Below are 214,730 nucleotides of genomic sequence, written 5' to 3'. Positions count from 1 at the left end.
GGGAAGCCTGGGATTGTTTGGGCACCCCCCCCCCCCCCCCGGGAGAGAGTGATAGAGACTGTGCTGGCTTGAACTTTGATATCTTGTGCCGGCACCATAGCCAGGAGAAGAAGGGAGGGTGGGGCAAGGTGCCCAGCCACCAGCAGACCGCAGCTGAAGTTTTAACCCCGTTGGTGCTGAAACAGTGGAAGCTGTATAAAACACTGATCCTCCCCAGCTGAGAACTGAGAGGGGACGGAGGATGTGCAGATGAGAAGGAGGCTTGAGTGAGTGAAGAAATACCAGCAGATGAGAAGCGCCCTAGATAGAAGAGATGATTTGGAGTGGCCTTCTGGCTGGACTTTTCTCTTACATGGCCATGGGACGGAACCAAATCTTCCTGTAATGTAGAGACTGCACCTTGGGGAGGCGGTTGGCCAGAAGCCAGGAGTGACAAAGCGGTTATGAGAAGTAGAGGGAACAAAGACTGATGGGGAAGGTGTGGTGGAGCCCTCTGCCTCCAGCGAAAGATCTTTGTTCCTGAGACCCCCAGGCTCCAGGGGAGTAAATATGAGGAGGACAGGTGTCCCAAATGGTGAGAGGTGGCCACTTCTTGGAACTAGGCAAGGCATTCTTAAAAAGACCTAAGAAGCAGTTGGGATCCATGGATAGTAGTGAGAGCACTAGACATGGAAGGAAGATGGTCACCACGGCAGATTCTCTCCGGGCAGCTGCCACATGTGACATGGAAGCAGCAGATGAGAAGCGCCCTAGATAGAAGAGATGATTTGGAGTGGCCTTCTGGCTGGACTTTTCTCTTACATGGCCATGGGACGGAACCAAATCTTCCTGTAATGTAGAGACTGCACCTTGGGGAGGCGGTTGGCCAGAAGCCAGGAGTGACAAAGCGGTTATGAGAAGTAGAGGGAACAAAGACTGATGGGGAAGGTGTGGTGGAGCCCTCTGCCTCCAGCGAAAGATCTTTGTTCCTGAGACCCCCAGGCTCCAGGGGAGTAAATATGAGGAGGACAGGTGTCCCAAATGGTGAGAGGTGGCCACTTCTTGGAACTAGGCAAGGCATTCTTAAAAAGACCTAAGAAGCAGTTGGGATCCATGGATAGTAGTGAGAGCACTAGACATGGAAGGAAGATGGTCACCACGGCAGATTCTCTCCGGGCAGCTGCCACATGTGACATGGAAGCACAGGAGGTTCCAGCTGTGTTTCCTGGGGAGGCCCATGGTGCAAGAGAGAGACTCCTCTCTCCTGATGAACTGGGGGAGGTTGTGTGGAGGATGGTATTAGATTGAAAATTGAGTGTTAGAAAGGATTGAGTGTTAGAGGAGTGGAAGGAGGAGGAGTGTTTTAGAAGTATTCCATTGTGGATTGTTGTGTGTGTTTTTTTTCTTTCCCTTTTGTCTTTATGTTGTAGATTAATAAAGTGTTGTGTTTTTTCCCTCCATTCCACGGAACCAAATCTTCCTGTAATGTAGAGATTGCCCCTTGGGGGAGGCGGTTGGCCAGAAGCCAAGAGTGACAAAGCTGTTATGAGAAGTAGAGGGAACAGAGACTGATGAGGAGGGTGTGGTGGAGCCCTCTGCCTCCAGCGGATAAGGATCTCAGTTCCAGAGACCCCCAGGCCCCAGGGGAGTGAGTATGGGGGTGTCCCAGTGATGAGAGGCTGTCACTTCTTGGAACTGAGCAATGCATTCTTAAAAGGACCTAAGAAGCAGTTGGGATCCATGGATAGTAGTGAGAGCACTAGACATGGAAGGAAGATGGTCACCACGGCAGATTCTCTCCGGGCAGCTGCCACATGTGACATGGAAGCACAGGAGGTTCCAGCTGTGTTTCCTGGGGAGGCCCATGGTGCAAGAGAGAGACTCCTCTCTCCTGATGAACTGGGGGAGGTTGTGTGGAGGATGGTATTAGATTGAAAATTAAGTGTTAGAAAGGATTGAGTGTTAGAGGGGTGGAAGGAGGAGGAGTGTTTTAGAAGTATTCCATTGTGGATTGTTGTGTGTGTTTTTTTTCTTTCCCTTTTGTCTTTATGTTGTAGATTAATAAAGTGTTGTGTTTTTTCCCTCCATTCCCAGTTGGAGCCTGCTTTGTTCTGTTTCCGTTGTGCCAGAGTCAAACCATAACAGAGGTGCACATGGTGCAGTTTCCAGGCCAGAGCAAAAATACCTCCTTCTTCACTCTCTGTATTAGAATTACCGAGTTGTATGTCAGCCTCCAGAAGACTGTCACTATTTATTCCATTCAGCCACATACTCTTTACTTCCCCAATGCATGGATTAAACTAAGAACTGAGTGGGTCTCTTCATTATTTTCTAATACAATGATTCCCTGTCTATAATAAGTTAGCTACATCTAGATACCCAGAAGCAAATGATGTACTATCATTGCAGTTTCCTATCCATGTGGTTAATTGAAGACCTGTTATTGATTTGAGGTTATTTGAATCAAACAGATATAGCTCAAGAAAATGAATATTCTTTAACTACAATTAAAACATATTACTCAAACATTCCTATTCTTCTAAAAGTATTTCTAGAAACCATAGCTTCCCACATATCCTAGACCTTTCCTAGCTCAATCCAGTTCATCATGGCATTTGCAATTCATTCATGCTGTTGCAGTTCTTTTTCCTAATCCCTGCACTTGCAGTCAAAATTTATAGCTTTTAAGTTTTAAATTTATAAAGAATAAAAACAGTTGTGAAGGCAGCTGGGTGCCCTTTATAAGCACAATTACTTATTCCATCCTAAAAACATTATGTTTTGCCAGAAGCACAGTTGCCAATAGCAAGCCAAAGTTATAGTGCCTCTGTGTCTTACACCATCAAGCCTTCACCTATTCTCCAGCACCACCTGGATATGTTAAAGCTGGCTGAGGTAAAAGAAATAATCATCTTTCAATAAAACACTGAGAAGATAAGGGTTTTGTTTGAAAAACTAAGGAAGTAGATACAAAAAATTACTTTTAAAACTGTTGCCAGGTGACCATTCATGAGAGAAGCTTTGCCCAAACCACATGAGAGTTAAATAACAGCTGTGAATCACCACTATGCCAGTTCCCCTCCCTTTTCTTGCTACGATGCTTCCCACTGTTTTTGTTCAGAATGAACTAGAGTCAGAATGGGAGCTACTTCTTTCAAAAATTAATATACAGTATAGTAATTTGTACCTTAGTGTAAATAGGCAAATGATAAGGCAGGTAATTGTTTTTGAAGCTTTTCTCTTCATTTATCTATGGTCTGGCAGTGGAAAAATCCTTTTAAGATTCTTTATGAATGAGGGACACCTACTGGACAAAATACACCATTAAAAAATCCACATTTCCCTGGAGTTCCATAACCTTTATACTCCAGAAAACTGAGCTTAAAACCACCCACAGCTTCCTTTAAAAGAAAGTGGGGAAGAAGAAAAGGCAAGTGAGACATTGTTTTTGCCTACAAAGTCCTCAGTCAAATCAAAGTGAAGTTTGTACTGAAAACAAGTAAGCTATCAGAAAATTAATCTCATTTTCCTGTCTGAAGTAGTCAACAGAGAATTAAGCAAAGACAAGAATTACTTTTCATGGAGGTGTTCAAAGTACTCAAATACTGTTTAATTTCATTTTTAGATTTACTGTATTCAAAGCTCTCTTTGAAAGAGAAAAGACCTTCATCTCCAATTGATTTCCAGTTCATATTGGTATGGGATTGTAAAGCCTTACGAAGTTGTAAGACTTAGTTGACAAGATTTTTAACAGGGCTTACAGTTGTTCATGTACTCTGAGTTAGACACATGGTGGAAATACTGACAAGATATTCTCAAGTGGTCAAAACAACAGAAAAGAACTTTACCAGCAACTTTAGAAAATCAAGGAAACTTTGGCAAAAGGTTTAGTGCAATATTCAATCTATTTAAAAGACTTCTCAGAGCGTTAATTTAGCCCATTCAAGCTAGCAAATTTTAAGCCTGTTAAACTACAAGTTATTCAAGAATTCCAAGAAAAGGGAATTGAAGAAGAAGAAAGAGAGAAGGATAGAAAATATACAGAAATAAAAAACATACAGAAAAGCACACATATAGCTACCAGCTCCTGGTTTCCCAGGATGATAGAAATTCCAAAAGGAGATAGGGTCCAGACAAAGTGATGGTCTCATGTTTGGTACCCCTTGGCCTTCCTGGGCACTTCCACCAGGTGGGAATTCTGGTCATTTGGCCACTTAGAAACTGGGTTAGAAGAGAGTGGGGCATTGCCTCTGGTGTTCCATGACTGGCAGCCACTGCCAGGCTGGAATATAGGCTCTAGGAGTGGGGGTATAGAGGGCAGATAGCTGCCTCACCAGGGCAAGGCCTGACCTGCCCCTTCCCCCACACACATGAATGCCAAAATATCTCAAGACATCGATCTTTCCAGGCTCTCACACAAGGCTGGAAGGCATATCTGGAGGTCACCTAGTCAAATTCATGTCCTGCTCAAAGCAGGTTGCTCAAGGCCATGTTCTAATGATTGGTGATTACTACAGCCTAGCTGGGCAAACTACTATGGTGTTTGACAACCATCATGGTGATCTTTTTTCCTCTCTAACTGGAATATTCCATATTGCAACATGCATCTACTGCTTCTTGTACTATCAACACCCTTGAAAATAATCAGTCTTTGTATCTTTTTTGCAGGTAGGTATAGACACCAATAAGACCTGTCTTTAGCCTTCTCTTCCTAAGGCTGAAGGGATTCTGAGATCTTGAGCTCTCATCATAGACCCCTTTACCATATGCTGTCAGCCATCCACTTGGACTTGCTCCAGTTTTTCCCCTGCTCGTCTTTTGACCTGAATTTGTGCACAGCACTCCACATACAATCTCACAAGTATCACAAAGAGAGGTAAAACCACTTGCCTCAATCAAGAGCACATTACTGACTTATGTTCAATGTGCATCCTACTATTGAGACAGACCAAGCAGGTTTTTATTTATGCCTCAACATATGTGACACATAAGGTGAAAGATTCCTATAAAGACTGTGCTGGCATCCCTATCCCTGGAGAGGCTTCTCCTAGCAATCAGGGCAGAGAAAGCCTCCATGATGGGGCAAATACCCAGATGCCCGCAAAGAATATGGGTTGCCTGGGAAATCAAGCTGTGGGAAGAACCTTAGCACATAAAAGCAGCTAACTACGACACAATGGAAGTAATTTTTGCTTTGGGTGTCTTGGAGGGAGAGGGGGCTCACTTGTAGGGTCTGCTCGGCCTCCCCACCGCCCCACCTTGCCTCTTCCTCCCTGTGGTCCTGCTTCATCGTTCCCATAAACCAACTTATCATCACGATGACCTCATGCTATGTCACCTATGGTCTGTTCTTACTTCTTAAACCTGAGAAACTTCTTAAACCTTCTTCTCTGAGAATTCATTCAAGGGAAGGAAAGAAGATATAAAATTTGAAGTTTGAGAAGCAGTGTAATCTGAAGTGTGTCCATAGCATGAGGAAGCATACTGAAGCCAGTAAATATGCTTAAAAACATCTAAAATGTACTAGCACAAATTTCTGAACAATTCAGTTTTTGAAGGTTGCAGCTTCAGGACTTGCAGGGAACAAGCCTAACTTTTAAATGAGGGGGTTGGAGGGGAAAAGACCGGTTCATGCTACCCACTCTCAACTACCTCAATCATCAACACATGCCCCACCTCTTTGAAAATGCTACTCATTTGACCACTCCCTCCACTGATACGGTAGCAAGACTTACTCCTACAATTACATAGGAAATTACCTGATTAGATAGAAACATTGGAATTTCCTGCCAGCAGAAGAGAGCAATTAGATAGGTTTGGGACGTCTGAGAATATGAATTCATAATAATAGCAGCAATACACAATTTACATACAGTTCTGGAAGGTATTTCTATTGCTACCCAGATTAACACAGGCTCAAATAGCCCTGCTACACTGTCCTTACACTTCTGCTAACATGGCACACATTCCCATGTTCATGTGGAGTGTGCAGTATTTATTATGAGTGTTTTCTCCAGCTGGAAGTCACCCAGTCTTGGATCCAAGTGAACTTTATAGTGTTAGTCTGTAGATAGTTCCTTGCTTTATGCCTTTCTTACTTTCTAATATATATATTACCTTTGCTACTAAATACCTCAGTTTACTTTCCCAAAATGTACTGGAATTGAACCAATAAGTGGCCTTAACTGCTACTTGTTATTTATGCCACAAGAGAAAATCTCTTTTAGATTGTGACAGCTAACAACTGGCCTGAAGGCCTCACAGACACAAGTAACCTTGACCTTGACTTGATCAGCCTGTACTCATGAGAAAAGGAAGTGCTTTCTTTAAGGAAGAAAGCACTGAAAAGCAGAAGAACCCCGACATGATGCAACAATAGCCAGCTGTGTGGAGAGTGGCAGAGCGGAAGCCCAGTGGAGAAGAGGAGTGTGGAGAGCTGCAAAGGTCCAGACCTACAATTAAGTAGATGGGCTGCTGGGGACCATGGGAGTTCAAGTGTCAACCGGAAAAAAAAGCTATAGTAAATGTATGGACCCTTATGCTGGGCAAATGAGGGATAAAATATGATAAGCAGGCACTGCGAACTTTATTGTTATGGTGCAAGAGCCAAGGGGTAGATGCCACCACAGAAGCCACATTTAGTACTAAAAGCTGGGAATGGGCTGGTGAATTGATATTTGAGTCAGCCTCTCAAGGCAATGAGACTGCTAAAAATACTATGACTATAGTATGGAGGTTGGTGCAGGATACCTTGAAATTGCTGAAAGCCAAGCAAAATGCAAAAGCAGCAGCTAAGGCACCATAGACACCCCCCACCAGAACACCCAGTGATAGTGGAGCGCAAGAGGGAGTGGCTGGGGGAGCAGGTGCCGCATCGAGTTCAAGTTTGTAGGCAGAAGGGATGGGCGTGAAACTAGAAGGGGAGTGGCTGTTAGCCAAGCCTCCTATCCCTGCAACACCGCCTGCACCACATGCACCTTGTCCTACACCTGCAGTTTCCACAAACCCATTCTATGCTCCTCTGCCTGCAGATGACTGATGATGAACTTATGCCAACAGCCACTGCTTGATATGCCCATTCACAGCCTCAGCATGCAAAAGGAAGCCATGAGCCGAACGGCGCTCAGCACTGAGAGTTCTGGTGGGGAGCTGCCACCACCTGGGGTCACAGGATGCTGCATCGCACTACATCCACAGTCAAAGCCTGAGAGACCCAAGGAACCCGCTCTGTTAATAGATTTGCAGGATCCTCACAGGGGAGGCCCAAGTTGTTGCCCCCGTGCTGGCCCTCAGGAGGATGTTTTTACCATGCAACTGGTATCAGTTATTATCTCAGCATACAATGAGGTTAGCTTTTGGAAACATATGAAATTAATGGCAGTTGCTAGTGGGGATCTCAAAGGCTCTGAATGAATTTGTGTACCTATGCCCCACTGTCCTTGGGTGGCTGCGGGAATCCCTGGGCAGGTGCTGTCAGGGTGACCACCTTCCTGAGAGCAATTCCCTCCCGGTCCAGACCACCAGCTCTCGCAGCCCACCTTACACTCAGGCCTGGATGGAATAACTGTGTGTTCTACCAGAAAATGAAGGCGGGCTCTTCACTCAAGGAATCCAACTGGGTTTTATTACAGGAACAGTGGAAGGTCTAGGGAATGTAGGTTCCAGGTGAAGTGGAGGGTAGGACGGGCTGGAAGGTCCACAACCACCAGCTGAAGGGTCTTGGGATCAAGAAGCCAGAGAGATGGTGCTGAGCTCTCTCACAGAACTACAGCGCACCCAGGCACAAGGCACTGACAGCCCCCAGCAGGGGCGGGGAGAAGATATATCACTGGGGTAGAGTGGGAGGGGATGGGACACAAATAAACCAACAGGGTTAGGGGAGAAGGGAGGAGGAGGGATGCAGTGACACAACCACAGCCAATGGGGAGCAGAGTGGGGAGTGGTTCTGAACAGAGGCCAATGGGTGGACAGAAGGTACAGAGTCATCTAGAACAGGGGAGGGAGTACTATCTGAGTGACAAGACTAGATTTACATAAAGGAATGGAGAACCTTGGGAAAATGTTTCAGTTTCTCACCCTGAACTAAGGGGGTTTCCTCCCAGGGCATTCCCACTTCAGTACCTGACCCATGGCTTCCCACAGGAGCCTGCAAGTGGGATGACTGGGGAATTTCCAGTGCTGCAAAACAATGGGCGTGCACCCAATATACATGTGCCCTTTAAATGGCAAATTCTTTCCAAGTTATACCAACTGGCCACCAAACATGGACTGGGGTCTCCAGCCATAGCAAACATGCTATGATTTCTAGTTACCAATGAAATGACACCGTTTGATATCAAACAAATGGCTGAGTTGCTCTGTACCCTGATTCAATACATGATGTTTGAATCCACCTGACAGCGATATGTGGAAGAGTAAGGGCTGCATAATTTAGAGGTGCTGCAGCAAGATCCACACTTTGGGGTAGGGGTCCCTCAACTTCTGGGATTGCCTCCCATAGATAACCCAGCTGCAAGCACACCTATATCCCTTGATATTGGCACATGCAAGAGATTTAGGAATGCAGGCACTGATGAAAGTTGCAAACATGGCAACACCAACTCAGAAATATGCAACAATTAAGCAGGGCCCCAAAGAGTCTTATATGCAAATTACAGAGTGATAATAAGATGCAATAAAAAAGCAAATAGTAAATAATGATGCAAAAAAATCAGCTGATATTGCAATTGGCATGAGACAATGCAAATGAAGACTGTAGGAAAGCTGTAGACTTATTACCAAGAGAAAATCCATTTTTAGATTAAATGATTGATGCATGTGCTAAAGTTGGAACTGAACCCTATAACATGGCTTCATTAGCTAATTCTTTGGCAGCTGCTGTGAGGTTGTCATGCCAATGCTATAGATGTGGGCAACAAGGCCACATGAAAGCAAATTGTCCCCGTAAGTCCAACTAATTGGGGACACATCGGAAACAGAGATCTGTGCCTATAGTGGGAAACTGTAGCCTGTCACCAGTGACAAGACACACTGAGTTCATGCAGCAAGACTTCACTTTATTCAGGTCTAGCTCCCTTATATACCTTAGGAGCCCATGAAGATAATCCTCATTGGCTGAGCCTGTTACTTCCTGCTCAGCCAGCCAATAGAAGCCTGAGTCTCCAATGGCCTGGGCCTGCTCCTATCAGCCGAATTGTAGGAGTCAGGTAATTATGTAACTGATCACATATTTTCCTTGTAATTTTATAATTATTTATACTTTGAGGCCTACAGGCCAGCTGTAAGCCACCACAGTAACCAATGCAGAAAATCCAGTCATTTTGCCAAGCATTGCAAGTCTAAATTCCATGCTAACAGACAACCTCTTAATGGACGGAGAAACAGGAACAAGAGTGTGAAGGGGAAAGTTGCACACAGACACAAGCACCTTCCCATCCCCTAGTGCAGACCTAGGCTACTGGCTCATGGGGAAAAGAAGAGGATCAGCTGGCATGGGTGTTTCTACTGCCCACACAATAACTATAGACTCACTAAAGGTATATAAAATCCGCCTTAAGGCCCATTGGCCTACTGGGAAGGGATTAAGTGCATTACTATTAGGACAATCAAGTGCAACATTACAGGGTATTTTTGTCCACCCTGAAGTTATAGATGCAGACTGTACTGGATAGATATTTGCTATAGTATCAACACCTACTCCTCCTGTAAACATTCCAGCTAAAAGTCATATTGCTCAGCTTGTACCTTTTAAGTCTTTTGTTCCTAAAACAGACTCAAAGCTGTGAGGAAACCAAGGCTTCAGGTCAATGGGGGAATCTCAAGTATACTGGACTCAGGTTGTATGTGATCAAAGACTAAACATGGTTTGTACTCTTACAATGCCTCAGGCAAATCCATCCCACATCAAGGTTAATGGGATGATAGATACTGGAGCAGACATTACTATCATATCTGCTAACACGTGGCCTCAATCATGGCCCACCATGGCTGTAGGATCTATTGTTGCTGGCCTTGGAGGTACCACACAAAGTTACTTGAGTAGTAAGTCTGTGTTAGTTAAAAGGATAAGGACAGACAGCCATTATCCATCCCTATGTTACTGTTGTGCCACTCAGCCTATGGGGAAATGATGTCTTGTCAGCATGGGGGATTTGGCTGGGAACAAATTTTTAACAGGGGCCACTGTGCTGAAGGGCACAAAGCATCCTACATTAGGCTTAAAGTGGCTCACTGAATGATGTATGTGGGTTGATCAGTGGCCCCTTGAAAAAGAAAAATTAAACACCGTTAAATTGGTAGTTCAAGAATAATTAAATCAAGGACATATTGAGCCATCAGTAAGTCCATGGAACACTCCTGTGTGATTAAAAAGAAATCAGGTAAATGAAGTTTACTCCATTACTTAAAAATTAATGCAGTTGTTCTCTATCAATCATGCAGCACCACTCAAGATCAATGGAAAGTGCTGCCAATAGGGTATGAAAAATAGTCAAACAATTTGCCAGTGGTATGTTGCACAGGCATTCTCAATAGTAAGAGAACAATTCCTGAGATATTATTGTTATCATTACATGGATGACATTTTAATAGTAACTTCAACCAAAGAAGGCCTTACACAGATTCAGCTAAAATTGATGCAGGCACTGCAAGAGTTTGTGTTGCAAATTGCATCAGAAAAGGTGGAACAACAACTCCCAGTAAAATACTTAGGAGTTAAAATATTAGACCAAACAGTACAGCCGCAAGCAATTCAATTTTCAACAAAGATCCAAACATTAAATGATGCACAAAAAATTTGGGTGTCATCAACTGGGTACGACCGTATTTAGGGTTAATTACCCCACAATTATCACCCTTCTTTAATAGTCTTAAGGTGACCCTGAGTTAACTTCTACAAGGAAATTAATTCCAGAAGCAAAAGCCACACTCAAAACAGTAGAGTGGGCCATAACAAACAGACAAGTTTATCGACTATGCCCTGAGGTTTCTATTACAATAGTAATTGTTATTGCTGTTTTACATGCTACAGGTATTATTGGTCAATGGGACATTCAGTGGTCTAACACACTACACATTTTAGAATGGGTCTTTTTGCCCCACCAACCTAAAAAGACAGCATCCACTATTTTTTAATTGATTGCACAATTACTTAGTAAATGCCATCAGAGATGCTTGCAGCTGAATGCTAGGGATCCTTTTAAAATTATCATTCCAGTACAACAAGAATACTTTGAATGGTGCTTTACAAACAGCACAGTGCTACAAAATGCCTTACAAAACTTTACAGGGCAAATTACCTATCACCTACCCAGTCACAAACTGTTGCAGCTGAGCGGTACCAGACAACACTGTGTTGTCTTTGAAACTGCTAAACAATTGCACACCCTTGAAGGGTCTCACTGTTTTTACTGATGGGTCTGGGAAAACAGGAAAAGCCATTGTGACCTGGAAAGACGTCAATGGATGGCAAACAGTAGAGGGTCACGATAGCGGATCATCTCAGTTAGTGGAATTATGTGCTGTAGCCCTGGCTTTTCAATGTTTCCCTCATGTTCCCTTAAATTTTGTAACTGATTCTGCTTATATTGCAGACATCACACAATGATTGGACTGATCGTTGTTAAAAGAAATTGATAATGCTGCATTATTTGAATTGTTAAAAACTTTGTGGCATGCAATCCAAGGCAGAACTCATCCCTATTATGTGTCGCATGTTCAGAGTCATACAAATTTGCCTGGCTTAACCACAGAAGGTAATGCACAAGCTGATTAGTTAGCCAGTCATGCCTGGACAGCACCACACCCACACATGCTGGCACAAGTGAGAGCATCACATGCTTTTTTTTCCACCAAAGTGTTCAGGCCTCACAAAAACAGTTTTTGTTAACAAATACCAAGGCCTGCAATGTTAATACCTATGATGATCGTCAAGGCCACACTGCATCAGTGCACACCCCTGTGGTCTGTGAGACTTACAAATTTAGCAGTGAGATGTTACACACATTTCTGAATTTGGTTGGCTAAAGTATGTACATGTTTGCATAGGCACCTCTTCATCCACTATATGGGCTTCATCCACTATATGAGAAAAAAGCCATGATGCTATTACACATTACATATTACAAAGGCAGCTAGCCTTTGCTGTCCTAGGCATTCTCCACACCATTAAAACTGATAATAGCCCTGCCTATATCTCACAGAAATTTCATCAATTCTTGCAGTTACGGGGTGTGTCACATCTCAGTGGCATTCTTCATTCCCCTGTAGGCCAAGCCATTGTTGATCATGCCCATGGCACTTTGAAGCACATCCTAGAAAAACAAAAAGGGGAATGTCTGGTGAAACCCCACAAAGTAGGGTGGTCAAAGCTCTGTATATGCTGAATCACCTTATGATATTGCCAAACTCCCAAAACCCCATAATTTTAAATATTTTTTTTTGTTATCACAATCCTCCAGTGACATCCAGTTGCCCAAGCCTAAGGTATTGGTATGAGACCTCATTATCAACATGTGAGAAGGTACTTGGGACCTTGTCACTTGGGGGCATGGGAATGCCTGTATTTCTACAGATGCTGGAATTCAATAGGTACCTACCTGGTGTGTGCACCCTGCTCTACACTCTGCTCTGGATGAGAACAAGCAACACCTCCTTGACGGCCCCTCAGCTGACTCCATGGAACAGTAACAGTGTTTGGGTATCGTTGCTACATGCATTGAATCACACACAGTTTTGTGTGTCTGTGGCACAAGCAGAATAATCTTTTGATACCTGCTTAGTGGGAGTATCCTTGAATTGCGCACAAAGTAACACAAAATATTGTCAAAATGTGATGCTCTTCCCAGAAGAATTGTAATACCACAACCCGCTGGGAACTACAGGTTCTTTGGGATGACAATTTACCTGTTGCTTCACTTGAAGCCCAAGAGTTGGACATTTTAGGGACATTAGAAGGATGATTCAGCAGAAAGATGTATATTTTTTAATTATACACCAGGACATGATATGTAGGACTAAATTGGAATAGGAAAGCAAAATGTTACCCCTGGTAGTTTCTGAATTAAATAAATTGGCTTGCTTTATAACAAAAAGAGTAAATGAAATTTCCTTAATTTTGAGTGCTTTGGCTATAGATGTAGATAGTGTGCGGCATGCTACCTTGCAAAATCGTGCTGCTACTGATTTTCTTTTGTTAGCTCATGTGCATGGTTGTGAAGAGTTTGATGGCATGTGTTGTATGGTGGCTTTTCTGGGAGAGATCACTGGCTGGAAGGGTTAGGTTTGTCAATCTGGGTGAAGAGTCTTGTTCAAACTGGGCTTATAATTTTTTGTACTATCATAATTATTTTGCTCATTTTTTATACATGTCTGTTATCCTGTCTGCAAACGGTCCTGCAAAGGATGATAAAGACTGCCTTTGTAGTCAAAAAACCAAAAGAGGGAACTCTGACTGCTAACAGCTGGCCTGAAGGCCTCACAGACACAAGTAACCTTGACCTTGACTTGATCAGCCTGTACCCATGAGAAAAGGAATTAAACATCTTTAAGGACAAAAGCACTGAAAAGCGGAAGGACTTAACCGCAAGGAACAGATGCTGGCCAGTCTTTGGCAAGCACACATGCAGGCAGCTATTGGCCAGTGAATTGGGTGGTAACAAGTTACTACCAATAGGGATTGAACATGCAGTTTTTGAAAACCATATAAATATGAGCTGTGAACAATAAAGATTGCTATTGCTGTTTGAACCTTCGAGTGTCATGTCCATCTCTACTGCAACATTAGATCAGTCCATTAGATACAAATGTTTGAATAAGAGGGAAACAGTATGCCAGCTGCAGGTTAACCAAATCAATATTTATGTTTGCTTGTTTAAAAATCTTTTAAATGCTTTCACTAAGAAATAATTTTGGCCAAGCATTACAGTTTGACAAAGTTACTGCATCAGGTTTCTTCATACATTTTTAAACAGCATGAATGTGAATTATAGCTACATAGTAGCACAAGGCAGCTCAAATTCAACTTGAATTTTAGTTTCAGAACTCAAAAAGAAGCTTGCTCTCCACAAAACTCCTAGCAATCTTGACATTCATATAGCACTCCCTACCCCAATATTTAGTGAATTTATACCATCATTTCCCTGTGAGACCCCACAGGGGTCATCCTTTCCATTCTTCCATATAGGGGGTAGAGGCTAACAGATACTATTGTATAATGTGCTAGGCAAACTTGCAATATAGAAGTTTTGAGATCTGCTCTTCTCTTTACTAAAAACAGAAAAAAAGCCAGAGATACAGAGTTCATCTGTGCAGTGACCAGCTCATTAATGACACCAGTAACATGTGATAGAGCTCCAAATCAGCTAGACCTTCAAGACAATTCTGCCCAAGCTTCTCACTTACAGCAAGTTACTGGGAAATTTTTTTTAACAAGTAAATAAACAAAAAAACCCAGACAGTTTAAAATACCAAGAAATTAATGCATCATTTGGATATCAAATACATTATTTTGGTCCAAATGAGGAGGAAGAAAAACACAGTGGTTGCAATAATAAGATATATGAAAGGTTTCAACATAGCTTCCCAAGCACAGTACCATCTGACCCCTAGAAAGGTACTTCTAGGTACAAGTCCTGACTTTTCATTCTCTTTGCTTTACAGCAAACTGCCCATGTTTCCACATATGTAGGGGGTTTCTGTGCTGCTATAAAACTTAAGCAGGCTTGTGAGCTTCCTCTCACATTCCTTTCACAATACATTCTCCCAAGGCAGGTTAATGATCTCCCTTTTCCTCCAGGAAGGTCTATCTAACCTTTTTTATTCCACAGTAATACAGCCAAAAAAAAAAAAAAAAAAAAAGCCAAGGAAAGCGAAACTACATTTTACCATGCTTCATGATCCAAATGGCTAGACAACTGAAATATCAGAATGCCATGGCAGGCTTCTGTGTCTTATTTCATAAGAAAGAACATTTTATAGTCAGGTATTGTAAGGAACACAATTATACAGACCCCATTTAGGAACTGGGTAAAATCCATGTCAGAGATTCCCAAATCATGTTTGTCTCACAATAAAATACTCAAGGCAGTAATTATGTTTCCTATCTTTCTCTTAGACCTCTCATGCTGCAACAAAATGTATACAATTGTTTTACTACATTTAACATAACTATAATAAAGAAATCCTACTCCTTACATGGTGAATGTTTATTTTCCTGTATTGGTCAGTTGGTAAGAACTGTATTTAAAATTAAGAGAAATATATTTATCTGTGAAATACAAATACTCATACAGAAAATATTTTAGTAACTATTTAGGAAGTAAGCAAACTGTCTTGGTTTAGAGATAAGTTTTGGAAAAAACACTCTGGAATTAGTGTTCCTATAAAGAAAAGGCCTTCAGCAATTCCTTCTTGCTGATAAGAAATGAGTACTAGAGTGTGAAGATGAAAAAAATCCAATTGTTTATTGACAAAGTGCTCACATGGCACACAAAAAAAGAATAAATGCTAGATATTAAATGTCAGAGCCTTATTCCTCCTACACACACACACACACACAATAAAAAAAAAAAACTAAAAAAAACCCCCAAAAAATGAAACAAAATGCCAGGGGAAGAAAAACTGGCTGGCCTCCTGGCAGGGAGGAACAAAATGGCACCACCAAGAAAGTTCATGCAGCAGCTCCAGAAAAAAAGAAAAAAAGATGGGAACCTGCTGAATCTCCAATGTTGGTCTCCTCCTCACAGAAGACGAAGTGAGTGGATTCAGGGTACTTTCTTTTTGCTGCACTGGCTTTTTCTGAGGTCTGGGGCTAGGATGGAAAAGCTCCTCACAGCTCTCTGCAGATCCCCAGCTGATCACCTCTCCGATCTTGGATCAAAACCAAGCTAACAGTTCAAGAAAAAAACCAAAAGCTGACAAAGGATTGCCGTCTCCAAGGCCAAAGAAAAGGGGAAAGAAACTTCTTGCTTAAGCTAACAAAAAACCAAGCTAGTTAAGCAACAAAGTAATGTCAGTCCAAATCACACCAAGCATGTCCAGGAGTGAGGCTTGGAACAAAGCCTGGGCAAGAGCCCCCAAGGCTTCCACCCCTCCCCAGGACCCATCTCAAAACTACAGCAACCATTTCTGGGCATAGAGCAGAAGATTAGGGGATAGAGTATCATCATAAAATCACCCCAAGACACAAACAAACAGGTCTTTAATCTATCTTGACTCCTTATGAGATGTGTGCACAGTCTTTAGATTAATTTAAAATGTAGAAAAACATGGGCCTATTTTACCTGTGGTAAGGAAAATTAAAAGTGGTGAAAAAAAGTTTAGATAGCAGAAGAAAAGACAGCAGGGAAAACGCCTGTGTAGTTCTTACACAACAAACATGAAAACACAATTGGCAAGAGTAGAAATATTATTGACTTGCCACTATGAAGGGGCTTTTCAACTAGAGGAAGTGTTTCAACAGTCAGTCAGCAGGTAGCAACTGAAATACTAATAGGCACCCTGAATGTTTTTTACAAAGAGAAGTGTTTATTTCAGAAGCTACTACTTGATGCTGGGAAAAAAGAAATGCCCAGAATTTAAATGGGATAACTGCTTAGCTATAGCTCCAGCACTGGTTCAGGAGAAATATCTCCCTAGGAGTGAAAAATAAGCTATTAAGAAGCACATTGCAAGAATTCTGGGCCCAACATTATGGATAGGGTTTGCATGGCCAGGTTTTAGTAGCAGGGGTAGGGTTCCAGAGGTGGCTGCTGTGAGAAGCTCTAGAAGTTTCCTCCATGTTCAGCACAGGCAATGCCAGCTGGCTCCAAGACACATCCACCACTGGCCAAAGCTGGGCCAATCAGAAATGGCAGTAACGCCTCTGTTGTAGCATATTAAGGAAGAAGAAAATAATTATTGTGCAGGTATAATTTGAGACAGAGAAGAGAAAAGTGAGACTATGTGAAGGACAATTCTACAGACACCCAGGTCCTTGGTGAAGGAGGGGGAGGAGGTGCTTCAAGTGCTGGAATTGAGGTTCCTCTGCAGTCCATGGTGAAGACCATGGTGAAGCAGCTGTGCCCCTGCAGCCCATGGAGGAGACCCATGCTGGAGCAGGTAGATGACCAAAAGAGGCTGTGAACCCATGGGAGTCCTGTGCTGAAGCAGGCTCCTGGCAGGGACCTGCAGACCTGTGGAGCGAGGAGATCACACTAGAGCAGGTTTCCTGATAAGACCTGTGACCCTGTGGGGCCTCACACTGGAGCAAGCTGTGACTGAAGGACCCCATGGAAAAGTGACCCATGATGGAGCAGTTTATGAAGCACTGCTGCCCATTGGATAGATACACATTGGAGAAGTTCAAGGAGAGCTGTCTCCATGCTAGAGCAGAGGAAGGACTCTTCCCTGAGCAGTGGCTGGAACAACTGTGATGAGCTGATAGTAATACCCATTTCCCATCTTCCTATGCCACCAAGGAGGAGGAGGGAGAGTCTGTTAAGGAAGGAGGGATGGGGGAAGGTAGTTTTAAGATTTATTTTACTTCTCATTATCTGCTCTGATTTTGTTGGGAATAAAGTCAATCACTATTGTCACATTCAGTCTCTTTTGCCTATGGTGCTATTTGGTGAATGATCTATCCCTGTCCTTATCTCAACACATGAACCTTTTGCACTATTTCCTATCTCCTATCTAGTTGTGGAAGGAAGTGATAAAGCAGCTTGGTGGAAGCCTAGCATAGATCCAGTCAGGATCAACCTACTATACCTTGAAGGGTGGAAACTCACCTGGATTATTGCTTTTAATACCATCACTGTTCAGTAGAATTTGATTTTTCAGGATATTTGCAGACATTTTTGTTGAGTGATTGGAGAATAGTAACATGAATATGGTACTTTATTATAGTAGTTATGATAGGCTATAGATAAAAGTTAAGGTATAGATTGGTTCTACTGTATTAGGATGCTCAGCAAACAAAAGTATATAATGCATTTGTAACCTAAACTAGGGGTCTCCAGGTCTGCCTGCAGCTGCAGCTGACAGCTGTAGGCACAGGCTCTGTCACCCATGACCCTGGACTGCTGTAACATCTTGGATTTAATAAACTGCATTTGGAAGAGCCACTTAGAGTCCTGCATCTTTCATTTAGGCTCTTACAATTTTTAATAAGCATTCTATGTAAGCTGTGTTATGGTATTAATTGCATATATATATTATGTGAGGCAACTATCAAATATATTTATTTATTTAGTTAAGCTTTTTTCCTATGAATTCAATAATCAAAGACTTCAGCAGGAATAGTTATGTCATCAAACTGTTTTTAAAAATACATCTTATTTAAAATGGAATATTATGACATGTCATTAACAAAGATAAAGTAACCATGGTTTTCTTCCTTCTTCTATATCCAAACAACCTGAAAATATGTATGAAAAAGTATACAAGCATACTTACCAATTATGATAGTTATTGTGCCCCACTGTGACTATTTTTACAGCACAGACATTGTCACTGCTGCTGTGTAGTTTTGCACAACAGCAACATTTACCACTTCCTAAATAAACAGGGTTCTCACACTTCTATGATACTGGCTTCACAATTTTACAATTATTTGTGAAAACATTTAATTGTCGACATGTAAATCTCATTCCATGACTTTTGATTTGACCCAGTCATTAGACCCCATTTGTGATACTATAATTTGATGCCAAGACTTTTGTAAACACTTCCATCAACTAATAGATGAATCAGAGGAGATGGAGGAAAAAATTATTCAATTTTGCTTGCAGATTGGAGATTATTCTCTTTTGAAGATACTGTTAAATTATGTAGATATATTTGCTCTCAGAAACTAGAAAAAAAAATTAAGCTTGAAGTAACCAAAATTCTCAGTCCTCCTTCCTCTGCAAAAAAATGGCATGCTACTCAAAAATTGTGCAGTCATATATAGACTCTTAGAAATATGTAGGTTGGAAAAGACCCATAAGATCATCAAGTCCATCTTTAACCTACCACTGCCAAATACATCACTAAACTATGTCCCTAAGTGTCACATCAACCCATCTTTAAATATCTCCCGGGATGGTGACTCAACCACTTGCCTAGGGAGTCTGTTCTGCACATGACATTCCCAGTAGCCTCTTTATCATACAAAATGATCTGACAAATAATACCCAATATGATAAAGTATTTTTAAGTGAAGCAAAATATCCCAATTCCTTGCTACTGTACAACCTCTCTTCTCTGTAGCAAAGCAGCTGCAAAGATATTGTGTCTTTAAAAATGTAGGAAAGAACATGACACCATTCTGTAATTTCCAAGTTAATGACAATTAAGTTCATCAATAAAATCAAGGCTAATAAGCCCAATAATATATCATGTTGACATGTTTATTCAGCTACTTAAATCAAGTTGCCATCTTTGCCCACACTGTGCACTGTACCAAACATATCAGGGGTTTTGGCACCTTCACTCCCATGCCTATCTCAGAAAAGCAACACATAGCTGTAGATAGAGGCCATATGGGTTAAAGATGGGAAAGATTTCCAGAGACAGTGGAAGGAAAGATAAAACTACAACTTCCATGGACATAGGTAGAACAAGCTTCTGCAAAGATGCAAGAAATGCTTTAACTTCAATATTTTTCAAAACTGGGCAGTTGCTATTACAGAAATCTAAGGTACAATCCACAGACTGGCCCTGTCATTAGGTCCTGTAGCAGGTTGTTCCTGCTAGATGTGTTCCTGCTGCAGCAGAAGCACAAGTAGAAGAAAAATATAAGATTAGAGGGAAATCGGTGAGGAAGAAAGAGAGAGGTATAATTCTTTTATATAAGAATTATATATTATATAATGTCTCTATAAGTCTGGAGACAGGGAAATTATACAGGTGTCAGGACCTGGAGGGGAAAACCAATCAGAAAAAAAGTGCTAATGGCTCCTTAGTTGACAAAAAGTGCAAGGGAGTCTGAAGAGGCAAGTGCTCAAAAGGGATAATTCCTTAAAGCAATTACATACATATTATTCCCAGTTCTGTAATATTTTAGATTTAGCTGTCCTTCTATTTGAAAAATATGCAGGTGTAGAGAAGGGGATTTGACTATATTTCAGAAATTATTTTCATAGGTTTATAAAAATTGCTGGTGTTCTTACAGAGGAAGAGACGTGGAATGGGGAAGAAGAAAGTATTCTAAAAGTACTTTTCCCTTTATTTATTGGCAAAAAACCCCTTAAAAATAGAAAGGAGGGTAATGAATAGAGAACTGAAAATAGAAATTAGGGAAATGAATAAAGAACTAAAAATAGAAAGAAAACAGTAAGGCAATAAAGACTGTTGGTTATCCCCACTTAGAAGACAGAGGAGAATACCTAGCAATTGTGCTTCAGCAGACATGGAAAGGTATATATCAAGAGTAAATTTTTGAACCTGAGTTTCTTGGAGACATTTAGAGAAATGAAATATGGAATTTTATGTTACATTATAAATCTTAGTGCAGTTTACTATTCTGCTGTCATTTTCATTTTCAAGTTTTCCCTTAATGTGAATCTTCCTTGCTGTAATTACATTCTTTTAGAGTTAGTTCCAATTCACCAGGGTCTTAAAATTCTTTTCTCTTTGCACAAAATCTTGGTATATATTAAAACTATTTTTCACTCCTTCTGTGAATGCATTAATAAACCTGTGGTCTTGTTATTCTCAGAAATGTTACAACAGGGTAAGGCTACAGCCTTCTTGAAACATGGGAGGTCAAAGTAAAAAGAACCCAAAGCCAAGAGATAGGAATGATGCCCTAATTATAAAGGGATTTTTAATTTTTCTGTGGGGGGTGAGGATGAATATTTTCTGTGGTTACTTGTAGTAGCTCTGAGGGTCAGATTTTTGTTACAGGTTTTAAATTACAAATTTAAGTAGATTAGTCCTCATTTACCAATAGTAGCTTCAGCAAAATAGTAGACTTCTGTAATTTTAGCTCTATCACTGGCTTAAAAAGAGGTATTCACTGAGGGGAAAAATACTTTTGTTTGTTTTACTTGTTACATGGCCCCCTAAAAGTCTGTTACATCTATGCATGATTTGCTAAACCGGCACCATCTTTAATACTTATAGAGTACAAAAACTAGACTTCAGATTTTAACATATAGGAAGGCTGCTATCAAAAGTCATCTGGTCTACTATTAATTCTTGTAGTACAGTCCACAAACAGAACAAGCCAAAGGAATTATATAAATGTGCATAGGCCAGGAAGACTGGAAACATATAAAACAATTAGTTAACAGTCATGAGTAAATTGCTCCCAACACAGAGTGATTTCTTTGCTGCTTCATTTTAACTATTATGTTACCAAGTAGAGATGGCAACACAAGAGCCTTGGCATAGCTTTTTCACAGTTATTCCTGGGAAACATCTTTCTCTCCCTTTTTTTCACTACCTCAACACAAAGAAAAAAAATATTTCCTGGACTTACTGCGCATTAATCATAAAAGAGAGAGTAGGGGTAGGGGGAAAAAGGAGAGGAGCCTCCGGAGTCAAAGATCAAATCTTCATAGAAGTATGATCAATGCTCATTTATTGTTAGGTTCTGGGTACATTTATATGGTTATCCAGGGTTCAAGCGACACGGGAAAGTATCTGATTGGTTAACAAAGCACCGTGCATAAAACAAAGAGCATTTCTTAAACATATCTTGGTCACGTAGCTTAGCTTTCAGCAATATCAGCAGAAAATTTTCTCATCCACTGCAAGCATCTTCAGACCATGTTCTTTCACATCTTTTTCCTTTGGATGCAGTTGGCAAACATTCTCATGCTGGCTGCCCAAGGGCAGTATGCCTCTGCTATCAGGCACGTACACAGAGTGTTTGCAAACATGCTTCTAAATCCACAGAGTGTCCATTGTTTTGCCTGCAGGTTTGTGCACATAGGCTACAGTGTCTGTCCAAAATGCTCTCTAACACATTAATATTCTCATTTCTTACAAAATATTTAATTTTATGTTCATTTTTTTAAGATGGTGTGAAATCTGTTCTCCTGGCTAGTAAATGGTTTTAATAACTATAGAATATAAAATGCAGCTCTTCATGTCTTCAACACATTTTGATTGCTCAGTCATGTTGAAACCTAATGTCAGAGTTTGACTATGTGAGTACAATCAACTGCTAACTGGGAAGCACTTACTCAGGCCCATCTTTATCTCAGCTAGAAGTGCCATTGATACCTCTGTGTATCTCTTTTCCTAAACAGGCTTACAGAATATTCAACTGCAGAAGTACCTAAAATAAACTCAAACTGGAACACAAGTTCTAAATGTGTTCTTGTAGAAATACTATTATAAGGTACATGAATACCCAAATCCTCTAATCCATTATGACATTAGGATAGACAAGTAAAAAATCATAGACAATTTGGTGGATTTATTATTTGAATATATAATGCCACTAAAGAGTGAGAAGTCAAAATGACTGAAGTTATAAAAAATATCAGCAACGATGCCAGAAATAAAAAACAGACTTCTATCCACACTGTAACCTGCACAGAATCCTTTAACAACTATATGAATTGTTGTACGGTGGGATTTGATGAAATATTAATCTAGTAGCTCATAATAATAAAAACAACTTTATATCAACATGTACTCACTGGAAAACATAAATATTTTGTCTCCTGTTCTGATAAATCATTCATTTTAGTCTAATATTTCTTGATTGTATATCTCTCAGAATCTTGGCCCAGTCCAGGAATTTGAATCACATCAGAAGTCAGAATCCTGGACCTCATGATGTCTCATTTTAAATATGAAAACATCTTGTGCCAAGCAACATTGTTACAATGTCAATAAAATGACTATGTGAAAATTGATTTTTGTTGGAAGTCCACTAGTGGCTGTGTATAAGTAATCAACTTGTGAAGAAGAGCAGAACAAAAGCAATGGAGGCACAGAGATTTTTCCATTGGATAAAAAGTCAATCAAGACCTGTATAGAAATTATGGGTGAATTTTCCCATCTCCTTTCAGTAAGATTAATGTTCCACTATCTGCCTCGTGACTTGCAGTTTTCCTGAATGGTGTTGCTTCTTTGAAGAAAGGAATACACACAGAACAGAAGGATATGCACAGAACAGAAACAGAGGTCCAAAGCTTATTTTTTCTGAATACCTTACACTAGTATGCATTTATTTAGCTTTCACGATACTCTAAGAATAACTGATCATTACCACCATAATAATAGTTGCTTTGTAGTATGACATCTGTTGAAGCAAACACCTGCAATACGACCATGCAGTTTTAGAAATCTTTTTTCCTTTTTCCAGCTTGGCTTTCTAGCTTTATTCTGTACATTCCAATATAGGTTTCAACTAAGAATTGAAATGCAAGAGACAGGACATTTACTGATCCTGATAGCTTGAATTAGATTCTCATGTACTACATTTATCTCAATGGCTACACGCTAACTCTCTTCTGATGTAACCAAAATGGTTTTTTTCAGCCATAGTTACCTTGCTTTGCCAACTCCCCACTGCTGTTCCTCATCAGATTACCAGTAAAAGATGGAACCATCTCCAGGTTCCATAAGTGCCTCTAGCCATTGGTATTTCCATGCTTAGTATTGCGCTTGAACTCCAGTGCACAAAATGCACAACATTGCACAGACACTTATGGATAAATTAAATAATTGCAGACTAAATCTAACAATGACATTAATCTACAATTCAGCATTTTCCCTAACCTTCAAAGCTTATTAATGGCTATGTTGCTTTCTTCTGTCGGGTAGAGTTGGGCTTTTATAACTTTGCAGTGAAGAGTGTGTTGCTGCAGAACAAGTTTTAAATATGTGGCATTGTTATGTCTATAAAGCTGCAATCATGAGGAAATACACTTTTTTCTCCAGACATCCATAGTTTTTGGCAGTCAGAGTCATCAGCATACCCCAGGGAAACAGAATGGATATCTATCTACTGTAAGTGGGAACTTACGTAGTTCTTTGGCATTACTGAAGCCATGTGCTATGAGTCTATTTATTATAAAACAGATATTTACCCAAGGGTAAAAGGAAACTAAAAATAACATAGAAAATCTTCTCAGTGGCAAGCAAAAAACATGTACTTCATTAGTCTGTGGCTTCATGAAGGAGTAAGTACTTCAATCTATTTAACCTGGCCTTCAAATGCAGCCTGATGTCTAGCTCCTCTTCAAATCAAGATGGTGCTCTAAGGCTCAGCTTCCTTTAACCTCTTTGTCTATACTAATACTGCATGTCTCTTATTTCAAAATCCTGTCAAGATTTCATAGTAAGAAAGAAAATAATCAAACACAATACTTCTTATTATGTTATTCTGTACTCACTCTCTCGGTGAGTCAAAAATAGGTCTGTACTGAGGACAATATGAATTAACCAATGCAACTTTAGAGAAGTCAGCATGAATACCAGTGCTAATTCACCTCACTTTAGAGAAGTCAGCATGAGTATCAGTGCTAATTCACATGACATATAATTTCCCACAGTCGGGCTTTTTTTAAAATTTAGAGTTAGCTCTGATTGAGCCAAGTCAGATAATATCCATTCTAAGCTGTCATTTACTTTTACAAATACATACTCAGTTCCACTTTGTACTGTTTAAGAGGAAACAGACATACAAAACTGCTGGTGGTATTTACCTTGTGCAAGTGCCCAGATGTGCTCTCTGGAAGAGGAGAGACTACCCCAGGCCTAATATGACTTGTTCCAGATAGCTCCAGCAGCCCCAATGCCTCTCAGCTCTCTAGCCTTGAGCTCCATAGGGGAAGCACAGCTGAGAATGGGCAGAGCATGGCCCAGCAGGGGGGTGGTGAAGGAAAAAGGAAAAAACAGTTGAATTAACTTTCCCCAGGTCAAGTCTGTTTTGCCTGTAATGGTAATTAGTACATGACCTCCTTGTCTTTGCCTTGACCCGCAATATTTATTGTCATTTTGACCCCCTATCCAGTTAAGGAAGATGCACTAAAAAAGAACAGCTGGGAGAGGATTTGGCAGCCACGCAATGTCAAAAAATATCTATTGGAAGGCTTGGTTATCTAATAAAATTATTCTTTATTAAAAAGCCAGTGCTACAATACATGTACACACAGAAACAGATCAACAGATATTTGCCAGGGTTGCTAAAATAACAATTTTGTTTTTAATTCAGAGGTTTAAAAAGAAAATTCAATACTCAAAGAATAGGCAAAGGAATAAACTATCAAAGTAAAAGGAAAGGGAAACAGTCTATCAGATTTTAGATTAAAAGGAGGACTGACAGCAACAGTTACCAAGCCACAAGCCTAACTGGAGAATTGATATTAGAGAGGAAAGCCATTATTTTGTACTCATGCTCCACAGAGCCATGTGTGCAATTATATTCATGCTTAGTCAGAATAAAAGAAGAATGTCTCATGTGATGCTAATGTCTTCCAGGTTTCTGACAACACAGTTACTAGGTCCATTCTTCAAGAAGAATGATCAGCAAGTATAGTTCTATAAGATTAGAGGAAAAAGGTCATGTATCAAAGAATAGCTGATTTTCTCTTAAAATTAAATAGCGGAGGCAAGCTTACACTGTGTAACTTGCATAACTAATTCAGATTGGCATGGCTATAACTACTAAGTACGGAACACATCACAAATTAAGAACAAAATTAAGAAAAACAAGAAAGCTCCCAATTTGTAGAAAGAAGTACAATATGCAGTTAGCTGCTAGACATCCCTAGAGCTCTTGTTCTGTAACAAACACGATGAAGAATTAACTATTATGTTCTTAAATGAAGCTGCTGTGCATAAGCATCAGGTCAAAAGTGGCAAATGGAATGTCCTAAGCATTATGCAGATCAGTGGAAACGCACAAATCCCAGCCTCTGAAAGTTTGCAGTTGCCTTGTCAGACAAGTAAATGGGCTTAAACAAAGAAAGACAATTTGGGAAAACAAGGGTAACAATAAAACAAGTGTCTGGCATAAAAGCAGCTGCATTAGATGTATTTGGTAGAAAAAATGTGAAGCCCTTGCAATAAAGAAAGTCTCCATTTTGGGGATGCCAACTCTACTTCAGGTCATAGAGCAAGACAGCAGAGTGTCTTTTATATTTCAGCTAAAATGTAATTTGTGGAACAATTGGAAAGGGAGAGTAAAACTCAATAGCTAAAATGCTTTCACTTCCTAGTGTTTGGGAAGGAAACAATAAACATTCCCTTGCTTGAGATTTACAGTAAGACACTTCATACACTATTAAAAAAAGTCATTCTTCACTGTCAACAGGGTAGATGGCAAGTCACATAGCAATATATATTAACTGTATTGCATATTTCCACATTTTTAGAGTGGAAATTATGTTCACTAATTATATTTTTTTCTCTTCTACTAATGATTTTTAGTTTATTATTTTACTGTAAGCAATTGTACAACAAATTAAAGATTGAAAACACATTACTCTCTGCATAGTCTAAAGATTTCCCCCTCCTTTGAAAACCTGCCAAAATTTCTTCACAGTTTTTCTGATCACTCTCAATGATCTGGTCAGACCTTCACTAGGACCTGTCAGCACTTGCTTTTTAAATCACCATATAAAAGAGGTTGCAAGGGTTCTATCACAGAGAACATTAGCCTATATATGTGCAGCTACTCACCCTTCAATGCAAGGCTAAGTCTCAGACTCATGAATCAAAAACAAGCCGGTGCTGGCCTAGTCTCACTCCTTTTTTTGCAACAGGAGGTCATGGACTTCTGACTCATTTATCAGCTGATGATGATTTGTTTGTTTGTTTTTCCTTTTAATGTACCAAATGTTTCTTAGATGTCTGTAAACTTTGTTTTCATTTTGTTTATGTTTTTCTGGAAGTGTGTTTTCCCACAGAGGTTTCTGAAGTAATCATTATATCTTCTTTCCCAGATCTGTGTGTTTTGGGACACAAAACCCAAGTAGCAACCTGTCTACTGCCAGATGTTGGATATCACATTATGTGTAGCACAAGGGAAAAATATGCCCAGAACCACAGATTTCTAAGAACTTAAGTCACTTATTCCAGGAATAGTATTCCTGGTGTACACCATTCTGAAGCAATGGCCACTGGGTGCTATGTTTGTTCACATATGTTTGCAGTATGGATCACAGTACCTCAAGCTGTGCATTATTAGATCCAGCCAGTTTATTCACTTACTAAGTAATATTTTGTGTTTTGTGTCTGGCATAACTACTCCTTAAAAAGCCAGTGTCCTACATGTGTTTCGTGTCTGAAATTTACCAGACCGGTAGGCAGTTTGCTTTCTGTGACATCCATAATGCCAGCCAGTACTGCTAATAAAAGTTTAAGGCATTTAACCAAATTTCTATGCGAAAAAAAGAATGGTGGTTCAGTGACAACAAAAAAGACAAAACAAAAAACCCATACTCAGTCTTACAAAAACAGTGTCTGAAAAACAATTAACTCATAAATCAACAGTGTTACCATGCAACAGTGTCATGTACTTAATGGATTAATTCAAAATTAATCCAATCCCAAAGATGAGGGCAGCTAGAATCAATACTTTCTAGTTTGTAAACCTTGCTCCTCCCAGCTATGCCTTATATTCTGGTAACATCTGTATAATACAGCTATACTTTTTCAAGAGCTAAACAATACAGGATCAATTTTATCTCACTTAGGTTGAGCTTTATGACTAACCATTTCAAAGTTATATGGTATCTGAGTTACTGTACCTAATAACAAAGTCGTTTGAATAAAGCATGATCTTCTTTTCATAATACTCTTAAAATAAACAAAATCTGATTATTTCTTACATACATGGTAAAGGGAAAGAAACCCAAAGGAAACACTGTTTTGTTCAGGAAGTTTATGGTAGAGTTAAAAGCTTAAACCCAGTTTTCTGCCAAGCCACTGCATTGAGCCTGAGCCTCACAGGCATCCTTCAACTTCCCATTTATAGTCAAAAGTATAGTCTATTAACATACTTAGTATTTATAATAGTTGAGTTTGATCCCAGCCACAGCTCTCCCCCCACTTCCTCCATGCTGCCATGACCACACAAACAGGAACAAAATGTTTGTTTTAGACTAAATCAAATTAAGGAATGCTTAAGCACAAATGAACATGTTTCTGACTTGCTCCAGTGGGATCTGTCTGTGTGGAAATATGAAACTACATCTACTCCAATCTGCTTTGGCAAATAAACTCCTCCCCTCACATTTCTGAAGAAGCAAAAGGCTACACGTACCCATCAGATAAACATTTGCTCTGATGCCTAATTGTGCAATTAGAGATTTATTTTTAAAATATTGACATGGTTCTTTTCTTGTCTTGCTAATTTATTCATGCACAGTTGTAGATAATTCCTGTGGTAGAGCATTTTTCAAACACTAATTTAAAGTAGCAGCATCCAGTTCTTTACAGCTACCTGAGATTTCAATAGGGGGGAAAAAAAGAATGGAGTAGTATTTACTGAAGAAAATAAGGCAAAAAAGGACAATTGATTCAGGACTGGAATTTACACAACTAAAGTTCAGCTATGTAGCAATCTGCCACCAAGAACAGTGAACAAGATCACGTGGGAGTTAAAACTATATATTGCCATATGGTAGATTGAGAGAACCTAACAGAAAAATACCTGAAGTTTTCTACTTTAAGAATATGTCTATAAATAAAGATAAATAAAACCCAAGGAACAAAAAATGTTACTTCTCTTTCTGAAATTGGGACCTTGCCCCCACATTATATGAATAAATTTGGAAAGAAAAAGCAAACTACAATAAAGTTTTCTGATAATACAAGGAAAATTCCTCATTTCAAAACTGTCTTTCCCTTGTAATCAAATTCCACACAAAGGCTGTCATAGGAATAACATGACAGACAATTGCTCAGGTGCAAGAATTCTTCGGGACTCAAAAGCCCTCATGTCTTTCATCCACCGCCATTGCTTTGATTACCTGTTCTTTTTGTCTCAAATTCTGATGGTATCAAATTCATGGAAGCAGGTATTAAGAAAGGCGTGGGGTTGTGGGGAGAGGGTTCCTTGCTTGGGTTAATTTACAATATTTTTTGTTGACTTCAAAATATTTTTATAATGGTGACTTGCTAGGAAATTGTTTGTAAAAAAAAAATAACTGGCTGCTGCTTTCTAAGTGCTTCAGACTACTGACTGCCAAAAAATGTGGGGGTGGAATGGGAAGAGTTCAGCTGGCCAAAATATGTTCCATGGAAAAAAATACTTTCATTAAAACTTTTTTCCCCCCCAGTTTAGTTCACTTTTTAACTTCTGGGAAAGTAGTGCTACTTTTCATTATCTGATCTATTTGTAGTGTCCTGGAAAGATCTCTTCTCTGTGTGTTGGAGGTTAGGATATTTCCTTTTTTTTCCCTTCTCCCAGGGCATTTTCTCCCATGTGTTGCCTAAGAGATGAAAACTGCAACACTGAAGATGTGGCAGGGAGGAGATGGAGGGAGAAGGGCGCAGTTTGCTACCATGTCTTAACTGGGCAGCTTTCTCTTGGGAAGTGCAAAGATACCACAAGATTTTAGCTGCAGGGTGAAGGGCTGGGCTCGGCCCTCACTCGCTTCAGGCTTTTTTGCTCTAATTTAGCCCGACACCCCATGTCCCCTCACGGCTTCTGGCACAGCTTCAGAGTTTTTGCTGCACTTTTTTGTGACCCCAGGTGCGCTCGCTTCTGCTGTTCCAGCCTGCTACTCCAAGGTTCCTGCTACAGCCCATTTCACAACCTGGAGGAGCACTGAGACTGGTTGTTTCCTGTGAGTTTACAAACAAATCCCCTTTCTATCTCTCCCACTAGCTAAGCTGCCTTAACCAGTGAAGAAGTGGCTGAGCTCACACCACAGTGCCCCCTGCAGCCGCGGGTGAAACATCACACCTCCTCTGCCCAGCCAGGAGCCACCAGCGCCCCTGCTGGCTGTGACAGTTACTACACCAACTACATCAAAGGGGAATGTGCTTGACAACTGAAAGAAGGCTGTTAATGGGTTTCTGGGTTTTTGGTTGTTGTTGCTGCTGTTGCTGGTATCTATTTGCCTTTATATCTATATGTATATCTATATCTATATCTATATCTATACATATATACACACACATATATACACAAATACTTTTCCCGAGGACATTGCCCGATGTTGGGTGAAAAAAAGTATTTGTCCTGGTTTAGGGTGAATTTTGGGAGTAAACATCTGAAGCAGTCCCTCTACAAAGCAAATTCAAGAGGCCCCTCTCCCACACTGGTTCAGGAGACATAAATCTCCTTAGAGAGAAGTGGAAAAAACTGTTTATTTAACAAGCAAATTATTCATAAACATGGAAAAATTAATAACATAAAACAATGGAACCTCTCATTGTTCTGAAGAGATGGCAAATTCAGAGAGAGAGTCCTTTTCGTGGGATGTAGCTCAGTTCGCTCAGTCTCTTATCAGTCCCTCCTGAGCTGGAAAATGCCATAGCCTAGGCCCCAGTGGAACACAGGCATGAGCTCCTGGTGTTTTTCTGGGTTTTTTGGTCCAAAACATGGCTGATCCGTTCCAGGAAAAAGAAAAGCCACAATCTGGGGAACTTCTCTGCCTCAGCTAGCTAAAAAAAAAAAAAAAAAAAACAACTAAAAGCAAAAGAGACTTCTCTCCCACTCCCTGTCCATGCTGCAGACAACATGCACCAAGAGAAAAGGAATTCCAGGGGAGTGAAAATGAAGCTTCTGCACACACAAACTGCCTGCCACCACTTTCCCTTCCTTTCACTCGCAGATCTAATCTTAAAGGAGCAGAACTTATTTCTGAGCTAGACAGGATGGACAATTGATACAAGCATCATAAAGTCACCCTAAGACACAGTCCCTGAGGCAAGGAAAGGATAAGCAGGTGGGACTGGGCTGAAGGTATTTTCATTAACAATGGAGCCAGCAATCTCCATCACAAAAGAGCAATAATACTGTTCTACTCATGAGGTAACAAGGCCAAATAGGAAAGAGACTCAGTCTTGATATCACATCAGTTCAAATTTCAGCACTTATCAGATGTGGGTACAGGTAAACTTGGAGAAGTTGCAAAAGGAAGTTCATGCCATTTTGTTTCAGCTGGACTACCTATCTCAAGAAACACTAGTGGGTCTTTAGTATTTTTGCATAAAGCTAAAAGCATGAAAGACTAACAAGGCTGAGACTTTTAAAAGTCCACAACTACATGGGTCTCTCAAATGGGAAAATTGCTATTTCTATTGAAGTTGTAGGACACTAAGATTTGATTCACCTTCAGCAGTGCAACTGAAAATCTCTCCCATTATACATTAGCAATGGGTGGTAAATGCAATGGTGAAAGCTAGAGGCATGCATGGAGGACAAAAGCAGATATTAAGAAAACAATGCATAAAAATGAAATATAGTTTGGCTCACTAAATTGAAGCAAAACTTCAGAAATTAAGGCTCTTGTAAAAATCTAAGGCACAGCCTCAACCACATATCAGTTTGTCAAAAGAGAGGTCTTGTTCAGTCTTTGATATAAAAGTAAATCCATCAATTCCACCAGGACTGCAGGCAACCCTGAGGAACTGGTGACTATTTTTCAACTGAAATCATTACCTTTTGGAAGTGATCTATATCCCAGACTTGCACATAACACATACCAAATCAGCAGAAGGACCTGTATGAGACCAAAATAATTTGGGTCTGGTATCTTGACTGATTTTCAGGTCAATGCTCCATAAATTACTTCACCTCCTTGTTGATATTTACTGTGCAGTTTGAACACAGGTTTCAGAAACTTGTTGGCTTTATTGTCTTGCTTTAATATATATCTCTAAAACAGACATTCAAACAAGCCCTGCCAAAACCTAATATTTTTCAACATACAACTAAGAATAAATTTTATCTTTCACAAGCCATTGAAGAAGAAACAATGAAAGTGAATTTTTTTTCCCTAGCAAGCCTAATTAATTTATTACCATGACATGCACATTCTTCTTTAATTACAACATGCCATCCCTGTGCTGATGTATACTGGCCAATTCTTTCCTTGTGCAAATAAGAAGATGGATAAAGAATTAATCACTGTAACGAATTTTGAGAATAGTACTTCCAAATAGATTAAGTGGTTACCTTGTAAACAGGAAAAATGTCCTTGGTTGGCTATATGATGCCTGTATCCCCAGTCACCTGTTCTGTTTATGCTTGATAAGTTGTGCACCTTTAAGACTGGTTCTGAGTGAAGGGAGTGGAAAGAAGAAGTGCGGATTTTGTTTTCAGAAACTGCGCTCACTCCACATTCCTGCTCCTGGACTGTGTTGGAAAGAAAGGTGGTGGTGGGGTGGGGAATTTATTTTAAAAGTTTGTCAAATGAGGGCAAAGTTGAGCAGCTTTAATTAAATTCCTGTTATTGACTTTCATGTAGTAAAACCAGTAGTCTTGGACTGGTCTCCACCTTACCTGAACTGCATTTGTTTCTAATGAGGTACTTATACATTAGAGTCCATGTTCTCACAGTTGCTTTCAAGTGAACTTGGAAGGAGGTGGAGCGTCTTATTGTCACTATATGTATAGCCTCTGGGGCACATTATTCTTGCAAAAACAACATTCATATTTTTAAAAAATTCTTATAATGAAATTTATTTATTATGGCCTACCTAATCAGCCTCAAGAGTAGTAGAGCAGTGGAGAAGATTGGCATTGAAAATTAATATAATAGGGAAAATATGTGATTTGATTTGGGGTCATTGTTTGTTTTCTTGTTCGTACTTTGCTGTTATGCTAATCAGTTCATTTGTTCTAATCTCAAAAGAATTCCATCAAATATGCAATCCTGGGGAAGAACACCCTTTGAAGAACACATTTAGCATTCCTTTAGCTTCATCAAATGCTCTGGGCCAAACCTGCATACTGGCAGATCTTCAGTGGACCTCAGCCAGTTTATATTCACTGAGTATTTGACCCAGTTAAAAGTCTGATTAATACCATATTCAGTGTTGTTATCCCAATACAAAGCACATTTGCACAGAACTATCACTTGTAGTAAAACAGTTATTCTGGGGAAAAGAAAGGATGTGAGTGAATTAATTTTCAGAAGTCAGTAGGCATGATATCTTCTGTTTACAAATTAACAGCAAGACAACTGCTACTTACAATAAAGAAGCATTTTGCAATAATAATAATAATTGCCACAGACAACCCTGACCCAGTTTATACTTAAAGATTAATTCTGGTATCCCACAAAATTGCATTCTACTCATATTGTATAACTGAAAAATCTTCTCACAGAAAATTTTTTGTGAGACCTCTAGATGCTAAACTTTTTCATAGAGTTCTTTACTTTGTATAAAAGGGGATATTAAAGCATAAAAGCAAAAAATTATAAAGTATAATTTGTGCGATATTTTATAATATAAACCCACTTATTATCAAAGTGTCATTTTGAATTACAAACATTGTCCTGTTGTTTAGAGCTTTTCTTCTCTTACACCCCAGTCATCTCTCTGGAAAAAAAAAAAAAAGAAAGAAAAAAAAGAAAAAAAAAAAACAAGGGCAAGATTTTGATGTCTATTGTAATCTCACTGCATTTTAATTGAAATTCCTTTGCTTCTGCTATATCCCTTTTAAAATGAAATGTCCAATTCTGCATTTAGAGTGGAATAGCCAACTCTCTAATTCCATAAGGAATTTATAATTCCTTCATTGCACTTCTGTGCAAACTGTCATTTCTGATTGCTGTTGCATATTCACCAGTCCTTTCCACTAAACTACCTGCAGCATCCCACAATTGTGAGCAGTCAGACAACAATTTACAGCTACCCAAAACTGGAGAGCTGAAACCTTCCTCTGGAGGTTGCAACAACTTCTTCACTGAATTTAAAGTACTACTGGACGAAATACTGTAGTCTAATGGCTATAGCACCATTCTTCCATTACACAAATATGAAGAGTAAATATGATAATTGTCTGTGATTTTCTTTGCTGGTGGGTTTTAACTAATTTTGCCAAATGAAGAGGATTTACCTAAACCCTTAATACTTTCCAAAATTTTTGTACAAATAAAGTAATAAATTTTCATGTGACTTTCAATATGTTTGTCTTCCCTTTTAAGATAAATAGTTTAATAAAATTATACTCACAAGTTGACATCTCTTATAAACTGAAATAAACAGTTTATTTTGAGATTATTAAATTTTGAATTTTAGGCAGAATAGGAAGAAAATCTATATTACCTGTAAGGACCAGTTCAGGCTGCTTGATGCATCTTGCAATTCAATTTTTATGTCAAGTCTTCACAAAGAAATGCCCATATTTCTGGAAAAAACAAATGTTTAATAACTTTGAAGACTTATTTTTGAAAAACTTTTTTCCTTATCTCTCAAGGAAAAGAACTATTAAGTCTAACTCAGTCCAAATAGTTTTCATCTTCAAAAGAGAGTGTGAATATACACATCCCAAAAGGTCGTACATGAGATAGATAGGTGTCACACCTTATAGAGAAGCAAGCCGCATAAAAGAACTTGCTCAATGCACCTGAGAGAAGAGAGAATCTCAGTAACAATGTTAGAAACCTTTTATATTGAAACTTTCATGCAAATGCAAATGAAAAAAAGATCTGTTGCAGTAGCCTTTTCATTATTCATCAAGGTCTGATCCATTCTTTCATGGAGTAAGTGGAAGTACATCCTCTAAGTTATAACTGGGAAGCAGATTGGGAAAAGCATCTGCAGCCACACTCTATGGAAAAAGCTGCAACACTCCCAGGAGCAGTAGCTGTGCAGCCTGATTGCCAAAGAAACATCTGCTAATTTTACCACTACCAGGCAAGTTTATAGGGGCAGAAACAAGAGTGCTATTCAATTAAGAGTACTTCTGCAGACATAGCTAGATAAGAAGGGATAAAAATCTCTAAGCTGGCAGCTTGCCAAATTACCTTTTTAAGGTAAGGTGTTTTACCTAACACTTGTTCCTGTGTTTCCTCTGGAATAAAAAACAAGGCATTTAGAGGTGGGCCTATGTGGAATACAAAGACCTTTCAATTCACTATCTAGAGTAAACATTAGAATCGTGCAATTGATCCTCAAGAGTACAAACATCAGCAAAGTTGTCCATTGATAGGTAAATGTCCTTTCCTGGCCTGTAAGGCTGAACCGCAGGGGAAAAGTATTTCAAGCAAGAGTTTGAAAGCATAGCATCAGCAGACTTCCACCAATTAACAGAGCAGCTGCAGACCAGAGGACTACACTTACTGGGTTTTAAGCTCTACTGATCTCCATTCTAGAACAAATCCAAGTCAGCCAAAGTTTCCTCATAGGAACAAGAGCTATAGTATATCATCTAAACAAATGGATGACCATCTATGGCTCTGTGTTTTATAAATAAAAGTTTGTTGGCATAAAAACTTCTAGTAACGGTGATTTGGCCTATCCAGTTGTGAAAATTATTTATTAAACTATTCTAAATGTTTTACAAAATGCTATTCTAATTCCTTCTAGCTGATGATGTTATGAGTCAGCTTCTGTGCATGGCTGAATGATGCAAATATAGGAGAAAATGATCTGACTTTATGGAGCTTCCTGGCAGATGTGTAACTCATGAAGCAAACAACACTCATTGTCCTCCAATTGGGAACTCAATACAGTACAAAGAAAACAAACTTAAAATCCGGGAGAGGATTAGGAAAATATCTTCCAAAGACATTGCCATGGATTTAACAGGAAAGGAGAACAAGATGAGGCAGCCTTGGGGTCCATTACAAAGATTAATAGTTGATGAGTTATTTTAATGTAAAAACATGTGTATGGCAATGTTAGATGTATAAAAATGAAGCCAGCTCATGAGGTACTGTTGGACAGCTGCAACCAAGGGTAGTTTTTTGATGTGCACAGCGCAGCTATATTTTCACTAAGCAGAATAAATTCTCCTCTGGTGCAGCTCCTCTACTACTCCTGTTTGGGTGAAATGGAATAATGACTAGCATACACTGGTCCAGAGCGTATAAGTACAGCCAAAATTAAAGACTTGTCTGTAACCAGGATATCTGATAAGTTTTTCAGTGTTACTGATCATTCTGACTATCAGACCTGATTATCTTCTGGGCTTTATCATGGACTTGCAGCATCAGCACAAGCACTCTGAAAAGCTCAGTAAGAAACATTATGTAGTAACTGCACCATTTTTCTCCTTAATTTAACCACAGATTACAGACATCTTCTATGAGAGAACCATAGACATTGTAGGGATGTGGCTTAGACTACAGTGCTCCACTACAGTTTTTAGATGTGAGAAAGCTGGAAAAGTTCCACTCATCCATCTGCATTTACACCCTGAATCTATCTTCATGGATGAGAGGAGTCAGTGAACAGTAATTTCAATATTGTGAGCTCACTGTTGAGAAAGCTCACTATTTCTCTATTTCTTTCAAGAGAACCAATAGGGCACAGGTGAGGAAGAAAAATGTCTATGCTAGCTATGAGCAACTTTTTATATTTGTAATTACATACTTAATACAAAGCACCTCAAAATATTTGCAAAATCAAATGAAAATATTTACTCTGAACCATGTAGATGGCAAATATAAACATTAATAGGGAACAATCCAACCTAAAAAGCCTTTGACTAAATATCAGCTTTTCAAGTTTCCCACAGATTTCCATAACTGTCATACTTAGATATCATTATTGTAAAGTCACTAGAAATAGTAACTGGTAAAAGAAACAAGCCTTATGCAAGGATATTCAAACTTTCCAATCTCAAGTGTAAGAAGAGACTGTCCTTAATACATGAGAGTTCAAAGACATGGTTATAAAGGCCTGCTTGTACAATTGGGAGTAGGTGTTGCAGTTTCTTCATTTCAGCATCAATGTACTAAGAAGATACTTATAAAGATTTCTCCTTATAACCCAAATCCATTGTAATTTCTGGATAGTCTCATGGAAAAGAAAAAAAAAAAAACCAAAACAAACCAAACAAAAAAAAACAAAAAACAACCTTAAACCCACCCAAACATCCCAACCCACAAAACCTACAAAATAACCCCAACAAACTATGCCACAAAATCCTTACCAGACAAAGCAAAAAGGCTTGTCTAGGGAACACCCATCAGCAGCAGATTTGAGTTTATTTCATCTAAGCCTTAGGACACTAGAACCACATTACGCTTTTTCAATGATAACTGCACATGGAACGTGCAAGTTCATCATTGGTTTATAATTGCACAAGAGAATACAAGCATTTTACAACTACATCATGCACAGATTTTGCTAGAAATTAATTTACAATGTGTTATTTTTAGATAACTGTAAAATTCATTCAAAAATGTCTTAAAGGAAAGAAATATCTGTGACAGGGTATGCTGATTAGTACAGGATAGAGGTTTGTGATACAGCAAGTAAGGGTGATATGTGTCTCACTCACAATTCTTCACATTTCCCTCCGGAGACTTTTAAGTTTAATGCTGAGCAGCAGGAAGAAGGTATAATGAGCTATCACTGGGGCCATGGTAGGGATGTGGCAGTACAATTCCCTGGAGAGGGGCGCAGAGGTCAGGGTTCTCCCTGGGAAGTTTCTACACCCCATTCAGATACTCTTCATTGCTCACATTCACCAAAACCACCTCTATAATTTCCTGCATTTTAGAAACAAAGTGGCATATTTCAATTTAAACAGAATGGCTTCAACTTTAGAAGAAAACAAAGACTAACTTACACTTGTTCAGAAGAACCATCTCCTCCAAGGATACAGATGGACACAATATGCCCCTTCTCTTCTGTGGAGCAAAAAAGAGGAGCTTTATGTGCAAGCACTCTGTGTAATCTTAACAGCATGAAGGAAAGTTCAAAATCAGATAATTAGTTTTATATGCTCAAGCAGGCCTCAGGCACTGTACAAATGCGCCATCTGCTGGGCAGAAATTTTCAGCTATCAGCAAAATCATCAGGGGAATCTGGGCATTTTGGGAAACATTCAACTACCACTGATGAAAAAAGAGATGAAAGGGCTTGGAGGTAAGGGAATACCAATTAACCAGCCTCACTCCAGTGTCTTTAAATCAGTGTCTTTAAAACTACTAAGCACAATTCCAAGTACTGCCAAGCACAAATAGTAAATTAAAAGAAAAAAAAAAAAAGGTTTCTATTTCAGTCTCAACCACTCTCTCCCAACTCTGTTCTCTAAACAATAATAAAGGCAGATGCTCCCAAGGAAATGAGCCAAAATAAACTCGAGCACAGTAGTAATTTGATGGCAATTAAGACTGTCAAGAGTTTTGAAATTAACTTTGCTTTTGCTTCTGTCATCACCTTGCATTGCCAGACTCCTTAAATTTTCCAGGCATTCACTGTCCTCCATTTCAGCACGTACGAAAACATAATACAGTGCACATATATGAGTATATAAAAAATATAACACAGTAAACCCATTCATGATAGCTTTGATTCTGGAAATCTTTGGTTAGTATTTTGGTTCCATAAGGAAAATTTAATTCTGTATAAAAGCCAGGCAAAATTACTTCCACGATCCTCACAGATCTAATTAAATGCTGGCAAGATTTTACCCATGTTTAGAACTCATCATGTCAGTCATTAAGAAACCAGCAGGAGGTAAGAGCACCCATTGTCTTTCCATTCTCCTGAACCACCTGGCCATTGACACTTTACCCAGACTTTCCACTAAACAGACCAGCCTCCAGCACTTAAATCCACATTTTGCTTGCACTACTTCTGAAACTCAGACTTCCTGTGAGTTAGTATCATTTTTGCAGGAGCAGATATCCTTCTCAGATATCCCCGGTATGATAAATTCTAAGAAAAAGAACTATGTAAATCTTCATAAACTGAGCTGGACTATCAGATACAGATGTCTTACTCTTGTCTGTGAGAATGCAGGAGAACAAGTTCATCATGTTGTCTAAGACCTCTTCTCTACAAAAAAGTTTTCTGTCTGCATCACATGTCCCTGAAACAGTAGCCCCTCTCTGTTCTTACCTTTCTTCTACAACCAAGCTGTCCAAGCTGGAACAAAAAATTCTCCATTCCTCTGAACAACTTACAGCTGTCACACAATAGCTATGTTGTCAGTGTCACATCATTAAGTACTGATGAGCATGCCACTGATGGAATATCTAAAGTATAATCAGCTGCTAATTACAACAAAAAGGCCTTTCAGTTTTAAGCATAGTTTTTGATGCAATGTTGTAATCTATGCCCACGGTAGAAATATGTATCATACGCACAGTCTAGTAAACTGAAAAGGTAAGCATACAGACATATGTATACAAATTACATAACAATATATGTATCTCCGATTGCTGATATGGCAGCAAAATAATATATTAAAATTAATTCTCTTTGGCATAGTGAAATTCATATAAAAATATATATATAAAAATAAACATACATACACATGTACATATAAATAAGGCATATACTTCTGTATATGTATGTGTATTAAAGATGTTCAGATAACTTTCCCTGATATATTCAAGCAAATAATCAGTTAAGCCAACAGTCATATCTTACAAATGCTCCTTTTAGGGTTCTGTACATGCCGCATGCATGGAACGTTGAATTGGCAAGAAGAGATACTGAGGATGTCACCAAAGATGACTGCAGCATGGTTTCAAATAGCTGGTAATCAGGCAAGTAGACATAAGCAGATTTGATAATAGCAAATAAAAGCATTCTATTTCCTGGTATACATAAATGTGTGTGTGTGTGTGTGTGTGTGTGTGTGTGTGTGTCAGCTCTCTTGCTCCAAAATAAAAGCATCACAGAGATTATTACAAACCTACTACAGTATTTAAGCTCACACCTTTGCTTAGGCCAATTTAACCCTACAAGGAAGATGCAAGTGGGCTTTAGAGTTTTTTTCATGGGAAAGAGCCATGATGAGATTATCTAGAACCCTGTTCAATCCATCTTAAAACTCTTTACCACATCCCTGGGAAGGTTGTTCTGGTTTACTCCCTTCTTAGACATGAATAAGAAATAACAGGAAAAAAAAAATTAGCCACGTGTCTATGCCAGCCTACTGATGCCTAAAGCACCGCACCTCATCCACTGCTACGGAAATCCTACAGGCTCTAGCTTCAGGACCAGGGTTCACAATATGCAACAAGCAATATCCAGACACAAACAGGAACCGTACAGTTTTGTGAACCACTTCTTAATTTTTCTGGTTTTCTAAACTCCATATCATTCAAAAGTAATCTTTTTCCCAGTTTACACAGCCTCCTGAGTACCATAACACGCTTCTTAGGACGGGAGTTGGGGGGTGAGGGGGGAAATTGAAACCGTACATTAATTCCTTCATTTCCTCTCTTCCCTTTTTTTGCAGGGGTAAATTAAGGAAAAATTCATGTCTGACCATTCTGATGTCACTCTATCAGTCACACTTGTACCACCTCAGATTTGAACTACTGGGACTGAAGCTCCTTTGCAGCAGGTGGCTTCAGCAAGCCAAAAGGTGTCCCACTTAATTCCCTACAGACACTTCTCTCACACAGTCAGACAGGTTTCCCTCACCACTTAATCCATAGGTTTCCTGGAGTAGAGTCCCACAAGTATGGTTCCTTTTAGGCATTTAATCGTGTTGCAGCAGCAATACAACAGCTCAAGCTGATGGCTCTGGGGAGGGACCCCAAACAAAGGGATCTTTGGGCTTTTGTATCCGTAAGGTCTGTGGACACGTTCCTCACACACACATCATGCCCCTTACATATGCCTCTTGGCCATAATAATTGATCTAGAGTTCCCTTTTTGTTTGTTTGGGTTCTACAGAGTCCCTTAGTGACCACCACAGACACCATACACCCCTCTCTGTCTGGTGCCACAGGTCTGCATGCCATTTGTTAGGCAAACAGCCAGGTCAGGATTGGTGGCCAGGGGCCATTTCTCCCCATCCATGGTACAACCCACAGCTTGCACTGCAGCTGCTCATTGAGCTGCCTTATTCAGAGTATTTCCCAACTCTGCAGCTGCCTTATTTTTTTTAACTCTCTTGTCTTCCTGGATAAGCTTTGCCTTCAAACAAGGACTGAAGTGCTAATGATACAAGGTTATGCTTTGGGGACTGCTCCCCACTCAGGGGATGCCCAGCATGCAGCATGCCTCACCACTGGTCAAGTGTTTGCATGATTCTTGCTGGTGAGGGACACCTGTCCAGCTCCCCCCATACCTTTGGTGCCTGCTATAGTCCTTGCGGGGTCTTTGTCTAAATGGAAAACATGACTGCTAGGATTCAAAAGTAAATGTTAATAAATGTCCAAGGCCAGAGCCAACAGTCGCTAGATGATCTCAGAAACACACAGTCCCAGAGGGACTCAGATATTGTATTCATCCAAACTATCCAAAACTTATAATGATTCCAAGATTTTTTTTCTGTTTTTAAACACTAAGATACACAGCTATGCATGACACATTTCATCATAACACATATCCAGACTTTGACATAATCTCATCTTAATAAAGACCTCACTTTTCAGTTTTTCAGTTCCTATAACAATTAGATTAGGAAAGAATATGTATCAGCAGACATTGTTTTTCCTAAATAGTATTTTGAAATTCACAATTTCATGGCATGTGCAGCATTTATAAATTATTATCAAGATTCAAATACTGAGGTTTTTCACTGAAAATTGGAAAGATATGACCTTTCTTTTGAATAAGAAACAAAAGTAAGCCACTATCTTGATTCCAGGTCTTGAAGGCCCACAACCAACAAATGATGGCCAGCTCTTCAGAGAAGTTCAAGAGGCTCAGTGATGGCTTCACTGTGAAGAAACTCGAGTTTTCAGTGGTGAAACAGCATCTGTATAATTTACCTGTGGCAAACAGGGTTTAGCCCATTTTAACAGTACATAGGTGGTAAAGTACTTTACAAGATAGGCTGGATGTTTCACTAGCATTTAGGGTTTGGGAGCATTGGCAGGGGAGGAGGGGTTGAGTCTTTTTTATTGGTGAGTTAGGCTAAGAAAAATATAACAGCTTACTGGATCATGAGCACAATAGCTGTTGTATTCAAACGACACTAACTCCTGAAATATACTGCAACTCAGTAACCAGCTACATGCTATATTTTAGGCTCATCAATGGGTGGAAGTGAAGTTCATCTTGGATCATTGCTTGTAGTGAAACTCAAATGAGAACTGAAAAATCTTTTATATTGTTCTAGCAAAGTGAAGGGGAAAAAATCTTCACATCATGATGGGAAATGCTCTGAATGAGAAAATTTCATTTTAACAAAAATATGTACAAAAATGAAGTGTGAGGTCATCAAAACACTTCAACTTCTAGTCACAATTGTTATGAGGAACAACAAGAGAATATTTAATCCTGCTAAGGTGAAATGTACCAGCATGGGGTTTAGATGGTGGATGCTGCTACCTATACTTACTTCCCGATAGGCATCTGCTGTGGAAAAGCCGCTTGGGTAAGCATTCAGGCAAAGCAGTCAAGTCCACACACCTCACTCACCATGGCTAGCTCAGAGAAGAGAGGCAGAAGGGCCTTTTTTATGATTCTGTTACAGAAAAGGTTGATTTCGGCACATTGAAGGAAAATCAGGACAAAGGCCATTGGCCTACAGGGAAGATGGGGCCGGCCACCAGGAACACCACAACCAAAGAGGAAACAGGGAAAGGAAAAACCACTAGAATTTGGAACATCTGGGAAAAGGAACTGGAGTGGTTCATGGTGTTGTGCAAGACTCCAAAGAGAAGTCTTTTCTGTCTGGCTAGGTGGGGGAAACTCTATGGTAAGTTCTTCCAAGGCAATGCCCTGGGGTCTTCCCAGAGGGTGAAGGATTCAGAGGATTCCACAGTGAAATGTGATCATGTTCCAGATTCTTATTTGCCTATTTCATGCACATATGGGAATAGAATACACTATCTCAGTTGGTTGATCATCCAGTCCAACTGCCTGACCACTTCAGGGCTGACCAAAGGTTATCAAGGGCAGTGTCCAAATGACTCTTAAATGCTGAAAGGAAAGGTCAAGCATGACTGGCTGTCCAGGAAGACTGTTCCACTGGGTTTGGTCTTGGTAAAGAAATGTTTCTTTATGTCAAGTCAGAGCCTTACTGACTGACACAACTTTCGGCCATTCCCAGTCTTGGCACTGTGTACCAGGGAGAAGAGATCAGCACCTGCGTTTCTGTTGCAGTTGAGATGGACACATGACACGACACTCAAGGTTCATGTGACAACAGCCAACTTTTATTGAGTGCAGTTCTCTTTGTATAGTTTTAGAAAGCCTGCAGGGTTTGTCCTGATTGGCTGAATTTCGTTACCACCTGGTTTATTGGCCAATAGTTGTCTGTGTCCCTAATGGCCTAAATTGGTTCCCTTCCAGCCCAGACTGTTCAAGTTATACAATTAGGGTTATCTGTAACTGGGAGGCCTCCAGGCCAGCTGTTAGTCACCACAGTTCCCTCTTTTTGTTTTTAAATACAAAGGCAGTGTCTGTCATCCTCTGCAGGGCCCTTGCAGACAGGATGACAAACATGACACAATGTACAGAATAACGATGATGACACAGATAATACTCCTAGTTCAAATGAGGCTCTTTACCCAACTCGACAAGTCTAGCCTTACCAGCTGTTGGTTTACCCCACATAACCTTCAAGAGATTTTACAAACATGTCAGGAGCCATCAAGAACAGCTTTGCAGGGTGGTATGCCGCAGGCTATTTTAATCTATGGCCTAATTACACAAACTTAAGAAAGTTACAAACAAGTCAACTCAAACACTGTCAGAAATAACATTCAAAAAACTGCCAGAGCTAATGCACCACTGTCTTGTTTCCACTATAAAATATGTATCCTTTCTACTCAGTCCTGTCTTTAAAAATGTCTGATTCTTGAAGTTAAAAGAAGTTATAGGTAAATCTTCATATCAAGGGTATATATCCTTCTGCTTAGTCTTGTCCTTAAATTGTTTCATCTTCAAGTTTAAATGAAGCAATGGACTAACTGTCCCACAATTGCTAAGTGAAGCAATGGGCAAACAACTGTCCCACAATTGCTGACAACATCCTGCATCAGTCAGTTTGTTAGGTCATGACTGAGAATTTTAAGAACATCCAAGGCTTTCATGAGGGTATATATCATCCCCAAACCTCCTTCTTTGTTTTTTAAACATGCGTTTTGAAGTGCCATGGGCACACTCAATAATGTCTTCCTTTTAGCTACTATTGTAATTACATTTTCTTATATTCTTTCCAGTAGTTCATACAAGGAAGCACTAGATGTTCCTACACTATTCTATTTTTTATATAAACAATTCCATAACTACTGGTTTAGTAAAGTCTGGTTTCTTTTAAACATGTGTTGTGATGTTGTTCAGCTGTCTCTAGCACTCATTTGTGGTACATAAATTGAGTTGGACTGAATTAAATTCAGGTAAAAGACCACATGTATAGTGGTAAGGCACAATATTTCACTGTTTAATTCTTGGATGCCTTGTTTTTCCCAATGTCATGGTTTAATGGAAGTCTGATTTTCATTTGGGGGGTGTGGTCCCATGTGGGGATTGCTGGAGCAAATCAACTGGCTAGTTTTGAAGAGCCAATAAGCTGGCTAGGTTTGAAGATTGACACCCAGTTAAACCACTTAAAAGAGTTGAACATGCCCCTGTGAAAAAGCACAATTAAAAATGAACAAAGTCCGGGAAAATGCTCTTGGCTTCTAGGTCTTCAGAGGTAAAATGCTCTTCAGAGGTAAACTGACCATCTGGGCCCTGTGCATGTCTGGGGCAGTGTGTGGCAGCACCACCCAGTCGGGACAGTGACGCCGGCAACTATTTACAGACACGAACGGAATGGGACCACACCTGAACAGCGTCGTGAGCTGTTTATTTAAGAAGCATCAGTCTCATTACATGGCTATGGCAATGGATCGATGCGAGCAGCTCGCTATCCAGACAGCAGGCCAAAGAAACTTAATGTTGCAACATATTATAAGATAGTTTCAGACCTAGTTTCAGTCAATTACATAAAGCAAAAGCATATTGACAGTCGTTCTATCCAACCACATGAAGCACACATAGCTTTGGTTAAAACAATAGCAACTTTTTCTCTCATACAATAGTTCATTTATAAAAGACAAAGCACAGAGCCCTATTCATATTTAACCTTCTAAATATTTACTAAAATATACCTTTTTGCAACTTAGAATGCCAAACTACATATCTTTATTGTTCTATTTCTCATGTCTTCGCTACTGCTGATATCTCTTTTCTGCTGCTTAAGGATTTCACTATCCTTACTGTCTCTGCGGCCTTTCTTTTCCCCACCTTTCCTAAAATCCTCTAATCCCATGGATTCCCACAGGGCAGCCCCCGCGTGGCCCAGCCAAGATTTTCTGTCCCTGGAGGGGTGAGAACCACCTTTTCCCATGCTGGGGCAGAGACAAATCACAGCCGACCCCGGCAGGTGGTAAGCAGGCTGCCAAGCCCCTCACCGGGGAGCCCACCAGGCCCTGTCCCAGCAGGTGGCTGGGGCCCCTTCCTGGCAGGGTCCAAGCACCAGTGCTGGGAATGGCCCCATGGCTGGCACTGGGGGAAGCCCCTAGGCCAATAGAGGCCAGGGCCAGGAGCAGCCATGCAGCCACTGCTGTTCTGGGGGCCAAGAGCAGCCATGCAGCTGCCACCATCCTGGACCAGGAGCAGTGACGTGGCCAGGGCCACACGGCCAGGATTGGGGCAGCACCATGTTGTCACAGCTATCTTGTCATTACTCTCAGTGGACTTTGTTTGCTTACCCATTTTTAGCCTGCTATGCTGCAGATTGAAGGACAAAAGCAGCAGCAACAGGGTTTTTTTCTTACTCTTTCCCAGTGCCCTGCATGAAGGAAAAGCGTGGGGTAGCGCCAGCAGCCAGCACAGCTTGTGCAGTGTTGGCAGAGACCACATGATCGGCAGCAAAAAACACAGCGATTCCTCAGTTGCAGAGCCTAGATGAGATCAACTTTCAATGATACAGAATTCTATAAAAATGGTTTCAATTTATAAAGAGATATTGAGAGCAAATTCATATTGAGAACAAAGAAACCTATAAACACCAATTCTCTCCCGAATCAAGAAAAGGAAAGGGTAAAGACATGTAGAAACAACAACATGAGACTCTAAGGTCATTGAAGAGAGAGTTAAATTCCAGATAGGAGGAGACTGAGGAGATACCTTAGTTTTGGGCTGAAATTCTTTTTGTAAGGCTATAGTGAAGTTATGATTTTATTATTTTTCTTTTAATTCTGTTAATAAAGTTTTCTTTATACCCTTCGAAGTTTAAGCCTGCATTGTCTTCCTCCTAACCTTTCTCTCACAGAAAATGAGTAAATAATTCTACCACGTGCCTGACAATATAGCCAGTGCTGGATCCACTACGTAATTAGTGCATTAGCCAGGAAATCTCAAGCTGGCAAACCCAAACCGCAACACCGAATAAATTTGTAGTTCTCACAAAAAAGAAGGAAGCTATATGTCAAAAACATTGGGACAGATACTAAAATGAATTTAAACTCAGTGCACATCTGATACCTGCAGACCATTAGTGCATGTTCAAATTTAACCAGCATTATTATAATGTAATGGTTTTTAGTTAACCTCCTCTAACTGAGTTTGAGAAGCTGCCCACTGTAAACTTTGACAATCAATTTATCTGATATTTACATCTTACTGGTTTCAACTTGCTGAGGCTGAGACTCACTGCTGATTGCCTGTATTATAGATGGGCCATCAGCCTACCAAAGAGAAGAAATAGTTAATGCTGTCCATTGCAATCAAGGAGAAAATAGTTCACATATCAGAATTCCACTGATGTTTTAGTTCTTTGACAATTACGAAGGCAATTACTTTAAAAATTCAGTTCAGCTTTAGTGTTACAGGTAAGGAGATTCTCCTCACAGCTAAGTGTCAAGGCAGCTGTTTCATGCATGTTCAGCTGCATAGTCTGGTCCAGGTGAATTAGTGATAGCAGCCTACAATTTTGTAAATAGTTTGGGCTGCTGAAATGAATGTATGTGATTTCCAGGTAAAATTTTGTCAGCTGTTACTTGGAAGGATGAATCTGAGTGGCAGGTGCTGAAAGGAGATGAGTCAGGCTTGGCCAAGTTGGTTGAATTGAAGGCTGTCGGTTGCCATGGCATTCCAGTGATTTTCTCAGGTACCTCTGAATCTGGTCACTGATTCTGCTTATGTAGAAGACTTAACCAAATGTTTAGATTGTTCATTTCTGAAAGAAGTCAATAATGCAGCTTTGTTTCATTTGTTGAAAACTTTGTGGTGTCCAATTCAGGTCTGAGTTCATCCATATTACATCCTGCACATTCAGAGTCACACCAATTTACCAGGTTTCATAACAGAAGGTAATGCCAGGACTGACAGGTTAGCTAACCCTGCATGGGTAGCACCTCAGCTGGACAAAATTGCACAAGCCAAAGCATCACATGATTTTTTTCCATCAAAGTGCACATACTCTGCAGAAACAATTTCAGCTAACACCAACGGAGGCTCGTAACATTGTCAGTTCTTGCGCTGACTGTCATGGCCTGGCTGCACCTTTACCAGCAGGGGTAAACCCCAGAGGCCTAAAAGCCTTGCAGCTCTGGCAAACAGATGTCACCCATATTGTCGAATTTGGCCAACTTAAGTACTTGCGTGTGTCTATTGACACCTTCTCCTCTGCTATGTGGGCATCTGCTCATACTGGAGAAAAGGGTCGCAATGTTATTGCCCATTGGAGGATGGCTTTTGTGATCTTAGGTGTACCTTCTGTGAAAACGGATAATGGTCCTGCCTACGTCTCACAGAAGATGTGGCCATATGGGGAGTGTTGCAGTTTGGTATTCTGCATTCTCCAACTGGTCAAGCTATTGTTGAACGCACTCATGGTACTTTAAACCGTGTTCTTGAAAAACAAAAAGGGGGAATGCCTGGAGAAACCCCTCACAGCCAATTGGAAAAAGCTCTATATACAGTTAATCATTTTACAGTGCCACAAAATTCGAACAATCCTGTCATTTTAAATCACTTTCTTTCATTGCAGTCTTCAAGTGTCATCCTTTGCTAATTGCTTACAAAAAAATCTGTCTTAGGTTATTATCCTCAACCTGCCTTTCTAAGTCTGCTGCAATTTTCTCAACAAATGGCAGAAATAGTTCCTTTATTTCTTGGGTTATTGTTACATATCTTAGCCTGGGAGCAGCCATTCCTGTAGTTTTTAACAGTGCTCCAATGCCTATCTTTTGACCCTGCTGAAGAATCCCAGGGTCCCAGGTAGCCTGAACATTAGGATTAGAAAAGACACCCTTCCCCATAAGAGCATCTATTCCAACGGTATATCTGGGATCATCCTCAGGTATCAGCATGTTATCTGCTGAAGCCTTATCAGCTATCTGCCTCCAGTTGTCCTCAAAAACTCTGAGTTGCACAGGTTGGAACAACACTTGACCCAGATGTTTAATATCAAATGGGGCAAGCAGATCTGTGTTTAACACCCTGATAACTTGGATAACTTCTGAAGAACCAAGCTCCTATTTTGCTACTTTATCTTGTAAATCTTGCACAACTTCCCACGCGATAACATCATGCCTGTTGACTTGTCCCATTGGGAACAGCCTTAAATACGGGAAAGGCTTGGACACCCCCTTGTGGGGCTACACTGCCTCCCTGATTCACCTGCATACTTCCTGCAGATGCTGGAACAACCGCTTGACTTTCCCGTGTCTCCCGCCGCTGCATCTACCGTCTTGATAATACCGCCGCCAGGCATTCCCATCTTCTCCAGCAAGTCCCAATTCTCCATTTCCAGAGCTCGCAATTTGACCAATTCCCAAAAACGTCCATAATGCTCTGGTCGCACTGATAACCTGACAGGGTGGCAATGTCCACAGGTGGCTCTGAGGCATTCTCGCAGCGCATCGGTGCTGGCTCTCAACTGCCAAGGCACTCCCCCGCTGCGGGACAAACTGTCGGCTTTCATCCGTGTCACATTCCGGGGCAGCAGCCCGTCGGACAGCTTGGAGGAAGCGGAAGAGAGCGGGCCGGCTTGAGGCGCTGAGGCGGGAGGGGTAGCCTTGGTGGGCGCTGTGGGCGGTGGCACCTATACAGCGGAAACAGAAGGCCTGGCGTCCAGAGTTCTGCTCGCGGCAGAGGGAGGAGGTAGTGCAGACGCTTGCGCCGACCCCGCTGATGGGAACGAGAGGGCCGAGGGGACAACGGCTCCAGGTGGGCCACCTGTCTACAGCGGAGCCAGCCCCGCCGCTGTTTGCGATGCGGAGGAGGCAGGGGCAGGCGGGGGGAATGGTGCTGGCTGCAGTGGAGCCACCCCTTCTGCCGCTTATGGCGTGGAGAGAGGAGGCTCTGGCGGGAGGAACGAAACTGTGTGCTGCAAAGGCTCCGCTGCTGCTGCTGCTTGTGGGGCTGGGAGAGGCGGTGGCGGGGCGAATGGAGGAGGACGCCCAGAAATTTCTGGCTGGGGCTCGGGTAACGAAGCCGTCGTAAGCTGCGTGACCGGTGACAGATGCGTTGGCATTATATAATCATGATAAGAGGGATGTATCAGGGGGACGTAATCTCGCGGTGAGGGATATATTTTACGAGCAACTTCTGTGTCCCTCAGGGGTCCGGGCGGAGCCGAAGGAAAGCCGCCAGCAGCCCCCTCAGACTCCTTGCCTTCCGGCACATCACTGTCCAGAGACGGATCGTCCACCCCCTTTGAGTCGGCCACGTCCTGTTCGCCCTCCCCGGGTGTCCTGTTTTGTAACAATTTTAAAAGAGTGCCCCGTGTAACAGCTAATTCAGAAGTGTCCTTATCTCCACTGGACATTTCTTGCCACAGCCGGGCTCCTAGCGACTGCCAAGTGTCTAAACTAAAAGCAGTCCCAGCGTCCACCGAAAATCCATGAGCCTTTGCCCAGCAAAGCAGGGCGTGCATGGAGTGATCCAATACAGCAACTTCCATGCACGGCAATGTGTCCTTCCACACAAAAAGCACGATTTGTTTCTCTGTAGAGGTTTGATTCCCCATCTTGAAGGGAATCTCTTCCCAGCAGTCTGTCTAAGCAGTGGTTTGGTCCAGAACACAAACTCGCTTGCTGGGGACCCATCCTAGTAGGCTAAGCTGTCTCCACTACCTATGGTCAGAAAAGACCAGCCCCCTCTTAGGAGGGCAGGGGGAAAAGGCACCGTACCTCTCATCTTGGAGGACGGGGCAACTGCGAGTCTCCAGTCTTGGCTGCAAGGAACGTCGGAGATTGCCGGACTCCTTGTTCGTCAGTGTCGGCTGCAGAGAACGAGGGGGTCCCCCAGACCCGTGGGTCTTCAGTCTTGGCTGCAGTCACATCCGGGGTCCACCAGATGTCGCTGTTGTATTGAGGACGGGTCAATAAAACGACATGTAGACACCAAAGTCTCAGAAGGCAAAATGCAGTTTATTAGAAACCACATATTCTTTTTATAGACAGTTACGGTAAAGGTGGACCTGATTGGTCCCTAATCAACACTCCTCACAGCACTGGCTCATTAGGAACAACACCCTTCTTGCACCTCTTACAAGTAAACAACACGTTCAAAACACCAGCTGCAGGATTGTTTTAATTAATTTTCTCAAAAATTCCCAGAGGAATGTCTGGGAAAGTTTATCTGACTCTTTCTCTGACCAGACTGTCAGTATCCACAGTAAGCCTCTGATCAAAAATTCAGTGGATTATAGTATCTTTAGTTAATCCTTTAAAAAGCCTTAAACTTACACCCAAGATGAATGCTGGCTGTCAGTCTAGAGATCAATAGTTTTTTAAATAGAGTCATTTAAAAGGTTTCAATGTTCATGCAGGCCGGCCCTGACCTGGTGAGCACTAGTCAGTCATAATACATACTTGTATATAGTGCCACTTAGATGTATTCAGGTTGTCAGTACCCACTTCTGTTCTCAGCCTTAATAATTCAATCAACATAATTCAACCTATTAAATTCAGAAGGGTGTTCAGGAACAAGATGCACCTATCCCTTTATGAACAATAAAACAATACATTCAACAAAATAATAAGCACCACTGAAAAAAAATACCTACAACTGCCTAAATGTTTACCATCACCCAGGGTCTGCAATAGCTGGAGAGCCCCTTTTCCTAGCAGGGACTTGGAAAGCCCTTCTCAGGCAAGGCCTCCAAGCCTACCTTGAGAAATGGAGTCCAGCTTTTATAAGAACAAATTTACAATTCAAAGTGACTTGATTTTATTTTTAGGACAGAAACACCTGGGTTTGATGGCATACTTACTCTGCCAGCTAGGGCCATGGCTTGGCCAGAGCCAAGACCTTGGCTGGGAGGTTTTCCCTATCATATCTTAAAAACAAACCTCTATTAATAGCTACTGAAAAAGTTTCTTAACATAAATAACTTACAAATAATCAAAGGAATGCACACAACTAACGTCAAATAATATGGCTGGATCCCTATGTATGCCAGGCATATAATTTAAAGCTTAATAAAAATACACACTTAACAGACAAGGTGAAGTTCAGATTTTTATTTCAGTTTTGTCAAGTGTTACTAAATTTTGCAAATGCATCGTCAGTGCAGTTAACAACATCCCTCTCTGAAATCTGTAGCTGACATGATCTTACACCAATTCCAAAAAGGCAAACTTAAAAACCTTTATCTTATTTCTAAGTGGGTAAATAATAAAACTAGTTAGCAGAATTAAACACCAGAATCTTCAGAAGTCATTCCTGAAATAAATGGGGCAGGAGATCTTTCTCAATTTAGGTCTCTTAATTCCATGTTGGCTCGTTGTTTTTAGGGTTTTTTTCCTGAAACATTACAAAATCTCATGAAATGCATTCTCATCTGCATACTAGCTCTGATGTCACTCCCCTGCCCCAGCTGCCTGCGGGGTCTGGTGTCACCCCTGGCAAGCATTAGAGGGGACAATGGTTAATTACTAACCATTAAGAGGTAATTGAAGAACTCTTAACAATAGGTGGCTGCAACATGCAGGTAACCTTCAATTTAACAGCAATTGGTTCAACTTGTTTAACTTTGCAACCTTAAAAAAAATTGATAACTTTTTATTCATAACAATTCCTGTGCATAGTTAAATGCTGCAAAATAATTTCACATTTAATAAAGCAGACTTTCATTAGAGTTCTGTAAGTCATAATCAAATCTAAGTAGTTTTTGTTAATTCAAAGTTTACAGCAATATCAGAAAAGACTTGGCAAACATCAGTAATATTTAACAACTCACAGATATGGTCCTTAAATTCCATAATGCCAGACATTTCAAAATCTAGCAAACTGTTGGTTGTTGTTGCATCTTTCTACTGCTGGAAACTTCCTGGCTAAGAATTTCTGTGGTAATTGTGATAAATAGGGACACGCCTTATTGGTATAATCAAATAAGAATTTATTGATTACAGCAAGCAAGGCATAAGCAAGGAGAGTCTGTGCTCCGCCAACTGTCACAACCACAGTCAGTTCCAGTCGGTTTTTATGCTGTATCGTTTCCTGCCGATGTGTCCTTTATAGTTGTACTCTGCGTATGTGTTCTTCTGTTGCAAGGTGGTCGTATCCTGCCTCCCGGTGGTCTCTAGATAAAGGCCGGTAGTCTTTCAGATTTCCTCTGGGCGACCCTTTTCTTATTTAGTACCAATGCTTGTCTCTCTGAAACTTAAAAGTTGTTATGCAAGCGCATTTTGGACAGTGTGGGTTTTATCAAGAGCTGGAAGTCTGTTTCCTGCTATCTTACTTTAATCCCTTAGTGAACAAAACACGCCGTGTTCTATCACAGTAATCACTTGCCTTGCCGTGTCTGGCAGATGATCAATTCTTTGGAAGACCTCACCACAGGACCCTTCTTCAATGCATTTCAACTCGGTAAATAACTCTGTGTCTGCTCTGCGCATCGGGCACCTGCACCACCACAGGCAAGCGGGTTACGGCAGGCTGCAGCAGCCGGGAGGGCGCCGCCCGCCGCTCCCCATGGCTACCTTGCCCATGCCCCATGGGTGGGGTGGCTGCTTGGGGCCTCCCCAGTGTTACGAATAAAAAAGTTATCAATTTTTTTTAAGGTTGCAAAGTTAAAAAACAAGAAAAAAAAACGTTGAACCAATTGCTGTTACATTGAAGGTTACCTGCATGTTGCAGCCACATATTAAGAGTTCTTCTTCAACTACCTGTTAATGATTGGCGATTAGCCATTGTCCCCTCTAATGCTTGCCAGGGGTGATAGCAGACCCCGCAGGCAGCTGGGGCAGGGGAGTGACATCAGAGCTAGTATGCAGATGAGAATGCATTTCACCTGTAAGTTTCAGGAAAAAAACCCCTAAAAACAACAAGCCAACATGGAATTAAGAGACCTAAATGACATCTAAGGATGAGGAACTTAATCCAGTATCTGCTAAGATCCTTTTACTTCTCACCCTAACCTGAAAAGGTCTTAACTAGAAAGAGGATCTGGAATGTTAGACCAAAAAAGGGGGAATTTCCTACTCTCCCGTGAGGACAGAAGCCCCAGCTCTGCCTGCAGACCAGTGGACACAGCTGCATCACCCTCCTCCTCTGTGCCACTCCTGGGAGCCCCGGCGGCATGGGCGTGACCCGTCGGCTTCTCCCCACCTGAGCTGATTCTTTTTAATAAAGGCATCCAAAAGGAGAAAGATCTCCTGCCACTACTCATTTATTTCACCCAGGATGGTGACTCTCAGCGCAGCCACGGTTGGTTCAGAATGCTGTGTTGGGCTCTGCTGCAGACGGTGGTTGCTAGACGATGTGACTCGTTGCCCGCTCCAGGGTGGCTCTCGGTGGTGCATGGCTCCAGTCTGCTGGTCTCCAGGGCCACTCACAGCCAGTAGGGTCCTCCAGCCCCTCAGGTGCTGACAGTGGTGCTGTCTGCCACAGTGTCCCCCAGGCTTCTCGAGCCCCGACAAGTCTTGTAGAGCCTGTTCGTGTATGTATTTTATCTCCCGTTTGCATAAAAAGAGAGTCCATACCAATACCATGGCATTTTCTTCAGTGGAAACTTGTGTCCCCATGTCCCCAGTGGCTTTTTCTATTTACCCAGTCTGGACCTTTGCAGCAAACCCTACTGTGGGCAGCTCTTCCTGGCTGCCCTCCTCCACTGGTGTTCCATCTCTGCCGCTATCCCCATGGCCTGGCTATTACCAATCACATTGGGTATCACCCCTTGTCACAATCAAGACAGTCACACAACACAACATTTGAGATTCATGCCACAACAGTCAACTTTTATTGAGTTCCTTTGATATAGTTTTAGAAAGCTCACACGGTTGGTCCTGATTGGCTGCATTTCATTACCACTTGGCTTACTGGCCAATAGCTGTCTGTGTCCCTAATGGCCTAAACTAGTTGTTATATAATTAGGGTTATGTGTAACTGTGAGTCCTCCAGGCCACTTGTTGGCCACCACACGTCTCCACTGCCCCTCCTAAGGAAACTGCAGAGAGCACTGTAGTCAACCCTGAGCTTACTCCTCTCCAAACTACATAAGCCCAGTGTCCTTAGCTGCTTCTCAGAGAAAATATCTTCCTGTCTCTTCCCCAGCTTTGTTGCCCTCTTCCAGATGCATTCAACAACCTTCACATCCTTTTTACATGGTGGGTCTGACATGATACCCAACTGTGAGGCTGTGCCAACAGTGAATACAGCAGGATAATCACCTCTTTGGACTGCTGTGTTTGATGCATGCCAGGACATGGTTTGCCCTCTTGGCTGCCCAGGCTCACACTGCTGCATGACATTCATGCTGCCAATCAGTAATCTGAGCCCCCTTCCTGCAAGGCAGCTCTCCAGCCACTCCTCACCCAGTTTAGACTTGTGTCAAGTGCTACTCCATCCTAGGTGCATTTAGACTTGTTAAATTTAAGCCCTTTAATCACTGTCCAATGCTCCAAGCTACCCAGATCCCTCTGCAAGCCATCTTGTCCCTCAGGAGTACCAGCAGCACTTCCCAGTTTGGAATCATCAGCAAACTTCTAATGGTGCATTCAAGTCTGCATCCACATCATCGAGAAATATATTGAACAGAGCCAGCCCTGGAATGGAACCCTGAGGAACACCACTGGTGACCAGTCACCAGCCAGATGTAGCCCTCTTTACTGCAACCCTTAAGTTCTGCCCTTCAGCAAGATCTTCACCCAGTGCACCATGAACTCACTCATCCCACAGCTGCACAACTTTTCTGAAAAACAGCCTTACCATGTGAAATGCTGAACCAATTCTTTGATTAGCTTTGCTTGTTCATGCAGCTATTGCTTTACCTACTAACCTGTCTTTATCAACTCAGCCCATGAGTTTTCCCACTTTCATTCTTCCAAACCTCTCCCCCATCCCACTGCAGGAGAGTGAGAGAGTGGCTATGTGGGATTGCCATTACTTGCATTGCCAACGCCCATCAGAAGGTCCAAGATCAGCTGGGGAAGAACAACCTCCATTCAGACAAGTTATGCCTTCTCCATGTGTTCCTTCTCCTGGACCTGCTGCTGCCTGTTGTGCTGCTCTGGTGTTCATCGCAAACAGGTGCAAACCAAGAAGTAGAAAAACAGGGTTACAGCTCCCAAAGAGCTGCTCAGGAAACCTCCATAGGGCTGTGCTACTGTGAGCTGCATCACTACAGCTTTGTGTCTACATCATTCCATCAGGTGGCAAGAGGTCAGATCAGGAGGAGGCAAAAAGGCAAAAAAAAATCAGGATTTCTACTGAGTTTTTTTCACCGCACTTTGCCTTGTATTCTCATTGATGGCTAATTAAATGGGAAGCTGAGGTAAAAGTTTTTAAAATAAGCATGTTTTGAACCCTGAAGAACTTCTGGATGTCTAGCACCCAAGAACCCCCAAAACCACAACACAACCTTTGGGACATCTTTCCTGATTTCTTGAGTATTCTTTGCAATTTTTTATTTCTCAAGGTCAGCATTTTTTGTTAACAGGGAAAGGATTTTACATTTTCCTTAATGACCTGGTTTTGTCTAGATCTTCCACTTTTCAATTTTTAACTATATTACTTCCCTTATGTAAACCTAAATGTAAGGCAAATTAGAGTCTCAACTACCTATATTTTAATTAGAATAGAAATACGTATTAAGAAAAAAAATTAAATTCCCACTAATTCTCCCTGTTCACAATATCCCACTTTCCAAAAACCCTAGATCTAGTTCTGCAGCCTCCTTTTTTCCAAGGCTCAATTTTTTGGTTTTTTTCACAGCATACCATACTACTACCTTCCTCTTTAGGCATGTTGCTCTTCCTTTCTCAGTCAGCCAAAAGGACCTTGAGCACAATGGGTAAGATTCTACATGGCTATAAGAGCACACAGGTTTAAGGACACAAAAGCCAGCTCTGGAATACAAACACATAAAAACAGAGATACATGTCCAGAGATACTAAGTCAACCTCAGCTACTGCAATTAAATACAGGAAGAATAGGTTCAAAGTCATGATTTTTTTTTGATATGTACCCCTACAACTTTACCCACATCAGAAATCACAATTCACAAATTTACCAGAGTATTAATGTTCACAGGTATTTGCCAACAACTACTTGTCTGGTTTAAAGACAAAAACTTGAGACTGGATTTTTCAATGCAAGCATCTCCCATCTCATAAATGATTAATCACCTCCCCTAAGCACAAACAATCAAGTCTTGTCAAATATTTTACATTGTTTTTCTTTTTTGTTTTTGTTCTACAATTTAAAACTCATGCGGGATTTTTTTAATCTTTCCAGTAGTTTCTAAAAATCTTATCTATTACATCTCAGCAACATCTTGCCTGAGTCTGAAAGTACATACACACTTAGATAGCCTTACTGTGAACATAGTACTTTAAAAAAGCCTTTGTGTTTCATGGTTTGAGACTGCCCCAACACCAGGCATTAACAAAAGTCAACTCGCTCACCCTCCCCTGCCACATCTGGGCAGAGGAGAGAAAAGAAAAAATTAACAAAGGGTTCATGAGTTAAGGACTGTGAGAAAACACTTCAAGGGCAAAACAGGCTCAACTTACAGCTGCAAAGTGAATTTGTTACTAACCAAATTAGAGGAGGATAATGAGAAGTTAATAAGCCCTTAAAACGCCTTTTCCCCCTAGGCTCTCCCTCCTTCCTACTGACAATGCAGGGAGGTAGGGCATGGGGGTTTTGGTCAGTTTGTAACCCCAGATCTTCTTCCACTGCTCAGGGAGAGAAGTCCTTCCCCTGTGAGACCGTGGGATCCCTCCCAAGCAAGACAGTTGTCCAGCATGGGTCCAATCTCATGAGCAGCAGTTCTCCCAAAACTGCTGTGGCATGGGTCACCCTTCCTGTGGTGCAGTCCTCCAGGCTGCTCCCGCCTGTAAGCAGGGGCCCCCTCTCTCTACCGTCTTCCACTGGATCACAGCCTTCTTCACAGCCTCCTCCAAGAATTCACCCATTCCAGCATGAGCAACCCCCCACCATGGGCTGCGGGTGGATTGCTGCATCCCCCATTGATCCCCATGGGCTGCAGGGGGACAGCTGCTTCACCATGGTCTTCAATCACCACAGCCTGCAGAGGCATCTTGGCTTCGGCGCCTGGAACACCTCCTCCCACTCCTTCTCCACTGAGCTTGGTGTTGCCATGTTGTTTTCCCTCACAGGTTCTCACCTCCTCCTCTTCTCAGTGATGCCTGAAAGATAGGCTGGAAATAAATCCCCTAGACCTGCTCTATAGAGCAGGTATTTGTTTACTGCAGCGGTGGTGGTGAGTGGGATAGTTTTGCCTAACTCACCCCCCTTTGGCAAGTGTGTGGTGTAGCAGCATGGTAATATAGATGCTGTTAGGTGCTACCTTCCTGAAAGTATCTTCTGAGAAAGCCGCTTGGCAAGTACAGTGACTCAATCCACACTCACATAGTGAGTGAATAGATAGTGAAGACCAACAGAAAGGGTCTCTATATAGAGTTCCAGCGAGGTTTATTGTAGAGTCACACTGAAGGATTCCAGGGACAAAGACAGGCAAACAGTGCAGGGCCCTGTGTTACGTATAGGTTCAAGAGGCAATCATTTGGGATCACAGGGGTAGTACAAGGGCAGGGCAAAGAGCAGTGACCTATGAGGAAAGGGCAGATTAACATAATGCCACAGGGCATCATGGGAGAAGCCCTTTTTGACTCACCCTGAGGAGTGACATATTCTCAAAGCCTCTAGTAAATTCTTCCAAGGAAATACCCTAGAAGTTTCCCTAACAGGCTCAAAGGCCTCCACACTGTGGTATATTTCTACAATAAGTATTGCTTAGCATCACTATGTAACTACAACATCATCATGTACACGCCAGAACTAATTTACATTGTATGATCTCATGGTTATTAGTTCTTTTGCCCTGTGCTTGCATCTCCCCAATTTGGAGGTTGTCAGGGGTCTTTGATGAAGGCTTCCAAAGTCTTCTTTGCATCTGAACTTTTCAACTTTGTCTTCGGAGCATGTACAGTTATGGTGTTCTTTGGTCTGTCTGGTCTTAACCGGACTAAATTCTTTGTTTTGTGGCTAACTGGTTTTGTATTTGCCAATTTTTCACTGGCACTATACTTATCTATCTCTAAAGCTATCCACCTGGTGAGTTTTTTCTTCTTTTTTTGTCTATTCAGCATCAAGCAAGTAGTTAACCATATACTAGCCAATACCCTATTTAAAAAGTTATTTATATCAGCTTATATAGGTATAAAAAAACTATGATTCAGGTTACATAGATATCAGGTTATACAGATATACAAAAAGTTATGATTTAGGTTATATTGATATCAGGTATATAGAAATACCAGGTTATATAGATATCTTATAACTCAAGCTATATAAGCACTTTTTAACTTTGATCTAAGTTATATTGGCATCTCTGACTAGAAATAACTATGTCCTCACTTTTTGATTTTCTTCTTAAATATGTTACCACAGAGACATTACCAACCTTTCTATTTGGCCCAGATTTGGCCAGCATCATGTCCGTCTTCAGAGCCATCAGGGATTGGCTCTGCTGGATATGGTGAAAGCTTCTAGCACCTTCTCACAGAAGCCACCTCTGTGGCCCCCCTGCTACCAAAAACCAGGCCACGCAAATCCAATACATTGTGTGACAGTGCACAGAGGAAAATGTATACTCAGACTGCATGTCACTCAATGAACTGGACTAAGGTTTAGGCTGGGAAGTATTCCACACCTAAGAAATGTATCAGAGGTAGGAGCAAGCAAAATTCTGCACTATTTAACATGTTATTCTAACAAAATGAGGCATAAAAGTTTTAAGTTACAGCGAAAATTGACTAAATGTTACGACTGAAGAGATCGAAACTTTTTATTTCATTTCTGCTGAGAAACAAGTATGGATGGGTCCCATGTAAGAATACAAAAAAAATATTAAATCTGGATGTTCTTCAATTGGCATGAGAACAAATATATACTTGACAGGAACAAATTTACATACAGGTTTCAGCACATGCAGATACCATATATTGTAGTTATGCCACTACATGATCAATACCACCTTTAGGGATTTCTTCCTAACTGCCTTGTGACAGAACATACTGACACATGTTAAGCCACATTTCCTCATAAAAATCCTTAACAGACTTCTAAATGCTATTTCAAATACCTGGTAACAGGTACTTGTTATGGAATGAGACTGACGTGGTTAGAAGTTGAGTGCTCCAACAAGGAAAATTATTTAATCTAGCAGTTACTTTTAGGGGTGTTGTCTTTTTGTCACTTGGAACAAAACATCCTTTTACATGAGAATATGACTCCAAGTTTACTGTAGAACTAAGTTATACGAACGCATTTGAACTACTTTCATATGCAGGGAAAAATCTGTGTGCTTTGAAGCTTCCTGCTGAAATCTGAGGGCCTCCTCTCATCACTTGCATACCCTAGGTATAAACAATTACCATGTGCTTTAGTGGGAGTTTCACATTAGCTTGCAAACAGAAAGGCTTGAAACTAGTACTTCTATCAACATAGTTCTGTTTGTTTTTAAAGCTGGGTTATTCTATTAGAGTAAACACAAGCATACAGGTCTCCTGGGCCAACTCCATCCCACATTTTGATCCCACATCCATGGAGCATTTCATCCAAGTCAGTTTTTCTGTATCTTCTTTCATACTTGCCATCTGCTTTACAAACAAATCATGACTTGTATATAATACAGGCGGCAACAGGAAAAGAATCCAAAAGTCAGATTAAATTAGACTGGATACAAATAGTTATAGATATTTAAAACAAAATTTGAGGACAGTATGTAACAGAAAAGAAGTCATTGTTACATAAAAAGCTAGTTCTGCTTTTTAAACAACTCTTCAAATAACACTACCAAAGACATTAGAAGGTTTTTACAATTACAAAAATATATTTTAATGATTTTAAAGACTTAGTTTTTTATAAAAGGTCATGCAGAAATTTGAGGTGAATCCATTTGTAAACACTGTTTATCTTACTGTAAAGGCACCAGTGGTTAGCTGCAACCCGGAACACCTTCCATAAAACAATGCCAAAATTGTGTACCTAGAGAAGAAATCTTCGCAAGGCAAAGCATCACTTGTCTGTGGTCCACAGAATCATAGATCATAGAATGGTTTTGAGCTGGAGAAAAACTCTGAAGATCTTTACAAGGGCAGGAAGACCTTTCACTAGATCAGGTTGCTTAAAGCCCAATCCAACCTAGCCTTGAACACTTCCAGGGATGGGGCATCCATAGCTTCTCTGGACAACCTGTTCCAGTGCCTCACCACCCTATGACTCAAAGAATTTCCTCTTCTAAACTTACCCTCTTTCTGTTTAAAACAATTACTCTGCTACCCATCATCTGATCAATACGCTGCCTGATAAAGAGTCCTTTCTCCTCTTTGCTGCAAGCCTTCTTTAAGTACTGGAAGGCTGTGGTCTCCCTGGAGCCTTCACTCTATTAGGCCAAGCCATCCAGAGTCACTCAGCCTGTCTTCATAGGGGAGGTACTCCAACCCTCTGTCCACCTCCATGGAGTCAGCATGGCTTCTTTAAGGGGAAGTCATCACTGATCCACCTTCTGTGATGAAATGACTGCCTTAGCTCAAGGGAAACCAGTAGATACTGTCATCCTGGACTTCAGTATGGACTTTGACACTGTCTCAGATAACACCCTCATAGACAAGCTGTTGATGTAGCTAGATGGGCAGACTGTAAAGAGGATTGAAAACTGCCTGCATACCTGGGCACTGACACTGCTGATGAGCAGCGCAAGGTCTAATTGGAGGCCAGTAACTAGTGGTCTACCCCAGGGGTCCATACTGGGTCGAGTCCTTTATACCATGTTAATCGATTATCTGGATGGATGATTAGGCAGTGTATCCTCAGTAAGTTTGTTGACACAAAACTGAGGCTGTGGAAGCTGTGCAGCCTGGCAAAGAAAGCTCAGGGGGAGCTCATCAATGTGTATAAGTACAGGGAGACTGCCAGACTCTTTCCAGTAGGGCTCCTTAACAGGACAAGAAGTGATTTGCACAAACTGAAACTCAGGAGGTTACCTCTGAATATTAAGAAACACTGTAAGGGTGACTAAGAAGACACTGATTGACCAGGGAGACTGGAATTCTACCCCTAGTGAATTTAAGCTGTTTGGACAAATGGCTCTAGATGTCCCTCTTTAAGCAACAGAGTTGGACTAGATGATCTACTTAGGTCCCTTCCCTCAACCACCCTGTGACTCTGCAAATAATAAAACATTAAAACTGGTCCAAACATTTGTAAGTTGTGAGACACTAAATGTCTTCAAAGAAAGGGAATAGTTATGGTTTGATATCCCTTGTGACATGAGATGCAAATCCCTTTTCAGTTATTCAGCAAGATCCTTTAATTCTCTAAAAAGCTCCCCATTGCCCTCTTGGTAGTTTGCCAGATGTGCTAGGTCTCCTGCAAGCTTCCTGTTTTCAACTTTGGCTTTTAAAAACTTCTTCAGCTATATGCCCTTGTAATTTCCTTTGTCCACACCACCTGATACAGTTTACATTACTGTAACATTTATTCTAGGTATCAACATCAGAAGCAGATGAGAGGTTTACTCTGCCTATCTCATAAGCCAAGTGTTCTTGTTCCAAGAGTTTTCTAATACAAACATTTAAAAAATTACAAGGCAGCAGCTTCTGCCCCTTTTATAGTGTCTGACTGTATACTTAACAGTCTCTCCAAAGAAATTACATAACTGACAAAAAACAGCCTTTCAAACACAAAAGCACATAAAGGCCGAGTGCTGACTTGTTTAGCCTTGCCAAAAGAAGACTGAGGGACACAAGGGGGAGCAGATCTGCTATAAATATCTCAAGGAGAGAACAGTTATTCATACTAAGGGGACACTGGTGTAAGAACAACTGCATATAAACTAGTTGTAAAAATATCTAGGATGAGTCCTGAAAGCAGATTTTCTTCCATTGGAGCAGACTCCAGAGCAGCCTTAAAATGCACCTAACAGCAGCACACATACGCAGTGGCATCCAGGTTCAAGGACAAGAGTTTAACAGAAGAGACTGGACTCTTGACACAGAAGATCCTTTTACTATTGCATCCTTGTCATCTGTTCCACATTATAATTCATTCTAATAAAAGACCAACACTTTTAATGGATAAATGTGACTTTACAACCATGCATAAACCTCACAATCACCTGTACTGATGAATGACAAGTCAAGCACTCTGAATGAAAAATTCCTGCCAGTGTATGCCTCACTGCCCTGGGTTGCAAGATGTGGGTGGGGGTGTGTATTCTATTACCATCTGTTAGAGGTGTGGCAGTTATCTTCTGTTAATTGGGTAGGGATTTTTTATCTCTTCCACAACCAATCCTCCCTCCGGGGAAATATCTTCTCTTAATGGGCCGTTGAGTCTCACTGAAAAAATTACATCATCCTATCGTGAGATGCACTGCCCAGAGGGAGGAGCCAAGCACTCCTACCTGGATATAATCTGATATTTGGAACACCACAGGCAACCTTTTCCACTGGATTCCCAAAGGAGCAGCTTTCTTTTCCAACCCTAGATTCCAAGAGGAAGACCAGGTCCATCTATACCACCACTGGATCTTCAGAGGAAAACTACACCCTTCTACAGGATCACTGCTTCAACAGAACCATAGCTGTCACTGCAGGAGGACTGCAGTCACCATTCATTCAGGTTGCTACCAACACCCTGACCAACAGTATGCAGGTTGTATTCTGACTCTGTCAGTGTTGTTTTGTATTACTGCATTTTTTATTTTATTTTTATTTTCTTCCCTAATAAAGAACTGTTATTCCTGCTCCTATATCTTTGCCTGAGAGCCCCTTAATTTCAAAATTATAACAATTTGGAGGGCGGGGGTTTATGTTTTCCATTTCAGGGGAGGCTCCTGCCTTCTTCAGCAGACACCTGTCTTTTCAAACCAAGACACTCACAGAAAAGGCATAAGCGTGACATACCAGAGTTTATCAGTCTCAGAAACAACCCTGATAAAGCATGTATATAACTCAACCATGTATATAACTTCACTGTCTGGCTGATGCACTGATTTTTTGTCTGTTTCAGCCAAGGGTTAAATTGCTCAGCCCCCTCTGGAAAGTTTTCCAGCATAAGCACAATGTAGGCAAAATTAAGTGGTTACAACATCTCAGAGGATGGAATCATATTCTTCCTTCTTACACTGAAATAGGCAATGCAAACAATATAATTTTATACCATTATAACCACAAATTAACTAGAAAAATCATATGCTTCAACTGACTTGAACCACTAACACAAGCTCATCTGAAGTGCTTGAAGGAAATCTCAAACATTTCCTACAACTAAACCCCACCACCCACATTATTCTTAATTCATGAAAAAGGTTTTGCTTATTAGCTGATTACAAATGCCAGAAAGTAATTTTCATTCAGGAAAGACTGCCCTGTGACATTGTGTGGTGGAATTTCACATTTGTAATTTTATTATAATCTGAAAGAGGCAGTATCTGAAGAGCAGAGAAAATACAAAGAATTTATAGAACATTCATTGATAAACTGAAGAACTTTAGATGCTTCTTTACAGTTTCAAGGGGAAAAAAAGGAAAATTTTCACTAGTAGGAAAAACCAAAAAAGAAATATTAAATATTTAATGACAGTATTTGATACAGTGAAACCGTTAATTAAAACATGGCTTTTAGCATTTTTGTAGTTTAACACTGTATGATTATAATAGTGTATTTACGAACCACATTAACAGGAGTCTGGCTAAATGTATGTGTCAACTTGCTGCCATTAGTTATGAAATTGCATATACACATCTACCAAAAATCTTGAAAGAAAGTGCTATATAAAGATTAGTCTTATATTTGCCATGAACATATAAGTTCCATGAATTTTTTTCTACACAAACTACATAATGGTATATACTGAACTATCTTGCTTTGTCCATTTTAAAAGTCATTAAAAAGCAAATGCACATGGCAATATACCATCCAAAAGAATGCAAAATAGAAAATCTCCCTTAGAAACAGGGTAACTTCTTTTTTCCCACTTAGCAAGTAGAGCTAAACTCCCAGAAAATACCACCAGGAGTGTAAGCATGCAATCCCTCATGCTTTTGAATTCAGCAGACCTTGAGAAAGCACAAAGAATAAAAAATAAGGTCCTGAATGGAAATGAAAATACACGGGGAAGAAAAACCACTTTACTTTCAGCCCAAAGGCCAACACTTAGTGTCTAAGAAGACACACTAAAATTTATTATCTACATAAGTGAAAAATATAGTATAAAAAATCCTCCTCATTTCAATTCTTACAACACATCAGATTAAAATCTGAGACTGAAATCTACTTGAGATGTCAGCTGAAGAATTTCTGTGGGCTCCAACAGGGTGATGACATTAGGCAACTGGAATCTTTGTACACCAAAAGAATCTCAAAAGAAAACTTGTTCTCACATTTTATAAAAGGAGCAAGGCTCCTAGATGTAAGAACTGCATTTTTTTTGGATGGTACATAAACACTGTTTAAGTAGTATACCTCTGTTCCAAAAGAATAGAATTATATGTTTCTAATCAAAGGTACTTGTCCTTGTTGCTTCAATGGTAGCTATTGAATTCTGCACTTTGGATTGCTTCACCCTCCTATAGATATCCAATGCCTACTGCTACTAATAAACCACTTTCTGGTGCAAATACATTAAACTTCAAATATTTCTTCTCTCTCTTTCTTCCTCACCACCTTCCTCTTAAAAAACATAAAGTTATTTACACAAAATTGGTAGTTACACAAATAATTTGGTAAGACTTCAGCTATGGTCACTGAATAAAATTTAACACGGTCCTAATACTTCAGGAAATACAAAGAGAGCTGTTAAAAAACCCCCATATTTTATACAGGACAAATGTAATTAAACTTGGTGGATAAAAGGATTAAAATGTACAAGTGGATAAAGTGGTTCATCTATCAACATGCAAAATACAGAATGTTATTTTATTCCTCAGGTTATTAATATAATGTTGACAGCTACACATGAAAGAAATAGAAGCAATGAAATTTTTCAGCACTTGCCACACTAAAGTTGCATTATGAGTTCTCATACACAGGTCTAGTACTGCTCTTTTTGAGTGAATGGGAACTACACAGGAGATCTCAGTGGCTTACTCTCCTTGTGCAGGCTTCCACTGTAACCTACTGCATCAATTTCCTATAAAGCTAAATAGCACTCTCTTATGCATTTCAAATATCAATGTGTTAAGAAAGAGAATGAGATATTTACAAGTGTGATGGATGTAGAAATCATGACATAAATGCTCTCAAGAAATGAGATGAAATAACAAAATAAATTCCATTCACTTTCAGATTCCCTAACTCAAGGAATAACATATGAAATATAGTTCCTATATATGAAAAAAACAAAAGGTAAAATGATCCTCAGAACTCTAGCAAAATAATGGGGCAGAAGAATCCATAAATATAATTACTTATCATATAGGGGAATAAAACAGTACTGCAGAGGCAGAAAATGGGAAGTGTCTTGTCACTGTAAGACAAAAGACTAAATATCAGACTATTGTCTCTACCAAGGCACAGGCTACATACATATTTACTTGTACAAAATAGTGCTAAAGGTAAAGCTCAACAGTGGTCTAGTTAAGAATTATCTTTCTGACATATCAAGATCTGAAATCCACTATAAATAATCTGTCACTGGTAAAAATGCAAAAATTATACAATCTTCCTCTTTGCTTTTCCCTCATTTTTATCCTGCAATAACTAAAACGCTTAATCTTCCCTGCTTAGTTCTCTGTATTAAAAAAAAAATACAAAAAACCCCTAATTATAGAAAATATTTTCACACCTCTTTTTCTTCTGCCACTTCTGCTCTATTGACAAATTTTCAAACTAAAACAGCTCAGCCTTCTTAGCACTAAATACAGAGCAATCTTCCTGAATATTCAACACTGCCACTCCTTTCTTACCATAAAACAACTTGCACAAACGTTCTCTTCACATACATCTTCCCCTTTCTCCATTCAGTTCTCATCACTGATCACAAAGACATAGGGAAGAGCAAATAGTTTTCCTCAGATGATCATTCTCCTATGAGCATGTTTGCAAGGCCTATAACTACCATTGATGCAACCATAGCAAGTGCCTTTGTGGAGGTTTTACAAAACACTTCCTGAACAAAAAAGGAATTCAATCTACTAAGTATTTCTGCTCCAATAAACTATGAGAAACAGCATATGAAGATACATTAGAAACCCATCAGGAGAAAAGTTCTTCATTTACACTTTTCATTCAGGTAAGGGCTACGTGGTTTAGGGTGGCACCCAGCTTCTTTTGTTTTGTCGTCTGATATAAAAACAAAGAAATAATGCTTTGTGAGGCTTCTTGAAGTAAAAGCCTGAGCTCTCACAAACACAATACACAGATCATTCTCTGCTTTCCTTATTGGGAATGATAATATTCAGACATTGTTACTGAATAGCCTTTCTCCCTCTCACAGTGATTTCCTTCCGTGAAGTCAGTGAAGAGTTCTGAATCAAGGATAGAAAGGCATCATATCTTCTTCTGGGATCCAATCATGACCTTTGATACAAAGTTCACAATGGCACTGGCAGGTTGTTCTGGATCATGCTCTGCAAAAAGGTGGCATATGTTGTCTGTGGCACTGCCTTGCTTCCTGGCAACGAACCCAAACACTCTGCAAGGGCAGCAATCAAAGTATGTAAGAGAAATGACAGATAGGCATTGCCTCACTTCATAAAACAGAAAAGATACTTCAGAAACCAAGCACACATAGCAGACTTCTCTGTTCTGATGGATAAGCTTCCACGTGGCTGCTAAACACAGTGGTCCAGATAGACCAGCCAGCTCAGGAGATAATCAGGGAAGCAGACTGTCCCCTTCCTTCTGCTCTGTCCATATGGCATCCTGTAATGTTCGCTGTCAGAGACATGCTGCTAACCCTGGAGATATATTTAATCTGATTCGATACTGCTGTTCTCTAACCTAGTTTGGGGGGCATGTGGTGCATTGTGGTGTGTCAGGGATTGCCCAAAGAGAGGATTTTGAGGGTCACACATCTTAGTGGACAGAGTACTGGAAAAAGGATTTAAGCCATCTATTTCTCTTCCTTTCCAGAAACAAGTGCTGAGCCTCTCTGCTTAAGTTATTTCTTTTGATTAAAAAATGACAACAATGTTTGCCTTCAACAGAAAACACTTTGCAGTCCACAGGTAATCATGTATTTATACCATAAACTAATATTACTAGGAGTGTTTTCATCTGTGTACTAGGAGAGGCATTTTTTTAAAAGCTATGAGTCTAAATGAGAAAAGCTTGTGTTAAGTCTTGCTGGACAGGTGGAACACAAAACAGAGAGCAAATATCTCCAATGCCTGAAACCACAGACCTGCAGTCTAAATAAAGCAGACTTCTCACCCTCACCCAACACATAATTAGGCCCCAATTTGCAGAGGTGTAGATGAAGTGACTAATGTCTAATTACAGAGGGCTGAGATACTTTTGTCTCTGAACAGATGCTCTCCCTTCCACATCTCAGACAAAAGTAATTTAGAACACCAAGAAACTGATCACTTTAATGATGTTCCTAAAACATTCAGTTAAAAGAGAGTGTACTTACTTTGCAGAAAGGCCATCTTTCACCCACCTTGTCCATTAAGGAAGCAGTAGAAAAACACAGAATGAAGAAATAAAAATGTTAGTTTTAGTGTGTTTGTTAGGGTTTTTTGATAGGACAATACAAATAACATATTAAAAATACTGCTTGTCATACTTACTTTCTGTCCTGTGGATCCAAAGCACAGAAAATAACGGTGTTGACAGAATAATGTCGCCGAAAAAAGAGTCTGGATACGAAGAAAGAAAACAAATTTCAGAAACAGTGAAGATGCTTAGAATTCTAAACAATAAACTAATCTGAAAAACAAATTGTATTTAGTCTTAATTTAATACAGACAATATTTTTTGCTATCTTTGAGTGACTTTGAAATCCACCTGAACTACTCCAGCCCAATAAATACATGTTAAAAACACTAACACAAAGTTTTTTTAACTAAATGAAAACTGATTCTCAAGCTAAGAGCTAGGAGTATGAAATGTATTTTTTCTAAAAACTGCCATTTAGATACTATTTTAGTGGGACAGACAGCTTTGTGGAAATTGTGAATAATTTGATCATATTACATTTCAAAATATTCACACTCCTACTCATTACAGTTAAGGTACAGATTCTGTGATCTGCTACAAATGATTGCAAGCCCCATGGAATGAAGAAGTCTGGTAGTTTTTTTTTTAAACTTAGAATGAATTCCTGTTCTCCTTCCTTTGTTATTGTAATTTTTTTAATTGGAAGAGTTTGTGGTAGCCTAACTACCACTTAGAAAAAGTAAATATAAATTAACTTCTTATCACAGTTTTTTACAGTCTATCCAAAACACTGTTTCAGATCCTGGAGATACACATCATCTGCTTAAGTCAGGTCTGTTCAGTGGTACTGGTGAAAGAAATCATGAAGATAAATTATTTCACAGAATAGGTTCAATATCAAATGCTAGCAAAGCCATTACTTTCCTAAGAAATAACAATAAAAAATGTCATATCAAAGTGACCTTCCAAAGGTAAAATACGCCATGTGGAAATAAAGTCCACCACTTTAAAAAATATTTTCCTGTACTACAGCCATCTTACACAGCCACCACCATTCTTATAATCCTCGTATCCTCTGAGACAGAGATTGCAAAATGTAACTAGGAACGCCAAATCAACAGTGGCCAACACCTGACAGGGCCAGGGCCAGATATTCCCTTCCCATCCTTATTTGCTTACTTTCTTTGATTATCTGTCAATGTGATTCCCTGAGCAGACACCTTGAAATGGACAATGGTTGAGATAGGAGATGGATCTTGCATTAGTGTCAGGCTCAAAGCTTTTTGTACTGCCTGGTATCCTGTGAGGGACTCCATCTCTACTGAATTCAGGTACCAAACGTTACAAGCTGTAATGAAAGAGGGGAAAGATTTTGAGAGGTCATAGGCCTTTTACTCTCCCTTTGGTTTTAATACCTTTATATCAAAGCAAATTACTGTATTTATTATTGCCCATAGATATCCTGAAATTTAAATAAATACCAGACAACACCAGAGAGTACACTTGTAGGTCGTACTGGAGCAAAGGCATCCCTGAAAGAATGGGGATATTTTGCTTTTAAGTTCAAATACATCAGCCAGTAAGAAAATACACATTTGCAGTATACATTCACACATTCTACAGTTTCAAATATTTAAACTATATTCAAAGGGAACCATTCACTTGATTGGCAAGACAGGAATGTTTTCACATCAAAAAGAACTGAGCGTTATTTCAAAGCTCATTTCTCTTCAATTCTCATTAATAGTGTTACATATGTTTAATTATTTCAGAGCAAGTAAAACAATTTCCATACTGATAAAAATTACTGACATACCTTTTTAGGCCTTTTCTTTATTTCAGCATGCACTTACTTCTAGAAGTACTATTCCTCTTCTAGAGATACTAGCAACTTCTGAAATATCTCTATAAAAAAGATGCTCACTGGTTTCTAAGGTTACCAAACAGTTACTTTTTTTACATGATTTTGAATCAAACCTGAAGTGAGCACTAGGAAAGTATGTATTAATATTATATAGCATTATACAGTAGTACTATACTACTCTATAATACCACATAGTACAGTGGCATCTGAAGTATGGACTATTATATGGTATTAACAGAATTATTCACATGCTTACTATGGAACTGTGGTAAAAAGTCAAACTTAAAAACAAATTAAGAACAAGCAAGAATGATTATGCACATCCATAGCTAAACACTAGCACCAAGAGATTCTGTGTTTGGTAAAAACACTTGTGTAAGTATCCAGGAAAAAATGTACAACTCTATCAGTTGACACACACAAATTACCACGGTAACATTTAACTTGTTTAGCAGTTTCATTTGGCTTGCCAACATTACTATGAAAGCAAAGATTAAATTAAATCTAATAGTTTATGTTTTTATTTAGCTCTTCTGTAATCTGTCTTAAGATTTCTCCTATGACTATCTACATAAAATTATAGAGCTTGACACTGGCACTTTCAAAACAACGAAGTAATCTTACAGTTAAAAAGTGCATAAGCCTAAGTTTGACTCCAGCATAATGATCAGCCCAGTAACTTCAAGCTCTGGAGTCCATCAGTGAAAGAAGGGATCCTGAAATTTCATGTATTTGATTTGCAAGTGCAAAATTTCAAAAATATATTTTTGCACTGCTGCGAAAATTTCAGTAACTTTTGTTTGAATCAGTTAAATTCATGCAGAGAGGACATGAGATGATGAGCAGCAACCCAAAACTGCAACGAACATTCCAAACCATAAGGTCTCTTCTTCTCCCCTCATTACTGTATATGGTTGCTACAGATCTAAAGCTCTTCGCTATCTTGTGGGTCTTTCCCAAGAACAGGAAGTTTTCCTTTTTTCACAGCCACACACATCAGAGTCCTGTCCTCTTCTGCCACACAGTGCATTGTTGTCAACAGACTGTTTTCTGGTTATGTTTCCAAATGAAATTTCCAAGCATTTTATCTAGATTGCCCTCAAAGTGATAGTTCAAACAGAAGTTACCCAATACAGGTAGCCTTTGCTTCTGTAGAAAATAATAAATGGATTACAAAAGTGTTGCAAAGTGAAAACATGTCAGCTTAAAAAGGAGAGGAAAGGAAATGAGAAACCCAGAAAGACTTCTCGTTAAAGAACATCATGCATGGCCTGACAAGGTATCTAGAACAGTAATCCTAGAGAAACTATGCTCCAAGCCACAACAAAAGGAAGACCTTTTGTTCAGTGCAGCTGCCCTGCAATGTTGCTGCTTTTGTCTTTCACAGGTGACATTTTGGAGCACATCTGTGCCATCAGCAACAGCTTAATAATGCTGCTTTTAGACAGGGAATGTCCTTTGCCCAGAATGCTTAGTTTCTCGACTGTATCAGTGTAAAGAGAATTAAGAACTGCAATTTATTTGAGCAGAAAATTTGTTTGCTGAACAGGAAGATTAATAAAGCAAGGTATAGTCTAGGGAAAAGCCTCTTATCTGTATGATTTCTAGTCTTCAGTTGTGAGCGTCTAAGAAGCAAAGGATTTCTAGTCAGCTTCAGCACTTAGAACCTGGAAATGCTCATTAGGTTTTTCAGGGAGCTATAAAGAATAATCATTCTAGGAAAACACATTATTTTTTTGCTTGTGGAGTGAGAGAAGTGTGGGTATAGAAAGACAGGGAGAAAGTGTATCTGCTTTAAACTTTCTTTGAAAGGATTCAATTTACATGTTTTGAATTTGCACTTCAGTGTTGAACTCCACAACTTGAATGCTTCTGTGACTGGAAAGGGACCCCTGATGTAGCAAGGCAAAAAAAACCCAACAACCCTCTGAGAACCTCTCATAGCTAATTTATCTATTTGGGTTCCAAATCCTTGTTTAAAAACATCAAAACAGGTTAAAACCAAATGTACTAAGTACCCTAAATGATCCATGATACAAAAGCTCCCATAAAGACTTATCTAACTACTGCCCCAGCTGAAGAAATCATTCTTTCTTTTTCTTTGAAAAGCATTGTCTGAGCAAGGAGAAACCAATATTTTTTGGAAGACAATATATGCCACTTTTGATAGCTTTTCTAAGAAGTAGCACTCTACAAAAATTGTTTCTCTGTTTTTTTTTTTCCTGTTGGCCACAACAAACACCAACCAGCAAGTTAATACGTGCTCACTCGCAGCACAGCCTCACAAAGGTTTGCCATTTCCTCAGCTACACATGCCTGCCCATTTCCTCAGCTACACATGCCTGCTCAATTACAGCACTCGAAGTGGTGCTCCAAATTTTGAAGTCAAAGCAGATTGCTGCCTCTCTCCAGAGCTGGCCAGTTTGACAACTGCCCCTTCAGGAGTGCTCTAAAAATGCGTGAGGGCAATGAGACAGCATCCTTAGAAACGCATGCTTTTCCACAACACTCACTTGTGGATCCAGTGGTTGTCTAAACTCAAAAGAAAGGGGCAAATGTAGTGTATTCCTGTGCTATAATCGCACTAATTGGGTGGCTTGTGGCAAGAATGCACAGCAACCTGAAAACCAAGGACCACTGCAGGACATGGGCAGAATCCCCCAGACATGCCCACTGTACAGTAGAGTAACACAGTTGGTCACATTTCTAAGGACAACTTTAAGATTATGCAGGAGTACTTAGAGCATTGTCCAATACGTGAGTTAGAATGTCACCACACTTTTTCAGACAGGCTGTTTAACTAGTTCTCTGGATCAGCTGCACATTAACAAAGCAGATAAGAAGCAGACCACACCTCTACGCATCTCTTGCAAACACCCCAGTTTGAGAGCCATACAGATGGTAACAGTGCATAGCATCACATAATTTGAACATACTCTGGTCATGGTTCTTCTGACACATCAAATAATCTTGCGGTAACACAACTCAGTTTGCCAGAATGGGTGCTGCACTATGCATAAGAATCCATAAAAGCATCCAGTGGAAAAGACACATGAGATTTCCTAAGAACATACAGCACCACGTGAAGTAAAGAGAACTGATCTTTAATATTTTTTTCACATTGATGCAACAGTAAGCATTTTGCAGTGGAATTGTTAACCCCATGATAAGAACTTAACCCTAACTGAACATCTTCCTTAGTTGGCTTTTGCAGACCTCACACATAGTTCTTGAACCTCTGCAACCACAGGTTGAAAATATCCTCTCAAAGTTTATCAGTTATGAAAGCACTGTCCTGCTTAAAAATTGCCGTGCTTGAAGTAACCTCACAAGACAAATGATGGGAAACTAAACACAGAACATAGGAGCTGGTTGCAGAAAACGGAAAAAACTTGCTACATATCCTCACTATACACTTCTACCCAGCCCAATAAATTTAACTGCTACCTTTACATATCCCTTAATCCAGTCTAAGCTTCAGCTTCTCCCAACCTGTAAAATACAAACTTTGGTAACTGTCAAATACAAGGATAAAAGTTTAACAGACCTGCACCCTGTTTGAGAAGCTCTGCAGCTGAGTTTGCAGCAGTTTGTGGAGAAGTTTCTGCTATCTCCTCCAAGGGATCTGCAAACAGAAAACACTGTCCATGTCTTGTATGGACTTAAATCAACAAATCGAAGTCCACAGTCATGTATGAGCTGTTACACTTATAACTGTGATCTCATCTACTGGACAACTCTTGGCCAGAAACATGAAACCATGTTTTATCTGCAGTTATAATCATCTATGTAGGTTTTGTGCTGCATCAAGTTTTTTTTGCCTTGAGCACTGCAAGCAGGATGCTTAACTTTTATTTCCTGAAAATAAAAGACATAACAGAGGCATATGCTGTAGGGACTCATATGATTACACAGTAAGACAATACAGATAGCTGTATTCCCTCACTACAGCCAAAAATATCTTGACTAGTGTGATTTTAATTATATCATTTGATTTGTATAATTTACAGTCATTTACACAAAAAGACTTTGTGTTACCATGATGAAATCAATTACATTTTGATTCAGAGGATGACAACAAAACATTCTTCTTAAGTTGAAAAAAATATCTGAACCTTAAGACAGCAGTGAAACGTTTCTTCCCAGTTGATTGTTAAAAGTAGTAAGAAACTGTCCACCAACATGTTATTTCAGGTATATAAATGCATGTAAAAAGATCTCACTTACTGCTGCATTTAGCATGAGGCATGCCATCTTTGAATATATTCAAATGAGGAAGAGAGCCATAATACAGTTTGTGACACAATTTATATGGTTAGTTACAGTTATCCAAACATTTTAAATACTCCAGGCACTGTATCCTGTCATTAACTACAGAAGATCATCTTAAAATGCATAATCAAATTGGATTAAAAAATAAAATCAAAATAAAATTTCACTCTGGTATGCTTATTAAAGACAAGGCAAATGTTCCAGACCTGTACCTCTGGAAGAACAGAGTAATTTTTCCATGTTAGGTGAGGGGGATAAAGAGAACAAGCCAACCTCCACACTGTTTCGCTACATAAATGCATGAGATCTCTTGTCACATCTTCCACAGCATATTTTTGTGCTAAAATGGTTTCATTGATGTATTTGAATAAATCAAATGCTATTTTTGTATATTAACATATGGTCTACAACAAAAGTTTAAAGTATTCAAAAAACTCTTTAAAGTCACAAACCACAAGAACATTTAATATTTCAATAATGTGTCTGGGGTTAACTTCATGGGGAAGAATATAAAACGAATGAATTACTTGACAAGCATGAGCATTTTATTTTTGTCTTAATAGTGGTTTATGAAATCAGTATAAGCAAAATTAGAATCATAATCCCATGAAGCAACATAGACTTTTTGATCATTTACTTGAACAATATTTGAACCTGTGCAAATTGCTACACTCTTCCTGCCAGTGTTGCACTCAGGACACCATCTACGCTTTATCTACTTGTCCTTTTGCTATCCAGACCTGAATGAGTGGTTAAATCTAACCATACACTGGCATAGTGTCATGTCTAAGAAGTACATTTGTCTTTCCACATGGTAAATTACTGCATGGATTTCCATGATGAATATATGCTTATGACTGGAATACCACACTACCAGTATGCTCACAACCACACTTCAGATAAGGGTTATCACTGAAGACAACATCTCAGCTTCCTCCTTGGTGAGTTTTTGCTTAGATCTTAACTTTCACCTGCCTTCAGACATTGACAGTTTGAAGCAAAACTTGGCTGGGAATATCTCTTCTGTATTTCAACAAGCATACCTCTGTCTGGGATGAGCAACTTGCAGGGTAATGCCAGCGGAGTGATGGAATGCTGATACACTAGAGCTGTCAAACTCCCTGTGGTCAGAAAAGTAACAAGACATGCACAATTAACTTGGTAGACAACAAGAATGCTTAAGTTATGTTTACTCTCAAGTATTTTATAGACTAAGGGCCCTGACTGCTTCACTTTAAAAATATCTTGGGACCTAAGCCAAGATCTTCTTGAACTCAGTAATCACAATTGTATGTTCTTCTTCCCTCTTATATACACTGCTTATACTTATACTCTTATATACACTGCTTAGATCCTAACCTAAATGTCTGTGCTTCAAATGAAGAAAGCACAAAAATGACAAAGTCAGTAACATATACAAGTCAGTAAATTCTTTTCAATGCTCTTAGCTTCTGCTACATTAAATGTAGTAAATTCTTATGAAGGTGGCAAGAGCACAAGAGGTTGCTTGTGCTACACGATGAGGTAAAAAAAAGCAAGTTCTACTTCTTAGCCACCTAGTCTTCATCATCTAGTATTCTGTCTACACACACCTCTATTCTGTAATTCTGAAAGTATAAAAGACAGTCCAGGTAAAACCTCTTCCATTTAAGGCAGCAGTGATGTACATAGAATTCTCTATTAAATGATTCTTCTTTTCTATTCAAAGTCACTCTTGCAATTTAGTCTTGGCTTAACTGAAGTAATTTAATATTAGTTATCTTTGATATTAGCATGTCAGACTACAAGGTGTGAGAGGAAGGCATAGTATTCATCAGCCTGTTTGTACAAAAAGCCATCCTTCAATCCCATTTACTAACAAGCAGCAAACATTATAACCATATGCTGGAGAAAAATCCCAGTTCAACCAAAACCAACCGCATCTTTACAGTCCATCAAGAATTTCTTTGAAACAGAAAGATGACCCAATTCCACAAAAGTCTTACAGAAATGCAAAGACTGATCTATACTATTAGTCCTTCATGACCTCACCCATAAACATGTGTAACAGTGCCTGTTGACCTACTTGTGAACCAGTTTTGAGCCTGTGTCCTGGGTTACAACATGGGGTGTAACCAAGCTAGGCATTCTACTCCCATCTACATAACTGTTGATGAAGTGTTAATAGTGGGTCGTTTTTAACAGCTGCCCAGCGTGTGCCCAACCCTTCAGACTGGTGTTAGATAAGGAAGAAGAGGCAAAGCCTGCAAGGCACAATGGCCTTCACAATTAACTCAGACATGGTAACTACAACCTGTCCTGAGGGGGTCATCTCTACTCAGGGGCCATTGTGGACTCAATGGTCCTAGCAAGAATGGACTCAAGAGTATTACACCATTCCATTGTGAAACTCCCCACTCAGAGGGAGGTACCACCTGAACTTGACTGTTCATCATCTGTGGTTTTGGGGACTTGGGGTACCACCACCATTGCTAAACAGACCCAGAGGAGGACCAGACCTTTCACAGGACAATGGCTTTCAACAAGACTGCAACCATCACTTCAACAGGACTGCAACCACTGCTTCATCAGACTGAGACCATCACCCTGACCAACAGGGTAAGAGATTGTACTCCGACTTAGTGAGTTTTAGCCAGTTTTTCTGTATCACTGCATTTACAGTAATATTTTTTATTAAATTGTAACTCTGACCTGCTATCAAGGTATTTGTGTGGCGTTCATCTTTCACTGTGGTTTATTTTTAAACCAGCACAGGCTGCACAAACTATAAGACTAGGAGAGGTTCAAACTAAATGACTAGTAGGCCTACATAGGTGCCTAAATAGGTACTTCAAGATTGAGGTAGGAATGGACTAAAAGTTTTCATTTAAGGTAAGTCTCATGCCAAATACTGATAAACTTCAATCCACCTTTATTTTAAGTACGACTTTAATTTTACATCTGTTAATTTTATGGTAGATGACCCTTTCACAGGTGTATCTGATGTATGTGACAAGGCGGGTAACGGGGTGAGAGGGTTGCAGGATGACTTCTGGGTTAAGTTCAGGGGAGCTTTTCATGCCAAACACAACCCATTCCAGCAGACCCACTGCAGGACACCTATGGAAAAAAAGGCTGGGTGAGACACCAGCAGAGAGAATGCTATGGACAGAGGAGGAGGAGAAGGAGATTCTCTGGGTATCCAAGTTGCCATCCCCCACCCTGTAGCCTCTGGAGGACCTCACACTGGAACAGATGGGACATTTTCTGTGGTCAACAGAGAGCACACGCTCAAACAGATTTTTTTTTTTCCTGCAGGATGGAAGCCTATAAGGAAAGCCCACATCCCAGGAAGGAAAAACTGGGACAGAGATGAAACAGCAGAGGAACTGCTCTGTGATGATCATAGGCCCTCACACCCACTGCAGCGGGCATGAGTCTGGGAGGAAGCAGTGAAATTGAGCTTGGAAAAGGGGAAGGAAAAGTGTTATTTAATATTTGTCTTTGTTTCTCATGTTAAGGAAACTTCTCTGTCTGACCATCCAGGAGCCATTCTGGCAGCCACTCTTGCACCACCTGAGCTGGTACTCAAAGCCCCTTCACAGATACACACCCCACACTTACAGTCAAATGTTTCCTCAGAAACTCAATGCCAGGTTTTCCTTAGCAGAGTCTCAGACTTCCAGGTCATTAAAACAATTTAATTTTGGTGCAACAACTTAATAACAAAGAAACAGCTCAAACTGGGTGCCTCCGAGGAGAGATACCCTTACAATCAAAAGGCATGAAAGTCTGGGGGTTGGCTGCTGCTGCTGCACATCTTGAGTGCCTGGTCACCTGGCCACACAGGTCCCTGGGCCCTTTGTTATGCAAAGAATCAGCCTCTTGCCTGGGACACTCATAGATCAATCTGCAGTTTGCACTTCCAGCTTGCAAAGACAGTTACCTTCACTAAACACATCCCCCAACATCTGACTGCCTGAATATTGATTTTAATTGAAAAAAACATTAAAATAATTTTCCCCAAGTTGAGCTTCCTTTGCCCTGTAACTGGTTAGCATCTCCCTGTTTTCATCTCATCCTATTTTCCCCTTCTACCCCAAATGAGTGGAAAGCAAATGAGGTAGGTAGGTCTTTGGCTGTTTGTCATTACGGGTATTGTACTTCCATCATATTATATTAAATAATGTACTGACATAACAGAATATATTTTGTGAGTATCTCACTCTGGTGTCATTTTTAGCCACCTAATAGGCAGCATAAATATAACACAGGACAAAAGGTCTTGAATCAATTAGGATTACAAGAGTGATTTATCTTAGGATGATAAGAATGATTTAAGTGTAGCTGCTCAGCTTTCTGCAGCTACATTGGTAGTGGTAGACAAGCTTGACTGTTTGAAGCTTGGTCACTTGTATCTATGCTAGAGTGCCCTGCACATCTTAAGGTAAATGTGTAAAAGGCTCCTGGAATCTTGGAATGGGTTCCTACAGAAGTAATGAAGACTCAGACAAAGTAGTCTCTCATTGTATTCCATCCAAGTCAGCACAGGCAAATGCCTACTGTTTCCATCTTCTGAGTCCCTGTGATGCAAAGTACTTACCAAAATATGGTTCATTTGGGCATCCTTTCAAGCGTACCCCCTTCTGAGTACATTCAATCAGAAAATGCCTTACAAGTTCATTTGATGGATCTCCAACTGTGTTAAAAAAAAAGCTCATAAAAAGAAGCAATTAACAGACAACTCTCACAAACTAGGTCTTTATGAAGCAGTTTTTCCACATTACTTCCAAATGTCTTATATACAAAATGCAAATAATACAATTAGACCTACTCTGCAAGTTACAAGACATATTTAAAAGGTCATTTTTCAAAAAACAAACAAGCAAACAGCTCACTTTAGACAGCCAGAGGAAATGGTTTTATATTCTTAAGTGACTGGCATCCAAATATACACTGGTGTTCAAAAATGTCCAAATATGGTCCCAGCTACAGATAGGAACAGAAATTTGGTAATGGTTAATAAATAATGGTTAGAAATTTTGATGCACTTGCCCATTAAAAGAAGTTGTAGCCAAAGTGACAAGAAAGAAAAGTACAAAAAAATATGCCCATTTCCAGTGACATTTCTGTTCACAGAAGTTCCCCAAATTAAAAGAAGAGTAGATTAAGCTACACAAAGGTAATGATGGCAATTCCCTCCGTGCATTTTTATGTTTCCAAATGTCTGCAGTTTTATGCTATGTCTCTGCTCCTGAAAACAAACACTTACATAAATCACTAAGGTTTCACTAGATTTCTAAGACAGTTTTAATCTCAGGAATCTAAGACAAACCAAAACTGTAGAGTTGGATGAAATGAGGAGATTCAAAGTCCGAGAGACACGTAAAGATTCTCTCGAGATTTAACATTTTTTTAAACATGTATATATATATGTAGACATATAATTAAAGCAAATATTTATTGGAAGATGGATTCACAGTATTTCATACCTGACTACAAAACTAATCCTTCTCCAAATAGTCAAAAGTTTATTTCATACCAACAGGACAAAGCTATCAAACCATTCAAACCTTAACGAAAGAGCTGCAAACAGGTGTTCCCTCTGATTTATCAGGAAACCTCAAGGATTGACTTTCAGGCCAATACAGATGAACCATTAATATGCACAGCAGAAACTTCTACGCAAGCAAATATTGCACTGATCGCTTTTTCAAACAGCTTACTCTTTGCTGTTATACTCTCATCAAATTAAAAATAAATTACTACAAGGTATGTCGGGAGGGGAAGCCTGGAACAAGAAACACTACAGGAAACAGAACCAATCTGTGCCTTCTGGGATTAAACACGGGAAACCAAAAAAGCTAAGTATCATGAAGCGAGAAGTGGAAGAATGCTAGTCTTACTACTACTAACATAAACTCTCTTAAAGCCTGGGAAAGTGTGTGCTTTCACGTCTTCCTGGACTTCACCAATAAGAAAGACTACTAGAAACACGTTACAAGCCACTTTCAATTTGCCTCCTAGTTGTTGCTATCACCACCCCAGTGCACCTATACTGAGTTCATTACATAAGTCATTGGAGCGGCTCTGCTGATATTTATTGGCAACAAAAAGGACTACATGGCAAGTTGTTATTAAACATTGTTTCAAGACACCAGATTAAAACAGATTCAAAGCGTTACTGTAATAGAGGTGAAGAACTAACATTGCAGCAGAGTAAACAAATCAAAACCAACAGCCAAACAAAAAAACAAACCAAAACAGCCAAATTCATACTTCCATAAAAACAGCACTAAGAATAAATGCTTTCCTGTAATCTTAATTGCCTACCTCACCAGTCATTATGTATTAATGAAACATAATAAGCTTTGTAAAAGAAAAACAGCAGCAACAAAAACCACTCCACTAACCTTGCAGTAGTACAAATGGAACCAAGAACACTACAGATATTGGCTGCTGAGTTTCTATATACCAATTAATGATTTCTGCATGTTCTTCTCACTTCACGTTTCACAACCATTAGGCACAAGTCATATATGGAGGTACTAGAGCTGACAGAGTAGATATATAAATCACCACTTTTAAACAATTATCCTTAGGAATATCTTCATATTTATATCTAAAATAGAACTGTCTTAAGCCAAAACTTTGGCATCAAAAATATTCAGCCCTCCAGCTGAGTGAAAACTTTACACTGTAGCCTGTGAATCAAATGCAAACTTCTGATTGCTAGGGAAGACCAATTGCTGAGATGACACTAATTTTCATTAGGTTGATGACGTACAACACATGCACAGCCACAACAGAAGTCGTGGTGAAACCATATAGTAGAACAGGCATCGTATCCAGTCTCATTTAAAAACATATCAAAAGTAACCTGTAATTCAAATTGCACTTATGAGAAGAGGGGAAGATTCCAACAGATTGCCACCCACCAATAAGGACTACCTACTCTGTATAGCTTTTTTAATAACATAGAGAAGTACCTTTCTTTAACTGTAGCACAGAAGGAGGTGGTGTGGCAACTTTCATTGCTAGCCCATAGGCTCCCCGGAAAGAATGACTGTCTCGTACAATGAAAGACCCAGGTTCCTTTTCCTTTAGAATAGCAATGGCTGCAAGGGATTCCAGAAAAGAGACAGAAAAACAGTTTAAGCACAATGCACACGCTCAAAAAGTACAGAAGTACAAATTTAATGAATAGGAAGCCAGAAGAAGTAAGATCTCTCTCTCTCTCATTGCCGTACAACAAAGCACAATCAAGCATATTTGGGGGACCTGAACAGAAACACCTTGTCCAAATCGTTTCCAATTGTCCAAATCACACAGATACTTATTTTAAAAGAAGCCTGAAGTACAGAACACTGATTTTTACTGGTTTTTAAACTAAGAGGAGTGCTCAGGTCCCACCATAATTCCTACAACCAGTGCAAGAGCAAGCCTACTTCTGCTTAGATTTTGTCAATTTGTTAAAATACTGCATAGCTCTCTGTAATTCCCACACTGACTAGACAGCACTGTTTTTCACTTCCTATTCAGCCTCAACATGCAAGACAGATTCATTTTTATCCACCACCAAGTTTTTGTCCCTGCAAAGCTACCTCACTGCCTTAGGAGTTTTAAAGCAAATGAAAATGTAACTGTATATTTTGCTTTTTTAATTATTTTTCATCTGTATTTTGGGATCTCTTCTAAAAGTGCAGTATGAAGTCCTCTCCAAGAGGGAACACTTGCAGGGTAATTGCTGCTACTTTGCACAAGTCAGTAGCAGACTTTGAAATCTAGTAGCCCAAAATTTTAAAATTACTTTGAAAACAGACAAAAAGTTAATCTAATGATTGATCTTAATAAAACCTTTGTACTTTGCTTTCTTTCCTCCCCCATACAAGCTTTAGAAATACTTGTGTATACCAGTATACTTTGTTTCTGGAATTTCCAACCATCAGCAAGCCTTCAGAGAACCCTAGAAAGAGCCCAATTTGACAAATTTGATGCTGGACTGCTTAATTGACTGTCCATACAGAACATGGATATTATGCATATGGGGCACAAAGGCATATTTTGCAAGGCCTGAGCAATGTTTACAAAGCAAAGGTTCTTTTCATGAAAAAAGGGGAACTAAAAAAAATATAGAAAAATGCAGACAATTATCTCTTCTGTTCTGTCAAAGCAAGTAAAGCATACATATATGCATTCTATTCTCTTCATCTGTCAGAAGGCAAAGAAAAGAACCTTTTTTCACAACAATATGTCTTGTTTTGAGAGGATAAGGATGAATACACAAACACCTGCAATTAAGCAGTACATAACACTTCTAAATACAAAGGGACACAGTAATAATTTGTCACAGGAGCAGTGTATTAAACACAGGGGAAAAAAGATCGAAGAAGATCAGCCAGAGTTCCTTAAAACATTTTTTAAAAGAAGCTTTATCTCAAGGATGAAAAGAGGCATACTAAAAGGTTGGGAAGACTGTTGTTTCATTTGTTCAAGCAGTTAGGCTTTAAATTGCTTTGTATCTACTTCCCTCACTGGACACACATCACGTAGGGTATTTTTCTGCATATTTAAAGACTCAGTTTTCATTATGGGTGGTGAGTAGATAATGTGAAGGGGGCTGGAGTGAAAGGACCAGCAAAGTATCATCCAAAAATGAATTAATGACCTTTATTCCCCTGGCATCATATTTACCACTACAAAAGAACATCCTCTCCATCTGAGAATCTAATAACTAGACAACAGCAATTCATCATTTGCCAATAGCTGAAGTTCACACTATTTTGGTTTAGTGTGAATATCCTTCCTTCTCAATGTGGAACTAGTTAGTAATTTTTCCTTTTTGACAACCACATTTTAAAAAATCCCAGCTTAAATTCCTGCCTTATCTCATTAATCACAATTCACTATAGCTGACTATTACAGTATAAACACAAGCACAGTCAGACCAATTGCATTTGGAAAGCACTGTCAGAGACTGAAATGTTATAGTTTTACAATGGACTTTTTCCCCTTATGGCAAAAGTGTGTAACGAAGCTGCAGCAACGAAGCTGCACCACCAAAGCCCACCCCACCCTGAACGGACCTCCTGACTGAAATCCTGAACTGTGAGTTAAGCTACCTAAAAGAGCTTGACATAAGACAGAAGGGACACTGTTTTTCAATGATCTCAGGTTTGAGAAGAAATAGATAAGGCTGGGGGAGAAGGATGCATTCACAGGAGGGCCAAGCTCAGCAGCTGTCCTGAAAATCATCCCCAATTGGCTTCAGGGTGGAGGCCATAGCCCACAGGCTCATCTGCAGCCAGGTTTACACAGACTCCTCCCCAACCAAGGGAGGAGGAGGACAGTTTTGGGTATATGTCATGACCTCTGGTCAGAGGCAGTGAACATTCACCTCCATTACACAAACTGGCTCAGCTGTAAAACCCCCCACTCTGGGAAAGCCACATCCACAGGATGCTCAGGTGAGGGGCAGCTGAGGAAGTGTCATAATCCAACAAAGACCCCTAAAGCACTCCCCAGACTCATTCCTGAGGCCCTGCACCACAGCAGTATACATGATGCAAAGCGATGCAACCAATTCAGAATATTGCAAGAGAGAGTATCAAACTTGTGCCCCTTCAGGGGAGGTACTTGGGCCCAACTTGTATTAATCTTGGGACCCACAGAGGGGTGATATTCTACATAATTTGTTCCTGTCACTCTTCTTGTCCCCCCACAACCTCTTTTTCTATTTCTTTCTCTTTCTCTCTCATTTACTGTTAAATAAAATATATCAATTTTTGGTATCAACATTTAACCTTGTTTGGTTTTAGTCTCGTTTCACAGAATATTCAAACCTGAAGTTTCTATCCGGAATCCACAGAGAGCTCACTTTGCTCCTCTATGATTAGTGGATTGTAACAAGCACCCAGCATGCTTATATACGTACTGTTGTAGGGATAGTGTGTGAGTTCATAGAATCATGGAAGAATGGCCTGGATTGGAATGAACCTTTAAGATCATCTACTTCCAATGTTCCTGCCATGAACAGAGACAAGTTTCATTACACCAGAGCCATATCCAGCCTGGTCTTGAACATTTCCATGGATGGAGGGCATCTCACAGCTGCTCTGGGCAGTGTCTTCCAGTGCCTCACCACTCTCACAGTAAAGATTTTTTTTCTAATATTTAATCTAAACCTACTTTCAGTTTGAAACCATTTCACCTTGCCCTGTCACCATTACATGTTCTTCTAAAAAGTCCCTCTTCATCTTTCTAGTAGGCTCCCCTCAGGTACTGCTAGGCTGCAATTAGGTCACTCCGAAGCTTTTCCTTCTCCTTTCAGACTGAAAAATCTCAATTCTCTCAGCCTCTCCTCAGAGGAAACGTGCTCCATCCCTCTAACCAACTTTGTGGCCCTCCTCTGTACTCGCTCCAACAGGTCTGTCTATGTCTTTCCTGTATGCCAGATGCAGTACCCTAGGTGCTCATAAATATTCATTTTCACATAGATAATAAAAGTTTTCTATAGTTCACTGAATAATACATCTACATATAAAAGTATTGTATCTGCATCATACATCATAAAGATGTTATTCCATGGTAGTGACCTTTAAGAAACAATGTATGTCACTTGACATTGAAATTCAGGCTACAATATGACTGGTGGGTGAGGATGCCTCTGTTGTGACCTAGCTAATGAATTATTCTGAGATCATGTCAGAACAGCACACTTATACTCAAAAAGCTTCAGAGAACAGACAGCCATTTGGTGTTGTTTCATGCATATCTGCCATTTGAAAATCTGCAGCTTCACACCAAAGAGCATTTGCAGCAGCTACCACAGGCAGATCTATATTACTTCATATATTTTAATAATTTGTTTGATTAACTGAATATTTTTCAGGACTATTTGCCTGCCCTCCACACTCAAATTCAGCCTTTCAATAAAAGAAACAAGAGGAGTTGTCTGTGGCCCTTCTAGGTTTTATATTTCTTTTAGAGATCAGGGATGTATCTAAAATCGAGACTTCACCAACTAGCTTTTCTATGAACAGATATGTCAGAATATTTATCAATTGATATACCTTGTTCTCTTGAAATATCTGGCTTATACCAGAACTTGGATGTGTCCTGAACAAATTTTACCGTCACATGTTTATCAGCTGTGTTTTCTGTGAAATAAAAGGGAAAAAGAAGTTTTTTTTTAAAACAAGTTAAAACATTTTTTTTAAAACAAGTGTTTTTACTTTTCTTTCCAATTTCCAATCACCATGATTACTCAAAAAACTCATCAGTTTAGAGAAACTGAGCTGTTTTAGAACCAGCAAATATAATGACATACACTAAGATTCTGAAAGCATCTTCGATGTTTCATTTTGCAAAATCCATAAAATATTAAAACCTTTTAGTTATAAAGCTGCATTAAATACAAACTTCTCAACAGGGCCTCAGTGAACACACATGTACATCTTTTACTTTTCTTGGCACAACTCTAAAAGGACAGAAAGAAGCCAGCCCTTTTTAAAAGACTCAATACTGGTTCGTTGTAATCTGACAGCTGAAAACATAGGCTGCCCAATGGCTGACTTCTAGGAAGTAAAGGAAGAAATCTGAAGCCTCGTTTCCTGAATAATGCATCCAAAGACAGTGAACTGGCACCATTTACTGCAAACATTCAAGTCCTCTGTGCAATTTTCATTCCGTTACTTTTTTTTCCCCCTCTCCACTTTCAAAACCCCCAAAATTCTTTTTATAAACTTATACAAAATCTAATGTATTTTGCATTTCTCTGATACAGAACCTACCTGGCACTGGGGAAGAGCTTAACATTTTTGAGAAATCTGGGAGGACATTTGGGAAGGGAATGCTGATTGTGCTTCCACTGTGAGGGCTAGAGAAGTCACTTGAAGAAGGTGACATAGAGGAAAAGGAACATTCTCCTTCAGAGGACCTCTTCTTCTCTGGAAGAGGCGGTTGAGCATGTACATTCCCTCCATAGTGATGCAGAACTGCACTGCTGTTCTGGCTGTTGTGTCCAGAGACCACTGTAATGTTTTGTGTCAAAAAGTCACTGTCATCAGCACTTGCCACTGATGAGCTCAGCGTTTTAAACATGCTAGCACTGGCCATGCAAGTAACTTGTGTCTCCTCTTGGGGGGAGCTACTGTCCCTGGTACCAGCACTGTAGCTCAGGTAGGCATGGGCACTGCTGCTGCTATCATGTTCTTGGTGTGGCTTTGCTGGGGAACTCTCCAGGTTGCTCAGGGTGACAACTTGCATTCCTGGTGTTTGGAAATGAGACAGGAGAGAGACATCCTGTGCAGCACTTGATAATTCAGAGGGCACAAGGTAACCTCCTGGCTGCCTGGTGTTTCCCATTGAAAACTGGGTTGACAGGGAAGCTTTAGAGCTGTTTTCAAGCCAAGGATATTCTGCTGCAGAAGAGCTGTCAAAAAAAAAAAAAGAGCCAAAAACTGAACATGAAAACAAAACACCAGCCACATCATTCCCTTAAAATGTTAACTGTACAACCTGTACTTCAGTGGTCATTGAAAGAAATTAAACATCACACTCAGGACAAAAAAATCTCATGGTGCTCTTTGAAAACATGCTGGAACAGGTAATACAGCTAGATCAAGGGATTCCAACCTTACCCTCACCAGTAATTTTTTCAATGTACATCATTATGCTCTGTCTTATCTCACCCTCCACCTAGCAATGTTGATGGGATAGTTTCTGAGTTTGCACTGTAAACCAGTCCATGAAATTAATGACAGCTAAAAACACTTCTCCTTGTTTGAGGGGGTTAATTTTAATATGAATCAGTTTAGTGAAGCTGTTTGCAGCATTGCTTCACATACAGCTGTCCTGATGAGCTAAAGTACTGCCTGAAAAATAACAATAGGAGGCAACAATTTCTCATGCCAAAGCTGCACAGAGGTAGAGGTTTATGGAAGAAACATGACACGGCCATACCAGCTCTTACATGCAGAGTAAGAATAAATGCTCACCAGAATAAAAATGAAAATAAATGGGGCGAGGAGGTGGTTGTGCACCACCACACACAACATATCAGTAACTGTGATAATGGTAAGAACACAGTTCACAAGGAATAACTGGTAGACCAGATCTATTTCAATACAATTTATATTAAAAAAAAAAAAAAGGAGGCAGGTCCAGTGGTTAATTTATTTCACAGTGGAAAAATTTTGATTTATAGAATTAAATATTTCAACAGTAAACATTTTGTTTTGCTACTGGGTAGCAATTCTACCTGCTCAAGTAAAAAATGAAAAAAAAAATCCTTCCAAACAAAACTAACTAAGCATCTGATAAAAGCATTTGATAAGTTTAAGCTGTCTCCTTGCTTCTGAAAATGAAATGCCCTTAGGCTGTAGCTGGAAAATATTACTAATATTACCAAATCCAGAGAGAACAAACTCATTGTGAAATGTAAAGAGAAAAAGCTGACGTAAGATATATATCAAAAAAGAAAGGATTTTTAATTAAAAGGGAGTTATGGAAATGAATGCCAGTAGATTTAAACAGCTCAAATTACAAAGGCCATTAAAGAAATGGAAGGTAAGCAAATTGAAGAAAAACATTGCTGCAAGAAAAAAACTTCTCCTCTAGAGCTGTAGCTATCTTCTAGGTGAAATAAAAAAATTATAGAAAAATATTTAGAAAGAAGTGAACAAAATTTCCTAGATAAAGTCTGAAGTATGAATGTAAACTTGATAATGGCTGAATTGCCTGGTAAGCTTTTAATACATATCCACTTGTAATTGTTACACTGCCTCCTCTGCAGCAAATACCAACATATTTTGTTCCATCTTAAGGTTCACATTTGTAATCACAAAGCTAAAACATTCTTTCACAGTCCCAGTACTGACTGAAAATGAAACCAATTAGATTAGAAGATAAATAAAAGATAAATAGGTAATGACATACTTGAAGTACTGACACACTGACACTCCAACCAGAAGTACCACCAAATACTTACTGTGAAAAAGGAGCCAAATAGCCAAAAATAAGGATAATTAGCCAGAAAGGAATGGTTTTGCAGAGTGATAGAGAAGGTAACGTTTTCAGGTCTAATGTGCCACTTTGTCCATTGAGTAAATATAGCGCACATCTAATGACTGATCATGCATTGTTATGGTCTTCTGAACATTCTAACAGTAACTAAGGACTCCTTGTTTGTTTGCTGTTTCTTGCCATTTCTTAGCTTATGCTGTAAACCCTTTGGACAAGAACTGCTTTGTAAATTTACACTGTTGACACTATTGTCCAGAGCCCTACATATTTACCACAATCTAATTGTAAAATAATTAAATGTCTAAGCCTCCTGATCAGTTGAAAGGTAATCAGCTATACACTACCAAAGCAAATCTACTGACATTTTACTGACTAAAAACATATGTCAGCAGTGAGAAGAGGGCTTCCTTTCTCTCATATACAGCTTATTCCAGTGTGAATTTTCATGACATGGCTTTAAGTTAAACATCAGAGACACCAGTTAAGAACACAGAAAAATATATATGAGCTTATATATGAGCTAGCACAAATATATATATAATTATATATATATATATAAAATATATATATTATATATGAGCTATATATATGTCCTAGCACAAAATCATAACTGAGCTATAAAATTCTATTTATTTTTGTCTTCTCACTTATCTTCAAATTTAATTGTGTCTTTCACATAAAAGTAGCACCTCTGTATGTGTTAAAATCCATTCAATGGACACCAACATTAAATGTCACAACCCACCTCAAAGTTCTTAGAAAATGGTCTGCAGTGAAGATGCAAGCATAATGTCTTGTCTGGGAAATATCATTATGAGAACTAAACAATAATGTAGGAGAATCTTTTCCTACCTTTCTGCCCCAGGGATAGGACTGCTATTTGCAACAGTACATGAAGATGCAAAACAGCGCTGAAAAGAGGGATCAGTCTGCATGTTGACCCTCAGCAAAGAAGAGTTAGTGCCCACGGTTCCATCAGACATCACCACAGAGAGGTTAATAGTTTCCATGTAACTTTGAGATTCTGCAGCAAAGAAAACAAAGTAAATGCAAATTTAAAAACAACATGCATTTTTATGGACCTTGTAGTGAAAAAAGTGTTCCTAAAATAGTTTGGTTTTCTCTTAATAAGATTATAAAAAATATTTTTTGTTTGTTTATGCAGTAATATTATTTCACAAAATTATGTTGATTGGTGAAAACATCCAGCAGGTCAAATAGCAGAGGGAATAGAGATTACAGAATTGCTACACTCAAACTGTTTGATCACTTCTCCAGAATACATTCTCTAGCCCTAAAGATGAGAATGGACTGTTTGTTCCAAGATGCTTTGCATTTCACAGTCCACAGTGCTAATCAGGTAAGTCTAGACAAGTGCACCATTTGCACTTGAAATACCAGTAGAAAACTGGGTGTCCTGGTCCCAGCCACTACAGAGTAAATTTTGGCAGTAGGCCAGGACCTGGAGTTACTGTATACCACCACACATCATTGCTGAGGGTGGCGGGAAGGGAGTCTCTTCCAGGGAGAAAGGGTTCCTTCTGATTACGAACGCATGGCGGAGGGAACAGGTGGTGGTGGTTGCAAGCTGGAGGGTCTCAGGGTGGAGCCCTCTTCTGAATGGGGCAGGGGACCTGGTGCATAAGGACACAGATATCATTGAGGTACAGCCTTCCTCATATCAATCTTTATCAGTGAGACAGGCCTTTGGGAACCTCAAGCCCGTGAGACCACAGGAAAAATCTGGATCAAAACAAACCCTCAGTGGAAGAGGACTAAGCAAAGGAGAACTAAAACAAACTGGACATAGTTGAGTCCATTGGGGACTGAGAGGATGAACACACGAGAGCTGAGGGAGCTGGTTGATACCCTGCAAGACCATTCTCAATAATCCTTAAAAGGTCTCAATGACTCAGAGAGATTCTTAAGAACAAGAAGGGAGCAATTATCACTCATTCCTCCAACAAAGGTATGGAGGATGATCCAGGGAATTGCAGGCTTGGTTAATCTAACCCCTGGTCTCTGGAAAGGTGATGAAGCAACTAACCCTGGAAACCACTTCAAAACACGTGGCAGAAAAAGGATTGAGAGTTGTCAGCATGAAGTTACAAAGGGGGAATCATGCATATCCACTGAGAAAACTTTCTTCAGTAAACTGACTAACTTAGTGGCCAAGGGAAAAGCAGTGGACGTTCCTTATCTTTACTTTAGTAAGGTTTTTATGTTGGTCTTCCATAATATCCTCATAAACACACTGATAAAACAAGGGTTAGATAGATAAGTGGAAGTGAGATCTAATAAAAACTGCCTGAATATCTGGGCCCAGAGGCTTGTGATCTGCTGCAGCAAGTCCACTAGAAGGCAAGACATAGCATTATACCCCGGGGCTGATACTAGGACCAATAGTCCTCAACATCCTTCATTAACAACACTGATAATAAGATAAAGTTTCATCAGCAAGTTTTACAAACAGAAAACTGTGAGGAGTCATTGACAAACCAGATGGTTGTGCTACTATTTAGACATGGGAGAAATGGGAAAAAAAGGAATCTTAAATTCAACAAGAAGAAATACAAACTCCTGCAACTGAAAAGGAATAATCCATGGCAATAGCACATGTTGAAGGCTGACTGGCTGGAGATGGTTCTGTGGAGAAGGACTTGGTGGTTCTCATGGACAATGAGCTGACCATGAACCAGCAATACAACTCCATGGCAAAGGTTGGCAATAACATCGTGGCTTGCATCTCAAAGTCCTGCCAGCAGGTCAAGGGAGGTGATCCTTCCTCCCTGCTCACCATCAGAGGCCACACATGAAGCTCTGTGCCTATATATGGGCTCCTCAGTACACGAGAGACAGGAACTTGCTTGAAAAGGTTCAGCACAAGGTCACAAAGACACCATCACTGGGACTGAAGCATCTTTTATAGGAACAGAGACTGAGTCCCAGACAGCTGGGACTGTACGGCCTGGAGAAAAGAAAGCTCATGCATATATTATCACTGTCTGTATAAGGCATGAAGGTGCATCTTTGCATTACTGTCTGATGTGAAGGCATGAAGGTGCCTTCTGCTCACAGGATGAGAAAAGGACACAATTGGGGTTTAAAGTTTAACAGCACAGAGCAGCACATGGTTTGTCCAGGGTAGAGTTAACTTTCTTCACAGAGGCTGGTATGTGACTGTTTTGGATATGTGTTTTACACTGCAATGATAATACAGAGATATTTGTGTTATTGCTGAGTAGAGCTTACACAGAGCCAAGGCCTTTTCTGCTTTTCGTACTGCCACACTGGCAAGGCAGTTGGAGGTGCATGGGAGGTTGGGAGGAGACAGTGAGAACAGGTGACCCCTACTGACCAGAAGGGTATTCCAGTTCACATGACATCATGGTCAGTATACAAAATGGGAAGAGGAAGGAGGAAGGGGAGGACATTTGGAGTGATGGTGTTTGTCTTCCTAAGTGACCATTACATGTGATGGGCTCTGCTCTCCTGGGGATAGCTAAACATCTGCTGCCCATGGGAAGAAGTAAAGTAATTCCTTGTTTTGCATTGCTTCTGTGTATGGGGCTTTTGCTTTCCCTCTTAAACTATCTTCACCTCAACCCATGAGTTTTCTATCTTTTACCCTTCCAATTCTCTCCCCAGTCCTACAGGCTGGAGAGTGCCCAGCAACTGCATTGGGCTTGGCAGCTGGCTGGGCTTTAAACCATGACACCTGTGCAGCTACAGTTTTCAGGTGTGACTTTGTCCATGTTATGAATAGAAAGTTGTAATTTTTTTAAGTTTCAGAGTTAAAAAAAACCAAGTCAGACCGAGTCAGACTCCTTTGGTTTCGCTGCCGAAGAAAAGCCCTTAATCACCCGTTAATGGCGGGTGATTAACTGATTGTTTCCCTGATGCTGGCCACTTGCCAGGACAGACCCCTCTGAGGTAAAGAAAATAGGAGTGACATCGGAGCCAGTATGCAAATAAGAAATGCAGTGTACCTTGGGTTTTTACAGTTTTTACAAGAAAAACCCCTAAAATCACGAGCCAACAAGTGACTTAAGTGACGTCTAAGAATGGGAGCATAGTCCCGTACCTGCTTAGACCTTTTTATTTTCTCACCCTAACCTGAAAAGAAACTGATTAAAGAGACCCCCCCGGGTTTTTAAACAAACAAACCAAGGACTCCACGACTCTCCCGTGAGGACAGAGTCCCCAGTTCTGTCTGCAGACCAGCGGACAAAACTGCATCATCCTCCTCCTTCGTGCCACGCCTGGGAGCAATGGCGGCGAGGGCGCAACCCGTCGATTTCTCCCCACCTGAGCTGATTCTTCTTAATAAAGGCATTAAAAAGGAGAAATATCTCCTGCCCATTTATTTCAGTCCACATCACACAGACAAAGAAGCAAAACAACTGTAACTTTTATTTCCTAACAATCTGCAAACAGCACCAGAGTAACTGGTTTCTAAACTGACTGAAATAGGAAATATGTTCAACTTAATTATACTGCACATAAATATTATATGATATAGTTAAAACAGATGCATTTAGGTGAGGAATAATGTGGATGCTGTTACTGCAGAGCTTTATACAGGAACAGTTTCACCCTGTTTTTCAGAGATACACTTAAATAACCAGTCAAGATCTAATGGAGATTATATTTAATTATTCTATATTAGTATTAAGAAGTCAACACCTATTCACATAGGTCCAGGCTCAATCACACTGTTTTCCATGACAGAAGACTATAAAACTACAAATGCCCACACATCTGAAGAGCTTCATTCACCTGAATAGTCCTACTGACCTCAACACTGGCAGGACTGAAACCCAGTAAGACAATCACAGATGAAGCAATCTCTAATTGCTGTCTCTTGAGTCGATACACTTCCAAAGAATCAGGGAGGGAGAAGAAAAGAAACCAAAAACCAAGGAAGTCAGAGAATAATTCCACTCCTACAAAGAGTTAAGATCACACTAATGCATTTTTTCCATAAGCAAATCTTCCTAAGGTAAAAAGCCACTGAAAACAAGTCAAAATGAATATTGTTTTCCCTTCAATTCATGGCAGAGCTTGGTTCTGCTATGACTTGAATGAGGAATGTGCAAGGTACTTAAAAGATATGTCTGAGACAAGAAAATACGCAAGTTAGTGCCCTGACTATAAACCATCTGAATTCAGCACACATTGAGCAGAGCAATCATAACTGGATGAGGGAAACAGAAAACTGCCTTTTAACAGAAACTGTCTTTTAACTACACCATTACTTTAACAATATTCATAACAACCACAGAAGTGAACTTTAAGGAAATACTGCAGAAATGCTTCATGTGGAAGAGCTACAGAAATCTGAATCTGTATTTACCAGATCAGCTACATTACAGTCATCCTCATACTGGTGCAAATAAGAGTCAGAAAAGCTGGCTGCACAAACCCATATTGGTCAACTTGATGTACACAGGGAGACTACTAGAGCCTCCCCAGAAACACAACTTCGACAAATTTCCAAAGACCAGTATTTCACAAAGTATCTCAAGTAAAACAAGCATCTCATCTCTGCACATGAACTTGCCCAGATGCTTCCCAATTACACTGCAGGTTGAGACGATTCTGCTCTGAATGCATTCCCAACAGGAACGGGAATTACAATTCCAAGTTTATCTCCACATGCTTGCTTGTTTTCAGGTTTCTGTGTCTCTCCTGATACCAGACTATATAGGGGAGTCACTGGAATCCAGTTACCAAGAGTCTGGGGGCAAAGAGGGGAGTGGCACTCCTTCTGAAATAGCTTAAAATCTCCCACTCTAATACGACCTCAACTACCTGCATAAGAGTTAGTCCAACAGATTTAGAGAGCAAATTCCACTCCTTCCACAGCACTTGCTTGAATAGAGGGACCAAGTCTTGATTCTTCCCTATTTCAGGCCTTGGATTGTTGCAATTATCTTCAGAGTTTGAGGGAAGGACCACTGTCGTGCTCACAGATGCATTTCACACCCCATTTTCACAGGTGTAAAATACTAAACGTAGAGTGAAAAGCCACTGGCAGCCAGGCATGTAAATTGCAGAAAAAAACACAAACTCGGTACAACTCTTCCCAGTTAGAAACGAGTATATCTTAAAGGAACTTCCCATGAAAGCAGCCTTGTTTTTACTTCAATTAAAAACAAACTGGCTGGATATTTCAGCTATGTCCTCTCATTGTCTGATGCAGAGTTCACTGGTCAGCTGTTAACCCTTTATCTCCCGGAATCAATAACTCCGCAATTTCATAGCTTCTACAGAATTAACTAGCCTGGCACATTTGACAGAAAGCAAAGCATCAGTGCTTCTAGGTTCAGGCCCCTACTATGCCATTTATAGCTGTAAAAACACTGTGAATGTAAAAGTGCAGCTCCCTAATTCAAGAAGTGACATGACAAAGCCAGGATGATTCATGTTTGTATCTTTTCATGCACCCAGGTCAGATCTACGTTTACTATCACTGATCATCAACATTAAAGGCAGGACCTTAGAAAGGAGCTGGACTCTGCACCATACCTTACTGAAAAATGAGATTAAGAAAAGAATACTAATTGTGTCAACATGCAAGGCACAAAAATATCCAGTTCCCTCTTCTACTTGGCAGCAAAAGGTAAAACCTGTAGAAGTTGCAGGCTTTTTTCAGCTGTCAGCAGAAACTGCTCGGTGTGCTGACAACACAGCCATATGAAGTAAGACCTTATAGATTAACTCATATTTTAATCTACTAAACCTATTGAAACAAAGAAGAAAAAGGAACCCGCCCCATGCCCCCCCACATAACCCCCCTCCCCCCCCCAAAAAAAAACAACCCCAAACCTAACGAAAAAGAAAAAAAAACAGAGTAGCTTAACCCACACTATGGTCCAGATAAAATACAGGTAACAAACTTCAGTCATTTCACTACCATACCTTGTATTTTAGTAGGTTCTCATACATTTCAAACTTTGTAATCCTTTTTGTGAGAAGGTGCTAGTTAGTGCAGATTGTATCAGCTTGAAAACTCAAATAAAAATCGTCAGTTACATCTTCTGGGGAAAGAGAGCTTTAAGTCAGTATTCTGCTTCCAAAACACTGAACTCACTACCTCACAACTATCTGAGGCTAGTATAAAAGCCGAATGGACAGAGAAAATAACACTGCTCTGAAATAAGCCAAAGTAATGGCTCACTTGAGCCAGATAACAAACTAATGCCTTTAAGAGTCTATCTGCACTGTAAGATTCTTACAGGTTATCTATCATCTCTTTCACTCCCTTGCTTTTCCAAAAACAAAGGTGCCAAAAATAGTAAGAGAGACCAACAGTCTTAGCTGCTTTCAGCCAAAGTATTAACTTTATTGAAATTCTGACCTTTTAAACATGTTACATTCTGCTTTCAATTTGACTAACATACATGTAGTGAACCAAATTATTCCCTTATATAAAACCCATCAACTTTGGTCACTGTTCCTTCCCTTTCACAGAATACGTGGAAATCAATAAAGGATGCCTAAAGTCTTTTATAACTTCAAATACCAGGGAATGGAATAACTTTATTGTGTCTTTTGCTTTCCTACTCAATGTAAGTAGCTCCACTTCTCATTTAGAAGTAATACATGTCATGTACCAACACGGAGACACCTTTGGTTCCTACACTTCCCAAAAACCCACTAATACCAAGCAGAGAAAATGTAACAGGATTTTTCATATTTGTGAAGGAAAAGACAAAACTACTATTGCTAGGAGATTCTGCTGTTTTGATGCCTGTTTTGAGTAACCCACCCTTTGCAAGTAATCAGTCAGGCTGAACCTGGGGCAAGTCATTAAGACAGTGGCTCTAGCATCTAGAGGCATTAACCTCTCTGCACAAAAAAAGGTCAGCTTTAGTTACTTCATCTGAGAAGAATCTCAGTGGAGTATGTATTACATGCTTGGATATTACAGAAAATACAACAATGGCGGGACCGACAACCTCAGAAATAAAACAGCATATCTGGAGAGGCAGTAAAGTATTTCTCAGGGACATTTATTTGGTGGAAGAAAAAACACATTCAACAATTAGAACCCAAATTGCTAATAATTAAATGTAATGTACACAACAGTATTGAAGGGTTTTAACTTCATGCAGTTATTTATTGTGTGCATTTAGAAGACATTCACTGTGTTTTGGGAGCCTGTCAAATAAATTTAGAACTTAAAAAAAAAAAAATAAAAATAATTCTTGCCTTATGCTCTAAAGAGAGCTGTCGCTCCTTGAGGAAGCATCCTTGGCACAGCAGTCTTTCCCAGCCAGCACTGGCTGAGGAAGGCTGGCACTTCACCACCGTTAGGAGAGACTCTGGCCTGCCAGCAAGATGCACGACAAAAGTGGCAGTGTATTGCTACATTCCTGTGTTCTGCAAGTTCTAGCTCCCATAACAGCCTGCCAGTAACAGCCATATGCAGCCTCTGAAGCTATGCCAGGTGTCAGCTTATCTCCAGGCAAACACAGAGTGACACAATTAACAGCATTTAATTGCACAGAGAATCAAAAGTATGATTTACCAGACTACATTTTATCCCATCCTAAAGCCCTAAGACCTGTACTATACAGCTTCTTTTCTGAGAAAATAGGTACACAGTTTTACAGGTATCATACATTCATTCAAACACCAAAATACAAATAACTCCTATCTGCTGAACAGAATTAACAATACAGCATCTTGAAAGCAGTAAAATCCTTATCATGACTTTCTGAAAGCTTTCTTATACTATTTCATTTTATTCTCCCAAGTAATACCAGGGGAAAAAAAGAAACTTCCCCAAGGACTAAAGCAATCAGTTGCATATGTCTTTTCATGTATTTTAAAAGATGTTGCAGGTGCTGTGCTACTGACTTTAAGCAAGCTTTGCTGTCTTAGGAATGCAAATCAGCTGTAGAGGCATGTCCTCAAGACTTACAGATCACATGTAATATAAAATGTGATTAAAACACTCTTTAGAAGAGAATCACTATCACTACATAACACATAAACAAGAGAACCCCTATTCTGACTCTACATACAGCAGATCACTCAGCAGTGAAAAAAATAAATCCAATAAAACAATTATAATACAATTATTAACATGTCCACATTAAGTTTACACAACAAATTAGTAAAATGGTTTTAGAGACAGACATGGTTCATCTCGTAATGGAATTTCAGACATTCACATTGCTGAATACAACAATTTTCATCCAACCATACAATTAAATTGCAATAGTTTTAGAGAAGAAAAGAAGAACCTATGAAGCATACAAATGGTACCTTCCAATAAACAGTAATACTTTTTCAGGCAGAATGCACTGAAAGACCAAGCACCTTTCAAGAAAAGAGTAAAATATCAGCACCATGCTCCAAAGTTCATTATCCATTAAAATTGCTTGAAATATTGGAGATGCAGGACTAAGCTGTCTGTGCTGAATTGAAAAGTGCCACTCATGCAAAACCAAAGGAAAGAAGGCAGGGGTGAAGGTAGAGAAGGCAAACTGAGTGAAGGAAGAAGGAACAGAGCTTGGGCCTGACTTTCTGACACTTCTGAGAAGCAAGCACAAAGACTGTGACATTTTCTATTTTGTGTTCCTATATATGATCCTATATACTTTTCCTAAGGTGAAAGAGAGACAAAGAAGGACTTTAAACTCCTCTTTTTCTATCTCAGTACAGTCCCCTGGTGCCACAAGGAACCAGAGAGGTCCCAGTATGCAGCTTTTGATGTCTGAGGCATACTTACCTCATAGAACAAATGGAAGCAATCAAACTGATGTTCGGACCTTCTATCAAAACTCCCACTTTAGTCCTGTTCTTCTGCTGTGAGAAAAATTCTCCCTAAACGTGACAATCTTCAACCTGTTCACTTTTCTAGTCACTTGCCTGCAACCAAATGCTGAACCAAACTCACTGCAGCCTGAATAACAAAAGTGAGGGCTGTTTTTTGATTTTCAAGTAGTATACCTAAACCATTTTATTTTAAAACCAGAAAAAATAAAAAGACTTTTCAAAGGCTGTTTTTAGTAGCCTGAAATTGAAACTGGTAAAAATAAACTCAGTTTAGCTTCAGTGTTGTTCAGTATCACAAAACACACAACTAAGAAGTCTTGCATTTTTTTCTTGGTCTGTCTCTCGAGACCTGTGATTCAGTAACTCTCCTTTTAGGGTTGCAGTCTTTATTCAACCATGTGCTGCTACTGCCTGAATAGAAAAATGATTTGCATTAAGGCAGTAGGAACCAAGATCTTTATTCTGCTGTATCCTGTACACTGTGTCATGTAATAGCTGGCTACTCTAAGACTCTATTATATTTTCATGGAAAATTCAGATCTGAACAAGAGAGTGTTTTACATGTATTACACAAATACACTTTGTCTTGGATGCACAAATTAGACCAATAACCCTTCCAGTGCTAATGGCACAATAAAGTGTTTTTCTCACTAAGCAAGAAAGCAGAAAAACTACACCATATTCCTCATTTAAGAAAGACTCGTGTTTACAAAATCTTACACCTTTCAAGTTTTTGGAAAGAAATTCAGTGCTGCTATAACATTACTAAAAATTCCGCAGGGGAGAAAAAGATTCAGCCCGGACAATTTTTTTTTCTAGGCAGACAGAAATTATGTATACTCCAGGCAGCCCTCATTTCTTCTACTTTGAAAAAAACTCACCACGGCACACAGAAAATTACAAGGCTTCCTCGGCAGGAAAGTGACTAGACAAAACTCTCGAGCCCTGCCTCATGCCCTCAATCTTTGTCAGCGACTGCAGAAAACTCTCATACTGACAGAACTCCTTGTCTGCAAACCTTCTCAGTTTCTGGGCAGACTCCTAACGTTGTTACATGATTACAAAAGGCGTAACTCTTTCTCCCACTTAATTTCTACAGAGCTCGCAGCAGCAGCAGGCCACAAGCTGCGTGCGTGCTCCCATCTCCCCACCCCGCAACCGGAGCGGCCCCGGTGGCCCCTGATGCTGGTTCCGTTTAGTGAATTCCCTCCGCCCTCTCCTTTTCCCGGGGTCACGTTTCGCGGCCGCAAACACAAGACCAACACACGAAACGAGTTTTCACACTTAGGAAAACGCCAAACCAGGGGAGCAGCGAACCACAAACCCACCTACGGAAGCCATCGTGACAGCTGCTCTCCCACGGAGCTGTGCGAAATCGTGCTTCCCCTCCCGCCATGCTGCATGCTGCCTGTGGCTCACGGAATCGAAGCAGCGGGGCGCGCCAACCCGCCACGCAGAGACTTGGGAAAGGCTATTGTCCGCATTTGCCAGCACCCGCCACTCTCCCTCACGTGTTAGAACTTCACGTGTGTTCAAAACTTCACCGCAAAGTGGGTTCCAGTATCTGCGGCGAGAGAAGCACAGGCTCCCTTGTCTCAATACAGCCACCCAGACAAAGAAATGTGGCCAGTTCACTTCATCCAGGCAGAAAGTAATTCCCCGATAGTTATTAGATTAGGCTTCCTGCTCACTCGCCAGCTCAACTGTCCATTCAGTGTATGCCTGCTGTGCTGACTCCACGTCATTTGCGTTTGACTTGTTTCCCCCACTTTCCCCTCCCGTCTCGCCCGGCTCTCACCGCCTCTTCCATGGAGAGCGCCGCTCCCAGCGGGTCCTGTGCTCGGCGCAGCGCCGCGGGGGCGGAGAGCGAGCGGCCGGCACACGAACCGGGGGGACTGGGAACTTGGACTGGGGGGAGGGGTTGTGTGTGGTGGTATTTGGTTGATTTTGGGGATTTTTTTGAGAGTTGGGGGGCGGGTGTTGTTCTTCCCCCACCACTTCATTTGACCTCACTTATTTTGTTTCTTTCAGAGAGATGCAAGACACGGAACCGAGAATTGTCAGATTAATGCTTTGTAATGTTGGCCAAAGCCCAGCTACTCCATTACACCAAAGTGGCCCAACACTCTAGGATAAATTTAGCATCCAGAGCTCTGAATAAAGTTTTACTCACTTCCCAAGACTACAAAACACGTATAGCCTTACTGTGTTGCATTCAGCATCCCCCTAGCATTGTTCTGAGCACGTTTTATTCACAGTTCAGGAAGACGAGTGGAAACACTACAGCTCCACAATGAGAAGCACATTTCCTTTTCAGATTGTTCATCAGTGCCCAGCACACAGTATTTTCTGAAAGGATCACTGCAGGAAATTACTAGATCTAGACAGAAACAAATACAACTTTTGAAAACTTTCCCATGATGAATTATTCTATTGCTTTCAAATTTCTACTGGTGCCATGTTTTGAATGCATGTACTAAACCATTCTGATAATATTAAAATACACAAGCTGTCTTGGTTATAGAGATGAGTACTGGTAAAGTAATCAACATTTTGCTTTCTTCCACAGACCATAATGTAAATCAAACTATTCCTTTATAAAAATATTTGTTCCTACCACTGTTTTCCTTCATTGCTCCTATTAAACATGTTGCATAAAGATTGCAATCAGAAGAACCAAATACCAAAGGTTAGTTGTGATATACACCATATCATCAGGTACAAAGAAGAGAAAATCCTTGCCATGGGGTCGGAAAAGGTTATTATGCAGCAGTTCAGAAGTGACATCCGTTACTTTGAATAATTTATTATACAACTACACTTTGTCTTGGATGCTTCCTGGCAGAGCCGGATACAGTCAAACACAGTCTTCACACTTCTATAAAGAATAATGATTAGAGAAATTTCTCTCCATATAAAGCATCTCTGTCTCTGCATAAAAAGCACTGTAACCACAGGACCTTTGGATATCTCATTTTTTTCCTGATTTTCAAATCTAGAAAGCTTTGCTTGTTTGGCTATTAACACTTGCTGAATTAGAAGGGAACAAGAATAGTAACCTTCAACAAAGAAGATAACAGTGGTCTGAGATGACCTATGAGGTAGGTTGGTTAAGTAAGAAACTTACTTTCCAAACTACTATAAGGATGTAATATAAGCAGAAATCATGTAATCAAAAGTATTAAATAATTGAGTTTTGTCAGCACTTATCAAATTCACCCTTTAAAAAATTTTTTTTGCATGATCCTTCTAATAGACTCAGCTATATTTAAGGGGCTACTCATCAAGAAAATCGCTCTGATATGAACAATTAATAACAAACAAAAGGGCACATAACAAAAATCTCATCTTTTGCTTGTCTTTCTGTCACAAATTCAAAGTTTCAACCAAATGAGACTTTCTTCTCCAAGGAAGAAAAAAAGTCTGAAACTCTAAAGCCAGAAGATGAAAAGGGCAAGGCTGATTGCACACAAAAGAAGAATTCAGAAGAGAATGAAAGGCAGTGTTGGATGTCTCCATGAAGGAACTGATTTGGTTTAGGTCAGTGTGTAAGATACTGCCATCTCAAAAGGAGAAAGTCTCTTAATGGCAAGAAGAATTGATTTCATGGCTGTTCCAGGCATGACACAGCAAATCAGGATCAGGTCTTTCAATCTCTGCCAGGTGGTACCAGTGTACAGTTCTCCTAGATATATTACATATGATTCCTGGTTTGATCAGAACCATTACACTGCAAATTCTAACAAAAATAGTTTTAAATGTAGGGCTTGAATTGTAATATGCACCTTTCTCCAGCAAGAACCACTGAAACAGAGTGGCTATGCCATGCCCTTCATACAAATTCAGCAAACTCCACAATTTGTGAAGGAATGTCACATGTTTCCCTGCTACTCTGATGACAGACAGAAATGTAGGAGTCAATGTCAAGTAGATTGCTCATTTCAGATTTTGTCTACAAGGTGCCTGCATATAAATGGCTTTGTGAAATAACTTGCCTAACTCAGGCATGGAAAAACACAGATTAATTTGGTTTTCTCCTCCTCTGCAAGAGGGAATAAACATGAAGAGAATTAACATAGGAGAGAACAGCATCCTAAAAAAAATGAGCAATATGACCTTCAGACTATAAAAAATTAAGTAGAACTGAATGTGAATTTCCTCTCTGTTCCTAATCAACACTGGAAGGTCTGAATAAAGAATATCTTTAACTTGCAAATGCAGTAGACAGACCTTCCCATTCACTCAAACACGGGATCATTTTAAAACTGCAATTTTTTTGAAAATGTGCGCTCACAGCTGTACTTTGATTTTTGGAGCTCTCTTCTTCAGGCTTTCCTCAAACTACATGGAATAATTTGGCGCATCACAGTCATGAAGTGCCATGTCATATAGTAGGAGGCCTCACCCTGGAAAAGTTGAAATTATTTCATAGAATCATAGCAAGAGCAGTTGTCGTTGCTATGGTTTTTGTTAATTTAACCTTTTCCAGACAAAGTGACTAGTGACATCTCAAAAATGTATGCTATGCACATGTACTGCAAACAAGCAACCTCAGTCATGTGTAAAAACAAGCACATCTGCCAAGCTGTATGCCCATCCAATTCTGTATTTCTATTAAAATTGTTTTTAAGTTTCTGTTAATGGCTTATTGTTTGCATCTTCAAAAGAAGAAAATATTAGTGATGGATTTTGTGGCTTCAGCTGATTTTGGGTTTTTATATATGTGTAAGATAATATTCACCTGTATTTCAATGAATATATACAAAGATAGTTATTTATCAAATGACTGATTGACTGATTTATGTGGGAAAATACATTACTTTTTCCCATGGAAAGCAAAAGAAAGAGAAACCAAACTCTCTAAAACAGAATGCTTTAAAAACCACTCAAGTAATCACTTTTTCAGTGGTCCTTAGCAAGAAAAAAGAGGAAAAAACCAAAACCAAATCACCACCACCCACCAGTGTATTATCATGGTGCATTTCAAATTTAACTGTAGAGGCACATATGCTTTGAGACCATGATCAAGTAACAACACTGAAGCATTGTATAAACACATTTTTCCCATGTAATATTTGATTATATAAACAACTTTTTTTGGCATTTGGAACTTCAGAATTATACAGCTTATTTTATTGCCTGAATTTTGGAATTTTTGAGCTCTCACAGATACTAGTGAACATAACAAGAAACTGTGCTCAGCACCCTTGGAAGTGTTGTCATCTTTTCAACTAATAAATGCATATTCCAAGTACAGTCAGTTATCTTGTATGCAAAGTACTTTAAAAAAAACAAAAAAACCCAAAAAAAACCTCCAAACTAAAAACAACCACAAAAATAAATAAACACCAGATAATGCTACTGCTTTCTTTCAAGAGAAAATGCCTTTGGATTAAAGCTACAGGAAGGATGAAAGCTACAGGCTGCAAAACTAAACTTTCAGTTGTAGTGGTTCCTGCATGAAACTGCAACAGGCAATAACGTGTCTTATGCAAAACTTCAAGTTTTTTCTCAGTTAATAAATCCTTTTGAAACAAGGCAGTTGTTTCATTTTCAGTTCACAGTGGTATGAAAAGTTAGTCAAGACAAAACAAGTAACAGACAAACTGGATTGAAGTATGGTGCCTCAAAGAAGGGAAGCACATAGAGGATGGGTGTGTTCTTGATGAAGAGCCGATCAGCAGTTGCTTGATTTAATGCTAGTAGTGACAGATGAAGGATTAGTCAGACTTGTTGAGGTACCATTGATGAAAAATATATAACATGCAAGAGACCGCAAAGATGTCCCAAGCTAGAAACCTTATTTCATATCAATTCCTGTAGGAAAACTCTATTGTCACAAGACCTGCTATTCCTTTAATGCAGTTCAACATTTGAATTCAGGACAAAATGAGTGGATGAGAAAGTAGAGAACCTCTTTTTGTATGTAGGGTCTCCACTACTTGGATACTCATTTCCTGTGAAAAAACTTAATTCACATTTTCTTGAGGCAGAAGACTCCATATAACTTTTCAGAAGTGTCTTGGTTCAAATGAATAATGCAGGCAGTGCCAAGGGACCTCCAAGAGGGCGATTTCTAGGGGAACAGTCTCAGTTCTCTGATTTACATATCTGTCAGCACTTTGCCCACATGGAATGAAAAGTCATCCATTAAAACAAACAAACAAACCAATGTAAATACTTGCACAGAAAATTAAACACACAGTATGAGACAAAGTCTTTCCAAATCAGTATCTGAGTCTATCTCCAAAGCAGTTTTAACAGAGCAGTTTTAATGGTTTAAGGCCCATTCTGATCCATGATCACAGTATTTCTGTCCAGATGCAAATCCTGCCACAAAAGCAAGGGAGGGAGGAAGAGGAGACAGTGAATAGTTTCACAATATCTCTTCAATGTAATGTTTGAAGAAACTATCTGTGGGAAATAGTAAAGGTAAAAAGTTTGTTTGTTTGTTTGTTTGTTTGTTTTTTGAGTTTTAGGCTTGGCTAAGATAGACTTTAAGCTTGCAGAAAAATATGCTTACCAAGATAATAGAAGGTTTTAAGCTTAAAAATGGTGTATTGTACATCGTTAATAGAATACATGCAAGCATTATGTGAAGCAGGCATACATGTACTTTTAGTGATTAGTTAGAACAATTGTCTGTAAGCTTTAGCACTATGCTACTGGCTAGAAGGTTTATAAAATGCTCTGTAACAAAGAAATCTTTGGCTGCTGCTGGTATGTGAACTGTTGCCATCTTTCTATTATCTTAACCATGTAATGAGGCTGATGCTGCAGTAAAAGCTCAAGAAACATATCCCAGCAGTCCCGTCCTGTTCAGGAAAAGACCTCCAAACACACCTATCTTCTTTTTTTTCCCCTTTTCCCCAAATTCTTCAGTATTACAGAGAAGCTGCACATGGAATTATATACATATGCATGCACTAGATTATGCATTCTGCTAGCACAGTATTTTCCATGACCATCTGTAGTACTTGAATTTTTCTTATGTTCAATGTGATGTTCAACATGTGGGTCACAGCAGACTGTGTCCCTTTGCAGAAGTTTAGCTCGGGGAGCTGTAAGAACAATTAATCATGAAATATCTTTGTCTTAACATAAGTATCAGATTTGAAGAATTATTGACTCTGTGATCACATACAACACTGCCTACAAAACAAAATGTATTCATGTTCTGGAATATTATATCAACCTAGAGTATCCAAAACCAGTGGAAGAGAGAGTATATTTCAGAGAATGAGTTTTCTTATGAAAATCTGGTAACAAGAGTGGCCTATTTCAGCTTTAATGTATCAGCCAAAGAAAACACACATTTATATTATCCCACTGGTTTATCATCACATACCATCTGCCATGGACTTGGCATGCCCTAGATTTTTATATTCATTTAGGTATAATAATATTCCTTTCTCTTCTGAATCAATGACATATTGGCGTGTTTGCCGAGTGGCTAAAATATGTACAGATTTTTTAAAGTTTTATGTAGAAACATATAACATAGCTGTAAACAAAGCTAGCTAGGTGGATTAAACTCTAAATAATTTCATCTCTAAAGCTTTAGGAAGTTAAGTAGTGTAGACCAGGAGAGTTCCTCCTATGAAAATCTTAGCCAAACTGAGGTGTGGGGGGAAGCTCAATTACACCTGATTATCAAATAGCTCAGTTGTAGACATTTACACTGTAAGGATTGTAGTTAATACCACTCAGTGGAGGAATAGGCTACAAGTATTTTAAGTTATTTTCAGTTTCAGTTTCATTCTACTGTTACAAGATATTTTTCACTATTCATATTGGTATAAACCAAATGAAATGGTTAAGCTTTTTAGGACATGAGATGGAATATTATCACTTTTTCCGTGAATTTGGACTACCAGAGTGAAATCACTGATAATAAGCGTTGCTTATTTCTCCACAGGCCAAACAAATACATTTCCATGATTGTACTTGAAGGATATGTTGAGAACTGTATTATAATCAGTGGCACAAAGGGAATGAGTTCTCTGACAATGGGGACTTGAAAACACATCAAGTCATATCCAACCTTCCTGCAATAAAAACTTTGTACAAAGATTAGTTTTACTGAGCTGAATGTCTCAATGAAAGTAACCCAGGGACAGAAAAGTGTGATAGATCATAGTACATTATATTGACTCCAGTGTTTACAACAACCAAGAAATGGTCTCTGAACACTTATGATTTTGCTTTACAGCATTCCAAATGCTCTTTCTGGAAGCCCTCATTAAGTTCATGCTGGTAGAATCCCAACAGGAGATCCAAGTAATTTCCTGCTTGCTCCAGAAGGCTATGGAGGCTTCTTATGCACTAGTAAATGGTGTATTTCTAAATAATTAAGTGTAGTGTGCCCCCCGTTGACGGAGTGACCAAATTATTCTTTGTCTGCTGAAAAAGGCAAAAAACCCAGAAGTTTCTCTCCTCATTTTGGTAAAAAGACACCTCTTCACCTCAGACCTGGGGCTGCCCAATTGGACAGAGGCCAAGAGATCCCACCTAGGTAATTCACTAGAAAAAGAAGAGAACAAAGACAATAATCACTTTTGTGGGGTGTTTTAGCAGAAGCAAAGACCTCTTGCCTGGCTTGGTTTTTTCTCTGTAAGGTCTTTGTTATTTTGCCTTTTATTAAACCTTTTCTGTTTCCAATACTACCTCAGAAGCCATCCTGCTAATTTTATGCCATTCTGGGTGGCTGAGCTATCTTGGGTGTGATGGGTTCTCGGACAGCTCATAAGACCTGGCTCAAAGAGTAATATATCAATTAAGAAACATTAGGTGTTTAATTATAAAAATATTGTGTAGATGAACACCATATTCAGCCATGACATAAACATGTCAAGGGCAATTGCAGGACAATGGAAAATGTAACAGAAATCTGGTGTATCTGCTTTGCATTAAGTCATACATTTCCCTTCTCTACTTGTATTTTTTATTTTTCATTGATAGCCTCAACAAAGAAACAAATGAAAACCCACTAAAATAAACAAAACATCCAAAAAACCCTAAACACAAACACTCCAATAGCAAAAATGAAAATGCACAGTTTCCAGGAGGACAGCTTTTGTTAACCATCCGCATAAGTGGATGCATTGATGTTCTAAGCAAATGAACCCAGATGTCTGGAGAAGTTCTGAATCTATTTCTTGCTTTGAACATGTATATCTTACAAAAAGAGGTAAGAAGAGGAGAGAAAGGTAAAAATTAATATTATATGAAAGCTTTTCACATTGTGGAGAAAGTTTTTGCCCATCATAAACAGGGAATTTTTCCCTTCCACAAATTAGTTTCACTTTTATTCCCAAACTGACCCTCAGTTTAGAACACTGATATTTTTTAAATCAAAAACTTAAGCAGTATGTATCATTTCCCTTGCAACTCTGTAACTGGAAGAAATTACAATCCTGGAATAACAGCATGATACCACAACACTATAAAATTCTAATCAGTAACATAATTATGCAATAATGAGGCTGTTAGGTTGTGGGTTTGCCTTCCAATACATTTATTGGAAGAGTCATCACTTTGCTGGATGATGTAATAGAGTAAGTCTGTATTAGTCAATGAGGAGAATTAGGGCTCCAAAGTCTCTATCAAATAAAAACAGAGTCTGTATGAGAAAAATTGTGGAAATATTCCAGTATGTGGTCTTGAAGAGTTCCACAATGGCATGAGGAGAAAAGTTGCCCTTTCTAAAATTTTTAGAATAGATGCAGCTCATACACAAGCTTTGAGTACAGTACAGTGTCTAAGCTCCATGGAAGAGATGAGATGGCAAGGTTTTACACATGGTTGAAGGCTCAGAGATTCCTTATACCAGCAGCAATGCTTTCATTCCATCATTTGCACTGCTTGAACTACACAAGTCTAGTTAGGCTCTTCAGAATGGATGGAAAAAAGTGACATAATGTCTTCTCTTTTGTCAGTACATTGATAAAAGATTATAGACAATCTTCCCTTGTTTCACAGATCCCTCCCCTCTGTTGCAAGACAGTGCCTGTTTGTGAATGCAAACCTTCTGCAAAGTTCTGTCTATGCTTTGACCAGGGCTGAAGAAGGGGCAGTTCTTCACATCTAGCCTTGGGGGTGGAGTGGCAGGGCAGCAAGCCAGCATTCAGTCCCCTGGCAAAGAGCTTGCTACGCTTTTATGTGTTACTTCTGTATACAAAGAGACTTAAATTAGCTGTCTGCTGTTAGAGAAAAAAGAGCCTTTATAAGTTTCAAAATGGCCTACAAATAATGCTTCAGTTCCTTCACTGATGTGTGGGACTCTCCCTCCCATGTAATATACATCAGCTATTGTGAAATTCCAGAGAGCTGTATCTGCTTTCTGGATGGAGCAGCCCTATTTTTTGAGGGGTATTTATAAAACTAGCCAATTTATAGGCTACTAGCCAATGTACAGACCACTTGGGTTCATCACAAGAAACAAGGTGTCTTTCAAAGACAAATCAGAATGAACTCTGTGGGTGCTGTATTACTTTCAAGCTACATAAAGTGAAGAAAAGGACTATGAAACCATAGCTGCACAAGTTATCACTGGAGCAGTAGTGCTGACATAAAATTGACTGCATGCATACAGACTGAGGGAGGTTAAATTTATACCTGTTTGATAAAGAACAAGGCTCTGAAATACTGCAGGCAGGACATCTCCAATAAATGTACAGGGAGAATGAAGAGTTAGGGCATAGCTAATATAGGCGAGGCAGACACATAACAATACTAGACTGATTTTCCCTAGCAAAGTGGTTTTACCTGGAAAGAAAATTAAGATTTCTAAAGATTAAAGTTTTATAAGACTTTATTTTAAAAAGTGTCCTTAGGTAAACAGGTCAAAAATCAGATGCATTCAAGATACTAGATACACAGTTTACATTAATAACTTAAAGAGAGAATTTTATAATTTTTTATACTTAAGGACTGGATGTCTTTGCAATTCTTGACTATTTTTCTTTTAAAAGATATACTTTTGTACTTTTCTAAAAGCACAACAGAATCCCTTGATATGGTAAGTGCTACTTACACTGAATGCTATTCTCCACAATGAAACAGGGAGGAAATGAAACAGTAATATGTCTAGATAATTGGTTACCAGGTTACAGAATCCTCACTGGTAACTTAAAAAGCAGATAAACAGCAAAGCTGATATGCAAAACAAAGCAATTTTGTTCAAGGGTGATCTGAACTGAGACAAAAGTAGTCACATCTTAATGGCAGAACTTAAGACTACAGAGTTCATGACACAAAAGGCCTCACGCTGTTGAAAATTTCTGAAGAAGACAGTATGTTTCCTGACTTTTGCCAAAATAAATACCATGTAAGCATTTAAAAGAAGAGCTGGGCTGCAAGGGGAAGTACTAAAAATTGAGGCTGTTAAGAACTCTTGCAAAGTGCACACTCTTAAGAGTCACCTTTATGGCATGTGCATGAAAGCATTCTCAACCACAGGAACAGCTGCATCTGTTCCCTTCAGATTCTTGGCCTCTTCAACACACAAAACATAACCCTTTCACTCAAGGCATGAATTAGGGATTGGTAGCAGAAATAAGAGGCACTTCTTGCAAAAGTAATCAGAAGACATAGAAGCAAGTAGATATAGTGGATGCTTACTGTAGATACAGGCAATAACTATAGTAGAAGTGAAGGGAAAAGAGAAAATTTAAAAAGATATAAAGTATGATTCTGACTCACCTCTGACAACAGAAGTTTCTGTGCTCTGATGGGAAAATCACCCAATTAACATTGCTAAGAGATGCTTGCAAACAGGTGTCTTTACTACGTTTTCTAGCTGACCTACCTCATACCTCATTTTAACCTTTAACTAATTAGCAACCAACATCTTTAATGTCAAAGTACATTATGTTTACAGCTAAAACCAAAGCTGCATGGAGATGAGCATGTAACCTGCAGCATTCAGTACACCTTGAGCTTCATTTTAAAACAGGCACTCAAAGGAAGAATTGCCTCCTTTTCTAATTGTTGGAATAATTATATTCAGTGTTTCATTAACTGAGCATATAAAACCAGCCTTTGAGAGATGACATTATTTAAAATTAAGCAGGAGAATCGAAATAGAAAAACACTTTGAAAGCCAAATATTTTTCCAGGGTAAGTCTTAGCTCTTAGCAACATTAATAGAAACCATTTAGCAACAAAGTGTTCAGTACATCAACCTATAATTGATTTGATGAAGTTGTCCCTAGGAGGATATCTGCCACTAATTATATAGAAGTAGGGAGAACCATAAAGAGGTGTCTTGAACTGGGTAGAAGATTTTTCTAAAGCTAAAGATATTTTTATTCTGTGCTGACGTTATTTGTTTTTGACTATTATTAAGTGAGGCAAATTGAACATAAAGGGTTTTTTAAGTTAAAACTTAAAACTAACTAGTATTGCATCAAAACCCATCATCACATTTATTGAAAAGTCTACTGTCAAGATGCTGCTGGAGAATACAGTCATAGTCTAAGCAGTAAAACTACACATAATATACATGAATTTTCACGTGAACATCATGTAATGCATAAAATGAATGCCTGTGTTTTTTATTCAGGTTTTAAATACGTTAGCTGGCTTCCTGCCATGTCCAGCACTTTCTGATGCAGTCCAGAAATTCTTTTTTCCTTTAATCCTATTTTTCAAATAATTTTGCACAAAAAAGGTGACAGGTAACAGTAGCTTAGCTGCTATTTCTAGTAGCAAAGAGTTAAGGCCTTGAAAATCATCCTTTATTATAAAAAATCACAGCTAGATCATAATAAATCTTTAAATATGTAATCATCCACTACCAACTACTTTCTCATGGTTGCGCATTTTACAAACTGTATCATGGCAAAAAAAAACCCCTCCAGAACATCAATTCCTCTGGTAAAGGATCTCCTTGACTTAAGCATAGCTACTGTCAAGCTCTACTGTCAGCTTCATTTGCCTGGAAAGATGGCAACACGGATATCGCCCATCTTTCCTGAGATGGAGACAAAACCTGCTTAAAATCACAAAGAACTCAAGTCTCCTGATATAGTATTTTGATGTCATCAAATATCAGCAGAAAGACTGAGGAACATTGTAACCATGCAAACACAGAGTGAGAATGAGAGCAGGATGGCCTCAAACACTGAGATGCATTTCATCTTATTTCCATGACACAGCTGCCTAATTGCTTCACACTAAATTGGCACAATGAATGTGAGCATGGGACTCCCTGTTGGCAGTTAAAATCTGGAAGGTATTAAATATTTCTTGGATAATTCTTCGTTACTCACTTGTTTTTGGTGTGATTAAAACAGGACTGCTAAGATCTGTTTCTCTGACTCACATGTGTAAATTCCCTTTTTATATGTCCTACTTATATACCACTGTTGTGTTAGTTGCCTTCATACACAGTTCCACAGTTCATTTTCACATTCCTTAGGAAACAGGGGTACCTTACCAGAAATGGTTCTGTACAGCTCAGATGGGCTGCTGACCTTTTGGCTGGAGGGAATCTGCTGATAGCATGGTGAAGCTGCTGTCACTAGGAGAGAAGGAAAAGGGCAGTTCCTCTTCAATAACAGCTAAAATGTCAATAGTGCTATTTAAATAAATAAATAAATAGAGACATTTTCTTACCATATGTCACCTCTGGTGACAGGGGAAAAGCTGATGTGAATGTGACAGTTTCATTTCCATTTTTTATTGTGGAGAAGATTTCCCCATCTATTTCATCTTGGTAATGTACAACAATCATCTAAGAGAAGACACAAAAAAGCAAAATTACAGTGTGATAGTTCTCATTTAACCCTATGACACAGTGGGGCATTCTTCATCAAATTACAAAAGGTTTCTGTAATCAGATATAATGTAATCTAGTGTTCCAGCAGAGAGATCTTGGAACACTGAAAACATGCAAACACAAGAGACATCCAAAACATGCAAAGACAAGAGCATCCTTAAACACTGAATTGCATTACTGAGGTGAATTCAGTTATTTGTTCTTATTGCCATGATGCAACTGCCCAATTGCTTCACAATAATTTTGGACACGGAACATAAGACTTCCTACTGGCCACTCACTTCAGTATTTAGTGAAAAATTCCTGTTTACCTCCTTGGTTTTTTCTCCAGCAACCGGCGATCTTGGAATTACGGCCTGGTAACTAGCAGCAGACTTCATCCATCCACACTTGTTATAGGATGATTCCCCAGGAACATCATTGTCATACTGCCCAACACTTAACTTTCTGAGCCTTTTCCCTGTTGCATCATCATCTTGCATACTTGTTGCTGAAAACAGGCAAGCTGATTAAGAAACTAATTTTTTTCCAGTTAGAACTGTTAAAAACAAACTTCACTATTCTCTCTGTAGTGATTATAATCAAGAATGTTCAAACTATATTACAAAACCACATAGGTGGGGAAAAGACACCAGTTGTAGTTTCTTTGCTGACACCAGTTGGAAAATATTCACAGTGCCCTTTGTTCTAGAGTAAGTTTCTCCTGATGCTCATTTTTGAAGCGATCACCCCGAGTGCAATTGGAAGAGCAAGCCAGCAGGGGCCGCTACGGGCACTCCAATGAGAAGCCTCTCTTGCCATTTCTGCCGCAGTGGCTCTTGGCAGAAAAACCATTGCTGCGGTCCAGGGCTGCGTTCCCCCCACTCCCACCTTTCCCCTCCCAAAAGTAGATTATTTTTAGCTAAAACAGATCCTGGCCCTTATAAACTCAGTTCACTGTACACCTTTTGTGACACACATAGCAGTCATACTTAATCACAAAAATTAGGTATTAGCTACACACAGAAGCTGTAATCCTTTTGAGGAACAGCACAGAAGAGTAACCTTAACCAGCAGAACGATGCAGGATATTCAAGGATATAAAGCACTATTTTTTTCCAAAGACATTATTAAGAGCATGTCACCAGATGCAGAGCTATGATTAGCAGGATTTTATACATGGTCATCCACTCCAAACAGCAGGTACTTCCAGATTACTCCTGCAACAATTGCTTTTTCTACCCTTCTCAAATCAACAATAAGGATCCGTAGAACATACTGAGTAGTCACAAAAACAACCACATGCATAGCAACTTTTCAAATACTCCTCTGAGAACTTCTATCGTCTATATATATATGCAAAAGATCTTTGAGGATTAGCTATTTCTCTTAAGAGTTGAGTATTTCTACAAGAAGTTACTTTAATTGCTTGGTATCATTTAAACCTTTACAGTAATTTCCAACTGTGTGTGTTGTTGAAGCACATCTCCTATGGACCCTGATCATGGAGCCAAAACACTAGGAGTCCAAAGTGTGTCCTTCATCTAAACCAGCAGGAGGGCTTAATCAGCAGCTTGGGTAGAGAAAAATGATAGCATACACCTTACATGCACATTGATTTCCTAATCGGAAGTAGCTGATAGAAGCTGAGGTATAAAATCTGGCATGCAGCATAAGTCTGTGTTATAGACATTCCACCTTGATTACACTACACAATTATAAAGCATTAATGCACAAATACATTTCTGTATAGTGGAACAGTTTTTATTCAAGCTTGAAACAGAGACAGGGATTTTAGACTAAAATCCACGATACTTAACTGATTCTGCATTGACATATGTATGTATCAACCTAAGTAACTTGCTGGCAAGTAGTGGTTTATTCCAAAAATCTTAATAAATCTCTTGTTAAACTACAGAATTAGACACTTCAAAAAATCCATCTCTGCTAGCATCCAAGCCAGTGTTATAATAACTACTATTGAAGCAAATAAATAAATACATAAAACCTTGTTAGTAATTTTTGAATATTCCACCAATATTTTGAATATTCCACTAAGATGGTCCAAATACAGCCAGTTATTAATTTTATCAAGTCAGTATTTATAAACCTAGCACATTTTGAAAAAAACACAACTGAGATTCTGTTTTTATGGTTGCTGCAACCTGGACAAATCAAAAACTTTCAAGCATCCATATTTAACTCTTTCTCCCGACAACTTGAATCTTTATGTGTGGTCTCTCATTTATGGAAAGAGTATGTGCTAAAGACTCTGTAAGCAAACTAGATGCATCACTCAAGATTTTCGAAGCCATAAAAGGACATGAAATCACAAATATCTCCTAAACCTCTTACATGATACTAAACAGTCACGGTGAATTCTACTGAAATTGGAGACATTTAAGAATGTAGACTGAGTTAATACTATTCCAGCATTTACCAACATTTACATTGGATTTCCTTTTTTATTTGTAATGTCTGTAAAGAAAAATGAGTGGGAATCACTGGAGAATCTCAGATGATCTGAGACCAGACACTCCCAGTCCCACAATTTCTCCACAGGAGGCAGTAGGAGCCAGGAACAGCACATAAGAGTTTCACTCCATCTGTAACCAAGTTACAAAGGCATAGACAATTTATTTCAGAATATTTCTCTTAGTTAACATAGCCCTGTAGACTACTTTATGATGAAGAATATCTATCTTTTGGATGGGTCAAAAAAGATATTTGAAATTTAACACAAGTTTTGCTTGTCATACTAATGAGTGGATTGCATTATCAATAATATTGATACACTCAGGAAGCTTGTAATTTCTACAAAGTTAGTGTAGTCCTCAGAAAGCTACACACAGGTCTCTCTGGGAAAATGGATATTTTCTAAAAATAGACTGAAAGTGCTTTACATATCAAATTACCATTAGATGCTGGACAACAGAGAGGAGAAGTTGAGCTGATATATTTCAGTAAAGCTTAAAGCAAATAAATCTAAGAGATTAAGTGAAGGAGTGAGCAAAAAATTACTTCTACTTAGGTCATTAGTTTCAAAACTTTACTTCATAATATTTAGACTTATATTTTAATAATTTAATATTTTAATATTTTAGACGTATTAATTTGAAAGGAATCTTTTACAGTGTAAGGTGTCAGTTGCCAAGACTTCCTAGAAGTTACAAAATTAATTTCTGCTCTTATCATTTAGCTGAAAGTTTTGGCAGAGCTTCATAAATATCCCAGGAGCACATATTTATTTATCTGAAAGCATTTCATATACTGTCCTTTCTCTCTTTTCCCATGTGAAATGTAATTTTTCCCTACAAAATAATTTTATTTTCCCCGATGAACAAATAATAACATTCCAACAGACTGGCATTAGAACAACATCAGGCACTTCATCAGATGGTTATCACCATGCAAAAACTACAGCTAAGAGAAGCATAGCCAGTGGTTAAAGGTTAATCTTTGGTTTCTTTAGCTGCTTAGCTTTCCTCAACTACTGTTAAGAAGTATTTATAACTATTGGAAAGTAAACAACACTAAACTTAAAATCTTGTCTCCAGTGGCTTGTCAATAACAGTGCTGTATCTCATTTATTAGCAAATTATCCAACTGGTTGCAAATATAATTGCTTGTGATGGCATTGAAATATAAATGTCTGAACTTGTAAAACTGATTTTAACCACTTGAATTTCAATCATCAATACCTGAGCAACAGTTAAGATAATTTTCTCTGGATATAGCTTAAGCAGTGTTAACTATATTATTTCACACTTATTATTTCTCACTTACCTAACTTCATTTATTGTCTAGCAGGATTTTTAGAATCTGCAATTCATTTCAATTCTAATGCTTTCACAAGAGGAAACAGGTAACATTTATACATTCAAGAAAATCTGACAAACTTTTAAGTGGTTTAAGAAAATGAAATATTTTTTGAAGAAACAAAAGGAAAACTTACTAGGATGTATGCTAAATCAACCAATCAATACAACTTAACAGACTTTGCAGACAGACAAGCTGGAATTCATTGCTTGTGTACACAGAGAGGAAAAGATAAAGTGCTTGCACTTCAAGTGAGCTTCTTACCACAGTTCCAACTGGTGTGGAAAGCTAGCATAACATAAGAAGCTCTACCAGTTCTACCCACAGAGCAATAAAATGCAGGGCTCTATTGTGAAAGGAACAGTGAAAATTTCCACAAATCTGGTTTTCCAGTGTCCCTTTCACAGACCTCAGCAGAAGTCATGAAGGCTGAAATAACACTCTGGGGAGACCTGTGTTATCATTGCAGAAATTTCAGAAGTCAATGACTACACAGCAGTTTAAAAGACTTATCAATTATTGTGAAACACGGGGATACAATGCAACATGAGCCTTAAGAATGCAACAAGGAAAAAAAGTCTGTAAGTTAACTTGTAACAGAGGAGCCTTCAGCGACTATCCCACATACTAACAACACTATCCAAACCGAAAGTGATCTCCTCCTTTGCCACCGTTTATCTTCTACAAAGTTTAAGATTTTTAAAGAAGGCATGTAATGATCAAGCTTTCAAAACAGAATTATGCTTAAACCATAGCAAATTTACTTTTAAGAATTTATAATCATAATTACATACTGAAAGAAAAAGTATCTTCAAAGACAGCAAGACAAAACTTGAACTAAATATTGCTGTGGTGGAAAAAGGATAATCAAATATATAGCCAGTTGAAATACAAAATCTCTGAATAGAATATTCTGAGTTGAAAGAGACCCAACAGGATCACTGAGTCCAAATCTTAAATGAAGTACGAGGATTGAATCCATTACCTTGGTGTATTTGTGATGCAAGTACTAAACAAGGATCTTGATATGCTCAAGCTTTCAGATTCCCAGATCTTTAGGAACACTGTTTCAAAAGCATTAACTAGAACAAAAGCCAACTATGCTGTGCCTGTGATACATTCAATGCCTTAACATATCTAAAATGTAACACAAAGTGCTGCTGAAGTCAGAAAATCCCTTTATTCTTGAAAAAAGACCCAATAATTAGCAATTACTAACAAGCAGACTATTCTTTTTAACCCCAGTTTCTAGCAACTAGTAGACTAGAAGTGTGAATTCCTTATAATCAATTAATCTAACAAGCAAATGAAAAGGTCTAAACTCTACCCCGAATTCAAGCAGATCATCAAGCACAGGACACAGCAGCTTTGCAGATCTGTCACTTTAGTTTCATAGCCCATTTACATTATGCTAAGAATGGAGAGCAAGCCCAGTGCAAAATACAAACTAGTATCTCCAAACCCATAGAGAGAGTTCATAATGATGGTACACTCAGGCCCACATGCTGAAAATTACAAGACTTAAAAATTTGTGGTGTACGTACATGACATAAATTAAGTTATTGTGCTGCTAAATGTAACTAAAATTCAATTTTTAACTGTAGCTTAAAAAGCCATTTAATTTAGTTTAAAAATTTACTCTAGTTCAGTTATAACTTAAAACTTCAATTTTTACCTTTAATTTACCTAAAAACTCGAATTTGCCGTTAACCACTGTAAAATTAACTCCCAAGTCAGGCAACAAAATTTTCCTGTGCAACAGAAATGGTAAGTTTTGTAGTGCATTTTACATACAAATAAGGCAGGTGAGAAGTTTGACAAGCTTTGCTTTTCACTCACTTCACAACTTATTTCAGAGGGACTGCACTTACTCACAGAATAGCACAGTAAATGGGAACATCTGCAACAGTTCAATGCTAATAAAAATATTACTTAATAAGGTATGCAGAAATAATTTCTTCCTCTCTCCTTTGTCTGCAAAGACACTGTAGCATGATTTATGATACTATATCTTGGGCCATCTCCAAAGGTTTATTTTTGATAGAGGAAAGATCTGTGCAGGTATTCCAGACACCTTGGTTTTATTCATTTCACATTATTTTTTTGAAAGAGGGAGGCTTTGTTTAATGCTCAGTTCTGTGTTGAGCTGATAAACGCCAAGCGAAATATAAGACTGTATGAACTGTGTATCTGTGTAATTCCTACAGTAGGTAACCTAGGGAAGTTTTGAGATGGTAATTTCAAACACCATAATTCATGCATAAAGAAGAATTAGAATTACCTGAGAGCAACAATATAATTTCAACCTTATGGCAAATACAGAACCTCTTTTCCTCATGCTGGCAAATTTAGATAGAAATGCATATCTTGGCCACAGTCATTAAAACAGGCTGCCCCAAATATTGTATGCATGTGTTTCTGTGTTCTGTCTTCACTTGATCACATAATTCCTCATCTGCATCTAGTACTTTTCTAAAGATGCAAACTGTAACATTTTAACAGTGAAAAGGTGGGGTACACAGATGAGACATGGGTGACAATGATGGTATGTTATAATGAAAATGGGTAAAAAGCTTTCTGTTCTCTACATTTATTAACAAATTCTTGCTTGTACAGTTTTGTAGGTTGAAGCAAAACATTTATTTCGCTTTCCTTTTTTACTGAACAAGTATAAGCCTTGTGGTAAAAGATGGCTGATTTGAGAAAAGAAGTCTTACTAATATCTTTAGAAGTAGACTCAGGTCATGTGTTAATTATTAGGCATAAAAGAATATACAGAGAGTGAAGTAAATGGGGAACATGAGGCTGAAAGAAAAGCTTATATACACATCAAAACTTTTTCATGCTACAATCTTCCTGTCATTTTAAATTAAGCACTACTGCAGCACTCTGCTATTAGTAAACAGCAACTTCATTCACTATCAGAAACTCATCTGTGCCTAACTCAGCTCACATAAAAGATAAAAATTGGAAAAATCTTAATTAACAGTGCAGTGATTCACCTCTGATAAGCAACACACATGACACTGAAGGAGAGAAGAGGTCATCAACCATTGTTCTGCATAGTTCACAAAGATACGTCCTAGTAAAAAGAAATTCAATGATCCAAAAATGCTAAGCACTCAACACAAAAAATCATTTTAGAAAGAACCCAGAACTCTACTGCATGGGCAGTCAGTAGTTTGTGCCAGGTTGACCTATGCTACGGATACATGTGTATAAAAACATCTAGGAAAAAGCATGAAAGGAGAGATAGTTGCCTGTCAGTCGCTGCAGAATCATATGAGAAAACAGAAGCAAGAATGCACCATGATGTACATCCCAGCTGACACACACACATTTCATTCTTAGGCACACTCTTCCAGCTTTGCAGGGCACTGGAAATATGCACTCACCTTTAAGGCATGTATTTTCTGCACAGTCATACAGGAAAACAGATAATTCCACCATCCTCCTGTAACACAGCCCTCAAGTTAGACACACACACAGACACACCATGCATCACATTGATCTCATTCACCTCCAGCACTGGTCGCTCCTCCCAACAAAGAGATTCATGCAGAATGTTTCAATCGTCCAATCAACCTCATTCAGACCATTCAGTCCTGGTCTGCCAATTCTCTTTATCACATGTCAACTCATTCTATTAATGTACTTGTTAGGTCAAGGACTGTTTAAGTCACAGAGTATAGAGCTCTCTCTAAAACCTGACTCTGCAAGATCAGCCATTGTAAGCAACTGTTGTTTTCATTATCCATTATTAATTGCTATTTCTTCATTCCCATGGCAGCCAGCATTTCTTTGTGCTATCAATTATAGCTCCTGTGCTGCACTAGTTTAAACAGCTAATTAAGCGCCTTGGATGTTCCCCTGCTTATCCTAATTCTATAAAATTCTACGAGTCTACTCCAAGGTAAGATAAACCACATTCAACACATTCTGGAGTATGGCTGCTCCTCCCAGTTTTATGCATCAGCAAACTTGCTGAGGAGGCACTCTACCCCTTCATCCAACTGATTAATAAGTTAAACAACTCCGGATTTAGACCCCTGAATTACAGGCATCTGTGGACTGTGCCACTGACCACAACCCTCTGAGACCTGATATACAGCCAGTTCTCAATCCAGTGATTCAAAACAGTGGTGTATATAACAACAACCATTCCAGTGTTCCTAATTCTTAATATTCATTCAGGTAAATAGCTTTTTCCCCATGCTGGTTTGTGCACAACATGCATGAATAAATGTATGATTCTGTATATTTCAGTGGGGCAAATCCAGATATGTAAATAAATAAATTCTACAGCACTTAGAAAATCAGTACATGCTGGTGACCTCATAGTCTCAAGCAGAGGTGGCAGCATGCCACATATATGTGTTGTTTTACCTCTAGAACCCTGAGTAGTTTTAAAATCAAGCTCTTGCTAGTATAAATTGAATGTTACTTGCAGAAGTCAGAAGTGGAACCTTTTAGCACTTGACATAAAGACAAACTTAAAAATTTATTATTGTTCTAAAGCTATACAAATTATTTTTCTAATTTTGTTTCATTAAAGGCTATTCTTATGTTCCTGACTACAAAAGTCTTTCCTCTTCTACTGTGCCCTGATACATTCTCTCAAATATCCAGAATTTTAAATGCTGTCTATACATTTATAATTGATTCCCTTAAATACAGAAATTCCAGAATTTAATTCTTTAAAACAAATCCTCTTCCAGATCATTCCCCAAGTACAATTATTTTCACTGGTCTTTATTTACCTCATGTTAAAAATGGAAGGGAAATTACAGTGACTTCTACTTCCTATGAGATGACCAGCATCTCTGAGAAAATTGCAAATATCTCTTTTAAACTTCATATATTCAAACACTGAACTGTAAAAGGGGGCTTATTCTAAATGATCTCTTTATCCCCTTCACTAGATTTACTGTATATAAAGAGAAGAGTTCTCTCCTGCTGGAAAAATCTCAATTTGTCCATCAGCTAATAATTTGGAAAGATTCAAGAGAATATTATGAACTAATGCCACAAAATAGATATTGTGTATTAAAAATAAGCAGCGAAGCATCTCACATTTATTAGTCATGGATTTTTGGACTTCTTCAGTCCTTGGTTACCCTCCTAAACACAGAACTGTGATTTCACCTTCTCTACAAGAATCACCATCCCTGACCACATAGGCCTGCCTATGAACAGACACCACATGCTAGTTAGGCACATTCATGGCTTAGCATATCCTACAGGGCTTGAGCTGAAGCAACTCATTTGTGTCCAGTGAAGCCATGGGCAGATTTTCTGTCATGCTGGCTAACACTCAATCAAATCCTAGGGACACAAGCAAATCTTTCATTGCACCATGACTCTCAAGATTTTCTCTGGGGTGCCCATCCAGGGACGCCAGTTCTCAGGATTCCTTCTGGTTGAGATGATCCCAAGGTGTGTTAAAAGTCTCTTTTCCCCAACCTGGCTGTCGAAGAAGAGATCAGGAGTCTTCAGCTCGCGTTCTCAAAGTTGTTTATTATTTTTAATCTAAAACATTTTCTGTCTGGCCTGCCGAGATCTGTTCTGCAGGTCAGTCTGAGGCACACTTCGGCCACCCACAGGGCTGGTGTCTTTTATACTATAAACTATGTATTCGATATTTACGGTTATGTTCCAATACCTATCACCTATGTTAGACAGTGACTTTCTACTCTAAACCAATCCCAAAATGCCACCATCACCAAGAAGATCGAAGCTAGGAAGAAGAAGGAAGAAGGACAGGACAATGCCCAAATTCCTCCATCTGGTCCCCCTGAACCCCCATGGTAAAATTCTTCAAAATTCCACCTTTCACCCTGTGACAACTACTGTTATGCTCCTTAAACTTTTGTGACTTGTGATTCTTCATATAAAGTTGGTAATTTGCTCCATAGGTTAAGATCCAATTCCCAGGTGTCTTTGGCTTCCTGCCAGGTCTCTGAGCCCCTGTCCGGATTTTGAGCCATCCAGTGCATCCAGAGGGATGTCCTGGGTTCTGACACATGACTGGAGACAAGAAGAGGAGGAAGAGAAAGATGGAAGGGGAGAAAGAGAGGCAAGGGCATATGTTTTGCCAGAGAAATTAGACCACGTACAATTTTCAAACATGACAGTAGGATAAGCAAGAGCTTATTTGTCACATATTTTACGTTGACCATTAATAATAGGTTTAGTGGACTTAGTCAGAGGCAGACTACTCATTCTTCTGCAAAGCTGCTAGTTCTAATAGCATTACTTAGGCAACATAGTCAGAAAGTGTTGTGTATTTAATTCCACCAGCTGTAATCATTTCAGAGTCCGATATAACAAACAAGCACTGTGACTTGTACATTTTCAAACACAAAACTTTCCAAAAGAGCATGTCTTAAAATACTTTACTGGTAAATATTACATTATTTGTGAAAATATTGCACAGAAATTTAATGCCAGCATCATTACACTGTATTTGAAGATAAAGTGGTTGGAAATTTTTCTCCTAATTTAAATGGAAATTGTAATAATTAAAAACCTACACCACCAATGCCTTCTAAAAAAGTCTCAATGTACAAATTCTGCTCCCTTATAACTTAAATTCACAACAGCAAAATAATGCCAAGAGATGATCGATAACAGATATGAACTTGCTGAACAGTACTTTTTTTCAAACAAAAATGCAAATAACTGCAAAACTCATTTACCTTACATCATTTGATTCCATATATTGGATGATTATGTAAAGAGGACATCAGAAATAATCCCTTGATAATCATCGTCAAAGTTGTAAGCAATGACCTGAGGGTCCCACTGTACCATATAATGAACACACAGGTGCTAGAAAAAGAATGATTTTCAGAAAGTAATACAGCTTACCATGTCTGGAGGCATTCTTGTTTCTGACCTCAAATTTGTCATGGAAGCCAGAACTACTGTTAAGAGCTTCCATGTGAGCATCAAGGCTGCTGACGCCATTTACTTGATTTCTGTCACTGATGAGAGTGTTAATGCAGGTTGGGATAGGTTCAAATGTAGGGTCTAACTCCAAGATCAGCCTGTTCAATTGTTCAATGGACTGATCAATATCCAAAGTTGGAGAAGCTGGCAAGTCCCCAGAATTTTGTCCTAGATCCAGGTCATTTGTGTTCCTCTGAGGCATTGGCCTTGACTTAAAATTGTCAGCACTTGCATGTTCTTCAGCTTCTGCAGCACCCAGCAGGCTTCCTAGCCCTCTCTGCACAGCATCTCTGCTGCTAGAGCCACGTGTTGGAGCATCTGGGACTTGGGACTGGCTCTGGACACTGCCCAAATTCTCCACAGTGTTATGAATGCCAACCCTAATTTTATTCTCTGGGGCAAAACCATATTGGTGAGCAGTGACCATCTGCTGCTGGCGCACCCAGGTCTGAGTAGAATAGTTACTTGGGCCATAGGCTTGTGGATGGGGTGAGACAGAAAGATTCTGTTGCAATTGCTCAGTTGACTTTGGCTCAGTGCTTCCAAATGATCTCTCAAAGAGGGAATCCACACCAATTCTCAGGTCTGCAGCAAAAGCATTGTGATGCTCTTCCCCAGCATTACTTCCAAAGCCATCTGAAAGAAGTGAGTTTTGACTGCTCTTGTGGCAACTGAAGTTCCCTTGGTGAGTGGAGTGCTGCCCTTCTGAGGAAGACAACGTCCCAGTGCTGTCCACACTGTGAAGGTCATGATTAGGCATTTCATCATCCAGAATATCAGTCTCCCTGTCCTTCATTTTGGTTACTTCATTCATGTGAATGTGAGCTGGCATTATGTGGTGAGTAGCACTGTACTTGCTTTGAGTATCGGTCATATTCTTGGCCATGCTGACAGAACCCTCTAGACCAAAGCCACTAAGTAGCTGGTCCAGTTCTACCTTCTCTTGTGGGCTCAGACCCCATTTAACTCCTGCGACAAGGCGCTCCTCAGTCTTGTCTCTTCTGATGGACGCTGTGGAGTGTGCAGAATCACTACTGACAGACAGGGTATGATCACTGTGATCAGGACTGCCTGTAATATGAATACTCTGAGCAACACCAGGGATGTTGCTGTCTGTAGAGCTCTTCTTTCTCACTTTTGCATACAGACTGCCATCAACGGGACCTTGAGTATGCAACACTGTGGAGGTACAAGTAAAAAGGAAAATGAGAGATAAGGACAAGGCATCATATAAGGGCTTTGACTAGTGTCATGCCACAAGTATTTGTTAACACTAACAGTATTGTTTCTGCAAAACTAAATCAACTCTATAACTACAGCAAATACCAATGACCAATGACATTATCTTCTTTAATTTCACAAGACTTTTCTTGATGGAAATACCATACACCATTTGTAGCTCAAGATCAAATAAAATCCTTTCTTTTTATGCTGTTTTGAGTGCATGTTTATGACTACACAAATTCTTCATGCTAATTTAAAGAATCCCACTATTGCAGCACTAGAAATTTGAGAGGTAGCTACTATGCATTCCATTCAGAGCAAGAATGGTAGAAACCTATCAGCAATACTTGCCTTTAATATATATAAAATGTAATTATTACTTTGTCCATTTTCACTTGATGGTCTGACTATACTACAAAGAATAATTTTCTCCTTTTCTTGGTGGTGCAAGGAAAAGACAAGCTTTCAATCAGAGCTGCAGTCCTTGGAATATACATAAAGCCTCTTCATAAAAGCAGGTACAAGTAAATGTTAAAAGTATGATATTTCTCCATATATGGAGGATCTGGTATGCATGTCATGTTTTTGTTTCAAAGGACTAATGAACTTAAGTGGAAGTTACTTCCACAGAAGTAACTATATTTGTCTTACTCCCATCTAACACATTACACTGAACACATCACACAGGTTAGACCAATATGAGGTCAAAGTATGGCTACTGAATTTTTATCCAGTGCTGAAAACAAGCACAATTCTATTTCTCAAGCAAGGTTTTAGGAATGAATATGTCTAGTGTCTGTAAAGCCAAGAAAGTAAAGTAAGTAGTTCCACATTCAAAGGACTTAATGTTCATTTACCAGAATATTTATATTAAGCAGATATTTCTGAAAAACTTTTCCTACTCATAGTCTGAGAATGGTTTGAGATTAAGAAAATTAAACCATTACAATTTAGGATCAGGTAGACTTTTCTCAGTGGTTATCGTCAACTACATCTGTTGTCGTTCCAGAATCAAAAGCCCCATGAAGAGCCCAATGCATTTCAATATCAACTCTACCACACATTTTAAAAATACATGTAAAATGCCATCATGATAATAAACTTCCAAACTAGGAAACTTTTCTAGGCAATATCCATTTAAAAAAAAGCATTATGCAGAAATTGTAATCACAAAGGTAATTAATTCATTTGTCTTTATAATGGCAAGAAAAGTGGTTTGGTTGGAAAAAGTTTTGGGGACAAACCACTGACAAGGTTACATCAGTTAAAATACTTACATACTAAAGGTTATACAATAGTTTTAATAGATTTCAGCTAAACTAAAGGACAATCTTTTACTTTCTAGGAACTAGGAACTATTATTTGTCTGATGTTTATTTTAAAAACAGCACATGCAAAACACTAAACTACTCCTTTTCAGAAAATGTTATCAAATTGAGTAAAAAGGAAAGCAACTCCCCTTGCTGTAAAATTTCTCTGTGGATCAAGTTTGACATGTAAATTCCATGTTGAAAAGGGCTGCTATGCTTGAGGCTGAATGTCTGCATACAGATACTTAAAAACAATATTTTTGAAACAAGATGTATCAAAAATACAGCCAACAGTTTCTCAGGCTCTTTCATTATGTGATTTCTCATAAGCTCTCACAACCTTCTAGGACTATGAAGCATACTTGGTATTTCATGTGAAGTATTTTCATACAGTTACCACAATAAATTCCAGGATTAAAAACAAAACATAAAAAACCAAAACCAAACCAACAAACAAAAAACCCCCCCAAAAAACCCCAAAAACAACAACAACAAACCTCCAAAAAACAAACAAAACCAAAAACAAACCAAAAACAAACAAACAAAAAACCCACCCCCCCCAAAAAACCCCAAAAAAAACACCAAATAAACAAATAAAAAAAGAAAAAAAAAAAAAAAAAAACCAAACAACAACAACAACAGACCTCCAAAAAACAAACAAAACCAAAAACAAACCAAAAACAAACAAACAAAAAACCCACCCCCCCCAAAAAACCCCAAAAAAAACACCAAATAAACAAATAAAAAAAGAAAAAAAAAAAAAAAACACACAAAAAAACAAAACCACCAAACAAGCCCAGAACTAGGAGTAACTCTTAGAACTATTAGGTGGGGGTTTTTTTACTGTATGCTTGATTTTGAGTTAAAAAAACTAGAAAACAATAAAAAACCCTGCTTTGTTTGGAATAGTTGTATATCCTGACAGAACACAGACTTGAAAGCAGGTCTGAACTGGAATGCAGTGAAATAAATACAGAACCAGTACACTTGAGCTATTATAAAGTCTAAAGTCTTCTTGGCTGATTGTTCTGTTACTCAAAACTAGGCTCTATTCTTTAAAAATGCTAGTCAGCCTAAACACTGTAGTGGATTGACCTTGGCTCTCATGCCAGGTGCCCAACAAGCCATTCTATCTACTGCCCTTCCCAGGGAATGAGAGAGAAAAATAAGATGGAAAAGGTTGAGATAAGGCAGTTTTTTAAAGCAAGAAAAAACCCCAAAAGTTTGCGTGCATAAGCAAAGAGAGAAAAAAGGTGATCTCTACCTTCCAGCAGAGAGTAATTTTCAGCCGCTTCCCAGAAAGCATGACTTTGACACACAGCAGTTGCTCTAGGAGGCAAATATTGTAAAATAACAAATGCCCCCATTCTTCTTCCTTGCTGCAGCTTTTATACCTGAGCTGACATCATAAGGTATGGAATTCTCCTTTGGTTAATTTGGGTCAGCTATTTTTACCTAGTTGGGTCCCCTTCCAGGGTATTGTCCACTCCCAGCCCACTTGATGGGAGGAGAATATGAGAGAATTGTTAAAGAGACAGTGCTGCTGGTGTGCCAGTGCTGCTCAGCAGCAGACAAAACACTGGTATGTTATCAACATTTCCAGCTACCAATACAAAGCACAGCACTGTGAGGGCTTCCAAAGGACAATTAACTCCAGCTCAGCCAGACCAAATACAATACCTTGCACAAGATCAAACATTCTAGCATGCAGATTTGGTTCTCCTTGCAGAAATGGTAAGTACAAAAAAACTGTCAAATTCTCAAGTATAGCCATGGAAGCAATGCAAAACCTTTGTGTATCTTCCTCTCTTAGCCCTTCCACTACCATCATACAGTACCATACAAGCAATCATAGTGGCAGAAGTACAGACAAAAAAGACAAACTGACAGCGGACTATTGACCCTAGGGTCTTGCACATGTGCACTGTGTAAGATTCAGAGATAACCCTGTCCAGTATTTCTTCCACTAATACAAAATTATCAGATTTGTTTTGCATCCTGCTAGGAATGCGAGGCAACCCCAAATATATGGGGGTCTTCCAGCTGTGAATTGTACAGCTTCTACTGTGAAGAAGAGACACAAGTACAGCTTACTTAAAATTTCACTTAGAAAAAAAACCAAAACCAACAAACAAAAAACCCAAGAAAACCCCAAACAAAAAAAAAAAGGCCCACAAACAGAAATTTAAGTAACGCATTTATGTGTTAGTAGCCTTAATTTAGCCTTAGCCTTATTCTACTTCAGTATTGTCAGATCATTTTTAAGTAAGTTTAAAAGCTTATAAAAATAAATAACTTTAATAAATAAATAACAATCATAATTTTAATAAATAAATAACTTTAATAAATAAACAGCTTTTAAATTTACTTAAAAGCTATCTCTCCTGGGTAACCAAAATTTTATTGTATTCCATATCTATCCATGCCCAAGATTGTTATTGTCTCCTTAAGACCCAGTTCTGTGGCTGGAAACAGCACCAGAGGTTGCCAGGGTTTCTTTACAAAGTTGGAGCACACAAGCCAGGTTCTCTTTTCCCTGGTGGCTTTTGCTCAAGGCAGAGGCTTTCACTTTCTCAGAGGTTGTTTCAGGTAGATTCTTCTGGGCTCAAAAAAAGAACAACTCAACTGAATTTCACAATCAGAAACTGTTTTGGAATAAATTTTGCAAAGTCCGTCACCAGCACAAAGCCTGAGCCAGTCCCAGGCCTGGGTCACCCCACATCGATGCCAAGACACTGTTTTAGGAAAAGGGACGTCACTGCTGAAAGTCTGGTTCACTACCAAGTTTCAAAAATCCTGTTATAGATGGGTAATGAGACGACTGGCTCTCACAATTAAGGGATGAATATTGTGTGTATGTTAAGAGAAGTTTTGTTGATGTATGATTATATTATTGTAGTTTGTTGTTTGGACACCGTCTATTCACCCCATAGTCCCCTTTACCCCCCAGTGTATTGTTGCCACCAGACAGCTTCAGTTGTCAGGGACATGTGGACGGAGAGCATGCACATATGTCCACCTTCCACAGGGCAGCTGGGAATGGGGAACACCTCACCTCCAATGAAGGTCTCCACCAATGGACAGCAAAGAAGAGTTGACTGGCAGAATTTGTGAGGGGCCAGGGTTGCCTGAAGCAACACCAGGGATATAAAAGGCGGAGCAGCCATTTTGTGGGTGAGCCTCTGGCAGTTAGCCACGCTCCCAGTGTTGTCCCTTTTTTCCTTATTCAGTCCTTTGTTTTGTTGTTGAGGCTTAATAAACCTTTAAAATTTTGAAGTGAGCAGTCATTTCTCACAATCCCTAAAGCAATTTCTTGAAATAATAGCTTTCCAAACAGAAGTCTCATTGATCATAAGGAGGATGGTGAGCCTGACAGACATGACTTTTCATATTTACTATAGAACTTGAGGAGCCACATTATGTGTCTACAAATGAAATGAGAAACGTAAGAGTATGGGACCTGCTGATTTTTGGCTTTAAATTTAAATATTAATAGAATACTACTAGACATCACAAGAAAACAACTGTGATTGTGGGTCAAAACAACTTATTTGCAGCTAGACAATTTGCTCTAACAGATAGCTGCCTTTTTAGGAACCAAAAAATACCACTCTGCATTCTAAACAGATAAGAAAGAATGAAACTCATAGCTAAACTAAAGTTCAGCTGTTCCTGAGGAGTCTGGATATTTAAACTTTCAGCTTCCAATTGTGAAACTAAAATTGCACGTATCAAAATTATTTTCTGATTTGTACAGTTGAAGTAAAACATTCTTAGATTAATTTGGAGTTTTTAGTTTTAACTATCATCATAGAATATATCATAAAACTGTTTGGGTTGCAGTGGATGACTAAACATCATCTAGTTCCAACCCCCCTGCCATGGGCAGGGACACCTTTCACTAGACCAAGTCGCTTAAAGCCCCGTCCAACCTGGCCTTGAGCACTTCCAGGGATGGGGCACCCACAGTTTTACTGTGCTGCCTGTTCCAGTGTCTCTCCACTCTCTATTTATTCTTTATACCTCATCTAAATCTCTCCTCTTTCAGTTTAAAGCCTGTCCTGTAATGCTCTTGTAAATAATCTCCCTCTATCTTTCTTGTGGGCTCCCTGCAGCTACTGGAAGGCTGCAGTTAGGGCACCCATTTGTCCTCTCTCATTTCCAGACTGAACAAACCCAGTTATCTCAGCCTTTCCTCACAGGAGATAAGGAAAACCACCCATCCTTCCAACCAACTTGGTGGACTCCTCTCATCTTGCTTCCTGTGCTGGAGACCCCATAGCTGTATGTAGCACTGCAGGTGGGATCTCGCCAGAGTGGAGGGAGTGAATCACCTCCCTCACGCTGATGCCAACATTGCTTTTGATCAGCTCAGGACATGTGGCTTTCTGGGCTGCAAGAGCATGTTGCTGGTTTATGTCCAGCCTCTCAACCACCAGCACTCCCAAGTTCTTCTCAGCAGGGCTGTTCTTGATCTGTTCATTACCTAGCTTGTATTGATATTGGGGGATGCCCAAATCCAGATGCAGCACCTTGCACTTGGTCTTATTAAACTATAAACTATATATATAAAAACTATAAACATATACAACCATAAATATATAAAAGCTATCTACATGTATGGTTTGTTCATAAAACTAAGACAAATGAACTATTCAAATACTACAAACCTACAAAATACAAGGGTTTGTAGTTGTTCTTCTATTATATAACATCTTTATTTCATAGTCTACATTTTTCTTAAATGTAATTGTAGAATACCTCTTCACTAAGACTTTTTGATATCACTTTACTATGGTCTTCATCTATGTGTTTCCCAAAAAAGGTGATAACCAACTTAATTGTAAAAGTAAAACTATGCATATAGGCAGGGAACAATTTTGAGAAAATAAAATGAGGAAACATAACAGCAGTGCAAAATTTCCTTCTTTACACCTTGCTAAGTAATGGCACCACAGAGGCCTTATAAATTCTATGTCTCATCTCCATGCATGACTCAATCCCTGCTACCATTTTTTCCAAGGAAGCAACACATTAAAATGCACAGTAACAGAGATGTCAAAAAACAAGACCGCAACAGAGGTGACCTAAGTAATGCTGCAATTTAATTAACTAAACCAAAGGGGCCTACTTTCTTTCAACCTGATCACTCTTCCCAGGAGCTGTTCCAACTCTCTGAACTGCCCAGGCTGAAGCCCAGCAATATTCCCATGCTGAATCTGAACTACACACATACACATTAACTGATTTTCCTAACTGAAAATCTCAGAGCAAAGGTTATGTGTTTATTTTCACTCCTCTACCTGATATACAAAGAGTAACTTATTTTAAAATTATGACCTGAAATACTAACACATACCAAATTAAGTGACATCCTTCCAAGCCTGTGTTTTCCCGGCACTTCTCTTCTTGAAATCCAAATATCCTAAGGCAAGCTTGTGAATTAAAAATATTTCAGTCTCTAAATCTTTTGACTTGTCCCCACAGCTATCTGCTGTCCATTCATCACTTGGGAAAACATACACAAATGAAAACCAGCTAGGTAAACCCAGACACCACAAATTCAGCAAGAGCTGTTCTGATCCAGTCCACCTGAACAAAAAGATGATTGCAAATACACAAATTTTTTCAAACTGTACCCTTGTTCATGTTACAGCAGGAAACATTATAAAAGATCTCAATTATCTTTTATCAACCTCAAAAATAAATATTTTTACCTTCAGGCAAACCTGGACAAGTCCTGAGCTACATTCTTTTGAAGTTAAATTATGTGTGCTTGTCTTTTCCTTTCTCCCTCTTTAACAAAGTCAGGCCTTCGTTCCTTACAAGCTCTCCCTGTGTAACTCCTACAAAATCCATAGAGAAATAATGTGGTTTGTATTTCCAGCTCTTGAACCACAACAAAGCCACTTACCTCTTTACTAGGCATGACAAGGAATTTTCTGCAATAGTCAATCACTGTCATATATACATCAACTAATATTCTCTAAGCAAAACTCTGCACATAGGACAACCAAAGTTAGGGCAAATCCCCGAGCTTAAAAAGGCCAGAAATGTCTCTACTGCTGTTTGAGCTGCAGCCACTGTTTCTGCTCCTGGAGGTAAAGTAGTCTTGCTAAAGAATCGTGAGACTTGTAACAGCCAGAAAAAGCAAATGAAAATGTAAACACCAGGGAGGAGCCAGAGGAGGCAATCGTGTTCAATGAAATCTGAACTACTGCAGTAAAGGAGGAGTGGAAACAAGTCGGCTGCCAAGATAATTCAGTTTACAGGCTATTTCCTTACAATGGTTCTTTTCACATTCTGTTTCAATTTCCAAACAAAGCTGAGTGAATTTCCATTTCTAGATCACTGACATAATTCTTCCCAAAATAAACAGCTGCTAGAAAAAGTTGTTCTCCTGCACTGACCAATTAGGCTAGACACTCATTCACATCTTCAAGAATTTGTGTATTGCCAGAATTCTCAGGCAGAAAAAGTTTTCTGGCAGTCCTGTAGCAGTAACACTTATTTTATCTAGCAGCTGCTGCTCTCAAGCTCCCAGATCCCAGAAGGCTTTACCTTCTCTGTCTCTGGAATGAATCACTTCAAACTAGGGGAAGTGAAGCTGTTAGTTCCTCCTTTAGTAACAGCTGTAGCTCACCACAGAGCAGTCCACAAACTTCTACTCTAAACATAATTCCAAATGTACACACGCATCACCACCAGACAGCTGTGCCCCCGGACAATGTTCATTTTCTATTTCAGAGACTGTAAGCACTTTAATGACTTATCAGTTGAACAAAGGATAAAAGTGGTTCTTGTATCCCCAAAATACATCTACCTGTTTATTGTTTATGTAGGAGTTAAAAATTAAGTACACACTTTTTGGTTCAAATGTTCCTGTTCTTACAAATCAGTAAATGGTTGCACATGAAACAAGACAGAACTCTGATAAAAGACACAAAGCACACAACACAAGCTATGCTGGCAGTACTTTTCAAAAACCAGAGAACTGGGATGACCCTTTGGGATTGCCAGAATTCTCAGGCAGGAGAATTGCTATTAAATTTCAGAATTGCTATTAAATTTGAAATGTCCCACATTTGCCTCAAAGATATGAAAAGAAACAAAGAAGTATATTAAAAACTCCTAACACAAACTGATGAGTCTCACTTAAGATGCAAATTTAGTTTTAATCTCACTGCATTTTGGTTTTCTGTGAGGAAAAAATCCCAGCTTTTTTCTTTTCTTCAATTAGAGGCCTCTTTTGTGTGGTAATCAGATATCCTCTGAATAGAAAGAGACAACTCGCCCAGGATTTTCCTGAAAAGCTGTGAAAAAGCTCAGACAAAAGAATGAGAAACAATTCTTATCTTCACTTGCTGCACCTGTTGTTGTGCACATGTGAAATGTGTTATGGAGATTTGTTTACCAAAGGGTGATTTCTTAATTGGATGGTGATGGTGTTTGGATTCATTGACCAATTGGATCAGTCTGTATCAGACTAACTGCAAGGGCAATGGGTTTTTAGTATGGTATGGTATGGCATGGCATGGCATGGCATGACGATTGATCAGCATTCTGCAATCATGGAGGCAATGCTAATTATTCCCCATTCAGGGGCTCCCTGCTACAATACTTTTGCTCTTCCATAAGCCTGAAATGCATATACATGCCAGTGATTTTGGACCATTAACACTAAGCATGCTTGCATACAGGCTGAGGCTCAACACTGACACCTAGCTAGATTACCCGAAGAAACACAGACAACATAATAGCATCAGTGCATAAATTAACTTACCCTATGGATAAGTTTACCTGAAATGGATTCATTCAGACAGGTCACTATGCTGCTCAAATTTTATTGTTCTAGATCTAGAACAATATGGTGTTTTTGGTGCTGCTCCATTACAAGAATGCTTTGGTATAACCACTAGTTAAACCTATCCAAGGATGTGTTTAGAAAGATGTTCTCTAACCATACGACTCAACTGATTGCACTTCCTCTGTTATCAGTACCGGGCCTCGTGGGATGCATCACCTTTTGCAGTAATAGGTATTTCTGGCTGTGTGCACATTCCCACATCTGAGGTCAATTGGATTACTGGATTCACCAGTCTGATCCACTGCAGATATAAATTTTGTAAGCAAGGCTACAATACACACCTCTTCAAAATTTTTGTGCTGACTTGCAAGTACAGATGATACCTGAACTGGTGCAGAGTGGCAGAGAAGGGTCATGCAAACGAACAAATCACAATGAACTGATAAAAAATTTGGGGAACAAGATATGGATTGTGAATCCATGTCATCTTAGAACCTCGCATTGTCCAGTTGTAGTGCTTTCTACAATTTGGAGACCTAGAATTGCACTTAGTGCAAACCTCAAACTGTGACATAAAAAGTACGTAAGTAGGTCCTGATTTCATAAATTGGTTCAAGACTGTGAGATCAATTTCTGATTCATAAAAATTAATCTGGCAATCCTTTAATATGTTTTTAAAGTGCTTTTAAAAATTATTATTTGAGGATAACAGAATTTAACTAGAAAGGAAGGAAAAAGGTATGAAGTCATCTATCACTTTTTATCTTAACCTGACCCAAGCAAACCTGATATTCATATATGCATTTCGTTTTAAACAAAATGAGTTTTCCAACGTGAAAGAGCAGTACCTAAATCATCAGGAAATTGTTTGGTTTGCTAAGTTTCTCGAGTCCCTGAGTATAACAGAAAAATAAAGGAGGCTGAAGAAAACAAGGCATGTTAGCACAAAACCAAAATGTGAACAAACACTATGAAAGGAAAACAACTGATGGGATTGTTGTTAACAAAATGCTAACAAGCGGAACACACAGGATCACATGAGTCCTTAAACCTTGAATCTTTTGAGAAGCAGAAAAGAGGACATCCAAGACCCAACAGAACCTTAATCTGTGCAAAGGTTAAGATTAATTTTGCCAATCAAAAGGATCACATTTGTACTTCAATATTTTTACAAGTACACTGGAGCAAGAAAAAACTGCTTCACAAAGTACTACTTTCTAGACCAGAGGCTGGCTGCTGTTCAGCCGGTATGCAACATGGTCAGAGTCAGCCAGCACAGGCTCATCCTTACAATACTACTGTAATTTATCATCCCACTTTTGCCCACCTGGGATCAACAGAAAATAATACTTGTTCCACAATCCAAAGTACAAAGAATAGACTGATACATTTACAACTGTCACCCAATATACAGAAGCTTTTATGTCATTTTGATTCTAATTCTGCAAATTTTTCTTCAGTTATTTTAAGCAAAGACTCAACTTGAAGTACCTTGTGTTTGGTTAACCAGCAAAAGAATAACATAACATCGCAGTACAGAAACATTGCCAAAAGAACACAACACTAAGTAAAGTTTTATTTCAAAGCCACTAAACTATGTGAAACTATCTCCCTTTGTTCCTATCAAAAACAAGGCCCATTTCAGGAACACTTCAATAATTTGCAAGTGCATACTCCAAGTGCTGACGTTCAGAATTCATCATTATTCTTTGAAACAACTGAAACAGCACACACACCATCAGTCATGGCATTTCTCTTACTACACTGCTAGGCTTTCAGCAAAAATTAGTTACAGTCGTCAAATATAAAGCAGCAGAAAAACACTGATGGCTCTACATGGTTGCCGAAAACTGTACAGAACCAAAGTAAAAGGCTTAAAGTGGCTGTCTAAAAGGTGAACATAGTGGATTTACTCCTTTCTTTAAGTATGGAACATGTTGTTCCACAGTATTGCCATTCGCAATAAAATTGCTCCACCACTCCATGGCACAATAAATCGATCTTCAGGTGTTTCTGAAAAAGTACACATATCAAAAAAGGAAGTTCAGGTACATATATGTTTAGTAGAGCTCTTTGATTTTCTAACTCACTAATTGAACTTAAAGGATTTTGCACTGGGACTCAAAAAATTTGTCATTTATTTTCAAGTAATAGAGCCATAGTACAAGCGATACAGGGTAACCTTACATTGTGGATGTGACAGCATGGTCAGAGAGAGAGAAACCTAGATAAGTTTTCCCAGAATCAGCCTGAGAAGCTTTAGGGAGCTAGAGATAAACAATGATAGCCAAATATAAAAAACAACCTGCAGGTGGTGTTTTTCTAATAATCTGTTTTGCTATCCCATAAGATTGTTTACAAATGGGTGTCTTATTAATTAGCCAGTCATGTGAAATGTATTGATTAAATGACCAATCAGGTCCATCTGTAGTGAACTAAGCTATAAAAAGAGAGGATGAAATAAATTAGGTTTTTTGCCACTTTGCCTTCTGATCTGACTACATGTCATCTCTGACTCAACGGTGACATTTTATGATAATAATTATAGTATTTATCTCTTGTAAAAAAAAGTTTTAAGATGGTCTACACATATGCTCAACATAACCATATACTAACATAACAAATTATAGATTTGGTGGAAAACTTATACTATACCTAAATGATTTAAGAACAAAAGTTCTTCATATAAAGAATATTTTATGCACATTTACTGAAAGAAACACAGGGAATATACTGACACAGAAAACTTTAGATGAGCTTCAGAAGTTTAGCAAGTTTTTTAAATGGATAACAGTTTAGGCAACATTCTTGAAGCTTCAAATAAGCTAGAGAAAAACAGTATCTAGCCCATACCCCTAGAGAGAGAGTTCACTGCTCTGGAAGGTGTTTGAACTAGTGCTCTTCTTCAACATTTGGATTCTGCCCATGTTTGAATGCAGAATCTAGAGTAGGTATGATAAATATGAAGGTAGACCCGCAGTCTACCCCATCTCTCACTTTTCTCTTGCTTAGCAGTCTGATCCAAAGCTTTCTGATGTCCAGGAAAATCTTTGCAAAGAATTTAAGCCTTAAACAAAAGGAATCACAGATAAATATTTAACACTTAAGTGAAACTGCTGGAGCAGGGATAGACGTGTCCAGGGCAGCTTTCTCGGATCAATGCATGGATAACAAATTGTACTATGTCTAGTAAGGCTTCCCTTACCATTAAAAAACAAGCAAAACACTAGACCTAACTACACTAAAGGCTGTTAATGTTATTTGTACTCCTGTATTTGCAGGGTTCCCGGAGGGAAGGAAGGAATGATGCATCCGACTCCATGTTCTCAGAAGGCTAATTTATTATGTCATGGTACTATATTATATTAAAGAATACTATTCTAGAACTATACTAAAGAATACAGAAAGGATACTTACAGAAAGCTAAAAGATACTAATGAAAAACTCATTACTCCTTCCAGAGTCCTGACTCAACTTGACTGTGATTGGTCATTAAGTCAAAACAATTCACATGAAACCAATGAAACAATCACCTGTTGGATAAACAATCTCCAACCACATTCCAAAGCAGCAAAACACAGGAGAAGCAAATGAGATAATATTGTTATCCTTTTTCTCTGAGGCTTCTCAGCTTCCCAGAAGAATCCTGGGCAAAGGGATTTTTCCAGAAAATATGACTGTCACATTGTACAGCTAAAATTCTTCGATAATTAAAAAAAATATATATAATCTCCTGGTTTGGAGGAATTTATTTAACCACAATTTACTATCAGAAGTGTCTGTGGTCTTTAGTGCTAAAAAAAAACACCTACAGAGTATTAAGCTTCACTCTGTACAGACTATTGAATATAACAGGAACCTCTTCAAAATTCAAACATTAAAATCTAAAACTGGGACTCAGGAGGGTTAGTCTTTTATTATGGTGTTTTCCAAAGTCAAGGAAAAAAACCCACCAGCACATATTTGAGATAGTTGTTCATTTACTAACTCCATCTTGGAAATACATGCAAGGAAATAAAAAACCTCTCTACGTATTTGTAGAAGATGCTTCCTGCAGAAAATTTTCCAGGAAAAGTCCTCAGTTCTTCAGTAAGTACTCAATGGCAAAAAGTTAACACATATTGTTTAATTAACCAGCGTCCCAGACACTGAAAAAAATTTACAGTTACAGAATAGTCCAAATAAATTTCAGCATGAAATTTATTTGGACTATTTGCTGAAAGAGCCCTCCTTCAAAAAACAACACTTGTCATTGAATCAAGCCTTCCTGACCAAAGCACCTTAATAACAAAAGAACACATTTTGAACAAGCTTTAACTCTTCAGGCCTTTATAATCAACAGAACATGCTTGCCAAGGGGGAGGAAAGTGTGAACACCACAACATTATTATCTTATAAAAGGAGTGTTGCAGTAGCCAGCTGAAACCACCAAGCAGGACCAAGAAAGTCACTGGAAAGAAGTCTAGCCAAAAAAGGAAATGTACATAATGTTAAAAGACCAGTGAAAGAGCAGAAATTACTCCCAATCAAGACAATATGATTACTTCAGGATTCACCAGAAAAGAGGATTGCTATTGCTTCATAGTGGCCTAAAAAGACCTCTCTCTTGTTCTGTAAGTCTTCCCAGAGATTTGTCATTTGACATTCATATCAAATTTGGTGTCTTAATTCAAGTTCATTCATGCACATGCAATGATTCTATGACCTCTTATATCATGTACAAATGGCATAATGACTGATAATGCCATCTATTCACAATTCCTTTGTTTACTAGAGTAAACACTCACATATATATGATGCATAAAGTAGTTCAGTGTATGCATACTTTGGTGTGGACACAGAGTGGGGATTTAATTGTTCCTCCTTCTGGTCTTATGAAAGAATCAAATCCTCATTTGTACTAAGGCATTTTGGATTGTTTCTTCCTTACACTTTTAATCTCTGATGATGCCATGCTAATTTTATTCTCAAGCAAGTACAGTGTTAAAATATATCCAATACCTATAACATCAAGAAGGTTTTTTTTCCTTGTCTAATGAAGCTAAGGGATGTCCTATTGCCTTCAAAAGAAGGAGGAAGAGTTGTTCAGGAAGCAGGTGCAGGGAAGGAAAACGCCTGTTGCAGAGGCTTGCCTCTGATGCCTTTTTGAAGCTTACCTAGAAACAGAGGCCAGACAAAGTTCAAAGAATAAAAGTGGATATATTTAATGAAGGGGCAGACAAAGCCTCCCCAAAGGGCTACACCCAAAATGAACTATCATCATGAGTTTTTCAGACAGATATAAGTTTGGTCTATTTACACATCAGGGGTTAATCCTCCAATTACAGCTTCAGGTAATGAAGTCATATTCCCCCAGTTTGCTCCCTGTCAATTCACTTTTCTTTATACTTTTTTGGGCCTGAGGCTGTAGGGTGTCCTTGAGTTTCAGGCCTAGAGGAATTGTTTTGTCTGACCAAAATATGTAGACAGTAGCTAACACTTTATATGGCATTTAGAGTTATGCACTAATGCAGTACAGAATTTGAAAAATAGAAAGGCTAAAATCTTAAGGCATCACCTCTTGCAACTTTTTATTCAACATGGTCCATTAAACAGGTTGTAAGATTGGGTGAGGAGGCTTCTCCTGTTGTATCTGTACATGGGAAGAGATATTTGTTAGAAATATGGTTAGTAATTCGTGGAAATAAAAGATATATAAAATATATATGTGTCAAATAAACGGCTGGTACACAGGGGGAGGGAGAAATTCTTCCCTGAGATGGGAAAACTGCAGCAGATGGGCAGAGAGGCACCAAAACATTTACATGCAAAAGAAACCTCGGCTGCACAGAAGATGGACATTCACGAAAGCATGCGCCCAGTGAGCCCAAGAGATGATGGCCCAGACAAGATACCTATCTAAGATAACCAGAGCCATCAACACCTTCCATCTGAATGCCAGATCCCAGGAATCGGGGAAGCGTATTATTCAATTCCCGGACCAAGGCTTTGTGCAGCAGCCCGGACCAAAGAAAGAAACCAACTTGAATATGAAGAACCCAGAAAAAAACAAAGGGACTCTGCCGTGGGCAAAATAAATCATATATGAACCGCTGCCTCAGAGCAGCCAGTGTGGACGAGGAGGATTTCGTGCTAGTGAGGCCAAACCCATGCCCACCCAGCTCACCTCCCGGGGGTGGTATGCTGTCCGATTGATTGGTGGCTGTCGGAACTGTATTACGATCGCAAAATAAATTTAATTTTAATTTTTTTATTAAAATTTGCTATTTTTCATTTTTCATTTATAACATATTGATTTGGACATTAGTGTTTAAATTAACATTAACAAACATAGACTGAAGCTGACATGACTAAGAAATAGGCACATGCTAAAAGATAAATACAAACCTACTAAAAAACCATATAAGCTGGACAAATATAGACTTGGTTGAAAAAGCAGTGTTACATGACCCCTAAGTTAATGCTAGTCTGTTGTGGTTTAACAGATTGTTTGGGTTTTAGTTGGGGAGGGAGTCCACAGGCTGCAGGCTTTGTTCTCTGTGGAGACCTGGCAGAATCAATCAGCAGGCTAGTTTTGAAGATTGACACCAGGTTAAACCACTTAAAAGAGTTGAACACTCCTCTGTGGAAAAACACATTGGGAAACAAACAAAGCCTATTGTAAAGGTAAAAGGTAAAGTTCTATTGCTTCCAGCTTTTGAACAGGTAACTGGCCAGGCTGGCCCCTTCCCGGGAAGCCTGCCGGACCCCATCCCAATGGGATGGCTGGGGCCCCTTCCCGGTGGGACCAGGCTCCCTCCCAGCAGAGCCCGTCAGTCCATGCCACCAGGGGCCATCCCAACACTGGGAGCAGCCAAATGGCCAGGACCAGCACCGGGAGTGGCCCCACGGCCGGCGAGTGGGCAGCCTCAAGGCCAGGAGCAGCCATGTGGCTGGGACTACACAGCTGAAATCAGCACGACTGGGGCAGTGCCATGTGGCTGCAGCTGTCTCGACATGGCTCGCAATAAACTTTGTTTGCTTAGCTGCTTTTAGCCAGCTGTGCTGTGGACAGAAGGACAAAAGCAGTGGCAGCAGTTTTTCTGGTGCACCACTTGAAAGAAAGTCATAGGGTGGCACCATTAGCCAGCATGGCTTGCGTGGTGCCAGCGGGGATCAGCAGCGAGAGACACTGCACTTCCTTGAATCTGGGGCCTGGACGAGATTAACCTTTCAATGCTGCAGAACTCTATAAAAACTGTTTCAATTTATAAAGCTTGAGAACAAACAAACCTACAAACACCAATTCTCTCCCAAATAAGGAAAAGGAAAGGGTGAAGACATGTAAAGAAAACAACATGGGACACTGAGGTCAGTGAAGACGGAGTCAAATTCTAGATGAGAGGAGATGCCTTAGTTTTGGGCTGAAATTCTCCGTTAAGGCTATGGTGAAGATATAATTGATATATCAGACTTTGTTTGTTCCCTGTAATTCATGGAATGCATCGGGAGGCTGTAGTGTTCTAACTAGAGCCGTGAGCAGAAGCACCAGTGTTGAAATAAGCAGATGTTGCAGTAGCTGTAATCCAAAGAGAAGCTTGAACAGAGAGAGATGAGAGAGATGAGAAACTTTGCTCAGGGATGAAAGAGGAAAACCTCTGTTCCCAGAGATAAAGGACGAGAACTTGTGTTTCTATACTAAAACAGCTCATCCTTAAAATAGTACCCCAATAAGCTGAAATTACCCATGGTGGTAGTTATGAGAAAAAACTTCCAAAACATGGGAGGGACTTCACGATTGCGGATTTGTGGGCCCTTGCTGATTTACTGTGACATTAATGCCACGAGAGAACTGTTTCTTGTGGAGAAGTCTCCATAGCATGGTAAGACAGACTCCTCTTCCTAAGAGAACTGAAAAAAGACTATTTTAGAGGTTGTAAACTGACTTCAAATCCCAGGTTTTGTCTCTACATTGTCAGTGCGAGAGAAAAGAGGGTGTGAAGAGGAAGAGAAGTGTTCTGAACAGAAGATTTATTCTGATTTTCTTATTATATTTCTTACTATTTTTTTCTTTCACTTCTGTTAATAAAGTTTTCTTTATATGCTTTAAAGTATACCCTTTTGAGCCTAGTGGGTGCTCCGGTGATTTGGCCAGCACTAGACTCACTACATTAATTGGTGCATTGGCCGGGAAACTCAGATTGGCAGACCAAAAGCACTACACTTAATCATTGTTTCTGCTCAGTTTTTGAACCGAAACCGCCACATAGTCACAGTCACATATGTTATCTTCCTCCTAGCTTCTACTATCTGAATCTGCTGTGCTGAAGAGAGAGGTATTTTGCACAGTCTTACAAAAGTAGAACTGCAGAGAACATTTAAATGTCGCATAAACTACGTTAACATGTGTTAAAACACTCAAATTTCACCCTATGGTCTTTGGGTTTAGAAGTGTAATGAAAGCTTTTGACAAAGGCTAGTGAATAAATCCTTGGGATAACAACATTGCCTACTACTGAGACAGGACAGAAATAAATTGGAGGACATTAAAATGCATTTTTTCTTTTGAAAGCAAAAAATTAGCTATGCAGTAGCTTGGAAGTATTAGACGAGTGCAATCTGTGCTTTAGATAAACACATTGATATCAAGGGGTGTGGAGGCAAGTGTTCCCAGAAATGGAAGTACAGGTAGTGAGAGGCAGGAGGCTCACAGAAAAAAATCCACGGGCTTCGGGAACCGTGGTTCTCATATCTTCTTGTATTCAAACATAAGAATTTCAATATTCAGGTAAGGTATAACTTCGTCTTTGGCCCTTAGCATTTTGGGGAGATCCTCCTTTTATCCAAGCTAGGTTTAAACTAAGCAGAACTGGCAAATAGTACCTAAGAAAATCACTGTCTCAGGGCACGAATTAAAATACACATAATTTCTCACTTCAAACACTATTTTATCAATATGGGTAAAAAGAAAAAAATATTTTTCAACTGGACAGGTGAAGTTCTGGTCCTCAGCTCAGCACTTAAGTGAACACTCTAGACTTTCAATGACGTGTTCAGTGTATCTTATGATATATTCCTAAAAGAGAAAAGAAAGTAACTTTGAATGAGTACATCCTTTGAAAGTCTGGCCTCTGGCTGCACTTAACTGTTGGCTCCTATCTGACCTATGCAAAATACTATAATAATTTTCTTTTTGGTAATCAAAACAAAAACCCAACAAAATCAAACACAACCAAAAATCCCAAATCCCCAAACCATAAGTCCAGAGAAAATACATTCCAGACCAATCTTAGTTTATCAGGCACAAACTTGAAAGCATCTGTGTGAAATTATATTTATTCCCGCACATATTGAGGTAACAAAAAATTTAAGCCACAGTACTGTTAAAATTAATGCTGTATTAATGAGGAAGGCAAAAGAGCATTGCCTATTGCTGCACACTTAGAAATGAAACCTTGTAAACCTGTGTTTGCATTCAATGTTTCTAACATACTAAAGAAACCATCTTATATTAATTTCTCTCTCTTTGTCAGCTTAATTAAGTAGACAAACTAATTTAAATTATATCTGTTAAAGAAAAGAACATACAAAACTTCAAGAAATAGAGGAATTAAGTTTTCTCAAAGAAAAATCAATTAAAAGCACACTCCACAATGTTTCAGATATTGTTTCAAGCCAGCAGCATGTTATAGTGTAAATTTGTCTATCTTCTATAGGCTTCTCTATTTTTACTGTCAAATAGAGGGGAATTGTAAGAGGACACATTTTTATCCCTACCTTCTACCAAATTTCTCTTTGTCTCAAAAAATACTGCATCCAACTGGTGACTAAATACTGAAAATAACGTTTTGTAATAGGTTAAGAAAGAAGTGAGTTTTTTGGGAGGTTGTGGTCAAACCAATCAGTGCTTGGATTTGAATATTGGCACCTGGTTTGGCCACTGAAGGTATGGACCACCTCTGAGAACACAGAAGGTTAAAAGCAAGAACTCCCAGGAGAATTCTCTCTTGGTCCCAGTCTGTGAAGGAGGTCAGAGCTCCCCTACCCAGCCAGGGCTGTGTGGGGGAAGGGAAGCCATGCGGCTGGGTGAGGGAGGCTCGGGCAGAGGAGGGGGGTGAAGGCCTTGCAAGATAGAAGGGTGGAGGAGCCCTGAGAAGCATCGGGGGACCCCCTACCCCCCGGGAGAGAGAGAGAGAGAGCCAGTGCCCGTGCTGTCTTGAAATTCGATATCATGCACTGGCAGCACAGCCAGCCAGAAGGAGGAGTGGGGGATGTGGCAGGAAAGAAGTGCCCAGCAGCAGTGTGAGTTCTGGGCAGACAGAGGCGAAGATTTTAACCCCTTTCTAGAATAATGGAAACCTTACAAATACTGATCCGCCTGAATCTGAATGAGGAGAGAGAGATGAAGCAGTGGGCAAGTGTGATGAAAGTGAGTACAAGTGAGAGATGTTAGAAGAGGTGAGAAGAATCCTAGGTGGGAGGAGATGATGGAGTGGCCTTGGGCTGGACTTTTTTCATGTATGGCCATGGACAAACCCATGTTTTTCCTGTGACACATAGACTGCATTTAGGGGGAGGCAATGCCTTGAAGCCAAAGAGACTGGTGAAGCAGTGGCGAGAACAGAGATGGCTGAGGAGGGGGTGGGATGCCCTCTGTCTTCAGTGGAGAGGAAGATCTCTGTTCATGAGGCACCTCGGCCCCAGGCGGTGAAATTTGGGGGGGACTGGTGTCCCGAAGTTGAGAGACTGCTGCTTTTGGAATTGGGTGGGGCATCCTTAACAGGAGAACCCTAAAAGCAGTCTTGGTCCATGTGCAGCGGTGAGAGCACTGGACATGGAGGGAAGAAGTCACAAGGGCAGATGTCCTCCGTGCAGTGCCATGAATGACATGGAAACACAAGAGGTTTCAATTGTGTTTCTGGGGGAAGGCTATGGTGCAAGGGGAGACTCCTTTCTCTCCCTGATGGACTTGAGAGTTGATTATTTGAGGGGTGATGATGGATTATCTGAGAGATGGTAACGGTCTGGAAATCTATGGTGTTATTTCATGCTGTGGAGAAAAAGGGGAGGAGGAGACGTATTTGGAGGGCTTTCATTCTTAGTTTTGTGTCTGTTCCTTTTAGATGTTGTAGTTAATAAAGTTTGTTTCCCTTATTCTTAAGTTGGAGCCTGCTTTGCTCTGTTCCTGATCACATCTCACAGGAGCCACTAGGGAAAGTGTATTTTCATGGGGGCACTGGCATTGTACCAGCCTCAAACCATGACACGTTTATTCACTAGGAATTTGTTCTTCAGCTTCACTCACCAGAAATGGCATCAAAGCTGCCATTTTCTTTGGTAGTCTCTGCATTCCTGTTAATGTGCCAAAACCAAACAGTTTTGCCTCAACTTTTGAGTTTTGCAATATTGAAGGGGCCCTCTGGGAAAAACAAGTGTTTAAACATAAGAGGGCACCTCCCTACTGAATAGCTATTTACTTTGTGTTGAAGAGCACAAAAAAAATCTCAGTAGAAGTCAAACATCCTGTCTCATCACATGACATGGGTGCATACCAGAATGTTGGTTATTTATTGCCTTCATGGAAACATTTATTGCATACATGGAGACACTTTTCAGATACTTTCCTTTATGAGAAGAAAAAAAGCAGGAGCAAACCAGTTTATAAATACTTGGCAAATTTTGACTGATTGTTGTTGATTACAGTTACAAAAGACTAGAAAATTTGGAAAGCAACATTCCTGACACATAGCGATTTGGATTCACTGAGCCCTACCCAATTTGGATTAAAAACATAATTTTTATGCCAAAGCTGTTTCTGTTCTAATTGTCGAAGCACCACTGAGCAAGCAAAGGTAGTTTGCTGGGGAAAAAAAAAAGCAGCAAGGTTTTGTTGAGAAATAAAGCAGATATTTAAATTTCTAAAGACTAAACCAAGGTCCTTAATTTGTAATTTTAAGAAATTCTAACATGCCCATGTGCTTCTTTTTCCACAGACTGTAGAGTTGGAAGACAAGAGAGTGCAGAGGGATTTAGCAGTTAAAATAAGTGAAACGTCTTAAAATGGAACACTGAACAAGAACCATGTGCATTTCTGTTGCCAAGCCACTGAATTCAGTTGAACCAAAACAAATACTATTTTGGCCAACAATGAACTTTGTGTTTACCAGTTTTTTTTATTAAAAAAAATATTAAAATCCTGTATCTCAGGCAACTGAATGCCACACACACAAATGGCATTTTCTTTCAAGAGTAATTTTAGCGTGCTATCAGGATACTTAGAATAGACTAGAGATGAAGCAGTCAGACAGTGCAAAAGGGAGAATAGCATTCATCTGTTCTTCCAATAATTCACCTTTTCTATTAAAATGAGTTCATGTTCTTTAGCAATATATATTATTTTAATATTTTTTTTATCTTAATGTCTTCTTAAAATCTGATTTAATTTTCAGAACACTTCAGAACCCAAGCTTTTACCAGGATCCACTGTCAGGTTTCATATAAATGGATGGTTCCTATTCAAAAGAGACTTGCATATTTTAGCAGGAGGGAAGTGTTTAAGAACATTATCTCTCATGCACTATTCCAAGTAATAGTCCAATAGTAATAGGCAATTATCACTGAGAACTAAAAATAAACTCCTCAACAAAAGACAAATCAAACCTTTACCATTTACCTCAATCCCTCTGGTTTGGGGTGGGGGGAACTTTTTTCAATACTATTTGTCATTTCATATCTGAGAGAGATTTTGGAAGATACTACACGTGTGGCTACAGATATCTTGCTATTTTGCAGCAAATGAACAACCTTTTTTAAATCCATACACATTTATTATATGGTAAGTGACACTTTAAAGGAAAAAATAAGAGTGCTCAGAAAGATCAAAAGTAATTTCTGTTCCTGTCTATCATAAAAGTTCTTCCTGACTTCAAAACCACAGGAAAAGCAATGGCAGCTATGTCAGACTTCTACATGGCAGTGGGAAGACCCGATTCTTCTGGTTCCAAATACTACATTTAATTGCATACTTTTAAATCAGTGTAACAGAAGTCTCTGTGCTAATGTACTGCTCAAGGAGGAGGAAATCTGATATAAATTGAAAATTAGGACCTAAATATAATTTTTCATCTATTATGGAGGATCACTTCCCAAGGGATCTGAAAAGAAAGTATTTATAAGAAGAAATGCAAATAATTTATCGCTTTCCAATTGTCAGAATATTAAGAATGAAGGACAAGGAACTAAATTCAGATAATAAACTGAACATAGCCTGGTTATTCAACACCTATGTACACAATCTTATTAGCAAAGGATTCAAGATCATTTAAAAGGCAGTTGCTTATGTCCATAATACTGTATCATGCCAGTAAATCAAGAGCCTTTGGGTATATTTTTCTTTTATCATGTCTTCCCATCTTTTGCTATTTTGGTAATAAAGCCAAATAGTTGTACCATTTCAAAAGAGATACTACTCTCTTATTCACTTCTCATTTCTATTGGAACACAGCAACTTGGAAATATACATTCCACACACATATACCTACAAAACAATTCAGAAGGCTATGCTGTAGCCTTCCTGACCACCTTGGTAAGAAATTTCATGGGCCCACATTTTTTGAAATTAACAAAAAGGTGTATAACTGTTATATAAGAATCATCTGTCACACTAACATCTCATACTATTCCTACTGAAATTCCTGTGGGAAAACAGGTACAAGTAAAACCATGAAGACGAGCTCCTACGTAAGGCTATGGGTTTAACTTAATGTACAGTAGAACTGAAAAAGGTGCTCTATATGACACTTCCCTGCACCTTAAACATATCACCACTTATGCAGTTATGCACATTCAAAATGTACGATGTATTGCACCTTTATATTTTCTAAAGTACAGAAGAGATTCTCTCTCAGACTTCAGGATTACAGCTAAAGGCCTCATACTCTAAGGTTTTTGACTTTGATCCCATTCTGGATGTGAAATCAGCATCTCATCTTAGTCGTCTCTCACCTTAGTGAAAACTGGGATGCAATACACATTTTTAATGCACAAGCATGATACTAAACATCTGCACAAACCCTAAAGAGAAGCTTGTCCTGCTGTTTATAACTCTTACACAGAAGATGATCTAACTGCACTATATTTACCTTAAGCAGCAGACTAAGCTCAAACTTGTGTTAAGACCCCATCCTTAAGAGAAAAATACAGCTATTGCCTGTGTATGTGTTCCTTGTGATCTTTTGCCCAGCCTATGCAGAAACATTGCTCTGCCTGCAATTCTCCTATTGAATATAATAAGGTAACAGTCTGTAACAGTCTGCCTCATAAATATTTACTTGAGAAAAGAATAACTATATACTCTCATCTTGTGGTATATTTTCTATCTTAAACTTAAGGCGTTTTTTTTTTGCAGATGTACAATGAAATTCTTACTATCTAAGCTATCATATCATATTTCTGTTCTATCTCAGGTAATTTAAAAAGTACCCTGCACACAAATTAGATATAAAAATATATTAAATAGCATATATGACTTCTGAACAGCAGGCAAGCAAGCTAGTTATACTTGTAAATGGGGTCTGACCAACTCTTATCGAAGATATGGGCAGCCTACAGTTCTGTATCTTCCAACGGAATGCCACCTGCATGTTTATCTCTGCTTTCAACTTGCTGTACTGTTGTAGTTACCTACAATGCAATGCATGAGGATGGGAAGGTCAAATCCATCTAACCAATCAATCTCAGCAATTAAAAAATATTTGACATCAATGCATTGCTTGTTGAGGGCTAGGTATATGCAAAGAAGGGGGAAAGAATGGCAGAGGGAGGAAGGGAAAGGAATTATAAATGATATTGAAACATCATGGGTAGGAATTATAACATCACCTCCAGTTAAGATTCAGTCTCTCTGACGTTATTTCTAAAAAACACTGCGCAGTCTCATCCAACTCTGATGACTCCCCGTGGAGTAGTCTACCTGCCATGTGCAATGACTGTTCTCTTTCCACTCTCTCTATTCCTCCAGTTTTCTGCAGATTGATGTCTGCTGTGCATTAGGAAATACTCTTATTACAAGAGTGAGGCACAGGAAGAAGGTCAAGCTCCCAGTAAACTTCTGCCCTCACTGATGTGGTCATTAGATGGTCAATGCTGAATCCAAACTAAAAAAATCAATTGAAACTGAACCTAGAGAGCAGCTACTTAAGTATCCTAGCTTCATGTGTCTCTCATTTGCTAACAGGCAAGGTGTTAAAAAAAATAAGTCAGGAAGTAGTCAGTAAGAAGTCAGGACTGCATGTGCACTGATGTGTGCAGCCACAAGTGTAACATTCTGAGTCCTTACATGAAAACTACATCCATTAAAAGCACAGCATTCACTCAAGCAAAACCTCAGGAGAGCATTCACACTGCAGTCAGAATCTGAAGGCAGTACTGGACGTTTTCATGTTTTGTACATGTCATCTGATACAGAAAAAAAATCTGTAAACAAGTGCATTTACAAAGGAAGATATGAAAATAGGCACGTCCTTTACTGTTTGTTTATTAACAGCCTGGTGCATGTTCTGAAACACTCCAGATAACATAGTAACCAAAAGCTACAAAGTCACCATATAATTTTGTTCTTAAAATTCAATATTAGAATTCCAACTAGAAGCTTTTGAACAAAGAGAAGTCTCTGGGCAAATTTACAAGTAATTTCTATAAATCAGTTGTGTCTCAGTTCATTCTGTGTATTGACAGGGATCTCACTTAACTACTACAGCTTTCTTTCCTAAATTAGAACCACTGATGTGAAATAGGGAAGGGTAGAAAACTACTTTACACATCAGTAAAATGGCATTAGCTTCAAGCAAATGAGGTCTCCTTTCTTCTGTTGAACACTCTGGAACTGTTGCAAAAGGTTTTGCCTTGGTCTAATGTGACAAAATTACTCACCTTCCCCATCAGGGCTCATATTTTCATAGGAATCCCAGTGTATTAGTGGGTCTGATGTATTGTAATCAACTATTACTCCATGATCATTCTGAAGGTGTTCACATCCTAAAATGAGACGTGTTTCAAACCAAAAATTATCAGTCACATATGTAATTATATACACACACAGATGTATGTATATAGCCTTCTGACAAACATTTGCTTTCTGAATGGCAACACCCTATTCTGAAATGTAAGAAGGAGCAAAAGGGGAAGAAAGGTTAATAAAACAGTTTAAAAAAAAGAAAAAAGGTTAATTTATCATTCAGAGAATTTTATCTTGAGCTTTTTGATTATGATGTAGGCTGATAACTTGGATCAGTCCCTAAACACAACTAACAAAGACGGTCCATCCAGCCCTAGAGGGTCAGACATGATAAAGAGCTTCTGAGAATGAGTCCATGAGTATCTATAAAGATATGGTTCTAAAGGAACGATAAAATTAGACTCTGTTACAGATTTCATTCTGATTCATATAGATTATCATTCTGATACCAGAGCAATTTATCACTAAGGATGAACAGGAAGAGCTGAAAACTGTGACTTCATGTCCCTTCCAGTTCCCCCAAGGTGGTAGCTCTGCAGAATCTGAGACTAGACAGCTGGCTTTCAACGTGTTTTGCTGCATTTAAGTATGCTCTGCTGAATGTACCTGGAATTTTCAGCAGTAACTCATGTTTTTGTGCCCTTAACAAGGCATTAAATAATGTTCAGGTTTTACATGGATACAGTGAGGAATTTAGGCATAATCCAGTGATTCAAAAGCAAAGCACAGGCATCAAGAATTCATGACCTTGAACCTGGCTTTGATACTGATACAAATCAAACAGACAGTCTTTTCTTTTCTGTCTAGATTAGGGAACAAAGAAATCCTCAGTTAGCAAACCTTTGGCTTTGTAAACACACTTGCTTTGTGTTTACAAAGCAAGTCCTACTGTAAATTTTTCTAAAGCAACAGTATTATGCACATACTGTGACATTTAAAACAAAAATAGTTACAATTAGGACAAGAATGCTATGGTCCTGTACCTTTATGTACAGCCTGGAAAAAGCCATCTATAGAGCATTTCTGTGATGACATTTGCCACAAGGCAGATTTATAAACTTTATTATTAAATATTCAGGGATCTTATATTCTTGGCAACTGCATTCCTTCTTAAAAATATCACAGTCAGTTATGTTAGAACACTGTGTCCAGCTTCAAGCTACAGAATACAAAAATTATATTAATAAACTGAAGCAAATTCAGGAGAGCATGACAAGGATGCTCAGGACTGAAAGACTTTCCCTGTGAGGAAAGCCTAAGGGGTCAGGGCTTCAGTCTGGAGATGAGATGGTCTTGACAAGGAGCTGACAGCAGCCTCCCGAAGGCTGTAGAGGAGACAGCCAGTTTGGAGCAAGGCAGAAGGAAAAGAATATTTGAAAATTATTTGAATAATTTGAATTTAGATAAATTTAGAGTCAATATAAGAAAAAAATAATTCCACTGTGAGGACATTTAAACAGCCCACCCACTGAGGCAGTGATGTCTCAGTCCTTGAAGTTTTTCATTATTTCACTGGACAAAGCTCTAGGGAAACTGGTCTGATTTCACAAATGAGCCTTGTTTCAGCAGGGGGATGGACTAGAGATATCCTGTAGTTATTCTATAAGTCTATAATATTTTCAGATGTGGAAAACTCATTTTGCAGAAATTGTAAGTAAGTATTTCAAGGTGTCATCAAAAACTGGGAAATAAACTCTCCAACCAAACTCTATAACCATTCATAGGTTAGAAAGCCAACATTACCAGTAACGTTGGCTGCATGGGGATTTCTCCTCAAAGCAGGTACTCCCAGTAACCTAACAGACCAGGTTATATTCCTGAAACAAATACATACTCATCACATTTCCTGAACACATGCATATATGCTAATTATTTCTGTGGACTTATTTGGATGTGGTTCCAGATTTTCTGATAAATTTTTTTTTGAGAGTATTTCAAACATGTGGTGATGTCATAATGTCCTTCTCTTATCATTCTTTGTTCTGATAGATGATCCTTATTCTCAAAACTAAGATTTTTACTAGTACATATTAATCATTAATGTAAGTAAATAAGGAAGCATTAGCTGGCACAAGACTTGTCAGTCACAGATGTAGAGAATTAACACAAGGTCATATTTATCTGTGGTATTTGTATTAAGCACTGTATGGTGCAAAACTAAGCATTAACCATAATAGAAGGATCATATACCATTGTGCTAAAGTTAAAGAATTTTTCAATGTCTTCCCAGATCGCTAAATAGACTTCTTCTTAAAAAAATATAACTTGTTTAGTAACAAAGGTGAGCTGCTCTTCCTAGCTAGTTAATTCCTCAGACAGCAACTGAATACAAATATCCACTTACTTAGAACCTTACTTTTCAACAGCTTGAAGCCTACTAAAAAATCCACACCTCTCATGTGTCATCTAAGGAAGGGAAACTTGAAAAAAAATTTGGTCCTTTTTTAGACATGTTAACTGGCCTGTCTTCAAACATTTACTGTCCAGAAATGCTTAGAACAAGCTAGACAAATTAATTTATAAAACTGGTTTTCTTTTATGGCTTTCAAACAGGCTAAGTGAGATTTTTGTGCTCAGTTGGACAGAATCCAACTTCTTAGTGGCTATGGCCATAATTTTCTAGATTATCAAACTCGTGGAAAAGAAAAGGAGGAAAAGATGCAATTCACAGGACAGTGAGGACACTGAATGGGAATATGTATGGGACAGACAGTTAAGAGTATTTGGTTTTCAATCAGTCTTAGGCAGAATCCACACTTTTTGTGACACCATAAAATTATTAAGAACATATTCATTAACATAATTAAGCTGCAATGATCTGCATAATCTTAAATTCTTATTTCAAGTAAGAATTATCACATAATCTTAAACATATTAAAACAGAATTTTGGAAGTGTGCAGAATATCTTAAAAGCCAACTTTGAAGCAGAAGCATTTCCAAAAAGAATACAGCTGTATCTCTTTTTATGCTAAACTGAAGACAGTCCAAACTTTAATACTACAAACATAATCAATTATGACAACATCCTAAAAAGGTTACGGGATAGGCCACTGCTGTCACTTATGCTGAGCCAAACCACCTACTATATATGTTTAAACTGATACATTAATGTTTTCTACTAGTTGTAGCAAGTGTTCTGGTAGAGCTTTAAGACAAAATCTGATGACTTCTATGCTGATATAAATGCAGAGTCTTTATTAACTTTTCCAAATTTAAACCAGTAACTAATATAATTTAATGAAAAAGTAAAATTTTATATTTTTAGAAGATAAGTGGAAGAAAAGAGGAAAAAATATTTTATTTTTTAAAAAATGTGTATTTCAATATGATTTATTTCAAATTAAGCATATTTTTGGTTCTCTATGCTCACCTTGAATTTTCTCTGGAGTTCCTGAAAACACTAATTCCACCTTGCTGTAGTCAGGGAAACGGTCATCTAAGAACAAAGGACAGGAATTCAGCAAGATGTTTCCCAGGAGAGCAGTTTCAGAGCACTCAGAAATCAGGATTCTCTACAGCTGTCTATACATGTACCCTCATCACTCTTCCCTTCCCACTTGCAGCTTAGTGATCTGCTTTTAAAAGCCGTATACTTTGTGCCACAGCCACACATTCTCCAGAAAAGATGACACAAATGCCAGCAGGAATTTTGCTTGCTTTCTAGAACAGTCAAAAGCAGAAGAGATGTACAGTTCCTAACCCCCTCTCTAGACAGTAGACACACATGACTTATAAAGAAAACACACGCAGGAAAATTAAAATTGTTCCGCATACTGACTAAACCACAATACTCAACCACAAAACTCTTGGTATCCTTATGCTGCATGCTGCAGAAAAATATGCTTGATTTTAGTTTGCTAGTAACATAGACTGAGGAACTTCCAATCCTGCATATAAACACAATAAAACTAACAATATGATTTGGAAAATATGAGGACTAGTGTGACGCATTTTCAAGTGTGTCTGAAAACTTTGTGTCCATTCTTTGATATTCTGAAGCATATTAAAAGACTCAGACTATGTCACAAATGCATTATCAGACTTTATGACTGTTTTCATCAGCCAGAATAGATAATTATTTAGCTCATCTTACTTCCTTCAATGGTGACAAAGAAAGTCACCATTTAAATGAGGGAGAAGGTGATAAGGACTGTGTAGGAGTATCTGAATTATTCTGACAAGTTAACTTGCTTGAAGAGCTTTTCCTGTCATTAGGGTTTTACTGGTATCACACACTACAATTTAACTAACTCAAAGCAGTCTCCCTTTCCCCAAAAATAAGAAGGGGGGTGGGGGGGTGGGGAAGAATCCTTTTGAAAACAGATTCTGAAGATTTTGAATGGATTCTGAAACAGATTTTGAAAACGGGTGCTGAAGAAGGTCATCACATGCATATGCTTGCACGCCTGCACATATACACATCCAACCAACCACAGAAGACAAGTACCTTTGTTGGCATTATCCAAATCTTCTTTGCCAAACACCAAGCCATGTCCTCGTATAGCTCCGGTGTGAAACTGAAGGCGAAAAATCACATCACGAGTAGCTGACCTGTATTTTTTGTGATAACACTTTATCTAGAAAGACAGAGCAACGTTTTACGTCAAACAGTATTTTCTTACAATTCTGAACAAATGTGTATATATTACTTGCTAATTAAAGAGCCACAACACAATTTATTGTAGACACCTCTGATGTTTGAACAAGCAGGGTATGTATTATTCAATCCTTTAAGATTACACAGGCCCAAGGCAGGATACTTCTAGATATGTAAAAAATAATTTTTTTATATGTAAAAAATAAAATTATTGTAAAAAAGTCATCACTATTTTCATCATTATCAGTCACCCATCAGTAGGTTATGAGCCAGAATCACAATATCTGGCAGTACAATACTGAAATTCTGACCTGTATACAGACTTCTTCCCTACCAAATCAATGAATTTCAGCACACCCTTTTCAAAATAATTGAAGAATATGAGGACTTTTTCAAAGCAATCCTGCAAGCTGATTATATCTATTTTAGGACTTGTAAAAAACCTTCTCCAATTATAGGATCTTATTTTAAATTACTGCAGGAAGTTGATTGAAAGTTGAAGTTTTCACACCTTGGCTAGAACAAGAACTCTACCAAAACATCTAGTATGACTTTCAGTAGCTAAAAGTAAACACCATACCCATTCTCTAACACCAGCTTCCCTTAGACAAAACCTATGGATATTTTACCTACTAATTCTCTGACTCTACTGTCATACAAAGGCACTCACCATTCTTATAGGAATATAAGGAATAATAGGCAACCTTAGTCACAGAACTGAAAATTTTGTTATACTATCCTGATTATATCAGGATTTTATGATAAAGCAGATATTACTGAAATGCATTAAAAAGAAAACAAATATCATTTTTATTAAAGTCAGAATAAGAAAAGCATCCTAGATAGAAAATGCCAAACAATTGAATAGCATAGAGTTATTCAAATGAAATAATGAAACAAAGATGTAAGAGCTTATGAAGGATGCTTCTGAAAGTTGGGGTTAAAACATAGTTATGAAATTCTTCTCACTACCGAATTCGAAAAATCTAACATAAGATGTTACCTTCTAGCCTTCATTATAGTAACCTCATGATATCCTAAATTCCAGAAGTTAATCAGCACTCACCATATACCTGGCACACAGGACAACATCTGAAATATTTCAGCCCATATACCAGAAATGTTTTCTTGTCACACATATTCCTAAAGCATTATAAGGGCTGGGTGATTCTCTATGCATGTAATCTCTATTTCATCTGAAAGCGAGGAGGTTGGTTGGTTTTTTAAGAGAATCACCTACAGTATATTGGCAATACCAGGCAAAATAGTATTTGCTTCTTTTTTTAGACAGTGCTTTACATGCACTAATTGTGTAAATTATGTACACACTCCCGTTAAAGGGATCTACTTCCTTTTAGTCCAACACAACTATCAGCATGACCTGACTACTTTAATTACCAAAAGGTAAGGTATGAGTAACAGCTTGACTGCTTCAGTCAATAAACAATTGCTCAATCTCCAGCATGCCAAGCAACTCTGTAAAGAAAAAACACCATCATAAAGGATGAAAAAGGCAAGTTTGCCTAGAAGTCAAAAATAGACAGAAACAGAATTAAGAGAGCCCTAATGAGAGATATTAGAACTAGCCTGTTGGATTTTTTTTTTAATCTAGAGAGGGGCAACTGAGAGGCGTTTAAAAAACTTTTATTCCATTTTCAGTCTGCTGAGAAGGTTGAGACAATACAGATGTTATGATTCATGCCATCACAATCAGAAGCCTACTATTTCTTAATTACAATACACTAAGTGTTTCTTGGCCTATCAGCTTTTTGCCACACTATGATGTAGATGCTTTAAAGCTAATAATCTAAAAATACCCCTCATGGGTCTCTACAAATCTATTTCCCACATTAACCTGATCCAAAATGTAGAATTGATATGAAAGTAACTGTGAAAATTCCATGTAATTGCATTATGTGAGCAAAAATTCTTGAAAAGAGCATCTTTAAGTTTATGTACATTCATCCATAATTTAACATTTTGGCTTTGCACAGTTGTTGGATTTACTCAAAATGTACTGTCTTTTACATAAACTCATTTATAAAAATGCTGAATAAAAGAAGGAATTCATTCTTCTTTCTACTTTCTAATTCAAAGTACCAGCCTTGGATTTAACCTAGATTAGCTTAAAATTAAATAATTTAAAATTTTAATTAATTTAAGTTAAAATTAACTTAATTTTTGCCCTAAAGAACTTACCTACAGAGAATTGTCATTTTAATGAAAATCTGTTCTGTCTTACATTCAGTAATATTTTACCTCTATATCCAGAGACTAAAAACATAGTTTAGTGCTCAATATGCATAATAAACTTTCAATGAAGTCTAAGCATAACTTTCAATTCTGCCTTCACTAACTCTTGATGCCATAATCAAGAATTAATGCAAGCCACTGTAATGTGCTGGAAAATTCCTATACGAATTTGCAGATATCAGTGCAGCATTTCAACAGCTTCATCTGTTCTGTATGACCACATGCTATTCACATGATACAAACAAATTCCCTAAATCTAAGACAATAAATTATATTTACTTTTTAAAAAACAAACAAACATGCATTTTAAATGCATGGAACTGGAGGTGGAGCATCTTACAGATCATTACTTTTGTCTAATACCACTGAAGATTTTGCTCAGTCATAATAAAAAAAAATCTAAATTGAAGTATTGAAATGCTGAAAAAGACACTGGTTTGCTCAGAATTATCTAAAATAATAGCACGAGATAAAGGAAGATTATCTCTTTTAAAATGATGCATTACTGAAAAGCTACATGCTCTTTTTCCATTCTAAAATTTCATTTGAGAGACACTGAATTTATCTCAGACTGATTTCTGTTGTGATATATTCCATTTCCTTAAGCACCAAAAGTCCTGCAAAAACTAACAAAATGTCATTAATCTGAAACTGTCTCAAACTTTCAGAGTATGCCAATTTATAATAGTATATTTAAAAATTGTTTCTCCCTTTTTCAGTGAAAGAACAAAATGACAATATAGAGAACTGAATGCAGAGGGAAAATAAAAAAAATAATAATCTGATACCTAGGACACTGTTATGTGGATGGGTAGAATGTAGGAAAATAGAGATAGTAATGAAGGTAATCTCATCTCTAAGGAGTTACAGCTGTGCTAATTATCAAGCATTAGGAATAGGCCTTCCCTTAACAGGCCACAGCTAGATCCAATAAGGAGGGGTATTGTAAAAGCGTAGGTTGGTGAGGTTTGCCAAGTCACTGCTACATGAGCACTGGAACAAAAGCAACATGCAGCTGTGAGAGGCAGAGTCAGAGCTGCATAGAAAACATGTAAGAGGAGCCCTCTAAAATTGCATAGTGGCCACCTCCACAGTAATCTGATGTGATTGGGAGTGGGCTGGCTGCAGGGTGAGGTGCAGCCAGAGATGGAGCCCAGTGTAGCAATGAGAGCAGCAGGGGAAGCTGCTTGTTCTGGACCTGACAGATTTCGACACCTGAGGTACAGGTGAGCCACTGGGGACACAATGAGAAATAACACATGGAGTGCAGAACAGATTGTTTTATATACATGGAAAGAAGTTAAGACTGTGAGATACAGTGTCAAAAAGGGGGCAAGGCACCTGCAGATTTGGCTGCCACCTGGAAATCACTTCATAAGACTTTAAAATAATGGAAAACAGAGCAGGACAAGAGAGGCTTTCAGTGATCAACTAATACAACAAAAACTGTAGAAGGAAGAAGAGAATTATTAAAGCAGCAGTGGGGGCTGGGGAAACAGTAGCTCTATTATTTAGTGTGGTGTATTTGTTTGCTGATGAAACATGTGCATTTTGTTTGTGAATTACAAGTATGAATCTTTGATTAGGCATAAGTGTAAAAGTTTATCTTCCATAAGCATAAGTTTATATTCCATAAGCACACTTGGCAGATGCTGGATCAGTGTTGTTCAAGGTTCTATGGCTGTTGATGAAGTTATGTGGCTGTTGATTATCTTAATATATAGCCTTTAACTTATTCTTGTGAGTTGCCTTATAAAGTTGTACAGCTGTGGATATTGTCAATATTCTAGAGATATAATTATAAAGGTTTCTGATTATATGTAATGTAAGTTTGATTAATGATATGTAATGTAGGTTTAGGTAAATATTTCAAAGTAAAAGTGTAAGGGTTTCTGATGATATGTAATGTAAGTTTGGGTAATGAAGTAAAGTCAGCACAAATGTATTCCAAAGTTAAATAGAAATTACACAAAAAATGATTGTACTAGGTTTACTATCTTCTGCAAAAAGCCCTGCAAAAGATGGTAAACACAACATTAGTTTAACTCATTCTTGTGAATTAATCTTCACAATTAGGCATGGATCTAAACATTTTGATGATAAGTACTCTGGGAATTCAGAGAATTAATCAAGTCTAGACTGTGGAAAAGCAAAACTGAATTAGAATTTAGATACATATACTTTCACTGTGATCTAGAAGTCTCAGTACAAGGGTTTTTGGTTGTGAGCCTTAAGTTGATGTTCTAGATTGTAAAAAACAAAACTAAATCAGAACTTAGAAACATATGTTCTTACTGTGATATGTTGCCTGAACATTCATATTACTGTTAGTCCTAAGTAATATATGCATATATGTTATAATGTCAATTTACTTGAATATATCTACAGAAACTGCAACTTTGTAATTAAAAGAAAAGGGAGAATTGTAGATGGATGGAATGTTGGAAAATAGAGATAGTGATGAAGGTAATCTCACCCCTAAGGAGTTACAGCTGTGCTAATTATCAAGAATTAGGAACAGGCCTTCCCTTAACAGGCCACAGCTGGATCCATTTAGGATAGGTGTTGTAAAAGATTAACTGGTCAAAAAGTTAGATGGAGTTTGTTGGCTCTGCTGAGAAGAAGGAGGCAGTGCTGAGAGGAGCTGCCCATGAGAAATCACTAAGAAGGTACAAAACCTTTGTAAAAAGATGGCAGTACTGTTATGGTTTAGGAATGGTATTCCCCAATTCGATGTTCCCACTGAAACACTTTAAACCACACACCATTCGACCACACCTTCTCCCCAACAGCAGGCTGAAGAGAATTGGAGGCACAAAATCTAAAGATGACAGACTGAGATAAAAGCAATTTACTGAAAACAGCAGTGAAATAAGACAATGAACAGTAACAGCAACAATAGTAACAACAGAGTGTTGGCTATTGCAAAAATTAAACCTGTGTGGACCAGGATATTATCCACCCCTTATTCTAGGCCGTCTACATCATGCCCAAAACCCGCAACTTCCATCTATAGACATACGCAAGCACAGGTATCATTTCCATAGCCACTGGCCTAATCCCTCCAAGTTGTCTGTTGCATTCATTCAGTTTATGACTATCACTTCCATCTTTTCTAGGTATCTTCTAAGGCAGAAGGGCTGGTGTGCTGTTGAGTGGTTGTAAGCTGCATCAGGAGCTCGTGTCTGGTGTATCTGGAGCAGTCCATTCTCACTGTTCATGGTGGTGATGACATATACTGGCAGTGTCATTCAGCAACCAACATTATACAATTTAATATTACGGTTCTCACCCAAAAATCAAGTCCCCTTGAAATGCCACCACATTTCCCCTGTACCTCTGCATTACACACCAAGTGCACCCAGGTCCCTGAGTAGAAACAACCTCATGGATGTGTTTGCCTTTGGTTGAAGCAGAACTAATTCAAACTGTCTTGCCTAACAGATTCCTCATGCTTCCTCATAAAGGGTCTTTATTCCCTTATGCAGGATGTGGAGCTTTTGTTTGGGCAGGACCACCTCAATTGGTAGAGTTCTCATGTTCTCAGTGGCCTCCACTACATCCCAATGTTTGAATGTCCCACCATCCATTGTTTTCAATACGGTTTTAACAGCCCATTGTACTGTTCAGTTTTCCCAGAGGCTGGTGCATGATAAAGAATATGATATATCCACTCCATACCACACTGTCTGGTCCAGGTGTCTATGAAGCAATTTTTGAAATCAGTTCCCTTGTCCGACTCACTTCTTTCTCGGGTGGCATGTCTCCACAGGACTTGCTTTTCAAAGCCCAAGATGGTGCTGCTGGCAGTGGCGTGAGGTACGGGGTACATTTCCAGTGGTTGCTTCCACCATTGTAAGAAGGTAGTGCTTGCCTTGGTGGGTGTGCCTGAGTGTGATGCAATTAATCTGCCAGACCTCCTCATATTTATATTTTGACCATTGTCCCCCATACCACAGGGTCTTTACCTGCTTGTCCTGCTTGATTGAAGCACATTTCACAGTTATGGATAATCTGAGAGATAGAGCCCGTGGTTAAATCCACCCCTCAACCACAAGCCCATCTGTATGTTGCATCTTTTCCCTCATAATCTGAGGTGTCATGGGCCCACCAAGCCAGAAATAATTCACCCTTATGTTCCCAGTCCAGATCCACCTGAGACACTTTAATCTTGGCAGCTTGATCCCCCTGTTGTTGCAACGTTCTTTGGCAGCCTGACTCTTCAGCATCTACATGAGGTACTTTTGCAGCCAACTTCTCTATCCAGGTAGCAATGTCTTTATATAATTCAACAGCCCAGATAGGTTTACCTCTGTGCTACCAATTAATCTTTTTCCACCGGTACAGACACCCCCAGAGAACACTTGCCACCATCTACAAGTCAGTGTACAGGTAGAGTGCTGGCCATTTCTCCCATTCAGTGATACCTAAAGCCAACTGGATGCCCTTCAGCTCTGTGACCTGACTTGATCCACCTTGTCCCCTCAATAGCTTCTGCAACTTGCCACATAGGACTCCATACAGCAGCTTTCTGTTTTCAATGTATCGCTGCAATATTGTCTTTCCACGGACAATAAGCAGGAACTGGTAAAGAGAGCATATTGCTTTCATTTTCTGGTGCTGATAATGGAGTGAGGCCTCCTCAGCACGTCACCTTCTCTTCCTGCTTCTCTGATGTTACTACGAAATTTTTTTCCTTCAGGCCAGTTTGTGCTGACTTCCAAGATCTCTGGGCAATTCGGGTTTCCTATTCAAGCTAACCATATGATCAGCATGACACGCTCCATGAAGCGTCAGCGGCATGTGTGAAATATCCTTTTAACATCTAACCCAGCACTGGCAGTTGAGGTGCCACGAGGAGCTGTGCTATGATGTCAGTTACTTCTGAAACAGCTCAAACCCCTTCATAAGCTGCTAGGATCTCTTTTTCAGTAGGGGTATAGCAGGCCTTGGATTCCTGACTCTGAAACCTTAGGGCTTGTCCTCAGGTCTCCCCAGATACCTTTTGCCAGACACTTCAGGAAAGACCATTCTCCCCAGCTGTGGTATAGAGCACACTTTTCACATCTTATCCTGTCCTGACTGGTCCAAGGGCTACTGCATGAGCATTCTTTGTTTGATTTGTTCAAAAGCTTGTTGTTGTTCAGGACCACACTTAAAATCATTCTTCTTAAAATCATTGTTCTTCACTTGATAGAGAAGTCTTACAATCTAACTGAAATCTGAAAAATACATCCTCCAAAAAGCTATATCAGCTAGGAAAGCCTGTGTTTCCTTCTTGCTGGTTGGTGGGGACATAGCTGCTGTTTTTATTTGCCTATATCCATTGGAACTTGACAACACTCATCTTGCCATTTTACTCCTAAAATTTGAATTTCCTGGGCAGGTCCATTGACCTTACTCTGCATTATGGCACAGCTGGCCTTCAGGAGGACCTAGATTACCTTCTTGCCTTTCTCAAAAACTTTCTCTGCTGTGTAACCCCACAGAATGATGTCATCAATGTGTTGCAAGTATTCTGGAGCCTTGCCCTTTTTCAGTTCAGTCTGGATCAGTACATGGCAAATAGTGGGGCTATTTCAAGTCCCGGATCAGTCTATTTCAGGTGTAAAGACAACCCTCCGTGTAACATCAAACTGTTGCCTGCACTTTTCTGCTAAAGAAATGGAGAAAAATGCACTAGCAATGTGAAAAGTGACACCATTTTGCTGCCTTGGACTCCAGTTCATAGTGAAGTTCCAGCATGACCAGCACATCTGCACTCGGAAGCGGTCTCCACTCTCCAACGGACTTATACACTGGCCATACAGGACTAATAAAGGGTGAGCAAGTCTTGCTGACCACTCCCTGGCTTTCTGGAGGACGAATCATTTCATGCATGGGGAATCATTGTGGCAGCCGCTTTCTGGTCACAGAGAGTGACAGGCACAACTTTCCCAGGAATTTTCCTGGGGAAGGCTGTGGGATGATCAGAGAAAAGAATGATAAACAATTCTTATCTTCACTTGCTGCACCTGTTGCTGTGAACCTGTGGAATGTGTTATGGAGATTTGCTTACCAAAAGGTGATTTCTTAATTGGCCAATGGTGAGGTGTTTTGATTCAAGGACCAATAGGGTCCACTTGTATCAGACTGTCTTTTCTTAATAAGTATAGTATAATAAAGTGATTTATCAGCCTTTTGGAATCATGGAGTCAATGCTAATTATTACCCGTCCGGGGACGCCATGCTGCGACAAATCATGGTGTCAGTGTTTGTTGCGCTACTGTCAAGGGTACCTTGTCGTGGTAGCGACCGATACCTATTGTTTTTCAACTCTCAGAAGTCTCACAGCAGGAGCGTCCTCTGAGAGACCAGGCAAGGTGTTCAGCTGTCCAGTCTCCTCTGTCTCCACAGCAGCTGTGGAGACACCAAAAAACCCAATGATGCCCTTTTGGGTCCTCAAAACACCCTCTCCTAAGAAATCTATGTCAGTGATGCACAGGGTCTCTGGACCAGTCACAGCTGGCTGGTTTTGCCTTTCATTCCCAGTCACGCTCACTACATCTTCCATTATAGTCAGCTGTCACACCACAAAGAGCAAAAGATTCTGGCCCTACATATCTCAACAGCATCAGGATACATTGTATGCTTAAAACCTTACACTCTTGTGGGTCCAATGTTCCAGGCCACTGGATCCACGAAGTCAAATAAATCAGACTAATAAATCTTTTCCTGCACCTGGCTGAAGGTAGGGCCCCTCCTGTAACAGTACTTGTTACTTATTTCCTGTAAGTATGGAGATCCCTTCAAGAGCATTGGAAGTAGCATCAGTCCTCCTATTCTCTCTGAGGTCTTACTTACTGGAAACTGGAGCAAGATTTATCCTTGAAGAAATTCCTGCAGTAGTTGTGCTTCCTCTCAATTCACACTCCAGTGCTGCTAGGACAGAGGGGGGTTTTCCATCCTACCTCCATATATCCTCTCCATGGTTATGCAGGTAAAACCACAGATTACTTTGTGGTGTGTATCCTCTCTCTTGAGCAGGACAACACTTGTTGCTAATAGCAGAGACTGGTCTGTGCTGACAAGACATGGGACACTTCTTTAAATTGCTGGTAGTCGTCTCTAAATTGCAAGAGGTCATGGGGCAGTCTTTCCATGGACAAGATGCAGGCCCATAGGGAGGAAGAGATACTTTCTTCATATAGCTGGAGTTGGGCAACCAAATTATCCACTCTTTGTTCACCTTCTTTCCATGACATCACTGTCAAGGAGTTCATATACAGCAATGGTGCACTTCCTAGCAACTTCCACCACGTGTGGTGTTTGTGTCACCAGACTTCATCTGGATTTATAGGGAATCGCTCATTATTACTTATAAAGTACCTCCAGCACAGCTAATTCTCTCAAGAACTGGATACCTTTCTTCATCGTGTTCCACTTGTCTCACTGTACTAACAGATCACTCTTGTTAAGATACAAGACACTCCTTATACTTGACAGGAGTCACCTCCTGAGGCTGAGATACTGTCCTCTTCCCAATCCCAATGTACACACTCCAGGACACAGATCCCAATTTCTTGGCTTCACTACCATCTGGTTTCATACTGCGGGCCACAATATATCAGTATTGGACCAGCCACATCACCAGGGGCTACCCAGCTGGTGGCTGAAATCTTTACTTATACCTCATAGCTCACCCAGGGACAGAGATCGGGTGATTATCTCTAGCCCTGCTTCTTCCTCTTGTGGAGTGCTCTACTGCCTCTTCATCCCTCATTATGCCAATTGATTTAGTCTTGGATTTCTTCTTCTGTATAGGAGCAACTGCTACCAGCACATGTTGTTCCCCTGGTTTAACTGCAGTTTGGGGTGGCCACAGTGCCTGTTGATCTGCTTTCCTCCCTTCCCCCTGAGGGTGCTGTCTGGTAATGAGCAATGTCCAATAAACAGCAGCCAGAGCCCAGCACATTGTATAACTTCATTTCTCTCTGGAACTGCCAGAGTATTTCTTCTTTTGCATATTTTATCACTTCAACAGAGTCTTGTAGTTGTTCAGGGATGAACTTACAAACCACTGGAGCAGAATAGTCCTTCAGAAGCTGGTCCATTTTCTCCTGCCTTGCATGCCACTCATGAATACCCACCCTCAGGGCAGATCTCTGAAAGACCCTCCTAAAAATCTCCTGTAACTCTAACATGTTGTGGACCAGACTGAGGAGAGCTGGCAGATCTAGCTACAAAAACAAGCTTTCCTAAATATTCAAGGGGAATTTAACATTTTCAAAAACTGTTGTAAGAGGTCTGAAGGAGAAAAATGAGGTGAAAAGCTGAGGAAAATCATTCTCCCCTGTTCCCCCCACAAACTGCGTATGATTACTAATGGACTCCCAAAGGTAGTGCTGGAGGTAAGGGCAGTAGAGCAGCCTCCATAGACATCCAAATGACCCTCATTGTCCTTGATGTTACCATATCATAAGCTTGTATCACATAGTACACCAACAAAATAATCCTGATCCCTCTCCCTGATCTAAAAATATCATGAGGTATGGAAATATATATAGTTAAGTACCACACTTCATGGACAAATTAAGCAACATTGTGACCACTGGCTCTGGACCTAATGCAACAAAATGCTTAGATGAAATTGTTTCAAACCCACTCTGGGCAGACCTATTGCTATCCTAGCCCTTCATGCCTCACATTGGTGCCAAATAAGACTATTGTGGTTCAAAAATGGTGTTCACCAATTTAGTGTTCCCACTGAAACATTCCAAATCACACACACTGCTCAAGCACTACCCCTCCCCCTCTCCCCCACAGCAGGCTGGAGAGGAGAATTGGATGCCAAACAGTAACAGCAAGAATATAAATGACAGAGAGTACAAGTAAACAAAACCTAGACAATTCACACATGATTGCTCACAGACCTCTCCCATTCTTCCTCCCCCCCACCTCCCAGAAACCCCAGCAATACCCGAGCACTCCCTCCATCATGCTACCTGACAGGAAGGAAGCCCTCCCCCTGTCCCTGAAAAATAACATGAGGTCATACAAAATAACCTTTGGGTCCAAACCATGCTCTGTCTGGCTACTGCAAGATTTAACCCTATGCTGGCCAGACCTCGGACATTATCCCTTATTTGGTATTGCACTTTTGTGAGTGCCAGAACAATTTAGAATTACTTAGATATTTTCTTTATAGCAGATAGTTTTACAGTTGTGCACACTGCCTGCCAAATTAGAGGGCAAGATATTTTAATGTCAAATTACAAGTACTCCCCACAGTAATCTTTATAAAGTAAAGAGCAATACAGGCCTTACTGGACTTGGTGATGCTATAAAATGAGAATGCTGCGAGCAATTGTTTGAAAACAATTTGCTCCTAAAAAACCTCTTGTTTGAGTTTTACAAGACTTTTTATTCTCATGAAAGCCAAAGATGATGACTAAATTAACCTAAATTATTCTGTAGTATCTCCAGGCATTTCAAATAATTTTTTTACAGCACAAGACAGGTCAGAAACTGAAAACTAAATGTCATGTCAATAGATTTTCATTTCATACAATTAACTCACCATAATATCTCCTTTCAAAAGCTGGGCAGGGTCTATAGCAATGCAGATTCGACTTTGATTTTCTGACCCTATGCTATTTGACAGAAGAAAAAAAAATACATGGTTTAAAGACACAAAACCACAAAACAAACAAGAAAACCATGAACAAAACTTAAAAAGGTTATGTAATTCTGCAATCATGGAAATTAAAACCTAAATTCAAACACAGTGGAAAATCCTTATAACTTACTATATTCCAGATGTATAAACCGGTTGCATAGCCTGGTATAACTTCAGAAAAGGCCAACAAGCTGAAAAGAATCCAACAAAAAAGGGTGTTTTGTAACATTCAGATATAGGAAAACAATTACAACTAGGAAGTTTCATGCACATCCAGACTGAGCAAAATGGCACATAAGCGGCAATGCTGGACTGTCAAAATACCTTTCAAAACAAAACTGGCTAAAAGGTATTTTATTTTCTTTTGTTTTATTTTAATTTTCTTTTCTTTTCTTGCAGACTAGTTTTGAATTCAATAGGGAGGGACTTTAAAGGATTCTAGTAAGGAAGGAAATAAATTCTGCAAGAAAACAAAATTAATAAAGGAAGAATGGTAATGGCCAAAAGAAAGCAAACCCCCAATATAAAATAAAAACACTTTCCAAATAAATTATCTGATCTTCAGATTTCAAAATTAATTAAAAAAAATTCTACCTAGAACAAACAATACCTTAACTTCATTAGAGCAGTTATTTTAGAAATAAAATCAGACTAAACAACAATGACAATATAATCATTGCAAATTCATGCTGATTATATTACAAAAGACCAGTGCTATTTTACCTTTGGATAATAAAAATGCAGAAACAAATCATAATCATTAAGACCTCTAAGTTCATCAAGTGCAACCATTAAAGTTGTATTCCTTCACTGCCCCAGCACATTATCTCACTCTATCATTTCAATTTTAAATCCACATAGGATAGCAAGCCACATTAGTAGCAGTGGTGAGGCCACACTTCAACTACTGCGTTGAGTTCTGGGCCACTCACTTGAAAAAAGACACTGAAATGCAGTAGTGTGTCCAGAAAAGGTCAAGGGAGTTGGTGAAGAATCTCCATACATGTCCTATGAGGAGAGGCTGAGGGAGCTGGGTTGTTTAACCTGGAGAAAAAGAGGCTCAGGGAGACCTTATCACTCCATATAACTGCCTGAAGGGAGATTGTAGCAAGGTGGGAGTCAGCCTTTTCTCCTGGTCAACTAATGATACGATAAGAGGACATAGCCTCAAGCTGCACAGAGAAAGTTCCTTTTGGACAGCAGGAAGAATTTTCTCACTGAAAGGGTTAAACTCTGTAACAGAATGCCCAGGGAGGTGGTGGAATCACCATCTCTGCAGGTGTTCAAGAAACAACTGGACATGGCACTTAGTGCCATGATCTAGTTGACAAAGTGATGATGGGTCAAAGGTTGGACTTGATGATCTTGGAGGTCCTTTTCCAAACTACATAATTCTGTGTAATTCTGTAAGTACATTCTATCCAAACAGCTGATCCACACAAAATCCAAACTCAAAACAGAAAAGATATTATATTTATAATAATTTCCAAAAATAGCAAGGAAATTACTGTGAAACCTGACCAGGTTCCCAGATCCTTTGCAGTAACAGCGACCGCAACTGTTCAGAGATAGGCAGACACGAATAGCATCAACTATTCATTTAACAAAGAACAAGAAATTGATTTCACCTTCTCCAATTTTTACTCTTAGAATGGTTCTCTTATGGGAATATTTATTTATAAATATTTATTGGGAATATTTGGATGGATATCAAGAAGATATTAATTCTAATTTGAGATTCATGCAGGCTTTCTAGAAAGTTCCAAAATGAAACAAGACTTTGATCCTACACCTGAATAGGAAAAATTAGGTAATTTACCTCCCCCAGCATCTAAGTTGGGGATGCCATGAAGGATAACATAGTGCAGGAAAAGAGGGGTTGCATTCATTTTCATAGATCCAGATAGAAGGCCACTTAAGAACTGCACGTATCTGAAAACAAAAAGTTTATCTGAATTATATAAAACCACTTATACTAGGGAAATACATTATTTACGCAATGGTATTTCCAGATTATGGGTAATGAATATCATTGTGGCAATGCATATAACTCCAAAATAATAATCTTCACAAAACAGCATGAAAATACACTAATTTACCACTGTATTAAATCCATGGCTGTTACACTGCTATTGTTGATATCTTTATTTTAGTTATTTACATTACTACTCTAAGAAAGAAATTAAGTAGAAGAGACAGTAAAGTCAATTGTTTGGGTACACATTCCCAGTTACAACTGTAGTCTTAAATGTCTTTCACAGCAGCATGATATGATTGCCATCCAATTTACAATGACGTCATCTTTATTAAAACAAGAGCAAGAACTGCCCTCACCAGAAATCTTAAGGGCAATGCGGTCAAATAACATCATAATGAGAAGTGATCTCATTCAGCACAAAACAATAGGGAAACTACCACAGCAATGTGAAAATTATTCTATTTCTGCAATTTAATATGTGGTTTGGTCACAAGCTCATGAGCAAATACATGCAAGTAAACATCACTGCAAGTGTCTTTAATTATTCCACCAGCTTTGAGTCCCTTTTTTTTCCATGCCTATGAAAAGATCTTCATTTAACTTTATTCTCAGGAATGTATAGAGGAAAATCACCTTTTTTCACCGTTGTACACAGATCTCATTAACTGAACTCCTGGTAACACCACAGCTAAGGATATCCTGCCAAGTCACAACAGCTTTACTACCCCAGAATGGGGGTTGTAGGTAATTTAAAACAAGTTTCATTTTACAGAAAACTTTCAAAGCTCAATTTATTTTAAATGTTAAGAAAGGCAACTTTTTTTTTGTTTGTTTTCTCCTTCAGTCTTTCTGAAAGGATTTGGTACATCAAAAGCACACATTTTACAAACTGACACACCTGTCATGATAAAAAAATATTGTGTTAAAATGTTTTGCCAGTGACCTCTCACAACTTTAATAAATTAGTTTAATATTATCAATGTGAACATTTTCTCTTTACCAGCTTTTAATTATTACAAAACTTAGACTGAATTTTTGAAAACCTTTCTCAAGGCAGTGCACTTAAGGAGCCTAGAGACAATTGGCTTATTTTTGAGAAGAGTGTTCAAACATTTATTCTAAAGGTTTATGAGAAATTTTTTTCATATGAAGGGTCTCTATCTGCATTTCTCATTCAGAGAAATCTTCAACTGCTTATCTGAGAATGGATTCAAAACAGATCTGGTCTACAGTTACTTTTCTTGCCATTGTTACAGTACCCAACTAGCAGTAGGGAAAAGCTAAGTGACTTAGTGTCCACTATTTTTATCTGGACAAGATTTAGTAGAGAAAAGGTTTCAAAATGTGAAAAATGGGAGTATTTTCATATTTTACAATTTTGAGATCCACTTAAATTATGCCCATTTATACATCAACTGGGTTTTAACAAGGATATCACTAATTAATTACCCAGCAACGGTTTCAGAGAAAAAGCATATTAAAAGGCCACTAACTGATCAGAATGGGAGCAAATGAGTATAAAATTATCCACAAATATTAGGAGAGTTGGTTTTCCTTTCTCTGCAATAAGATTAGTGGCCACTGCCAGGCCAGGCAAAGATAGGAGAGGTGAGATTTGGGATAACAGTTCTGACAAACAGTTTGGAAAACTACCTCTGTTCTCATGAGAAATTACACTCCTAAGTATGTGTATATGTCTGGAAGATGGCAAAGGCAGTTCAAGTTCAGTACTGGTAAGCAAAGATGTTAACTCTATCAGTCAAGAAGCAAACTGAGTATCTCTGAGGCCCTCCCCCCGGCAGTTACCCCAGAAGAATTAAGCAAGTGTCCTTGAAGGGGGTATAGGAAAGATAGATGCAACCATTTATACCTAACGTCTAGCTTTATGGCTCACATACAGTTCCTTTAAGTTAGAAGCTACTGAAACTTCCTGTCAATATGGTTGGAAAACTGTCCTGATGCACAATTCACAGGTTGTTGTGGACGCTCCTAGCTCTCACTGAAATATGCCTGCTGTCTAGGGCTTCTGGATGGGAAGATAAACAATATCTCTTTCCTTCTGCTGCTATGGCTCACACTTCTCTGTCTGGTAGGCAGCATTCTCAAATCCTTATTATTGAAATGTGATACATATATATGCAAGCACAAAAGTGAAACAAAAAAAGGCCAGTCAACTTCTACTAATGAAAAGTTTATTTCAAGTCTAACAGAATGTTGTGTTACTATTTTTCAAGTTAAAAGGAGTTGTGCATGTCACCTAATGAGTTAAAAAAGTAACTGGTAAGTTTTTATTTAGAGATTAACAGAACCAAACACCTTTCACGAGTTGTTACTACTGTTTTTTCTGTTTTAATTACTAGCAAATTCTTATACTTTAAACAACTTCTAAACTACCTACTGCAATCACATGGATTAAGAAAAAAACAACCCAGTAATTACCAAATCAAATCCAGATGATATTTTGTATTTCTAAAAGAGATTCACCTATATCACAATTATTTGCCTGATATATATCAGTCTCTTTTGGTACTGATTCCTTCAATTACCTGTCATAAAAACAAGGTACACAGTGAACCCCAGAACTATTCACTTTACAAAGTGCTTATTACTTTGAATCCTAATTCAACCTTTGTCATACAGACAGACTGAAATGGTAACACATCCAGATAAACACAATGAATGTTGCATGCTTTGACAAACATTTACTAGCATGGACATGGGGCAAGTGCATAATCTGCAGATTCTCTAAACAAGTAATAAAAAGATCTTTTTTGCACACTAATCAGCACACTTCCCATACTCACCATTATACCACAGAAAAATTAGTTTATTATTATCTTGGAACAATAAAGATTGTGACATCTCTTTGTTAATAAAAAATGCAGTGAGAACCCATTTAGAGAACAGATTGGTACAAAAGGTCTTGTCTGTCTGGGACCACATGCAGGAACTGAAGGAGAGATCTCATCAATCAAGGAATAGTAATAGAAGATAAAGTGCTGAGAATTCAGGAAGCACTGGAGGATCTTGTGGAAATAGCCTTCACATAGCTGGGGAGGGATTAAGGGATGGATGCAGAAAATAATTCTGACATTTCCAATTGATATAAATTAGAAACCAATTGAATACCTTCTTTGGGACGGCTGCATTAAAGCTGAAACTTTATCATCAAAGAATTTCTTCATAGCAAATCTGTCTAGAGCCTGATCAGCACTGTCAAGAAAGAGATACATGTTATTCTACTTCAGTGTTATTTCAAAAATTCACCAGGCTACTGCTTGAAAAATGCAAAAATATTTGGAAGAAAAAAAGGAGGGAAGTAAAGAAAAATAGAGAAAAACCAAGTACCTAACTAGCAACTCTAGCAATTTGAATATTGTGGACAATTATGCCCATTCCACTGACAACTTCTCATTCAATATCTTAAGACAGTTTCCTTCCTGAGCAAAGCACCTACTTCTTTATTCAATAAACTGAATTGCATACTTCCAACATGAATACATGGAAATCAGAATGACAGAACCAAATAGCTCAGGCTCCCAAAGAACGATACATGCCATAATTTCCTGAATGTGCCACTGGGAGTTCTCGCTGTAAAATACAAATTTATTTTATTTTCCAGAAAAAACTGTAGTACCAGGATAGAGGTTAATTTAAGCAGTCAATAATTCATTCAGCCTTTGTTTCCTGTACCCTGAGCCATCAAGGAAGAGACTGTCTTTGAAAAATAACTATTTTACATCAGAAAACCATAAATTCTTCAAACACACAATCAAGGAGCATCATATTCAAAAAAATACATTTTATTCTATTCTTTATCCAGAATGGCTCTTATGTGGATCTTTTTTGGGTGAAGGAAGGCAAGAGGCTACAGAAAAAAAAGAAGAAGTGCAAAAAATCAGTAAGAATGCTGTTCATCACGTATGACAAGTAACATTCTATGGTGATTCTTTTATATCTATTCCAGATAAAAACAATGTGTCTTATAACAAATAGAGTTCACAGTTTTAATTTGCATCAGAACGTAAAAGATCTGGAAGTTCCAAAATACAAGAACACACCTGTCCTAGGGTGAGGCTGTGATGCTTGTATCCCCACTCAGGTGTTCTGTTTATGCTTGATATTATATTCTATGCCTTCAAGACTGGCTCTGAGAGCAAAGGTGGGGAGAAGAAGAAGCACAGAGTTTGTTATCAGCCTGCTTTCACTCCTCTACTGTGGTGTCTGGCATGGACGGGACAGAAAAGGGTGCTCTCTTGTGTTTTAGTTAGTTTAGGTACCTGAGGCAGAGAAGTTCCCTGGATTGGTTTTATTTATTTTTTTTTTTTGGAACTGTTTGAACCTGCTCTGGATTAGGACCCCAGGAAACAACAAGAGCTTGCACTTTGTAGCCTGCTGGGGCCTGCTCTGGGCAGCAGCCTTTCCCAGTGTCAGAGGGACTGATAACAGAGCAACCACCCACAGGAGAGACTTTCTGAATTTCTCATCTCTTCAGAGTGGAAAATGAGTTTTTTAATCTGGTATTGTTCATTTTTTGTGATGGGGAGTGCTTTGCCTGTTTAAATAAACAGGTTTTTTCCACTTCTTGCCGAGAAAATTCTTCCCAAACCGTTTGGGAGGAGGGGCCATGTAGGATTTCTTTCTGGAGGGGGGCCCTTTTTGAGGTTTTCTCCCAAATCAGCCCTAAACCAAGAAAATACCAAAATCTCAACTTTTAAATTCCACAGCTAGTTCAACCTAAATGAGCTCACAGGGGAAAAAAACTGTGCAAAGTACACATTTGCATATCAGGATAAAAATTAAATTTATGCCTTTTCCAAAAATTAATCAGAAGATGCCAATTGTCCTGACAGGGTGCTGGATCAGGCTATGAAGTCAAGCCTTTTCTTCATGGGTGTTAAAAATTACATAGTGTGTACTTAAAATATTCTTGACCCAAAACCTCTTTCTCACCCAATCCATCATATATATTCATTCATCTTCACCCACATTGCCATCCAAAATTTAGGCAGCCTGTTCCCAACTGGCCAAAAACTGCTAGCACTTTGCTTGCTAAAATAGAATTTACCAACAATTGCCAAGATCTCAGTTTGACCTCATTAAATTTGATGTCACGTTATTCCTTCCTAAATGAGAAAATTTGATATTACAACATATAACTAAAGGGAGGTTGCATCAATAAGGATTTTTCATAGAATGGTTTAGCTTGGAAACAACCTTAAAGATCATCTTGTTCCAACTCTCTTGCCACACGCAGGACACCTTTCACCAAACCAGGTTACTCAATGCCCCATCCAACCTGGCCTTGACCACTTCCAGAAATGTGGCATCCATAACTTCTCTAGACAACCAGTTCCAGTCTCTAACAGTAGAGAATTTATTATTTATATTTAATATCTAATCTAAATCTACCCTCCTTCAGTCTATAGCCATCCCCTCCTTGTCCTATCACTGCCTTCCTTCAAAAAAGTCCCACTCCACCCATCTTGTAGGCCTACTTTAGGTACGGAGGACCACCAGAGAGTCTCCTTGGAGTCTACTCTTCTTTCAGACTGAACAACCTCAACCCTAATCCTTACCCTGTCTTTACAGCAGAGGTGCTAAGCATAAATTCAGAGGATTTCATAAAGCCTGGATTTTTTTGGCATGTTGTTCTGGTTCAGGAACGGAATTCCCTAATTTAGTGCTCCTACTGATGCTCTCCAAACCATACTGCTACTTGTTCCCTCCCTCCTCTCTCCTTCCTTGCAGTGGGATGGAGAGGAGAATTGGAGGACAATGGCAAAGATCACAGGTTTTGATCTTTGAATAAGAACAATTTACTGTTTACAGGAATGAGATAAGAAAATGAATAGTAACAACAACAACACTAATGACAGAGGGTAGAAGAAAGGAAACATTACTGCCCACTGTGGAAACCCCCAACAACAGACAATGCTGGATGGCTCCATCTGCCACACTTTCTCAACCCAAAGGGACCCCTTCTCCCTTGAAGGATCCCCTTCCCCCTACGCCTGGCAATGACATGAAGTGGTCTACAATAACCTCTGGGTACTGACCACACTCCCTCAAGCATACTGAAAAATTTACCCTGTCCTGGCCAGAATCAGGACACCTATGCATGCTGACAAGTATGAACTTTCTTTAGTGCCAACATCTTCAAGGTCTTCTAAGTACCAATTCAAACACAGTAGAAGGCACTTAACAGCAGTACCTGCAGTAATTTCTGCTTCTGCAAAGTTGCTGTGTACCATTTTCAAGAGTCTTGATAATGCTAGGGATATACAAATCCTAGCTGGGAAACCCCCAACCTCATCCTTACCCAGAAAAGTTAAGCTTTGGATAGCAGCTGCCAGATATCCAGAAAGTTAAAGAGGGCTTCCAAGCTCACTCCTCTCCTGCAACTTCACTGGAGGAATCCTGAATTTGTTTGGGGTAAAAGGCGGTACCTTTCATTGCTGGGCTTAACAAAACACCATCTGAATGTGACTGTAATGGTGTTATAAAAACATATTTATAGCCAGGTACCACCTTTAAGGATGACATAATACTGCAACACTGAAATCACACCACAACAACTGTACTACCCTCACTTGACAGTTTTTGTCATTCACAATACTTCTCAACAAAACATGAAACTGTAACAATCACTGAAGCAAGTAATTTTTTCAGCACATATTGGTGTACACAATGCACTTAGTTTCTTGGTCCATAATTACTTATGAAGTTGGTTTACCTCAACGAACACAGATTATTTTCCAGGATTCTAGTTTGCCTGACATCCATGAGTAATTTGCCGTCAACCTCTAGTGATTCAAGACTCCATCAAAGACAGTAGTGGATCAAATCTATTACTGACATGCTGGTGTGAATTCGGGACCAAATTTGATTTAACCATGACATTTAGAGTGTATTTTTATTTCAACACATTTATGTATGTATGTAAAATGTATATACATACATTTATGTATGTGTATAAACTAAAAAACCCCAAGAGAAAACAACATGATTAGAATCTAAACAAAAATCTCCAAAATGCATTTCATCCTTTTTGAGACCATTTATCAAATTGTATCTTTTTTTTTAATATAAATTGTCAATTGTCATTTCATAATTTGAGCACTTCAAAAGAAACAATTAAAACTAAGTAATCAGACATCTACTGTTTGAACTGATTGCAAACTGAAGTCTAGATTAAGCCTTACACTTCTTTCTGCAATTGGATCAATGTCCAGGAATTCCCTATTCAAACACTCTTTCCAGATTTTAATAACAGTTTTTCTCAAGTACTTAAGGAATGATTTCTCACCAATTCAAGAGGCCACTTGATGGATGTGGCAAACAGAGAGATTTACAGATAAAGATAGTACCATGACATAAAAATGGTTTCTTGCACATTCTATCATTCATCTGAAAGCATCCTTCAGAAAAGTATTCTACAAAACAATAAAATCTCAGTTTCAAAGGGACCTCCGGCTGTCACCTAATCCAGTCTCCTACTGGAAGCAGGATTACAAGAAAACTATCACGAAAACAGACTGTTAAGAAAGACATGCTCCAAAACTCTTTGAGAAGAAAACCTGACAAACAGTAAGCTGACAGACAGTAATCAACTAAAAGGCATTTTTTCCCAATGTTTACTGTAAAAAACCACACAACATGCATTATTCACACTTACCTTGCAGAAACATTGGTAAAGTGCATATATGATGATATGACTACACCTATCCTTCCTTTTCCTCCCTGTATTAGGAAAAAGGGAATCATAGCTTATATTATGTATTACATTATTGGGCATTATTATATCTAAGACCCATATTAAATACAATTCCAAGGCAAGAGATTCAGAGCCCTTTTGCTCATGCCCCCTGGATTGATGGAAAGGTGGAAATAATGGGTTGAAGTTTATCTGTCAATGTAAGCTGGCTGAAAAATGACATAAAAAACCACTAAGTATGATTTCTATGTGCATACCTGTCAAATCTTACTAATGATTAAGAGGAATCAACCGGGAAAAAAGAAAAAAAAAATGTATGAACTACTTTAATTTTGTATTATTTTTTCCAGAGATCATTTACAACAGGTCTAGACAATGCTGCAATTCCCAGGATGAAATATAAAATATTTTAATATATTTCTATAAAATACCTATTTTAGAAAGAATAGGCGTTTCTGGCATGTTTTCACATTTTTACCTCCCCAACACCTGAGATTTATAGTAACTTATTTTCCATGGATAATTTAAAAAATGTTCTAAAGTACTTTTAAATAATTTATATTACAAATGCAGCAAAATTTAACATGCAGTAATGCTCACAGATTTCAAAATATTTTCATTCTCTCAGCTGATAGTAGGTGGCTGTACCTATCTCTGTGGCTGGAAACCTATATTAGCAAAAGGCATTAATAAAAAACATGCATTATCAATTTGTATATGATTGTATACCCAGAAATACTTTGTTTCCTTTTGTCCCACGTATGGGCCATTTTCCTGGCTGCACTCCTGCATTTAGTAAGATTTCAAGTGTTTCATACAATGACATTCTGCCTGGAAGAAATTTGGGACTGGAGACTACACAACCTGATTTGAAGTTTCCATCCCATTATCACCATCATTTTGTTTAGAGTAACATCTGCCAGTGATACAGAGATAGGTTTGTATCAAGTATCATAAGCGCAGCTACCAACCCAGCTTTGAATTCATTTTATCCAAATTTAACTAAGGTTTTTCTTTATTTCCGTTTATTGTGAGCAAGCAGGAGGAAGCAGCACAGCACACTGGTAGCTTTGCTCTAAGGCACTGCAATGATGCTGTCAATTAAAACCTTTTCAAAGTATCCAGAAGGTCCTTAATGACCTCATTTCCTATAACCATATACAGTACAAAGAGATGATGTGTGATACAGTGCCTATCTTTTTTTCCAGCAATAAAATTCATGAGTGTCACAGAACACAGAGAATTTTCCATCAGCTGGAAAAAACCTCAAGCTTCTAAATATATTTACAGAAGTAACAGTGATCTTTGAAGGATGAAGTAACATCAGTTCATGCTATACCTGCAGCAAGGGCTAGGACATAAGTCATAAAAAAGAAATCTTTAACAAGCATGGAAGGTCAATGGATTTAAGCTTATTTACATCAACAAAACATCTGGCACACTGTTGCCAACATTGAAAACAGATCTAACTTTTTATTTTTTTAAACAAGGAGAGAAAAGGACAAGGTTTTTGAAAATGAATTACAAACTCATCCACAGCACTTACCCTGCAATGGATCACCACCACGTGTTGAGGATCATTGCCCAGCCAGGACTCCATAGCCTTGCAGATGGTGCACACCTTATTAAGAAGTGGAGCATGAAGATCAGGCCACCCCACATCCATAATCTGCAATTAAACAAGTAACATTTACAAGAGACACCTTGACCCTAATATCACATACTAAAATCTGGATTCAAATAAACGTTATGGTTGAAAGTCTCCACAACTTTTCCCATCTCAGATAATCATGCAATTCAATTGTCATGATGCTTACAGGTCTCTAAAGGGGAAGAGGGAATTTGTGGATTTTTAAGATACTAGTACTTTTACAAAAACAAATAAACAAAAAACTTCCTCCTCTTCCTCCTCGCCCCATTCAAATTTCACCAACCACTTAGAAGTGACAACATTTCTGAAGGTCTTGATTTTTTACATGATTTTTCATTTAGAATTTCTGGTATCTTATACCAGTAAATTCAATTAGAATTAGAGCAAATAATGATTTTTTTTATGGCTTTCATTTTATTTTTATCTCCTTCATGTGCAGCATGATTACAGCATGTAAAAATTTTGCTCAGATTTTCTATTCACTACATAATACAGTTTACTAAGCCTATTTTCATTATATGCATATTTATTAACAAAACATATGCAATACATACTTATAATGCATTCAACATATGCCTAATAGTAAAAAAATCCATCCTTCATGATCAATAAAGCATGCAAAAAGTTAAACTTAAGAGGGGTTTTAATACTTTCCTCAGGTAGCTTATCTCTGTAAATCTACTGCTGTAAATACACATCTGTGCCACTCTGTCTGGCCTTATAACAGATGATGAAGTGTACCTGCACACCATTTCTTACAACAAACAAACACATCAATTGGTGAGAAGGAACAAGAGTCAGACATCAATCATTCTGAAATTCTTTATGTCTCTATTGTGCAGAGAAGCAACTACTCAAAGACAGTACAAACAGGAAGTCCTTATCTGAATCAAGTTCACTAACTTCAGCTGACTGTGCATCACAGTATACAACCCCAGTATCCTTGACTGCACAAAAAAAGTATACTTGAAGTGAAATCTGTATCACCCAATAGAAGTTTTTCAGAAATCACAACAGGCTTATGTGTGTGAAGTCTAAGAAAATAACAAGAATAGCAGTGTAAAACACAGATCTAACAGACACAAAACAGAACTTGAGAAAAAATGAAAAGGGATGCGTGTGGGGTGTTTAGGGTGTTTATCTTCCAAAACTTCTTCTCTTACTCTGTATATCAACACCAGCATAGCTTCAGGGATTATCAGGCCATTTAAGTTGTATTTAACTCTAGAAAGCTATGTTATGGAAGACAGTCGATACCTTTGGGTTAAGCTTGGCAAGGTCATACCTCTTTTCAGAGAGGTTTAATACCTGTTCAGAAAGAAAGAAAAAAATATTAACCATCAAGATTCTATAATTTATGTAGTAAATATATGTATTTGAAACATAAATATTGCCTGAAACTACAGTGATATAGCTTCAGGTTTGCCTGCTGTTCTACTAAACTAAATTAACATTTGACATTAGATAGCACCAGCAAACATATTTTAGATATTCAGTTATTTTACATTAAAACTAAAGCTAAACTTAAATGCACATTTTGGAAAAGGACAATTAAAATTCTGCTAGATCGTATTTATTTCACATGGCTTTGAGTCAGGGGTATACTAAGAAACCTGGCTACCATGAAATATAATGCAGACCATAAGAATTAACAATGAGAAGTCTGGGAGGGTGTTGCACTGTTAAATATTTGAATTTGCATGCCTGACAAGAACGTATTGATCTGTCAAAAATTTGCAGGGATGATAGGATATACCTATTTAATTATAAGTTTGACTATGAGATCTTCCAACTCTTCTGTTAACCCACTAAATAGCAAGTTACCCTCCACTTAGTATTTAATGAGGAATAAATGAAAGGTAGACAGCAAAATAAACAAAAGAAAGCAGTGTATACAAGAATAATTGACTCTTTCATTAGAAAGTGCCTTAAATTAGTATCAATCAATAACAAAAAGCTGAAATACCATTACTCAAGAACTGAAACAATGCTAATGAGGCAGATTCTCCTTCAAAGCATGGTTGTTTTACATGCTGAGTTATGTACAGATGACATAACCATTGGAAGTCTCATTCATTACACTGAGAGAATGGAATAAACATGAGAAACAGCCTTATATTTATGAGGCAAGTCCATTATACAGTTTAATACTACCTGAGAACAATTTAAGAACCCTTTTCTAAAGTGTAAGACTCTTCTAAAGTATTACCCTTTTACATTAATCAGCACTCTTATCAGCTGTCTAAGCAAAGAAGCCAAAAACTGAACAGGTTAAAGCAACTACATCACTGTATTTATCCTTCCTGAAATACCAATAGTAAAACAGGAATTAAATTAACATTGTCTTCTGTAAATGGCACAAATTTTTTTGTAATTTACTACTAGCTTTCATAATTGGAAAAGAAAGTAACAGAGAGGTGTAGGTCTCAATACCGAATTCTTAAAATCAGTGCTAAAGCTATATTGAGAAATCAATTACCTAAAATTTTCCACAGGAAAAGAAGGGGTATTTGACAACAACTTTTTTATTCATCTTTCTTATTGTATTTATATTTAAGAACAATTAAGAATTCCTGTGTCAGGATACAGTCCTGTTCATCCTGTTCATGATGGGTACTTGTAACTGCTGGGTCAGACACCAAACTCAAAGATGCTGTTGTGCCCAAGTCCCCGTCAAGCTACAGTGATCACACTGAGATACTCCAGGAATCCCAACAGCACAGAACAGAAACAAGAAAGTACAGGAACAAACATTTTGCATACAACAAAGTAAGACATCACAGAAGCCTTTGAAGAGAAGTATATGGTATAAATAGATGCCATTGTGTGTTGTTTTTCACTGGGGTAGGGTTAATTTTCTTCATAGCTTATATGGGGCTGTGTTTCAGATTTTTGTTGAAAATGGTATTGATAAAACAGAGATGTTTTCATTATTGTTGAGCAGTGCTTACACAGTGCCAAGCACTTTTCTTTTTCAATAATTTTTTTTCTTTTCAAGAGACTTCATACCACCCCACCATAAGTGGGCTGAGGATGCATAAGAAGCTGGGAAAGGACACAGCGAAGACAGGTGACCTCAACAGACCAAAGGGATTTTCTATATCATATAACATGCTCAGCATATAAGCCTAAGGAAGGAGGGAGTGGTGACATTCATAGTGGTGGTGTTTGGCTTCCCAAGTCATCATTTTGGCTTATGAAGCCTGGCTATCCTGAGGATGGTTGAACATCTGCCTGCCCATCAAAAGCAATTAATAATTCCTTGTTTTGCTTTGCTCGTGTGTAAAGCTTTTGTTTAACCTGTTAAGCTCAACCTATGTACCTTCTCACTTTTACCCTACTGATTCTTTCCCCCATTCTTGGTGAGAAAGCAAGGGACCAGCTGTGTGGGGCTAAATTACTGGTTGGGATTAAACCATGACACAGTGGAAGATTAACTGCAACCCTTTTGGTCCCTCTTTGGCATATCCTAGGTCCACTTACTTACATTTTGGTACAAGAAAGAGGAGCATTAACTTTGGTTTCTAATTTTTATCTGTTGGAAAAGTCATGTTTCTTCTGTGAACCAAAGCCTACAGGGAATATGGTTTTTTAGGACATCAAAGCAGAGAAAAATTCACTGTAAGCTATTGACAGACTTGCATCTCTCCCTAAGGGACTCTTGTCTCAGATGTCAAAGTATAATCCTCTACTGTTAAAGAAATTAGATACTTAGGGTTTTTTTTCATACTCTTCATAACAGACTCAAACAGGACACAATATGCTCACTCCTTTCACTGTAGTGAAAGGAAAACAACTAGAAAAAAAAGACAAATGCTGTACTATATGTTCTGTTCTCTGAGACCCTGACCCAATAGAAGAGTAGAATTGTTCCCACCAACTTCAGCAGGACTGCTGACTTGCATACCATTTTGTGGAGGTTTTGGATTTTTTTTTTCTTTGCTGATTCACATGTGCCTCTTGAGCAGGCTGAAGAGGTATTCAAAACATGAGAAACAAAAGGTAGTTTAAAAACAAGCTCTCTGAATCTACAACTTGGCTGTGCTTTGTCAGGTTATTTTGCAAATTTGCAGAAACATATTTGGAGTGGATGGCATCAAGCTTTCTTTTTATCAAGACAGCTGATTACCAAAGTACCCATTAGAAAATAAATTAATAATTAGAACAGAACTAAAACAAAAAAAATCAAAAAAATCTCAACTTTGCAAGAGAAGCTTACTACAATCCCTCTCAGAGGCAGAGACTACAATCCTTCTGAGATACTAAACCAGATTTACCATATATCAGATTTTTGTAGTACAATCAAGTATTAAGTGAGATTAAGTGTAGTGGAGAGACTACAAGCTTACACTGCTATTGCATGGAAATGGGCAGAGAACAGGTGAACTTCAACCTAAAAAAACTTTACACACAGGTCACCTTCAAACTGTTACTATTATAATCTTATTATAATCTACCAGTGCCTGATGGAAGGAAAGCCAAGGACAGCAAGGCAGCATGCTGAGGACATCACATCACAAGTTCAGTCTAGTTTAAAACGCACCTATAACCTTCTCAGTTTGTGAGAAGAAGGTAACGTGTTTAAATCATTGATGGAATCTCTCCAGTAACTAATTTCTACTGGGAATAAAGTTCATGTTCCTGAAGTCATGGATTTAATTCTAACAGTTAACACACAATACATAAAAGACAGTACAAGAAAAAAAGTAAATAAAATATTGGCCTTGTTTCAAATTCACCCTCACAGAACAAGCTGAGACAATACATGCCATGGCAGTAGCCAGTAAATAGCACAGGAGATTAATAGCTTTTTAAATGCAAATAGCATTTAAATTTAAATAGCAACATTTAAAAAAAAATCTGCACATGGAGCTCACTATATATTTGTTTGATTTCCTATAGAAAATTAAATGTCATGAAAAATGCACCTAAAACAAGTTAATGAGGAAGAGTTGCACAGAACACATTAACAGCAACCCTACTTTTAAATGTTGCCTTCACAAGTGAAAACATGACAGTGAGAGACCATCACATACCCACCTGAGAAACCAGATGTAGCTCACTGCTACAAACGAAGAACACACTCCTCATTGCAGGGTGTGTATCTTTTAAGAGCATGCTTTGGACAGTGAAAATGGTCAGTGCAATTAATCTTCAGCATTTGACTACGTGTTATCACCACACCACCACAGAGACTGCACTGGCCCAGCACAAAAAGTGTTTTCAATATCTAGCCGCTTAAAACACTACTGAAAATCTTGAACTTGCTTACAAGCCTGTAAAGATGGCCCAAAGAGTGAGTTTTAGTTTATAAAGGTTTATGTGGACATAAAGTAGTCTTCCTGCATGACAAAGTAATATGTGTCACAAATGGCTGATCTTACACATACCAAGTAATTATCACCATGTTTGGATTTGAGCATTTGCGTTACTTCTTGTAGATTGTGGAGGTAAGTTTCCTCAGAAGAGCCAGCAGGGAAGGATACAGCAATAATCCGCTCTGTGATGTAAGTGAGGTCAAGTTCAGAGCCTTCCTCCATAATGTGATCAAGGTCTGCACTTCTGGGAAGAAATTAGATGTGGCAGTTTAGAGCAATGCAGCCAAGAAGAAACATGGCATATTAATGAGAAGAAATTGCAACTTAAGACTCCTACAGCCAAGCATCAGATGTTTCCAATAACCTCATTACAATTACAACTCATTAAATGCCTACAGAGCTCAAAGTATTCAGTTCAGAACAAAAATAGAGTTCTTCACCTGTATTCTTCACATCAAAACTGTAGTGAAAAATCTCTGCAACCAATAATGTGAAAAATGAATACAAGCAATTTGACAAATACCAGCACAACAAATTTGTGAGTCAAATAGAAATGTATAGGTACTTCTGTCCGTACACATCTCTTTGTAGAATTCTGCAAATGCTTTACAAATTGAAAGCTTGACCAGAGATCTGTAAAATACTGCAGATCTTGAAGCCTGCTCTGCGTAAAACTGAATTGAATCTAAAACCAGTCCCCAAAGTACAACAGACAGGAATGTAATTAAAATAATTTCACGGTTAGTCTACAAATACTTCTCTTTCTTTTCCATGTGATGTCTTTTCCACAACTTTGTCCTTCTTAATAAAATATCAGAAGATCAGCTCAGTAAATATGTCTAGTTTTCTCACAAAGGCATTGTAAAAATGGAACTTGCACAGCATATCATATCTTGCAGAAGACTGAACTCCCAGATATCACAACCACAAATAACAAAGACTAAGCCCACCTCCACACCACATGATGCTGCTACATAAATTTGAAAGAAATACTTGCCGTGATACTTTGTCACAACTGAAAGGTGAGTTCTTCAAAACACTGCTGGAATTCTGGAACAAAGAAAGCAGAAAATCAATCCAGAACCTTAACTTGCTGTCACTGATGTTAATGTTTCTACCTTTTTTCCTCATTTATGATTTGAAGGACTATAACAACAAGAGAATACAAGAAGATGCCCTATGTTTTGAATGCAAACACTGATTATGCTCAAGTTTTGTCTAACTTTCTACTACCTCTTCCAACTCACTACTGCCAGAAAAGTCTTTTGTGACATTTTTAGTACTCTTGGCATTAAAATTAGAGAAAACATAGCGGGCTTTGAGAAAATGTAACTTGATTTTTTGTAAAAACCTGCAAAAGAAGTTCCTCTCCACTGATTTTCTTATGACAATACTGAAATATATACTTCTGTATCAGACTCCTGAGAATTTAAATATTGAAATATGTATACTCCTGTATCAGACTACTGAGAATTTATTTCTGAGAATGTGTAGTAGTTTACTTTTGAAGTTCCATTTGTTCAGTAATAGTAACTATGAATGAAAAAAGTGTAAAAATATACTCCCACATGAACCATAGTAGTAGAATTTGTCTCACCTCATAGTAGTAGAATTTGTATCTGTCTTAGATTTAAGCTGCAATGTGATTGTCACCCAAGCTCTGTATATAACAGAGAGAAAGTGACATCTGGAGGGGGCAGTATCCCTTCCTCCCAGGACAGGTTTAAAAAGAAAAAAACTCTACAAAAAGACAGCTACTACTATACAAACATTAAATAAAAATAAATAATATTATTCAATTTACATTTAGCTATTTCTATATATATATTTAGCTTGTGTATATATATATTTAATTCATGTGTTTTGGATATTTGTTTATTTAGCACTTAGATATGGATACATTTTGATACAGAAAATCAGAAGTTCAATTTAATATCATGCATCAGTAAAACAACATGAGAAAGAGTACTCTCTCCTCTCCCTGCCCTGAATTCATGCTTAATATACAGACACATGCACATAAAAGCTTATTTATTAAGTTAGAGCTGAAAGAATGATAAACCCTATCTATTTTGACTACACACAAGTATTCCCAAACCAAATAAACTGTGTTTGAATGGAAGACACCTTAAAACTTTCCATAAATTGATGCTGTGTATCAAAATCTGGGAAGAGCTAGGACACATATAAGCATGAAAGTGGCAAATTTTCTTTCAGAATTTCTCAAAGTAAACTGTTCTGGCAAATTTTAAACCACAATTGATGGCATAAGGTTCATCTCATGTAAGCGTTTGATTCCAGTTTCACTAGTTTCTGTCTTTACTTAGACAACGGAAGAGGAGGAAACTTCATGTTCTTTTTACCCAATCCTTCCTTGAAATTTTAAAGGCTTTGGGTGCCAAAAAAAGTGAATAACTGTAACTGAAATTCAAGACACAGCTTTTGGTGTATTTTGTTTTGGTTTTGTAAACAGAAATCAATATGAATCAGGACTCTACACTTCCTTGGTTTCTGTTGGTGGCAAATGTATCCATTGCTTAAGAAGTACTTCTTCGATTTACTAAAAATTTGATGACTAAACTGACATGTATTGTAAAAGCAGGCAAGCCCTCGATGAAGGGAAGAATGATGAGCAGGACTCCATGATATCAGAAGGCTAATTAATTACTTTATTATACTATATTATTCTATACTATATTACACTATATTACACTGCATCTAAGCTGAAGCTGAACAAGAACTCAAGAAAATCTCATGACTGTCCCCTGACTGACCGTCAGGACACAGCTTGCAGGGATTGGTCAAGAAAATAAAACACTCACACCAGAATCCAATTACCAAATCCCTTCAGGTAAACAATCTTCCACAATGCATTCCACTTGTGCATAAACACAGGAGCAGCAAATGAGATAAGAATTGTTTTGATCATTCTCTTCTCTGCTTCTCTCAGGTTCAGAGAATGTGAATCCCACAGTCATGTATCCTGAATAATCAGACAGTGAAAACAGATTCCTCTGGTAAGTAAGTTAGTGATAAAATCATTCTCTATTTCACACTGTTGTGCCAGATAAACTAGAATAAATCCTAGTAGCATGCATCCTAGTGTATAAGCATATGAGCAATACCATAATGCAAACCACTAGCAAAAAAAAACCCATTCGTGAGATATATATTTACTGTATGCATGCTGTGTCACCAAACCATCAGAATACAAGTTTCCCCAAAGGAAAGGATTCAGCAGCACAGGGCAGACCATCCTTAAAGGCAAATCATCTCCATCCAAGTGAAAACAAACAAACACTTTTTTCTGCTTGCTATACACTGGAGGGATAATGGCAAAAAATTTTACTAACCTTCCAAGACAGCAAATGCCATCTGGCATACCCCAGAATGGACTATTACACTAAAAATCTCACAAAACTAGGTATGATTTTCATTTCCTGACAAATAACAGCAGTAGAGAAGATGCAGGACAATGAAAAACAATGGTTCCATCCATATGGAGTGTTTTAATCACGCCTGGCTAAAAATTTAGAGTTGCAACTACAATAGATTCAGTGAAACCGGTGCTTGATATGTTATGAGTAGGACAGACCACCCTGAGACTATTCTTCTGTTAATTTCTCCCCATGATTCTTCCCCATGTCCCCTACTTCCCTTAAAATGCCGGGCAATGCTGCCATAACCTGTACATCTGACAGTATAACCAGTCATGTAAGACAGTTTTCAATACAGTAAACACTTTCTATTCACCTATTTATTCAGTTTTAAGCAATTTTGATATTCCAAACAATAACACATAGAAGGTATCTCTATGTAAGCAAGTGCAAGGAGCCATTTGGTCAAATTTACCTGCATTTGTATGAAAGCCAGCAGGTAGAGGCAATAGCTTCTCAACAAATGTTTTCTCTCCAGTCACAGATGTGAATTTATAAAGAAATTCATTGCATCCAAGGTACTGTGTCATTGCCCTTTTCCAGTAAAAACTCAAGCCATACAACTCTCCCCTTTGACACACTCTGTATTCCTTCTTTTACCACCATTGGCTCCGGCATCTAGTACTGGACTCATCACAGAGCTTGTGATGCCAACTTTCTCAAAAATTAAGTCCTCAGACAAAACCACCTGTATTGGTTTTGCACAGCCTGGTTTTTGCTAGGAGGGGAGCCACAAAGATGGCTCCTGTGAGAGGCTGCTGGAAAAGTCACAGGTTTTGCTCCTAGTCAGAGAAGAGGAGGAAGTGAGAACATGTGAAGGAAAAAAACATGGCAACACCAAGGTCAATGGAAAAGAGGGAGAATCTTGGTGCTGCAGCCAAGATTCCTCTACAGACCATGGTGAAGACCATGGTGAAACAGGCTGTGCCCCTGCAGTCCATGGGGGATGCAGAGATCCACCCATAGTCCATGGGGGAGGCGTCCACATCAGAGCATGTGCCTGTCCTCCAGGCATGTGGATGCCTGGAGGAGGCTGTGATCCAGTGGAACACCCAGTGGAGAGAGAGGGTCCCTGCTTCCAGGCTAGAGCAGCCTGTCCTTGGTGGACTGCACCCTGTGGAAAGGACAGTCTGCTCGTTGGAGGGACTCACATTGCAGAAAGTGCAGAAGGCTGCTGCTCATGAGAATGGACCCACACTGGAGAAGTTCGCGAAAACTGTCTCCCATGGGAGGGAGCCCACAGTCTCACAGGGGAAGAACTCTCCCAGAGCAGAGGGAGAAAATCTCAGTTATGAACTGACCAAAATCTCCATGCCCTGCCTCCCTGCACTGTCGGTGGGAAGGAGGGAGGGGCTGGGGGGAAAACGGTGTTTTAAGGGCTTATTTTACTTCTCATTATCTTCCTCTGATTCTGTTAGTAATAAATTTCACTTTGCAAACTTAAGTTGAGCCTGTATTGCCCTTGAAGTGTTTTCTCCCAGTCCTTATTTAAATTTGTGAAGCCTTCATCAACCTTTTTTTCCTTCTCCTCTGCCCACCTGTGGCAAGGGAGGAGGAGCAAGTAACTCTCATGGGTGCCTGGCATTGGGCCATTGTCAAACCATGACACCATCCCAGAGTCACCTACAGCCAAGACATGATACAGAAGCTAAGAAACAGTCCCATATTTAATTCTGAATCATTTTCACCAGCTCACAACAGTCACTAGACATATGTTTCCCAGTACAGCCTGCTGCCAATGCAAGTGAAAAAAGTGAGCCAAACAGTCCAATTAAACTAAAGCACAGATGGAGCAAAGCTGACTTTTGAGATCAGCCCTGTTTATTCACGTTCTTCTGACACCAAAGAGGGTGAATTTCTTCATGGATTTCCTGGCTTGCCTCAAATAGCAACCTTGTGCTTGTCCCACACAGCAAATATCTCATACTTTCATAATCTTACTTTGAGCCACTTCACAGCTTCAGAGCAAAAACATGACAAAGGTCACGTATAGGCCATCTCACAGCATGTGGCACAGAGATGGCATTGAGACAACTTTTCAACAACTCCAGAAACAGAAGGAATAAGAAATAACCTTTCTGCTAGATCTGCATTCCCTGTCCTATGCTGAAAGGCTGTCTCTCAAAGAAATTGAGACAATCAAGTAAAAAATAATGCCTAAAAAAAAAAACGTATTTGTAAGAAAAGTCATTACCTCAGCTAGACGATCATTTTCAACTTTTCCAAGAACAGAATAAGGAAACTTGGGTTACAACCAGTACGCTTACGTACCTCATTAGTCTTGCACAGTTCATAGGCTAAAGTCCTCTGTAATAGAGCTTCTGACACCAGAAAGATTATGAAAAGGACAAAGGATGAAGGTGCGGGAAATAGTAAAGGTAAGAAAATTTCTAGAAAGCTGTAAAACCAGGCTTTAGAAACAGAAAGAACACTTTTTAACACAGTGGTTTAGTCTTCAGGCAACTTTAAGAAGGAACAAAAGCAGACTTTGTGAGCTGAAATATATGGGAAAATGTTTTGCCAAAAAATAGCTCTTAAAGGTATAGAGCAAAATCGAGTGCTACACTGGTGCTGGCTAACTTTACTTGCTTCTTGCAGTGCAGATTTGCCTGTAGAACAACCAAAAACAAATGTTTGGATGATCTTACCCAAGGCAGCAGGCTCAGACACCATATGCCTCTTCAATTCAAACCCGGAAAAGCCTTTTTCAACCTGTCTAGTCAGTATGCTAGTAAAAGATTAGCCGATACCTATGTATTACGATCCCTTGACCAAAAATCAATAGCAGCCAGGTGAAGTTGCTGATGGGAGCAATCCTGTAGTTAATTAGGACATTCAGACTAAAGAACTTCCTAAAGCACCATCTGAACCCCAGGAATTGGAGATTCTTAGTTCCTTAACAATCGATTTCTGACTTACAGTTTTAGATAGCAATTGTCGAGACAATGATCCTCTGAAATACAATGTCACTCCCAATTACCCTGCTTACAGAAACTCAAGTTTTTGGTGTAATTACTCAGATAGTTGGGGTGGACTTTCCAGGGTTGAACAATATCCAAGACAATTACCAAAAGGATATTAGTTCATTTGTGGAGATAGGACTTAGCAAAGCATTCCATCACACCTTGAAGGTAGTCCATGCAGCATTAGACAACTTACTGTGCTAGCACCTAGTACTAAAACAGTCATTAAGAAAAAACGTAAAGGAAAAAGATTCACCCATCAATATGAAGAAAATTGGAACAGTGATTTTAGGCCCTAGAAAGCTGCAAAAAGTTTCAGCAAGTTTGCTTCTATCTCAACTTACTTCTGCCATGGCGTTGAAACAGTTAGATCAAGTTAGATGCTGGATGAGTAAACAAACCAATGCCGCTTTTGCAATTAGTGAAATGCTAACAGACATCAGCAGTGTTAAACATATTACCCTTCAAAACAGAGCAGCAACTGATTTTCTGTTACTGGCATATAGAAATGGTTGTGAGGAATTTGAAGGATTGTGTTACATGAATCTGTCTGACCATTTTGAATCCATTCACAAAAGCATATAAAGGCTGAAAGATCTAACAGCTCGAATCAAAGACAATAGATCACAGATGATTTGATCAAAAGATAGAGCTTTGCACCTTAGTTAAAGAAACTTTGTAAAATAGGTTTATGTGTTAGTAGTTTTAGTGGTGATACTAGTAGTAGTACCTTATATACTTCAGTGTGTGCAACAAATGATAGACAAAACTATCAAAGAAGTTTTTATCGTACAAGAGAAAGATGTATGAAATAGAATAATAGAAAGTTCTCAAGATCTTATAAAGATAGTAGATGCAAGTATAGACATAAATGAGTGCTTTAAGAGCTTAGAACGAACAAGACTTATTAGAACAATAAATAGTAACTACTACCAGATTTTACTTATATTCTTTGAAAACAGACCAGAATTTTACAGCATTAATATTGCTGTAGTGTAAAATAGCAACACTTAAGCAAGAGAAGTTCCTCAAACAAGCAAAAAGAAATATGTATTATAATAGGGCTATGTAATACAAGGTAGTCAATAAACTACAAAGTTAAGAAAGTTTCTTTGTAGTTGTACCGAGAGAGGGAAATGTGGGAAATAGCAAAGGTAAGATTTCCAGAAAGCTGTAAAAGCAGGCCACAGAAACAGAACAGAAAACTTAAGAGCTAGCTGCAGCTGCAAAGTCTGAAAGTAGAAAAAATTACAATGGTATAGCAAGCAAGGACATGAAACACTAACTTGATGTTTAGGCTTGGCTAAGACAGACTTTAAGACTGCAGGAAAATATGCATACCAAGATAATAGGTTTTAAGCTTAATAATGGTGTATTGAGTATTGTTAATAGAAAGCATACAAACAAGCATCATGTGAAGCAGGTGTACATGTGCTTCTAATGATTGGCTAGAACAATTGTCTGTAAGCTTTAGCAATATGCTATGGGCTAGAAAGTTTTTTAAATGCTCTCTAACAGAGAAATCTTTGGCTGCTGCTGACAGTATGTGAGCTGTTGCCATGTTCCTATTGTTTTAACCATGTAATAAGGCTGATGCTGCAATAAAGCTCAAGGAACGTACCCCAGCAGTCCCGTCCTGTTTGTGAAAAATCCCAACACAGAAGGGAGATCAGTTTTGCCCCAGACAAATTCATTGGCATTTTTGCAGTACACTGAGTTACTACAGAGGACTGGAAAAATAAGTAAATAAAAAACCTTATATGTTACCTACTAGTTTCCAATATCAAAGTAAAACTAGACATGTGGGCCACGCATGGGCTTAGAATCCTACGTGGGATTATGACTTGCCCCTTTTGAGACTAGAATCAAAGACAGGCTAAGGAAGCCAAATGAAAAATCAAGCAGCTGCCTTTCCTAAGACCCAGTTGCTGGCACTGAAGTACAATACAATAGTATTAGTAGAATGATATAGTAGTAGTATCTGCTTAAAAATTATCTCACTAGAATGTAAAAAAATCTGGTTTCAAGGACTGGGTTGTTCTAAACAGCTGAGTCAGCTGTACATCAACCCTACAGATGTTCCTTTGAGGAAGTGCACTACTGCAAACTCATGGCTACAAGATCTGGCATGCATTCACATAGCGATCTGTTTCTCTCCTGGGCTCCCTCTTGAATGAAAGCATTAACAGGCATAAGGATCGATGAGTAGAAACTACAGTTATCTGAAATATCAATCAATGACAAATCTGCGACTTAAAGGTATCAGGACATTTTGAAAGAATGACATGTATCTACTCAAGATATAAGTGTTTTATTTGTGCCTATTTTTAATGGTGCCATAAGCAACAGAGATTTTTTTTGCTAATCTGCATAAAATTACATTGGTTTTACACATATTGTAATCACTTTATGAAACTTTTTATCGGTGTGATTGTTCACCATTCAGACAGCATAAGTAAAAATATGAAGAGAGAGTCTAATCAGCAAGATATCTGAATGCATTTGAACAAGATCTGTGATGCATTTTCATTCCTCAAGCCATGGACAGGAATCAGAAGAAAATCTCCAACCTATTCTATGGCACAGTGCAATAGTTCTATACACTTCAGCATACCGCAGAAAAAGACAGGACAATGAACTACACTGCTCACCATAATAATTCCTACTAACACAGTGAAACATGTTTGAATGTTTTGAATGAGAACCAGAATTTGCATCATGTTTTGGCTTCTGGCTTTAGAATGATTCCAAGTGCAGAAAATATTCATGCTTTGTAAATAAAACTATCTCTATGCTATTGTGTATCAATGCCTGTAGTAAATATTAAATATTAATTTAAAATATTGTTTTAGTTGACTCCATAGAAGAGATTTATTTCTACTGCAATCAGCTATTTGTTTGAGAGCAAATTTAGTTTTGTTTTGTATACCGTGATCCATAAAAATCCTGATCTGTTTCCCTGTATAGTGTAACAGCAGGAATCCAGACAGATGTGACCCCTGCAAATGGCAGTGTCCACAGAACTCATAAATCCCAGCTTGCTTTCTTTCTCTCTCTTAGTAGCTGGCAAAGCTAATCCCATGATTCCTTCCTACAACATTTCAGCCAAAACTGCTAGGGTCCCCAAAAAAATTCATTGTAGAGCTTTGTAGTCCACCTCAATTTTTAAAAAGTGTGCTGGGGCCTTGGATATAGAGTCCTGCTTACCAATCTGTCAGGGCAAGAAGGAACTATCCAGGGTAGAAACATTATCTTCCAACTTACTTAGATTCAAGAAAACAGCCCTGCTCATGGCCTGAAAGTTCCTTGTACAGTTGGGCTGTCTATCCATGGTTTGGTCTCTTTTCATAAAAGAGAGAAGGCATAGCATATTTCTGCCACTAAGAACTCTTTAGAAGAAGATACTGAATGCATGAAAGACATTACTCATGTGAGAATGAGGTATAATTGTGTCCTAGTGTAAAATTTTACAGGTATACATGCTCAGATTTAGAAAATCATATTTATTGAAGCCTTAGTTCTACAATATCTCAAGAATAGGAGTTCACACAAAGCTTTGTGAGGTTAGCTCCTAGCCCTAATCATTACTATTGTCTTTTGCACACCTGCCTGGGTGAATCAGAGTCGTGTCAACACTCAAATGACTGTGTTCCTCTACAAATCTATGAGGGAAATTAGTATACCATATGTAAGTATTAGTAATTTATGTATTACGAAAGGAGCTTGCCTCAACTGACTAAAATAATGTATGTGCTCCAGCTCTAGTTGTAACAGTTTCATAATTATGCTGGAGCTTTGAAACAGCTTCCTGAATGAGTACTATTCACAGGCAATGTAATTAAGCATAAAAAGACAGACACAGCAGACTGTAAAGGTTTCTGCATTAATTCACACCTACCACATTGTGAGGCTCTGGATGGCATGACCAAGTAGCACCTAACACAAAGTTGTTGTATGTATGTGCTTTATTTCCTCTAAAGAGATAGTTATGTGCAGAGTAGGAAAAAAAAAAGAGGTGACAGCAGAGGGAAAGACTCCAGAGTGGATCTACAGAGTTACTCTCAGACCTAGTTAAGATGAAAGTGATCAAAACTGAAGAAAAACTTTCACCACAAATTTAAAGCACCTGTTAACTAGCAGAAGATTATGTGCACACAATTCTTGAATAGAATATGACAGAATCACTTCTGCTAGCCTTTAACTGAAACAAGAAGTTCAATTTATTTGTTTTAAATATGTTAATATTAAGAATAAAATAACAGTCTATGAGGAAGGCCTTTAAATGTAAGAAAATGCGCTTTTGATTTCCCAAGTAACAATGTGCTATCCATGCCTCACAGCCACCCTGAACACTAGAAAAAAGCTAACAAAATTTTGAATTCTAGGTAGTGTCATAACTGAGGCAAAACTGTCTTGGCTGATGTTCTTACAGCTTTCCTATAAAGCAGCAAGGGCTGACTCCAGAAATATTCCAATAGCAGACATATTGCCAGAAAAAAACAAGAGAGTTTTTCTTTCCTGGAGCAGATGCCATGAAATAATATTCAAAGGAAAGAGAGAAAGAAGAAGCAATACCAGAGACAATAAACAGTTAAAGCAGTTTATTACAGTTCAGTTAATAAAAAAAGGAAAACAAGCATGGCACAAAGTCAGAAAGAAGAAAACAGAAAGATGCACCTCCCATTAGCACCACACAGATGGGATGTGTGCTGCAGTCACAGAACGAGAATTGAAAAAGCCTCATCTAAGCCTCATCTCATGGCTGCATCCAGCCCCACTGTCTGGGGACAGCATTCTGTGAATTGCCCAGTCTTGTAGCTTTACATCTCCTCTCTTTTCCAAATAGACATCTGTGTTTCAGATTGGACCTTTCTTCTGCATTCCAATCCTGGAATATACTGGTCCACAGAAATTAAGTACTGACAATTTCAGGAAGCTCACTAATGGTCAAATAATAATCAATGCAAAACACAATAAGACAAAAAGCACAGCTGAAAAAACATTGCTTGCTATTAAAGCTGCATTCAAAATGGCTGTGCACAAAGTATTACATGTAAAGAAAAAAAAAGCCAAGAAATGTATGATCTTGGCTTGTGTAACAACCAATAGAAAGAGGAAACCCTCTGAAGTATTCAGATGTAATGCAAAGACACTAAAAACTTCCAACTAGCAACTAGATCAGAGAGTGATCTCACTATTTTGCTTCACGATAAGCAGCTGTCAAAACCAATTATTCATATGCAAATAACCAAGAAGGCTTTTTTGATTTTTTAATTTTAGTCTATTTGTCCAGTTAAGGAGGAGAACAGTGAATTGAAAGGTGGAACAATCATGTCACTAGACATTTTAGCTGGTCTCAATATCAAATATATTCTAGCAATTAGAAATAATTCTAATTTTACTGAAACAGAGTAGATAACAGCAAGGATCCAACACAGAGATACCCTTGGTTGTAGCAAAACATTTATTGTCAGACAAAGGAAATGAACTATACTGCTAATACTGCTAATACAAATGAAACCTCTTGGAACATCTCCTGTCTTGCATAGGTAGTCTCTTCACATCCTGCACAGAGTGGTATGTCAGAAGCCAGCAGCACAGAACCATGGACAGCATCACAAAATAAATGCAATGCACAGAGGACTAATACTGTGAAACAGATGCTCATTTATTGCAATAGAGAGCTGGTCTGAAATTGAACAATAAATCAGCCAAGACCATATGCTGAGTCCTTGCAAGTCCTTCCTTCTGCCCCTTTTTAAATTTTAGCCTCATTTTCACAGTGGTAAATCAAACACCTGCATCACAGTTGCCTACAAGCAGACAGTTAACTATAGGCATCTCCCATAATTTATTTAGAAATCTACAAGATTTGACATCTCTGTTAAAAGGTAACTCCAAAGGATTTTAAAAAGTTTTCTTTTTGTCTTATTTATTTTACAAAAATTGTGCTAAAAGTATACTTCTAAGTCCTGCTAGTATTGAAATGGGCTGTACTTCCTATTTGCAGAAATTTCTACATCAATTAGACAACTGTGTTCTACTGTACTTCAATAAATGTCATTAATTATACTTTTACCAGGAGTACTACAGCCATAGTAATAAAGGGTTGGGAAGTGGCATCTAATCTGTTTTTTAAATAACATGTCATAGCAACTGGAACTAATATAAGCTAACAGATCAATTTCATATTGAATACAATACAATAATTAATATTATTCTTGCTGAAAAAAAAACCTCTTGACTTTCTAAATGCCTCTGTATACAATTCAATCTATGAAGACTATAATATTTCCCTTTATTTCTCCTACGCTTGATTTAAAAACAAGGAATGCAGAGTTTATTTCATTGTTTCTGAAAAAAACTCAGTGGTGGAAAAAAACACTAATGGTCCTAATCGGAAGCTAATTTCACACAGTACAGAAACCAAAGTGCGTACTTTGAAAATGGCTAGCAACAAATGCTTAATGAAGATGTGATACAATAAGCAGCCACAAGCAGGAAAATAAATCAGGCCAAGTAAAAAAAAAAAAAAAAGGTAAGTAAAACAGAATTACTTACACTTCTGGTTACATGATTTTTAACATCTCAGACTTATTAGTCTGCAAAAGGAGAAAAGTTAACACAAACTACTTTAATTATCCACATAGCTTAAGCACATTCTAAGAAATCCCCTCCTAAAGACATATATATATATTTATGCACAAAAAAAAAATTCAGAAGTACATATTCATTCTACAGTACTAATAAGCTAACTACCTTTCAAACAGATATGGAAAATTAATTAGCTTTGCATTATTGTCCTGCATATTCAGGTCTCTATGACAGACCTCAGCAACTGAAATGTTTATTCCAAGGTACAAGATCTATGGAGATGTACATTGCTAACCACTTTATTCCTTTTTGCATTTTTACCCAATCTCTCATTTTATGCTTTTTCATGAAAGCATGAACAGACACTTGAGTGGACATTAATGAAGTGAACTGCTGAGAATTTTCTATAAGTACTGGAAAAAATATCTTCCCAAGGCTTAAAAACATGCTAAATTTTATCAATGGAGGTTTAAAACAAACCTTTTAAAAGGAAAGAGCCAATACATTACTACAAAAAGTCTAATATGAGCAGTGGTACAACTAAAAATTGGTCTCTAAATCCTGCTGTGGAAAAGATGTTTTGAACTAGAGAGGAAGTTTCATAACTGTCAACTTTTTTTGCTCACTGAAGTTACAAATGTCAGCTGGAAAGAGCTATATGTTTTCAGTGTGTATAAAGTACAACACCTTCAAAACTTAAATGAACCACACACAGTTTACCAGGGCATAACATCCCACATCAACCATAATGCTTACAATGTGAGACTGACTCACAATTAATCCATGAGAATAGGCTTTGCGTTTGTTGGATTTTATTACTTAAAAGCTTGACTTACCTTATCAGCTATGAAATCTCCAGTGTTGAAAGTACAAATCTGTCATTCAGAAGAACTAACATACAGACTGATCAGTGTTGTTAATTCAACCCATGAACCCTATTGTTTGAAACATCCAGCAGATTTTCAGCAGATCAAAGGTGATATATAGGACAAACAACTGTATAACTATAACTTTAGTTACTACTATTTCAGTCTTATCTACTGCTAACTGGGAAAAAACAAAGACTCAAATAGAAAAAGGCAAAACACACAAAAGTGTTTTTGGATTCACTTGGAAATCTCCGTACAAAGAGACCTCATCAGGTGCACGAGCAGAGCACTTGGGAAAACACACTGCCCGCTTTGGCCCTTCACCAGAAAGTTCATACATAAGCTGAACTCAGCACCCACTCTTCCACAACAAGCCTATTTGTGTAATTGCATATAGAGACATAAATGGGGCTTACACCTAATGTGTGGCAGTTAAAAGGGGTTTATGTCCATGTATTTCTCAGTCTGGCATTGGATTGGTGTAGTCTGCAAGTTTTCTAGGATAGCTGTAAGGTTGAATCTGGAATAAGAAGCAAGAAGCCCTTCTTCACTTTCTTTTTTAACGTTTTGAATTTGCTCTCTAGTTTGTCAAGCTTCTACTGAAATGTCTCATATTCTCTCACGCTAGATGCAATAGCTCTCTCCACTTTAGTACTGAGAGGAAACAGAGTGCTGAAAGCACAGGGCTTGACATAACTATCTCAGCTTGTAGGATCACACCGTTTCTTTTTTCTTCTGACTTAAGGGAAAGACTGCTGAAATGAGTTCAGCTGAAAAAACCATCTCAAGTAAACATACATGTTTGTATGCACATGGAGTGTCTGTATGTATGCATGTATGTAATAAGGGATTACACTCAAGCCTTCATATGCTCCCTTCACAGCTTTAAAATTGTTGCCCCAAGCCAAACATTGCTACTCCTGCTGCCTATTCATCAGCTCTAGGACTAAAATTACAAACAAACTCCTCAACTGGCTAACTTCTGTAGTACATTTATTCAAGATGTGGACAATCCAGCTTCAAGTCTCTGACTGAACACATATGAATAGGGGCTTTGAAAGTAATTCTAATATCCAAGCTAAAACATCTTAACCAAGACTATCAGCCCTGTTGAGACTGAAGACTTAAACTTCAAATTCCTAAAATTTTAGGGAAGGCTTGACATTTCCTTTGAAACTTCAACATTATTTACTACACCATCATGGGGTGACGATTCTAACCACTCTAAGAGATAGCTGTGCCAATGACAAATCTTTGTGGTTTTAAGCCCTAAAAAAAATAAAAAGGAAGGGATCACACATAAATCTATGGGACATCCAAGTGAAAAAAAAGTAAAGAAAAAAATTAATTAAAAAAATAAAAAGAACAGCCAAATTTTACAATCTCTATAACATGACTGTGAAAATCCTCCCTTTCCTCCTTCCCATGGCTGCTGTTTCCAGTTTCTGACTTCTCTTCTATTTGGAAGACATACCGCCATAGGCAAAAGGTCTGATATCTCACATGGAAAACATCACCAAATATTAATATATCTCACCACATCATTTTTGGGGTGTTTTTTCCTAATACTAAGCATAAAAGGAGGTTTTCATGGGGAAAGTGTGATGTGTATTAAGAGAATTATTTTCCAGATGTAAAACTAGAAATCAGAGACAACAGAAGATTTTATGCCTATCACATTTCATTAGCCCCACGTGTAGTCATTATACTTAAATTCAATATAAGATATTGAACACCATGATAACAGTATACTCAGTATATTATGGCTAACCTGCATAACACACATGTATGCTTATGACTTTACTGACATCATGGAAACATACTGGGACAACTCCTGTGACTGGAGTTCTGGAACGGGAGGTTATAGGCTCTTTAGGAAGGACAGGCAAGGATGATGAGGAGGTGGTGTTGTCCTCTCCGTGAATGAGCATGGAGTTCTACCTCATGATGGATGAGGAGCTGATTTGAAAGTTTACAGGTCAGGATGAAAGGGGTGGAGGCAGGAACAGATGACATTATAGTGCAGGCCTGCTACAGGCCACTTGACCAGGAAGACCAAGCTGATGAGGCCTTCTACAGAAAACAGAATGGCCTCAAAGGTCACAAGCCCTAGACCTCATGGGGAACTTCAAACAACCCAGTATCTGTTGGAAGGATGACACAGCAGGACACAGGCAATCCAGCAGGCTCCTGGAACACATTGATCCCTTCCTTCTTCAAGTGACAGATGAGTAAACAAGAAGAAGAGCTATGCTGGATTTTGTTTTCACCAAGAAGAATGGAGTGGTGGAGAACATGAAGCTCAAGTTAAGCCTGGGCTGCAGTGAAGACAGAGCAGTGAAATTCTAGATCCTTGGGGTAGTGAGGAGCATGCATATCAAGCGCACTACCCTGGAATTCAGGAGAGCAGACTTGGCCCTCTTCAGGGATCTCCTTGGTAGAATGCCGTGGGCTTAAAGCCCAGGAGGGAAAAGGGGCTCAAGAAAGCTGGATGAAATTCAAGGATTGTCTCCTCCTGGTTCAAGAGCTATGCATCCCTACCAAGAAGAAACTGGGCATAAATTTCAAGAGGCCCACATGGATGAACAAGTTGCATCAGGACAAACTCAAACACAAAAACGTACGCTCTAAAAAGTGAAGGTAGAGACTAAGAAAAACAGAAAAATTGTCTGAGCAGCCAGGGAACTCACACGATTAAATTTGGCCAAGGGCATTAAAGGAAGGTTTCCATAGGTATACTGATGATGAAAGAAAGACTAGGGAAAATGTGGGTTTTCTCAGGAAATATATGAGATTTGGTTACCCAGGACATGGAAAAGGCTGAGGTACTCAATGAAGGTAAAGGCAGAGATTGGAAGAATGAAGAACTGACTGATGTAGGAGACTACAAGGTCCAAGGCCACTTAAAGAACCTGAAGGAGCACAGATCCATGGGACATGATGAGAAACATCCATGGGTCCTGAGGGAACTGGAAGTGGCTAAGTTACTATCCATCACTTTTGAGAAGTTGTAGCATTCCACTGAAGCTCCAACTGACTGGAAGAAAATGAAACATAACCCCCATTTTTATAAAGGGAAATAAGGAAGATGCAGGGAACTACAAACCAGTAAGTCTCACCTCAGTGCCTGGCAAGATCATAGAGCAGATCCTCCTGGAAACTAAGCTAAGGCACATGGGAAATAAGGTGATTGGTGATGGCCAACATGGCTTCACTAATGGCAAATCTCACCTGACAAATTTGGTGGCCTTCTATGACAGCATTACAACAACTGGCAGTTGAAGGAAGAGTGACTGACATCATCTACAGGTCCTGTGCATTGCATTTGACATTGTCCCACACAACACCCTTGTCTTTAAATAGGAGAGACATAGATTTCACAGATGGACCACTTGGAGGATGAAGAACTAGCTGGATAATCACAGTGTTGCAGTCAATGGCTTAATGTCCAAGCGGAGACCAGTGGTATTCCTTGGGTGGCTACTGAGACTGGCACTATAACATCTTTTCAGTGACATGGAGAGTGGGATCACGTGCACCCTCAGCAAGTTTGGCAACACTAAGTTGTGTGATGTGCATGCTGGAGAGAAAAAATGCCATGCACAGGGACCTAGAAAAGGCTTGAAAGGTGGGTCTGTTTGAACTTCATGAAGTTCAGCAAAGTCAAATCCAAAGTCCTGTGCCTCAGTTGGAACAATCCCAAGCATAAATACAGTCTGGGCCAAGAATGGATCAAGAGCAACCCGGGGAAGAAACACTTGGGGATGTTGGTGAAGCTTGATACATCTCAACGACGTGTGCTTCCAGTTGAGGAAGCCAACCATATCCTGGCCTGCCTCAAAAGCAGCATGGTCAACAGGTCAAGGCAGATTGCCCCTCTGCTCCTGCGAGAACCCCCCTGGACTGCTGCATCCAGCTCTGGGAGCCCCAATACAAGAAAGATGCAGACCTGCTGGAGCAGGATACAGAGGAGGGCTATGAAGATGATCACTTCTCCTATGAAAACAGGGTAAGAGAGATGGGGTTGCTTAGCCTGCCGAAGAAAGGACTCCAGAGAGACCTTAAAGCAGCCTTCCAATACCTAAAGGGAGCCTACAAGGAAAGTGGAGAGGGACATTTAACAAGCGTATGCAGTGATAGTACATGGGGGAATGGCTTTAACTGAAGGAGGTTACTTTCAGATTAGATATTAGGAAGAAATTCTTTACTGTGAGGGTAGTGAAGCACTGGAACAGGTTGCCCAGAGAAGCTGTGGATACCCATCCCTGGAAGAGGTCAGTGCCAGACTGGATGAGGCTCTGAGCAATCTGGTCTAGTGCAAGGTGTCCATGCCCCTGGCAGGAGAGTTGAAATTAGACAATCTTTTAAGGTCCCTTCCAACCAAACCATTCTGTGATTGTATGATTCTACCTCTGCACCTCTCCAATCACAGCATTTCAATAACAAATATGACAAAGCATCCTTGTCACCCCCCAGTAAAGACAGTTCAAAGGAAATTGGATTGACATGGTTAGAAATAAAAAACACTTTTCTGTGGAACAAATAAAATAATTCCAAAACCAATCCCAACTCTCCTACCATTACCGAAGAAAACCATCACAGATTTTTGACAATGACTCCCTAAAAACAGCCTCTCTGAAGGAAAAATGAAGTCATTATAGCAAAAAATAAAATGACACCACTTATAGTTTCTTCACCTTTGTTAACTGTTGTGGTGTGTTTTATATGCTTTAGCACTGTTAAGCTGTAAATTGGTTTGTTACATGTACCCCTTTGTTTGTAGTGGTTCTGCCCTGGTTCTCTCTCTCTCCTCACCCGCCCTGTCAGCCCAGTTTTCTCCTCCCCATTCCCCTTGGCAACCCATGTATCTGTTCCTTAGACCCTCCCTGGTGCCCTGTCCATCACTTGGCAGCCCATCCTTTTCCTCTAGTCTTCCAGCCAGGGCATCGAGTGATTGGTTCAGAAGCCAGGGCCCCTCCCCAGGCTTTTCTCTATTGGTTGTTTCACTGTGTCCATCACCATCTGTCCACCCCCACCCTCTCACTGATTAGTTAAGACCAGACTCCACCTCTGTATCCTCCGCTCTTTAAAAGTTAATGTCACAGCCCAATTCAGGGTCTTGTCAGTTCTCTTGGAGCCCATAAATCAGTAAATTGGGGTTACACTACGGCTGTAGTCTGTCGCTTTTCCTCGTCCTGTTGGGTAGCAGCCCTTTCTTCGCTGATCCTTGTCCCTCAAAGCGAAAGCCTTAGGCACCCTCCTGACCGGAGTGAGGATCGGGAGAGTGTCCCAGTGCTGCTGGTGGTTCTGGCCACAGCTAGCAGGGACATCCCAAAGGGGCAATCGCTTTCCTCTTCAAGGCCAGCCACCACTGCAGTTAACTTTGTTTTGCTCATCAGTAGGGCTACCTTGCCCTGAACACTTCTCCCATGGATTGCACTTTAAAGACATCCAAAACCCAATTAATCCTCCTTTCCACCCTCAAAACCTACCAGCTGGTGTTCTCCAAGACATTTCTCCCGAGAACAGGCCTGAGGTTCGAGTCCAACATTCAATGACATTAAATGAGAACAATCAAAAGCAAGTTCTTATGTAACACTTCTGCCACACCATTTTACTTATGATCAAGTACTAGATTTTTGCACCAATGTGAAAAACCTAAATTAAATGAAGCAAGTATGACTTCTGACATGATAGAGAACAAAAACTGAATGGGATGCCAGAGGCTGAAGTTTAGTTATGCAACAAACAAACAAAATCCACCATTATATAGCAGTCAGACCAAACATCAGAATTTATAGCTAAAGTATCACACTTCCTTCACAGTTCTTTCTGAAGGGAAGGGTCCACATAGATACATGATTCATTGTGCTTTTTACAATGAATTCTGACTGTGAGAAAAAGAGATTTTTAAATTAACACTAAAAGATTTGTGTTTTCCTTTTGAAAGGCAAGTGGCAAGTCCTCAATTACATTGTAAAAGTAATGCCACAGTCGTTTATTATTTCAATATTTGGCTAGCATTCACTTATAGTGATGGCTTTATTACTGTCCTATCCTTTCACACATTCCAGTGTCAAAAAAGCATTTTCAAATATTAATCAGAGTCATCTTCACAAGGGATATAAGATCTGTCACTCTGAGGATAAGCTACGAAAGAATAGAAAATTATGCAGATAAGCAGGAAAAAATACACCCTGTAGTGGGTATTTCCCTTTTCCAGTGTAAGCTGTCAAGCAGAACCTATGCGAGCCCATTTACTTTTTAGTGAAGTCAAACATACAAGAAAAATTTCTATGCCATCTGAAAACTATTGATACTGAGGAATCTGAAACATGGATAATTTTGCTTTAGAAAAAGAAAGCTGGGAAGGCAGAAAGAAGCATGCTATATCTTGAAAGAAAACCAGGCTTCTGGATTTGTCTGCTATAGTAATTAGTGTTACACTTCTGAAAAGGAGAAGCTTCTGCCTTGTGAAAAAGTACTACACTCAGTAGAAATGTTTGAAGTCAATTTCGAGAAAATAAATAAGCAGGCAAACTTGGCTCTGGAAACTACCAAACCTTTCCCTCTTGCTCATTCCCTGTTTCTGTTGTTTCAATTGTTCAAAGAAAGCCTGCTTTTCATTTAATTTTGGATGAATGCCTGGAACTGAACATACTGTATTATAACAAAACTTCATATTTGAATTCCTATTAAATCTTGTAATCCTCTAATATTCCCAGAAACAATGTGAGCCCTCCCTCCTGACAAATGCAATGACTAGCTTTTGAATTGAGTGTGCCTTGCACAGCTCAATTCAGGATCACTGCATTTCATTAATTTAAGGGATTGGAGTAGCCAATTCATGCAGTTTTATTCTCTGTGTTCTCTTATGACTAAGAGACATTTACTAACAAGAGACTGACTTCACTTAAAGCAGCATTTTGGAACTTCAACTCTGCATGTCTCTGAAGAGCGTGGCCTTACTCTGGTAAGCACTTGAAATCTAAAACTAAAAAACAAACCTCACAGAAATGCAGTACAAAGAGACCCACACCAGCCCGCTTCTGGAGAACTGAAATCCAAAAAAGGTTTAAACCACAATCTTGTCAAGTATTTCAAATCAGGCATCAGCTCACAGGTTTTGTCCAGAAAGTGTCTCATTAGTCTCTTCTTCTGCATATCTATAACTACAAATCAAGAAATTGAGAAAACTAGGAAAATCTTTTTAAGAAGCTGAAAGAGAAAAAAAAAGGAAGGGAAAAGCACACATCAAAATTTAATAAAGAAAAACTGAACAGCAAGACAGAGAGAGCTTTAAAAAAAAATTCAAGAAGTTTCAAGCAAAAGTTTCACCTTTGCTTCCTTGTGACTTCAGAAAAGCTGTATGAACCAGAAGTGAAGAAACATCCCTCCTTAAACGTTTCTCCAAAGCCCACAGTTTTCATGGAGACATGAGCACTATGGTTCTGGATGGTGACAGAGCAGGAACTGAACAGACAAATACAAACCTCCACTGGATATTTCCACCCTTTGCAAACAAACGAGAGAACAGAACAAAGCTGTTGCATTTCCCTTCCCATGATGTGCAGGCACTTGTATGAGACAGGCAGCTATAGCCTGCAGCACTGCCTTAAGAACTGCTCTGGTGACAGTCTTGGAAGGAGCCAGGAAAGTTAGTATCAATGGGAAAGTCTTGTAGATTTAGCATGTCCTTCACCTTCACTACATCATGCATGCATACATCTCACAGATCCTGTGAGCTAAAGTCTGAATGTAGTATATAGGGGGGAAAAAAGGAAGTTTACCTAAATAATGGAGCTGGGCATGTTCCTAGTTTTCCATAAGCTTTCCACACTATTTCTTGGAAGGAGGACAAGAAAACATGAGAACTAATTAGCCATTAGTCACAGACATTTACTACAACCAAATCCACTTGATAAATTTTTCACAAAAGCATTTACTGATGTAAGCCAGAAACCAAATTCAGAGCTAGCAGAGCAAAATCATTGTATATGTCAGGTTTTAGCTCAGTTTAGTTACTGTTACAAACTCCACTGTGTTTGAAGCTCGTGCCTGACTAACCCAAATTAACATATCTGCTAGTAATGACACCCCACTTAAGATGAAATTGGAGAATGCAATCCTTCATCTACATGCACAGACCTTCCCAATACTACAAACAATTATTCAACTTCCTATTTCTTAAAAAATCTCTTGCATGCCCACATTAAAAACAGATTGACTGTGTTCCATGGGAACAGTAAATTGTCTCACATTATTTTTCTCAAAACATGTTTAAAAATTAATGCAAGAGGGATAAAAAATAATTTTTTCATATTCACTGATCTTTCTCATACAAAGCTTCTGGAGAGGATTACATTCAACAGCATGAATAAAAGGAAGGAGAGGGTTCTTTTGCAACAGGGGACAAGCATTCTTTCAAGCACTGTTAAGAGTACTGAATTTTCTTAAAGTTTCCTGTTCTCTTCCTCACTTTACCCATACATAGCTGGGAGTTTGGTTTAACTTCTACATATCAACATGTATTTCCAGTTCTTAATTTTTAACATTTTTGAGAAAATACTGGCACTAGGTTTAACGTATGTAGGTGTATATGTACCATGGATTTCAAGTAAAAAAAATGAGATAGGCAATTAAAATGAAGCCTTTGTGACTTCACACTCACTTCTTCAGCATTTTTTTCAAGGTATGCTTCTGCTCCTTTTAAAAAAACCAAATTAAAAACACACACACCGAAAAAAAAAAAAGCAAACCAATCTCTATTTCTCCTACAATTACTTTTATTCTCTTCTTCCCCTATTTTGAAACAGTACAGAGCACAATCTCACTCACTGTTCAAAATCAGGTTTGTTAGGAGGGGCCTGAATATTCAAGTCTTCGATTTTTCTTTCTACAGGCAGAAAAGAAGCTTGCATAATGAAGCAGAAGGGGGTGGGAACCAGAACCATTGATGCCCTTCCCGAATTTCTATCAAAACTATCAAACTTCCAGTCAAAGACTTAGCAAAACAGCTAAACAAACTTCAGCTTGAAGTGACTGTTAGGGTAAAATATACTTTACCTATATTTAGGTAAAATTTACTTTACATATATTATAAAATATATGTCCATTTAATTTGTCCACATTATAACAGCTAGTTATGACAAGTGATATTTAAGTGACAGACTAGAGGTATGCAAAATTTTTGGGTAACCATTTGGAAAAAAAACATAAGAAAAAAAGGGGGCAGTAAGGAAGAAAGGCTATTAAGGTTAAATCAGAAATTTTTGTGCTGAAGATCACTTTTTAAACGTGTCTTAAAACTGACAAGTCCTGCAGTCATAAGGACCTTTCATAATTAAGTCATTTTAAGATAAGAATTCATGTATGTAAGAGGTTTGGGCCTTCACACATTTCTTTACTTCAAGAAATTTGGCAGCATAGATGATGGGACTGAAGAATTAAGATTTAGTTTGCTTCATTCTTTTCTAATATACACTCTCATGAAGGACAAAAAAGAAATTCAGTGAAGAAGACTACCTTACTGCACTTTTGAAGCATCTTAAAATACTCTAGACTATTTCCTGGAATTAAAAAATTATCTCTAAAATAATATACTTCCATTGGCTTTCTTTTTAATCTTTATCTTTTTTAATAGATGAAAACAAGTATTCAGAGCTTTATCGTTAGGGCCTAAACCTTTTCTTATTTTGACAGCACTAGAGAAAAAGACTTAAGTTGTCAGCATTTTTTTAAATTAAAAACATCAATTTAAGAAATACTATCAACTGATTAACTAACAATCTTTCAAAATAAGATCTAATAATTCCAGTAAAGGCCATTTAAACAAATCTACCGCCTTTGATTTTTATCTAATTTTAGAAGCACTATATAAGCTCACTCACCTCTAAGGTAAAAACAAACAAATACAGTGACCATGACACTCCCCCCCCGCCCCCCCTTTTTTTTTTTCTTCCATTTTTGGGTTAAGATACAAATCTCTGTGATGAAAGACCATTTCCACAAATAGTCCATTGTTTCTTCATGAAATAAAATTAAGTGCAACAGAATACATCATCTCTGCTAAACATTTGAATTAACAGAGCTAGACTAACACCATCCCACATTCTGAGGAATGTGCATGACACCATAAAGTAAGTAGTGTTAGAACACAGGAACTACTTTATATTTTACCACCTGAAAGCCCAAACAGCTGCATTGAGTTGATATATTAGGCTCCTGATGTCATTACAAAGCTTCAAGACGTGTGGTTCATGAGAAATGTGAAGGGCCAGTTTGGTAACAAGACAAAAGAAAATACTCAATAAAACACACATTTTGAAGAAAAAGAACATCTGTGAATTTCATCAGGGTTCAATAGTCTTCCAAGAAATATTTCACTGAGAGTCTAACTACTATCTTGCTATAAGCCAGTTTAAGGAGCGCGATATAGGCAACCTTTACATTGATTAAATAGATGCAACACTGATTTAAAGAAGGCATATGTATTGTTTATTCATGTGAAGACTAAAAGGTATTCCTTAGCTGGAGTGAATGGGGATAAATCCATGGTTCAGCAGGAGATTATGATGCCACAAAGTTTTGTTTAATTTCAATAGATGTTACCCTCCCTATTGTCTAAACCTTTCAACTACTTGATCTTGTCAAAACTTTACACTCAAAACAGTTGTAAAAGAAACTGCTTGCAGCTATTTCTCCTTCAGAACAACAGAACTCTTCACTAAATAGATAAAATTTACTGGTGCTGAACAAAGACTCCTAATATAAAAATGTCACCACATTTCACACCAAAAGCAAGCCTACTCAGTCTCACTCTCAGAAATAAGACATATTGTATACTGTGTAGTGAAAATATTTCACCTACAGATATCCCTGCAAGAAATTTAAATACAATTCCACTCCTTCTGCCCAAACTAGTAAATGTTTATTTGGTGACTGAATACACCTCAGTCCACAATCCTGCTAGTAAACTAAAACAGGTTAGGCCAGTTATGCCATCTACACTCTTTATGTGCCACCAGGTCAGAGTCCATTGGGACTACATTATCTCCGTTGCCCCATGTACACATAAACCAAGTTCACACAAACCAACTTCAATCAGAATTATTAACAACTAGTAACATATCCCACAGGTTGCTATATGTTTAAAATTTCTTCTGAACCACAGTAACTGGTTTTCCTTTTCAGAATCAATACTTGGGTTGTGTGCACAAGAGCAACTGCTGTTGCCAGTATGCCCCTAATACTGTGAGCTACAAAGAAAGGGTTTATTTTCTATTTATAAATTTCGCAGTGATGCTATACAAGATCCTCAGACTCCTATATGGGTTAATTCATAAATTTACTGGATCAAATCTAGGAGAGACCTCCAATGAATTGATACTCACATTCCTCCTAATACCAGAAATTACTGATTTCAGTTTCCAGGCTTTGCTTTACAGGATAATAGTTTTAAAAGCACTTTTTGACTTTTATGGCTCATGATAGGTAAGTACCATTCCCTCTATTTTTCCCACAGGGAAATCAAGACACAAAAATGTACAAAGTAACTTGGCCAATTCACACAGCAATGCAGAAGTGAGATGTAGGATTGCTAATTGCCAGTGGTTGTATCATTTATCTAAAATACATAGAGTTCTTGGCTGACACTTGTGCATCAGCTGGTGGCTGCTTAGTCCTAGTAATGATACTAGCAGCTGCCAGTGCTGGTTCAGTAAGTAACTGTTAGAATCCATCTTCCTAGCATCACTCATCCTTGGAGCTAAAACAACCAAATACAGTATTGCAAGCCAGAAAAGGCTTAAGGTTTTCCTATCCTAAGCAAGTATGGGTTTCATCAGGAACAAAAAAATAACAGGTCCCAATAAATCTTACAGTACTTGTACTTCCAAATTGGCATGAAACATGAGTATGTTGAAACAAATAATTACTGAAGTATTTTTTATATTTAAAACACACAAATAAAAGCATAAAACATGTGGATTCCTGCATGGGACAGCACACAGTAACAAGCTTCAGGAATAGACCAAGCCTTCAATTTGCCAATCCAAGCCAACCAATTTGTCAAGCCTTCAGAGAGGAAGGTGATAGCACAGTACTGAAATAATAAGAGGTTACCGGAGACTACAAGAATAATCTAACCTATAACCTAATAAAACCTGATGGATATCAGTAGTGCCAAAAATACTTACCAGCTCATAGCTACTTGGAAGAAAGCAGGGTGTCACCACCGGGAATAAAACATTATGATTAAGGAAAAAAAGATAGTACCTTTGGAGATGTCCCAGCTGCATTGTTTGAGCTCTGTCCAGACAGTCAAAGAAGCACCAATCAGATCAGGCACAGAACCTCAGCATCTATTGCTGCTGTCAGCTGTACTATCTACTTTCAGCTCCCTAAAACATTAGCCTAGCTCAATGCAAACTCAGTGCCCTGCTCACATACTCTAACCAATTAAACCAGGTGAAGAGTAATGCCTTCCCTCACGTCACATATACAGGGAAACATGAAGGGTTAGCCTTTAATCATCACCTCAGTTTTAGTTAATGAGTAAATATTCTGTTTTTCAAGAAATCTAGAACTTCAGCAGTTCCCAACACCTTACCCTTGTTCTGGAACTGACTTTGGGTCATGGGTTTAGCAGGGGAAGAAAAACAGATATTCTGTGGACTCATATCTTCAGAGATTTGCCTCCAAATTAAAAACACTTCCTATGAAGAACATAGTCTGTATACATCACATCAAAAAAACCCAAACCCCCGTATTTTGATATTCAGGAACCAAAACACAAAGAAAGCCAGGAAAAGCATTACTAACTTGGATTGCATTATGATCTAGGGAAAACCAAGAGTTAGATTACTTCTACAGTCTCATATAGCAGGCACCCTCAAATCTCACACATACAGTCTAAAGACTGTAGGTTCATCCCTTTACACCACTCAGCTAAGCTTCAGTAAGTCATCATGAATGCTCACTTTAACAAGTACCTTGAGGTTAACCCCAGTGAAAACTGTTTCATTTACCATGTCACCTTCAAAATTATGGCTCTCCAGGACAGACAGATTTGTCTCTCAGCCAGCAGAGTGGAGCCAGAAACTCTGCAGCAACACCTGGACAACAAAGGTGGAGTTTTCTTTCAGAACAGCTGCTATGATGTTCTGAACACTCCTATCATGACTCAATTCACGGTATACAGAGTGGGTTACTGAGTACAGGGGGCCTCATACTCAGGTCATTTGTGATCCTTAGAATGTTACAATGAAGATGCAGCCCATGCAACAGAACAAGCTGCAAGAACAAAAAGAAACATCAAAACTGTACACATCACAGGCAAAGAGTCAAAGGGGCTACTACCTGACTACACAAGGACAACCAACTCCAGCTTAAACACTCAGGAACAGCTTTTAACTACTAGCATGGAAAAGACAGCATTTGCCTCCATATATGGTTATGAAAAAGACTGATCTCCAATTGTCAGTGCTTCTTAAATCATAAATTACTCCTAGAAAGGGGGAAAAAAAAAGTAGCACATTGTTTCTTCAACTCCCAGCTCACTCATGATCTCTAGACTACCCTTAAAGAAAACAGGACAGATTGAACTCTTGCACTTTGTCTGCTCTCCCCTCTGACTCCTCAGTGGGGTCAAGTCCAAGGTTTTAATATGCTGCACCTCTGCAGTTCATTTTGTGACTGCAACTCATGATTCGCTACTCTGTCCAACCAAACACCCATACATGGAAGATGTTAACTAACCTGTCATAATAACATGCCTATTGCGGGAAGCAAGGACATTGTAGGATTCTGAAAAGATAGAAACAATTCTCTCTCTCAGGTTTTTTCCTGGAGAAGCAGAGAAAAGAATGATCAAAATTCTTATCTCATTTGCTGCTCCTATGTTTATGCACAAGTGGAATGCATTATGGAAGATTGTTTACCTGAAGGGATTTGGTAATTGGATTCTGGTGTGAGTGTTTTATTTTCTTGACCAATCCCTGCAAGCTGTGTCCCGACGGTCAGTCAGGGGACAGTCATGAGATTTTCTTGAGTTCTTGTTCAGCTTCAGCTTAGATGCAGTGTAATATAGTGTAATATAGTATAGAATAATATAGTATAATAAAGTAATTAATTAGCCTTCTGATATCATGGAGTCCTGCTCCTCATTCTTCCCTGCATCTGGGGTTGCCTGCTTTTCCAATAGGACATCATCTGCCTTGGTGATCTCTTGCCTAACATAGCATGTAAAACTTCATATGTCACCTTGAATTACAACCACCAACTCTCCTTTCAAGCAAAGTGACAAACTACCAAGCAGAACAGTGCCCAGCTGAAAGAATCAAAGACACATGCACCCTGCACCACCACCACAAGCAACGAACACCTACATCTAGGGAGGAAAGACTGTCTCAGTTGTCCTGACCATGGAATTACCTCATACTTATAAAATGGTTTGGCTTGTGTTCTCATTAGCAACACCTAAAGTTAAAATAGATAAACATGACATTTCAATTTCTTTCCTCTCACTGCATACACCAGGAAGAAAGAATTACTGGAAACACCAAAGGAGTTGGCAGACTGGCTGTGTAGTGCAGTGGAAGAGATGAACTAACATTACATGCTCATGTAATTATTACTGGAACCACTATGGAATAAAATTGTCATCACTGACATACATAAATATAATCTCTGATGTCTGCCTTCACTCCACTGATCAAAACCCTTGAAGAATCAAGCATATCTTTACCTCTCTGGCTAACTAAAACACAGTTCTGCTGTAATTTGCTAGCTAATTACAGCTGACTCACTGCCTAAGAAAAATCCCCTTTCTTCTGACATAAGAACACTGGGGACATCCAGTGGACAAGAACTTAAAAAGAGAATTGCAGATCTCTGCAGATTAGTGGCATCTTATTCAGGCAACTCTGGTCTGTGAGAAGATGAGAGCTAGCACTAAAAATAACACTTGATTTTTTTTCTTCCCTGAGCTCCCTTATACTTGAAACAGCTATATATAGCAAAGTGACTTTACAAAAAATTTTCTTCTTCTGATTCTGTGTCTTCTGCACTTCCTTTTTACAGAAATCAAAGATTTTGGTGTCCTACTGCTGTTTTTGAGCTACAAAACTCAATGAACACCCAAGATGCACTGACCTTTTTTGCTTCTAATTCCATATACACAGATAGCACATTTCTTCACAGATGAAGCAAAATAATCAAGACGTTGCTGTATTCCAGCTTCAGTTCTCATGAGCAGTTGAAGCAAATTCTTCCACTGTTAACCCAGACACAGGCTAAAAGCAAGAGAGTTTTTTAACCTGTTAACAGATAACAGAGGATATTATGACATCCAAATAGTCTAGTTTGAGAATATGTGAGTGGCTCCAAGTCTCTTTCCTAGTTTTCAAAGGTCTGAGACATGCTAAAAAATAAGTTTTATAGAAAAAGTACAGAGCTAAAAAGTAAAACAGCAAGACTTAAATACAGTGACAACGCAGAGATAGGAAACCAAGTATAAAGGTCTCAGTCATTGGTTTAAAAAGTTACACACTCTGTACCAACCGCACAAAACAATAAATTTCAGAAGGACTTTTCTGGTCCACCTACTGAAGCTACAGCTAATCTTAAAAACATCTACAATAACCAGGTTTGTCAGCTTTCAATAGTTTCTTTATTCTTGTAAGAAGTGTACTGCATATGCACTAGTGGAATATTTTATAGCTCCACACCAAGGTGGATTTAGCTTCTGTACTTCTGTACAGAATAATATTCACATATTAACAAGCCACACCAGAATGTAAGAATGTTTTGCCTTTTAAGAAAGAGCTACCTTTTTGGTGCCCAGCACATAGACAGAGAGGTACATTGTTAGTTTAGTCACAAATAATCAAGCAACTACTTCAAAGACAAATTACCTGTTCTTGCATACATAGTTAATATGAAAACATTTTCCTGGTGTGATATTTCCTTCATTCAGCCTTAGTTTGAAAAAGTCCCATATTGATGGAAAAAAATGATTAAAAATAATTTCTTTTATGAAGAATTCTGATTCCAGTGAATCTGCAGGTAATTTTCCTTCACATGACTATAGCATCAGCCACATCAGTTAATGAGTAACATGAGATAAATTATAAGACAAACAAACAAAAAAAAAGTCAACAAATGGCAGGATATCTGGTGCTAGGAAAATAAAATCTGTTCCTGCTTGCTCTTAATAGCAACACAATAATGCCCCTGCACAAAACACAATAGTTCATTGGCTGGGATAACCAGTAGTTACATTTCAGTGATTTTTGTTTTCCCACTTCCAGATACATATTTCATTTTTATCTTCCTTCCTTTTTATTCTCTTTTTGCAAGAAGTATGTGACTTTTAAGAGCAAGAACCATCTTCAAAGAATGAGCAAGTTATTACCGAAGGTGCATTTCAAAGTCCAAATCTCAATCACTATTATATTGCTTTTGCAAAAGCAGTTTAACCACATAACTATAATGAATCACTTTCAAGCTACAGATTTATCAAGTAACAAATTCTAGCATGCTTTCCACAGGTTATGTGTAACACAAACTATATACATGGGGAAGAATCTTCACCTCTAAAATAATATACTAAAAAACCTGTTCACCCTAGTTCAGTACTTACGTTACAAAATGGAGGAGAAAGGGTGAAAAGACCAGCAAAATTAAGTCAATGACATCCTGCAAATAGCATGAAGTTATAATCATGTTAGGAGATTTACTGAATGTTACATAGATGACTGTCAGAAGCCTACATAGTAAGCTATATGGTAAGCTCATGGATGTATTTAATATGAATTTAGATAGATATATAGATATACACAGACACATTTATACACACACATCTTTTTCTTTTTTTTTTTACAAAAACCACACACCTATTTATTCCAATCAAGAGCTCTCAAGTTAAGCCCAGGAAAAAATATTTTTTGCTTCGTTTTCTTGTTCTGGCATGCTTGTCAGTTATTGTTCTCCTTTTCCAACCCACTCTCTAAAACACTCATGACAAATGCTGGCTTTCTTCCATGTTGTGGTATTTTAGTTTGCAATGTCACAGTCCTGACCTACATCATAAAAGTTCTTCAGTTCTGTGAAGAATACACACAAGGCAAAGACACTTGGTGCATAGGTTATTTGGGGAAAATATTTTTTTTAATCCTCTAATAAAAACAGAAGGTACTTAGAAGCAAAAGTTGGTGAGTTTCCCTTGATAACTGTAAACTAGTAAACAGAGATGAAGTCCTTTCCTTCTTCAAATAACGGGATTTGTTCAAAATTAGTTCAGAAGCAAAGGAAATGAAAATCAGAATTTGAGTGTTACTAACAGGGGTTAAACCAGGCAGCAGAAACCAAGATCTTAAAACTAGATTTTAGTGGACTTTGCACTAGCTCTCTGCACTGTGGTTTAATTTGCCAACCTGAACTGTAAATGCTAGTTACTGCCCCTCTTGATTTAATCTGTGTAACACATGAAAGAGCTTTATTTAACACAAATAAGTGCAAAAATATAGTATATTTGCTCAAAATGTCTCATTTTGCTGCCTCTCAGCTAAAAAAAAAAAATCTTAATTTTGAAAATTGTACACATCTTTTTGAGACTTGTTATAGGTAAAAATGAAATACGCCTAATTCTAATTCTAGTAAAATAAAAATTAATTTATTCATGACAGTCCTGACAGCCGACAATCAAACGGACAGCGCAACACCCCTGGGAGTTAGGCTGGCTGGACTTAGATCTGGTCTCAAGAGCACCAGATCCACCTCGTCCACACTAGCCCTTTTGAGGTAGCCGTTCTTTGTCCTCTTTTATTTTGCCCGTGGCAGAATCCCTTTGTTTCTTTTCAGAGTTCTTCATATTCAAGTTGTGTCCTTTCTTCTGTCCGGGCTGCACAAAGCCTTCCTCCGGGAATTGATTAATGCACTTCCCCGATTCCCGGAATCTGGTATTCAGGCAGCAGGTGTTGATGGCTCCGGTTATCTCAGATAGGTATCTCGTCCGGGCCATCATCTCTTGGGCGTCACTGGATACATGCCTCCATGAATGCCCATCTCTTGTGCAGCCGAAGTTTCCTTCGCATGTAAATGTCATAGTGTCTCCTTGCCAGCCTGCTGCGGTTTCATCATCCTGAGAATGGAATTCTTTCCCCCCCTTTCTCTATGTACAGTTGGTTTGGTATATATATTTCATACAGTTATATATTTTATCTGCACGAATTACTAACTATATCATTAACAAGACTTAATTTCTGTTTTCTTTGTATCCCATCTGACCTCTCCAAGCTTTATGAGGCATAGATTACTCAGTGAATACCCTCTTAAGTATTCCATATGTATGCATGTTGGTACAATCTGCATGAGAAAACATTCTTCATTTGCAAAGCCAAACAAAACTTGCAATCTTATCAGATATGGAGGGAGCCCGGGAGCAGAGGGATTCTCTGTTCTGCCAACATTTTCCTCTCCCAATGGAACAAACTACCAGCATGGATTGAATTTTCTTGAATGGAAACAAACTATACCTGACCAACTGCATCTCAGAATTCTGGACCTATAACATAAGTATCGGTCTGGTTTCTCAGGGTTTCAGTCTGCTTCCAACACCTGAATAATAGTGATAAAAGCTTTAGACATTACGGTTCCTATGGTCATAAATGGCACTTCAGTCAACAGTATCTGAAGTTTTAGGGTGAGGAGAGAGGAGTTTTGTCACAACAAACTGAAGATACCGCTGCTTAGCCCACAGATTTCACTGCATCTAGTGTACATCTAAGACCTGGGACAGATCTATGCCCATCAAATAAAGGGATGAAAGCTGTTATGAATAGAAAATTGTATTTTT

The 214,730-nt window shown here is 38.8% G+C and overlaps 1 protein-coding gene and 1 long non-coding RNA gene across 14 annotated transcripts in view; both read right to left on the bottom strand.

Moving 5' to 3' along the window:
* LOC120502288 overlaps positions 1-24,677 on the bottom strand; it is a 69,889-nt gene extending 45,212 nt beyond the window's left edge. Inside the window, exon 1 of the long non-coding RNA XR_005627496.1 lies at positions 24,609-24,677. This is a non-coding gene — a long non-coding RNA (uncharacterized LOC120502288). The remainder of the gene's footprint in view (positions 1-24,608) is intronic.
* Positions 24,678-63,821: 39,144 nt separating this feature from the next.
* On the bottom strand, positions 63,822-212,557 carry TNS3 (tensin 3). 13 transcript variants are annotated; one of them, XM_039709554.1, is made up of 31 exons: positions 211,789-212,232; positions 211,028-211,191; positions 194,973-195,013; positions 184,834-184,994; positions 183,009-183,061; positions 182,084-182,255; positions 177,951-178,001; positions 176,589-176,711; positions 175,004-175,068; positions 170,455-170,538; positions 167,167-167,279; positions 165,478-165,538; positions 165,249-165,321; positions 153,287-153,416; positions 152,210-152,275; positions 148,754-148,858; positions 122,423-123,682; positions 112,066-112,244; positions 111,592-111,709; positions 111,413-111,496; positions 89,032-89,203; positions 85,947-86,587; positions 85,227-85,313; positions 81,144-81,272; positions 78,758-78,853; positions 75,219-75,296; positions 73,451-73,528; positions 69,219-69,387; positions 68,171-68,239; positions 68,014-68,040; positions 63,822-67,071 (listed from the first exon to the last, which is right to left on the bottom strand). In XM_039709554.1, exons 6-31 carry the CDS (start codon positions 182,231-182,233, stop codon positions 66,927-66,929), a joined length of 4,353 nt encoding a protein of 1,450 aa, XP_039565488.1. In that variant the 5' UTR covers positions 182,234-182,255; positions 183,009-183,061; positions 184,834-184,994; positions 194,973-195,013; positions 211,028-211,191; positions 211,789-212,232; the 3' UTR covers positions 63,822-66,926. The 13 variants fall into 13 exon arrangements, 10 of the variants coding, with proteins under 10 accessions (XP_039565488.1, XP_039565485.1, XP_039565484.1 ...); XM_039709551.1 differs by lacking the exons at positions 184,834-184,994; positions 194,973-195,013; positions 211,789-212,232 and adding an exon at positions 212,517-212,557; XM_039709550.1 differs by lacking the exons at positions 184,834-184,994; positions 194,973-195,013.
* Between the last annotated feature and the right edge of the window lie 2,173 nt (positions 212,558-214,730).

The sequence above is a fragment of the Passer montanus genome, unplaced genomic scaffold (assembly GCF_014805655.1).
Source record: "Passer montanus isolate IOZ18808 unplaced genomic scaffold, ASM1480565v1 scaffold214, whole genome shotgun sequence".
NCBI lineage: Eukaryota > Metazoa > Chordata > Aves > Passeriformes > Passeridae > Passer > Passer montanus.
The sequence above is the reverse complement of the archived record's forward strand: the minus strand, read 5'-3'. Positions and strand labels throughout refer to the sequence as shown.

Excerpts from the sequence above, each read along its gene's own strand:
- TNS3 (XM_039709551.1), bottom strand. The coding sequence starts at position 211,048 with ATGGAATTAGAAGCAAAAAAG. Across the intron at positions 148,859-152,209 it reads AACTCCAGAGAAAATTCAAG|GATGTGAACACCTTCAGAAT; the intron begins GTGAGCATAGAG and ends GTCTCATTTTAG. Across the intron at positions 111,497-111,591 it reads GTCACCAGAGGTGACATATG|TGACAGCAGCTTCACCATGC; the intron begins GTAAGAAAATGT and ends CTTCTCTCCTAG.